We start from the raw sequence: 221,716 nt of genomic DNA on the forward strand, positions 1-221,716 counted from the left end.
ACATAAAACATTCGTGTTAATGAAAAAAAAAAAAAAAAAATAGTGATTATTAATTTGTTAATTAAAAATGCCAAGGGTTTATTAACTCTGAGATAAATATTATTTGTTTGCTTGCATTTTTTTTTGTTTTTGTCATTAGCTATTGATTGATTTTAATTATTATTAAAACCAGTGATTAAAAATATAGAGAATATAATTTGTTATTTGCTTTTTTTAATAAATTAAATTTTGAGTTATAAATTATTGCTACCAGTTTTAACCATCGTTGACAATTAATTATTTGTTTTTTTTTTTTGTTATAAATATTGTCAATGTTATTGTATGACTATATATTTTTATTATTATTACTATTAAATTTTTTATATAAAATGTTGATTTTCATTCCATTAACAGCATCAGTCTCATTTGTGATTTGGAATTTCAAGTTGATCCTCATTTAATTTGTGATTCCATTTTTTTTTTTTTTGTTTATTTTTCATGCATGATGTCCACCATGTTCTCCAGTTTGATAAATCACCTTTTCTTCTCCTTCCATTCCACGTCTAATCGGTCGAAATAATTAATTTTTAAAATAACTTTTAATATATATTTTATTTTTTTATTTTACAAAAGCAAGGCTAAGCATTATCAAAAGAGCCAAGCCATGCAGCCGACTAGATAAAAATGAATTCTTTATTTTCAAAATTTACACAATTATTATTTAAGTATATGTAAATAATGATAAATAAAATAAATCCAATAAAGAAAATTTAAAAACTAATAAACAATTTTAATTTTACCAACAACAAAACGAACAAAAAATAAAATAAAAATAATCAAGGTAAGGCTGAGGTAGATTAAATAATTTTTTTTCTAATTTTAATTCAGTATATCATTATGACATAAAATAATAATAATTTTATTAAATTTGAGCTTTATTATTATTACCTGAGCTTTACCAAAATTTTCAAAAACAAATAAACAAAAATTCAATTAAAAAAAAATATTAAAAACCAATGACACAGTGAACAAACAGTGACTACATTTTGTTTTTGTTTTAAGCTAGGGTTACAAGGATTCCAGTGAATAATGAAGTGGTATAAGCAACATGATATTTAAATTATTATAAATAAAAAAAAAATGACATTGTTAAATTAATTATTTACATGCAATAATGTAATGGAAAAAAAAACCTACGTGCTATATAAAATAATATATATATTTTTTCTATAAAATATATTAATAAAATTGCCCAGTGCCCCCTGAATAATGAAGCACCAATTGTTGTAAATTTATGATGGCATAAAACAAATAATATACTATTTAATGAAAAAAAAAAAAAAAAAAAAAATTCTATAAATAATATTATTTGATTTTTCATTTGATACTGGTGTCCCCGTACGTAGCCTATATGTAAGCAGTGGTATAAGTGGCACGTGAAGGTGCAGTGAGGACTCTGGATGTCAGGATTCTCGTCGAGTGTAAACTATTAGATACCACATTTTTTCCAGCGACGACAATAACATCTGGTACATCAACAGTACCATTTTTTCTTCGTATTTTTAATAATTCATTATTATTTAATTTTTCATTATCAAATCCAGATGACGAAGATGATGAAGATGAAGAAGAAGATGATGATGTTTTTGATGCTGTACTTGATGTTAAACTAAAACATGATTTTTTGGTATTTTTTTTAATATTATTATTTGTATTATTATCATTAATAATTAATGTTTTTTTATTTGAAATTATTTGTTCACGTTTAAGATGATATTGTATTAAACGTTCTATTTCTTGTCTTTGTTTTTCATCTGGTTCCATTGATTGCATTGATTCTTTATCAAAACTATCGTCATTTTCATGATTTTTATTGTCATCTTCATCTTCATTAAATTCTTGACTTGATATATTTGATTGAGCTGAACCATGATCAAGTTCTTTCCATTCCCAATCATGATCAACAACATTGTCATTGTAGGTATTAACATCAACATCATCTTGATTAATCCTCGACGAGTTGGATGAGGATAATATTTGAAGTGGTGAGGATAATGATGATGATGAGGATATTGAGGATGATGATGATGAATCATTTAATTCATTTATTAAGGATTTATCTATTATCATATTTTTATCGGTACGCACGGGGGTGCTTGTTACACAGGGTGACTTGAATGATACAGGCGTTATACGATTTATAATCGTTTCTTCTACGCACTTAATTAATCCATCTTTATCAGCATAATTTCTTGATATTGCTTCTTGTAGTTCACGTCTCAGTGCAAGTGTTTCTTCCTCAAATGCAGCTATCACACGATCTTCATTGCTATATTTATCGAAATCGAATATTTTTTGTGTTTTTATTTCTTTTTTTTTTTTTTTTGTTTTATTTTCATCATTATTTATTTTACCATCTATTTAAAAAAAAAAAATAAGCACCAAACCACCATTTTTTTTATCTATTTACATGCATTTTATAAAAAAAAAAAAACGATAAAAATTTATAGTTTTTTTTTCTTTTTTTTTGAAATTGATTTTTTTTTTATATGAAATAAGCAGAGAAATTAATCAATCATCAGCAATTGCCCAACGAAAATATAAACAATAATTAATTTTAAAAAAATTTAAATACTCACTTTGAATTAATTTTTAAACGTGAAATTTCTTCTTCAAGTTGAATGATTTTTTTAGAATCTTGATATTTTTCTGCAGTTAATTTTTCAAGATGTTCCTGTTGAGAAAAAAAGATATTTAAAATTAATAAATTGTACAAGTCTATAGTTTATGTTAGCAAAAAGAAACAGGCAAAAAATTATGTGGAACAAAAAAAAAAAATACAATATATAGAAGAATAAAGTTTAATTAAGAAATTAAGTTGGTGATCATGATGGCGGTTGGTGGTTGGCTATTGGAAGGATTGTTGATGAGGCTAATGGACGATTGTAACATGAGAAGACGAAGAGGTCGAGGGACAAGCCCTGACAGCTACTAAGTGCCTCAAACCCTCTGTTATAACGTTCATATTTTCTCATCTATTATTTTTCTTTCTCTCTCTTTGGCTCTCTTACTTTTATTTTTTCTATTTCCCCACATATGAAACCTAATCATCAAAACATTCAGTACATCTATGAACACGCCCATTTAGAAAATAGATCAAATTTTAACAGAGCCATCCATTTTAGAATCATCAGAAAAATTATCAATAAAAAATTGCATTTTTTTTTTCATTCGAAATAATTATTTTTGTATTAAATAAATGCAAAAAAAAAAATTGTTTTATAGCAATAATATTGTAAGTAAATTAATTACAATAAATAAATGAATTTTTTTTTTTTTTACAATCAATAATATTGTAAATAAATAAATCTTAAAAAAAAAAAATTTTTTTATAATTAAAAATATTGTAAATAAGTAAATTTAAATGAATAAATTTAAAAAAAAAATTATTTTTATAATGAAATATTATTGTAAATAAATGAATGAAAAAATAAATAATTTTTATTATTAAAAATATTGTAATTGAATAAATTAATTGATCAAAATGTTAAAATGATAAATGTCCATGAAAAAAATTAAATAAAAATCAGTGTATTAATGATGCAAAATAATAACAAGGTTCCTCAAATTTTCCACATGTGTGATGATGCTATTTGTATTCAGGTAAGCTAGTAGCAATGCCAACTAAAAATTTTTATGGTTCTTTTCTTGCAAAATTCAATGATATATTCAATCCACGTAAATTTACACCGAGCCAACTAATTTCAATGTAAACTTATAAAATATTGTCTGCATGTAATTTTTTTTTATTTCACACAGAAGAATATTCAAATGACAAAAAAAAATAAACGTAATAATTTATTAATACTTCATTTTCATGATAATAAAATTATGTAAATTGATAATCAACTGTTGAAATATTTAATTTTATAATAAATATTAAAAGTACCTAGTTTTTAACTTTAATTTTTTTTTCTATTTTTAAATTTCAAAGTTAACAGAACTTGAATATATTTTCTTAGAAAAAGATGCGAAAATTCACGTGGTAACGATAATAGTTAACCAGAATAAGATTTGTGAGGGAAAATATAGAGTTTGATAGTCCGCATCACCTGGCCCTTGTCCTGATCAAATAATGTTCACGAAAAACGTCGTGTAAACACAGTAGTATTCAAGAGGATAAAGAAAAAAAAAAGGACTAGGGGAAATTTTTACAGTTTTTTGATGTGCCGATGATGGAGTTTCATGTATTCATGATAATAAAAAAAAAAAAAAAAAAAAAAATCAAGTGAGAAACTAAATGTAAAAATAAAATAAATAATATAAAAAGATACCGCTTTGTTTTTCATTCCCACAATACTTTCAATATTACCAAAGCAGTCATCTGACTTTTCTTCACATTTACTTTCATTTTATTTTCAGGTAAAAAAAAACTATTCAACGTTTTTATTTATGGTCACAACACACGAGTCGATATTTCAAATAAATAATTTCATTAATTTCTATTGCTCTAAAAACATCATACTAATTTTAACAAACTTTTTTTTTTCATCGTCTCAATTGATGAATAAAATTTCTATTTTTATATTTTATTTTTCTACGAGAAAAATGTTTTATTAAAAAAAAAAAAAAACAATATCAAATTGAAGTTAATAATTTCGATTAATTCAAGGATTAATAATCATTAAATATTGATGATGTTATTGATGATCCTAATGATGATTCAAGGCTGTATGTTAATTGGCCAATCATTAAACTCTCAATATTAATTTAATTATTATCTCACTCGTAATAGTAACTAGTAAATTCTAATAAAAAATTATTTCGATTTATCTTTAAACAATCGAAATACTATTTAATACAAATAATATAAATCTCACCTTAATATCTTTCATCTCTAATTGTGTCTGTTGATTTTTATCCTCAACAATTGATGTTACTTTAGCCATCATTGATTCATCAAGAGCTCTACTTGCATCTCTCATTTCACTAATGATATCTTTATCAAATAAAAACAACAATAAAATAACAATAACAAAATTAATAACAACAACAAAAAAGCTAATATTTACCAGACAACATTCCAGGTTGATAATCCGATGATGTTTGATTTTTAATTTTTGATAATTCAGCTTTAACATTATCCAATGATAATTTAGTCTCATGAAGTTCCTTGAACATTCTACTATTGGCCTCTCTCAAATTAGTCATCTATACCAATAACAATAATTAATTAAAAATATAATAATAATAATAAATTAAAATTAAACAACAAACCTGTTCAATAAGTGAAAAAACAAGTTTATTATTTTTTCCAATAGTAACAATTGAACTTTCACTCTCTCCTGTATCTGAATCATCACTATTATCACAAGATTTAATATCAGCTGGACCAAGACCAGGATCAGAATATCTTCTATGTTCACAATTTAATTCATCACTATCATCAACATTGTCATAAGCATTTGGTGGTAATGATGCATAATCACCATTTTCACAATATCTTGGTGTTAAATAATTTGATGTATTATCTTGTAAACTTGAATAACCATTTGGCATTGTTTGATTTGCAATAATATACTGATTATTATGTGATATATTTTTTCTACTTTTATCTCTATATATTTTATTATATGTTTGTGGCTGTTGATGATGTTGTTGATGCTGTTTTTGTTGCTGTTGTTGTTGTTGTGGTACTGGACGATATATTGGATATAATGGTGGCATTGATATTGGCTCCATTGTGTATGCCATTGGCATTGCTGAATAACCACATACACTTGGATCAGACATTGCTGTAAATAAACGTTGACCAGTATGTGGCTGCATATGAGCTGGTATACCAGATGGCTGTTGCCAAAACATTTGTCCATAATCTATACTACCACTACTTGAATGACCATTTACATTTTCATCTTTATTAACACACCAATTATTATTTACTGGATTTAATTTTTTACCACCATGTTTCTTTTTATTTCTTCTTGATGAATTTGATGATTTATCAATTCTATCTGTCTTCATATTTTCTGATCTGTTATTTAAACAAAAAAAAAACATTATTAATTATACATTCATTTAAAGGTATTATTTTATTTTTTTATATTTACCTGATATTCATGATTATTTACTTTTATTTATGATTTTTTTTTTTTTGGAGCAATTGTAAATTATTTCTTGATATTTGGTTTATTATTTAAATTTATTCGTTACCATGTAGTTTATTGATAAAACCAAATAAATAAATCAATGGTTGCTAGCAATTTAATTAACAATAATATTTGATAAATAATTCATCATCAAGTTTAATATTAATACTATAAAAAGCCGCCATTGTTGTATATAAATTATCAAGTTTGTTGAAACACACAAATACAAAATTAAATATAAAAAAACGGTCAATGATATAAATTAACACTCAAACTATCAACGACGACAAAATTTCACTGATGTATTTTTATATATGTACAAATACACTAGACTATTGTAGCAAATATTTATTGACCTTGAATATTTTGACGCAGAGAGAGAAAAATAAATAAAATATCAAATAGTTAGGTTATGTTAACACCTGACATATATTTATAATTAATAATTAATAATAATTATTATTTGATGCTATGGAACCAATGGATAGACTTGATGATGATGTTGTTGACCTCACTTTTTGATTAAAAATATTTTAGAAAACATATGGTGATGATAAATAATTGGATGTTTTCTTTTTTTTTTTTTCTATCAATTCTCTCCCTCTGGCTACGGAAATTTACGGAAGTGTACGGAAATCCGGGATAATAATAATCGGGGTGAAAATATATTTTTAAAAATAATCATTCGGTTAAACTCGGTAATCATTGTCATTAAATTTTCAAAATGGCCGAGTTAAAATGTTGGAAACTTGGCTTAACTTTTTACTGTCACTCAGTGGTCATATTGTTGTGATTATGATTTTTTTTTAATAATTAAAAATATACATCCAGAAAATAAATAATACATTGATTGTGATATTTGCTAATCAGTTGAACTTTGACCATTATTTCTTGGTAAAAAAAAATAAATAAAAAAATTAATATGACATTTTAAATAATAATGACTAGATACCTGTAAAGTGACTTTTGTTTTCTCGACTAAAGTGAGCTCAATTTTTAATAATTAAAATTAAAAATAATTAATTATTATTAACAATGGGTAATAAATCAAGTTTATTATTACGTGAAGAAGAAATTTCACAAATACAAGAAGCAACTGGATGTGAGTTTAAGATTTTATAATTAATTTTGTCAATTTATTAATTTGTTTTTTTAATAAATTTCAGTTACTCCAAATCAAATTGAAAGATTATATTCAAGATTTACAAGCCTTGATCGTGGTGATTGTGGAACATTAAGTCGTGAAGATTTTTTAAGAATTCCTGAACTTGCTATTAATCCACTTGGTGAAAGAATTGTTAATGCTTTCTTTGATGAAAGTGGAAATGACAGAGTTAACTTTCTACAATTTATGCAAGTTCTTGCACTCTTTAGACCGATCAAAAAAAATAGTACAAATAGACTTAATTCAAGAAAGGAAAAGTTAAAATGTTGGTGAAAGTTTTTCACTATTATAACTATTTATTTATATAATTATTATTAATTATTAATAATTTATTTCAGTTGCATTTAAAATGTATGATTTGGATAATGATGACATGATATCAAAAGATGAATTGCTGGCAATTTTACACATGATGGTTGGAGCCAACATCAGGTATTAATAATCAAAAAAACAAAAAACAATTAACATCAATAATTTGATAAATAAATGATTAATTAATACGTGTTATTTGCAGTGAAGAACAACTAACGAGTATTGTTGAACGAACAATTTTAGAAGCTGATGAAAATGGTGACAATATGATATCGTTTGATGAATTTTGTAAAGTTCTTGATAGAACAGATGTCGAACAAAAAATGTCAATAAGATTCCTCAGTTAATCACAATTAAAACAACAAAATTACTGGCTTTTTTTTTTTAAATATTAGATTAATTATTGTAAATAGAAATTTGATGTTTATATATTATTTTTTTAAATGGTAAACTCTTGTCAATTTTTGTCTATTAAATAGATTATTAATTGACTCAAATGGTTGTACATTATATTTATCAACAATTAATAATTATTATTTTATTGTCAAAATAAATATGTACTTAGATTAAATGCTAATTGAAAAAAGGGAAAAATAAAATTTATTAATTATCAATGAAAATCAATGTAATTTTATTGCCTATATATAATTTACATATATTTTATATATGACTGGAATATCAGGCCAATATGCCTGGAAAACTCTGCCAGTAAAAAATTAATAAACAAAAAAAAATAATAATAATTAAAACAAATATTCGAAAAATAAAATAGTGTCATTGAAGAATCGAAAAAAAAAAACAAAAAAAAGTTACTATTCTTTTTTTTTCTTTTGCAATCAAATTTTTTAAATTAATTGTTAAATATATATTGTTGTTGTTTTTTTTGTTGTTGTTTTTTTCTGTTGACGTACATATTTTTGTTTTTTTTTTTTTTTGCATTTATTATATATTAAAAGAAAACATGAGAATTTATTCTCAATTAAATTTATTCTATCTTAGGCTGTTGATGAAACAGCTAATTTTTTCAAATGATCCATGAATACCTGAAGACTGACATCATCAGTAAGAACTGGAGCTCCACTTTCCTGAATAAATAAAAATTATTAATTAATAAATACATTTAAAAATTTAATTTAAACTACAGAAAATTAATAATTCAAGTAATTGTTATAAATAAAATGAAAAATAGTTAATAATTAAAATACAAGTTGTGATTATTGTTAGACAAGTATAAAGCTGTTATTTTTAATTGCCCCATAGCCGCTAATAATTTCAACTGAAAAGTAATTTATAATTTGAAAAAACTAAAAAAAAAAAAGATTTGTTTTCTTTTGTAAAATAATAAAACACACCCCATTGGGCATCGGCATCCCCTTGTTTGCAGGAACATGGTGAAATTGAATAATAAAAAAAATTAATCACAATGATAAAATTCATAACGAAAAATAAGAAAAAAAATATATTTAGCAATCGCATTCATAACTGAATGACGATGTTATTATGAAATTGATATTACATAAATGTTTATTGATTTGTTAACTTACCGGTCCATATCCGTACATGTTGTTGTGTGTTTGGCTTGGATTGACCTTGCTGAGTAAAAATCTAGCTTGTGATCCACCCTGTTCAGTGTCAATATAACGTGGTGCTGGAAATCTTCCAGCTAATATATCAGCAGCATCATCAACAGGAGCATTTAATAATTGTTTAAAATTTTCATATTCAGGAAGTTCCTGATATTTTAATTGACGCCATTGTGCAATAGTCTCTCCGTGAAATATAAGAATTTGGAAAAATGTATCCATAAGAAGAATTCTGTCTGGTTGAATTGATGATGTATCAAGTAAAACTGGTTCTGGTGGTCCATCAAAACCATAACTATATAAAATTGGCTGTACCATTATTAATGAATTTGTTAAATCTTCACGCATAAGCATATGACGATAAAAACTTGTTTCATCTGGTGAATTATTAAATACTTGAAGAAATTGTGATCTTCTAAGATGATACATAAATTGTGGATACAATGAAAAATTTTCAGCAAGACGAAATGTATTTTGATCGTCTTTTGAAAATTCACCGAATTTTTGACACAATCTAATGAGCATTCTATCAACCCAACGTAATACATCAGTACCATCATCAGTTTCAGCACGAAATACAGCAAGTCTTGACATTAATACAGCTGCTGATTCTTGATCAAAACCAGCAGCTATATGATTCAATGATGTTGTTGCATCAGCCCAATTTCTAACAATAGTTGTAACACGAATTCTTCTTTGTCCACTGCTATGTTGATATTGTGTTATAAATTGTATACAACCTCTTCCACCTTGTGGTATTGGTGCAGCATGTTGATTAACAACTTCAAAAAATAATGCTGTTGTTGTTGATGGTGTTAATGAACAAAATTTCCATTGACATGTACCACCAAGACCAACTTCTTGTTCACTAACACTTGGTCCTTTAGTACCAAGTGATACACATGGTCCAATAGCACCAGATACTTTAATTTCACGTGATGTTTTTATTTCAAGTGTTGCATTAAATGCCATTTTAAGATTATTTTTATCATCTTTTGTAAATACACGTTGAAATGTTTGTTTAAATAATGTTGAATTAAATGAATCACCCATAACCATATGTCCACCAGTTGAATTACAACATAAACGCATTTCTAATAAACCAGTTTGATCAAGTGCACATGAATATATATCAATAATATGTCCATTTGTTGCTGCACGTTCAGCAAGATTATCATAATGTTTTGTTGCTTTTTTCATATGTTTTGCATTATCTTTTTGTATATCATGATGTGATCTTATTGGTAAACGTAATTCATCAGTAACAACTTGTCCAGGACCTTGTGAACATGGACCACCAAGAAACATCATTATTCTAGCACCAGTATTTGCATAACTTGCTTCAAGTAAACCAGTTGCAACAGCTAATGCTGTACCAGTTGATCTTAATGGACGTTTACCAACACCAACTGGCCATGGATCACGTTGTAATTCATTTAATAAATCAGTTAAATTCATATCACATTTATGAACTGGTTGTAAAAATTTATTTGCTGGTGGTAATGGTTGACCAGATGGATTTCTTTGTGAATTTATATTTTGTCCAGGTATTGGACGTCCAATACCAAGCATTTCTTGTACTTGTTTTGGTTGAAGATCTTTTGTACCACGAAATACATAACTTTTACTACAACCATCACAACCAAGTTCATGTACTTGTACCATTTTACCAAATGTTATTAAACCAATTAATGCACTTGGTGGTAAAAGTGATATTGACATTTGTAATACTTCTTTTAATGCACTTAATTCTTCTTCATCCATACATGTATCAACAACCAAAAGAAATATTGGTGGTAAACATTGAGCTCTCTATTTAAAAATAAAATAAACAAACAAATTGAATAATTTTAAAATTATTATTAATATTCAATTGTTTTTTTTTATTATTATTTTACTTACTGAAATTGTATATTCAATTGTTGAAAATGATGGAATTAATTCAGCTGGTTGATGTTGTTCAGTAATTCCAGAATATTGTGGTGGAAACTTGACAATTAAATTACAAAAATATATTAGTAAAAAATATTATTTAATAATAGATAAAGATAACTTACAGGATTACGTTGAAAACAAAAATTGCAAATCCATAATTTAGCACGATAATCAACTTGACAAAATGGATTAAGAATTGCACGACAAGTTGATCTTGTACATAGTACTGGATCATATTGAATTGGTGGTAAATCTGGTCGTTCTTTGATAGGTTGATATAGTGTACCAAGTGGTACAACAAGTCTTGTTGCTTCTACACTTGATGAAGGCCATACATTCCACGTAAAACGTACACCATCACGATCCTCATTTTGTTGAATAAATTCTTCATAAGTCGTCATCCTTTTTACAACAAATTAATATAGAAATTATTTATTTATTTTAATATAACTTGATTGTAATAGATAATAATACACTTGTTGTTTTAATAATTCAAGATGTTGTATCCACAAGCTGTTTCATTATGTTATGTTTAATTAAATAATTAAAACTTAAGGTTATACACTTAAAACTTACCTGAATTTATATTTTTATTAATTTTAATAAAAATAAATAATTCCGTTAATGGATAAACAACAATATATTTATTATATTACTTTAATTATATCATGATTTAAGTGTTAATTAATAATTGTGGATAATTTGTTTGTTGAGAATTTCAATTGAACAAATTGTGTAGCCGTCATTCGGGCCACGTCATTCTTTCTATTCGTCTGCTATTCGTCGTATAAAATTATAGGGATATTTCATATTTTCCCTAGTGTCAAAATCAACAAAATAAACATTCTCTTTTTTTTTTATTTTTAAATTTCATAATAATAATAATGAATGATTGACTGATTGAATTTAAGCAACACAAAATCGACATTATTTTTCATTCATTTTTGAATGTAATTTTATTTATTTATTTGTTTATTTACATTTATTTTTTTTAATTTTAAAATTAATATATTTTTTTTTGTTTAATTTATCCAGTATGAACTACGCCCCAAATTTTGAAAGGATTAAATTCATCCATATTAGCTTTACATGAAGATACGCAATTCCATTCAGCTTGACACTTGTTTTTATCATTTTGACATTTCGTTGGTGGGTCACCAATTTTTGCATATGGATTTTCAGATGTATCACACCAATAGGATTTATCTCCGGAACAATATTTACCACAGACATCAGATTGAAATATATTATGATTACAAAATGCCTCTGTTACTGTTAATACTTGACGGACATTTATTGCCAAATTTATAATTATCAAAATCATCAAAATAACATGATTTTTTATTATTATAAATTTCATGGTTGATTTATTTTTTATGATTGATATTGAATTTACAAGTTTATGTCTGTAAAGATAATTATTTTAATTATTGTGTTATAATATTCAAAATAATAACAATACCTTGAGGAAGAAAAAAAAATATTTAATTTAACAAATTGTGATTTCTTCAATTTTTGTTTAAAAGTTGATATTTTTTTTTTTTTCTTGGGATATTTTATACAAGAAAAATAAACGATTTGTATGATACATATATTTGTTGTTAATGTCTATATGCAAAAAAACACTTGTGCACATTTTTGGTGAAATTAAAGTGAAAAAAAAATTATGTTAATTGATAATAAAATTTATGTGTGGGTATAAGGTGTTTATTTTTTGTAAATATAAAAGTCATTTATAATAATTCCAGGTCAAATCATTTGGTCAATTTTATTCTGCATAATTTGAAAAATTCATTAATTACAATTTTATAAATATTATATAATAATATAAGCCTTTTTTTTTGTTATTACTTGTTTTATTTTTATCAAAATCTTGTAATTAATAATGAAGACTATTCAAATGACCAGATGTTAATTATAAAATAAAAATTTAATTAAAAAATAAATTTGATGATACAAAAATAAATTAATGAGTTAAAAAATTTTGGGATTATCAATATTTATTATAGGCGGAATTTTGTTGCATAAATATTTAAAATAAAAAATAATAATCAATACAAAAATTTTTGTTATAAATAAAATTTATTATTCACAGGGAATAACAAAAAAAAAAAGAAGATATTCAGGAAAAAAAATTTCCTGAATATTTTAAAAATTAAAATCAATAATAAATAAAGGTATTTTTCACAAATAAAATTTATTATTTTACAGGAAATAACAAAAAAATAATATTTCAGAATAAAATATTTCCTTAAATTTTTACCTGGATCATGTGCGTAATATTAATTGTCATAAAAATGATAAACAGTAATAAAATCAAAAGAATTCGACATTTCATGTATTTTTTATAACTATCCTTGAAATTTTAATGTGTAAAAATAGTATAAAAGGCAAACTAAAAAAAAATAAAATCATTAGACGTTTTGCTAGACGACATTCAATATATCTTCTCCAAAATAAAAAAAAGGTAATATATATTATCATAATTATTTTGTATATACATATAAATTAGATTATTCTCGAAAATAATTATTACTATTTCACGTATATTTTTTTATTATAATAAAAATTGATTTTGTACTCTTTTTTTTACAGGCAGAGACTTGAAAATATCATATCTACAATAAAAGAAATTCAATATGAAATTTTTAATGGGAAAACAGTTGGGTATTTTGATGATGCTAATAATGCCGATCTTGACAGTAAATGGACAAGCATTTTGTAATGTTGATCTTTCCGAAGATAATAGATGTGGCAGATATTGTGAAGGAAGTGAATACCGTTGGTGTTATACATCTGAAAATCCCAAAGCACAAATTGGTGATTCAGCAACTGAATGTCAAACTGATAAAAACAAATGTAAACTAGAATGGCAGTGTGTAACTAAATGTAAACGTGCTGGTCGCTGGTAAGCACTTAGCTGATCAATAATTTGATGATTAAATTCATTTTCAAAATAAATGTAATAAGAAAAAACTTATTAGTTTAATAATAAAAACATATTGAAAATTGAATCTTTCAAATGTATATTGTTATTATTAATAAATATATAATTTATCAACATATAAATTCTGATTTATTTTTTAAAATATATTATTTCTTTTATTTTTTTTCTGTAAATAATAAATATTTTTTATGGAAAATTTTATGCTTTTTTTTTATGCTGGAAAATTGTTTATAATAAAAATGTGACGAAAAATTTTATTACTTTGATGATAAAAATATTATTTTCTACATGAAAGACGTGTATTTTATTTAAAAATATATTTTTTTAAAAAAGTGTTACTTTTCAGGGAATAAAAAAATTTATCCCCAGGTAAAAAATAATGTTAATTTTCGACATTAGATAGCGTGATAAGCAAAAATATTGATATATAAAATGTCAAAGTTCGCTCTACATTTTTACCTGGGTCATGTGAGTATAAATCGAATCAATAATATAAAATCGAAATTCGTTTTTATTACTATCTTTATAAGGTTTATAAATTACAAAAATTATTTGAAAAAAATAATAGACAAATTGAAAAAAAATTAATTAAAATAGTTGACCTCATCAATATCTCCTTATAAAATAAAAAAGGTAATATTATTAAAATTATTTTATATATCCATATATGATTATTAAAATTATTTAATTTTTTTAATTAGAATTAAAATTAATCATCTTCTTTTTTTACCCTATTTTTACAGACAGAGATTTTGGAATAATTATGAAATTTTTAATGGGAAAAGAATTTGGTATTTTGATGATTTTGATGATGTTAAATTTGGCAGTAAATGTACGTCAAGTTGTAGCAAGTGTTGAGGCATTTTGTGATCATAATATGTTTCAAAAAAATGAATGTGGTAAATATTGTGATGAGGACAAATCATACTGGTGTGACACATCTGAAAAACCAGATGCTAAAATTGGTGATTCACCAACAGAGTGTTTTCTTAATGAAAATTCATGTAAGCCAGAATGGAAATGTGTATCTTCTTGCAAAGTTAATAAGGATCATTTAAATCCATATAAAATTTGGGGTAAAAAAACAAATAAATAATAATAGATAAATTTATTTTTAAAATAAAAATAAATACATGTACACTGAATGTAAAAAAAGGAAAAAAAAGTAAATGTAAATGTAAAAAATGTAAAAAAAAATTAAGTTAAATATTAATAAAATCACGATCAAAAATAAATTTAAATAATTCATATTATTAATCAGTATTTAATTTATTAACGAATAATTTTTTTTTTATTTTTTATTTCTTTTGTTGTTTTTTGGAAAATAATAAAAATTTTATTTATAAATAAAATTTATTATTTGCAGGAAATAACAAAAAAAAAAAAAAGAAGATATTCAAGGAAAAAACCATTTCCTTAATGTTTTTAAAATTAAAAATAATAATAAATACAAGTATTTTTTGTTATAAATAAAATTTATTATTCACAGGAAATAACAAAAAAAAAAAAGAAGATATTCAGGGAAAAACATTTCCTGAATATTTTGAAAATTAAAATCAATAATAAATAAAGGTATTTTTCACAAATAAAATTTATTATTTTACAGGAAATAACAACTTGTTTTATTTTTATAAAAATCTTGTAATTAATAATGAGAAAAATTTAAATAATAATTATAAATATAAATGTTAAAAAATAAATTTGATAATTAAAAAATAAATTAATGAGTTAAAAAATTTTGGGATTACAAATATTTATCATCCATGGAATTTTGTTGCATAAATATTTAAAATAAAAAATAATAATAAATACAAAAATTTTTGCTATAAATAAAATTTATTATTCACAGGAAATAACAAAAAAAAAAAAAGAAGATATTCAGGGAAAAACATTTCCTGAATAATTTAAAAATTAAAATCAATAATAAATAAAAGTATTTTCCCAAATAAAATTTATTATTTTACAGAAAATAATAACTTGATTTATTTTTATAAATATTCTGTAATTAATAATGAGGAAAATTTGAATGTTAATCTATATAATAAACGGACGTAGCCGGATCCTTGGAAACGCAGTTTTACGCAAACTATATTCGCCCAATTTACATGAAATTTAACATAGATATTTAGTTTGAGCTCGGGAGGGTTTAAGTCCACGAAAAAATCACCCAGGTTACTTTTTACGATCACCAGGAGGTCAAAATGATTTTTGCAATTATCTTCAGGGTTTTCTCATTATTAAATATATTTTTTCAGAAAGAAGAGATTAAAAAATATTGCTTTAGTTTGTAATGTTGGTTTTCGGTTCACCAGGATGTCGAAGTTGAATTTTTTCATCATCTCCTGGGTTTTTTTTGATGAAACAATATATTTCATCGAGAAGAAAAGAAATAAAAAAATGCATTGGTTCTTAATGTTGTCCGGTTTATCAGAATGTAGAAATTGAATTTTTTCTACATACCTATTTCTTTTATTTTTAATTTTTTGAAGAATCAAAAATAAATATACAACCAAGTTCAGCGAAGCCGAACACGGCCGACTCGTTATAAATATAAATGTTAAAAAATAAATTTGATAATTAAAAAATAAATTAATGAGTTAAAAAATTTTTGGATTATAAATATTTATCATACATGGAATTTTGTTGCATAAATATTTAAAATAAAAAATAATAATAAATACAAAAATTTTTGTTATAAATAAAATTTATTATTCACAGGAAATAACAAAAAAAAAAAAAGAAGATATTCAGGGAAAAACATTTCCTGAATATTTTTAAAACTAAAAATAATAATAAATGCAAGTATTTTTTTATAAATAAAATTTAAAATTTGGCAGGAAATAACAAAATAAATAATAATATTTCAGGAAAAAACGTTTCCTGAATATTTTGAAAATTAAAATCAATAATAAATAAAAGTATTTTTCACAAATAAAATTTATTATTTTACCGGAAATAACAAAAAAATAATATTTTATAATAAAAAATATTTCCTTAAATTTTTACCTGGATCATAAAAATGATAAATAAAAATAAAATCAAAAGAATTCGACATTTCATGTATTTTTTATAACTATCCTTGAAATTTTAATGTGCAAAAATAGTATAAAAGGCAAACTGAAAAAAAATAAAATCATTAGACGTTTTGCTCGGCGACATTCAATATATCTTCTCCAAAATAAAAAAAAAAGGTAATATATTATCACAATTATTTCGTATACATATACATATATTATTCTCTAAAAATTATTATATTATTATTTCAAGTATATTTTTATTATATAATAATAAAAAATAATTTCATTGATTTTGTGTTCTTTTTTTACAGACAGAGACTTGAAAATATCATATCTACAATTAAAAAAATTCAATATGAATTTTTTAATGGGAAAACAGTTGGGTATTTTGATGATGCTGATAATGCTGAATTTGGCAGTAAATTTACGTCAAGTTGTAGCAGTACCTCGGGCATTTTGTGATCATAATACGTTCATGGTTAACGAATGTGGCAAATATTGTGGTGATGATAAATCCACTTGGTGCGATACATCTGAAAATCCTCATGCGCAACTTGGTGATCGAGCAACAGAATGTGAAACTGATCCAAATAAATGTAAACCAACATGGGAGTGTGTAACTAGATGTAAAATTAATTGGAATCCATTAGATACACTTGAACCTGGTGAAAAATTTGATTCATAATTTGAATTCATTTTCAAAATAAATGTAATAAGAAAAAACTTATTGGATTAATAATAAAAACATATTGAAAATTAAATTTTTTAAATGTATATTGTTATTATTAATAAATATATAATTTATCAACATATAAATTCTGTTTTATTTTTTAAAATATATTTCTTTCATTTTTTTTTGTAAATAATAAATATTTTTTATGTAAAATTTTATGCCACGAAAGATTAAACATACATGAATAATAAATATTTTTATTTTCCGCATTGTTTATACATAATAAAAATGTGACGAAAAATTTTATTACTTTGATGATAAAAATATTATTTTCTACATGAAGGACGTGTATTTTATTTAAAAATATATTTTTTAAAATAGGTGTTATAAGTTGTAAATATGTTTCTTATTTTTTTAATGATAATTAAAATGAATTTTCTTCTTTTTTTATCCTTTTTTTACAGACAGATATTTTGGAATAAATATGAAATTTTTAATGGAAAAAGAAATAGGTATTTTGATGATGTTTAATTTGGCAGTAAATTTACGTCAAGTTGTAGCAAGTGTTGAGGCATTTTGTGATCATAAAATGTTCCAAGATAATAAATGTGGCAAATACTGTGGTTATAATAGATACATTTGGTGTGATACATCTGAAAATCCCGATGCGCAAATTGGTGATCCAGCTAAACTGATCCAAACAAATGTAAACCAAGCTGGAAGTGTGTAACTACATGTAAAACTAATTGGGATCCAACAGATCAATTTTCATTAGTGTATTAATACTAAAAACATATTAAAAATTAAATTTTTTTAATGCATATTGTTATTATTAATAAATATATAATTTATCAACATATAAATTCTGTTTTATTTTTAAAAATATATTTCTTTTATATCTTTAATTGGTCGATTAACAGTAACCAAGCCTAGCTACGCACTACTATATCTGTAGTTGTTGTATTATGCTTATTAGTTATTTATATAACGAATTCTCGTTGCCTCAAAGGCTGAGCCACAAAATCATTTGATCGACTCTTCATGGCACGACATCATCAACATATCAAGAAATTAGAGTGGAGCAAATCTCCCCTTTTTCGTATGTATTATGTAAAACAATGGAAAATTTTTTTAAGACAATGTGAGAAACTCGCTTTCTTGTCTGAGTGACGCCGAACTGACTGGACGTCTCGTGTTAATTAGTCATTCAACGAAGGTGAGTTTGAGGTCAGATTTTGTGATAGATCAGCCACCGGCCGCCATGTGTTAGCCATCTTGATTATGTGGAGTTTTTCGATCAACTCAAGGCTGATCCTTGGGTTGATCTTGGTACTTATTTATTTATTTTGATTATTAAATTAGATTTATTTTTTTTTATTAAATATTTCGCACGGACGCGGTCTTCTTGATTAAGATTTTGATAATATTTAGAGTCTACGTTATTATGTATTTTGAGTACATTTGAGTACTCATACACTGAACGACCTCGTGGCTTTCTTCTAGATCGTTTGCTTTTGATTGATTTGATTAATTTGTCTTTGTTGTGAATATCTATTGTTTTGAGCCCAAGATTATGATAGTAGGTCTTTTTCCGGTTTTAGGGCGAATTGAAAACCTCTCGAATTTATTCTACGCTTTTTATACATATACAGTTCATCATTATTATGTTGATTTTAGCTTTGTTTCTATTATTATTATTATTTATCCAAGGTCAAATTCAACAGCAAGCGGTCCGAGAAGGCAAAAATGTCACCTTACATATTTTAAGTATATATATTTTTTATTATAATAAAAATTGATTTTGTACTCTTTTTTTTACAGCCTGCAGAGACTTGAAAATATCATATCTACAATAAAAGAAATTCAATATGAAATTTTTAATGGGAAAACAGTTGGGTATTTTGATGATGCTAATAATGCTAAATTTGGCAGTAAATTTACATCAAGTTGTAGCAATATCTAAGGCATTTTGTAATAGTAAATGGTTCAAAGAAAATCAATGTGGCAAATATTGTGGTATAGATACATATACTTGGTGTGATACTTCTGAAAATCCTCATGCGCAACTTGGTGATCCAGCAACAGAATGTCAAACTGATCCAAACAAATGTAAACCAATATGGAAGTGTGTAACTACATGTAAAACTAATTGGCATAATCCATTTAATCATTTTTCATTAGATAAGAATGATCTAGGCTACTCCTCTGTGGTTAATGAATAATATGAAAAAATTTATTGGATTAATACTAAAAACATATATCGAAAATTAAATCTTTTGAATGCATATTGTTATTATTAATAAATATATGATTTATCAACATATAAATTCTGTTTTATTTTTAAAAATATATTTCTTTTATTTTTTTTTCTGTGAATAATAAATTTTTTTTATGTAAAATTTGAAGCCACAAAGATTGAACATATATATATATGAATAAAAAATATTTTCAATTCCGCATTGTTTATATAATAAAAATGTGACAAAAATTTTATTATTTTGATGATAAAAATATTATTTATTACATATGAAGGACGTGTCTTTTATTTAAAAATATATTTTTTAAAAATGGTGTTATTCTCAGCCCTCAGGGAATAAAAAAAAATTTATCTCCAGATAAAAAAAATAATGTTAATTTTCGATATTAGATAGCGTGTTAAGCATATAACTTTGTAAGTCAAAAATCAAAGTATTGGCTTGCGGCAATGTCTCCCGGCTTCAAAGTCCAATGTACGAGAAGTGGCGACATTAACAAATATCAAATATTATCTATCCTCAATCTAGTTACCACATATATATTCTTAAATCAATGAAAATTTTCCAACAAAATGTTTAAATTGCGAGTTTTTTATTTACAAGTTTTTCTTATCAAAAAAAAAAGGGAATGACAATAAAAATAGTCTGCTTATGTTGTTCTCAAGTTTCAGATTGTAAATTAAACGATAATTAATGCGCAATTATTGTAATAAAAATGAATTGTAATTTGTACAAAACGTAAAATCGATACTTATAATAATTATTATATTCAATCAGTTAATTTTTTTTTAGAAATAAAATTTAAAATTTTGCAGGAAATAACAAAATAAATAAAATTTTAGAATAAAATATGTCATTGAAATAGTTTTATATTATTTTTAAAAAATTTATTTGTTATTTTAATAATAAACATGACAAAAGTATTTTGTTTACAAACATACATATTTTTAATGTAAAAGAAAATAAAATAAAATAACATTCAAAAATAAATTTAAAAAATTTATATTATTAATATTTCCCAATACTTAATTTTTTTTTTTTTTCTTTAAATTCTTTTATTATTGCTTGTAAATAATAAATATTCAATAAAAAATTTTATGCTTTTTTATGGGACGAAAAATTTTTCTTTTCAATTTTAAATTTATTAGTAATTTTTAAGTGGGGAGAAAAAAGAAAAATATTTGTTTTGGTACCACTGACTTGTCAATCGATAACTTCACGTCAAACTCAAAAATATTATCATTATTATTATAAACACATGTAACTTTTATTTTTTTATTACTTGAAATTTGTGCGTTTGGTTCATCAAAAAAAAAAAAGGTTTGTAATTTTATTTGCTCCACTACAATTGTAAATAGTACAATAAAAAAACAAAGATAATTTTAAATAATTTTTTAATTAATATATTTTTACGTCTCTTGATAGTAATATTAAATAAAAAAGCTATAAATTTTATTGGCATTTCCAGCTAACCTCAAATTAAATTTATTGACAATTTTTTTTAAACTCTAAAAATTAATTTTCAGATATTGAATCATGACCAACTCCAAGGGTTATCGTCGTGGTACCAGAGATCTTTTCTCTCGTAAATTTCGCAATCATGGAACAATTCCATTGTCAACGTACATGAAAGTGTACAAAGTTGGTGATATTGTAGATATCAAGGGTAATGGTGCTGTTCAAAAAGGCATGCCATACAAGGTATACCATGGAAAGACTGGCAGAGTATTCAATGTCACTGCTCATGCACTTGGTGTCATTGTTAATAAACGTGTACGTGGTAATATTATTGCCAAACGCATTAATGTTCGTATTGAACATGTAACCCACTCAAAATGTCGTGAAGATTTTTTGAAAAGAGTTAAGCAAAATGAAAAATTAAGAAAAGAAGCTAAAGAAAAAAAAATTGTTGTGCAACTTAAGAGACAACCAGCACAACCATCAAAAGCTCACATTGTTTCTGGACGTGATGCACCAATTGTTCTTGCTCCAATTCCATATGAATTTATTGCTTAATTTTATCATTGAAATCAATAAAATAACAACAAAACTAAAAAATTAAAAAAGTCCAAAAAAAAATTATTTCTATCTCCTAAATTCCTCAATAAATATTAATACAAATTTATCAACATGATTATAAATAAATCTAGATTATTTTAATAAAATAATTAATTAATAATAATTGATATTGTTTATAATTTTATAAAATAGAAATCTCATTTATCGATAATATTAATTTCGAAATTTTTCGAAACGCGCCACTGTCGTTTCGATCAACACACACACAAGAAAAAATAAAACACACACACCGGGTATTATTGAAAAAAAAACTGAAGAAACGTGTGATTTTGTTTCTTACATTAATTTTATAGAAAAAATATAAATAAATAATATTAATTAATATTTAAAATGGATTCAATACAACCAGGAAGTTTAGCAAGTTTATCTGGAGCTGAAAAAGATGAATTAATGCAACAAGTTAAACAAGAAATTGCTGTTGCAAATGCTCAAGAATTATTAACCGTAATTATTGCATAATTAATTATACTTATTACATCAATTTTTTAATAATTTTATGATTATTTATGATTAAATAATAATAACAATTAATATTATTTACAGAAAATGACAGAGAAATGTTTTAAAAAATGTGTTTTAAAACCAGGTACATCATTGGATAGTTCAGAACAGGTGAGATTTTCGAAACATAACCCCAGCTTTAATAATACATTGTTTATTTAATTCAATAGTTGATTAATTGGTTAATTATTTGCTGGTATTTTTATGGCTATTAACTAATTGAATTTGTTTTTTTTTTTGTTGATTTATCTTAGAAATGTGTTGCAATGTGTATGGATCGTTACATGGATTCCTTCAATGTTGTCACCAGAGCATACAGTGGCAGATTACAAAAAGAACGTAACAGAATGTAAATAGATTATTAAATTATAATTAATAAAATTGTATCAAAAATTACATACAATTGACTAGTTAATTACAAACTAAATCTAAAAAAAATTATTAAAAATTTTGAGAATTCTTTCTTTTTGTTCTGGTAAATGATGGTTGAGTGTAACTGGGTGAATTTTTTCATGTAAATACACATTTTCTTTATTTAAAAATTATTAAATAAAGATGATTACAATAATTGATTTATTTATTTATTTATTTATTTTGTTTTTAAGAAATTACAAGTAAAGTGTAAATACAAACATTTTAAAAACGATTTTCTATTGTTGTCAATTTAACATTTTTTTTTAGCTTTTTTTTTTTGTTCATTTATAAAATATAATAATCAACACACCAAACAGCCACAATAATTTTAAATAATTCATATAATTATTTAAAAAAATATTTAGAAATGCAAACATGAGCTAATGTTAAAATTTGACTGCATTTTTGTTTTGCAGTAAAAGCAAAATAAATTCCAGTCGTTTAAAATTATTTACAAATTAATTATCTTTTGTTTATGATAATTATCTAAAACAGCGATATGACAAAAAAAAAATTATTTAAATAACATTAATTAATGTGAATTGGCTAATTTTTATTTATCAGAAAATAATGTTTTTTTTTTTTCTTTTAAATTCCACAGTATTTTTTCATTGCTTTTCTTTTTTATTTATTATTAATTAAAGATACACGCTAAAAGGCACAATATAGCAACCAATTATTCAACGTGGTTACACACTTAATTAAAAAATATATTGTTATTGTTTTTATAGTTAAAAAAACAAATGTAAATAGCTAAATTGTGAGTATGAATAATTTAAAAACATAAAATTATTAAACAGTTATTATTAACTTATAACTATTATTTATTTAAAAAAAAAAAAAAAGAAAAAAATCTTTTATTATTTTAAAAACAATTTGCCAATTAAAAATCTTAATGGAATGTAATTATTATTATTTTTTAAATGTACTAAAGTTAATTGAAAAATATTTCAGGAATGTCATTAAATGGTAGTACTGAATTAATTTTCATTATTGTTTAAAAAAAAATATATACAATATTTTTTTTATTGTTTATTTTATTTGTAACCACGCTGATTGGCCAAGAACAATAGAGTTCTTTGAATATTTTTTTTAAAATTATTAAACACTGGGCAATTTTGAATCAAGCTCGGTTTTTTTTTTTTTTTCTTTTAAAAAAACTTATCTTAAACTAACTTAGATTTTGCTCAGTATTTTTTTTTTATATTAATCAAATTTTTTTGTTGTAAAAGAAATCTCTATGTCAATAATAATAATTATTTGTGTTTTTTTTTTTTAAATTGAAGTTTAATTATTGTTAAAATTTCAAGTATTTAAACTCCAAAAAATTGTACTTTTTATATTTTTTTTAAATTAAATTATGGACTGCCCAATAATAATCATCAAAAGTATTTTAATTATTCAATTTTTCAGTTCGTTAAAGTACTTGAAGTATGCAAGAAAAATATACAAGCACCTAACTGGACAAATCTCGTATTGAGAATAAATTTCAAATAATTTTAGCACCATTTACAAATTAAAAATAACAACATCTATTTTTAAAATATTAATGGGCAATCCACATTCAAAGACGGATAATTAACTGGCATTACAAAGTCACACAACTTTGTAAAATTATTATTTAAGTCGAATGAGGTAATACACACAAACAGTCGTGATATAAATTTTCGAAATCCTAAACAAAAACACAAATTTGTAGAAAAAAAAACGAAACAAATTAACAGACTTTTTCGATGAATATTTGTTATTTTTTTTCCTGTCTAATTTTTCTTTACCAATAATTTATTACTATCGAAAAAAAGAAAAAAAAAAAAACATTGACTATCAGGTAAATTAAAATAATAGTAATACTATACGCGTCAACAGAAAAACGTAGGAGGAAAATTGTCTCTTTTAAATTGTCACAATAATAATTATCTAACAGAAAAAAAAACAGAAAAATATTTCAATAATTATTTTGATTTAAAATGACCCGTATTTTATAATATTAATATATCTATTGTTTATTATTTTATAAAAAATGTAGAAAAATATTACATGAAGAAAATTTTCTTTTAGATATCTGTACAATTTTTTTTTCTTTAGCTAGACTTTCTTCCTACGTTTTTTTTTTTTTTTTGCAGTGCAATGTCAATTATTGAGCCACACCTGGCAGTGTTTTGTTATTGACACTGAATAATAATTATTTTTTTTTTTGTTCAATTAATCATTAACAATTTAATGATATTGTATTTAAATTTTTTTTTTTGTTTTTAAAAATGCAGGAAAATATTTAAATGTGAACACACGTTTCTAAAACATTAATAGATTTAAAAACAAAAAAAAAAAAATGTTAATAATAAATAAATAATAATTAAAAGCTAAGCTTCTTCTCGTTTTGTCGTAATACCCATTGAAAAATTAGATAAATTTTTATCTGCACTGGCATCTTCAAGCTGGAATATAGAACACAATGTTTTCACTCGATGGATTGATAATGTATTTTTTTTTTTTCATTTATAAATTGTTTTTGAATAATATTAATCGTCGGCCAGCGACTTACCTTTTTCATTGGGTATATTATTATTATAAATATTATTAATAAAAAATTTCAAATAACAATTGAGTCACTCACGCTTGATACATTTGCACTGAGTACTTCTTCAATGTCATCAATGTCTTCAGTTATTTCTTCGCTTCTTGTACTATTATTTATTTCATCGGTTTTAGTTTTTTTATCAATTTTAATATTATTTTTTTCAATTAATTTTTTTGGACTTTGTTCATTTGCACTTCCTGATGCTGATGATACAAAATCTTCTTCGTAATTATCAACTGCATCAACTGTATCAACTGCTAGAATAATCATTTAATTATTAACAAAAAAAAACATTGAATTTTCATAGATTTAAAATAAAGTAATTGAAATTTTAGGAAATTTTATTTTTTTTTGTTTTAATGTTATTTAAAAGTTTATAAATTCAAGTATTTTGAATTTTTTTTTTTAACAAATTGTAGGTTGAAGCTTTATTTCAAAATGCACGTATTTATAAAAATTTTTTAGAGAAAATATTGATTAAAATAAAAAAATTTAGATATAAAAATTGGAAAAGTTTAATTGTGTTGTATTAGAATTATTATATTTATTTAATTTGAATAAAAACGTTAAAAAATCTAGCCATTTTTTGAAAAGTTACAGCCAAATTTGTGCTTGTATTATTTTTCAAGTAGTAATAGTCCATGCTCGGTCAGACAGATACAATATAATTTTGCTTAAAACAATTAAAAAAACAAGTGACTATTACCCTTATCAAAACGCACATAGATCTAATTATTCCTTGATTTATTTTGTTAACTTTTTCAATGGCCAGTTGAGTACAAAATTTCGATTACGTAAAAAAACAAAAACAAAATTAATTTTATTATTCGAAATTCGCTAACAACATAAAAAATAATAATAATAATAAATTTACAAATAAAAAACAACCACGAGTAAATTGAGATTAATTCCAAGAAAATATTTTTAAATAACTAATAACCTAAATTTTAATAATAAATTAATTATTAGCAAAAACAAAAAAAAAAGATTCCTAAAATTTCATGTTTAAAAATAGATAAAAATAAACAACTCACCCAATCCAATATCCATTAATTCTTTTAAATCATTGATATTAGTTTTTTTACCATTTAAAGGTGGCAAATCACTAAATATTGAATTATTTTTATTAACAACAATTGGTGGTAAATGACCAAGTAAAGTATCACTATTTTTCAAATTAATTTTTTCATTTTTTCCATCATTAATTATTTCATCAAAATAAACTGTTTTACCAAAATTTTTATCAATATCAATTTTATTATTATATTGAGCATTATTATGTGTATTAACATTGTTTAATTTAATATTTGTATTATCATTATTATCATCATATTTATTTAAATGCTCATTCAATATAATATTATTTGTATTATCAAATGTTGTCATTTGTTTTGAGCAGCTCGTATTTTGATTATCATCTGTTATTATAATGTTATTAATTTTTTTTTTCATTTCATTATCATTATCAATGACACTTGTACTTTCCCTGAGTGTTGCATTATTAATAGACATATTTTCATTATTTTTTTTATCAGTTATTGTCACATTAATTGGTATGTCATGACTAAAATCAGATATACTATCAGCTTTATCCGATGAATTATCATCGTCATCATCATCATCATCATCATTGTCATCACCATCATCATCTTCAGTATCATTGTCATCATTATTATTTGATGATAATGTTTTTGTTGTATTATTGTGATCAATGTTTGATACAGATATTTCGAATGTTTCGTTATTAAAATTTGTTGTTGCTGTTTCTTCATTATTTATTGTCGTTGTTGCTGTTGCTGTTGTTGTTGTTGCTGTCGTTTCATTTAATTTTTTATTATTGCTATCATTAGTTTTATTTTCTTTATTATTTATAATATTATTTAATGTATTTTTTAATAATTCACCAAGCAATGGTTCTGTTGTATTTATTCCCAATTTTTCACTCAATTTATTTCTACCAATGTAATTATAATCTTTTCCAATATATGTTTCTGGATCATACACTGATATTGTATAATCCAAACCAAAATATTCAAGAAATTCTCTAACTAATGAAAATAATAATTTACCTTCTGTATTTTCAAGATATTGTTTTACTGTTTTACTCAATAATGGTTCTGGATTCTGTAAATTTAAATAAGTATTACTATTATTATTATTTTATTTATATTATCAATAAAAATAGCTTTCAAAGAACTAAGTAGTGTTATTTTTTTTTTTTTTTTTAATGGTGTTGATGATGATGAACTTACCACTACGGATTCTTGTTCTTCAAGTGCCAAAAAAACACTGGCTCGTAGCTGTGCCTGTTTATAAATATAAATAAATATAAATTAATTATTTTTTAAAATTATTTTTATTATAAATTATAAAATATATCAACAGTTCAATAAACTTATTGCGTTTTTAAACACATACATGCATACATAGACATTGGCCTTGATTAACCTTAAAATAATAAAATTATTATTTGTTTTTTAATTTGATGATTACTTACTCTAACTTTTGGAAGTACACCATTATTTTCAAGTGTTTGTACTACTAAATCTCGTAATTCAGTGTCTTCTTCCATTGATATGTTACCGTCTATCATTGTGTGTTTTAAAATAATAATTGAACAAACGATGCAACCGATGTAAATATTTAGGCTGTCTCAATAAAGCGCAATTTACAATTTGTGATTGTGTCTCTGTCATGAAAGCCAACTTAATAATAATTACAATTTATATTTTTTATATTTAATTTTAAAAATTACAAGATACTTGTACTATTTATAAATTCAACAATTTATTTATTTATTTATAAATAAATAATTTTTAATAACAAATAAACGAAATGAAAAGTAAATTTTTGTATTTTTTTTTTGCAAATTACAGTAATTAAATATTTATTAAATGAATTTTGGTTTAAAATATTTAAATTAATTTGCAAAATGTTTATTATTATTAATTATTATTAATTAGATTATGCAATTTTATAAATTATTAATGAATTTGATGATATTAAAATCTGAAAAGTACAACAATTTTTCTGCTTGAAGTTAAATATTTTCTGCGTTTTTTTTATGGAAAATATTGAAAAAAATTGTTTTATCAATTAAAAAAATTAGGTGATTGAATATTTATCATTTTTCTATTAATTATTGGGATATATAATTAATTATATTTGATTATTTCATATTTCATTTTTATATTTCGATTTCGTCGCAATATGGCCGACAAGTAAGTTGATAAAATCGAAATTTGTTGATCAATTGTAGTTAATTTTTTTACCGACAAAATAAATATGGCGCATTTGACATAAACTATATCAAAATATATACTTTATTTATTTATATTTTTATGACGCGTTTGTTTGAAAAATACAAACGGAAAATCATCAACAAGTCCATGTTTAACCTAGAAAATAAAAATTAAGTCCTACTCAATTGGCGGTTTTTTTTTTTTTTTTGTTGTTAATCAAATTTAATATATATTTATAATCAATTTAATTTGATAATTAATTGATTGTAAATATGGAGACACAACAAAAAGCCAAGTGTATCACACTCAAAGGATCAGCTGAATTAGTCAGAGAATATCTTCGTAAGTTTTTTTTTTCTTTTCATTAAATTTGTCTCTTGGTCTTCTTTTTTTTTTTTTTTTTCGACTGAAAATTGAGTAAAAATTGTTTGATTTTATTTTCACTTTAAATTGTTTAATTAATTAAATTAATTTTTTTTAGTTTATGGAATAAATAGTATCTTGTATCAAAGAGGAATTTATCCACCAGAAACATTTGAGGCAAAAGAAAATTTTGGATTATTTATTCTCATGTCAACTGATGAAAAAATAAAAACATTTTTTGATACTGTTCTTGGTCAAATTGAAGAATGGCTTGTACAAAAAAAAGTACAACAAGTTACTCTTGTTATAACAAATGTTAATACAAAAGAAGTATTAGAAAAATGGGATTTTAAAGTTGATTATGAAGGTAAAGATAATAATGATGGATCATCAGATTTGTCTGAAGTTGGCACCAAAGATACACAGTCTATTCGAAAGGAAATACGTGAAGTCATTAGACAAATTACTGGTAAATTAATCATCATTAATATTCATTTATTCAATTATCATTTAGATATTTCGCTTTTTCTTTTTGTCATCTTGAATTTTATAAATAATTCATTTCATTTTTTCTACAAGCCAACAAGCTAAATCAATTTTTTCGAAATTTAATTACAATAAAAATAAACAATCTAATTTATTTCTAAATTGATCAATAAATTCGTAAAGTTTTTAGTTATTTAGATAAAAAAAAATTACTATTATTTTTAAGAAATTAATTACTAATGATTATCATAAATCTTCAACACTTTTTGGAGTAAAACATAATCAATTTATTATTTATTTTCGGATCTAGTCTGTTGAAAGCATTGATCAATAAATTGAATACATTTTTGATATTTTAAAATGATTTATTAGTTAGTTTATAAAGAGAGGTAATATTTAACAACAAATTAGTCATTTATTTATTTAAATTTCTACTAGGTTTTTGGCTTCATAAAGTTTTACAAATTTACATTAAAATATATCTCAATAAATTCATTAAATTATTTGACAAATATGGCATTTATTTATTAATTATTAAACCAATTAAATATAAAACAAAATTTAAATATTCTTTGATAAATAATTTAATGAAAATTTTAATAAATGAAATTACAAATTGTTGATAATGAAATTGTTGCAGGTACTGTTAGCTTTTTGCCACTACTGGATTGTCTATGTTCATTTGATATATTGACCTACACAGTACCAAACTGTGGAATACCAAAAGAATGGGATGAAACACAACCAGTATTCATTGCCAACAGTCAAGAAGTACAACTGCGATCATTTTCAACTTCAATACACAAAATGGATACAATTGTCAGTTACAGAAATACATGAACATTACATTCACAAATTTCACCACTAAATCACATTTTTTTTTTTTTTGTAAGTCATTCATAATTTTTCTACTAACATTTTTCTTTATTTAAAAAAAATTAATCACATAAATAATTGCTGATTAATAAAATAACAAAAAGAAAAAAATATATTTTCTATGATAAAATAAAAATTAAGTAAAAAATAATAATAAAAAATAAATTGTCAACAACAAAATAGTTAACTTGATAATTATAAAAATTAAAAATAATATATATTAATGTAAGAAATTAAAACATCGTCAGTTACGTATGAGCTCTTTCTGGGTTTTTTAATAATATGAAACTCAAGGGACTGGAGACTGTCGTAACTGTCGGAAGTCTCGAATTACCGTGAACCATTAAGTTTATCTTGGCCACGGATGTGAAATTCGTCGCCAAGTACTCTGAAAATCTTTGCCAAGTTTTTCCATTACATATGTATAAGTATCAATTTTTTTTTATTTTTCATTTATTATTATTTTTTTTACTCTAATAAATTTAATTTTCTAAAAAAGTTTTTTGATTATTTCTTTTTTTTTTTTTCTATATAATTTATAAAAAGAAAAAAATAAAACAAAGTTTTATTATTCTATATAAATGTAGTTTAATAATTTTTAAAAAATATATATTTTTTTTTATGAATTTTATAAATTTAGTTTAAAATTTGATGATGATTTTTTGTGGCGTCGTGGCGCATCGAGGTCGACGTCTTTCACGGTGCATCGTCCCCTCGTATGTATAATTATAACGTAACCAACTTACCTCTGTTTAAATGAAGAATTAAGAGAGCTTTATTTTGCAACTAGTCCAAAAAATATTAATAATTATTATCGTTTATAAAACAAAAAAAAAAAAACAAATTAATTGAAATATTTTTTTAATTTAATTTTTGTTTTTTTGGGGCAAAATATAAAATGTTTAAAAAAATAAATAAATAATTTAAATGAGAGACAAGAGTAAGAGTTTTACTGAGGGCAAACGACTCTATGTTCTATTTTGGAACATCGTGAATCATATGTGTGTTCACCTATCTTGCTGTGATTTTTAGACTGTTAGCCAGTGTCGGTTACTCTTGGCCAGTTTATTCGTTTTTTCATACTCATCCAAATGGTTTTATTTTTTTTATTTTTTTTTAACAGACACGCATATCCGCACATATCTCATGCCATGAAAAAAAAAAATATAAAAATATAAAAAAACATCAAAGTTAAATTAAATATAAAATTAAAATTACAGAATGATGAATTAGCAGAGACTAAAATCATCGAAATAAAAAAACAAAACAAAAATTAATCTCATTATTTTTTAACGAAAATATATAACTTAAACTATTTATAAATAAATTAAATATTCATTTTTGTTTTTTAAATTTTATTATTATCATTTTTTTTTTTTTTTACTATATTTCTTTCATTATTATCTTTTTTTTTTTTATTTTCTTTTTTTTTACAAATAAAAAATTATGCAACTTGGGATTGTGGATGTTTTTTTTAATGGTTGTTTCCATGTACATGTTAACTTAATTATGCATACATGTATTTACATGTGGTGATTTAAATATTTAATTATAATAATTAATAACAACGGTAGTATAAAACATAAATAGAATTATCGAAATAATATTCGGCAATATTTTTTTACGTTGAAATATAAATTTATTATTATTTTTTTTTGTTTAAATTAGTTTTAAAAAGAACAACGAGAATTTTTTTTTTTATTTATATTTGTTTATTTAGTTTTCGTTGTGAGCTATTATTTGATTAGTATATTGTCGCTAATATCAAATCACTTTTTATTATTAAAAAAATATTTTATATATTTTTTATACAAAGTGTAGTTATGTGTTCGCAGTCGGCAGTGTTTTTTAGGACACTTCTTTGGTATATTTATTTCACAAATGAAACGTGTAGGATCGTTTTTTAAAAAAAAAAAACAAAAATCAGAGAGAAAAAAAAAAAAATCGTGGGTGTGTTGCTCTGAAATTAGCGATTTTTGATGGCATTTTGTCATGGAAAAAATTTTCTATCCATCTTAATTCAAAAAGCTAGTATTTTTTTAAAAAAAAAAACAAAAAAAAATCTCTATAATAATACTCACTAATTATTCACAACAAAATTAATATTTTTTTTCTTTTTTTTTTCTTCCTGAATTATCTCTTTAAAAATTTCGTTTTAAAAAAAAAAGAAAAATCTTCATTAAAATTTCTATCGATAATATTATTTCTTTAAAATTCATTTTAAATATTTATCTAAAAAAAAAGATCTATTTTAATTTGTTAGATAAAATGTTCTAATATTTTAATTTCAAGTAAATTATTTTTATTTTATTATTAATTAAATATTTTCATCTATATAAATATATTATTAAAATATATATCATATTCGATATAAAAAAAAAAAATTCTAAAATTCATAAGGAACGCCAAAGTTTTTGTTTTTTTTTCTCCAACAATTGTTTACAATAATAATTAAAAAAAAAAAAAAAATTACTGTTATTAGCAATGATGATATTAATATGTAAAAAAAGAAAAAAAAAAAAAAATTTATTTGGCATTCATGACACGTTAGCAATAGTATGAGGTTGATAATCCAAGCTTGCATGAGAATGGTGCTCGATGACGATTGTACACACTTCCGGTACTTATAACGTCCTTGGTCTCGCATCGTAGACCAGTGAACCCCTCAGCACATCTGTAATAACAATCTTACTTTGAGACATCATTCGGCTAAGTCAACGTTCTCTCCTGTCGTCAATGAAATGTATTAATTCTCAACAACTCAAATATTAAACAAAAATAATTATAATATTCTTTTAACGTAAAAGCAACAATAAAAAAAAAAAAAAAATCAATTTAATAATATATATATGGTTCAAACCAAGTAGGTATATATTGCAAACTTTCATTCACTCAGCAGAAATTTAACTGTCATCGTTTCAATGCTCATTTTAACGAGTTTATTTTGAGAAAAAATATATTTATATATTTAAAAAACTAACATATATATTACGTGTATATAAAATTGACTTAAAAAAAAATTAAGCTGTTTTTTTTACTCATTTGTTGTAATTAATTTTTGATTTTTATTTAACTTAAAAAATATGCCGGTGTGTGGGATTGAGAAAATATAGAAAGAGAGTAGTTGAATGAAAATAATTGACTCTTTGAGGGTTCTTCTTCTTCTTGAGTCTTGATTTATTTATTTATATGGATTATTTTTATTTTTTTTTTTTTTTGGGGGATTAGGGTGGATTTTTGTAGAAACGCAGGGGTTGAATATAAAATTGTATTACTGTATTCAATAGCTACTTTTAGAGATAAACCAAGTATATAAAAGTTGCAAAGGGGGAACTCGAGATGTTTCTTTGCTGGAAAATAATTTGGTCTCGTATTCTATTTATAAATTGAACATACGAAAATGAGATGGAATTATCTATTTTCTCTTTTATTCAAGTAAGAAATTGAGAAGGTATATACAGAGGGAGATATATATATTTTTTCTTTTTTTTTTTTTTTTGACTTGATATGTGTGGGTTTGAAAGTGTGGATGATTTTTTTTATTTTTTATTTTATTTTTATTTTTTATTCTTCTTGGTCTTTTTTTATTATTTTATTTTATTTTTTTTCAGCATCTACTTTTGCTTTCATTTCGAAAATACTATGGAACACAAGTAACAAGTGAATATGCTTGGGCATTTGCCACTGTTTCACAGATGTGTCGCGAAAATTTAGATGTCTCGGCACTTGCTTCAACTTTAAGCTCCGATTTATTAAATTATTTTTATTTTTTTTTCTACTTTGTTTTTCATTATCTTTTTCTTTCATAAATTCAGATTATTTTTATATAGGTGGATTTGTTTTTTTCTTTTTTTTTATTAGCTTTTTTTAAGATTCATTTTCTCCTTATTTTTTGCTTCATGAATTGTTTTGACTAGACATCATTTTTTTTATTTTTATTTTTTACTTGTCTGGTTGAAAGTGTTGTATTTTATATTTAATATGTTGAAAAAAAATAATTTTACATTAGTCAATTGAATATTAATTAATTAAGGTTAAAATATCCTGAACACAAATTTTGCGATTGAATTATACTTTGAATCATCATTTTCTAAAAAAAAACAATATTCTTTTTTATGAAAAAAACATTAGATATTGCGGTAAAATTAAAATTAATCATTAATAAAATAATACAAGCATGGTAAAATATAAACAAAATAATATTATGAAAATTGAAAATTTTAAAAAAATAATAACAACAGTATATTTATGATAAATAAATAAATATTTAATTTAAAAATTTATTTATTTTATTAAATTAACTTTAATCATATATTTTGGATAAATTTAAAATTAATTAATTTAAAAATAAATTAATTAATCATTGTATTGTAATGACTAAATGTTATTATTTTTTAAAATTTAATTTTTTTAATATTTACATTTTAAATATTGTACAAAATTTTTATTTATTTTATTTATTTTTTTTCAAATTTATTATTATATATTATTGATAAGATAATTCATGCAAATCTTTGATATTAATTTGTAATTTATTTATTTTAAACTTGCTAGTTGATGCAATTCTTGTGTCATATTTTCTACCATGTTTTTAATCATTATTTATCTTTTTTTTTCGGGAGAATATTTTGTTATATTTCGATAAGGAAATTTTTGTTCAAGATACTGTAACCAGGATATTTAATAATAAAATATTTACCTGCATGCCGGCTCGCCGACGGTTTCAAAGAATAGACAGGTGCCACCATTCATGCAAAAATCACCTGCCATTGGACAGGGCTGCTCCTGTCGAGGCCACGCCACCGTCGCTGAATAATTAATATATTAAATTAATTCATCAATTAATTATCCCTATTTTATCAATACAAAAAAATATAAAAAAAAAAACCAAAAAAAAAAGAAGAAAAAAAAAAAAATAAGGACTGTCCAAAAATAAAAATAAATATTAAAATATCAAAAAAAAAAAAACAAAAAAAACCTACTTGTATCTGGAATCTTGGTATCGTGGTCGACTAGAAGCTGGGCAGCAAGTGATGCCCGATAACCTGATGTACTTTCAGCAATACATTCATAACGACCACTGTCCTCTGGTCGTGCTGATGATATAACAACTTTTGATCTTCTTCTAATCATTAACAAAACAAAAAAACCTAATTATATTCAAAATAAAATCATAAAAAAAAATATATAAAATATTACAAGATAAATTTGAGTGTTGTACTTAATTTATAAGTAGAACCACTTGACTTTAATTTTATATTCTTAAAGATATTGCAAAGTGTTGAGAGAAAAAAAATAATAAAAAAAAAAAGGCAAGTGAAAATAAGGAAAAAGATAACGTCTTGAGGGGGCAGATGAAAGAAAGCAAAAAACTGCCGACTTGTATGAACGAGGTGGAATATATATATAAATAGAATTAGAAGACTGTGGATGAGTACTAGTCTAGACAGTATGTCGATTTTTCCTGTCGCACAAAATTAGAAAATTGTCAAAGAATATTTATATTTATTTTTCAATTAATATTAATGAATTTACTTGTTTGTTTTTTTCATTAAAAAAAGCAATAAATAAATTATTAATTGATGAAATATTTTTGTCAATTATTAATCTCACCTTTTATGTTGAATTTTAAGTCCCCTACGTGGATTAAGTGGCACACCGTCCTTGAGCCAATGAACACGTGGAGGTGGTGAACCTCTTGTTCTACACACGAGCTTTACCCTTTCTCGGGTTCTCGCAACAGAGTCCCTGAGCTCTGACAATGTCACTTCTCTTACTGTAATTAATATCAAAATATTATTTTTTCAAAATTTTATAAATTATTAATTATTAATTTTTTAATGAATAAATAATTTATTTATCTTCATAGTACAATGGATTTTATTAAATACAAAATAGATAAAAATTGAAATTATAATTTCATTAATTAATAATGTTATTTAATAAAGAAAAAACAATTTTATAAAAATTTTTTTTTCATAAAAAAAATACATGTGGGTGTTTATGAGTATACACAATATGTGGTACACATTAAATGACGTATTTTGTGTTTTAATATTTTTTTATAAAAATAGAAATTTAAAAAAAAAAAATAAATTAAATAATTTAAGCATTAATAATAACTTGTCACAATTATATTATATTTTTTTTTTTTTTTTTGGTAATTTAATTTTTATTTAATTGACTATCAAAATTTAACGACATATTTACATATTTTTTAAGAAAATATTTATTAATTAATTTAAATATACTGTTGATATAATTAAATTAATTTTTGTAAATTTAAAAAATTTTTTTTTCATGAAATTTTAACATATATATAACAAAGTGTGACAAGTATCTTAAGCACGAGGCATTTTCGTCTCTATAAACACAAGTAATAAAAAAGGAAAGGAAAAGAATAAATGAAAAAAAAAAAATAAAATAAAACGACGAAACGCATCCCAGTCTTTCTATTTTTATATATAAACGTAGATTACACACAGGAGCCATGGTGTTGGGCTTGCTACTATAATTAGACGATCCAACTAAAACTCTTCGAAACATACAACTTGCTTGGTTTCATTTCGTTAACCAACATACTTATATATTTATATTTATTTCTAACATTCATATATATTTCCCCTCTATTCCCCTTGCCAACTATTGTTTCTTTCAACATACATCAAATGAGTTGAACGGCGCTTACTTGGAACCTATTTATCAATTGCCTTGATAATTAACCTGCTCTATTTTACTCTCTTACCCTACATATATTTTTATTTTTCATATTTACAAACAAATATTTAAAGTTAAATTAAAATAAACAATAAAAATATGCCTGTTGAATAAATATTAATATAATTTAGTTGGAAAACTTTTAAAAGTAATACAAATAAAAATACAAATTTAATTTTTTTTTTTTTTTTTTGTTAATTTATTTATAACTATTTTAATAATTTTTTTATTTAGATAAAAATTTTTTACTTTATTTTATTTAATAGTTTTTCAAGTATTTGAAAAATTTAATTTCATAATTTTGGTAATTTATTTAGCTGTTTATTTATTTATTTAAAACTAGGAAAATTTATTTTATTTCTTTAATTTTTGGATTTTTTTTTTTTTTTGTTTTTTAAGGGTTGAAATTAATTTTTAATTAAGAAGGGTATTTTTTTTAATATTATAAAATTGATTTTAAAATTTTTAAATGTAAATTATTCGTTGAAAATATAGTTTTTATAATAGTACTAAAAAAATTTCAAGCATGGCTGACCACACAATGTCCGTTACCACTTGTTTGTCTTTTACTAATTTTACATACGATTTAAAAATGATTTTAAAAAAAGTATATTAACCGTTTCAAATAAAAAAGCAGGCTATATGATTAAGGTAAAATTTATTTATATCTTTACAACAAATTTAACCTTTTTTTTTTATCGTTATTATTATTATTTAAATAATCATTTGTCTGAATAATAAATTAAAAATAAATTTTCTCCTTTTCTTCAAGTACATCTGTGTTATTAAAATAATACAAAAAATATTAAAAAAAAAAAAAGTTATAGTGGGAGGTAATCAAACACAGGATGATAGTTAGCAGAGTCATAACAAAAGAAAAAAGTATAAAAGAACTTAATAAACATTTAAACAGACACAATCCAAACTGCATAAAAAAAAAAAAACGATAAAAAAAAAGTTATTATTTAAAAAATAAAAATTTAATTATTATTAAAATAAACCAACAAAGGAAAATACAATTTTCAAAAACAAAAAAAAAAAAGTTTATTAATTTATTTTACTTATTATTAAATAAACCAAAAAAAAAAAAAAATTTATTGACTGAAAAAAAATTAATTTTCTATTTTAAACTAACGAGTTAAAAAAAAATATATTTATTTTTCATTAATAATGGATAAAAAACAACAATTATCTAATATAATTAAAAAAAAAAAAAAATTAAATTAAGCCGTAAATTGATGAAAAATTTAATAATAAAAAAAAAAAAAAAAAAAATTAAAATAAATAATGAAATATAAAAGTAATAATAATAAAATGAAATAAAAAGAAATTGAGAAAAACGCGTTGACGATATATATACATACTTGGAAAGAATTTCGATCGTAATACATGGTGTATATATATATGAAGAACGTCGGCTTTCAAAGCGGTAAAAGGGGCAGAAACGTCCATGCGTGGATCGTGACCGGCATCCACTATATCAGGTCTCGTGGTCGAATTCGCGGAAGAAAGTTTTCAAGGAAGATTGCACGCATCGTTGTTGTTTTAAAACCTCGTGTATCAATCACCGTTTAATTTACAATAATTCAAAAACAACAACAACAACAACAAACAAAAACAACAATTAAAAACCAAAAAAAAAAGCTCAAAAAATAAATTCATTTTTTCCATAGAGCTAAATTACCAAAACCAAGTATAAATAATTTACAAAAAAAAAATTAATCAATTAAAAATTAACTATAAAATCAATCCTCTAAATATAATGTAAAAAAAAAAAAAACATATCCTCTAATTAAAAATATGATATAAAATTTGAAAAAAAAAAGATTTTTTTTACAGCTAATAATGAAAAAATGTATTGAAAAAAAAAAATGAGTCGCCCTGCAGTCTGATGTGTATTTAATAAGGGTATGTAACGAGTTAAAAGAGACAAGGATAATGTTTATATATGTTGTTTTTTAAAATAAACGGTTGAAGTAGCAACAGAAAGCGTTAGGCCACGCAGTTGTACAGACAACTCCGTCCGAGTATGGTCACACGGGGCCGTACGTGCCTTGGTTACATACATCTATATATGTATATAATACATTTAAACATTTATATGTATATAAAATAATATGTACAAAAAAAAAAATACATATATATATGTCTTAAGAGACCCAACCCCGAGTGCAGAATTTTTCGCGAAACAGCATCACAAGCTATTAAACACCCGACAAGTTGATAAACACATACACAAACACACACACATACATGAAAATATTAATAATTATATTTAAAAATTAATTGTTTATATGTATGAGTATGTAATGGGATTGTTAATATAATTTTTATGATGATTATAAGGATTACAATGACAGCCGAAACTTCAATCAATAAAACACAAAAAATTAATTTTTTTATTGATTTTTTTTCTTTTATAAATGATCGATAAATTGTTGTAAATAAATTTATAAATAAATTAATTATAGGGTATTTAATTTAGCTGAAGATTAGTTTGCTAAATTGGGAGAAAAAAAATTGGTGTTTAGGAGGAATTTTTGTTTGAAAAAAAAATTAAAGGGAAAAAAAATTTATGAGCTGTCAATTGATGATGATAATTGGATTTATGATATTAATCGAGCGATTTTCTTCATTGCAACATGTATTGTTTCATTGGCACTATCATCTTAATTACTGACACATATATATGTATTGAAAAAAATAATAATAAATTACAGCACGTATATATATTTGTCGTATGACGTCAGCTTAATAAAAGTATTAATTTTTTTAAAATTTGTACGATCATGATTAAAATCAGTATATAACAAAAAATTTAATTTTTATATTTAAAAATAAAAAAAAAAGTATATAAATGTTAATAATTATATCTCACTTAAATTTCTTTTTTTTTTTTTTTATTAAATTTTTTAAATGCCATTGTGTCTCATTGAGGAATGACCGCAATTTGTTAAATTTGAAATAAAAAATGAAATAAAAAAAAGGGCTTTTTATCAAAATAAAAAAAGTATTTTTTCAAAATATTCAAAGTATAGTTATATACGTGATGTGAAAACAAAAGTATAGAATTAAAATTATTTTTAAAATTTATAAAAACTATATTTAAATTGAAATTTTTATGTGATTTTTTACAAAAAACAAATTTAAATAGAAAAAAACAAATGTAATATTTACAAACCATAATCAGGTCGTACAACAGCTTGCACAGTTTGTTCATTTTTTTTATTACGAATCACTGGTTCACCAAGTATTGTAAAATTTCTTGGTCCAACACGATTAACAAAAACAATATACACTTTACCACGTTTAATATCAGCTCTCACAAATTTTGTCACATCATAATCATTTATTGTTGATTGTGTTACAAAATTATTTAATTTATTATTAATATTAATATAATCACTACCACCAATTAAAATTTCACTATTATTACAAATTTTATATTTAGCACTATTATTTTTACCAATTTTATCCCGAAAATGTAATCTAACACTGTCATTTTTTTTTAATGGTTGAAAACCCGATTGACTTTTATAAACTTGTTTAACTTCAAAGGTCACAGCATAGTTTGATCCGGGTTTACGTGATGAGGACATACTTCTAGCCTTGCCCTCGAATACAGTTGGTGCTAAATAAGCACGATTTGATAAATCCATATCTGGACACCAATTATTATTTTTATTATTATTATTACCACGACATAAACCACCATTTTTACGATTACATTGTTTACGTTTTTCACGTGATGATTCACTTTTACTACGTATTGTTGACAAAGATGACGAAGATGATGATGAAGAAGATGATGAAGACGACGACGAAGATGATGAAGATGATGATGAACGTAATACACGATTTTTATTTTGATTATTATTAGCAATATTATTTTGATTATTATTAATATTATTTTGATTATTATTGTATATTAATTGATTATTAGCATTAGCATTATTATGATTATCAATAATTAATTTTGATAATTGATTAATTATTAATTTTTTATTATTATAATTATCATATGGGGATGACATCATTGCTAGGGATGGTGGTGGCGCAATTATTGCAAGTGCACACCACCAGCCGCACAATATTCCCGTTATAATTGAATAAACCCGCATTATCCGAGCTTCTTCAACAACAACCTGACTTACGTCAAGTATATTATACGCACTTTGTATCCTCCTCTCTATCCTCAGTTACAACAAGAGGATATGAGGAGGAATTAAGCTTATATATTTTAATATTTTCTTTTTTTAATTTTCTTTTTTAATTGGTTTTTCCTCTTTTTTTTCTTCTTCTTCTTCTTCTGATTCTTCTTGTTGTTTCGTTTTTAGTTGAGGATTTATCAAATTATTAGATTGATACTGTAGTTGGATTCTTTTTTTGAAAAAAAAGAAATTTACGTTTGTTTTTTTTAATTAATTAATTTCATTACCGTAAACACCAATACTGATGGGTAAACAGTGTCTTGAGGTCGCAGTCCCTCTGACGATTATATTGCGACGATATTTTCATCATGCAATTTGACCTCGTTTCAGTCATTTTTATATTTTTTTTTTTTTTCTTTTTTCTTTCTTGTTTGTAAGTTTTTTTTTTTTTTTTTCTGTTTTATATATTTATAATATTTTTTCATTTATTATTTTTATATTTATTAATTATTTTAGCCTTTTTTTTTTTTTAAGCTTTTTTTAGCTTTGTATTTTTGTACAGCTAATTTATATAATTTTTAAACATTCATTACATGTGTCCATTTTTTGTTTAAATTGTTTTTTAATTTATGAATAGAAAATTGAATAATTTTCATTTAACAAAACCAAATAAATATCGATAAACAAAATAATATGAAAATAGGATTGATTTATAATATTTCGACATTTAAAAATTCATTGATTTAAAAAAATAATAATTATTATTATAAATTAATTAATTTTTTTTATTAATATCCTCTTCTTCATTTATTTTATTTTCATTATCTGAATTTTTATGATAATGATGATAATTATAATGCAGCTGTTTCGATTTTTGATAACAAATGTAAACAAATTTCATTGTTGTGTCATTTGATAAATACTGTACTGTTGATTCATTGACGATAATATTGTTGATAGTATTTTAATCACAATACATAAACATTATTTAAAAGTAGTAGCATCAAAATATACAAGGGTATATTATATTAAAAAGAGGGGGTCAATTGACACAACGGGCGCGCACGTGGTGTTAAAATTTCGCGGCATTTTTATCACAATTTTAATCAACCACAAAATTAATATTTCACTCAAAAAAAAAAATAACCAAAAATTAAAAACTCTCAATTATCTAATTTAACAACAAAAAAAAAAAAAAAAAAAACAATAATAATATTAATTTTCACCATCCACTTGAGTAAGCAAAAGAAAAATAATAAAAAAAAAAAAATCCACTTAAACTTTTTGAGTATATTATTTATTTAAACTCTTCCACTGACAGTTTGAATAAAACCAGATGGAAAAGCGTCAACTGTGTGTGTTTATAATCGAGGTAAAAAAATCCAGATCAAAAAAACTAAAATTAAATTTCAAAAAATTGAATTTAAAAATAAATAAAATTAATGAAAAAAAAAAAGGAAAAAATTAAAAAATTTAAAAAAAAATAAAATTGTTTACAATTTTGATGATTTTAATAATAAAATATAATATTTTTTTAATAATTTTTTGTATAATTAATTATTTAAATTAAATAATGAGGATAAATATGATTAAATTGAGATACGAACACACAACGAGTTGAAATTATACTGAAGCAGTCAATCGTACGCGCCGCCGGTTACAGAACCAGTGACTCCTAGTGGGCGCCGGTTGAGGCTTTTTGCGCGCGCGCACTGTATATTTTTATTTACGAATTAAATCAGTTTATATATACAACATACAGTCTCTTCATCTGCCTTGTCTTGAGTACCGTCATTTTACCCCTCATCCACCCAATCATCATTTTGCTCTTTTCTTTTTATCTGGGGGGTCCAAGATATATCTTCTTCTTTTCTTCTGTAAATATATTTTTTTTTCCCCATTTTTTCTTGCCCTGCAAAAATCTTTTCTCTTTCGATTTTATGATTTTTTTTTTTTTCCATTTCATCTCGTTTCAATGACCATACACACGTCGAATGTGTCGAGACTGTCGCCTATCTCTTATTATCTTAAATCTCTTCCAATTTAAACGATAAATCAATTTTTAATCTAAAATTTGTGATATATTTTTTTTTTTTAATTATAATAGCTTAAATAATATAACAATTGTTAATTTATTTTATATTTTATCTTGATTGCAATCAGTTGATGTAATGACTGTGAGCTAAATGAGTGGTAAATCTATTAATCGTCGAGTTTAATTTAAAAATACACACTATAATTTTAAAAACAGTTGGAATTGTTTTTTTTTTATTTCATCTTCTATTTGTTGAAATAAAAAATTAGTATAAATATATATATGTAGACTTGATCTATCAACACAGTGTTGTATCGTAATTAATCATCAAGTTAAATAGTGACCATTGAAACGTGTCCAAATGTTATAAAGCAAGAATGCCAGTAAACTTATCAAATTGCAAATTAGTTGTCATAGCAAAATGTCAAAGTACTGCACAAGTGTTTTTAAAATACACAAACACCTGTCTTTGACAGGCACGTGCCACATCATTTGTATACATATAAACATACATATTTTGATTTTATATTTAAACACACATTATTTTACTAATAACATTTTCAATTGTATATTAATTTTCCATTTTCACTAAAATAATTACAATATAAATTTCGACAAAAATTTTCTAAAAAAAAAATAAATTATTTATATATAAAAATAATTAACAAAAATATCATAATATTATTAATTATTATAATGAGATTTAAAAAATATAAAAATTTTTTTTTTTTAAATAAATTGCAAGTGTGTAGTTGTGTGTGTATAAATTTAAAAAAAAAAAAAAAAAAAAAAAAGTTTTCAGGTTGAATCTTTGTTTATCTTTATTTCTTTTGATTTTGTCGAGATGAATATATATATTTTTGGGGAGGGTAAAGAGGTGATATTTGAGAGAGATAACAAAATAAAAATAAAGAGAAAAGGATATTGGGTCTTGTCGGTTCGCGGCACGGCCACACGTGATTACAGGGTAGCCGGCACTCACCTCGAAACTCGGGTGGTCTCATGGACCAACCAGGGACTTGTGTCCACCATCACCATCACCAAAATAAATTCTTTATATTATTTAAAATATATAATCCATAAGGGTTATCATGGTAAAAAAAAAAAACAAAATTATGTTTATATTATTAATTTTTTAAAAATATTAACAACAATAAAAAAAACATTAAAAAAATAAGTAAAAGTAAAAGTTTTTAATTGTTTTTAATCATGCTATAATTAATTATTAATTTTTAATTTTTTTTGTTTATTTATTTAGCTCGTTTTTAAATTTATTTATAGTTTTTTTTTATTTTAATAAAAATGAGTAAAAATTGTTGTAATTAATTATTGATTTAATTAATTTTTTTTCTGGAAAATTAAATGACAAAAAAAAAAATTATAGATAGATTTTAATTTAGAAAAATAAAATCTATTTGATGGAAGCTTTAGAGCTTAGTCAAATTGCATAGTTGTTTTGTAAAAAAAAATTTAAAAAAATGTTTTTTAAATTAATTTTGAATTTGTGTAAGTTTAATTGTCGCATTAAAATTAATTAATTAAAAAAATTATAAGAGAATATTGTGTTTGAAATTTTATTTACTTGTTTATTTAATTTTTTATGGATACAAGTATATTGAGATATGACGGTAGAGGGATTATGCCCTGAAGGCGGATTTTGCTACTCAGTCTTTTGAGCTCGCACTAACTGGCCAGTGTGTCTTATTAGCGATACAGTCAATGTTAAAAGTTTATATACAAGTCAATTGCGTGATGAGTTAATCGGGCATCTCTTTGACTCGGGACCAGGCCCATCCACTATACGCTCTTATTTTAAACTTGCCCTCTAAATCATCTATAATAAAAATCAAAATTCTTTTTTTTTTTTTTAATATTTTTTTTTTTTTTCAATCTCATTTTACAAAATGACGCTCCTCAAAATCATGGTGCCAAACACAGGCTGACGGGACCAAGGCACACACACACACCACTCCTAAAAAAAAAAATTTTTTTTTTTAAATTTATTTATTTATTTATTCTTTCATCACACTTTTTTTCAACTCTTTTTTTTTTTGGAGCCCATCCATTTTTTTTTCCAACGCATCCTTTGTTTTTAATTTTTTTTTTTTTTTTTTTTTTTTTTATTAATTCAATGCTGCGTCTGCTTCTCGTTTTTTTCATTCCAAAAAATTTTTTTATACCTCATTTTCCTTTTTTTTCATACTTGATTATATTATTTATTTATATTTTTTATTTTTATTTATTTCTGTTGACGATTGGATATATATATGTATATATTTTTTTTTCCTCACTATTTGCCGGTGGCCGGTATTCAATACTGAAAAGGTACCAACGGGAACGTGTAAATTCCTGCGTGTGGTCGTGGAGGACTCTCGCACGGATTCGATTTAAATATCAAAGGCGGCTTAAATCTGACCTATACCACGTTGAATCATGTTACCTAACAATACATATACACAAACACATATGCATCAATATAACATACATAAAATTATTCATATACATACATATATTTATGCAAATAAATCATAGTGTATATATGTAGACATAATATATGCACAGTGTTTATCCATGTGTACACAACGAGAGTGTCTGATGCCAATGAAAAAAAAATTTAAAAAAAAAAAAACTCCACCTCCCTTGTCTTGCTCGTCCTCCCAATTAAGTAGCAATTTTTTTTTGTTTTTTTTTTTGTATAAATATATCCAAATAATTTCCAACGAAATCACGGGGAGGAGAAGTTATAAATGAAATAAAAAAAAAAAATTGATTGCAACGAATATATGTACATAAATAATAATAACATGTATATAAAATTTAAAAAAAAAAAAAAAAGTTATATATATATAACAAAGTTGTAAAAAAAAAAAATTGAAGATTAAAAATTTTTTAGAGTTACTGTACCTTATTTGCCGATAATCATGAGTAAGTCACAAAGAGGAAAGGGAGGTTTCGAATGAGGAGAAAAGTGAGGTATAGTTAGGGAATACCGCCGATGGCTATTTTAGTGGGTGGAAAATTATACGGCGGCTTACACAGTCTCTAAAATGGGCAGCTCACTCCGGTTACCAACTATTATTATTTATTTGAGGGGGAAATCGCGGGTGTGGACAAACAAAAACAACTATATTTTAATATTATATATAAGCAAAAAATTATGCTTTTTTTTTATATTATATATTTTTAGTTATTAATTTGTTTTTTAATTTTTTTTTCTTAGTTTATATCATCAAGGTAATCAAACGTAGCTCGTTAACGTATATGTATTTTCTTCGACTTTATAATAAACTGTGAAAGTCAACAACAATAGTCAGCAGGCAAAAAGCACACTCTTTTATTTGAAAACGAGAATCATTAAAGGGATGAGTAACAGACCCTCCGCGAATATTTAAAAAAAAAAAAAACACTTTTTAGCTTTTGATTGAGGCGTACCTTTTGCCGACCGTAAAACCTTATATTCTCATTCGGTTTTTTTTATTTTTCAAATATTATTTTACGTATTTATTTACTTATTAAAATTTAAAAAATAAAACAAAAAAAAAAAAAAATTATATTATATATATAAAAACAAAGCTTATTATTACTAAAAAGTGTTTTTATTTTTTCTTTTGTGTAAATGTGTTTTGCGTTTCCTCGTCGACAGAGGAAGGCTCAATGCGCCGGCTTTATACAGCATTTGCACGTTTGAACGTTAAAATACAAGAAGAATGCATTGTAAATAAAAAAAAGAGTTAAAAAATTGGAGTTAAAAAATAATAATAATATAAAAGAAACAACAGTTTGCAGTGTGTAATTTTGCGCCAGCTTAGGAAAACACGTCGGCCACCCGCGTGCCACTTGCGAATGCATTTAAAAATAGAAGTGCACACGGGGCCTAGTGTGGCGCAGTCTTGTATATACATATACACACACATTTATACTTTTAATACATACTGTATATTAAAATTTTAAATGATAAGTTTTACATATTATTATTTATTTGTCATTTGCATTATTAATTTTTCACATTTTATTTTCATTAATTTTTATTATCTATATTTCAACTCATCAATTAATGTTTAAAAATATTAAAAAATTTTTTTTTATAATTCTCATTGTATTAAGGATTAAAAAAATGTAAATTCCCTTTTTGTTAAATTTTTTTTTCATTGTTTTTTTAATAGATAAATCGAAACAGTTCTCAAAATTTTGGCCACATTTTCATTCAAAAATTAGACAAATGTCCATTGAAATATTCGAAAGAATGAGTTCAAATTAAAAAAAACTCTTTTAAAATATTATAAACTAAATTATCATTATTTTCCAAAAAAATATCAAAAAAAAAATATAAATTTCAATGATTTTTAAACACTGCGAACAAGCTTTTTCATTAATAATTCAAAAATTTATAAACTCTGTATTTGGTATAAGAATTGTTCTAAAGAAAATTTTTATTTTTCTTCAAACAAAAAAATAAAAAAAAAAAAACAAGAAAGAAAGAGATTCGAAAGACGTAAATTACATCTGACTATCGATTCATCAATCTATATAGGTATATATATATATCGAAAGAAGATCCCCCGGGCGAAGAAAGAATTCGCGACTCTTTTCGCTGGATCGAGATAATACTACCAAAGATGTCGATGCATTGAATGTCTGTATTTTTTGGAGTAAAGCATGTGGAATTTATTTAACTTAATTTTTATTTATATTTTTATTTTTGACTTATTTTATGCTTTATTTTTTTTTAAATTCGACAAATTGCCTATCATAAAGATCAAGCCAAGCCAACTTGAACATTGAAAATATATTTTAAATTGCAGTCAATGTGATATGTATCGTTGGTGTTTTGTAAAAATAATGGGATAAGATAAAATTTTTATAAAACCAAGTGCGTGTATCATCAAGTGATCGGCATCATGACACTAAAGAAAATAATGTAAAATAACATATCGACTTAGTAAAATTTATATAGTTTAATATACTTTGATGGTATGAGTTTGTTCATGTTGGCTTCTGGACTATAGCAATTATCCTTAATATGGTGAGGGCGGTCTTAATAAGGAGCCAAACTTTCGGCTTATATATACAACAACAACAACAACAACAACGACAACACAGGACAGTTGGTTATATACTTGTCTGTATATATATATAAGATAAAAAGAGGGTGTATATGTGAAGGGGTAGAAAGAGTAACCAAGACAAAGATAAATATATATAAATTTTTGTGAAAAAGAAAAAGAAATATCAACTGACGATACAGGAGGTCAAAAATGCACTCAAAAAATTGCCGCCAATTTGAATTGCTAATGCAGTCAACGGCGGTGTGTGTTCATGCTTCTATATAACTTTTTTTTTTTTTTTTTTATTTCTCTCTTACTTGGCTTATTTTACTCCCTTATTTATATATTGTATTTGTATGAAAAAAATGTGTGTGCGTGCCTTTGTAAATGAAACAAGTATTAGTAGATGCAAGGTAAATCTTTTGGGCCCATTTGATTGATTTTCAGTTCAGTTTGTGCAAACTGCAGTTTGATGTGAAATTCAATTAAACTTTTATGAAATATTTTGAATTTACAAATAGTGTTTGGTATTTTTGATTATATTTTAAACTTTGTCGGGTTTCATGATTATTTGTGGAAAACAATGGCTCACGGTAGCGGTATACCTCAACGTGTTGTTCGATCAAAACCAAGGGGGCCCATTTTGCTGACGAGCACCACTCCATATAAAGTTTTAGTTAAAACTTTTTTTTTTTTTCTTTTGTATATAAATTCTTTATTTTTTTTTCCGTCTCGTTGATTCTTGATATTTTTTTTTTTATTTTTTGCTCATCTTCGTAGACAACATACAACGAAATCGATACAAGTTTCAAAAAAAAAAATTTATAAAAATTGCACAACATTGTATCGAAAAAATAAAATGAAAAAAAAAATATTAAATCAAAAAAAGAAGAAGTTAAAAATTATTTTAAAAAATCAAATTTATTATATATTTTATGTGCAGTGTTTAATCAAGGTTAATAAATAAAAATTTTTCATTGAATTATAAATAATACGGAAAATGATATTACCATTCTTGTTATGGTATAAAATATGCGAGAGTTAATGAGAATTCCATCAAGTGCTACAGCTGCTGTTCGACCTCAAGTATAAACAAAACGACAATACCACTCTTAAACTCTTATAACATATACCATTTATTTATATATATTAAATATATTTTATATAAAAAAAAATTTGTGATTGTATGTAGCATAAAATGAGATAAATTTCATGACTACTTTGTACGTTTGTCGTGAGAGATATATAGTAAACTAAAACAAGGAAAAAGAATCTGCAACATACCAAGAGAAGATACCAGATCCAGTCTTTACAAGGGCTTACCTCCTTGGCGTGTGATCTCCTTTCATTGCATGTGCATATGTGTATTCATCTCTGTGTATCTCTTTTTTTCTCTATACATTTTTTTAAAAATTTTTTTTCTCATCATTTTTATCTCTTTATATATACAATACTATAATAAACAACGAATGATTAACGTTAACATCCAAAAATGTTTACATTAAATAACTAAACTCAGTCTTAATTTTGTATTTCAATTTATAATCATTTTTTCTTTTTATTTTTATTTTTTTTATGTTGAACATACTTTTTATAATAAAAATATGAATGAAATATTTAATTTTATATTATACATATTTTTAGAATATATATATGATTTTTTAATACTTATAAAATATCTATCCTTTTTTTTTTTTTAAATTTTTTTTCCATATGTTTAATCTTTGTTTAATTTTATTTTTCATTTTCTTATATACCACTAAGTACATCCACAAAAAAAATAATAATATTTATCCAATTTATATATGTGTGGTTTATATATATATAGAGGCTACAAAAGTCTCGATGCCGACAAGTCGAGACGCGCCTCTTCCGCCAATGGTATTGAGCCTTAAAAGGACATTTGTCCTGTCTGCTATATTGGGTAACTCGAGTCAACTCGCGGGCGCGAGCAAGAAAGGGATAAAATTGCAGGTACTTGAACAGAAGAAAAAATATATATAATATATAATAATAAATAAATAAAATTAAATAATAATAATAGCCAAGAATCTCATGTGTGTGTTTGTGTGTGTATAATACAAATGAAAAAATGAAAAAAAAAATTTATATATAAATTTTTATATTGATGTATAAATGTTGTGGTGTTTTATTTATTTTTTTTTATATATATAAAATAATAGTATCTTGTTTTATACTTGACGAGTTAGTGAGTGTCCGTTATTATGATTCCGTATGGCACTTTTGGCATATTGTATATCATGATTAAATTGTACGACTGAAGAATAATATTGTTATCGTAACAATCAGACTGTGGCGACGGTCGTCGCACCCACATTAGTATTGTCAACGAAAATAAAAATATTATATATAATATATACATGTATACAGACACATATTTTCAAGGGATAATACACACCCTTTAATATAACAATATATATATTAACATTATTACATTGTATTTTATATTGAAGCCTTGCAAAGCTATGCGTGTGTGTATTTTTTATTTTTTAAATTTTTTGTTATGTGAATAATAAAATTAATATAAAAATAAGGTTTTATTTACAGCTATATTTGAGCTGAGAATATATACACAATTTTCCTGTAATACCTTATAACTTTGCGACGTATTTTAATAGTCGTTTCGCATCGTTGACGCCGACGTCGTATAGTACGACTAGTCGTAAAGATTTCTGGCGCCAGTTTTATCCCCCCATTTTCTTGGCGGCTTCAATGAGGGATGAGTTATTTATCTTGACACCCTTCGTCTGATGTTGACAATTTAACTAAATATATTTATTTCATAAAGCTTTTGATCAATACTTTCAAAGGATCTAATATTATAAAAGAAAAAAAATTTTTTTTTTTCATATTTATTCAATTTTTTTTTGTTTAAATTTAATTAAATTTAATTATTTAGGGTAATTTCTTTTTTTTTGGGTATATTTATGAATAGAATAATTGAAAATTTTTTATTTCTATAATGTTTTTTTTTATGTAGAACGAAGCTTTGATTTTTGATTTTTTTTTCTTCGAAATTTTCATTGTTTTTTTATTTTTTGAAAATTAATTTCTTGATTATTGATTGACGGTATTATTTTCTATTGATGGTAAATACACTCGATTGATAAAATACCAACTGGGGTAAATATTAACTGGTAATTTAGTTTTCTATGAAAAGCTCATTGAGCTTTTTTTCACTGTAAAAATATATTAACAAATCGATCAACAAAAAAAAAAATATAATTAATTAATTGCCAAGTGAATGAAATGAATTTTATAATTTCAAAATATATTAATATGTATGTAAAAGCAAAAAATAATGAAAAAGTTATTAAACTTTGTATATAAATATTCATGATATATTTAAGTTAATTTTGAGAATGTAAATGGTTTGGTAACAGATTCACTTCCCGAGGCATTCTTCCGGTGTTTTAACAAAATTTACCATGACTGATTTAACTCGAGTATCCTATACATATTTTAACAAGCCCAGTAACCACAAGAGAATTGCCTATTACGTATAAACGATTGTTATGTATCATGAATACATTAACTGCATGTAACCATCATAAAAATAATATAAATTTTCATTAAAATATCATAAAGATACTAAATATAAAAAAATATATAAATAAATATAAAAATGAGATTTTTAGTTTGAAATGCCTCAGGGGTTAAATACTTTTAAATCCATACAACTTATTTATCTTTCGTTGTAAAACGTGATTTTGCAAATATTTTGATAAAATGGATATTGTGGTTTATATAATAGAGCATGAGAGAGAGAAAAAAAAATAGAAAGAGGGTGAGGATGAGGATGAGGAGAAGAGCTAGTTGTCATGTTGGGTGGTTGCAAAATTCAGGGTGGTAATGATAAAAAAAACAAAAAAAAAAAAAGAAACAAGTTTTTAAATATTATATATATATATATAAAAAAAAAGGTGGAAGGGAATTGAAAACAAGGGGGTTTACATTGATACAATGAGGATGGGTTTGGCCCTCGGGATTTTAACAAAGGCGGAGCAATAAAATTTTCAGTATGCGCGCGCGATATTCGTTATTATATACTTGAGGTTGTTTTAATTAAACTTGTAATGTTTTTACGGCAAATAAGTTTGTTATGATATTTAACTTGTATATATATATTTTAGTGTGTTTGTCTATCTAAGATTATCGTGTTTGCATAAAGCTCGATTACCACTTAAACTTCTTGTTGGATATTATTTTTATAAACATAATATTGTTGTTGTTATTGTTTTTTTTTAATTGAGATTTATGTTTTTAATTTTTAGAATTTATTTTATTGAATTATTGGTGGTTAAATATTTTTATTATTACTATTATTATTAATCATGCAAAGATGTGCTCGAAAGCTTAAAGCTTTTTTTCTTTTTACAAAAAATTTTTTAGAAATTGATTTTATGTGATTTAAAATTTGAGAAATAGAAAATGGTTTGTTAAATTATTTATTGTTTATTGTTTAAAGTGTATTTTAGTTATTTTTTTTTGTTTATTTAAAATTTTAAAATAAAAAAAATGAGAAAGTAAAATAAATATTCGAAATAATATATTTTATTATTATTATAAATTTTATTTATATTTTATTTTATTTATTTATGTAATTATTTATTTATTCACTCATTTATTTATTTAATAAATCAACATAAAATTAAATTTTTACAATAAATTCAAATTGTCATATATATATTCCATTTGTAAAAAAAAAAAAAAAACAACAACAATTAAATAAATAATAATAATTAATAAACAATAAATAACAATAGATATAATTTTTATATTTATTTTTGAAACACTTTAATCCACACACCAATTTTTTATTTAAAAAAAAAAAATGAAATTTCGATATCTACAAAAAAATAAATAAATATAATAAATAATAGCAAATTAATAACAATAAATATATTTTAACAAATGATATATCTATATTTAAATATAAAATATATGAGGGTTAAAATAAAAGAAAAAACAACATGTGCCTTTTAAATGTTGAGTAGTATTAAAATTGAGAAATATAAAATATGGACTATAGCCCTTTGTGGTGTAGAGGTAATGAGACGCTTTCAATGCCAGCCTCAGGCCACCTTCTTCATATGATTATATACAATCTATATATATATTATATTTTGAGCTTCTGTATACATATATGTACGCGATAAATTCAGCTACGTTATATTTTTAAAGATTGATGCTATAGCACCCATAAAAAAATCTCAAAACAAAATAAAAAAATAAATGTAAAATATGAAATTTTGAAATACTTGAAATGTTTGCCATTATTTTTCGTATAAAGCAGTTTGGTTAACTAGTTTTGTCACTTGTTCAAGCTATTCCCCATCTAGACCACATCATAGTCATAACGTCCGCCAGTTGTAAAACAATTCAGAGTTAACCGTCTCGGCAAATGACTTTATTGCTATTATTGACTATTATTATTTTACATTTTGTAAAATACAATTTCTCTTCAAACCCTTTTATTTTATTTTTTTTACAACAATATAGTTTATATATATTGTTTAATATAAATTGCATTTCATCGTTGTCGCCGTCGCTATTTTACTCTATAAATTGTTGAGATAAAAAAAATATATATAAAGCCTTTTAGAGATTGAAAACATCAATTGTCGTAGATCATTTTTCTTTTGCAGGTATTATATAAAAATTTACTTTTTTCTTTATTTTTTTCTTTACTCATAATTCTTAACTTTTGTAACTCATAAAATACTTGGTTTTTTTTTGTTTTATGTAATATTTCATTTTTAAACGTCAATATATTTATTATTATTTTAAGAAAATTGTATTTTAATTTTTGTTTTATTTAAAAAATGATTGTATAATTTAAATGTGTATATAACTATTGTGTATAATTATTTTGTGTAGAAAATATATGTGTAGAACTTTGCGAGTTTAAATAAAAACGTGTAGAAATTAAATGTGTTGAATTATTTGTGTATAAAAAAAAATGTGTACAATTTTTATGTGTAAAAAATTTGTGTGTAGAACTTTACGTGTTGAATTTAAAATGTATAGATAAAATTTATTAAATAATTTGTGTAAAAAATAAATGTGTAGAATTATTTGTGTAGAAAATATATATTTCGAATTTTACGTGTTGAAATTGAAATGTGTAGAAGTTAAACGTGTTGAATTATTTGTGTAGAATTTGTGTTGGGCTTATTTCACATTGTGTACAATTCAAAATGTGTAGAAGGCTTTCGGTAGAACTCGCAGTGTAAAAAAACATCAAATTCATTTTTTAAATTTAAAATAAATTTCAAAAATTAATTTTTAATTTATTTTTAAATTTTTATATTAATTATTTTTTTAACAACATTCTAATAAATATATTCAAACTATTATTCTTTTTTTAAATAAAAAATTATTTTAAATATTAAAAAATTAATTAATAATAGTTTGCTCATTAAATTTATAATTAAAATTTGCTTATCACAAATTTCTAGATGATTGCATTGAAATTCAATGAATGTAAATAGTTAAAATCCCATCGAATTTAGCTTATCATGTAACAAGAAATTTTGTCGTTTAGCTGACAATGCTTGTTCAATAATTTTTAAGTAAAAAAGCTTTTTTTTTTTTTTCAATACATATTGTTATCTATCTTTATTACATTCAAATATATATATGCGAATTGAAACAGTATATATAAAAAAATAACAAACGGCGCCAATGAATAACTGCATGGATAGCAAATTTTCTCAGATTGAAAAGCTTTTGCTGATGAAATATGGGTCAGATATATAACCAAGTGCCAAAGTAACCCTTTTTCTGTGCCGATGGCTTTAATGGAATTAGTATTTAATAGTTTAGGGTTGTGGGATTGTTACGCTTAACATTTTGAAGGCCTTTTCATTTTTTTTTTTTTTTACATATAAAGGGGAAGTTAACAGATATAGTTACTCTTCAGCGAGATGGAAGAACGAAAAGCTCTAAAAACTAAGTGGATTTACTCTCATACATATTTTTTTTTTTTTTTATGATATTTTTGCACTTAAATCAAAACTATTGATGAACACTTTTTTTATCATCATAGCATATTTTTTAATAAAATTTAATTTTGAATTGAATCCTGGACATGGATTTATTTTTTATAAAATATATATTTGTTTTTGGTTTTTTGTGCTTATTGATTGACTGTTTTTATTTTACAAAATGTAGATGGAAATTTATCAATAAAAATACAATCATGTTGCTGGGTCAAAGTTTAAATTTTCCATTGAATTTATGTATTTTGATATGTCTTTGAAAAGTTGGTTATGCTATCTATAAAAGCTACTTGAGTGCAATTTTCAATACCATATTCAAATAGTTGGAATAACAAAGTCTTGAAATTTTCAAATAAACGCATGCTACTGTACTTTATTAATATGGTATATAATAAAGTTGAATTACACCAATATAAAAAATTTAAAAAAGAAAATAAAGAGCTTAATAAATTTAATTTACTTTTTGATTTATTAATTTTATGATTTTTTATTGAGATTAAATAAAAATTTTTGAAGAAAAAAATATTCAGCGTAAAATAGGTGTAATATATAATGGAAAATTTCTAGTCGTTGTTGAGGTCGCGTGTGGCGAACAAGTCGCAGGAAGCGTGTGCTTTGGTAACGATGACAAACGACGTTGGGGCATGCTGATGATATTTATGCTAATCTTTGCGTCCTCCGTCGCAACGATGAGTTAAAGAAACATGCTACACAAAATGCAAACGTCGAGAAGACGTACGTATAACCCTCATTATTCCAAAAATAAATAATAATAAATAAATAATAATTAAAGGAATAAATAAAAAATGTAAATATTGAAAATATTTTTTACTTTATTTCATTCAATATTTCAAAAAAATTAATCAATTAATTATTTATACGAAAATTTAAAATATTCAATTTTTATATTTTTATTATTATTATTAAATAAGCAATGATTTTTATTTTTATTTCGTTTTTTTATTATTTCATTATTAAATATGTGCTGAAGAAATTTTGAGCTTTTTTCTTTTAATAAGAAATTTTATTCATTTTATTTAAAATTATGTCAAATTTTTTTTTTTTATTTTATTATAGATTTTTAGATTGTTATTATATTATCAATTTTTAAATGTTTTTTTTATTTTTTATATTTGATGAGTTAACATAAATGTGCTAAAAAAATTTCGAGCTTTTTTTTTTTATGAATAAAAAATAAGGAAAATAATTTCATATGAAAAAAATTATATTTTCATAATTGAAATATACACTCTTGAATTTAAATATATAAAATAATTATTAACAAAATAAATAAATAATTCAAAAAAATTAAAAAAAACTTGTTTATTTTTAAAAAAATTACCAAAAATTTCGAGCTTTTCTATCAAATAAAATGTACATTAATTAAAATAACAAAAAAATAATATTTTAAATTAATATAAAACAAACTTAAAATAATTAAAAAAAAGACATTCAATTCAGTAGAAAAAATAAATAAGTTAAACCTTAAAAATATATCAACATAAAAAAAAAAACTAATCAATTATTTATTAATACAAAAATCAAAGTGTATACACAAATATTTATTGTATCGAAAACATGATTAATATCATGCAATATACATAAATATTATTAAAGAAGAAAACTCTCGTCGCATGATATAATTTGTGCTACTTTGTATTCGCCCTAAACAAAAAAAAAAAAGAAAAAAATAATAATAAATATGAAAAAGTCGGTCTGCAAGTTTCACACCAGTAGAAATATGTGTACCCTAAGAATATGGATCGGTTCTATAACAATATTGCCATACGCATTCATATATATACAATTCAAATATATATATCATGCTAAATATCATATATGTATTTCATTGTTTCCAAGTTTCCACAATCCATTTGTAAGATTAAATTTGTAATGCGGATTCTAGACGACAACTGCTGGCTGCCTAGACGACACACAACTACGTCATACACTCACAGCACATATAAATCTTGTCTATATATTTATATATTAAATATTATATGCTTTTCAATTGGCATATGCCTTTATACAACACACTCTCTTAGACATCCACATTGTTTTCATAATTTTATCATTACTTTGGCTATTTTTTTTTTCCTTTTTTTTTCATCGACAAATATGTTTTTGTATAATTAAATTATCAAATAATTTGTTATTTAAATTTTTTTTAAATAATACATGAGAATTGTAAATTTATAACAAAATTATTTATAAAATATTTTTTTTATTTATTTAAATTAAAAGCTTATGAATTTTCTGTTTTATATTTAAATTATTTTGTTGTTTTGGGAACAAAATAAATTTAAAAAATATTTTTAAATTTATTTGTTTATTTATTATAGACATTTAAAAAATTGATAATTAATATTTATTTATTGTTTATTTGACATGAATATATGATGGTATTGATCAAGCTCAAATAAAAATCAATTAAATAAAAAAATGGGAATTTTTGAAACCGTCAAAGAGGGGTAGGGGGTGGATTTTAGCTGTTTTTAATTTTTCTGGCTATGATGGAGTTGAGCTATCCTCGTAATTTTTTTTTTATCAAATTGTGTAGGACCTCAGCAAGTCTAGAAAAAAAAATGGGAATTTTTGAAACCGTTAAAAGGGGAGTAGGAGGTGGATTTTAGCTGTTTTTAATTTTTTGTCTATGATTTTAGCTGTTTTTACTTTTTCTGACTATGATGGAGTTGAGCTATCCTCGTAATTTTTTTTTCATTAAATTGTGTATGACCTCAGCAAGTCTAGAAAAAAAAATGGGAATTTTTGAAACCGTCAAAAGGGGAGTAGGAGGTGGATTTTAGCTGTTTTTAATTTTTTGTCTATGATTTTAGCTGTTTTTACTTTTTCTGACTATGATGGAGTTGAGCTATCCTCGTAATTTTTTTTTTATCAAATTGTGTAGGACCTCAGCAAGTCTAGAAAAAAAAATGGGAATTTTTGAAACCGTTAAAGGGGAGTAGGAGGTGGATTTTAGCTGTTTTTAATTTTTCTGACTATGATGGAGTTGAGCTATCTCTGTAATTTTTTTTTCATTAAATTGTGTAGTGCCTCAGCAAAAATTTAACATTCTTGAAAAAATTTAACAAGAAAAATTCATTGAATCCCCGTATCATCTTGAATAAATTAAAAATAATTATTTGTAAAATTTAAATAAAAGTAAAATATAAAATTTTCAAACAAAAACAATAATTTAATATTGAACAACAACGATAATCTAATAAATTTGAAAATAATATTAATAAAATAACAATAGAATTGTTGAACCCTCAGAATTTCCTACATGTCCGTTTGGTTTGTTGGCTTTTCTCGCATTGTTTTAGACGAAAAGTTTTACTGTAATTTGTTGTTACCTATTGTATTCACAATTACCATATGAATTAAAATAACCATAAATATATATATAACTATGTAATAATTATCCTTTCATATAGAGCACCTTTAGCCATCGGCTAAATACTATTTTTCACGTCTACTCTATACAACAATAAAACAATATATTATACACATATAAATTGACACTAATTGTTTCATATATTTATGTTACAACAAGTGCTCTAAATACAAGATAATAATTTAATTTTTTTTGTACATGTTAAAGTGGTTTATAACATTTGCAAAACACTGGTAACATCTAGATACGTGTTAATGCTGTTGTTATGCTCCATTATGCTCTTGTCCCATCAACTATCTCATTTTTTTACACACATCATTTAAAATTATATTTTTACATAATAAATAAATTTTTATTTTTTATAATTATATTTTATTAATTATAAATACAAGGGGGCGGGAAGGGGGGTAACGAGAACTGTAAAGAAAAACAAGAAAAAAAAAACAAAAATTAATTTTTCAAAAAATATTATTAACATTTACTTAAACAATTATTTAATAATAAAAAATATTTTTAAAATTTTTAAAATTATGTCGACATTTTACCCTAAAAGTTTGTGCTTAACCCAAAGTTCCCCTATTTTTATTATTATTTATTTTTCATTCAATAAAAATACATATTTAAAAATTTTTTTTTTTATTTTTTCGATTATTTAAAAATAAATAATATATTATCAGTCATATTATTTATGAGCAAGATGCATCTTTAAAATTTTATCGCACGCACAGAACGAATCACAGTGAAAATTGATAAAATATCATTTAATTCCCTCCCCCTCCCTACCCCCTCCTAACAATTTAACTTTACGTCTATAGCAAAAGCGTACGAAGATAGCATTACTAATTTATTTAAATGGACTTATCTTTACGAAAGCTCCCCGTGATAGGAATGTAAATTGAAATGACTTTACTTTTGTCTCTCTTTGTCACTTTGTTTTTTTTTTTTTTTTTTGATATTTTATTCTCTCTCTCTTTGCGTTACTTTTGAATACAGCATACACCAAATCAAGGGGGTAATGGCACGAGCAAGATAAAGATATTTTATTGCCTTTCGCGGTTGGACATATTTGAGCAGGTTCAAAATATCCTGCTTATACATTTCAATTTATATATATCATTTTAAAAATCTTTTGTAATTTTTTATTTATTTCATTAGTTTTTTTTTTTAGGCTTTTTATTCAGAAATTTTTTTGTCAAAAGAACTACTGTGCTGTGCAAATTGCGATGCTGTGTTCATAGATTATTATGAATTTTTAAAAAAAAATATAAATGATAATAATAACAGAGCTGAAGAATAATTGAGGCAGAACAAATGGACCTCAAAATGAAATGAAAATGTCAAGTCCATTGTCAGTTTTATTGTATGAAAAAAATATCACTGAATAAATCAAAATATAACTCAAAAATTCTCTTCCGTTTTTTGGTATTTTTTTTTTCTTTTTTTTTTTGCGACAGTTACTTCCGTTTTTAATCAGTGTGAATATTTTTTTTTTTTAAATTTTCATTGTGGATATATTATTGTTTACAGTGTAATTGACATTGTTTTGTATTTTTTTTTTTTAAATAAAATTTATTGTAAAAATAATTTTTGAAAAGTAAAAAATAATTTTTAACTTGGTGTGGATTTGTTTGTTGATAAAATATATTTAGATATAATTTTTTTTTTTGTTATTTTTATTTTTTATATATCGAGGGAAACGATGTAGTCATCTTTGAGTTTACAATGTGTAGTACATGAAAGTTAATGTCTCGTAACGGGCGCCGTATTAGCATGTCCGCATCAAATTTCAGTCGGCACGTGCATTCGCGTACATTTTTCTCGTTCTAATTCTTGTTATTTTTTTTTTTTTGTGTAGCCAATTTTTCAAGACTGACTTAAACCGTATCAAATTCACCGGTCTGTCCCCAATGTGACATTGTCATTACATCCTTTTGATAGAAGGACACAAATTCGTTACACTTTATGCCTTGTATATATTCTAAATAGAACATACTGACTATGTGGGAAAAATATATACATGAATTTTTATTTTATTATTTTTAAAAATTGTGAGCAAGTTTGTTCTCATATATCTTCAACTAATGAAATCAATATGCTCGATTTCACTCAGTCCCATGAGACTGCATACAGATAAAACTGATTCATCCTGTCTTATCCAATTATTTATAAATTATTTATTTGACAATATAGAAATTTATGTTTTATAAAATCGTAAAATTTATTTATTGGAAATATTATAAACATTTATAAAATTAATTAAAACTTGAACCCATAAATTAATTTCAATTATTTTCATTTTTTTTTTTTTTGCAATTTTATAATCATCAATGAAATACGTTTAAAAAAAAATATTTCTAAATTAAATTTTCGTTAGATTATGCTTCTATTATTTAAACAACACTTGAATATTATTATCCTAAAAATTTTAGAGCTTTATTTCAACTATGTTCATTTTTTTTTGCAATTTTATACCTCCCTTGACAAATTCATCAATCATCATTTTTCGCTGCAGGTTATATTTGTTAAAAAAAAAATATTTTTAAATTAAATTTTTGTTAGATTATTCTTCTATTATTTAAACAACACTTGAATATTATTATCCCAAGAATTTTAGAGCTTTATTTCAACTATTTTTATTTTTGTTGCAATTTTATATTTCTTATGATAAATTCATCAATCATCATTTTTCGCTGCAGGTTGTATTTGTTAAAAAAAAATATTTTTAAATGGAATTTTCATGAAATTATGCTTCTATTATTTAAACAACACTTAAATATTATTATCCTAAAAATTTTAAAGCTTTATTTCAACTATTTTTATTTTTTTTGCAATTTTATATTTCTTATGATAAATTCATCAATCATCATTTTTCGCTGCAGGTTGTATTTGTTAAAAAAAAATATTTTTAAATAGAATTTTCATGAAATTATGCTTCTATTATTTAAACAACACTTAAATATTATTATCCTAAAAATTTTAGAGCTTTATTTCAACTATTTTTATTTTTTTTTGCAATTCTCATGACTCTCAAAACTCATGACAAATTCATCATTTTTCGCTGCAAGTTATATTTGTTAAAAAAAAAAATTTTTAAATAGAATTTTCATGAAATAATAATTCTGTTATTTAAACAATACTTGAATGTAATTATTCATACTAATTTTCATTTTATAAATCATTAATTTAAATCACTGGAATTTTTTAAAAAATATTATACAAGTTTATATATTTATTTATTTGCTTAATTCTACATCATTTACAATTTTACTATTATTTTTTTTGTGAATAAAGTATATGTGAATTATCAACACTTGTACAAGTTTGATTAACATTTATAAATTCATTAGTTGGAATATTATAAGAACTCAAAACACTAACAGCATGATCAAAATGTTCCGATGAAAGTGTTGGTTTTCTTGAATCAATCCATCCAAATACCAACCAACTAAAAAATATAATAATTTTATTTTTAAAATCAACTTTTGCACATGTATATCTTTTTTTTCCATGATAATAATTAATTAATAATTAAAAATTACACTTACATATTATGGTAAGGTATAAGACCAGCTCTAACTGAATAATTTTCATAATCAGTGTCCAAAACAGTCATGGTTCCAAGATCATCCAATTCATTATCTGGATTACGAATAATAAATTCTGATGAATCATTTTCTTTTAACAATGCTTCAACGTAATATTTATTTACATCTTCAGTTCTAAAAAAAATCACCAATCGATCATTAAAAATTTAAAATATTTAGTCAAAATTTAATTCACATTATTTTGTTGACAAAAAAATTTAAATTATTAATAATTAATTTACTCTGCACTTATTCCATTTAAAAATAAGCTGAATTTTTTTGATTCTTCGTTTAATTCAAAATTAATTGTTGAACATTTTTGATCGTACTCAAAGGCATTTGAAATTTTAGATATTTCATACCATAAGCCAGAATACTAGAAATTCAAATTAAATTTTAATTAAAAAAAAAAAATTAATTTTCAAATATTTAAATAATAATTTACCGCTTTTTGATTGAAATTTGATATTTGATTAAATTGAGGCTTTTCGTAGACTATTAATTGTCCAAATGAATTGGCGAAAAAAAATGATAAAAATAATATCACCAACATGATGAATATTTTCGATAATTATTTCCTCAAAAATAAAATTGAACTGGATGATTTTAAATATACAACGTGTCTTTATATATCAAAAATTTTATCCAACATAAATTATAAATCTAATTTAAAATTAAAAATATTTATTGAATAATTATTTTTAGATATTTATTTTATTTATACAAGTGATATAAAAATCCGTCGAATTTTTTCGATTTATTTTTCGAATAATTTTACATTTATTGATCGAGACATTATGCTAAACAAAAATTAAAGATTATTTGTTTGAATTTATGAATTTTTTTATTTAAATTTACATTTTTAAAATGACCTAAATTTGCTTTATGTATTGATAATATTTGAACATGTTTGTTCAACTGGTAAAAGTGCGCCAATTGGAGCATTATTAGCACTTAAAATTTCAACTGCTTTTTTATAATATTCAGATGAAAGTGTTGGTTTTCTTGAAGTGATAAATGCAAACATCCATGAACTGTTGAAAATAGAAGAAACTGTTAGACTTGATTATTGTAATTAATGTGAATTAAAAATAATAAAATTTATTACTATTCACGAAGAGGTATAATGCCAATCCAAACTGCATAATTTTCATAATCCGTGTCTAAAATATAGATGGTTCCAAGATCAATTGGTGGAACAATTGGATAACGAAATGTAAATGCTGATTGTTGATTTTCCTTTGGTAAAGCTGCAGCAATTGAATTACGATATTTTTTAGTTCTAAAAAAATAATTAAAAAACTTTATTAATATTTCTATTTCGATTTCCATTTCGATTTCAATTTCGATTTCGATTTCGATTTTTGAAAATTATTTTATGATTTTTCGTATAGAAAAACATACATTGTATTAATTGCATTAATTGTCATTTTGTAAGATCCCAATTGTTGATTCAATTCATACGTAACAACTGAGCATTTATCACCGAAATCAATGACATTTGGAATTCTAAAAATATCATACCAAATTCCAGCGTACTGAAATTTAAAGGAAAAATTAATCCTCCAATATTCCTACTAATTAAATTTATAAAATAAAATTAACTAGGCTTTGTTCAACAGTTTATTTATGGATAAATAAATAAAGTAAAATAATTTACCGCTGTTTTATTAAAATTTTCAATTTGATTAAAATCAGGAACATCGTAAACTTCAATTTGAGCGAAGGAATTTGTAGCAAAAATCGATAGAAATAATATCACCAACATGATTAATAATTCAAGCAATTATTGGAGATAAAAAAAATATACTAAAACTGAATTTAGTTATAAATATACTTGGCTTTATATGTAAAATAAAAATTATCTTTTTCGATTACATGTAAATAATTATTGACAATATTTGTTTTTTATATTTATTCAAGTGGTAAAAGTCTACAGTATTTTTTATTATTATTTTTTGATTTATCAAGAGGATAAAATAAATTAACAAAATTAATACTAGTTTATTAAATATAATATGTAATTATTTATTATTTTCAATTAACATTTTTACAGCGTTTATGTATTTATATATTTTTTTTTTCGAAATAAATTAATTATGCATTGACAATGTTTGAACAGGATTGTTCGACTTTCATCATTGAGCTAACTGGAATATTGTTTGCACGTAAAACTTGACATGCTTCTTCATAATGTTCAGGTGAAATTGTTGGTTCTCTTGAATCGATCCATGCAAACGTTAACCAACTGTTGAAACGAAAAATAATTTTTTTTTTTAAATAAAATTCAATAGATAATTAAGATAATAACCAAAAAAAAAATAAATTCATTTACAATTTATGAAAGTTGATAACACCAGCTTTGACTCCCCAATGTTTATAATCAGTGGCTAAAACAGTCATGACTCCAAGATTAACTGGTGGCTTGATTGGATACCGAAAAGTAAATGATGAATGTTCATGTTCTTTTGGAAACAATGCAGCAATTGAGTTGCGCAAAAGTTTTGTTCTAATAAATAAAAAAAAAATCATTATGAAATTAATTTATTTAAATTGAATAATATATCAATAGTTTAACCTATTATTAAATATTTAAATAATTTTATTAAGCAAAAATAAATAGCTGTTAATAATTAAATTGACTAAAAATTAAATAATGCAATTATTTATCAAATATAGTTTTTTATTTTTTTATTTATTTAATTTACTTACGATGGATTTACTGCATTGAGAATCATCGTGTATGTTCCCAAAGGTTCGTTATATTCAAGTGCAATAGCTGAACATATGTCATTGTACTCTATAAAATTTGGAATCCTAGAAATTGTATACCATTTACCTGCGTACTAAAAATAAAATTATTAAAATAAATTATAAAAATTCTAAGTGGCTTTTTTTTCATACCGCTGATTTATTAAAATCAACTAATTGATGAAAATTTGGAGCTTGGTAAACTGGAACTTGTGCAAAAGTATTTGCAAAAAAAATTGACAAAAATAATATCAACAACATGATGAATAAAATAAAATTTTTAAACTAAGTTTAATTTAAAATTCAACAGGCTTTATATACCCAAATATAATATCATATTTTTAAATTAAAAAAGTAATTATATAAAATATTAAATAAATTTATTGATACAAGTGAAATATTTTGTTAATTTTTGGTTTTTTAATTAATTTTTACAATTTATTTTTGAGATTTTATAATGAATTATTTTTGAATATTTAATTGAAATATTATATTGTGCTAACCAGTCACTTGTAATAAAAATTAAATAAAATTATCTCTCATTAACAAAGTTGGGGTGAAATTAATTTAATTTAATTTCCTCACTTGTATCAATATAAGGTTCCTTTTTTTTCTCGATATTATTACATAAATATATTTGAAATTTAAAAATACGGTATATAAAGACAAAGCATCATTTAAATTTAGTATAATAAATTATTAAAAATATTTATAATGTTGTTGATATTTCTTGTGTCATTTTTTTTTTCAATCTCTTTTGCACAAATTCCACTCTACCAAACTCCCAAATTTATTCAAATAAAAGATTTCAATAAATCAGCGGTATAAAAAAAAATTGAAAAATATATTTTAAATAATTAACGACACGTTTTAATTTATTTTAATAATTTTTTTTTAGTATGCAGGTACTTGGTATGAAATTTCTAGGATTCCAAATTTTATAGAAATTAATGAAATATGTTCATCGGTTAAATTTGAATATAACGAACCTTTGGGAACGTACAGCTTGGTTCTCAATGCAATGAATCCAACGTAAGTAAATTAATTAAATAAATAAAAATGTAAAAAAAATTATATTTAATAAATAATTGCATTATTTAATTTTTATAAATTAAAATTATATAATTTAATTTTTGGTCAATTTAATTATTAACAGCTATTTATTTTTGCTAAATAAAATTATTTAAATATTTAATAATAGGTTAAACTATTGATATATTATTATATTTAAATAAATTAATTTTATAATGATTTTTTTTATTTATTAGAACAAAAAAATTGCGCAATTCAATTGCAGCATTATTTCCAAAAGAAAATGAGCATTCATCATTTTCCTTTCGGTATCCAATCAAGCCACCAATTAATCTTGGAGTCATGACTATTTTAGATACAGACTATAAAAATTATGCAGTCAAAGCTGCCGTTATGACTTTTCGTAAATTGTAATTGATTTTATTTTGAGCTTTAAAATGAAACATGAATTTATTATTGAATTTTTATTTATTTTTTGTTTCGTTGAACAGCTATCTGGTGTTTGCATGGATAGATTCAAGAAAACCAACAATATCACCTGAACATTATTATCGTGCTATTGATATTTTACGTGTTAATAAAATTCCACTGGGTGCATTCGTACAAATAGAACAAACTTGTCCAAACATTGTACGAAAAAAACACTGAAGAAATGTATGTTTAAACAAAAAAAAATGTAAATATATAAATTTAGGTCGTTTTAAAAATGTACATTTATTAATAAAAAATTTATAAATTCATTCAACTGGTATTAATATTACGAGGAATTATCAATTTAATTATTAAATTAATTTTATTTTTTTTTTAAGCTGTTGCAGGCCGTATGAAATTTAATGGAAAAATCTCATGAAATTAATTTATAAAATTTTCAATATACGGTCCAATATAACGGTGAGTCAATCAATATTTTTTTTTTAAATTTTTAATTGTTTAAATATTCCAAATTCACGGGGCTATTTATGGCTGGATTTAGGGACACCGTGATTACGAAATGTAGCGTTAAAAAAAAACAAGTACTATAAATACTACATGACAACAATGACTACACTATTTACTACATTTTAACTACATTTTTAAGTTTTTTATTATTATCAATAGTATTATATATTGAAAATAGTAACTGTACAATAATTATATACGTATGACCTGTATTTTTTTATTTAACAACCATTTATATCATCCCCTAATTAAAAAAATTCAAATACAAATTTTTTTCGATTAAATTTTAAATATAAATAAACACTTTTTAAATAAATATAATAATAGCTTCTTCAACTTGAATCTTGCCTAAAAGATATTCCATTTAAAAAAAAAAAAAATAAAAAAAATGATAATTAATTTTGATAATGAATAAACATCAAATAAATATAAAATAAGAAGCTTCTTCTTTGAATCTTACAAAAGAATATATTTCATTTAAAAAAAAAATAAAAAGTTAATACCTAAATAATATGAAAATTTGGCATATAACAAAACAACGTGTGAAGATTTAAAATTGCATCAACTACTTTAAGGATACGGCCAGAGGGTAAGTATTTATCGTTTCGACGAACAGAACAAACATTTTAAATAAAAAAAAAAAAAATAAAAAGGAAGTTGAAAGGTTCAAGCTTACCACCCTATTGCTTCAAGACCACCAATGCATTATTCGTTTCTCTATTTTATTTTTATTTATTTCATTTTATTTTTTTTTTTTTCTTTTATAGGAGGATTAGATAGCCGTTTAGTAGAATATCCTTTACTTGGTCAGACAATTTTATTTTATTTTTTTTATTATTATATAACTTCTTTTAAACAGCCAACATGAAATCGTGTCACACTACAGATAACGTTTACTTTTTACCCCCTGCTGCATCCCTTCATTCCCTCATTGACAATTTATTATTGATATTATTATTTTAAAAAAAAAAAAAGTAAATGATAATCATCTTTTTGATATCTTTTTGGTTCTTGACATTTCAATAAGCCGCAAACGGCACCAAGAAGATGGAGAATGGTCAGAAATTAATATCTCCTTTTACAGTAATCGGATTTATTTTGATTTACCGGTTCTCACTGGAGCCTTGTCATCGTTGTTACAATGAATTGTTACTTTCAAAAAGAAGAAAAAAAAACATAATATATATATTAAATAAATATTATTCTCATTTATTATATTTTTATAAAGAAAAAAAATAAAATCATATAAAACTCTTCTTGAAATTTCAAGGATTTTATTTATTTTTTTTTTTTACTATGCTCAATAATAATAATAATCATTTGATAAATAATAATAATAATATCGGGTTTTGTTGGACAATATTAATAATAAATAAAAAAAATAAATAAACAAATTTTATATTTAATAATTGATATTTATATTTATCATTTTACATTGGATAAATTTTTTTAATTTTTTAATTTTTTTTTTTTTTAACAATCAATGCTACATTATGTATTTACAATAAATAAATTATTTACAAAAAAATTTTAATAATATTTTTTAGCTTATATATAATAATACAAAAATTTAAATAATAATAATAATTTATTAAATACAAAAAATAATAATAATATAACAGAAAAAAAAAAATATAGTTTAACAAAAAAAAAAAAAAATTTTCAAAATCAAAAACAAAACTTAATAATTATTTATAATTATTATATCTATTTTTTTTTTTATATACTAATATGTAGTATGTTGATAATTAGAGTATATATATTCACATGAATATTATTGTTAATAAATTAAAAATTATTAACAATCATTTTACAAATTAAATTTTTCTGCATGATTATTAATAATTAAAATACGCGCTTATAAATAATTGTTGAATAATTATAAATAATTGCTAAATAATTTTGAATAATTATTTAATAATTATCAATAATTATTTATCCAAGATGATGAAAATTTATTGATTAATTTGACATGAAACATTGATGAGAGAGCCAAGGAAAGGAAAAAAAAAATTTGTGGGAATTTAAAAATCGGGGCTGATGAATAAAGACAAAAAGAAAAGAAGGAAAATCAAATAAATAAGAGGGAGGGATTGAAATGATTTTAGGATCAACGAGTAGAATGGAGGGTTGTATGGGTGAAGCGGTGAATACAAGTTAGCAAGGGGTCGTAGGTGGTAATGTTACAGAGGTCGCGATGTATTTAAAACGCGAACGGGGCTAAATCGTCATGGTTATATTATGTCTCCCACATTTATACATATATATATACAAAATTATATGAATGTAAAACATGTATATATACAAACAGTGAAAACGTCCACGAATGTTTCAACATTTCAAGTTAAATGGGGTGCAAATGGCAGATAACAAACCGGCACTGTTTCCGATTATGGCATTGTTTCCTACTATTATGCGTGCTTCGATGGTTAACGTGTGACGTACTTTACAATCGAAAAAAATAAAATTAAAATATGATATTTATCGATGATTTTAAATTGTCTATATATATTTATTATTATCATTAATGATCACTTTGAAATAATCCATCAAATATACGCGTGTTGACTATCTAAAAATCTATACATTTTTATTTATTACGATTTTTTTCTTTTTAAATTTAATATTGACTAGAAGGAGCCCTTTGGACCACATCAGTACCATGTGATATAATTATTACTATTATTATTAAACACTATAAACTATAGACAATTATTTATATTTGTTTTTTTTTTTTTTCTAAGCTAATTATTCGAGATAAAAATTTGTTTGATTGATTGAATTGTGTCACTTTGCACCATGAATAACAGAAAGTCCTGAAGTTGTTCTTCGCTTATTAATTAATGTTGTTGATGTTGATGATGATGATGATGATTGTCGTTGTGATAATTGTTGTTGATGATGATCAACAACAACATCACTATCTTTATCTTGATGAGCAGTCATATGACGTGTTAAATGATGACGTTCACGAAAACTTTCATCACAAACTGGACAACGTAATTTTTCTTCACGACGTCTACGTGATGATTCTCCAACACTTTCATTTTTATGATGTGAACGCATATGATATACTAAATCAGATGTCATACGAAATGATAAATTACACTTTGCACATACATTTTGAGCTGGTAAACTAAGTGCAAATGAAGGTGGTAATAAACCAGTAACACCATTAACACCAAGAAAATGACGTGGTGTTGTTGGTGCGGTTGGAAATACTGATATTGGTGGATATGATAAATTTGAATAAACTGCTGCTGCTGCTGTTGATTGTTCAATTAAATTTGTTGTTATTTTACGTAATTTTATTGCATCTGTTATACTTGATGTTGTTGCTGTTGTTGTTGTTGCTGTTGTTGTTATTGTTGTTGGTGGAGTTGTTGAATTTATATTTTTATCAACATGTCCATTTTGTATAAATGAATATGGTGTTGTTGTTGTTGTTGTTGCTGTTGTTGCAGCAGCTGCAGCAGCCGCAGCAGCAGCAGCAACAGCAACAGCCGAAAATGATCCATATTTAAAATTTTTAATTGAACATGTTGGTGGTGTTATTGTTCCACCAATTGGTGGACTACCTGGTGATGATCTTTGTGGACTTCTTGATTCATCATAACTACTCAATGAATTAACTTTTGTAAATGCACTTCTTGAACTGATAATATCATCTTGATTATGATGATGATGTTGTTGATGATTATTATTACTATGTTGATTATGTTGATTATGATGATTTAAAATTGATGTAAAACCACGAAAACAATTGTCATTAACTGGTGGACTTATTGAACTTGGACTAACTGATTGATTAAAGCTTTGGCTTGTATCAATTATTGGATAATTAATTCTTTGACGTCGTGTTAATTTTTCATCAGGTGCAACTAAAAATGCAACATCAAATGAACGTTTTGATGTTCTACGTAATGGATATGATGCATTTGTTGTTAAATTACCAGCAACTGTTGCTGTTATACTTGCATCGCATGGACGATCGATGCCTGTTCCCAAACGATCTTCCATTGTCATTGTGATTAATCCAATTCCACTTTTTATCACTTGTTTAAACTCTTAATTTTTTTTTCTGAAATATTTAATTTATATTTAGCTTTAAATGTCAATTAAATTACCAAAAAATAATTTACCTTTTAAAAGTAATTTAACAAAATAGAAAAAATTTAAAAAAAACAATATTCAAAAATTGATGTTTAACGTAAATTTTTTGATGTTAGTATGAGAAGATGTTGATTCGTGGATGGACCACGTTCGAATGAGATTGAATAGCGCTGGCGCAAGTTGATATTGTGTTGTTGGGGCGGAATTATGAAAAATATACAACTACTGGCGTCTGCCAAATGACAAGTAGAGGGATGTTACAAGGGGTTGTGAATAAAGCCCACCAATAGCAGACAAAACCTTGCCCACTTTTGGGTGGAGCAATTTTCAACAAGCTTTATATATAAAAAAAAAAACATATATATTTTGATAAAAGAGCAAGTGAGATAGTTTAATAAAACAAGGTGAATATCAGTGATGCTACTTCTATGGTAAAACATATTCAAGATAGTCGGTGTGCGTCTGTTTCATCTGGCAAGTTTAAAGCCACGCCTACATATTTCAATTTCGACACATGTGCAACCACACGCGAGTCACTATATTGATAACAAGGGGATGATTATTATTATTATTATTATGATAAAGATGCTATAGCTGATTTTGCTGATTTTATATTACAAATGCGTGGTGTATGTTGCGCAGAAATATTAAACTTTGAATGGTTATAACGGTTTATGTGGACTATCTGCCTTCCGGCAATCGGCAATTCTATATTTCTATCCTTTTTTTTTATTCTATTTTTTCTATATGCCGGATAGAAAGCCATATTTCATTCTGACGAACGATCGAGAATATTTTCATCGTTGCTTCTAGCCAATTTTTTTTACATTTAGTTTTTTTTTTTTATTTTTTTTTTTATCTATATTTCCCTTCTATTCTATATTTACTTTTCTATTAGTTTTTTTCTTTTTTTTTTATTCTATCAGAAATTAAGACAATTGTAAATGTTGTTTTGTAATCGACGAGAAATCACTGTTGACCAATCAATCACTTTTTCTATCTTTTCTTTTTGATGATATTTTTATTTTGTTTTTGTTCTTTTTTTCTATTTCATTGTCTTGAGGGAATAATATATATAATATTACACTTGTGGAATTAGAAAATAAAAAGTTTAATTTTTGAATGAAATAATTAACTATAGGTAAGAAATATTAAGACAAATCTTATCAGTGATTTTAGTATAAGTTTGTAGATATTATTATGGTTTGCGTGAACGCGTTTTGTATAGCAAGTTAATCGTGCAAATATTATTATACTCGGTTAAAGTTAATTTTCAAAATTTTGTATCTTACTATGTTCCCCTTTCCACCACGCATTATTTAGCACTGATAAGATTCCGCCATCGTAAACGCACACACACCCACACTTGCAAGTATTTACACATAAAATTTATATATATATTTTTGGAGAAATTTTATATATTTTTTTGTATGTGAAGTGGAGGAAAGGGAAACAAGAAAAAGACGTTATACAGTACAATATTATATAAAATATATTGAATAAAATTTAAGATGTTATATATAGCGTGACAGCAAAGTTATTTGAATGGCCCGGAAAAGATGGCGTAGAGTTGCTCCGTATTTTTATACTGTATGGACGCTAATATTTGCATAATCCTGCACTTAGCTCGCTCGTCGCAAAATGTTGAGAGCCCTCTCTTTTACCAAAAGGATGCGTATCTATGTATATATTATTTTACTTTATATATACAATATTTTTATGCAAAAGTAAATATTTTTATTATATTTTTTTTTTCTTTTTTTGTCTTAACTAGCCCGTGTCGTTGTTACACCGAGCGTATATCTTTTGTCCCCGTTGAAAAACAAAAATAAACATTAATTAATATAAATTTAAATAATTAAGGAAAACGTATATCAGTACACATCTTGAAAGACCTTATTGTTTTCATCATCATCTTGAAATTACAACAAAGAAAAGTTGGCTAAAAAGTTTATGAAAATATTATTTGAATATTTTTTTTAAATTTATTTTTAGATGTTTTAATTTTTTTTTTGTTGAATTAATTAATTATTTTTATTGAAGTTATTATTTTTTTATGTTTTAGTTGCTCTTTTACAAGTGTGTAATTTTTTTTTTTTTTAAAGGTTGATCTTTGGTGGACTTGTTGGGTAAGTAGTAACGGCCGGAGTTGCGTTCGTCTGACCTGTAAGTAGTAACTGCCGGCTCGGCGCTTGTCCATTACTACTTAAAATAGTCAGGCAAATAAGTTTTTTTTTTTTTTCAATTTAATGATTTATTTTGATTGTTTTTTTATAATTATTAGCTTGTTCTTCTGTTTTTTTTCTAAAGCTAATTTTAAAAATTATTATTAAGAAAATTTTGTGAAAAATTAGCTGATTATTTCTGTTAATTTTAATAAATAAATAAAATGCTTATAAATTACCAGATAAATGTCAAAATTTGAAATCTATTTTTTGATAAAATATATCAACATTATGAATTTTTAAAAGATTCTTTTTATTATTTTTTAAACACAAGATAAATATGTCTGAAAAAAAAAAAAAAAAGATAAAAGAGAAAAAATGTTTAATGAAGTGTTCATGAACCCCAGGTGTTGGAATCACTTGAAAAAAATAAAATTGAATGAAGAATGAAAAAGTGGAATATAACGAATTGAGGATAAATCCCAGATGACCTTAACTTAAGGTATATCACAGTAAAAATCGTATCAAAAAGATTCGCGTTGTCATCAATCTTACACGAAATCGATCAGGGAAAACTCGCGACATTTTCCGCAGATGTGACTTTGTTATTTTCTTTTTTTTCTTTCTGCTTTTTTGGTATTCCCATGTGAATAAATTGACGTCTCGATTAAGAACATAACGATTAACCGTCTCGTTGATGTCGTCTCATCTGGCATAAGAAAGTTAAAATTTCAAAAAATATTTTTTCTCTTTGTTTTATTTTTTTACACTTGTCTTTTTGCTATGTAAAAAAAAAACTAACATAAATTTTTTACATATCAAACTATCAATATAAATAATTAATAAATAATTATTCATTAACTATTTTTAATTTACCTTAAGATATTCTACTAATTTGAAAAAAAAATTTAACCACTTTTTTTTTGTGCCCTTCTTTTAAATCACTTTTAAAATACAATTTTCCTTAAATTATATTTTTATCAAGTAAATAATATCAAAATAAAATTATTCTTTACATTACATTATTAAAAAAAAAATTAATTTTCTTTTTTGTTTAATTTTTATACAGTCCCAAAACTCCACAAAAAATCTAGCTTTTCCCAACTTTTTCCAAACAACTTAAAACATCAAAAAATTGCATAAAATTACACTCTATTAATAAAATTATATCAAAATAAAATATCTCTATACACTGACATAAATTCTCGACATTCCTAAAACAATAAAAATGAAAATTCATAAACCAAACCTAAAATACATATATCTAAAAAAAAAAATGAAAAAAAAAAAAGTTATATTTTTCTACAAGATATATGTGGATTTAATAAGTTGATAAATATATGTGTATTGGTTTTAGATGAAAGACAAAATAGTATACGGTACATTATATAGACCAAAGGGTGGTACTAGTGACTAAGGGATGAAGCAAGGGGGGTTGAAGGGGGGTTGTGCGGCTACGTCGGACATATGGTAGTTGGTCCCCAGTGATCGAAGCCAGAGTCCTCATGAGTTTTCAATGAGATTAGCGGCCCATCTGTGCAATACTACCCTCTCTCTCCCTCTCTCTCTTTCTCTTTTACTCAATTTATAATACATATGTATTTACACATATATATTCACACATAAACTTGTCTCATTTCAGTTAAGGGTACCGTGACAATGATGCCAACCTGTTATCCCCATAAAAATACAATGCAATATACACTCATGAGGCTGCAGCCAGTGTGTTTTATTTTTTACAGGTCTTGCACCGACTTGAATACTTTGTTGTATATATACAGGTACCTATTGTATTGATGTATACATGTGTATAGGTCTTTTATATGTGTATATAAAAAAATAGTTTATATATATTGAAAAAATAAAACTAATAAATCGAGCAATCTGGGGGTTTTCTATGGTCGCGTCAGTGGGTCCATCATGGGGGCCTTGTGTTGAGTTAGTTCACCCATATGGACTATGCCTTATGCGCATATGCTACGGAAACATGCGACTAACGAGCTGTCTTCTATTATCAAACTCTAAATAATACCACATATACATAAATAATTTTTAAATCAAAATATTACATACAGGTTTTTTTTTTTTATTTTTTTTTATTTTTAAATTTATTATTAAAAATAGTTATAAATATTATTTAATTTAATTAATGAATTTAATTAAATTGTGCTTTTTTTAATTTATAAAAAAATATATCATAATAATATTTTCATTTTTTTTATAATATTTAATTTAATTTTTTACTTTTTAAATTATTCAATTTTTTTTTTTTTTTAAATTATTATTAAAAATAGTTATATTTATTTGTTAATTGAATAAATAATCTTAATTAAATTGTCTTTTTTTAATTTACAAAAAATTATATCATAATAATATTTTTATTTTTTTTTATAATATTTAATTTAACTTTTTAGTTTTTTTTTTAAATTATTTAAATATTTTTTATTATTTTATTTTCTCCGTTGATATTTATTAATTAAAAAATACATTTTAATAATACATTACATATTTTTTAAATAAATATTTCTCTTACATTTTGCAATTGATAAAAAAATAAAAAAAAAAATGAAAAACACAATGATGAAGGATGATGGGACAAAGCCGGTACCGTATATACGATTCATTGTCGTTGTGGTACATTCATTGTGTCCTATATATATTATACAAAAATTCAACCCTCATATATTTCGTATATAAATACACCCATACATATACACATATACAAAATGATGCACTTGAACCCCCGTCATCCAACTTCTCGTGCATCTGTCCTCAATCAGCGATCCACGAAAATGGGATTTACGCTTAGTCAGCATTGAACAAGTATTGTCCATAGTCAAAATAATTTATATAGTATAATACAAGAGTCTAAAATTCATCAGCAAGACAGGTTGTTATATATATTAAGGGGAAACACCAATGTATATGGATTGTATATATTTTTTTTTTTCTTTTTTTATATTGGGTCAAAGAATAGACGCACTTAACTCGAAGCTGGTTAAACAGTTGTTTGATCGACATTATGCATTAGCATGTGGCTTGTGCCAGAACTTATTAGTTATTACTTTTGATATAACATTCACCTATACAATCATGTTATTATACATAAATCCACTAGCACATTCAGTGGATTTATAAACACATTTAATCATATATATTTTATTCATTTTTTTTTTGTATTTACATTTTTTTAATCATGGTATGGATAGAAAAGTGCAATTGATTTTGATTTTATTAATTTTCTTGAGCGATTTTATAAATATTTTTAATATATATTTATAGATTTTCAATTATGGAATTTTTTAATTTTTTGTATTAACTTATAAATTAATTTTTTTTAAATTATTCAGTTTATTTTTTTGGCAGTGTGAATAAATTTTTAATTTTTTTATGGGGATTGATTTTGTTGATAAATTATTTATTAAGTTAATATTGAGATAATAATATTTATATAAATAAATAAATTGTTGTTATTATGGTTTTTGTAAATTTTTTTTTTCTTATTGTATAATGGTAAAAGTGTAAATTTGTAAAATTTTTTTTTTTTTGGTTATTTTACTGGTTTTTTGTTTTAAAATATTTTTAAAATGGAAAATGGATATTTAGCGATGAAAAAATGATTTATTAGATGTCTGATTGTTAAGGTGAGTGGCGGTTTATGAAATATTACATTTAAATCGGCTTAAGGTTTAAACGCAGTGGCACTTTAAGCTTCTCGGTGAAATGATTATCGGTGCTAACCAGCATCCAGCAAACAACCAAGAAATTTTTGTAATTTTTTTTAACAATTTTTGTTATTTAATTATTGTTAGAAAAATATTATGTAGACAATGTTAAAGCAAAAATATCATATTAAATTTTTTATATCAATTGTAAACTTTCAAATATTAATTTGCATTGATAGTTTTTTTTTTAACTGATATTTAATTACTTTACAAATAAACATTTTCAATTATTTTTTTTTTCAAGTGGTTCTTTCAAATGTTACTTTATCATTTATATTATAAAAAAATTTCATCGTGAAATAAGCATTATTTATTGCCAAAAAAATTAAAATAAATTAATTTTTTTTAAATATGAAAAAAAAATAAAAACCGCTACTCCCCACAACCCCCATGAGAAGAGACATAATGAAATTTTTTTTTTAAATTCTTTAATTCATTCCAAAATTTGAAAATATATTTTCTCTAAAATTACATTTAATTTCTAAAATAAAAAACAAAAAATAAATTGTAAAAAAAATAAAAATAAAAATATTTATTTTCATTAATTTTTTGTTGTTATTTTTAATAATAAATTATTAAAATTATTGAATAATTCGCTAAACAAAGCTTTTAGCAATAAAAAAAAAAAAAAATCTAAAAAAGTTTATTGGTTATTTTTGCAACAGCATGATTTGTGAAATAAATAATAAATGTCTCAACGTGCCAATATTGCCCCAATGTATTATCACCACCATCATCATCATCATTACCTTCATCATCATCTCACATAAGTTAAATTCACACCTTTGATTAATTATGATATGCAATATGACGTCACAGACGAATTCCACTTGACAATACATGGGACACCGTTTGTGATTTGCTTATATTTCAGGCTAAATTGTGTCTCCCAGATTAGAGGGGGCCTAGAGATTTAGTATAATTTCTCTCAACACTAAATCTTTCCTTGTCTGCAGCATAACAATATTCTCTGTTTATATTTCCTTGTCATTTTCCTATTTGTTAAACTCCGAGGCCAAGTTTGTCATGGCTTATCCTATACGTTGTTTCAATGAACATGAGAATACTGATGAATATTGATATACCAAACTGATGTACATAATCAAAATTCAACCACCTTCACGTTTATCTTGATCTCATTCATTTAATTCAAAATGAATATACTATCAATTTCAAACAAATTTAAACAAATTTCAACATCATATTCATTCATGAATAAAAAAAATACCAAATAACAAATTTATATTTCAACTATTTTTCATACTGATAACACTGTTCATATAAATTCATATATATTTTCATGATCCAAATGGACATTGTCATCATTTTTTACACCATAAATTTATATTTTGATTTTTTTTTTTTTCAACATCTGATTGCCTTTTAAAAAGGGTGCGACGAATGCTTAAAAAAAGGTAAAATATATAAATTTATATATAAAAAAAAAATAAAAAATTCATACGCTCTGAAGAAGCCAAAGATGCTATCATGAAAATTGAATTCTTGTGGTCCACAAATTTTACTCAGGGTGACCACTCAAATGTATATAACGCTTCGATAAAATATATTTAACTTTTTTTTTTTTTATTAAGAGACCCCAAATTTAGCCCCTGTATTTATTTCAAAAAGGATTAACGTTTTATTCGGTGATAAGAATCACAGAGTCAATTTATTATAACAAGTGTTAAAATAATAATAATAATAATAATGTAATTGCATAACATGATCTTTCAAAAACACTTGCATTTTTCTCACCCTGATTTTTATCAATTTTATTGACCTTTTTATTATATATTTTTTTGTGATTTAAATTTTATTTTATCCTTATTGAATTTAACTTTACTTTTTTTTATATTTTTCTTATTATTTTAGGGGTCTTTTATCAGATAGTTTTAAAGTTTTATATTTTACGTCAAAAAGCTATTGTTCAAGAGTGGTAATAGATCAATTTACTTGTACAAATTGCCTTATTGACGTCAAGAAAAAAAAGTAGCCATTCTGCTTTTGTGTGCAATAAAAAAAAAAGGACACACATATAGATGAAATTTTTTTTATTTTGTCAGTCTCAGATGGAACGAAAAATTGAGTTTGCCGACCCGAACGACCGTAGTGCTCTTTCATATATAGTTTCGATAACCTATTATCTATTATTATTTTTTTATTTTATTTTTATATATGAAATTTAGTAAAAAGTGAATCTTGGCAACGTTGCTGAATAAAAAATGATAAATAAAAAAAAATATATATAAAAATGAAATGAAAAATGAAGGATTTAAAATAAAAAAAAAACGAGAACGACAAATACATGTATAGTGTTGAAAACTAAAAATAAAATACAATTAATATTATAAAAAAAAAAAAAATTTATTAATTAAAGTCTGTTTAATTTTGTTTTGGTGTTGTCGTGCTTGTTGAGGCTTTTGTTGAGGGTGAACGTTGATGTTGAAGGGGGGTGAGACAAGGGGGTATAAAATAATCCGGGTGGCGAGTGATGAGATTAAAGGTTCCAGGCTGTGAAACGTTTTCCACCGAGAAACATGGATGGACTGCGGACAAGCGAGATGACTCGTTTGTTGTTATACTATTCTCGATGAAAGAGGCTCAAATCCATCATTCCGGAAAATAACATTGTCCCGCATACGAATCATGATATCGTTCTCCAAAGAATTGCAAGCAGCTCAAAAATTTATAAAATAAATAGAATAAAAGTTTTTATTCTATTTATTTTTTATTTTTTCTTTTATAATTAAAGTTTAAAAATTGGTTCGGAAAAAATATTACTACAATACTCACTGCGAGAGGCTATTCATCGTTAGAATTTTCTCATCACTTCTCCGCATGGTTCAACATGGAAAAAAATCGGAGTAAGTACGGAGAAATTCAAAGTAATCGCGAAAAAAATTTGGAAAAATATTTTTACAAAAGTTGTAATGAACAAAGTACAAATACTACGTAACTAAATGTGGCTACACCTTGACTACATGCTGCTACACCATGACTAAACTCGGAATGACACCATAACTACACCAATGAATAGCCCCTCGACTCACTTATAGCTGAAATAAAATTAAATAGAAAAAATATAATAGAAAATATCTCGAAATAAAAGTTTCAACTTGAATTTGAATTTATTGATTTAGAATTAATTTAACTGTTTGATTTGATTTTATTTTATTAATTGCAAATAAAAAAATGAACTGGAAATTTAACAATAGATCGACAAAGGAAATACTACAGTATACTGAGAGAATTTCCCTTTTATAATTCAGGGAGTATCACGAGTCCCCAGGACGTAAGACCATTCCTTTAATTTTTACGGGATTTTCTATATTAGATTTTAATAAAAACCAACGAAATTCAAAAAAAAAAACCCCGAATTATTAAGTGAATGGTCTTACGTCTTGGTAATACTGGAGCATTCCGTAATTATAGAAGGAAAATTCTCTCCGTGATATAGTTTGCATACTTCAAGGTGAAAAAAAAGCTTTTATAAATAAAAAAATTGTAATAGAAAATATTTCGAAATAAAAATTTCAACTATTACATAAATAAATCACAAATTTATTAAATAAAATATTCAAAAAATATAATTTTCAAGGAAAAAATTAACTGGAAATTATAGAAAATTGACTTTCCAAAATTGAATATAGTTCAAATTATTAGAAAACAATTAAAATTATTAATCATTACATATTTATCAAAAGAAATATTCAAAAAATTAACTATACAAATTGAAAATTAATTTTTTTTCTAAATTCAATATAATTTTTTTGTTTAAATATAAATTATTAATTAAATTTTTAATTTATTTTCCATACAAATTTTATCAACACTACTGTAAAATATAATAAAAGATCAATTTTAATTTTTTTTATTTTAATGCTCTTGTTGATTTAAGATTGACCCAAGAGCAATAAAAAATAAAAAACAACAACCAAATGATACATTGTAAAAAAATAAAAAAAGACATTCAAGTGCCGATGTTGGGGATTATCATTGTCCCGTGAAATTGATACGCGGCTTACTCCACCGAATTCAACTCTCATAATAATCGCACATAAAAAAAAAAGATAGAAAAAGAAAAAGAGCTATAGCGAAAAAAAAAACCACAAGAAATAAATAGTATATGATGACAGTAGTAACAGTCTTTATCTACTCTATATGGTCAGACATAAAAAACCAAAAAAAAAAAAAAAAAAAAAAAAAAAATAATAATAACGAATAAGTCAGACGTAGTTAAAAATAATTAATAGCATTGTGAATAATAATTATATAAGAATAGCATTAAAAAAAAATTCTTCAACAATGTAAATATATTTGCAATAAAAAAATGCGAAAATTATGATTATTATTTTGCCAATTTTACATCTGGTCTTATTACCACTAAAAAAGTAAGTAAATTATGAGTTGAAAAATAATAATAAATTTATTTAATATAAAAAATAAAAATAATAAAAATATGAAATCTTGAAAATAGATATTTTTATCGGGCGTGACGCGTTAGTCGTTGGCTGCATATATTTTCATATTGGAACGAACGACCTGGGAATATTGTAATTTGCATCGGAGATGGTAGAAAGACTCGAGAGTCATGGCTCGGTGAGGAACGGCCAAGGGAGCCGATTCGAATCGTCGTAATATGCAAATCTATTCGCCGCCTAGGCATGCCTTCTTCTTTCTTTCATTTTTTTTTTTTTTTTATTTTTATTATTTCAATATTCTTTATTTGGTTTTTTTTTATTCTATTTTTTTTTTATGCCCACCCACATTGATGAGAAAAAATATTTATCCCTTATTTATTTTTAAAATAAAACTTTTTTAATTGATTAACAAATTTTAAAAAAAAATTTATATTTAGTTTTTTTTTTTTGAGACAAAATTAATAGTGTTGATTAAATTGTGCAATATATTTTTATTTTTTAGGAAAATATTATGATGAGTTTGTGATATTTTAATTTGGGCTTCAATTAAATCAAATAATGTTTTTTGTTTTAAACATAAACTAATGTATCTGCGTGCACAGTGTTTACTAAGTAGGAGAGAAGTTGTTGGATAATATTGCAAATTTTAATTTTGATTTAACATATAAAGAGACCACTCAGAATACCCAACTTCCCAGGCCTCTTGCACATAATGCAAAAGGTGAACGATCATCGATGACTGGAGAGTCCAACAATAATTGGTCTCTCGAATCGTCCTCACGCTCAGGGAAGAGGGTTATGCCTCTTCATCATGGCTGCATCAACTCAACTGTTAAGTAGAGAGAATGTGAAGATATACTACAGAAATGATCCTGTGAAGTATGATCTTAAATTTTGATCAGGTCTTCAGGCCTTATATTCATTTTAAAAATACAATTTTCATATGAGAAAATTTTTACTTTACATTATACCTAGCGGTTGTTATTGACACTATCTAACGCTAATCATTTAACGAAAAAATGTGAGTTCGAATCTGAACAGAGACAAAAATTAAAAAAAAAAATACATAAATAATTATTTTCTATAAATTTTCTATAAATAAAATTAGTTTAACAATGAAAAAAAAAAATAATTTTGAAATAAAAAAATTAATTCTTATATGAAAAATTTAATTTTAGAATAAAAAAATAAATTTTAAAATGAAAAAATAAATTTAAAAATAAGAAATATTAGTTTTAATAAAAAAAAAATTTTTTTTAAACAAAAAAAATTAATTTAAAAATTGAAAAAAAAATAATAATAAACCTCTTTTTTTTTTTCTTTTTTTTTTCAGACAACATACATACGAATTTTGAAAACACAAACATTGATAAACCGATGTAGAATATATTCAACAAAAACCGGATAAACCAATAGTTGAAACATCGCGATTGATGATGCTTCATTGTTTCATTTGTAATAAATTTATAATAGAAAACCGAGTGTTTTGATACACGGGATATATGGCCACATCTTCCTGTATGTCGACGCTGCTTTTACTAATAACCGATAGTCCAAGCCAACCGTGGAATATTATAATTGATTTATCGTTTTACATTGGAAACATACAAAATTTATGATTTAAACTTATACCTTGTTTTGCACCATCATATACAAATTTATAGATTATCTATAAAATAAATATAAAAAAAAAAAAAAAAAAAACTTTTTTTCCATTTTTTTTATACAATATATTTATATACATAAGGGTTGTGAAATAATAAAAAATAAAGAAATATATGAGATGTAAAAATGAGTGAGACAAGTGAAAAAAAAAATATATAAAAAAACTATAAAAGAATAGGGTAAAAATTCAAATGGTATAGGTGTGTGTGTGTATGTGTGTGTGTAAATATATATATGTTGAACTCGTTTGTTGAAAATTTAGGGGACAGAGTGCTTCGCAATCTGTGATTCAGCCCCATTAACCCCGAGATTTGCACGGACTTGCGGCCAACTTGCGGCTATAATGTTTCACCTAACCACTTCACAGATTCAACATTTATTCCTCCTGTTAACACGTATTGAAATCAACCCTTTTTCATACCTAAAAAAAAATTTTTTCATTCATTTTTTTACCATTTAAAGACACTGCTCAATTAACCTGAATTATTTTTTTTATTTCATAAAAATCCGTTTACTCAAATCTCATCAATTTACCGCACGATAATCAAATAATCCTTGATATTAAAAAAAAATAGATTGATCAGTTTTTTTTTATGTATATTTTTTTATTTTTTGTCATAGTCAGTGTTTTATAATTTTTCGTGATTCACGAGAAACTCAATAATTTCATCAACAATTTCAAAATGCGGAGTAAACTGACTGCTTAACTCATTTATATATTTCAACAAATAAAAAAGTAAAAAAAAATAAAAATACTGTTTTTCAGATCTCAAGGATCTTTTAAGCTTAAAAAAAAATAAAAAAAAAAAATATAAAAACGATTAGAGTTTGTCCGTATGAGATAAAGTGTAAGTTGAGTTGCAAGTAAGTTGTAGATTTTATTTAGCAAATCCGTCTGGCCTGTGGGCAATGTTGAATTTAACGTACGGAATACTAAATATAGTATTCGTTGAGGCATATCGACTGGACACTCGAGGGCGTGACACAAATGCCAGATGCAATCAAGCAAAAGAAAAAGTGTCCTGAAGAAAGACAAAAAGAAAAAAAGAAATGAAACCTAAACGAATAAAAAGAATAAGACTAAAATAAAGAAAAAAAAAAAAAGATATCAGGATGAAAAAGAATATAAGGGTGAATAAAAAAAAAAAATAAAATAAATAAAAGTTGCAAGAAGAAAGTGCTACATATCCACTTGTTCTCTTTTAGTGATACACAGACAAAAATTTAGGGGTGAAAGTAAATTTTCATGTGGATAAATTTGAGGAATGAATTTGGGATTTTTTTTTTTGTTATGAGCAATATATGTATGAGGTGGATATCTGTGTCTTCATCATGATCGACCACGATGATGATTATTGTGTATAGGTGACTAGTTTGGGTGCATAAATATATGTTATGATGGGGATGATGCGTCACCCTATGTCTTTTTTTTTTTCATATTGATATACCACATGTATATATTTGTAAGAATAAATAGATATATATTCAATTGTTGACTTTATTCGGTGACGATATATGTGCATTATGTGAATCATGATAATATTTATTAAATGTATTAATATGCTCTTTATTAAATTAGATAGTAATCGTTCTTTTTTTTTCATGTTTTATTTATGCATGATTTTGTTGATGATATAAATTATTAGTATGGGAATTTTATGGTTATTTAATTTTGTTAATGTTATTTGGTATTGTGTTTTTCTATTATTAATAATTGGAAATTTTTTAATGTATTTTTGACTCGATTGGATTGATTTTTAAAATAACTTTTTTAGTTTGGTATCACGGCTGCAACATGATTTCATTTTCTAAAAAAAAATATATATTCTTTTGTATAAAAAAAACATTAGATATATTGTTAAAATTAAAATTAATCATTAATAAAATAATACAAGCATGGTAAAATATAAACAAAATAATATTATGAAAATTGAAAATTTTTAAAAAATAATAACAACAGTATATTTATGATAAATAAATAAATATTTAATTTAAAAATTTATTTATTTTATTAAATTAACTTTAATCATATATTTTGGATAAATTTAAAATTAATTAATTTAAAAATAAATTAATTAATCATTGTATTGTAATGACTAAATGTTATTATTTTTTTTAATTTAATTTTTTTAATATTTACATTTTAAATATTATACAAAATCTTTATTTATTTTATTCATTTTTTTTCAAATTTATTATTGTATATTATTGATAAGATAATTCATGCAAATCTTTGATATTAATTTGTAATTTATTTATTTTAAAATTGCTAGTTAAAAAAAAATATTCTCTTGTTAAATAATAAAATAACAAATCAATTATATTCTCCCTTGAACTACTTAAAAACTAGACATCATGATAAAAATAAAAAAAAACAAATTTACAAAAAATAAAACTAGCCAAAAAAATAAAAATTCTGATAAAGTGTTCAGTGAATAGAATTTTCTTGTAGGTTTATATAAGAGTGAAAATCTTTTGAAACTTGACTACCTATATACATATCTATATAAACGAATAAAAAAAGAAGAAAATTACGTCAAAAGTCTTGTAAATTTATCGGTGCACTTTTTAAACTCCGCCTTTTTCAACAGAAAGATTAGCATATTATTTCTATTGTAAAAAACGGAAGATGAACAAGATCGAGGTATAGAAGAGGTGCCTACAATTTTTCCGTATTTCCTTCTTCTTTTTATATTATTTCAACTTTTCATATTTTCATATTCTCTTACAACATGAAAAGAAAATAATAAAATAGCAAAAAAATGAAAATTAAGTCTGTCTGAGGGGCCAATTCACGATTTTATAACGCGCGCGAGACCATATCAAATATGTTGATAAATGATATTCTTTGAAGGGGTGGTTACATGTATATTAACCCCAATTCCACCTTCTCCCTCCCCCCCAAAATATCCACCCCAATATGAATAAATAAAATAAAAAATTCTTCTACCAAACTTGAAGAAATAATATCGATATTTTTACATCCAAAAAATAAAAAATATGCCAATTTATATCAAAGTGATAACAAATGACACTATTTCCGCTTGGTCAATCAGGTCTTTTGACCCACACATTTATCTATATAAACACTCATTTGCAATTTCAATGTACCCCATTACATTCCACAACCCGAAAAATATTTCCATAAAAAATTTTTTTTGTATTTTTCAAATTTCCAATCGATATTTCATTTTTAAAAATAAAATTTCTACTTTATCAGTTGTCGGTATAGCTGTTATTTGCTACCAACTGTTGATAAAGCAGTTATTTGTAATTTTTTACAATGTTGGCAATAGTGATTAGCAAGTGTGTGAGTAAAAAAATTGACGAATAAAAAATCAAAGATGACCGGAATGAACCAATTAGAAATTAGGATATTCATGTCGGTGTGTGTGTTTGAGACATTGATTTTAATTTTCATATTATGTTAAAATAATAACAATGATAAAAAAAAGTAACTGGGTATTGTCGACAACAGACTCAGCTGTAGCATTTAGAGCATTTAGAATCATCAGGCTTGAAACGCCCCTTTTCACATGACAACAAGCTCTTGTCAAAATAATTTATTTACTTAATAAAAATTATATAAATAATAACAATATATATTTAATTAATTTGCAATAGTGCAATAGTGCATCTGAATTTTTAAAATTTTTCATTAAGGTAAGGTTAAGTTATTTACTAATCAATAAAAAAATAGAGAAATTTTACTCCAAAAATTAAAAAATTTGTTTTTTAAAAATTTATAAATAAAGTGATATATATTTATAAATAATTAAAAAATAATTGACATTATTAATAATTGTTTCTTTTTTGTTTTTTAATAATATTGTATTGTTTATTATAATTTTTATTTATTTATTTTGACAAGTTGAAATGTTTTTTTATAATTTTTTTTTTATTGATAGAATAATTTAATTTCGTTAGGGTTGATTGGTGATTTGTTTGAATGATAAATGTCTGCAGTTGTCATTTTTTTCAGCCTTGAAAATAAACCAGACATTAATGTATATTTTCTGCGCATGGTTATCATATGGATGTTATCTATCCTTATAGGATTTAAGCCCGGCGCAACAACGCAATGACCCATGCTCACTTGTATTGATTATTTAAGTTGACGGTCGAGAGAAGGCCAGTTTACCCGTTACCACGTTACAATATTTAACTATTTTATATAAATTTTTTAATTTATATTATTTTTAAAAAAATTGATTCTTCTAATCATCCCAACTCACGGTAATTAAAAATACAAGAATAAAAAAACACCAACAACTTCAAAATGATTATCATCTTTTTTTTTGCACAAAATTTTTGTTGAATTAATTTTTTTTTAGTGAAATATATTTATATATTATATTATTTTTTTTTGGTGGTTTATATTGATTTATCTGATAACAAGGAGAACACGTTGTTGAAATCAATGTCAAAAAAATTGTGCAATTTCTAAATATAGTTTAATGAAGACTAAAAAATTTAAATGGCTCAAATTTTTTTTATTGAATAAAAAAGTTGTAAAAAATTTATTTATCATGTTTTTTATGCAATTTTATTAAAGCTTATTATTTCTTTTGCAGTTTATAATATTCTTGGTTGAGTTAAAATATCAATTAGCTGTGAGGAAAAGGTGGAATTTAGTTTGTTTGTGATTACCAAGAGAATTTCGAAAAAAAATCGAAATGCCTGCTCCAGCAGAAGCTGCTGCTCCGGAGCCACCGGTTCCAAGGACAGAACTCCAGGAGTTACAATTAAAAGCTGGACAAGTTACCGATGAGGTGAATTATATTTTAAATCATCAAATTATTATTATTATTGTTTTATTTATTTAAATTGTTGTTTAATTTATTTGAATGATTTTTCAGTCTCTGGAGAGTACAAGGCGTATGATGGCGCTTTGCGAAGAGGTAAGTGATTGATATTAAAAATTTGAAAAAAAAATAAATAAATAAATATAAATGTATATATATATTTAATTATTAACAACTATCACGGGTCTCTCATTTTTTTTTAAAGTTGAAAATGTAAAAAAAGAAAAAAGAAAATATTTTCGAAAAAATATTAGCTCAGAGATTTATCAATTAGTCATTACGTCAGCTTGAAATTAATTATCATGAATTTTTTTTTCTTTCAATTTGTAACGTCATCGTCATAACGTCACTAAATTTAATCTTCTATTTATTTTAATTTATAAATATCACTGATTCAACAAGATGACTCAATAATAAGTCATTTTTCTTTTTTTTTTTTTCTAATTATTTTCAACTTTATTCTTTCTTTTTCGGTATATAATTTTAAATCTTCAAGCCTCCTAATCTAATGTGCATCAAAGCATCTATATGTGTCTTAAAAAAAAATAATTAAAATAATTAATGATGCACGTGAAGAAGGGGTAGTTAATTGTTAAAATTAGCAAAAATATATTTCAATCAAAACATCATTTTTTCTTATCAACATTAAACTAATTTAAAATAAAAAAAATTAACTTTCATTTAAATTTCAATTAACAATTTAAATATGACGTTTTGATTGTAAAAATATTATCTAAACAAACTTAAATAATACTAATTTAAAACTATTGAAAATTTTTAAAAGAAAAAAAAAAAAAAAAAAAAAAAAATCATCATCAAGGCTATTGTTGTCTAATTGTCATTGAAATGTATGTTGTCCCTTTCTGACTGTAAATATATTAAATGTCTGTCTGCTTGCTTGGCTGTTGTTTGTATGTCTGACAAATAATTTCAAAATTTAAATATCAATAAATCATTGACTAATCAATCAGCAAAATAAAAAAATTTTTTTTTTTCGAAATAAATTTCTAAAACGTACAATACCTATTTGTACGTTTAATGTATGTATGTTTGTATGTGTCGTTATTAATTTATATATAAATCAATTAAATAATTAGCTAATTGAAAAATTAAAAAATTGATTTATATATAAATAAAACAATAATTATAAAAATTAATTTGTGTAAATAAACATTGTGCCTTGTTGGCTGCCCGTGTGCTTGCTGTCACAATAAATCACCCCTCTCTTTCTCTCTCTCTTTGACACTAATAATAATTAATTATTTAAATAATAATTATTATGATGATGATAATCATTTAATATCATTTCTGCAATGTCACACAATTAGTACATTCCACCAAATAAATTTACTTTTTAATTTATCAAAATTATAAAAAGAATTATTTTTATCAATCAATAATCAATTAATCACTGTATGCATGAATTAATTATATTAATTAATAATCCAACTTGTCGTAATGCAATTTTAAAAAAATTAAAAAATATATCTAACTTATTCTTCGCCTGCAAAGTCTCTCTCTTTCTGTCTCTCTACTCTGTCAAATCTTGAATATAAATATTTTGTTTATCTCCTGCAATATAATGTTAATATTATTTTTTAATTTTTTTTTTTTTTAATTCAAAATTACCGGTGTTCATCAGTAATATTCACTCACTCGCTATATAATCATATAAACGTTTAATAAAAAAAAAAAAAAAAAAATTCAATATGCTTAAATGATGCATTTTTTCGCCTAAAAAAAAATTAAAGTTCTAATTTTTCATTGGTTTTTTTTGAAATCATATTGCATATTGAATTTTTTTTTTTTTTAAATATATATATCACTTACTTTATTACTTATATACTATATACTAATACTAATTCAAAATGAAAAAAATATATAATATAGATAAAAATTAAAAATATAATACTGTATACTTAACAATTTAATACATTTAATACTTCGACTCTTTAACACTCGTGGTGGTTGTGTGTGTTTTGCTGCCTCTGAATAGAGCAAGGAGGCCGGCATCCGCACTCTGGTCGCACTCGACGACCAGGGAGGTGAGTTTAATTGCCTACTAATTGTAATATCACTAATTATCGCCAATCACACATTTTTAGTCGTTCGTTAATATTATTTTTCATTTAAACATTTATTTTTTTATTCCCAACCCCTAATGTGATTAATCAAATTATTTTTTTTTTTTTTATTTTTCTCGTTATTAAACAATTAAATATTCAGCTACTATTTTTTTTGCAATTGAAATTATAATTATTGATTAAAAATAAAAGAAAATAATATTTTAGTTTAATTTTTTTTTTTCTATAAATTTAAATATAATTAGTATGTGTTAATTATTATTTAATGATTGAAAAAATATAAAATGAACCACTAATTATGTGTGTAATAATTATTATAATCAGGTAAGAAATACAACAAGAATGAAGAATTAATTTAAAAAAAAAGAAAATTAAAAAGCCAATAATTAATTGATTTTTTTTATTGAAAAAAAAAAATGTTTCTTGTAATTTTTCTAACAGTCATTGGGGATTGTTTATTTGATTTTAACCAGTGAGGTTGGTTGGTGGGTCTAACAGGTTGAGAGAAAATAAAAATTTTTAAAAATATATATATATATATAATTAATTAATGTACATATTATATCAAGACAGGCAGATTGTGATAAAAAAAAAAGAAAAGGTATTTGTAACTTTTGAGCCTTTAAAAGCCACTGACTTTTGACGGATTATTTAATTAAGAAAACCTTCAACATCCTGATACCAAATATCCTTATTATTACCACCACAACCACCACCACCACTACCACCACCACCACCACACCAATGTCAACGCCACCAGCCAATTAAAATTCAAATTTATACCTTATTAGAATTTTTTTTTTTTAAATATATTTTATTCTAAAAACAGAAAATTTATTTAATTTTTTTTTTTTTTTAAACAATTTAATATTAAAACAGTACAAGCATCAACACAGCTTTCATGTGTGCACAGAATTTATTAATGTTTCAATTATAATTTAAATTAAAATTTATATACTTTTTTTTTAGTTATCTTATTTTTCATATTTTAATTATTCAATAGAATTTTCTATTAGATTAAATTCTATATGCTCTGTGTGCCTGATAATCGCTCTCAGCGAATTTTTTTAATTATTAAATCATAAAATAGAAAAAAAATAAATAATTCAATTTAAAAATATAATCTGTTGTCTGTGAATTTTAGAAAATTTATTATTTTATTATTAATTGAATTAGGTAGCTTTTGATTGTTTAGTTTTTTTCAAAATTTCACGAGTATCATGCAACTCGTTAATTAAATGTAGCTCGTAGTTAAATGTTTATTCTGTGTTTTTAATTTAAATTTTTTTTTCATTCAATTTTTATATAAGTTGTCATTTATTTCCCTAATTGAAAAACTTACTAGTCCCTGTATCACAAAGTAAAATCGACAGTAACTAAATAGATAAACATTTTATAATTTTTCAAATTTTTTTTTCAATTTTTAAGTTGAGAATTTTTTTCTTTTTTTTTTTCAATGTGCTTTTACACACATGCCTGCCTGTCTATTTTAATAAAAAAAAATTTATTTAAATAGGTACTTACTGTATTTATTTTCTCCTAAAAAACAAAAAAGCTCAATTTTTATTTTCTCAAATAATTTTTCATTTAACTTTATTTTTTTCTTCTAACAAAATTCGGTGTTTAGTGGGTGCTTTTTTTGTGTCTTCTTATCATTTTTATTAAATTAAAAAAAAATATTATTAATAATTGTTTATTTAATTATTATTTGTTAAATGTATATAAAATATTTTAATCATTTTATTTTTTTATATTAGCTGTTAGTTTATTATTTTTTATGAATTTTATTTTTTTGAACCACTGTGCTTTTTGTCACGAGGATCAAGTGTATTTTTTTATAATTTTCATATCTTTAAATTGCACAAATTTAAAAAATATATATTATTTAAAAAATAACCCGTAGAATATTGTTGTTAAATATTATTCTTGTTTGATCGATTGTTAAGTATTTTATATAAAAAAAAAAGGCAAATAAAAACAGAAAAATTGGCACTTTTATTTCGTATTTTTATTGATAATTTTTTCATTCAAAAATTCAATATTAAATCCTCGGGACTCATAAATAAAAAAGCACGGTGGATCATTAAAAAGAAAGAAAAAAAAACTTTTTTTTTTCTTTTCTTTTATTAAATTTCATTTAGCAGTTTAATCACCAAATAATTTTTCGTTCCGGGTTCCCGATGCTTTGGCCGTCATAGAGCGAGGAAGTTGGGGCAAATACTCTGGTTATGTTAGATCATCAAGGCGGTAAGATTTTTTTTTTTCCAAGCAAAAAAAACAACAACAACAACAACGTATTATTTATAACATTCATAAAAAAAAAAAAATATGCCTCACGCGTTTTTTTTTAAATGAGCTTTTAATTTCTTCTTATCATTTAACTCCTTAAATCCAAATAACAAATTATTATTTATAAATAATACCTGACGATTGACAGTGGTTGACGACAATAATTATAAAAAAATATTAACAATAAACATTAACAAATACAAATGAAAAAAAGAGAGATAAAACCTCGCTTCCAAAATAACATTAATTATATAATTAATAACAAAATAACAACATGACAAAACAAAAAAAAAAATATAAATAGCTAAATATTATTAAATAATTATTAGATATTTAATAATAATAAAACAATAATGTCCAGCATGGAGTCACATTGTATCACGAGATTGTAGGTAATATCGATATCGTAAATTGAAAATAATTATTTAGATGATGATTATTGAACTGTATATTATTATATACAACAATAACATCATCTGGATCATTCCCTTTTGTTTATTAGTAGGCACAATAATTAATTATAGCTATTAGTTGTTATGATAATATTATTATTAAAATCTTAGATCATTAGTTGTATGTCGTGTTTATTTTTTTTTTTTGCATTTAATTATTGCAAATATCTATGATGATTATAATCACACGTCGCTTTTTTTTGTTCAAATTTAGGTATTGAAAATTTAAAATTAAAGTATCATATTAATCACAAGCGAATTGTTTATTATTTAAAAAAAAAAAAAAGCTTTTGTAATTTTGCTGCGTAGATATCGCACGAATTTATTATAAAACGCGCTTTATCATTTTTTTTTTTTTTTTATTGATTATATTAATTAAAAAAAAAAAAAAAAAAATCATATTTGTTCGAGAGAAATAAGAGATTTTTGGTCTCTATTTTGGTAGTTTATTTTTGCCCAGTCCATCCACCCGCTATCAACAAAAAAAATTACCAATAAAAATGTGAAATTGGCTTTAAAAAAAAATCGCATTTGCTTGATCCTAAAAATTCCCGTTGGCTTTTTAAAAAATGATATATTTATTTTAATTTTCAGTTGATCAATCATTTTTTTTTTGTTTTTGCAATATAAGGTGTGTGGCGAGGTGGTGGATGCTGCGGCATCGGTTTGATTTCGAAAGAAAAAAAAAATTAATAATTAAAATAATAATTAAATTAATTTGTTGATTTAATTACCCGGTTGAATTTTTAGAGCCACGAGGTCGGGATGAAAACTCTCGTAATGCTGGACGAGCAAGGCGGTAAGCCATATGTATAAACATTTATTAAAATTATACATTGATGACTGCATTAAACAAATATTAAATAAACAAATCTGCAAATTAAAATTAAATTTCAATTATAAAAACAAATTTCGAAATGTAAAAAAATTATATTTCAATTAGAAAATAATTAAATTACGATAAATATAAACAAATCGAAATTTTAAATGAAATAATTTTAAAAACAATATACTTGCTTGCTTGCGTTCATCGAAAGGGGGCCAACGAATTTGGAAATATTGTCTTCAACAATATTATAAATAATTTTTTAAAATAATTAATTAACACTTGACAATAGTGACAGTTACGAAACACAATAATCAAGACACAATATGCATTAATGAAAATAAAATATATATATTATTTTTTTATATGAACAATTAAGTAAACTAACAAATCATCTAGTCCGCCAACCAACCAGCCAACAAACAATTATACAAAATAATAATTAATATAAATTAAATATATTAATCACATATATATATTGCAAATATATATTTTTTAAAATAAAACCTGATTAATCACATAAATCATTTACTCTCTAGTACGTATAAAAATGCCAATACTGTTTTTCTAATAATTATTCAAATTAATTTTATTATACACTAACAATATTATTATTAATTTATAAATGTTTAAATAATATTCAATAATTATTTTATACTTTAATATTATTATTACTTTTAAAAAATTCAATTTAAATTTATAAAAATTAAAAACAAGATTTATTTTAAAATAATTATTGAATAGAAAATTTTTATTTAGTTAAAAAAAATTATTAAATATTTATTAATATATAAAAAAATATGTTTATTTTTATTTTATTTTTTATTTTTAAAAATTAAAAAATAAAAACAGAACAACTGGATCGAATTGAGGAGGGTATGGATCAAATAAATGCTGATATGAAAGAGGCAGAAAAAAATTTAACTGGAATGGAAAAATGTTGTGGTCTTTGTGTTTTACCTTGTAACAAGTAAATTAATTTTTTAATTATTAAATAATAATTGTAATATTTATATAGAAAATGTGAATGATAATTATGTTGTTTTGTTTTTTTTAAAAAAGGGGTGCAAGTTTTAAGGAGGATGAAGGAACGTGGAAGGGAAATGACGATGGTAAAGTTGTTAATAATCAGCCACAACGTGTGATGGATGATCGTAATGGTCTTGGTCCACAATCTGGTTATATAGCTAGAATAACAAATGATGCACGTGAAAATGAAATGGAAGATAATATGGTACAGGTCAATACTATGATCGGTAATTTAAGAAATATGGCAATTGACATGGGTAGTGAACTTGAAAATCAAAATCGACAAGTTGACAGAATTAATCGCAAAGTAAGCATCAATATTTATTTTATATTATTAACTTAATCCAATTAAAAAATTAATACTAATTGATTCTAATTAAAATTTATCTCTTTCTAATAACAGGGTGAATCCAACGAGACAAGAATACAAGTTGCTAATGAACGAGCTCATCAATTACTCAAATAAATTGTCAATAAATTTGAGACAAATAAAACAGCTTGATTATTAAGTTTTTAAAAAAAAATAAATAAAATTATTTACCTGCATTATAACTCGCAGTTGTTTACGTAATTTAAATTAAACAATTCATAATTTTAAAAAACGTAAAAATAATTTATTCTTATTTTTAATATTAAAAATAAAATAAAAAAAAATTTAAAAAATAATAAATAATTTTAATATTATTGCGGTTAATTAATTTGTTTATTAATTAAATCTATAATAATTATAAAATAAAAGTATTTAAAATTTAAAAAAATATAGATAATTTATTTAAAATCCTTGATAAATTTATTGGCAATTTTTTTGTTTTAATATATTTAAAAGATTTTTATTTATAAATGTTGTAATTAATTTATAAATATTCATCGTTGTAATAATATCGTAAAATTATTATATAGATATTTAGATAAATTACTAAAATGGTCGAAAAAAAATTAATTATTAAAAATTATGCACAAAGATAATATTCAAATGAAAAAAAAATATAAATTAATAAAAAAATAATAGTTAAATTAATCAACATTAAAAAATGGTGATAGATGAATTATTTAAACAATATTATATTGTTAAAAAAAAAGTAAAAAATATCGTTAATTATTTAACTTGAATTATCAGCAATTAATAATTAATTAATTAAAAAAAAAAATCGTAAATTGCTTCAATTATGCCGTATGATTGTTATTACAGATAAATTATTTTTTTTGTTTATAAATAAATTTCTAGTACATGTCTATATATAAATGTGAATCGATAAATATTTTTTTTTTTCTTTAAAAATGCAATAATTATTAATAATTAACCAGTCGTGCTAGAATTATAAAATTAATAAATTAAAAAATGGCCTTTTTAGCAGCTGATTATTGAATTTCTATTTGCACATTTAAAAATGCCTATTATTATAAAATTTACTGTGCAATAAATTATGAAAAAAATTAAAAAATATATGAATACAGTACCTGTACAACGTAAAATTGAAAAAATAAACACCATCAAAGTACTTGCGTTTAAAGAATAATTAAAAAATATAAAACAAAATGAAAATGAAACATATCGCTCTCGATATATATCTGTTGAAGAAAAAAAACCAATTATAATAAAAAATATAAATTTATGCACTTGATTTTTGTACGAATCATTCATATGGCATAAAATTTGCAGATTCGATTGAATTGTTTTTAAATTTTTTTAATTAAATATATATAAAAATGTGAATAATTGTAGATATTGAACAAAAAAAAAAAAAACATATATTTATTATATAGAAAAAACGAATAATGTTTATTAAAAAACTATGTTTATAGAATTAATTTGCAGATGTAATAAATCGTTTAAATTCAAATGAAAAAAAAATACAACTAAACAGAAAAAAATGGCAAGGGAACCAAAAATTGTGCTGTGCACAATTTTAAATAATTTTTTTTTTTCAATAATATTATATTGTAGACTATATTGCATTATAAAAAAAAATTTAAATCCTATACATGTAAATGAAATATTAAATTGCCTATGTACCATTAAAAAAAAATGAAAATAAATGCAAACAAATAAATTACTCACAATGTTAATATTTATTACTTATCTTGATATTTTTTTATAAAATAGCATTTAATTATAGAATAACAATATTATCAGCATACGTCATCTTATTATATTCAAAATCTGACTAGGACATTCTAATTTTTTTTTTTTAATTTTGCTGAAATAAAATAATTTTTTTAGCTTTTTGTTTGTTTTTTTTTTATTAAATTTTATTCAAATAAATAATACATTTTATAATTGTTGATTTTTTCTTCGACAGCAGAGACAACGAACAAACAAATATTCCGTTGTAATTCGACGCACACAACAATTAGAAAATTGAACATATAATTGCAATAATATTTTACGTTTTTTTGATACTTTCTTTGCTGTTTCTATAAATTCAGGAGTTATACTCGTATTACTGAACCGTATCACTCTAATAAATGGTGAATTTTCAAGAATTTTTTCAATGGAATTGTTAGTTATTTTATAACTTTCTGGTAGTACCAATATTTTCAGGTCTTTGAGCAATTTTAATGAAGAATCAGTGATGTTACTTTTGCCAGTTAAAGAAAAATCTTTTAAATGTTTCATCTTTGTAATGGCTTGTATACCAATATCAGTTACTGATGAACAATTTCCATGTATACTATTTACGAATTTCATGCTATTGGCAGTAATATACAAAATACCATCTGTAAGTTCCTTACTTTGGCTTAAAACAAGGCTTTTGATATCCACAAGCTTAATTCCTGTATCTTCTAGAATATACTCATGGTCATGAAAATTCAATTTGGCATCAACAATAGCCTTATTTATGCGGTAGGTAATCCTTATACCACCAACTTCAATTTTTTTCAAAGCTTTTAGTTGAGGAATTATCTGTAAAATAAATAATTTATAATTAAATGTAAAGAGTAAAAATAATATATTTTTTAATTTTTTAATTGTAATAGATATAAACAGTTCAACTTACAGCCAAGAATGATTTTGCAGGGAATTGACTCGTTGTCATTATGACCTCGCTTTGATTAAACAGAGCGAGTTCATTTAAAGTATTGGCAACATTTTTCAATGATAAAATCAAAGTCTTAGGTATTTTAGGAGTACGTTGAAATATAATTTTCAATATTTTCAGTTTAGACATACGTGAAAATGCATTTTTAAAATCTTTATTATCAAAAGGATGTCTCAATCTTAGTCGAAGTTTCACTAGGTTTGGACAAGATTCATTAACAATAGGCACTATGTTGGAATTATCATAAGCTACCAAGTCTAGTTCTGTTAAATAACTGCAACATTTATCAAGAAGTGGTCTTAAGAAACTTAATTTTTTCTCATTTGTTTTGAATTTCTCTAAAGAGTTTTGAGGACAATCATATTCCCAATGGAATAGTTCAAGTTTCTTTACTTTAAAACAATAAGAATGAACAACTCTATTCCAGTTTTTGCATACTAAAAAATAAAAATAAATTACAAATTTATTATATAATTATAATATAATTTATTATATTTATCATACCTTGTGCAATTTTTGGTCTTTCACAAACTGGAATATACATGAATATTTCACTCAGGCAATCATCATTGATAAAGTCAATTGTTATTATTTTTTTGGCATAAGAATTATCATAATGCTGATGATATATCTAAAAAACATAAATAATATATTTATATTTATACAATCATATAATATTTAATTTACTATATTATAAAATATACGAACCTTTTGACGTTTTTCACATGACTGTGTAGAACTTGTTTGACTTGTATTCTCACATTTTCTTTTAAAGATTTTGTCCACTTCACCCAACATATAATAAAAAAATCTTAACATTTTTCAATAAATTATATTTAAAAAGAAAAAAAGATTCTAATAAATCGTTTACAACGTCTGAACTACACAGTGGTCAGCATCAATATGATCAATATGTAGAAATTGCAATTTGATTCTCGACTCTAGAGATCCCGACGCATTCCGACGTCGGTTAACGTCGGAAACTCGAGAATCGCAATTTTTATTATTGCAGACCACGTGTGCTGTGCACAATTTTAAATAATTTTTTTTTTTCAATAATATTATATTGTAGACTATTGCATTATAAAAAAAAAATTTTAATCCTATACATGTAAATGAAATATTAAATTGCCTATGTACTTGAGTTGAAAAAATAAAAAATTACCATTAAAAAAAAATGAAAATAAATGCAAACAAATAAATTACTCACAGTGTTAATATTTATTACTTATCTTGATATTTTTTTGAAAAATTGATTAATCATTAAATACAAATATATATATATAGAAAAAAAAAAAAAGTCTCATGATCATAATCATTGTCATATACAATTATAAAATTTTATTATAGAAAAAAAATTATCAAAAGAAATTATGCAAAACTTAAATAATATTTCTAGCGACAATTTTCGATCTAAATGCATTACGTGGACTTTGTCTTTTTGGTGTTCCAACAAATGGTGGTGCAACAGCTTTCAATGGTGTTCTTCTAGTATCAATTGGTACTCTTCTAACAACTGATTTAGCACTCTTGGGTGTTTTAATAGCCAGTTGTTTTTTGATATGTGGAGTTTTAATTAAACTCGTATCAACATCATGAAACAAACTCAATTCACCAATTGGTGCAACAGATAGTAAATTATCACGTCTTGAATTTTCTTGATCAATCAATGACAATTGACTATGTAATTTAATTGGTGATAATTTATATTTTAAATCAACATTTTTTGGACTTTTACTCTTCCTTCTTCTTGATGACAAAGTCGATGAAGATGAATTAGTAGTTGGTGATGAAATTACAATCTTAACATCACGTAAATTATTATTTTTTTGTCTCTCAGTTTTAACTGTATTATTTTCAATCAATTTATTATTATCATTGTCATCAAACAAACGTGCTTTTGCCAATACCATACCAGCATTTTGTGTTCGTAATTTAGCAATTGATGCACGACCAGTTTGACTGACAACAACAACAGCTGGACTACTATTTTCTTTAACTATTGATTGTTTATTATTATTATTATCAAAATACATTGATGCATTATTCCAAATAATATTATTATCCTCATTTATATTATTATTATTATCATTATTATTAATTGGCAATATTAATCTATGACTATTTGTATTTTTAATATTTTTCATTTGATTATTAAATATTATTTTTTTACTATTATCAATTGTTTCATTACCATGAAATGATGATGATCTTTTAATATTATTATTATTATTTGTATTTATATTTATTATTGTATTTTTAATGTTATTATTTATACTTGAGTAATTTATTGTTGGTGATTTTGTATGTTCATCAGTGTGATTTATCAATGTACACAATTTTTTATGTACATAATCAAGCTTTGCATTTGTTTCATTATTTAAATGTAAACAATCATTGTTGGTATTGTTGCTGTTGATGTTGATGTGCTTGATTGTATTATTATCATGAGCTTTTGATTTATCAGATATATGCCATGATGATGAACGATTCAATTTACGACGATTTGATAATTGTAACTTATCTTGTGAACGTCTACGTATAACACCAATTTTTCTAGCACTTGGTGAACGTATTATTTTATTTTCAATTGATTTACGAATTTTTAAATCACGACTAAGACGTTTAGCAAGTTGATCAGCTGGTGTTATTGTTTCAATATTTGATTTATCAAGTGTTTTTTCATATTTAATTTGTACTTGACTTGGTAAATCAATATTATATAAATTATTATCATCAATTGTTTCGAATTCTTCATGTATACGTGTTTCAATTGCTGATACACGATTTTTTATTTCTTCATATTCACTTTTTGGTATTCTAACATAATCTGTATCTTCTTCATGAAATTTTGTTGTTGATGATGATAATATTGATGGTGATACTGGTGCTGTTGGTGTTATTAGTGATGGTGATGATACTGATAATCTTTTATTAGTAGATTGTTGTTGTTGTTGAAGATTATTATAATTTATTGAACGACGATAATTTTTTTTTGATAATATTGATAAATTATTATGACAATCATCAAATGTATCATCAGATAAATTAACTTCTGATTCTGTAAACATTTTATTGTAATCTTCATTTAATGGTCTCATTGTAAATTCATTATTTTTATTATATATTTTTGTCTCAAGTAATGATGATGCACTTGTTTTTTTAATATTACGTTTTTTTATATTTTTTGATGTACCTGTTGCCATACTCCATCTACGTTCAATTGTCGGACTTGAACGTTCATTATCAATTAATTTTTGACGATTTTTCAATACAAAACGATCCAAATTAATACCTAATTTTTTGTGTTTTTCTTGTTTTAATTGTTGTTGTCTTTGTTGTGTTGGATTTGGATCATCTGATACTGGCGATGAAAATAATACTCTAGATGTACCTTGATATGATTCACGTTTCTTTTTCAACTGTATTAATTGTTGCTGTTGTTGTTGATGATGTGGATGTGATATTGTATCAATAATTTTACGTTTTTTATTAGGTTTTATTGGTGATACAAGTGATGATTGTGAATCAACTGAACGACGATTAATCATACCACATTCTGGTGAGCCATTTTTACCAACAATTTTCTTCAAACCATTAAACATTCTTGTTAAACTTCCACTACGATGTTTTTTCTTTTTTTGTTTAAATGACGAATCTGAATGATCAAGTTCATTTTCAATGCTTCCATTTGAATCAATCGACAATGTATCAAGAATAAATTTTGGTACAACTCCAATATTTCTAGCATTTTCAATTAATATCTGTAATAATGAAAATTAATTATTAATAAAATAAATAGCAAATAAATGATATATTTATTTACCTTGATAATTGTTAAATGTGCATCTAATCTTGTTTGTACAGCAGCCATTGTTGTTTCTCTTAATGGCATAATATTTGGTCCAACAACTTTTGCTAAATTATCAATACCCATTTTATTCATTTTTTCATGTAATGATACTTTTTTTAAAAAATCCATGACAAATGCAAGTGTACTTAAATATTGTGATGGTAATAATAAACATGCTTGTAATATTGCATCAATTTTACCAATTTTTAACATACCACAACGTACAAATAAATCATGATAACAATATGGTATTAATGGTTCTGGTAAATCACGAAAATATTTTTTTAAACAATTTGCAACATCAATTGGTTGACTTTTATCATCAAGCTCAATTCCATTATCTAATCTTGATACAAGTTCTTTTAATCTTGTGTTTGATCCAGCTTTACGAAATAATCCTTCTTGATTTAAATGATTATCTAGGTATTGTACAGCTTGTCTTACAAATGTTGGTACATTTAACAATGTACCAGTTGATAGCTTAACTGGATCTGTTGGTTGTTGTGATAATAAAATATTAAATACTTTTTTAAATTTATCATTACGTACTGAATCTTTTTCTGATGTTTTTATTATATTTCTTTTTAATCGTGGTTTAACACCCAATGTACGAAGATTATTTGTAACTGCTTGTTGTACTTTTTCTTTATTTGACACTGTAAATATCATTTTAAATGTTGGCTCAATCATTTTGATGTTTTATATATTTTTTTACTTATATTTGTGTTGAATTTTCCTTTTTTTTTAAATTACAACTTCATCATATTTTATAAATATAATTAATCACAAAGTTATTTTGTTATTTTTTGAGCAAAATTGTTTTATAAATTTTTTTTTTTTCTCATCACACAATGTAAACAATAAATGTTTGATAGACTTTTTAGGGGGTTAGAGACGAAAGAGGAGAATTATTATTAACTGCCATGCAAGCTGCCAACATAATTATTAATTAATAAAAAAAAAAAATATTAATTTATACTTGTTGATAAGTTACCAATTGAGTTTTTTAAAAATCACCTATTTTTAATTAATTTATAACACATTTCTATTTTAATTTTGATAAAAATATTTTCTAAATAAATTAATAAACAAATTTTGATTTGAATAATTTAATAAAAGTAATAATTTAATTGATAAAATCCAATTGTTGATAGAGCACATGGATTTGTTGGCAGCACTGATAACAATTCTTGAAATATATCAAAATGGCGGACAATAATCACGACGTTGATTGGCCCATACACTTTGAATAATTCGTTATAATATTTATTGTTGTGTACGTTTGCCTTTGTATGTTTAACAAACACATAAAAAAACGCTTGTAAATTGCGCGGGATTAATCAATGCTAAAACGTAATTACCTTGTGATTATTAACCAGTGATGAGATTAGATTTAAATTGAGGATAAATATATTATTTCAATTGAGAAAATATATATCAATTAATTGGTGAGTTTATTATGATTGTCTATATTTTTTTAACAAACATATGCGTACATTTTTTAGGTTAGCTTTGCTAATTTGCATTTATTTATTTTTTTGTATATAAATATTGTGATGCAATGATGTTGATGATTTTTGTTGTTTTTAATAGAATATACCTGTAACAACGTGGACATTCAAAGATGACCCGGGTACTGAGATCAAGGCCAAAAGATGTTGACAAGTTGGAGAAGAATGTTGAGGATAATAACAACAAATCTGAAGCTGAAAAGCCATCAACGACAACAACAATAACAACAAAAAAGAAAATAACTAGAGTACGTGATACGAAAGTTAAAAATGACGATAAAGGTAATGATAATTTAATTAAAAATAATATTATATCAACAAATCAATCACCAGTATTACGTGACAGAACAAATTTAATAATGGATTCATCAAAAAACAATAATATTTTGAAAAAAGGTAAACTGGAGGAGCTGCCAAGTGATGCTAAGACCAGGAAGTGATAATTTGATAAAAAACAATCATCTAAAAGTAAAATCACAAGTGATGACAGACAATACATGACATCAAAAAAAAATAATATGTTAAAACAACCGGCTAAAAGTGATTCCAGTGATGTTGAATAAAAAAACAAAAAAATGTTAAAAACAATTAACATCAATTGATACTAAAACCAGTAAAGATGATGATGATAATAATGATGATAATGATGGCGACAACAAAAAGAAAACAAATATTGTTAAAAAACAACCGGCTAAAAGTGATTCCAGTGATGATGTTGACAACAAAAATAAAACAAAAAATGTTAAAAAACAATTATCAATAAATACTAAAACCAGTGAAGATGATGATGGTAATAATGATGAAGATGATGACAAAAAAAAGAAAACAAATACTGTTAAAAAACAACCAGCTAAAAGTAGCTCCAGTGATGATGTTGACAACAAAAATAAAACAAAAAATGTTAAAAAACAATTAACATCAATTGATACTAAAACCAGTAAAGATGATGATGGTAATAATGATGAAGATGATGACAAAAAAAAGAAAACAAATACTGTTAAAAAACAACCAGCTAAAAGTAGCTCCAGTGATGATAATGTCAACAATAAAAATAAAACAAAAAATGTTAAAAAACAATTATCAACCATCAATAAAAATACCAGTGATGGTGGTGATGATGATGACAATAATAATGGTGGTGATGATGATAATGATGGTGACAAAAAAAAGAAAATAAATAGTGTTAAAAAACAACCAGCTAAAAGTAATACGAGTGATGATAAAAAAAAATCCACCCAGTTACGTCAATCAACATTGAAAGAATCATTTTCAAAAGCTAAAAAACGTTCACCAACAAAACCATTAAAAACATCACCACCAAAAAAACCTAAAATACAAGAACCAATTTATAAAAAAATAAAACTAACTGATGATGATGATAAAAATATTGATGATGAATCAAAGTTATATGATTTTGACTATTATTATAATATATCTGATGAAAAAATTCAAAAAAAAAGAAAAAGGAAACCTGTACAAAATCAAAAATCTAAGAAACCTAAATTAAATTTTATTGATACAAAAGTTACAAAAGTAAAAAATTTAAAAAACCCAGAAATTGATAAATTACCAACAAATAATATTATGAATACAATTAATGATTTTCATCGTATACCACTTGCAATAACTGGTAAAAATGTTGAAGTACATCAAGTTCCATTAAAAGTTAAAAAACAAATTGTTGATAATGATGATAAAATAGCAAATGAACAGCCAAAGCAAATACAAGTTGTTGCACAAGTACATGATATACCAGTTGCTCAAAATGAAAAAATAGTGCAAAAATCAACAACGCCAATACAAGCATTTAGAAACACGAATGTATTCCAAGGTAAATCATCAACACAAAAAATATCTGATGATATTATTGAACAAATAATATCACAGGATGATGATGATGATGATAATGATGATTACAATGACATTCATGATGACATGGTGAATGATATTAATCAAGAAAATATATCAACGCCAATTCAGGCATTTAGAAAAACAAATATATTTGATAAAAAGAAATCAAATGCTGTTGATGATATTGATTCAATTTCACCAGATATTGATAGTTGTCAAGATACACCAAATTTATCATTAACACCAATTCAGGCATTCAGAAAAACAAATATTTTCAATAAAAAACCACTTGAAAATGATAAAACAACAACTGCAAATAATTCATTACTGTCACAACAATTATCACCAATACCAAAACAAATTTTATCTGGTATTGATGATAGTACACCTTGGAGACCTTGTCTTGTACCACGACAAGTATCATTTTCAAAAGTTCAAAATATTGTTCAAAGTACACCACAAAATAAAAATTTACCTGAATTTATAAATAAATTGATAAAAACAAATGCTGATAATAAAAAAATAATGAAAAATAAAAAAAAAATTAGTGAAAATAATGAAAATTCAAATGTTATAATGATGAATAATATAATACAAAAGAAAAAATTAAGTAATTCATCAAAATCACCACGTAAATTTGGTACTGAAATATCAAATTTAAGTGGTTCAATATCTGAATCATCATTGTCAAATGGACAATCAATAATTGATGCAATAACAACAACACCAACAAAAACAGTAACAACAGCAGCAACAGAAAAAGAAAAAGAAATAATTCCTGATGAAAGTATAACAAGTCCATCAATACCAATAGTTAATGCAAATATTGAATATGATGATGACCTTGATGAAAATTCAGAAAATAAAGAAAATGAAATAACTGATAGTCCAAAAAAACTATCACCAAGTAAAAAAAATAGATTACTTATTGATAGTCCACGTAGATCATTTGGTAAACCATTATCAAAATTATCTGTATCACCAGTTAAATTAAATTTTGGTAATGATGAACCACAACCAGGACCATCTGGTTTGGTAAAAAGACAACCATTAGCTGAACGTCGTATTACACGACAATCAAATCTTCATATGTTTTTAAATTTACCAGAATTACCAGAGAGTACAAAAATCACAACAGCAGATGGTATATTTGATGATATTAATTCAAATCCATCTAATCGTGGAAAGAAAATAAAAAATTTTAAAGATCCAAAAATGAATAATGGAGTTGATGATACTGATCATAGCTATGATCTTGAAGGACAAGAAAATCAATTACGAAATTATCATCCAATGTTGAATAATAAACGTCCTAAAAAACAATCAAATCTTCATTTATTATTGGATGATTCAGATGATGATACAGAAAATCAAATACCACATGGTACATCTGGTGATGTTGAACAGTCTAATGATATTGGAGAACCTCCAATTGATTTTGATGATGGAAAAACATTAAATAATTCAGATGATGAATTGAATGTTAATAATTTATTTGGTTTTTGTGATGATATTGGTGATGAAAGTAATATTACAGCAACACATGATAATACATCAACAAAAACAGTTAAAAAAATTAATAAAAAAACGACAAAAAAAATTGGAAAGCCAGTAATTGTTGCTGATAAACCAATGACAACAAGATATTCAATTATTAAAGATAAAAAAATATTAGACAATGAAGCTAATGAGCAACCTAAAATGAATAAAGTTGATGCAATAAAAGCACATTTTGGATCAACTAAAAATGCTGTTATTGAGGCTCATGATTTTTCTGATACATTTGATTTTGGTGAGCTTGAACAACCGGATGATGTATCACAAGTACCACTATTTGTTGATCTTGAACCAGTTCATTTTAAACAGGTAAATGGAATTTAATTATTTCAATAATTGTTTGTAGATTATTTATCATTTTAAATATTAATTATTTGTTTATTTTTTTATCAACAGCCACCAAGATATTCTTACAATCGTAAAAGACACTTGAATACATCTGGAGAGACTGATGATGACGAGGACAATAATGATAAAATACCAGAAAGTAAAATAACAAAGAAAAAAAAGAAAATTAGTAAAGAAGAACGTGAACAAAAAAAACAACTTGAAAATTGGGCAAAAAGTCTCAATCAAAGTTTCAATGAAGTTGATGAATTTGATCTTATTGTTGAATCAGTTAATGATTAAGAAAAAATATAATATCATTATTCAATCAACGTAAGTTTTGTTACATGAATGTTTTTTTTTTTTTTATATAAAAAAAAATTATCAAAAAATATTTGTAGAACAATTTCTGGTGCTTTTTTTTTTGTTGTAAATATTTTTTCAACATGCGATATAAATTATATGAAAAAAAGATATATATATTATATAAAAACTATTATTTCTAAATTAAAAAAAAAATATTTTTATCTAAAAGACAAAAAAAAGGGAAAAGGAAATAAAGCCTTTTGTTTTTTTTTTTAATTTAAAGAGGCAATAATTTATTTTCGTAAAAAAAAAATATAAAAAGTATTTGAGCTAGCATGACAAGTTTATTTTATTTTATTTTATTTTTTTTCTATTTTTCAGTTATTATTTTATAATTATATACGCCATTTATTGATAATTAATTATAATCATTCAAGAATAATTTTACAATGAATTTAATCAATAAAAAAATTCATATGTTGCCATTAAATAATTAAATAATAAAATAAATAAAAGATAATAATTTCTTTGTCATTTATTTTCATTAAAAAAAAAAAAAAACTTGATTCAATAATAATTAATCTAGTTTATAAATTTATCATTTTGTTTGATATTCAGTGTCTGGTACACTTGAGCACTGCGCAGAGTTATCAACAAATAAATAATAATAAAAAAAAATTAGTAATAAAGTGACTTTGTTTAAAGAATTAAAATAAAAAAAGAAAAAAAACAATTATATGAGAAACTTTGTCTTGAATGACTCAGTGAACTTGGTGATAACACAATTGACCAATCACCCGGAACAAAAGAAAATTCAATAATTTAGTTCTCGATAACAAAGAATGCAAAGATTTGTTTAAAAATAAATATAAAAAATAAAATAAACATTGAATAAACAATTATTGCAATAAAAAAAAATTAAATAAACAAATGCCTTGCGTGCCAGAAAATATACTCGAAAGTTCAATGATAATAAATTATAATAAATATCATCAAATGAAATATGAAATAATAATAATTATTAATTAAACTATAGTCTTTATTGAATAATAATTTTTTCTATAAAATAATTTAAAACCAGTTAATTCAAATATTAAAAAAACTGCAGATATAAAAAAACTGTAAGAAAAACTCTGTGTACAAATTAATAAAAAATATTTTTTAAAAGCTAATAAAAACCATTGGAAATTTATGCTTTTACTTTTAAATTATAAAAAATAGTTTATAATATTATTTTGATAATAATAATATAAAAAAAATTTAACAATATACATTCATTAAAAAATTTAATTTGAATTTTTATTTAATTTGACAATGAAAATTAAAAAGAAAAAAAAAATTATTGAATTTCTTTCTTTGTTTAGAGGATAAAATTAATCAAAGTATTTTATGTCATTTATCTGTGTCACACGTGTGTGAAATAATTTTATAATATTATATTTTCTTTCTTTAAATATTTTTTTTTATTTATCAAAACAAGATTGACTCATTGCAAGCCATACTGCGTTCAATTTCCTCATAATTTAACTGTACAGTATTATTTTGCAATAACAACATTTTTGCCCTTTAAAATAACATGGTTTTTTTTATTTATTTAAATTTTTCTATTCTATGGAAAATTTAAATAGGTAATTTAAATCCTTATTTGTCGTTTTTTTTTCATTTATTTCTTCTCAATATATAAATAGATTTTTTAATGTAAAAAAAATAGATAAAATAATATAATTATTTTGGTTCAAATAAGAGGATAAAAAATCACAACAATAGATAGTGTTATCTATAAAATATAAAATTAAATTAACTAGGAAAATAATAAGTGACACATGTCATACAAATTGAGCTATCATTTCTAAAATTATCCGACAAATTATTATCAGTCACACAATTTTATTAAATATATTTTTTTAAATCTTTCCCTCTCGGTAAAATGATAAGATAAAGTCAGGAAGTACGTCAGTAGACCTCATTATTATCAGTTGACACTTAAAAAATAAAATCAAAATAAATTATATCATGTGTATTTTAAATATCATCACACAAGATAACAAAAGATTTTAATTATATTTATTTTTAAACAAATAAAATTTCATCGTATATTATCACGTTATTATTTTTTTTCCTGACCTAGTACTCATTTTTCTTTGCCATAATAATTTTAATTGATTAAGTGCAAAAAAAATATAACAAATTCTGATTTTATTTTTTGTATTAATTAGCTCAAATTACCTTTGAATTACCTAAACTTGTTGAATCGTTTCGAAAATGTTAATTATTTCTGTCTTTTTTTTTTTTTTTTTTGCAATTAAAAATTTAATTAATTAAATTATTTTTTTTTTTCGAGTTTAGAATATAGGAATTGTTGAATAGTGTGACCCTGTAATTAGCGTAACAAGTAGTTACTATAATTGACATAATTAAATCAAAAAATTAATTTCGAAATCGAAAAAAATTAAATCGACGTAGTAATTTTAGGCTTAAACAATTATTGGATAATTAAAATTTTAGATAATAATTATTTAAATATTATTTTAGATTTTAGAATGAAAAAAAAAAATTAAAAAAAAAAATAACTTCTCCATGCTGCGACCCGGATTCGAACCGGGGTTGTCACGGCCACAACGTGAAGTACTAACCACTATACGATCGCAGCTATCGTGGGGAATATATCTTCCAGAAAACATTTACACTATTTGTTATTTTATCAAATTAAATAAATAATTAATTATCCAATTATTAACAGTCATTAAAATCATTTAAAATAAACATAAACATTTATTTTGTTAAACTAAAAAAAAATAAAAATAATTCAATTATTTTTGGTTTAATTTAAAAACAAATAATAATTTAATTTGTTTTTTTATAAATTAACTATTGAATGGAATTTTTTTTTTAATATAAAATAGTGCATCTCGTTCATCTACAATATTAAATAGTTATTGTGAAATAAAAAAACCATCCCATATTTATTATTTCTATTTTCCCAGACCTTGAAGTATTCAAGTGTGGTGATATCAAGGCAATTTGTATATATTTTTCAACGAAGCATTACTTCAATTACTATCTGGCAATGAAATTCCTTCATCAATTTGATTTAAAATTTATATGTGTTTTTTTTATTTTTCTACTGTAATTTGGTCCCTTCATGTATGTCTGCACCTCAGGCTTATCCTTGGTCTAGCTTCATCATCAGCTAGTCCAAGGACAACTCTCACATACAAGCTAAATTTAATCAAAAAAAAATAATAAAAAAATATATTTTATCTCCTGCAAAAACTAATTACAAATATATAAATAAATAAATTAATAAATAAATAAATAGAAAAAAATAATAATTGATAGAAATTTCAACTTAAAAATTCAAATTTATACATTATCTTTAATTTTTAAATATAAAAAAAATAAAATAATGAGTTTAAACACCTGTAGAATAATATTGGGTCATATTTATAATAACATATCATTTTAATTAATTTATTTATCCGGTTATATACATCACATTGAATATTTGACATATCAACTCAATGAGTCATACTCGCATCTTCTCTCATTCAATGTACGTCACAACTCACAAGTATTTTATTATTATTATTTTTTTTACTTTTACAAGTAAATATATGTTTACAGTATAATATTCTACATACACGTAATATATATATACGTTTTGTTAATCATTGGGGTACGAGAAAAAACGCCCACAATTTTATGAGAACAAGAAGGAGAAAACTGAATTTTAATATGACTCATCAAATAATTCCTGGAAATCTACTATGTTAAGAGGAAAAAAAATAAATTAAAAAAAAAAAAAAAATCATTATGCTCTTATTTTGCATAATATAATATTAAAATTAAATTAAAAAAAAATTAATAAACAATTAAAAATAATAACAAATTTAAATAAATAAATTTAAAAAAAAAAAATTATTTTATGAATGAAATTTTTGTAAATAATTTATTTATTTTTTAAAATTATTAAATAAATTTAATTAATGAATAATTGGTTTATTTGTTTATTTAATTATTTTTATTTATTTATTAAAATTAAAATATAAAGTAAATATTATCATAAAAATAACAGAAATTAAATATTATTGGTAAATGAAAATTAAAATAATATATTTAAAATAAATATTTATATAATGATATTTAAAATTAATTGTATTAATTAATATTATTGTAAAATATATTGTATTTGAGTATAAAAGTAAAATGACATGTTGTTAACATGTAATAAGTAGTATATTATTGGTTATTGGTAATAACGATGATGTAACAATGGATCATTGAAACAATGTTCATGTTAATATGTTTATTTTGTTATGGATAAAACATTTTGTATGTATAATAATGTATGTGTGTGTGTGATAAAATGGTTGCTATTGGTCAAAATAACACGAGTTAAATACAAGGTATTCCCCCACAAAATGACTCATCGGGGGCGAAGTTTTTCAGCTTGTTCAAGGGATCCAACCACTTTAGTCTGTCTTGATCTGTCTATTAAATAACAACAAATTAATTATCTATTTATTGTTCAATAATTAATAATTATACAAGTGTTTTTTTTTTAATTTATTTAATTTGTTTAAATAAAGACAAAAGTTGTGTGACAATTGATAAATTTTATAAATATTTTTTTTGTTGAATTAGTTGACAATTGTTTGAGGTTGGATTTCTAGAATATTTGAATGATTGATTATTATTATTAACATAATAATATTGTGAAGTTTATTAGTATTTATTAAAAAAATGAAGTTAGAAATGTCAGATGCCATTTATGACAGCTCCAGTGTGTCCAGTGGTGACAGTGGACCATCACAAGGCTCCAGAACGAGTCATGATTTTTTATCAAATATTGGAAATTCTAATTTTTCAAATGCCACTGTAAGTTACATCATCAATTTGTCCTAATTATTTATATCTAAAATTTATTTATTTTTTAGTTGGTTAATTTAATTTAACTGTTGTCTGAAATTTAGTTGAGAATATTTTAATTTTTAATACGTAAAAGTTCATAATCATCCTACATGTTGTTTTTTTTTTTTCGATTGTTTTTTATTTTTTTATTATTGTAATTTATATTGTAGTCGATGAACAACGCATTCTTGAACGTGCTCATTCATGTTTTTTATTTTGTCATGCAAAAATAAAATTAAAAAAAATAATGTTGAATATTTATTTTTGCTGTTTTGAGGTTAGATTTGTTCTTGATAGAATTGAGCTTGATTTTATTTTTAAAAATACTTGGCATTGAATAATTTATTTATTTTGTTTATAAATTTTTTGTAAATTAATATAAAATTAATGGTTACTATTTTTTTTATTATCTATAAAAAATATTGGAGCATTTTTTTTGTTTAAAAATTAATTAAAAAGATAAATGATAATTGTAATTTTTTTTTTATGTCAGATTATTTATTATCGATTTCGAAAATTAAAAAATAAAAAAAATCATCAAACTTTCGCTAAATTTATCTGGACTTTAAGGCCACTTTTTTTTATACTCAACATATACACGTGTATGATATCTACATGACTGTCATCAGCTGCTCCAAAAAAAAATTAAAAAAATAAAATCCAGTATTTTTATTTATGCCACATTTTATTAGCTACCAAACAGTCTTTTTATTTTATCATTTGGTTTTATTATTTATCAAGTATTTTAAACACTTATTAATAATAGAAAATACTAGAGAAAAAAAAAAAAAAATCATTTTAATTTTATATAAACAAAAAAAAAAAAAAAAGTTGAATGAAAATTTTACTTTTTTTATTGTTATTTTTTGGAGGTCTTTAAATTATTTTTATTTGTTTTGTTAAATTATTTTTGTTTAATAATATCAACTGTTTTTTAATTATCAAAAGGTTTTTTTTTTATTAAAATTGGCTTGAATGATTTATCAACAATTCAAGTGGCTCTTTTAAAAATCTAAATTGTTAAAAAATTTATTATTTGTTAAAAAATTTTATCAACACATACTAGCTACCCCTGGTAAAAAAAAACTCCAAAAATATTTTCGTATTTCTCCGTAAATTCTCTAAAAATTTCTACTCCAGAAAAAAATCCACCGAAAGTACCCAAGAAAAATCTTGAAAAATAGAAAAAAAAAATTAGAAAACCACTCGGTAAATCTTCAGTAAATTTTTCATATAAAAAAAATTAATTTATCATGGTTTATCAAACAATAAATAATAAAATCACCATCTGTCAATTTGGGGCGTTATAAATATTGTTAATTATATTCTTTTTTTTTTTTTTCGTAATAAATTTATTTAGGAATTTACTAATGGGGGGTCGGGTTGTTTAATGTAGGCGTGGGGTAACATATAAGGTTTCAAAAAAAAAAAAAAAATAGTATTTTAATTATTGATCCAAGAAATAATAGGGGCAACATAAAACAGCTGTTGAAAAATAAAATACTACTATTGCTTAATTTTATTTAAATAATAATTTTTATTTTTCTATATATCTATATGGTTTTTATATATATTTTGCAATATTTTCATCCAGCTGCTGTTTATATTTTTTTCATTAAAATATTACATACATTTGTAGATTATTTCTAGGGTTTTTATATATGACTAATGTTTATTATTTTGCACACCTGGATCTTGAATAAAAAAATTTTAAAAATATATATGCAATAAGTATTTCCGCCTTTCCCTACAGAAACCACACATGGTCCTTCAACACCATATAAAATTTACTCGTTTATTCAACAACAAACAACAGCAACAATACAATTTATAATAAATTATTTAGAAAAAATGAAAATACAAAATGAAACTATTATTTTTCAAGACAAAAAAGAGTTGAAATTTTTTATTTTATAAATTATTTACTACAATTATAAATAATTATTTAAATAAATAAATTTAATTGATAAATAAATTTATATTTTTCCATCAAATAAATAAACATTCAGTCGAAGAAAAAATTCATAAATTAAAAAAAAAAAGCAGCCAACAATTCTTTGGTTGTTATTTAAATTATTCAACTTTTTTTTTTTTTTTCTATGAGATTTAATTAATTCAATTTATAATAACAATAATAATTATTTTATTTATTATTGAATATATTATATTGTTAAAGCTTTGTTGTTGAATTTTTTTTTATTTATTAGGTTTTTTTTTTTTCCCACAAATATATTTCGATTAACCCTACGTGTCTTGTCCTCAATTTCATTTTGAATGAAGCTTTAAAAGCATATAATAGTTGTCGCTTCATCTCACACAAATACTTCTTTGTTATGGATTTTATTTTTTTTATTTTTTTTATTAACAAAGCCATTGTCCAGAGTCGTTCGTACTTTGATCCTTTTTTGACCACCAAGAAAATTTATTTGACCCTATTGTGTCCTTTTTTTTTTTTCTTGTGTTGAAGAAAAAAAATGTAAAAAACAGTTTTAAACATTCCTTAAATTCTTCTAGACAATATGAGTATTTTTTTTTTTTCGAAATTCTGTATCCAGAGTAATTAGAAACTTTAGAAAAATTTTAAAATTTTAATCTAGATTATTTTTTTTTTTGAAATAAGTAGCTCACAGTTATTTTTCTTTTCAATAGAATTTTTTTTTTTTCTATTAAAAAATTGTTGGTATAAATTATTGAAAATTTATTTAGTAAATTGTTGAATTTATTAACAATTTTTTAAATAATTATTTCGTTACTTATTAATTATTTTTTCTTGTGCAAAATAATAATTTTAAAACAAATAAAAATGTATACAATAAATTAGCTGAATGATTATTTTTCTTTTAATTGCATTTTTATTTTTCAATGGTTTTTTTATAAACAATTATTGACAAATACTGTGAGAAAGATATGTTACCTTTTTACGGATTATTTACTATTTCACTCATGTTAAAAACAACCTCGTAAATAATGTTGTCATGATAAATAGAAAATCTTTTCATGGACAATAGAAAAAAAATAAAATGCTATTTACTATTTTTCTTTACTCATGTTCTTTTTTATTATTCTTTATACTCACAATGATAAGATAATTTTTTTCTTTTGACAAATAAATATTTTCTTTTTCTTTTGTATTTATGAAAAATCGATTTTTCATTATTATTCATTAATATTATTATATCAGTTCAACGAACTGAATTTTAAAAAAAATTATTTCAATTTGTTGAATATCGTGGCACAAAGAAACGTCAATATTTTCAATTAATTCAATTAATTTTCTATTTATTTTCTTTACTCATGTGAATAAAGAAAATAAAATTTATAGAATTATTTAAAATCATATTAATAAAATTCAGGGAAATTTGTTTTTTTTTTTTACGAATGACTAAACAGGTCAGCCACCTTTATTTGACTCATCCATAATATATTTTTATTTTTTTCCTTCTAAATTCTATTTGATGAATAAAAGAGGATGATTTTTAAAACCAGCGGGAAATTGCGTGAAATTATTTAAAACCCAGTATACTCCAAATTTAAAAAATGACCAAAAAGTTAAACATCATTCATCATTGTCGTATTTTATTTTTCAAAAAAAACACTATATATTTCTATTTTTATTTATTTTTTATATTTATTTAATTTATTTATATTAATAAATTATTTATTTTAAACATTTATCATGTGCCAAAGAATTTCATTTACACATTTGGCATTGAAAAAAAATTTAAAAAAATAAAAAAACGTTTAAAATTATAAAAAAAATTATTATTTATACATAAACAAAATGTTTATTTATTGAAAAAATGTTAAATTATTAGTTTATAATATTTATTTATTTATTTAAATATTTTATTTCATAAAAAATAGAGTTGTCTTGATTCAAATTAATTTTAAATATTTAAATTCATTTTTAAATTCAATTATTTTTTTGTTTGTTTATTTATTTGTCCATTTATTTATTTATTATTTATTTGTTTATTTATGTCTATTTATTTTCTAGGTTTTTTATTTTATACTATTTATATTTTTCGTTTCAAGTTTATCATAACTTTTTCTATAAAAAAATATTGAAATTTGAAAATAGTAATAATTCAAAAAGGAAATGACAACTTTTGGCTTGTGATCTATTATATCATCTCTTTGCAAAAAATATTAACCCTGTCTTGTATTAAACTAAACTGTCTAATTGATGGGTTAACAAGCGTCAACTTATAACTTCCTGTCAGATTTTTAACGTTTTTCAAGAAACTTTTACTGATCCATCATCTCAACGCCCTCTCAATTAATTATTTTTTCATTCACACAAATTGTTACATACAAACACCAATCAATCTTCAATAATATTACATAAAAAAAATAATAATAATAACCCTTATCATTTATAAAAAAATAAAAACAAATTTAAAATTCTTAAATTAATTATATCAGTATTAATTATTCAACGTTGTGTTTCTCTTAGAATCAACTATTATCATTTTTTTTTTTTTTTAAACATTCGCGTGCCATCTATCATTAAACAAAAAAAAAAAAAAATTACCAATAACAAAGAGATACTATTACGCGGGAAGTAATAATGAGTAAATAATATAAAATAAGCATGAAAATATTGTCGATATAAAAATAAATAAAACGCTTATTTTTCCATTAGCGTAAAACGATCCTGTGCATGTATTCTTTTTTTTTTTTATCATTTTAAATTTTCATCCATCGATAATTTATATTTATTTATTTTGAAAAATCATCATCATCATTCAACTGTGTGAAGGTGAAATTCTGAGAATTTATCCTTTCACAAATGGATAATAATTTCATGACGCATTTTGTTATAAAAATATCAAAAAATTAAAATTCTGAAAATTTTTTTTAATTAATCTAGAATAATTTGTAAATTAAAAAATTCAAATTTACATTTATTATTAATTAGTCCCTAAATTTTTTTTTTTTTTTTCAATTATTATATTCATCTAATTTCATAAAAAATAATTAAATTTTTTAATGAATTTTATTTCTATAAAAAACTTTCAATAGAAACGAAAATTTCGATAAGAAATAATGTCATTTTTTTTTTCGTTTTTTAAATACAAAAATTAGTCATGGTTCCATGAGTTAAAAAAATTTCCGGAAATTCCATAAACGTCATGGGTATATTTATCGTAAAAATGATAATTATTTTATAATTTTATCTAAAGTTTATTTGGAATGGTGAAAATACAGAGACGCATGTAGTTATTTCGATGACGTCAAACATTTCGATTCACGGTAGCATATACACGACCTCGAAACTTACGAAACTACAATATATTTTTTTTTCATATATATAAGGAATATAAGACAAGGATAACGTTTTCAGTATAAATTTAATTTTTTTATATATCTTTTTTTGGAAACTTGAATATATAGTTTAATCTTTATTTTTTCATTTTTCCAATTTCCAGTCTTTTTTTTTTTCTTCTCACATTTTTGTTTCTAAATTCAATTAATACATAATTACGTGCTTATTTAATATTAAAATTCAATTCAATATTTTATCGTATTGTTATTTTATGGATATTTATTATTCGATGTACCGGAAAAATTTTTTTTTACACTCGTATTCAATCAAATGACGCAATCAATGTTGAATTTTTCTTGGTAATACAAAAGATTGCACGATATTACGCATATTTATTTCAATGTATTATTATTATTATTATTTACCATGCTTAATTAACCTTCATATATATTGAATGATTAATTTAAAAACATGAACAAAATTAAATTAATTATTTAAACATATAAAAAACAATAATAAATAACAAAAAAAAGGAAAAGAAAAAAAAAATATTTAAAATTCATTTAAATATGATTTTACTAATTTTTAATATTTTTAAAAATCATTAAATACTTGAAATTAATATAAACAAATATTAATTTACACATTCCAATTGTTGTTATTATTTAAAAATGCACAAGGGGCTTTTAACCTTTTTTTTTTCCTTCAAGAAGAATAATAAAACTGCAAAAAAAAAAAAAAAGAAAAAAAACATATTTATTGTTAGTTGTTATGATTATTTATTTTGTGTTTTTTTTTTTTTATTTAAATAATATTGTTATTGTTAAATCCAGCGATTGGTTAGCGAGTTTAACCGAGTGAAACCGAGTTTGTATGATGATGATTGTGTGCCGGGAATACCAAAGAACTTGTTGGGCCATGTGGTGATAGTATGATGACAGAAGCACTGTCAGTGTCACTCTGGCTGTTCAACAGTTAACATCATTATTTGTCATTATAATTGTTGTTAATTATTTAGAGTGTGTGATTTTTATTATGTTGATAAATAATATCGTGTACGCGGGTTTTTATAGCGAAATTTATTGATTCTCATTTGATTGGAAAATTAAAAATTAAACAAGGTGGGGTATTTATCTAATCATAAATAATAAATAAATTAATTCAAACTGGAAAAATATTTTCATTGTCCTTGATAATCAACAGTTATCGCCCACAAGTTTAAATATATGTATATATTTTTTTTTTTTATTTTTTTTTGGGTTGAATGTTCTCATGATCTTGGCATGACATTTTCGAGGTTTTTTTTTTTTTTTTTATTTTTTTATTTAAATTTATTTACACGTGAACTATTAGTTAATAGAAAATTATTATTTTTTATTTAATTTCTTTTGTTTTGTTTTATAAATAAATTTTATAATTATAAATTTTTTTTTTTTTTGTTTATTTAAATAATAGAGCTTTAAATTTAAAATGACAAAAAACATTTATCAGTTTAATTTTTTTTTGTTTAATTTTTTTTTCATGTAATTTATTATAATATTTATATTTTTTTTTGTTACATATTTCAAAATACTCTTTTACTTTAGGGTCATTGAACAAATTTATTTGTAAAATGATAAAATTATTATTTTTCTTTGTTCTTTGTACAACAAATTGCACTTGAGTTTCTTTGTTTTAAAAATATAAAAAAAAATAAAAAAATAATGTTTATATTTAAGTCAAACACAAAGTCAAGAAAAAAAATAATATATAAAATAATAATAACAGTATCAATAAAATAAAAAAGAGTAAAATGTTACAAACCTTGAAATAGTTTCTACAGATTTTTCTAAGAAATCATTTCTACTATAATTTAAACAAAAAAAAAAAAGAAAAGGTTTATTTGTTATTGTGAATTTTTAATTTTTGTGTCATATCTATATTTAATTATTTTTGTATTTTTTGTTAAACACAAGGGAGAGATTATATACAAATATAAAAATATATTATTTAATTAATCTTCTTTCAAGTATGAATAATGTATGCGGGTTGTAAATGAGAGGTTCCCTCGTACAGTTGATCTACTTGTGAAAAATTTTTATTTCTAATGGACCTTGCCAAGGGGAATTTATTCATGAACAATATTATTTATTTTTTTTTCTACAATTATTTATATATATCTATTATTTTTTAATTTTTTTGTTTTCTATTTTTCGTATATAAATGGTTTTATAAATTTTTCCATTCATCATAATGAGTTTTTTATTATACTAAATTTATCAAAACACGTTTTTTTTTTTCCTCCCAAGTAGTTTATATTTTTCCAAAGTATTATTATTTTTTTTTTTTATTTAATTGTAATCGGGTCCTTCTGATGTATTTCATATCAAAATGAGATAACAAATTTTTCAGTATACATATCGAGTTTCACAAATTGTTTGTCGAGTGTTTTAGATATATTTTTTCGAGTAAAAGATAAATCAGACAGTTTTTTTTTATCAAAAATAAGGGGGTATAAATACAATTGATAATATTAGAATATTTTTATTAACATTATTTAAATATTACTATTATTTATAAATTATTTTTACATAAAAATAATGTAAATTGTTTAGTGAAAAGCTGCTTGAGCAATATTCAAAAAAATATTAAATGAAAAATTTAAAATATTATTAATTAAATAATTGTAAACAAACAACTTGATGAATTTTTATTTTTTAATTATTTATTAAATATTTATAATGTGTTGAATAAATATTTAAAATAATTCAACTTCCTTAGCCTTGTATTAAAAATATTTGTTTAATATATTTTTTTTTTTTTAAATGAAGTATGCCATGATCTTCCGGTTGACATATTTTTTTTATTTTCTTATCAAAACCAAATATGGTTAAACGTAAATTTTTATTATCCAAGTTTACGTCATTTGATCTTTTTTAAAAATAAAAAAATATTAAAATAAAATAATTTTAAATGGTTTTTATATTTTAAAATTCCTAAAATTATAATTTTCATTTTTTTTAAAAAAACTTTATTATTTATTTTTGTATAATTATTAATATTATTTGACACTTATTATCAATATTTCTATCATGATAATATCCTCGAGAATATATTTATGTGTATTATATTTTGGCCAGATGCCAAGTTTATTCTACAGGTGCATTAAACTTGGATATTAATTAAGATATTTTCAAAAAACTCCATAAATCTCAATGATTTTTCTTGACACATTAATTACACCGGAAATATTAAATATAAAAATGAAAAATTTAATTGTTAATTAATGACTTTTCATCGGTTACCTTAATTAAATTATTATTTTTAATATTATTGTTAATAATAATTATTCAAATTAAAATTCACTTTCATCTAATTGGCACACTGTTGCATTTTTTAATTTTATTTTAATTTTATTATTGTGAGTATGCGCATTAGTAGATGCTTAAAAATTTTGCATATCTATTTTTAAAACATCTTAAATGTTTTAATGTTCAAGAGGGGTTGTTGAGAATAATTTTAAGTTTAGTTCAGTGTTAGATAGGCGTCGGTAAACGACGACGGTGCAAGTCTCTTCTTTTTGTCGATGAGGAGCTTGTTTTCGACGCAACGATAACGAAATAAATATTATAAAAAATATTTATTTATAATATACAATTGTTTAAGAATAAAGAAAAATTTCATTCATTATTATTTATTTAATTTTTCATTATTAACCGACGCCTTGAACTTTTTTTTTTTATACGAACGAACGACCGATTGAATTACCGAAAAATTAAAATTAATAACTTTTTTTCTATATTGTTATTAATTAAAGCGGAACCTTTATTAAATTTAAAAAACAAAATACAATAATTAAAGTGGATTTTTTATTGCTTAATTACAAAAGAGAATATTCAATTTACTGTGAAATTTTTATTTCATTTTTTTTTGTATTTAAAAATATAGTTTAAAAATTTTTTTAAATATTATTTCGTCATTTTTAGATTGTATTTGAATAAAACTATAATTGGTTTTTATTTTTTTTTTTTTTGGTGATAACGAACACACGAAATGACTACAGTAATAGATCCCGTTGATATCGCAAACATCCTGGCACAAGAGTTGCTTTATCAGCAGGTAAAAATAGAAAAAATAATAGATTAAAATGAAAAAAAAAAAAAAACTAAAAGAAATTAATTCTTTTGTTGATAATGAAATTTAAAAAAAAAAATGAATAAAAAAAAAAACCACGTGGGTTAATAATGTTTTGTATTTTATTTTTCGTTGTGATGAACTCATATTTAAAAATAAATTCATTACGTTAGAATTAAATATAAAAAAACAATACAAAATTAATAATTTCAAGAAAAAAAAATAACAAAATAAAGAGCTCTATATTGTTTAAAATTAAAAAAAAAAATTTGTTTATTTTTATTGTGGGTTCATGATGATGTGTAGGTGTGGATTCAATTGAAGGGTAAATTTAGCAATGACACAATTTCACCAAATCAAGACATAAAAAGAAAAAAAAAAATTAAAATAATATTTAAAAAAAAAAAAAAAAAATTTTAAAACCAATTACACTAAATTTTCCAGAATATAAAAAAAAATAAAAAATCACTCCCGACTTGTTGTCTCCACCATCAGTGCCAAAATTAGCTTTTAAATATTTTTTTTTTTACCTCCAAAATGATGAAAAAAAATATAAAAAAAAACGAAATTAACACATGGTTTCGATTACGACCCTCTTAAACCAAAAGAAATAAATCTTTTTTAAAATGTATTTTCATTTTTTACTTGTGTGATAAAAAAAAAATCCATATAAAAATAAATAATAATTATTTTTAATTACAGCTTGTTGCATTGGATGGATTGCACAGTGGTGTACCAACAAGAACAACACCGACATTAACACCAACAACATTACGTTGTATTGAGCAAACTTTTTTAGAATTACAATCGCATAGTCGTGAAGCTGGTTTTGTACCACCTCTTGTTGAGCCATCACAGCCAACACCAGCTCAAACACAAAATATCAATACTCAACAACATCAACACCACCACCAACAACAGCAACAACATCATCATCATCTTCAGCATCTTGGTCCATTATTAGATAATCAAATTGGACGTCCATTACAACAATTACAACAACATCACCAACAACAACAACAACACCAACAATTATTACAGCAACAGCAACAACAACAATTATTATTACAACAACAAGAAGAAGAAGAAGAAGAGGAACAATATAATAATCAATTAAGTTCATCATCTGAATCACCAGAACAACAAACACAAGGACGAAGAAATATGGGTGGTAGAAGACCAACAAGAACACTTGGCATTTCGCCTGAAGAAGAAGAACGTCGACAAGTACGAAGAGAAAGAAATAAAATGGCTGCAGCAAGATGTCGTAAAAGACGAATGGATCATACCAATCAACTACTTGAAGTAAGTATTAACTAAATAAAATTAATAAATAATAATATATTAAATTTTATAAATTTATTAATATTTTTTTATTTTTTTAATTATAGGAAACAGATGGATTGGAAATGAAAAAACAAAATTTACAAAGTGAAATAAGTGAATTACAACGTGAAAAACAAGAATTACAATTTTTACTTGATTCACATAAATCACAATGTCGTTTACGTTCATCATCACCACCAGATATTAAACCATTAATTAAACAAGCAATTGATGATGAATTATTTATTGAACCAGTTAAACGTAATAATAATAGCAATAATAATAATAATACAATAATACAAACACGTCCAAATCGTCCAAATACATTTCCAGTTGGTTTCGATAATAACAATCGTCCAAGTTCATTATCAATATATATGAATGATACAAAAGAACGTAATGATAATAATTATAAACAAAATATTGATAATAATAATATATCATATATTAAAACAGCAAATGAAGTTGCTGGTATACCAATATCAACACCATCAAGTGGTATGCCATTTAATTTTGAATCAATGATGGATGGTGGTACTGGCTTGACACCAATTTCATCAGCACCAATAATACCATCATGTTCAACACAACAACGTCATAATATGGTATCTGCTGTTGATTTAACATCACCAGATGTTAATCCACCAAAACTTGTTAGTTTGTGACGCCAGGAGGACATCGAGGATGCATCAACTGATGATGATAATTATGATGATAATGACATTGATTAAATGTCGTATGAAATTTAATTTAAATTTTTTTTTTTTTTTATATAAAGATATATATTTATAGAGAGAGAGAGAGAGAAAGTAAAATTATACAAAAAAAAAAAAAAAATTGTAAATTAGTTGAGCATCCTTGATGATAATTATTTCGATTTTTTTTTTGTTTTTTTTTTTAAATGATAATTGATTTTTAAAATGAATAATTTTGTTGCCATATGATTTTTTTTTTTTTTTTTTTTGGGAAAATTTATTTGTAAGGTTTTGGAAAATTTATTTTCAATTGAACTGAATAATTAACTGTTGCCTTTCGAGTGGTTAAAAATTATTGATAATTTATTTTTTTTTTTTTCGATATAGCCTCGTTACGATGTTTAAAAATAAAAAGGCTTTTTTATACACAAGTCGCGATAAAGTGTTTCATTGTTATTGAAATACAATAATTTATTAAAATTATATAAAATTATTTTCATGGTAAAAATAAATTTTCAATGGAAAAAATAAACATTATGTCTGAAAGTAAATATTTAAGACTTTTTTTGATGATAAAATTTGTATGTTTTTTAATTATGTTTAGCTCAATGGAATATAATTAAAAAATTAAATGATAATTTAATAATTTTGCATAATTAAATAAATAATAAAAATGATTTTTTAATAAATTATTTATATAAATAAAATGTCACGTTTAAATTTGCTTGATTGTGAAAAATTACTGGGTATTTATTGAAAAGCAAATTTAAATATAAAAAAAGAATCAATCAATTCAAATTGCGACATTAAATTTTATTTATACAAAAATAAAATCTATTATTTTCAAAAATAAAATTCAATAAGTTCGAAAGTTGATGCTCAATTTACACGCTAAAATTTTTACACGAAAAATAAAAAATTCCTGCAATCATGACAGTAAAAAAAGAAAAAAAAAAAAATGAATAAAATTTAAATATTCAGTCTTTATTTATAACGATATAAATTAGGTGAAAAAAAATCGAATTATATAACTTAATCCCTCCATCAACGTGAGATATTTTATATTATATAAAAATGAAAAAAAGAAAAAGAAATATTTTGCATGACTTAAATTAAGCAATATTAATATATATTTGAGTAGAATAATAAAATAATAATTGCTGGCTGGTAAATTAGTTGTCAGTAGTTGTAAAATTTTTTAAAATAAAAAAACGAAAAATTAATGTGTCATTAATAAATCATTGATACGATGTATGTAAATTTATATATTTTGTCTAGTTTGATTAAAGACAATGAAAAAAAAAAAAATTAAAATTTTTAATTATTTTTAATTATGTATTTATATACAGATGATAACATGTATCTAATTTGATTTTTTTAAAAACCTGTAACTCGTTTAATGGCATTTTGTTCATCTTGTGAGGTCATCGATTGATACTCATGAAATTCAAGGGTAAATGTACCAGTTCCAGATGTGATAATTCTAAGATTCGTTGCATATCCAAGAAGTTCACTGAGTGGTGTCAAAGCTCTCAGTACCTTAAAGCAAAAACAAAAAAGACATTGAATTTATATAAAACCTCAACAACAATATTTATCAACTAACTTTGTTATTTCTTCTGACAGTTATATCTTGAATTTGAGCTCGTCTTCTTCCCAAATCATTCATAACAGTTGAACTGTATTCTTCAGGTACAACAATTTCCAGCTGCATTATTGGCTCCAATAAAATTGATCCAGCATCACTCAACATCTGTAAATTAAAAATATATTTATACAATATTTTTTGTTGTTGTTATTAGTGGAGATAAATTAATACAAACCTTTCTGATGCATTGACTAACAGCTGATGACACCATTGTATCAGATGTACCTCTACCAACTTCTAGCCAGTGTAACTTGACACCAACATTTATAACAGGACAACCTAATTTTGATCCATTAACAAGTGCTGATTTAACACCAAGTTTAACAGCACTCATTGTTTTTGGATATATTGATGCTATATTTGATGCACTGTCTTTTGATTTATCAAGCAATAAAATATCTTTTTTATCATTACATATGTAATTTGGAATCAGTGACATTGTTATATTTACATCATGATTAACTGTTCCAATTTTATGATGTAACAAAAATGTATCTTTAATACTATTTGTTATTGTTTCTTTATATGCAATTTGTAATGGACCCAATTCAACATCAATTTTATATTCACTTTTAATTCTTTCTTTGATAATATCAATATGTAATTCACCCATTCCAGATAAAACAGTTTGTCCAGTTTCTTCATTCAATGTTACACGTAAACTTGGATCTTCTCTTTCAAGTTCTTGTAATGCAATATCAAGTGCTGTTTGATATGACATTGATGGTAATTCAATTGAACAAAAAAATACTGGATCTGGTATTTTTGTTGGTATAAATATATTATTATTATCATCTTGATTAATTTTTTTTTTAGCATTATTATATGATGATAAATTTGTTGTTAATAAATCACCAGTTGTTGTTGTTTTTAAACCAGCAAGTGCTCCAATATTACCTTGATTAACTTCTTCAATTTCTTCATAATCATCAGCATATGCTGAATAAAGTTTAGTACCTTGTTCACTTTTTGATTTATAAATATTATATATTTTTTGTCCTTTTAATAATTTACCAGTAAATACACGAAAAAATGTTATTGGTCCACGTTGTTTATCATGTACAATTTTAAATACACGAGCTGAAAAATTATCCTCAAAACAATTGTATATTTTTGTTTTATCATTATTACTTGGTGATGGTAGATAAAGTATAACAGCATCCATTAATGGTTGTACACCAATATTTTTATATGAACTACCTAATAATACTGGTATTGCTTTTTTATTTAATGTTGTTTTTCTAATTGATTCGATAATTAATTTACTACTTATTTTATCTAATGATTCTTCTTCAATTATTTTATCAGCTAAATCATCATCATTATTTGATAATTTATCAACAAGTTGACGTCTATTTTCCATAGCAATTTCATATAATTTTTCATCAGTATTTTCATTCAACTTATCTCTGATAATAACTCTTCCATAATTATCTTTTTTAAATAATACTTTTTCAAGTGTTAATAGATCAATAACACCTTCAAGTTTATGAGCATTATTTTTGATTGGTATTTGTAATGGTAATGTTATAATGTCAAATTTTGATTCTAATGATTTTAAACACATTGAATAATCAGCATCAAGACGATCCATTTTATTGATAAATACAATTCTTGGTATATTGTATTTATCAGCTTGACGCCATACTGTTGTTGTTTGTGCTTCAACACCAGCTGATCCATCAAGAATAACAATTGCTCCATCAAGTGCACCAAGTGTTTGTTCAACACCCATTGTAAAATCAATATGTCCAGGTGTATCAATTATATTAAATTTATAATTTTTCCAATTTAATGTTACTGCTGCTGATGATATTGTTATTCCTCGTTGACGTTCTTGCTCCATGCAATCAGTCACTGTGTTACCATCATGAACCTCACCCATGTTTGATATACTTCCAGAGTAAAATAACATTCTTTCCGTTGTTGTTGTTTTTCCTGTAAATTAATTATCATTTCATTGCAAATTAATGCCATTTTCTAACCTCAAAGTTTAATCAAGCTGTTGGATTATTTTGTTTTTTTAATTACCAGCATCTATGTGGGCCATTATTCCAATATTTCGAATTTTTGTTAAATCCCATTTTTCAGTGTTTAATTTACCACCTGGACAATCAGTGTGAAAATTTTGATATCTAATTCTACGCAAAGTTGACTTTATTATTCTACCTGTCAACATGTTTTTTTTTTTTTTTTCTTATTTTTTTATTAGTGTAGTTTGGTGGGAAAAAGATAGACACGTGCTTTTATGTGCATAATCTGAAAACCTATCTTGTTGTTGAGATAATTTTTTTCCATTTAAAAAAAAAATATCCAATTTTTCCGTACGTAATGGAATATTTATTTATTTTTTGCATTCTTTTTTTTTTTTTAATTATTGAGTACGTCATAATTTTATGGAATTTTTTAGACTGACCTTTCTTAAAAAAAAAATAATATTAAAATTAATTTTTTAATTAAAAAATGATGAAACAAAATTTAAAAAATTTTATATACATTTTATAGATGAAAAAATAAAATATTAAATCAACAATTGTTTGACTTTGTTACAATAAATTAATAACAATAATTTTTTGTTAATAAAAATATACAAATATATATTGATATTTTTATAATGAATATGAGGAAATAATTTATTATCTAGTCAGCATTTTTAAATTTGAAAATTATCATGCTAAAATTGATCAACAATTTTTGATTAATCAAAATTTAGAAACGCGATTAGAGCTAATCATGCGTGTTTGTCTTGAAATAAATATTTCTATAGTAAAGTCTTTTTGCTTTAAATAAAGAGAATAATCAGTAATAAATTATTTATCAAGGATAAAATATGAATTCGCTAATTAGCCACTCTATTTGAGCACCAAGTTCAATCAGTTATCAAGTTCAATTGGTACCACATTCTTTGTGATTCATGAGCTCTTTAAATCACGACTCGAATTATTTTTTTAAAAAGATAAATAATCCAAGACATTCTATTGTTTATAATTATTTTTTCAATTAAAATCAACAATCGCCAATTTTCCAAAACAAAATAAAAAATTATTTTTAAATATTCCCGCTGTAAAAAAAAAATCCGATTCAATGAAATTGAACTTGTCAAAATAATAAATAAATAATTTAATAATTTTAATAAATCATTAAAGTAATTAAAAATATAAAAATTACAAAATAAGGAAAATGAGGAAAATAAAAATTCCATTTATAAATAATTTCAATCTGAGAGGATCTGAGGGGGGCATATTGGATTTTTTTTTTTTTTTTTTTTCTCCTCGTTGCGTTTTGTGACGCAGGCGATAACACGTCACCCTTTATCGCGCTGTCTTTCTCTCTCGCTCTTTAATCTCCTCGTATATTTTTTCCTACTCCCCCCCCCCGCCAGCAACGAGGACAACAAATTTCACCTTCGAACGACTCATACGACGATACGACTCTAACGAATCGTTATTTCACTGGTGTGTTCACTGGCACTCGTGAACGACACACATTTAAAATAATAAATTTATAATTTATTATTTTTTAAAAAGAAAATAAAAATATAAATAAAAAAACCATTTATACACCGTTATATCTGATGAAAGTATTTCATGCACGCGATGACAACCCAACTGGCCAGAACATAACCGCGACAAAAAAATCCATAAGGTTTTTCATTTAAAAAAAAAAATATATAAATCCTATATTAATACAGCTTAAATTTATTTTAAAAAAATTTATATATATTTAAAAAAATATAATTTATAATAGCAAATAAATAAATAAATAAAAATATAAAAAAATAAATAAATAAATAATTATTTTTTTTTAAAAAAAAATTAAAAAAGTGCATCCAGATAAATAATAAAAAATGGCGTCTTATTGTGGTAGAAATAATTTAGTCATCACCACGATATTTTTCGACCTGGACAATACCCTCATCGAGACAAGGAAAGGCGATAATTTGGCATGTAAAAAGGTATAAAAAAATCATAATTATTTTAACAATAATCGCAATTATTTTTTCAGAATAAAAAAAAAATTTTAAAACAAAAAAAAAATAAATAAATAAACACAGGTAAAAGATAGTATATTTATAATTAAATTTTTTTGAATTAATCAATAATAAATTATAGGAAATATTATTTTTTAAATGATTGATTGAATAAATTAATAAAAACAAAAAAACAAAAAAATGACAGCCTTGAATAGAAGGTGACAAAAAGGACGCAAGAGGTCACGCATGTCAGTCATGTCACTCTAACCTACAAAAAATAAAAAAAATAAAAATACACAAAACTCATTTATACACAAAGTACAAAATAATTTATAAATATAATAATATTAATAATTAATTAATTATTTATTATTATTAAATGTTAATTAATTAATTATAATGATTTTTTTAATGAATCGAAAAAAAATAGTTGAATGATATATTTTTTTTGTGTCTTTGGCTCTCGTGGTGAAAGCAGTTAGTGAACACTTGGTTAAAACTTTTAAATTAGTAAAAATAAAAAAATAATTCTTGAAGACATTCGATGTAAAAATAGATTACTCGTGAGTTTGTAATACGATACGTTTATCCCAATATAGTTCTAGTTCCAACACTGACTAACTGTAACTATTTTTGACGTCAATTTTTTTCATCCTCTCCAGGGGTGGTTCAATAATATTCAACCAGTTGGTTAAACAACAGTGTAACTTTTAAACTTGCTCATATTATAATTAATAAATATTATCAACAATTTGTTGATATAATTATTATTTATTTATTGTCATCATCATAGTGTGTGTTGATTTTAATTTATCAAGTGATTTTTTCTAAATATTTTCATTATTGTTCAATAATTAAAATTATACAAAAGTGTGTGTTGATTTAACAATATATAAACAATTAATTCATCAATAAGAAGATATCCAGATAATTTAAAAAAATATATTCAAGTGAATTTGTGTGTCAGACTTTTTAAAGCCATCATCTGAATTAATGCCAGTTGGCTCTTAATTCTTGGTGAATAAATTTAACAATTAAAATTAAATTTTAAACTTTCTTTTTATTGTTTATTAATAATACCATCAAAATGAGTATACCAGAAAAGGTTTTAAAATGCGCAAATATATTAAAAATGGTATCAAGTGATTCGGAAAAATTTGCAGCATTATTTATGGTTACAAAATTAGTTGATAAAGATTGTTCAAGTGCTGGAAAAAAATTAATATTTGAATCAATTGGTTCGAAATTTTTGAAAAAGCTATTAACAAGTAATGATGTGCCAGTTGATTGTCCACCACAAGTTTATAAATCAGTTGCTTTATCAATATTATCAGCATTTTGTAAAGATGAAGAATTATCATCACATCAAGATATGATTATTCATGTACCAGCATTGCTTGATATTGTATCACAAGCAGATGATGATGCACCAGATGATACATTGATAATTGTCAGTGAAGCATATGATTGTTTAAAATCAATATCAAAACATTATGCTGGACAAAAAGTTCTGATTGAAGAAAAAGCAATACAAAAAATGTGTGAAATATATTCTGAAAAATCTTTTAAAACTGATGAAGCATTGAATATATTAGTAACACTTGTAACAAGCTTTGGACAAAATGCATGGGATCCAAATGATACAACACAATTTCATGCAATTATGACAAAAATATCACTTGATTTTGAGACTGATCATTCAGAACGTAAATTTGAATTATCAAAAATATTAGAAGCCCTAATATCATCATGTAGGAGTAATGAAATATCAGCAACATCAAAAGATGAATCATGGCCACAAAGTATATACAAAGGTTTAAGTGATATATTAACATCAAAAATTGGTAAAAATCAACGTGATCCAGCAATTAAATTAGCAGCAAAAACACTTGAATTACTTGGTGTTGAATGGACACTTATTGATGATGATAAACCACGTGTATTTTTTTTATTATTAATACAATTATCATGTATTGAAATACGTATGCAAATTGAAGGTAAACAATTAAAAACAGTTGTTACAAATGGTGAATTAATAACAAGTTGTTTTATAATATTAGAAATAACACTTGGTTATATAACATCTGATCAACTTGATCTTGAACAAAAAGAAAAACAATCATTATATACAGCATTAAAAGGTGCATTTTCAGCAATTATTGGATTATTAACAACAGTATCTAAAATGAAAGAGTTAACTGATATTAAAGATAAAATATTTGTATGTGCAATGGTTAGAGTATTAGCAGCATGGCTTGCACAAGAAACATCAGCAATGCGTACACAATTATATGCTGTATTACCATTTATATTAACAATTGCAAATGATACATTTTATGCACATCGTAATCGTAAAATGGCTGAAAAAGCTAAGCTATTAAATAAACATGATGATACATCATCATCATCAACAACAACAACAGCACTTGATACAATAACAAATAATGATCCATTGAGTAATATTGATTTACTACGTGTTTTATTACCTGGTTTATGTCATCTAGCTGTTGAAGAAGATGCTAGAAAAATATTACTAAAACATAAACAAGATGAAGTATTATTTGAATGTTTATCATATCATTGGACAATAGTGCATTATAAAAAACCACCAGTACCAAGATCAGAACGTCTTAAAGCATTGAGTGAACCACAAAAAGAATTGGATCCATGGATCATTGAAGAAATGAAAGATTCACGTGCAGCAATGATATCAATATGTAATGTATTAATGAATATAACTGTGTTGGAATCAAAACTTGTTGAAAAATCACCAACATTTGTATCAATACTTAAATTTATATTTAATAATTTATCTGAATTAAAACAGACAAATGATAATCTTGTGTTACATGGTCATTTAGCAATATTAGGCTTGTTATTGTTGAAGCAACAAGCACAGTATGTTAAGAAAAATGATTTTTCAATATGTTCATATATTAGAGCGACAATTAGATTTTTATGGGATGCATATATTGTTGATGAGAGTAATGATCCAACTGAACTTGTTGTATCAATGTCATACAAGGAACATTGGATGGAAATAATGGAGCTTTGGTTTTTGGGAATGCAAACAATGGGTAGTGTTTTTAGTTCAATACCATGGTTAACAGAATTTGCCATTGAATCTGGATGGGCTGAGGGTATCATTGACATGTTGAAAAAAGTTAAAATTGGCACTCTACCACCTAATGTTAAATGTGCATATGAAGATTTATTGTCAAATCTTGTTAAAGCTGATTCAAGTGTTGCATCTGTTTTGAAAAAAAATGATGCTATTGTTGCATGTAGAAATCATCGTATGATGGATCTAGGAACATTACTTTATGGAAGTGATTAAAAAATATTTTCTTTTTTTTTTTCTCATTCGTGTTTTGATTGTTTAGTTTTTTCTTTTTTTTTTGTTTCTAAGATTAGAAATAGTTTATATATTTAAAATTGGCATTTATTATTTCGAAATTCTTTGATATTTCTTTTTTTTTTTTAATCGAAAAATTTCATGTGACGAAATGTTTTTGTGTCATGTTTGGATTATCTAGAAATAGCTACTTGGCAAATGAAACATTTTAAAATTATAATTAACCCACTTGAATATAAACTTCCTTGTTTTTTAATTTTTTTTTTTTTTTTTTCAATTTTACAAACTCTATTAAATTCACTAAAAATAAAAATAAAATAAATACTTTTTATAAATTTAATTGATATAAAAAAAAAACCTGTCTTGAAAATAAAAAATAAAAAAATAAATTTTCGTTTAAAACAAATGTAACAATGAATTTTTCATTAAATTAATTTTGATATAAATAAAAAAATGTGTATTGATTTATTTATTTAAAATAAAACAAACTAAAATACCTACCTGAAAAAACTACCTACATTAATGAAGAACTAAAAAAGCTTTAATTTGGTGAGAAAAAAATGAAAAAAAAAAATTGATACAGATTTAATAAGTAATCTGTTGTCGGCACAACTGATTTTGTTGTGATTACAGCAGTGTTCCACGGATGCGCGTTGCCTCGATGTGTCCAATTATTCGGCACGACTATATCGAATGAGTCAAATGCAAAAATTTATAGGTAATCCATACTATGAATAAGACGTCCATAATTAATACAACAAAAAAAAAATATTATTAATATGTATTTTTAATCTTGAAAATATATATATGCAATTCGAATTAATTATAATAATAATATGAAAAATTAATAAATAAAAATGAATGACATAAAAATACTTGAATTAAAATTAATTAAATTAATTCCAGTTGCATATAAATTTTAAAAAAATTTGATAAAACAACAAGTAAAAAAAGAAGCTTGGTAATATTAAAAAAAAAAATGTTTTTGTGATTTTAATCTTACTTAGTTAACCGAGGAACTGATGCAGCTTTATCAAGTTGATAGTGATACATCAACAAAAATAACATCAACATACTTGAAGCAGTTCAGAAAATGTCCTGATAATTCAGCTTATGATCTTGATACATGGCGTACAACATTATGGTCAAAGGCACTTGGTGATAAATATTCATATTTATCAAAAAAAATATATGAAAGATGGCTATATCTACGTTATCATTATCTTGGATTAACAATTGAAACTAAAAATATGTTAATAGAATTGAGAAAAAAATATTTAATTGGTTTAATATCAAATGGACCATCAAAAGCACAATGGGAAAAAATAAATCAACTTAATTTATCTAATTATTTTGATGTTATACTTGTGTCTGGTGATTTACCATGGGAAAAACCAGAACCAAAAATTTTTTATGAAGCTTGTCGATTAATTGGTTCATTACCACATAATTGTATTATGGTTGGTGATAAATTGGAGACTGATATATTGGGTAAAAAATTATATTATTTTTATATTTTAATTTTATTATTTTTTTATATTTAATTTTTTTTTTTAATTTAAAAAACAAAAATAGAAAATAAAATTTCAGTACGACGTTGGAGCCTTCAATTCTTCTGTATCTGTAAAATAATATTATTAATATTTTAATCTATATATTATTTAAACAATATATAAATAATTATTTAAATTTAAAAAAGAAAATATTTAATGATTTTTGTTGTTTTTTTTTGGCATTTTTAATAGGTGGAATTGAAGCTGGACTTGCTGGAACAGTTTGGTTACCAATAAGTGATAAAACTCGTTTAACACCTGATGATCCAAAACCGGGTTATACAATAAAACGTATAACTGATTTAATGACATTTTTAAAACGACGTCCAGATGGTCCAGAACTTGAAGATTCATGTTCAAATGCATCTGATGGTAGCTGAGAAATAAATTTATGGTCATCATCAACAGTATTTAATAAATATCAAAAGTATTTAAGCTACATGATTCAATTTATTTCGACTCAATCATTATGCTGTTGATGATCAAGACCAAAATTATAAAAACATTACACTTTTTCCTTTTTTAAACTAGAATAAATAGCCTTTTTTTTTTTTTTCATTTTTTAATAGTTCTAATTCTTTTTTTTATATCAAATGATATTAACATTCATGTGATTTTTCTTTTCTCTCTCTGTTTTTCTATTATTTTTTTTAAAAATACATTCTTCTTTTGTATGTGTGAAAAAAAAATTCGTATGAATTGATGATTAATTTTGATGATTAACGAGCTGAATAATGTGTGTGGTTTATTAAGCTAAGATTTTAATATATTGATAATTAATTTTAATTAACATTTTTTGTTTTGTTTCGGTAGACAATTGATAGCTCAAACAGTGACAGCTAGAACACAAATGGTAATTATTATTATCTATTTTTTTTTTCCATAAGAAAAAAAATAATTGCACAAAAATTATAACAACAAATTTAACGTAATTTTTTTTCTTTTTTTTTTTGTATAAAATTTTGAAAAATGTACAGTTTGTGTATGTGTACTGGCTATGCATATACGCATTGTTGATGCATTATATTTTTTCACTAAGATAAATATATATTTTATCGTTGTTGATTGATTATGAAAATGAAAGAAAAAAAAAAAATAAAGATATGAAAAGTTAAAAAAAAAAATGCTCTAAAGGTGTAAAGATTCGTCTTTTTTTTTCTTAATAAATGATAATTTTAATTATAAAAAAGAAAATTTGTTGTTTTGATTATTTATAAATGTTTGTAGTTAATTTTTAGGTAATATTTAAATCTTCGTCGATTGATTCTTCATAGTTATCAGATAATGAGACATTTGATTTTGATGAATTTGATTTTTTAATGTAACTTGGTGCCTCGTCGTCTTCAGATTCATCAGTAACTTCTGAAAAATTAATTAAATTTATTATTAGATAATTTTTTTAAATGAAAATTATTATTGTTTACCTTCTTCAATGTCTTCGTCACTTGAATAATAATTTTCTTCATCTTCATCTGATATTATTTGTGTGTCATTCTCCACTGATACTTCTTGAATACTTTGTAGTCTTTCATCAGCACTTTTAGATCTTGAACGATCATCAGAACGCTTTGAAATTCTCAACTCTGAATTATTTTCAAGACTTAAATTATCATCTTCTTCTTCATCATCATCTTCATCTTCATCTTCATCTTGATCTTCAAACATTTCACCATATGATTTTCTACTTGAATAACTATTATCCGAATTATTATTTTTTAATGTTTTTGAACTGTTATTATCAATACTATTTTTTGATGACATCTTTGAACTCTTACTATCTGAATTATTCTTTGATAAACTTTTATTATCTGAATGACTTTTTAATGACCTTGAACTATTACTATCTGTATGATTTTTTAATGACTTTGAATTGTTGCTATATGATTGATTTTTCATTGGCATAATCATTGAATTTTTATTATTTTCTGATGACCTCAAACTGTTGTTATATTTTGATGAATTTCTTTTTCCATCTGGCTCATTTTTTAATGATGAACTTCTGATATACATATTTTTAATTTCATCTGATAATTTTCCACTTGTATAACTGTCAACAGAATTATTTTTATTTTTATTACAACTTGAATTTTTAATAAATAAACTTTTAATTTCTTCTGTTGAATTTTTATCACTTGGATCATTTGATAATTCACAATTATCATTATCACATTTACCACTTTGTAAACTTCCACATTTTGTAAATCTTGATTGTACATACTTATTTGATAATTTATTATCATTTTTATTTATAAATAAATCTTTACTTTTATTTTGTAATTTTCTATATATTTTATTAACTTGTTGTGCATCTAAATTCATTTCCATAAGTGTTATTAATATATCACGTTCAGTAACAAGTAACTCTGGATTAGCATCAACAAGAACAACAGTATTTCTTCCATTATTTGGTGAACGACTATAAGTTTTTTTAAGCTCATCTTGATTTTTTATTTTATCAATTATTTTATTTTCATCAAGTATTTTTGGTGGTGTTGGTGGTTTTACTGGTGATTTTGATGTGTATTTTTGTGATTGTAAAAAATCTTCAATTTGTTCATCATCCTCATCGTCATTGTCATTATCATTCATGTTCAATGAAAGCTTCAGTTGATAAATTTCATACAACATTTTATTCTAAACAAAAAAAATAATTAATTTTTATATTTATTATTATTTTTATTGCTTCAACTCACCCTGTCAAGTAAACCAGAATTTTGTCTCATATGTTTTTTAAACACACTTTTTAATTCATCATCAGTGTAATATTTATTTTGTACAATTTCTTGTGTTATTTCATATAAAAAAGTTGAATATTTTTCATCATCTGATAATGTATTTGACGTATTTTTATTTAATTTTTTATTACTTTTATTTGTTTGGGAATAATTAGCAACTGGTGATGTGTTTCTTGATGTGTCTGGTGATGTTTCAAAACTTGATGCATAATTTGAACATGTTGGATCATCATTATAACGACTTTTTGTTGATCTAAAATTAAATTAATCAGGATAGATTAATTGTTGATAAATTGATTGATCAAAATAAATACCTTGGTGATGATCTGTTACTTAATTGGCCTCTATTATCAGCAGGGGTTATTGATATTTCAACTTCTTGATTAAGTACATCAAATGTTTGATTTTTACATCTTTTTTTAATACATTTATCTGGTCTTGCTGAATGAAAACTTGGTGCTGTTGAACATATTCTTGTTCTACTTCTACTACGATGATTTGTGTCCCTCGTTGTTTTATGACATCCAGAATAATAATTATCAAAGTACGGTTTTTTTGTATTTTTTGTACAAATTTTACAGTTGTTGTTTACATTACAACCCATTCTTAAAACATCCTGTTGATAAATTGAAATGGAAACAATTAGCAATATGTTGTTAAAATTTTTGTTAAAATTAAGTTAATAATTTAATTACAATTGGATGATGTTGAGTATCAAATGCTAATCTATCAATGACATCTTGTGATGTACATTTTTCCAATGATTTATCACGACACAGAGAACGACATCTTTGTTGTTTATTTATTAAATAATTTTGATTTCTTGAATCAACAACACATTTTGCTTGATATACTTTTTTTAAATGTGTTGTCATGTGATTGTAAGCTTTTAATTGATCAAAATATCCTTCACCAGTTTGATTATACACTTTAATTGTTTTAAAAAAAATACCATTAATAAATTAAATAATTTTATTTTTTTTTGTAAAATAAATTTAATACAAACCAGAGCTTTTTAAATCAGAATATTGACAGCATGATGTCATTGTTTTTTAATATTAATTGCTTGACATGTTTAATTTATTGCCTAAAAAATTAAATTATATTTAAGTAAAGAAAAATAATATTTATCTATATTATACAAATGATCATGCACGTTTTATTTTGTTTATTTTAAGTTGTCATGGAAACAGTGTTTTGAAAAAATAAATACTTTACCAGTATATATTAAAAAACTCTGGTTCAACAATCAACAGCACCCTCAGTTAATTCTTGTGGATTTTTTGACCAATAAAATCACCAACTTGTTTATCTAATTCAACATCATCATCATGATCAGATATAACAAGTACCAACTGATGTAATTAAAATTGTTTTAAAGACCAAAATTTAATTTTTCTGTATCTTGCAAAAATGTTGCACTGAATAATAATTCTAAAAAATGATCTTGTAATTGATCTTTTATTTTTTTATCGTCATCATCATCATCATCAGCATCATCATCACATCTAGATTTAAATTTTCATTGTTATTAAAAATAGGAGCATTTTAAAATGACACTTGTTGATTAAATAAATATTCAAATTATTATAAACATTTGAAAGCACATAATAATTACAATTCAAGTATTTGTTTATTGACTTGTTAACAATAAATAATGCCATGTTTAATAAATTTTTTTGTAATAATTAATACTCATAGATTCACGTAGTAAACATTGACAATTGTTGACAATTACTTATGACATATTTATTTATTTACTTTGATACAGTTTTGTGTGTTGATATTCAATATTCAAAATATCCAAAATGGCCAAATGGTACCTTTGGTCCACCCAAGAAGGCGCTTTCTTCCCCATTTGTAATTTGTTTCGGAATTTGTGATCTCTCTCTCTTTCTCTCAACGAGCTCGCCAATATGCAGAACGTACAAAAGGTGTTTATTAAAAGTTCATTAATTAAAAAAGAATATAATCCAATTATAAATTGACAATAAATAATGAAAAATATTTTAATTACAGAAACAAAAGGAACCGATCCAATCCGTTCAAGTCTTTGGACGTAAAGTAAGTTATTTAATTTATCATTAACATAACCTCAAATAATGAATAAAAAATTAATGTGATTTTGACTTTTTTATTTATAAAGAAAACTGCAACTGCAGTTGCTTATTGCAAACGTGGTCGTGGACTTTTGAAGGTCAATGGAAGACCTCTTGAACAGTTTGAACCAAAGGTTCTCCAATACAAACTCCAAGAACCAATTCTTCTTCTTGGCAAAGAAAAATTTGCTGGTGTTGACATGAGAGTTCGTGTCAATGGTGGTGGTCATGTAGCTCAAATCTATGCCATCAGACAAGCCATCTCCAAGGCACTCGTTGCTTACTACCAAAAATGTGAGTTTATTTTTTTATTTTTACATGCTATTTAAACAAAATAAATTATAAACTTTATTTATAATATAATTGGTTTGTTTGTTATTATTCATAGACGTTGATGAGGCATCAAAGAAAGAAGTCAAAGACATTCTTATTCAATACGATCGTACACTTCTTGTTGCTGATCCAAGAAGATGTGAACCAAAAAAATTCGGTGGTCCAGGTGCTCGTGCACGTTATCAAAAGTCATACCGTTAATCACGTTTTTTTATTTATATCATTATGGGATTTATAATGCTAATAAAAAATAATAAAAATTAAAAATAATACTTGATTATTTAATTAAACAAAGCAAAATACTTTGACAATTTATTTCACTTTATTATTATACCAGCTAATTTTAATTTCACAATGATTTTAAATTTTTTACATTAATTATTAAATAACTACTTGGAAATTTGATTTTTGCTTTTTATCAACTTTAAATTACAAAATACATTTATCTATCTTTTTTTATTAAAATATATAAAACTATTTTAAATAGAATTTATAGAAAAAATCATAAATACAATTTTAATAATTTTAGATACAAATTTAAAAAATTCTCCGAAAATAAAATATAATTTAGATACAAATTAATTTCTTTATTTCAAATAGTAGTATCATGATTTAAAAAAAAATATTTATATTATTATTTATTACGTTTTAATTCATCAATAAGTTCAGCAACAAATGCATTGAATACTTCTATCTTGAAGGGATTGATGACCAGGGAATCCTTGATCTAACAAAAAGGAAAATAAAAAAAAAATAGAAAAGAAAATTGGAATAAGGAGTAAGTATCTTAAATAAATCAATTCTAATTAATTTAACACTATCAAAATTATCTAATTATAAAATTAATAGTAAAAAAAAATTTCGATAAATGTTTATTTGACCAGAAAAATATCAAGAATATTTTAAATAATAAAATGATTTGTTTTCTTTTTTTTTTTTTTATTAAATAATGTTTATTATGCTATTTAAATATTTTCTTGTACTGTAAGTTTTTTTTTTTTAAGTTATAAATGTTGATTAACATTTTTACAATATATTACTATATTTTTTGTTTCTTTTTTTATAAAAAAAGAATCTTGTAAGTACACTCTCTTTTAACAGCAAAAAAATATTTATCTATTTAGTTGTATTTACATGATAATTTTTATTATAATATAAATTTTTTTTTATCTTAAATTGTATCAACGATTGATTTATCAACACAATAGTTACAAATTTTCACGTTAATAATTAACAATCCCGGTTCTTATAAATATTTCTTTCTAAAACATTTGTTTTTTTTTTTTTTCGTTTAATTAAATTTTAAGTACTAAATCCGTATGATTATTTTTAAAAATTAAATATATATCAATTGATATAGTTTTTTTTTAAATTACAAAAAAAAATTACTAAAAAAAATTATTAATTTATTTAATAATGTATGAATTTATTTTTAAATTTATCAGTTATTATTTAAATATATTATTTAAATGGATTATTAATATGACGACGAAAAAAATTACAAAATGATGATTGAAAAAAATTTTGGAATAATTGTTAGGATACATCCATAATATTATATTTTTGACTTACGCTTTTGGCTTTGCTTGGGCATAACTCACGAAATAATTTTTCGATAACTGTTTGTCTGCAAAAAAAAAATAGAAATACAATTACTAAAATAGAAAAAAATATAATTGAAATTTTCGGTTGATTAGTTGAATTTATTGGAGCTTACTTTGCTGGAAGTCCACCACCTGGGGGAAGACTTGGTATATCTTGTTCCACCAAAAGTTGGAGTAATTGAAAATAATTAAAATCGTCATTTCCTTCTTGTTCCTCGACAATTTCTATGGAGTAAAAAAATTAATTAAACAATTATTAAACACGTAAAATTGATTTTAAAAAATTTTACAATACAAAAATATTTATAAATAATTTTAAATAATCTAAAATTCATGCATCTATATGAGGTGTTTTTAAAACATTACATTTCTTATGGAAATGGGTCAATTTTTTAACATTTTTTTGTCTTCAAATCCTAATTCACCCACAGAGTTGTCTTTACCAAAAGAAATTTTTTTTTTTATTTATCATTTAAACATAAGAAATGCATTGTTATTTCCATTAAAAAAAAAAACAATAAACACATTTCTAAACTAACAAAAAAGAAGATAAAATATTTAGGTGTTTTTTTCTTTTTTAGAAAATAAATTCACACCTACCTCGTGGTACCTTTTACCAATTTAAAAATAAAATTTTACATTAAAAAGACAACTCTAGGGGTGGAAAAAATTCTATTAAATAAATTTTATAATTAAAAATTTGAATTATTAATTTACATGTATATTTATCTTAATAATTAATATTCATAATATTTTTTTTCTATCACTATATAATTCTAATTTTTCACTAACGATTTTTCTATATAATTTATATATATATTTAATAACAATTGTGATTTTTTTATTGGTAAACACTTGTCAAACATACATCAACATATTTTAACGCCAAAAAAAAATTAAATAAACAATTTCTACTTTTAATTTTCAATAACAATTAATTAATTTAAAATTTTTTTTTTCATTGGCACATGTTGAGCGAAATTTTCATGTAAACAAATAATTTAATATCACACTATAAATATTCAAGAGCTGAATGAATAAATTGCTTTTTTTATTTTTAATAATTAATATGAGCCATTTATTTAATTACGACAAATAATTTCGTCTTGATTGATTTTAAACTCCATTAATAATTTAAATATTCATTAAAGCTGGTTTTTAAAATTTTAGCAATTATAATGGGACAAAATATTGATATTATTTTGATTTTAAAAGGCAGTTTAATATTAAACTTTAATCACAGGATATGTAAAATTATTTATATCAACAACACTGACAAACATTGAGAGAAAGAAAAAAGAAAAAAAAATATTAAAACAATTATTACACTGATAATGTTTGATTGTTTTTTTAAAAAATACTTTTTTGAATTTAAAAATTAAAATATGGTCCCAATACTTGATTATTGTTATAACATAAAAACCTGATAATATATATTCGCGTTAAATAATTTGAATCTTTGATTGTCTCAATTGGCTGTCATAGCGATTTTTATTTCGCATGACATATTTTTGTCAGTGTTTTTTACGTATTTTCGTTCGTGTATTAATACAACAGCAGTAAGATAATAATAATGTAAATTTCATTGAACCTTTTATTCTCCTTTCAATGTCCATATCTAATTCAGCATCTTCACTTTGTGCTTCTAGATTTGGTTTTGGTGCTGCTGGAAATTTAACAAGTATAATGCTCATATTGTCTCTGCTTCCCTAAACCATAATAAACAAAGAAAAAAAATCAATCCCCAGTCTCAAATAAACACAACAAAGCAATGAAAAAAAATACCTTATATAAACAAGTATCAATAACTTGATTAGCAATAACTTCAAGATCATCAGTTATCAACAAACGTGAATAAATAAAATCACAAAGATCTTCATTAGTCATTACATCCCAAATACCATCACAAGCAAGTATTAAAAATTCATCATTATTAAAATCTCTGTCACGTATAAATATCTCTGGTTCTGGTGATACAAGCTGTTCACATTGTCCACGTCCATATACATTTTTATATTCATAATCACCAAGTGCACGTGATACAGCTAATGAACCATTAACACGTTGTACCATAACACTTCCACCAGCAGCTTGTATTCTTTCTTTTTCAGCAGGTAAAATTGGTTTATGATCACGTGTTGAAAATACTGGTCTACCAGAACTACATAATACAGCACGTGAATCACCACAATTACCAATAAATAATTTATCTGGTGATATAAATGTGCAAACAGCTGTTGAACCAGATCTATCACAATGATATTCAACTAAATCACGCATTTCATTATCTAAATTTAAAAAACCTTTATGTATACCATTTATAATATCATTATTTTTAAATTCATCTGTTCTAATTATTGAGTCAAGTAAATTATCAGCACTATGAGCTGATACAATTGCACCTGCATGACCATCAAATACAGCAAAATAACTCCAATCAGATAAATTATTTTCTAATCCAGTTATTGCACTGTGGGCATCTTCCATTTCCATTCGCCAACCTTGCATACTTGCAACACCATAATGTAAATTATTACCTTCACCATGTTCATTATATTTATCAGTATGTGGAGAATCAGAAAAAGCATCCATTGTTTTTATTTTTATTTTGCTGATTGTACTTTTTCTACTTGAGTAATTTTTTAGATTTATTTTTCTTTTTTATTTTGTTTTTATTAAAAAACTTGATGATTAATTTTTATGTTAATTATTTATTTGGCATTTTTTTTTGTTGTGTATTTTGATCTAAAATTAAAAATTATTATTATTCATTGGAGCTACTGGGTTTTATTATTTTTGTAACAATTATTTGGCAACATTTATTATTCTTATGACAAAATTAGACTGTGATCATTGACGTGGTTTGTAAAATTAAATTATTAATTATATAAAAGTAATTATGAATTATTATATAAAAAAAAATAAACATGGTTATTATAAATATTATAATGTTAAATGTAAAAAAAAATTATCATTTATAAAACTTACATTATTGAGCTTGAGAGAAAATATTTGTCTCTCGAAATTTGACTAACTCTTTGATAACTATTAATCAAATTGTATCATTTTTATTTTTTTTTTAAATATCAAAATTAAATGTACAATTAATCTTTATATCAATAACAACGTCACCACTAAAATTAACTATCTCTGTCTTTGTTATTTTTTTAATATTTGTTTATCTTTTGTCTCTTTTATCGAGTCACGTTTTTTATTTACTTATTTTTTTTTTTAATCTCACTAAACACAAACACACAACACACATACACTCTCAACTCTTTTTTAATTTTTATTATTATTTTTTTATGTAATCTAAATTATAATAAACCCAGGTATTTATATACCTATAATAATATAAAATATTTTGATACAAATGGCGGATACGAACGAGACTATTATTAAATTGCGATTTGCAACAAAAAAAAAAATAAATTGAGAGAGAAAATTGTCGTCATCAAGGACCAATCAGCAAGCTCAATTTCTTCTAGATCTAAAAATTAATTTTTTCATTGGTTTATAATAATGTAAAAAACATAAATAATATTAAACAATAATTATAAATAAATTATTTTAAAATCCAGATATATTTTTTTTTTCTATTAAATTCAATTATTTTTATTTGTATCAAATGAAAAATTATCATGTATACTTTTTTCTGCAAAAAACAAAAAAAATAAATTTGCAGTAAAAACAAATTAATTAGATGTGAATAATAAATACCTAATAATTATAAATTTCTAATTAATAAAAATAGAAATAAATAAATTAATGGTGTGAATGAATATAAAAGAGAAAAAAAAAAAAAAAATACAAATGAATGTTTACAAAAAATTCCTAGGCATTTTCATGTGTTTTCTTTTTTGTTAATAATTAATTGATGAATTAATTAATAGCTTGTTATTTTTTAAATGGAATAAAACCAAGATCTCGTGGTTCCATAAATGCTTTAATAATATCATCAGTAACTAATTTTCTTTTTTCTTGATGTTCAGCAACAATGACTTGTAACAAATTAATAATTATTTTTTTCAAATCACCAGTAAGCATTTCACCACTAGTATAATCCTAAAAAATATAAATAAAATATAAATAAACATTTAAAACAATTGCAATAATTAAATAATATACCTTTCTAATTTGTTCCAATTGTTCATCATCTTCAAGGAAAAATCTAAGCCATTGAAATGATGTATCAATATCACAATTACCACCAAGTCTTCTATGTTCTGCCATGTCAGCTTGTCCACCAGAAAATGCATGTCTATTTATTTTATTTTTAATTTGATTAGATGTATCAGTTAAAAATATTGCTGAATTATTATCGCTTGCAGACATTTTTGTTTTAGAACCTTGTAATGCTGGGAAAAATGTTGAATGTAACAATGCTGGTTTTGGAAAGCCAATTTTCGGTGCAACATCACGAGTCATACGAAAATATGGATCTTGATCAATAGCACATGGTATTAAACATTGTACTTTTTCATTTTTAAATATAAATGGAAATGTACTTGACAATGCTGGTGCTGCTTGAGTTGGTGGAAAGGCTATTTTACCAACTGGATCACTATCACCAAAACCAAATATACCTTTTATTTGATTAAATGTTATTGATTTTTGTATTCTAATCATATTTTGATAAAAAGCTGGATTACAACCAATATGTTCTAAATTTGAAAATACAAATGTTTTATTAATATCAAAACCACATGCAATAATGTCTTTTGAATTTTCATATGATAATTTAATAGCATCTTCTATTTTTAAATTTTTCCATATTGTTTTTTCGTCATCAGTCAGTTGGATAACAAGTGGTACATCAAAAACATCCTGTAACCATTTACAAAATGTAAATGGTATCAAATGACCAATATGCATCACATCAGAACTTGGTCCTCTACCAGTATATAAATAAAATGGTTTTCCTTGTTCATAAAGATTCAATGCTCTATGCATATCACGATGAGAAAAAAATATTCCACGACGTAACCAACGATGTGGTTTTTTACCAGTTAATTTTTCAAATCTTTCAAGTAAAACATCATCAATTTTTGAGCTTCCAAATTTAACTGTTTAAATTAAACATATTATTATTATTATTATTATATTTTTTTTATAAATAATTGATTGAATTTAATTATGAAATACTTACGTATTATTTTGTCGTAATCAATGCCAGTTTGATTTTTGCTTTCAACTGACCAAGGGGTGACAACATCATCCTCATCATTGAGATTTAGTTTTTCAGCCATTATTTATAGGTACCTATGTTTTTTTTTTTATAATAAATGATATATATATTGTTTAATTTTTTAATTTTGTAAACGTGGAATTGTTTTTTCTAATATGTCAAGTCAACGGTGTGTTGCTTGCTTTTTTTCACTTTTTTTTTTTTTTATGCACACAAAGCATGGAGATCTTTTTTTTATTAAATTAAATTACTCGTGCTTGGAATACAAATATAATGATTAAAAATACAACTCTTTTTTTTTATTTATTTATATTTTAATTTTTTAAGATGACTATATATGATATATTCAGATATATTTTTTTACAAAAAAAAAAAAAATATAAACATTATAAACAAGCCACTCACCGCCATTTTGAATTAATCGTAAACATGCTTTTAAGTTGGCAACATGGAGTTTAATTCCATGGTTGGCAATCATCAAGTCTTCATGTTGGCAATATCCAATAAAAAAAAAAACATGGCCATTATTATGATCAATTGTTGACATTATTAAATTGCATCATATCACATCAATTGAAATTTTATAAACAAATATAAATAAAATAAATTTTATAGTAAACTAAATAAAGTAAACTTCATTGCTTCATTATTATGATTGTTTTTATTTTTACAAAAAATTACTAAAAAGTGTTGAATTTCAAATTATTGTATAAAAAAAAAACTGGAATAATTCGTTAATTAGGTAATTATTATTATTAGGTTATTTAGGTTATATTAACAAGTAAAAAAAAAAAAAAAAAAAAAAACATTATTTACAACTAATTATTTAAAAAGTCTTTAAAAATAATTAGCTTGATTTAAAAATTTTTTTTTTTTTTTTGTATCGGTACATTGTTTATTATTTATTGGTTTTTTCTTTTTTTTGATAATTATTATCAAAAAATGTTGTCAATAAACTTGGTTTTTATATTGTCCTTTTGTTGTTGTTGTTGTTCACTTTGATTCATTTAGTTTTGTCCAAGTTCATTTATTGGCTCTGGATCATCAACATCCTCATCATCCTCATCTGCCATGTTATTATCTAGCATATTTATTGGTGGTGTATTAATATGGTTTTTGTTTTGTTGGTGAAACGTTAAGCTGGTTTTTAGTCCATATGCCTAAAGTAAAAAAAAAAATAATTAAAATATTTAAAATAACATATTAAAATGAACAATAATTGAATACTTACTTTTCCACATCCATTGAAGTTGCATTGGAATGCCTTTATTCCACTGTGCTTCACCATATGCCTCTCTAAATCAGCTTTTCTATGAGTATCATAGCTGCATTCTTCATGTGAGCAGTAGAATGGTTTGAATCCAGTATGTGTTTTTAAATGATTATTCAATTCACTTTTTCTTGAAAATACTTTGTTACAGTTGGAGCATGTAAATTTATATGTTATATGCATATTTTTGTTATGATCATGTAGTGAAGAACATGAGGTAAATTGCATATTACAAGTTTTACACAAATATACTCTTGTAGAATTGTGGATCATCTTTTTATGCCGGTTCAAGTTACTTTTTTTAGAAAATGTTTTGTCGCAAATGGAACATTTATTTATTTTCCCTTTTGCTCTATCATCATTATCATTATCATTATGATCTTCATGATCTTCAGGATCTTCATCTTGATCATGATCTTCATCATCATTATGATTATCATTATCCAAGTGGCTGTCATGATTTTTATTTTGTTTATTATTATCACCATCATCTTCATCATAATTATCATTTGTTGGTTCTTTAATTTCACCAATGTCCATGTCACCAGGAATGTTCAATGTAATTTTTTTTTGTAATGTTTCATCATTTTCATCTTCATGGTTATCATCAGTTTGTTCTTCTTCACTTGTTTGTTCTTTTTCACCAGCTATTTGTAATTTTATTTTTTTTCGTGGTTGTTCCTCGTCACCACAAAATAATTTTTTATCGGACTTTTTATTTTTTTCATTACCATCAGCTTTTATATTATCACAAATTGAATTATTAATTGTATTATTTTTATTACTTGCCTCACTATTATTTGTGTCACTATATTTTGTTTCATTGATAAATTCACTGTTTTTTTTAATTTGATGATCCATTTTTGTTATCTTTGTTAAATAATTTGTATGTTAATTTAGGACAATACTTTTAATAACATCGACAGTTATTTAATTAATTATTTTAAAACACACGGATGAAACTTTTAACATATGTAAATTGTTGAAAATTTTGAGACTTGACAAAATGTTAATCTCACTGTGATTCATGTGGCACTGAGGCAATGTTTATTTTCTTTTCATTCATTTTTATTTTTATTTTATTTTTCATTTTCTTTTAAAATATTTATGCTTTTCTATATATTTTTGTTATTATTATTATTGATTTTAGTATGATACAATGACAATATATTTTCATGTATCATTTAAATTTATATCTTGTAATTTTATTATTATTTTTAACTAGTATCTAACTAAAGATATCATAGAGTTAAAATTAATATAAACAAATTAACAATTGTACAGACAAATAATCAAATCATCTTAAATTGAAAAATAATATTTCAAGTACAATTTGAATATTAAAAAAATAAAATTTCTATTTATATGTCTGTACAAGTGTTACATATTAAAAGAAAGAAAAAGAAAATAGTTGATAATTAATTTCATATATTAGTAAATAATTAAAAAAATGATATTTAAATAGAAAAAAAAAAAACTCAAAAATTAAACAATAAAAAATCAATACTTATGATGTGCTAATTTGGATTGATTACAGGTTGAAATCAAACAAGCTGAGCCACGTGATTCATCAAGTAAAATGAATGACGGTCATCAAGGTCAATGGGGACCACCACAACAAGGTGGACCACAAATGGGTATGGCTGGTAATATGGGTCCAATGGGTGGACCAAATAGTCAAATGGGTGGTCCAATGATTGGTGGACCAATGGGACCACCAGGTAACATGATGCAACAGTATCAAGGTTGGGGTGGTACTCCACAAACTGGTGGTTATGCTGGTTACAGTACACAGTACAATGCACAAGGATGGGGTGCACCACCTGGACCACCACAACAACAGCAAATACCACCACCACCACCACATCAATGGGGTAGTAGTTATAATGTTCAACCAGCAGTTGAATTGAGTTGAATAATCGCTGATTTAAACTAACATAAAATGAAAAAAAAAAAAAAAAACACAAAATACGAGCGAGCACGAGGGATAATTTTTACGAAAAAAAAAATAAATAAAAAATAATAATAATAATATTAAAAATTTAAACATGATGTACGGGGGATGCATGAAGATTCTTTAAAAAAAAAAATTTAGTTAAAAAAAAATGTACAATTTTTATACGTACATTTGTTCCACTTTTAATTGTTTATTTTTTTTTTTAATTTATTTTTTTTTTATTAAACGTAATGATAATAAATAAAATACATCACGCGATGATAAAATGAGAATTTAAAGAAAAATGATAATATTTAAAGTAAAATAAATTGATTAAAAATAAATATACCGGTCAATAGAATTATTGCATTGGCAATGAATGCCTTTGAGACATTTTTAAAATCCACGTTTTTTTTATGCAAACTAATTATAATTAGGTAATCGAATTAATGGGATGAGTTTAAAAAATAATAAATAAAAAAATAGATAGAAAGAAAAAATAAAATATACAAAATCTAATTATTGAATTGATACTACTTTTGAAGTAACAAGGTTCACTGGCTGATCTTTATTATTTTTTTTAACATATAATTATTATTGAATGAGAGAAATATTGATTAAAATTTGTTGTCATTTGATTTGTCATTTGTTTTTTTAATTAATGCAAATTTATTTAGCTCTTAAATCAATATGCATTTCATTTTTTTATATAACTATATATATAAATATGTTTTTTTATTTTTTTTTTTTATTTTAACATTGTGATCAACGCGGCTCGTTTAGAAAATAAAAAAACATATAATTCTGGGATCAAGTTATTACATTTAATAATTAAAATTGCGTAATTAAAGTAAAAAAAAAAATCGATAAGAAAAAGGGAGCTCAATCAAATTACCCTTTTGTGTACTAATAAAATTCAATATATAAATTAAAAAAAAATACGCATTTACATAAAACATATTTAAAATAAAAAAACACTGAATTTTAAAACACAAATTAATTAAAATTAATAAATTTAAAAATAATTTAAGAGTCTAAAATTAATAAATAGGCAAATCGACATGTTGTTGATTAATCAAGTAAATAAGAGCTAAAGTTAATAAGAAAAAAAAAAATAATAATACCAATAAATAATTTGATTTTAAACAAAAGAAATAATTTAAAAAATAAAATCGTGATTGATACGTTATTTATTGATGTGGAGTAAAAATAAAAAATAAGAAAAGGGGTAGTAGAAATTATGCATCGTTTTTATTTTAATTCTTTTTTTTTTTTTTTTGAATCTAAGGCTGTACATCTCATCTTATCTGTAATGTAATATATCTACAAGTAAATATATATATTTATGGAACAGAAAAAAAAGAAAAAAAAAAAATTGAGATAATGTTTAAAACAGAACCATTAGTGCTAACCTATTGACTATGAAAAAAAATATTATTATTATTATTATTATGATTATTATGATTATTAAATTATTATTATCTATCAGTAAATAAAGTTTTTATGAATTAAAAAAAAAAACAATTGAAATAAGCAAAAGTAAATCATTATTAAAAAAATAGAATAAGTTTTTTAAATTTATTAGTGTCAAATTATGATAATTAAATAATTATAAATACCAACAACAATTTATTCAAGAGTAAATATATTTTTTTGGATATAATGTATCTTAAAACACACAAAGTATTTTACATTTTCAGATGAAATAATAAATAATCTATGGATTTTCAAATGGATTTAGCAAATTATATTAAAAAAACAAATATCTTTTAATTTAATTGAAGTATTATGAAAATAAGCTTAATCGTAGACAGTTGATGATTCGTAAATTCTCAGGGTTGTCGATGAAATTTTTCATTTTTTATTTTTATAAATCAATAATTTTTTTTGGTCTTTGTTGTTAAGTTACAGATTATTTAAAATCCAGTTTTAATCCTTCCTATCTACTGTCCCTCTCCTGTACGCCTTACTCATTTATATATATTAATAAAAAAAAAAAATATATATATATTTTTTTTAGTGAAAAAAAAAAAAAAATTTAAGACTTTTTTTTTTTTAAATTAATAAACAATATTTGTTTCTAGTTTTTTTTTTATTTTTTTAATCTCTTATTGAAATAGGTACCCTCTTGTTGACTAATTCGTAATGCCAATCTTCTAAAAATTAAAAAAAAAAAAGAAAGTAATCTAAGAGTTATTAGACTAAACAAATAAGTCACAATGTTTGACGAAAATATAATTAAATTAAAATTAAAAAAACAAAATAGATTATAATTAAATATAATGAAATATAAAAAAAAAAAAAAAAACAATATAATTTACCACGTTGTGTAATTTTATTTTAATTTTTTTTGTTGTAAATTAACTTGGTTGATAAATTCATAATTAAACATTAAAATAAAATTAAAAATCATGGAAATTAAAATCACGGTTTAAAGTTTAATTAATCTACAAAAATAATCATAATATATATTCAATTTTCGGGGTAATATTTAGAGGGAAAAAAGGCCCATTAAAGACTGGTTACATTAGCTAATAAATAATACGTTTTTTGTTTTTTTAAGAATTAATTTCCATGTATTTTAAAAGTATAAAATATAAATATGTTTAGAAAATCGTATATCCGTCAAGATTATTTTTATATTCGCTCTGTGTGATTTATATTTGTCTGTTTTTCTTTTTGATTTAAATTAAAAATAATCTATATTATTTAATGATATAATTAACATTGCAATTCAGGCTCAATAACGGGTACCTTGCTCTTGTCCCTCCTCCATTTCGATTGTAAAACATCATTAAAATTGTTGGTGGAATAATGCGAGTTAATATTACAACAGCCAAAAAATAATAAAAAAGTAATAAAATAATAAATGCCTTTAGCTAAAATCAATTAATAAAATAAAAAAAAAAAAAAAAACTTAATTAAAAATTCTAAATTATAAATAAAATAAAAATTCTCATACACAAACATAATCATAATCACTGTCAATATGCACATATAGACGATAAATTAAAATAAATAAATTGTTTGTTTTTTTTTTTTAATTATAATTATCATTGTTTTATTGAAATAATGATAGAAAAAAAAATTTTTGTGACGAGTTTAAGATTGCGAGTATGCCAGCCACACAATTAAAATTTAATAAAATAATTATATCAGGTTCAAAATAAATTTAAAAAAAAAAATTTTTTTAAGTATTTATAATTATGTATGATAATGCAAATTACATCTTGCATTTAATTTATATAAAAGTTGATAACGTTGCTTAGGTAAAGAAGAGAATAAGGAAAAAAAAAATCAATTATAGAAAAATTTAAATGAAAAATTAATTACTGTAATGATCTTGTATACTTGTAACGTTTAGCTTTGTATTTGTAAGATCGGAGGCCCCCTTGGAGCTTTACATACGTAGAATATATTTTATATTTAATTCATGCTGCAAGAAAAAATAAATTAATTAATTAAAATAAATAAAAAAATTAAATAAACACACAGTTGATGCTCACTCGTTTTTTCATTGTTTAATTTCAACATTTCCAGCAAAAAAAAAAATATAAAGAAAATTACTAGCAACACAATGAGAATATATTTTTTTTGATATTATTATTAAATTTTCTATTGAATTCGTTATTGCAATTGAAGCCACTTGTTTATCATTCAAATTTTTTTCATATTTTAAATAACTTAAATAAAATATACTCTCATTGTTTTTCTTGTAATTTAATTATAATATTATTATATTTTTAAAATGCCTCCGAGTCTGTGTCACATTTTCATCTAAAAATATAAAATATTTAACAAAAAATAATAATATTAATAATGTGTATGAAAATAATGCATTGAAATGAGGAAATAAATATGATAACGAATAAATTTTACGGTAAATTAGATAATTTATCTAATAATGGATTTAAATAATTAGAATTTAATAATTAATATTAAAATTAATTAAAAATCAATACTGTCATTATTGTTGACATTATAATACACATTTTTTTAGTAATGTAATGTATGGTTAATATACACACAGACACTTACGAAAAAATAATAAGAAATATGAAATAAAAAAAAGAAAAAAAAATTTTATTGATCGTTGCTTTTATTATTATTCAAAATTAATTTTTAAAAATTATTCTAAACTAAATGTTTTCCATCGTTTTATCTTTTTGATATTTTATTTTTTATTTCGTTTAAAATGCAGTATGGTGGCAGATTATTAATATTTTATTGACATTTTTTCTTAATTATCAAGGCCAATAATTATTGATTTATATGATTTGCTAGATTATTAATTTTTATATTTTTTGTATGGGTTATAATGTAGTTATTAACAGCCAATAATTGTGTTCTTGTTAGTATCATAATTAGTTATTTTTAAAACTCAAGAAAATATGTAGAAAAATGGAGGAAACAAAATACAAATCAGGAAATAAAATACAAATTTAAAGAAAAAAAAAAACAATAAAATGGAGGGAATTTTTCAGCTATTAAGTAAATTGAATAAGAATTTTTGTACCACTTAAAAAATATCCTCAAACGTAAAAATAAATAATGCAAAGTTTAATTAAGAATTTCAACAGAGAGTATTGACTATGTTATCATAAATAATATGTAATAAATTAAAAAAAACCAATAACCCTATTTAAAAAAAAAATAATAATTAGTTTAAAAAATTTAATTAAAAAATATTATCAGTTTTAGTATTTCTTCTAGGCTTTAATTTGGTTCTAATACGTAACATCCTATCTATATTATTTCAGAAGATATGAACATTTTTCTAAATTCATATAGTGAAAACAATACTAGTAGGCTTCCGCCTACGTAAAAAAACGATAAAACGTTGGAGTAATGATTTATAATTCTCTATTGAGTTTAAAATTTATTTATGTGTAATTTAGTGTCGAAATTGATCATCATTGGTACCATTGAAGCCAAAAGGAAATGTTGAAAATGACAGTCCAGCTGTTGACATGAAAGAGAGACTTGAAAGACATACGAGATATTGGCCAATGACTATTTCTAATACATTGATGTTTAATTTAAAACAAGTAAGTTTATTTGTTTGATTGATTAATTTTTTGATTGTTTAATTAATTTAATTTTTGCTTTTAAAGATTATTGATCCTTTACCGGAATACATTGTAAAAGAAGAGCTAGTAAAAGATGATTTATTAAAATGTAAACAATTGATATTTCATCTTCTTCAATTGGAATCAAAACATGAAACACTTGCATTACCAAATCTTGGTGGTGGACGACGTGAAGAACATTATCGTTTATTATGGGAAGAACTTGAAACATTTTTAAAAGCACATGCACGTAATTCTATAATGCATGCTGAAGTATTAAATTGTCTTCTTGAAGTTAGAAATAAAAATGATAAAGATAAAGTTGAATTGGATCAGGCATTACGTGAACTTGATGGGTAACAAAGTTTTTTTTTTTATTTAATTTAAAATAATTCATGTTAGCTTTAATGAATTTAATTTTTAAAATTTTTTTATTTTAATTAGAATTGGAAAAGAAGAAACACCACGTGCAAGCGTTATACGTGCAACAACAGATTCACCAATGTCACCACCAACATCAACATCAATGTCATTACAAAAACAATTATTAAAAAATAATTCATCAAAAAGTTTTCTTGATATTTGGCTACAACGTAGTACACCAAAAGATAAAAAACCAGAATTCCATGGACGTTTAAATAGCGATGGTTTAAAAGCAAAATTATATCCAAATTTTAAAGAACCTGGATGGGAATTACGTGAGCCAATGATTGAAACATAAATTAAATTTATTATTTGTTTCTAATAAATCCAAGGTAACTTGTCTAAATTAATTAATTATTATCTGTAAAAAATTTTAAAATAAATTTCTATTATAGAAAAAAAAAACAAATTTATTTGAAATTAAATTGGATTTCATTGACCCCTAACATTCAACTAGTAGTAAAAAAATAAATAGTAACACATGTTTACTTGACATTAGAAAAAATATAAATGAATTTGTTATGACTGTGTGAATAATTGATGAATGAATAATGAAATGTTGATGTTGATACAAGTGAAATGTATAATTTTAAAGTTGGCTTATTGAATGAGGTGAAAATAATAATTGGTGTGTTGTTGTTGATGATAATGTTGATGGTATTGGTGGTAGTTGAAGTATATAATATATATAAATTGTTAGAGGTGGAAATAAAACGACATTATAGGAAGTAGAGAGAAAAGGACAAAGTGGAGAAATAGCAATGAGGGGAAAGAGACGAAGGACACTACTGAGAGTGCAAGTGCGTGACGTAACAGTTCATTCATCCCGGGACAGACGATATCCCCACCCGTCAATGGTTGGCTATGTATTCACTTTATATACGTTAGTTTTAACTGAGAATTCAACACACATATTTATATTCATTTTATATATACATATATACAATGCGTATATTCAAGTAACACATTTTCTATCTAACTCACTTTTTTTTGCTTTTTCTCTTTCGTTGCTCTTTTTGTTTTTTTTTTATGTCTAGTCAATATATTTCTATATATATGTATTTTAATCTTTTATCTCTTTTTTGAGCTTGTGGGGATTATTTTTTTTTTCTTTCTATTTATTTGTAAAATAACATATCATCAAACACACGTGACGCATCAAGACAATTGTTATTTTATTACTCACATGTCTACCGAGAATTTATCATCATCATCATCGTCATCAGTGTTATTATTAATTTTGACGTATTTATTTTACTAAAAAGAAAACCCACGTGATGATAGATTGATTAATAATATTTTGTTTAAATTAATTAAATTATATTTTTTTTCTTACAATTACAATTTTTTCTTTTTGTATTTTTTGATATTTGAATAAACGTTATTGGTAAATTAAATGAATATATATTGTCTTTGCAGTTTAGCATTTATGTAAAGCTGGATGATGACGCAGGTGGATGAGTGTATATGTGTTTTATATTTTATATATTTTATATATACACTGGTAAGACATGGAAAAGTTGGATGGTTTATTATTTAAGCCAAAGACAGAAAGTCCGGTTCACATCGATAATCCATGTGACTATATTGACTGTAGCTATAACATTCAGAGTAACGATCCACCTGCATATCAAGAAGCTCTATTAGCTTAATTTAAACATTTATTCATTTTTTTTTTTGCATTAAAAATACTATGGATATTTAATAAAAATTTAAAAGCAATTATGATTTTAAAAATACAAAATATATGTTAGATTTTTTATTTAAAAATTTGCTAATTTGTTTTTACTTTTTTGGAGTAAGTAGAAATATTTTTTTCACAAGAATTTGTGTCCAGTAAAAGTATTGCAATACAAAAAGCTCTAAAATATTTCTACCAAATATCTCAACTTCAAATTTTTCTATTAAAAAAATAAATTGATATTAAATAATTTCTTATAATTAAAATAAACATAAAACATTATTTATTTACAAGTAAAAGTAAAAAAATATCAAAGTTATTTATTGAACAAATATAAAATATATTTTTCATGTGTTCTATATGTTGGTTTTCCTGGCATTTTAGCACCCTATACATATACCTTCCCTTTATCCTATTCGAGGGTAAAATTCCAACTAAAAAAAAAGGAAATAAAGTATGAACATCAGCATGGAGCAGCAGTATAACAGAAAATCCAACGAACCGATCCTATCCAGTATCAAATCCCCCAGCTAAAGTGAACTAAAGTACTAAGCATCAAGAGAGAAGAGAAATAAGAGCTGCAGCTGCCCTGCCAACCCACACACACACTAGTATATTTATAAAGGGTCGGTTTATTCTCTCTCAACAACATTGCCAGGGGCTTGTCTACCATCAAAAGAATGACAAAGAGAACCGAGCTCTAAAAAAAAAAAATATATAAAAAATGAAGCGTGACCCTTCAGGGAACTTGGGTATTTCTACCTTACTCTCATTAGCTCAGCAAAATTGCTCAGCAAAAATAAAATATATATATTTTTCTTCCACAACTTGACAAAATTTATATCCATCAAAAAACTTTATTAATTATATTAAAAAATATAATGTAAATTTAAAAATCAATAGGTATATAAAAAATAATAATCAAAATGAAAAATTACATTAAAAAAATGTCATGATTGTAGGATGTGTTATCACCCTGTTATCATTTATCTAGTTGTAAAATAGACACGTGCTTGTCACTCACTCTCAACATCTACAAATAAATTTAAATATATTATATAAAAACATATGATGATACACTTACACTTGTATAAAATAAACAACCTTACTCATGACCTTGTGTATTTTGTATATATATGTATCATCCAGCATCTCATTCTCTTCCTCATCACCCTGCACTGTATTTATATATTATATCACAACAAAAATTTTATCTTTATTTTTCACAATCTCTTGTATGTTGTGTATCTCTTTTTGTTTTTTCTTCTCCTCATTTCCTCTCATAGTTATATATACTACCACCCCAATGAATGGTAGCATGTATATCTTTCCCCCTTAAACACACCGCAATCACCCGGAATTCCCCGTCAAGTACACCCCCATTTCCCCCCTCGTAGCTGGTTGACCCCCAACGAGCAACAAACTCTTGCCTGCTCTCTTGCCAACCAGTTGTGACGTAACACGGGATATCACACGGTTTACTCAATCCTCCTCTTCCTCCTCCTCTTTTAGTCCTCTTGTTTTTTTTTTTTTTTTATATATAAACATTTTTTTTTTGTTTCATTCTTCAAAAATATGAGCTGGTTGTTCTCTCACACAGGGTACATCGATCCCAGTGTCTTTTTTATTTTGAATGAATGAGAGGAAAGGATGAGGTGACTGAAGGTGGTACATGTTGTTGTTTTATTTTATTTTTATATTTTTTGTCTTTCTTTAACATCATCCCTAGGATCTTCTTCACGTGTATGTATATATTTTACAACTTTTACTACAACTGTTTTTTTTTTTTTTTGACTTCTCTCGCTCTCCCACCCTTTGAGCATCGCGCATTGATGGAATGAGACACCCCCCTTTATTCCTCTCTTAAGGAGGTTATGCACAAATTACTCTTTTTTTAAAAAATATAATGAGAATCTTCTGAAATTTTGTACACAAGTAGATCTTTTCATTCTGAATACAACGGTATGTTACTTCTTATGTTGATCGGTTAAATTTTTGTAATTAATTATTGAAAATAATATTTAACATTGGCTCTTATGGAGATTTCAACCATTTTTTTCGTGAAAAAATGATGAAAAGTCTTGAAAAAATCACACATATACTAGAAACCGGTTTTATTAATTGCGCGAAAAATTTTCATATGGAAATCGACCGATGTGGAATTAGTAAACTTTACAAAAATTGATGTGGCAACGTATGGCATGTTCAAACACACACACATACCCGCAATCCCATATATTGTATATGGGGCGCAGGCGCTTTCCACTTTATTTTTTTACAGTGTAGTCGGATTTCAGTTTTGTCTGTGACGTCAGAAGCGCCCCGCAACACCCGCAATGAATTTGTGCATAACCTCCTTAAATGCGTCCGAGACCTTTAACTATACAGAATATATATGTGCCAGTTGACTCGGTGGTGGTCTAGACGGACTTTAACTTGCTCCAGATATTATTAGGTCATTGCACTTGCTTGTTTACATTTTTATATATATATTATGATCCCTTTAAATTTTTAACTTGTTTGTTATTTTTATTTTATATATCAATTTGTGGTCATTATTAAATGTGTTGTTATTTTTTTTTTTTTATTGTTATCGCAAGTTACATATTGTATTTGTTTTGTTTTTTTTTTTTTTCAATTTAAATTTAGAGTATAGCAGATATTGTTTTTGTATATATAGATTTTTTATTTATTTTTATGCATAGTATTTTTTACACATGTTTGGAAAATTAAAAAAAAAAAATAATAATTACGTATTATTTTATAGAAGAGCCATTGTTATCGGTGTATTTAATTTTCGTTATCTTGAGTCATAAATTTTCACAATATTCATTAACGAATATACTTTAAATTGTTCATTCATTAATAATGTTTAATTTCTTTTTTAATTTGTTCATTCATACTTTTTTACAACGATGAATTATATAATTATACTTAATTTTAATCCATACAATTTTATTTTTCCATTAATATTTTTAAATTTTATAATTATCATATAATTATAATAATAATTGATTATTAATAATTACTAGTCTAATAAATAATTTAATTAAATAAACATAAAATCGTGTTTCGGATTTACCTATTTCATTTTTTTTTTTCTTTGTGTAACTGCGTTTTAAGGCCATAAGTGAAATTTCTAAATTAAGTTTATTATTATTAATTCAGCACTGGAATAATGTTGTTATATTTTATTTATATATAAATTGTTCCAGAATAATTATATACGAGGTACAATATTAAAAGTCTTTTTATTTTTTTATTTTTATCAATTGTTATTGTGTTGCTTATAGATCTTGATAATAATTTTTTTTTTTTTTGGTTATTTAATTTCGATTATTTAGATGCTTTATTTATTTTTAGATTCATATAATTTTTATAATTAACTTGTGTTGTTTCAGTTGTGAAACATCACATAATTATTATTTTTCTTTTTTTTTTTTATTGAGATATATTCAAAGCATTTTACCAGTCGTTTCATCATGGCAGTGCTTTACATAATTTATTTATATTTTTTTAAATATGTAATTGCTAAAAATTAAGCTTCATAAAGGGCTTTTACAACCCTTTTTTATTTTTTTTTTCTATATAGCAACCCCTTGACAATCTCATTTGGCATGACAAACAATTTATTTTTATTTTTAAATACCACAACAAAGTCATTATGAAATCTTAATTTTTCTTGGTAAAAAAAAAATAATTTAAAAATAAAAAAACTGGTTTTGCAGTGGGTATATCTTGCAATAAATATTTCATGAAAATTTAACAACTGAAATAGCTGAATAATAGAAAAAAAAATAATAAAAAATGACCATATTCTATAGGAAAAAAAGTTAGCTAATGTATATAAGTGCAATCGATTCTGAAAATGAACGTAAATCCTCATCCAACTTGGCAACTTGCATCTTCTTTAAAACCAAAAGAAAAAAATAATAAATAAACATAAATTATTCACTAAAATAATCAAAATTTAATTTGTTAATTAACTGATAAATAATAACAATGGAAATATCAATTATTGTCAATCAAAAAATAAAAAAACAAAATAATTGATCAATTTAAAAATTATTTTATTTATATAATATATTATACAATAATAAAACTTGATTGACATAAAATAAAATTAATATACTGAAATAATTATTTAAAAATAAATTCAATAAACTCGTGCGAATAAATTAATAATTTTATTTTCAATATGAGAAAATTACCAACTTGCAAGTTGAATTTTTTACCTTTTAATTTCCATTCAGCTATATAATATATTCTCTTGAGGAATCAAACAGGATTTAATATTCTTAAAAAAAAAAAAAAAATACAATTTTTATATTGTCATTATGCGAATGTAAAAGAAAAAATTTATAACTGAAAAATTGCTGTACAGAAAATAATAAAAAAATTCATGTCATTGTGTAGCTCTTAAAAAAATTAAATTATAAAAAAAAAAAAAAAATCTTTCACCAATAAATAATTATATAAAATAAAGAAAATTAATTAAAAAAATTTTCATTAAATGTTATTTATTTCTATTTTCTCAAATTCATTTGTATTTTTTTTTTTTTTATTATCATTTCTAAATTTGTATTTGGTTTGCTCCATGCATCACTTTTTTTTTTTCATTTTTAATTATTTGTTTTAAATGTTTTTTATTTATTTATCAATGATGATAATAAGGGGATGTAATAATTGTATCATATGAACTAGTCGTAAAAATATGTGATAATTGACAGAGAAAAAAAATACGATTGATTTTGAACACAAAGCGAATTAATTAATAAATTAAAATGTGAATAAATATTTGTTCATGATTATTAATTTGACAAATCAATTCTCAAATAAATAATTAGATAAAAATTAATATAATAATCAATGAAAAAAATTGATGATATGTAAAAGGATTTCTTGATATTTAATAAATTAACATGAAAATTTGTATAAATAAATTTGTAAAAAAACAAAATTAATAAATAAATAATAAAAAACACAACGATGGGTGTATTTTGTACTTTGTTAATAATAACTGTTTGTTAATTTTCTTCATCGGCAATTGCAATTTTGTATAAAATAACTTTTATAATCTGACAATATGTAATAGACAATTAATAATAGAATGAAAAAAATAAAAGATAATTAAATAATTGGGGACCCTTGATAATTATTAATAATTATGAATAATTGTTATAATGCCTTGTTTAGATGATTAAAAAAAATATATAAAAAATAAAAATTTAGTAACGGCTGCATTTTCTTTGAAAACCTTAAACTTTCAAAAAACAGGATATATATACAAAATAAATAAATGGACCAAATTAATTCCTAGAATTGTTGAGTGCTACCATTTGCCATCTTAAAAAAAAAAAAACTAATGGTAAAAATGAGTGAATTGCCCAACAAAAAAATACTACTTACAAAAAAAAAATTTTTTTTTGTTGAGCAATTTAAAACTAAAAGTTGGAGAATTCTCAAAAACTATCAGTCTGTAGAGGAAAAAAAGACAAATTTTTTAGTTAAATAATAATTTTCTGACCTAAAATATTTTGTTCATAGTATAGAAAAATAAATTTTTGTCTTTGTCTAAATACATGAGTGGAAGTGAGAAACAATATTTTTTTCTTTTTTCTATCCTTTTCGCACTCATAGAAAATATTATGTTTTAATACGCCATCCGCCAGAGGTCTCAAGTTTACTCGAGTAACACGTTAAGGAAGTTCGGATGTGTATTGTATTAGTTAAAAATAGGATCATTTACTCCAAAAAAAGTGAAGTCTGCCGCATAAAATTTTATAAATTTTTATTATAGCCTTGAGGTGCTCACTAGGCCACATTTCTTGTTTGTAGTTTTTTCGTTCAAACTCCCTTAAGCACTTTTAAAAATCTTTTTTTCTTTTTATATATAATTTATTGAAAAATATTAAGATTTTTTTATTATAAGTGAGTTGAAAATGTTGGGTGAATTAGAAGTGGACAAAATCTTTAAAAAAAAAAGTGAGAATACAATTCAAACTTCTACACAGTCAAACAAAAAACGTCAAAAGGTTCGAATATTTTATAATATAATAATAAATTAAACATTACATTATTGTATAAATATAAATATATGATTTGTTTTTTTTAGATATATCATCAGCATTATGATGATTCCTATGCCAAAAAAATAATAATAATTGACTTTATTAATGATGATTGCCTGAGTGAAATATTTATGTATATTCCAGTATGTGAAAGAGCAAAAATTGCACAAGGTATAATAAATAACATATCTATTGTTTATTTAAAAAAAAAATTATTCAGTAATTGTCATAGTTGATATTATATTATAATAAATTTGTAATTAATGTTTTTTTCAGTATGCAAGAACTGGAATAGAGTTCTTTATTCTTATTGTTTTAAAGTAAAGAAACTTGAACTATCTCATTGGGAATATGATTGTCCTCAAAACTCTTTAGAGAAATTCAAAACAAATGAGAAAAAATTAAGTTTTTTAAGATCACTTTTTGATAAATGTTGCAATTATTTAACAGAACTAGACTTGGTAGCTTATGATAATTCCAACATAGTGCCTATTGTTAATGAATCTTGTCCAAACCTAGTAAAACTTCGACTGAGATTGAAATATCCTTTTGATGATAATGATTTAGAAAATGCATTTTCACGTATGTCTAAACTGAAAATATTAAAAATTATATTTCAACGTACTCCTAAAATACCTAAGACTTTAGTTTTGTCATTGAAAAACGTTGCCAATACTTTAAAAGAACTCGCTCTGTTTAATCAAAGCGAGGGCACAGTGGCATGGAGTCAATTCCCAAACTCATTCTTGGCTGTAAGTTGAACATTTATATCTATTACAATTAAAAAATTAAAAAGTATTTTTTTTACTCTTTACATTTAATTATAAATAATTTATTTTACAGATAATTCCTCAACTAAAAGCCTTGAAAAAAATTGACATTGGTGGTATAAGGATTACCTGCCGCATAGCTAAGGCTATTGTTGATGCTAAATTGAAGTTTTATCATCATAAGTTTATTTCTAAAGGTCATTTCAACATGGAGCTTGTGAACATCACCTTCCTTTTTTTCGGGGATGCAAAACTTACAGATAGTATTTTGTATATTATTGCCAATAGCATGAAATTCGTAAATAGTATAGATGGAAAGTGTTCACTAGTAACTGATATTGGTATACAAGCCATTACAAAGATGAAACATTTAAAACATCTTTCTTTAGGTGGCAAAAGTACACTCACTGATTCTTCGTTAAAATTGCTCAAAGACCTGCAAACATTGGTACTACCAGAAAGTTATAAAATAACTAACAATTCCATTGAAAAAATTCTTGAAAATTCACCATTTATTAGAACGATAAGGTTTGAACATACAAGTATAACTTCTGAATTTGTAGAAACAGCAAAGAAAGTATCACAAAAACGTAAAATAGTAATGGAATTATATGTTGATTTTTCTAATTATTGTGTGAGTCGATTTGAAACGAAATATTTGTTTGTTCATTGTCTCAGCTGTCTAAGAAAAAAACAAACAAAACGCTAAAAAAATTATGTAATGAATGTTTAATTTCAGCGAAATAAAAAAAATAAATTAAAATTCCTTTGTCAGATTTTGAATATAATTAGATGACGCATGCTGATAATAATATTTTTTTTTTATCATCTTTTATTTAAAAATTCCCGTAAAAAAAAAAAAGGTTTTTTTTAATAAGATTAAAAAAAATAATAATAATATTATCAGCATGTGTCACGCTATTTATTTCCAAAATCGTCCCGTAAAAATAATATTTTCCAGCTAATTATTTATAAAATTCAAATTTAAAAATAAAAAATACCGCTAATATATCCAACAACCGGTAAAGTAAAAATATTTACAAACCAATGGTTGTGTATAAATCGTTTTTACCGAGAAACCAAAGGAATAATAATGAATTATTTAAACATAAAAATTCAGAAGACAGTAATGAAGAGATTAGATATTTTTCAATTATGTAGTAAAAATTAATAATTTTACAAGATCGTCTAAATCAACTTGAGGAGCAACTTCAGTTGTATCTTTGGCTGGAGTATTTTCATTTTGCAACTTCAGTTGAAACTGGAGTATTTTCATTTTGAGCGGGTTTATCTTGTGCCTCTTCAACAATCAACATCCCTACACAAACAAATAATAAACATAATAATTTTAAAAAATCATTTATATACTTAATTATGTAAAATAATAAAAAATAAAAAAAAATCATTACATAGTTGTCGTGCTATTACTTTCCAAAGTTTCTGCATTTTTTTCTTCTTGTTGCTTCAATTGGCACGAGTAGAGAATTATTAAAAGGTGGGAAATGGAAATGGTGAATTTGGTTTGATAGCACAATGAGCTACATCTTTTCCATACATGTTGAATTTTAATGTCATTTATTTAACCAGGTTTTAACACATCATCATCTAATAATATATAGACTTTATGTGATTTTCTTGGATTATTTTATTTTTTTTCTTTTTATTTTATTGATTTTTCTGTTTCAATTTTTAAAATACGTGATTCATGTTCTAAAAAGAATTAAAAATCATCAATTTATTATATTGTTTTTGTTGTGATATTTATTTTATTTATTTACTTTAATAAAAATTAACCTGTTATTGGAATAAATTATTGACCATACAGATAGCCCTCATTACAATCATCTCGAGTGACAATATTTTTTTCTCTATCAACAAGTTCATCGTTTTTGAAAAAAATATTGTATAACTTCTTGTCTATTTGACCAAGATTAGAATCAACTTCAACTTTTTTCCATGGTGAAATTGATGATTCTTCTTTTGCCTATAATATGTCAAATTTTAATAAACAAAATTAATTAATAAATTACTTTTTTTTGTTGCCAAATTGTATGCTTTTATTTTTTATCTTGATATCGCATATTTCAAGATCACATTGCTTTTTTATCTTTGACTCAAAATATTCTAAAAATGGTAAAATTTGATTGAATGTCATGTATGCACCAGAAACCTGTTGATGGAAAAGCATTAAGATTATTCGAATATTTATAATTTAATTACTTTTTTTTCGGTCAATTACTTGATTAATTTATTATTCATTAGTAATCATGAGGAGGGTTCATCATTATTACCATTGTCACCAGGACCAGTTAATTTAATTTTATTGACAAAATGACTGCAGGTAAATAATTTTTATTATTATCAATTTTTTTTTGGTCATACAACACATCATAAATAATTTTAATTATAGTAAAAAAGTAAATTTGGAGTTTGTTTTTTTTTTTTTTTTTTGTTGTAGATTTACTCAAGAATTTTGCAATAAATATATATTAAAATAAATAATAGCAACAAAAATTAAAATATTTATTGTCATTTATGTTACAGGTGTAAAAAAAGAATGATCAGGAATTGTTTGTAAAATTCACATAACAAGTGACCAAAGTCTTGGTTTTTTATTGATTAAAGAGAAATAGTAATTATTACGTTCATTCGTTATTATTAAATTTTTAACATCTACCTATTTAAATATTTACTGAAATATTTTTGCCATTAGAATTGCAGATAATAAGTTGCTGATGAAGCTAGGTAAATTTATAATGATAAATATTTTATAAAACACTTGATTAATTAATTAATTATTATATTTTTTTAAATTAAAGATTGAAGCTCAATATGGAATTACCATCAGGACAATTGGGTAATCTTGGTACATCATCGACTGTTGTCAGTCAGCAAGAAAATGAACTTACCCAATAATTGGCTAGACTCAGAGAGTAAAATTATTTATAGATGCCTCAAATTCTATGAAAATTATTTATAAAAATTCCTACCATGAAATTATTAATATTAATTAATTTATTATTAATATTAATTAAATAATATTGTATACACTTGTTATTATTACTTGATGTATGCATAAAGTTCATTAATTAGCTGGATTCTTGGCTGTAATTGGCTTCATAAATAACATAATATATATAAGTACCTATATGGCTATATGTTATTAAGTATAATTTCTTCCTTGTTGAAGTGTTGCCTATAAGTCTCGTAATATAATTTATAATTAGTTTGACAACAAATAAAATGATTTAATTATGAATAACAATACCTGTACATGATGAATGTTATTTCTTTTAATGACAAATTGTTGTATATATACATAATTCCTATGTATTTTATAATATTTCGTGTGTAAATTGTGTACAAATTAATTTTTTACTTGTGGCTATTTAAAAAAATTTAAGACATAATCCATGCAATTTGTTTGCATTTGTTTTTTGTTAAAAAATTTGACAGATTCTTGTACTATTGTTATTATTCATTATTATTTGGTGTCCATCTATCGGCCTTGGTAAACAACAATCTTGTAAATAATTTTTATCAAGGTCTGAATAGCAAGTAATTTTATATTGAATTTTATATTTATAATGAATTAATGATTTGATTGAATATATATTTTTTAATGTTTAAAATTATTTTATTTATATATGGAAATTATAGGAAGATTAAATATTTAACAAAATATAGGTATATGCTAATTTTAGGATTTTTAATTTTTTAGTTTTTTGATTTGCCGTTGGTGCAGACCTTACGGACAAGGCCTCGTGGATAAAATTTATTGTATAATTCAATTGCTTTTAAATAATACACTTATTAATTGTTTGAAAAATAATGTATCGTGATGGTAATTTGCGTGATTTAATAATTAGGTAATATATATATGTGTTTTTTCTGGTATTTGAAGCAACAGTAGATCATGCAGAGATGGTTATTAACCAACTATTTAAATAGTGGTCTTCGATTCTTGAAAAAAGTATCGGAATCGGAGTATCGGGGGCCAGTTTTTTCATCCATAATTGAAGAAACCTGCAGGCTCGACATCCACTGCTTCAATTAACTAAACTATTTTTTTTTTTATTATTTATTGATTAGTTTTTGAAAAAAAAATGATTGTTAGAAATGTATATTAGTTATGTTCAAAGAAATTTCAAACAAAGCCTCCAATAAGAGCCTGTGTAAAACCAGTCTAAAAAGAGTCAATTTTAAAAAATTATTGAAAAAAAAAAAGAAGGTTTATAACAAAAAAACTGGTTTCATAAAAAGCTGCATTAATATTTCAACGATCTACTTATACTGTATAAATTTCGAAAATTTCTGACGTAGAAATAAATGTACCTTTAAATAAAATCTTCTTTTACGTTACTCGGTAGGTAAAGAAATCATCACTTAAAAAAAAAACATTAAAATTAGACTATAAATAATCAGCTGAAAAAAATTATTTTTACGAGAAGATTTTGGAAATAAATAGCGTGACGAATTTTTAAATAAAAGATGACAAAAAAAAAATATTATTATCAGCATGCGTCATCTAATTATATTCAAAATCTGACTAAGATATTTCGATTTTTTTTTTTATTTTGCTAAATTAAAATATTCATCACATAATTTTTTTAGCTTTTTGTTTGTTTTTTTTTTTAAATTTTATTTAAATAAATAGTACATTTTATTATTGTTGATCTTTTCTTAGACAGCTGAGACAATGAACAAACAAATATTTCGTTACAAATCGACTCACACAATAATTAGAAAGATCAACATATAATTGCAATACTATTTTACGTTTTTTTGATACTTTCTTTGCTGTTTCTATAAATTCAGGAGTTATACTTGTATGTTCAAAGTGCAACGATTTTAAAAATGGTGAATTTTCAAGAATTTTTTCAACGGTATTGTTAGTTATTTTATAACTTTTTGGTAGTACCAATGTTTGCAGCTCTTTGAGCGATTTTAATGAAGAATCAGTGATGTTACTTTTGCCAGTTAAGTAAAGATGTTTTAAATGTTTCATCTTTGTAATGGCTTGTATACCAATATCAGTTACTGGTGAACAATTTCCTTTCAAAAGTTCTACGAATTTCATGCTATTGGCAATAATATACAAAATATCATCTGTAAGTTCCTCATCCATGGCTAAAAAAAGCTCTGTAATATCCACAAGCTTAATTCCTATATCTTCTAGAATATACTCATGGTCATGAAAACTCAATTTGGCATCAACAATAGCCTTATTTATGCGGTAGGTAATCCTTATACCACCAACTTCAATTTTTTTCAAAGCTTTTAGTTGAGGAATTATCTGTAAAATAAATAATTTATAATTAAATGTAAAGAGTAAAAATAATATATTTTTTAATTTTTTAATTGTAATAGATATAAACAGTTCAACTTACAGCCAAGAATGATTTTGCAGGGAATTGACTCGTTGTCACTATGACCTCGCTTTGATTAAACAGAGCGAGTTCATTTAAAGTATTGGCAACATTTTTCAATGATAAAATCAAAGTCTTAGGTATTTTAGGAGTACGTTGAAATATAATTTTTAATATTTCTAGTTTAGACATACGTGAAAATGCATTTTTGAAATTTTTATTATCAAAAGGATATCTGAGTCTTAGTCGAAGTTTCACTAGGTTTGGACATGATTTATCAAGTAAAGGTACTATGTTAGAATTATCATAAGCTAGCAAATCTAATTCTGTTAAATAACTGCAACATTTATCGAGAAGTGATATTAAGAAACTTAATTTTTTCTCATTTGTTTTGAATTTCTCTAAAGAGTTTTGAGGACAATCATATTCCCAATGAGATAGTTCAAGTTTCTTTACTTTAAAACAATAAGAATAAAAAACTCTATTCCAGTTTTTGCATACTAAAAAATAAAAATAACTTACAAATTTATTATATAATATTATAACAAATTTATTATATTTATCATACCTTGTGCAATTTTTGGTCTTTCACATACTGGAATATACATAAATATTTCCCTCAGGCAATCGTCATTAATAAAGACAATTTTTTTTATTTTTTTGGCATAGGTATGATCATAATGCTGACGATATATCTAAAAAAAAAAAAATAATATATTTATACAATAATGTAATGTTTAATTTACTATATTATATATATTATATATAAAATATACGAACCTTTTGACGTTTTTTGTTCGACTGTGTAGAAGTTTGACTTGTATTCTTACTTTTTTTTTTAAAGATTTTGTCTACTTCTAATTCACCCAACATTTCCAACTCACTTATAATAAAAAAATCTTAATATTTTTCAATAAATTATATTTAAAAATAAAAAAAGATTCTTAAGGGTGCTTACGGAGGTTTTGCAGCTAGCACTTTTTTATTTTGAAATATAATGAGAATGTTTTGAAATTTTGTACACAGTTAGATCTTTTTATTCTGAATACGACGGTATAATTTTTTTCTTATGTTGATCGGTTGAAATTGTTGTAATTAATTATTGAAAATATTATTTAACATTGGCTCTTATGGAGATTTTAACAATCTTTTTTGAATAGAAAAAGTGATGAAAAAAATCACACATATACTAGAAACCAAGTTTCATTAACTGCGCGAAAAATTTCCAAACCTTGATCGGTTAATTAATGAGTAATTAATGATAAACTTTACAAAAATTAGATGTAGCAACGTATGGCATGTTCAAGCACACATACACACTCGCAGTCCCATATATTGTATACGGGGCGCAGGCACTTTTCACTTTATTTTTTTACAGTGTAGTCGGATTTCAGTTTTGTCTGTGACGTCAGAAACGCTCTGCAACAATGAATTTGTGCATAACCTCCTTAAGGAAGTTTGATGGAAAAAACTACAAACAAGAAATGTGGCCTAGTGGGCATCTCAATACTATAGTAAAAATTCATAAAATTTTATGCGGCAGACTTCATTTTTTTTGGAGTAGACGATCCTATTTTCCACCAACACAATCCACATCCGAACTTTCTTAAGTTTGATTGTTGGATACTGTATTTTATTAAATCGTTTACCGCGTGTGTACTACACAGTGGTCAGCATCAATATGATCAATACATGTATGTAGAAATTGCGATTCTCGACTCTAGAGATCCCGATGCATTCCGACGTCGGTTAACATCGGTTAACGTCGGGAACTCGGGAATCACAATTTCTATTGATGGTGACCACGTGTGTACTACACACGTGGTAAACATTTAACCTTAAAAGTTAAAATACTAACATACATAAAAAACTTACTATAGCATTGATGTGCCCACTAGGCCACATTTCTTGTTTGTAGTTTTTTCGTTCGAACTCCCAGATAGACAAAACTGAGATCGGGCTACACTGTAAAAAAAAATAGTGTAAAGCGTCTGCGCTCCGTGCCCAACATATGGGACTGCAAGTGTGTATGTGTGTTTATAATTAATTACTCATTAATTGACCGATCATCAGATGAAAATTTTTCGTGCAATTAATAAAACTCGGTTCCTAGTATATGTGTGATTTTTTAAGACTTTTTCATCATTTTTTCTATCCGAAAAATTTAGGTTATTAAGGTGCCCACTAGGCCACATTTCTTGTTTGTAGTTTTTTCGTTCAAACTCCATTAAGCACCCTTAAGAATCTTTTTTTCTTTTTAAATATATAATTTATTGAAAAATATTAAGATTTTTTTATTATAAGTGAGTTGAAAATGTTGGGTGAATTAGAAGTGGACAAAATCTTCAAAAGAAAATATGAAAATACAAGTCAAACTTCTATACAGTCGAACAAAAAACGTCAAAAGGTTCGTGTATTTTATAATATAATAATAAATTAAACATTACATTATTGTATAAAAATTAATATATTATTTATGTTTTTTAGATATATCATCAGCATTATGATCATTCCTATGCCAAAAACATAATAACAATTGACTTTATTATTGATGATTGCCTGAGTGAAATATTTATGTATATTCCAGTATGTGAAAGACCAAAAATTGCACAAGGTATAACATATCAATTGTTTATTTAAAAAAAAAATTATTTAGTAATTGTCATAGTTGATATTATATTATAATAAATTTGTAATTAATTTTTTTTTTCAGTATGCAAAAACTGGAATAGAGTTCTTTATTCTTATTGTTTTAAAGTAAAGAAACTTGAACTATCTCATTGGGAATGTGATCATCCTCAAAACTCTTTAGAGCAATTCAAAACAAATGAGAAAAAATTAAGTTTCTTAATATCACTTCTTGATAAATGTTGCAGTTATTTAACAGAATTAGACTTGGTAGCTTATGATAATTCCAACATAGTGCCTTTTGTTAATGAATCTTGTCCAAACCTAGTGAAACTTCGACTAAGATTGAGACATCCTTTTGATAATAAAGATTTTAAAAATGCATTTTCACGTATGTCTAAACTGAAAATATTAAAAATTATATTTCAACGTACTCCTAAAATACCTAAGACTTTAATTTTGTCATTGAAAAATGTTGCCAATACTTTAAATGAACTCACTCTGTTGAGTCAAAGCGAGGTCATAGTGACAACGAGTCAATTCCCTGCAAAATCATTCTTGGCTGTAAGTTGAACTATTTATATCTATTACAATTAAAAAATATTATTTTTACTCTTTACATTTAATTATAAATAATTTATTTTACAGGTAATTCCTCAACTAAAAGCCTTGAAAAAAATTGAAATTGGTGGTATAAGGATTACCTGCCGCATAGCTAAGGCTATTGTTGATGCCAAATTGAATTTTCATCATCATAAGTATATTTGTAAAATTTCTTCAGACATTAAGCTCGTGAATATCACACACTTGTATTTAGACGAGGATGAGAAGTTTACAGATGATATTTTGTATATTATTTCCAATAGCATGAAATTTGTAAAATGTTTATTTGGATATTGTTCATCAGTAACTGATGTTGGCATACAAGCAATCATAAGGATGAAACATTTAAAACATTTTGTTTCAGCTGGCGAAAGTAACATTACTGATTCTTCAGTGAAATTGCTCAAAGGGCTGCAAACATTGTGTCTCCCAGAAAGTTATAAAATAACTAACAATTCCATCGAAAAAATTCTTGAAAATTCACCATTTATTAGCACGATAAGGTTTGAACATACAAGTATAACTCCTGAATTTATAGAAACAGCAAAGAAAGTATCAAAAAAACGTAAGAAAGTATTGGAATTATTTGTTCAATTTTCTAATTGTTGCGTAAGTCGAAATCAAACGAAATATTTGCGTGTTTGGTGTCTCTGTTGTTTTAGAAAAAATAAACAATAATAGAATGTATTATTTATTTAAATAAAATTTAAAAAAAAAAAACAAACAAAAAGCTAAAAAAATTATGTAATTTCAGTAAAATAAAAAAAAAAAAATTAAAATATCTTAGTCAGATTTTGAATATAATTAGATGACGCATGCTGGCAATATTATTTTTTTTTTTTAATCTTTTATTTAAAAATTGCCTTGAAAAAAAAAAAAAATTTTTTTTAGATAAGATTAAAAAAAATAATAATAAAATTATCAGCATGTGTCACGCTCTTGAATCACAAAATCTTCCCGTAAAAAAATTTTTTTCCGCTAGTTATTTATAAAATTCAAATTTAAAAATAGAAAATCCCGCTAAGGTATAAATATTTACAAATTGTTTTTACCGGGAAACCAAAGGTATAACATCAATATAACGATATTATAACTTTCACTATAAAACGATAAAAAAAAACAAAAAGTCAATAAATAGAATTGAAAAAGTTTTTTTTTTTCTTTTAATCTTTGTAAACTTTTTTTGTGTACAGTCAATACACAATATTTACATACGATATTAAACACAATTTCATTGTGTGTACACGCTCTTAGAAAAATATATCAGAAATGCTATCACACTATAATTCTCTATGATTATTTCTATAAAAAAAAAAATCGAATCAAAATCATCATTAGTATCTACTTATGATACTGGCTAAAAAATCACAGCCTCAATCTTCTCCAATTATCCCATTCAAAAAAATAATAATTATAAGACAATAAAGGGTATGATGATTGTGTGGCTACAATTACAGCGCAGGAAAAGATGTAGCTAAATAAAATAACAATAAATTGATAATGCTGATCACTTTGTTCAAGCATTTTCACAGTTGAATAAATTGAAATGCAGCAGAATAATGTTCAATAATCATTGCCGTAATGAAATAGTTAAACTCGTTAAATTAATCTATATATAGTCTTCCAGAAGAAATTAATCAAATTCATTCATTTTGGTACACCTAAATAGACTAGTTTTTATGGTAAGTTGTTATTGAATACCAATTATAAAAGACAAATATGAAATTTCGAAAATAATATTTATTTTATTAACCGTTAAGTAAGTATCATAACGTAAAATAAAAAAATTAATACAACAAGGTTGAATTAAATTCATTTAAATCCCCAGAAACAAAGCACGTCAGTCATCAAACTGCAAAAAAAAAAATATCACGTGATTAGATATTTCTCAATTAATTTATATAGTAAAAATTAATAATCTTACAAGATCGTCTAAATCAACTTCAGGAGCAACTTCAGTTGTATCTTTGTCTGTTGAAACTGGAGTATTTTCATTTTGAGCGGGTTTATCTTGTGCCTCTTCAACATCCCTACACAAACAAATAATAAACATAATAATTTTAAAAAATCACTTATATACTCAATTATGTAAAATATCAAAAAATAAGAAAAAAAATCATTACATAGCTGTCGTGCTATTATTTTCCAAAGTTTCAGCATCTTTTTCTTCTTGTTACTTTAATTGGCACGAGTAGAGAATTATTAAAAGGTGGGAAATGGAAATGGTGAATTTGGATTGATAGCACAATAAGCTACATCTTTTCTATACATGTTGAAGTTTAATATCATTTATTTAACCAGGTTTTAAAATTATATGAGTATGTAGTCCACAAGTTTAACTAAATCTTGATTAGTAAAACCATTAAGTATAAATGGTTTTTTGTTTCAATTTGTAATTATGTGCTTCATGCTCTACAAAGAATTAAAAATCATCAATTTATTATATTGTTTAAATTTTTGTTGCAATCACCATTTAAACAATAATAAACACTAATAATTTTTTCATATTCTTCACTGGTTGGTCGATTTATTATTTCTTCAGTTGGTTCACATATTTTAACTGTTTTAATTATTTTATTTGGGCGTTTTTTTTTCTTTGTCAAATTGTTGCAATTCAAGTTTTTTTTTTTTATACATAAAATTAATGCAAAAATTCAATATTATCCAGGATCGTGGTGAATAAATAGTGATATCTGTACACACGTGGTCAGCATCATTAGAAATTGCGATTCTCGAGTTCTCGACGTCAACCGATGTTAACCGACGTCGGAATGCGTCGGGATCTCTGGACTCGAGAATCGCAATTTCTACATATTGATGCTGACCACTGTGTAGTACACACGTGGTGAACGATTTATTAACATACAGTATTTAACAATCAAACTTAAGGAAGTTCGGATGTGTATTGTGTTCGTTGAAAATAGGATCATTTACTCCAAAAAAAGTGAAGTCTGCCGCATAAAATTTTATAAATTTTTATTATAGCCTTGAGGTGCTCACTATAGGCCACATTTCTTGTTTGTAGTTTTTTCGTTCAAACTCCCTTAAGCACTTTTAAAAATCTTTTTTTCTTTTTAAATATATAATTTATTGAAAAATATTAAGATTTTTTTATTATAAGTGAGTTGAAAATGCTAGGTGAATTAGAAGTGGACAAAATCTTTAAAAGAAAATGTGAGAATACAATTCAAACTTCTACACAGTCAAACAAAAAACGTCAAAAGGTTCGTATATTTTATAATATAATAATAAATTAAACATTACATTATTGTATAAATATAAATATATTATTTGTTTTTTTTAGATATATCATCAGCATTATGATGATTCCTATGCCAAAAAAATAATAATAATTGACTTTATCAATGATGATTGCCTGAGTGAAATATTTATGTATATTCCAGTTTGTGAAAGACCAAAAATTGCACAAGGTATATGATAAATAACATGAAAAATTTATTTAGTAATTGTCATAGTTGATATTATATTATAATAAATTTGTAATTAATTTTTTTTTCAGTATGCAAAAACTGGAAGAGAGTTGTTCATTCTTATTGTTTCAAAGTAAACAAACTTGAACTATCTCATTGGGAATATGATTGTCCTCAAAACTCTTTAGAGCAATTCAAAAAAAATGAGAAAAAATTAGGTTTTTTAAGATCACTTTTTGATAAATGTTGCAATTATTTAACAGAATTAGACTTGGTAGCTTATGATAATTCTAACATAGTACCTTTTGTTAATAAATCTTGTCCAAACCTAGTGAAACTTCGACTAAGATTGAGATATCCTTTTGATGATAATGATTTAGAAAATTCATTTTCACGTATGTCTAAACTGAAAATATTGAAAATTATATTTCAACGTACTCCTAAAATACCTAAGACTTTAATTTTGTCACTGAAAAATGTTGCTAATACTTTAAATGAACTCGCTCTGTTTAATCAAAGCGAGGGCACAGTGGCATGGAGTCAATTCCCAAACTCATTCTTGGCTGTAAGTTGATTATTTATATCTATTACAATTAAAAAATTAAAAAGTATTTTTTTTACTATCTTTACATTTAATTATAAATAATTTATTTTACAGGTAATTCCTCAACTAAAAGCCTTGGAAAAAATTGACATTGGTGGTATAAGGATTACCTGCCGCATAGCTAAGGCTATTGCTGATGCTCAATTAAAGTTTCATCATCATAAGTTTATTCGTAAAGATCATTTTAACATGGAGCTTGTGAACATCACCTTCTTTTTTTTAGGGGATGCAAAACTTACAGATGATATTTTGTATATTATTGCCAATAGCATGAAATTCGTAAATAGTATATATGGAAATTGTTCACCAGTAACTGATATTGGTATACAATACATTACAAAGATGAAACATTTAAAACATCTTTCTTTAGGTGGCAAAAGTAACATCACTGATTCTTCATTGAAATTGATCAGAGGGCTGCAAACATTGGTACTACCAGAAAGTTATAAAATAACTAACAATTCCATTGAAAAAATTCTTGAAAATTCACCATTTATGAGAGCGATAACGTTTGAACATACAAGTATAACTTCTGAATTTGTAGAAACAGCAAAGAAAGTATCAAAAAAACGTAAAAAAGTATTGGAGTTATATGTTGATTTTTCTAATTATTGTGTGAGTCGATTTGTAACGAAATATTTGTTTGTTCATTGTCTCAGCTGTCTAAGAAAAAAACAAACAAAACGCTAAAAAAATTATGTAATGAATGTTTAATTTCAACAAATTAGAAAAAAAAAATTAAAATATCTTAGTCAGATTTTGAATATAATTAGATGATGCATGCTGATAATAATATTTTTTTTTTTTCATCTTTTATTTAAAAATTCCCGTAAAAAAAAAAAAGTTTTTTTTTAATAATAATTAAAAAATCACTTATACTGTATACTTAATTATGTAAAATAATAAAAAATAAAAAAATCATTACTCAGCGGTTGTGCTATTATTTTTCAAAGTTTCTGCATCTTTTTCTTCTTGTTGCTTCAATTGGTACGAGTAGATAATTATTAAAAGGTGGGAAATGGAAATGATGAATTTGGTTTGATAGCGCAATGAGCTACATCTTTTCCATATATGTTGAATTTTAATATCATTTATTTGACTAGGTTTTAACACATCATCATCTGATAATATAAAGACATTATATTATTTTCTTGTATTATTTTATTGTATTAACAATTGTCATGTTAATTGCCTGACTTGGCAAAATTATATGAGTCTGTAGTCCACATCTGTAATCAAGTTTAACTAAATCTTGATTAGTAAAACCATTAAGTATAAATGATTTTTTTGTTTCAATTTGTAATTATGTGCTTCATGTCCTATAAATTTACAATCATCAGTTTATTATATTGTTTTTGTTGTGATTCTTATTTTATTTATTTACTTTAATAAGAATTATTCCATCAAATTAAATTACTAAATTTATCAGAATTTTTTTATCAGTCTAAAATAAAACTGAGATTGAAAAGAAAAAAAATATTTCCGAGTTTATTTATTCAATAAAATTTAGATGGTCAAATTTGTTATCTAAACAACAAAATTTAAGAAAAAAATTAAAATGCCATAGTCAGATTGTAAATATACATAGATGATGCATGCTGATAATATTATTATTTTTTTTTTCATAGTTTTTTTTTCTAATTTTGCTAGAATAAATGTATTCATTACATAATTTCTTTAGCTTTTGTTTTGTTTTTTGAAATTTTATTTAAATAAATAATACATTCTATTATTGTTAATTTTTTCTTAGACAGCAGAGACACCAAACACGCAAATATTTCGTTGTAATTCGACGCACACAACAATTAGAAAATTCAACAAATAATTCCAATAATATTTTACGTTTTTTTGATATTTTCTTTGCTGTTTCTATAAATTCAGGAGTTATACTTGTATGTTTAAACCGTATCACTCGAATAAATGTTGAATTTTCAAGAATTTTTTCAATGGAATTGTTACTTATTTTATAACTTTCTGGTAGTAGCAATGTTTGCAGCCTTTTGAGTAATTTCAATGAAGAATCAGTGATGTTACTTTTGCCAGTTAAATGAAGATGTTTTAAATGTTTCATCTTTGTAATTGTTTGTATACCAACATCAGTCACTGATGAACAATTTCCAATTAAACATTCTATAAATTTCATGCTATTGGCAATAACATACAAAATATCATCTGTAAGTTTCTCATCCTTGTCTAAAAAAAGCTCTGTGATATCCACAAGCTTAATGTCTATATTTTCATACATATACTCCTGACAATAAAAATTTAATTTAGCATCAACAATAGCCTTATATATGCAGCAGGTAATCTCTATACCATAAATTTTAATTTTTTTCAAAGCTTTTAATTTAAGAATTATCTGTAAAATAAATTATTTATAATTAAATGTAAAGAGTGAAAATAATATTTTTTAATTGTAATAGATATAAATAGTTCAACTTACAGCCGAGAATGAGTTTGGGAATTGACTCCATGCCACTGTGCGCTCGCTTTGATTAAACAGAGCGAGTTCATTTAAAGTATTGGCAACATTTTCCAATGATAAAATTAACGTCCTAGGTATTTTAGGAGTACGTTGAAATATAATTTTTAATATTTTTAGTTTAGACATACGTGAAAATGCATTTTTGAAATTTTTATTATCAAAAGGATATCTCAATCTTAATCGAAGTTTCTCAAGGTTTGGACAAGATTCAGTAACAACAGGTACTATGTTAGATTTATCATAAGCTACCAAATCTAATTCTGTTAAATAATTGCAATATTTATCAAGGAATGATCTTAAGAAACTTAATTTTTTCTCATTTGTTTTGAATTTTTCTAAAGAATTTCTAGGATGATCATATTCCCAATGAGAAAATACCAGTTTATTCACTTTAAAACAATAAGAATGAACAACTCTATTCCAGTTTTTGCATACTGAAAAAAAAATTAATTACAAATTTATTATAATATAATATCAATTATGACAATTACCAAATAATTTTTTTTTAAATAAACAATTGATATGTTATTCATCATACCTTGTGCAATTTTCGGTCTTTCACATACTGGAATATACATAAATATTTCACTCAGGCAATCATCATTTATAAAGTCAATCATTAATATTTTTTTGGCATAGGAATGATCATAATGCTCATGATATATCTAAAAAAAATAAATAATATATTTATATTTATACAATTATGCAATATTTAATTTATTAAAAATACGAACCTTTTGACGTTTTTCGTATGACTGTGTAGAAATTTGAATTGTATTCCCACATTTTCTTTTAAAGATTTTGTCCACTTCTAATTCACCCAACATTTTTAACTCACTTATAATAAAAAAAAACCTTAATATATTAGTTAATAAATTATATTTGAAATGTTAAAAAGGTTCTTAAGTTTGACGGTTAAATACTGTATTTTAATTAAATGTTTACCACGTGTGTACTACACAGGGTTTACATGTGTTTTGGATTAGAATAATAATGAATTTTGTTGGTTAGAAAAATTGTTTAGATATTGGTTTCTAAATATTTCAACTTTATCGATCGTTGAATAAATTAGGGGAATTTCGTTTTTTAAATTTGAATTTAAAAACAATCGATTATATAAATTAAAAAAATAATCGACAATGTTTATTTGATTTTTATGAACAAAAAAAATCAATTTTTAACTTAATTGTGTTTATTTGATTTTTAAAAAATAAGGCTTTTATTTCTTACAAAAATTGATGTGAAAAAAAATTTTTTAAATTAAATCTAGCCGCAAATCTAGTTTGATCTGTACCCAGATATGCTAATTTTTCCCTGGGTTGGCAATGAATAAAAAAATAAAAAAAAGATAATTTATCAATGTGTGTAAACTTTTGAATAAGTTTATTATATTCAAAAGTTCACACACGTTGATAAAAGATTAGTCATTTTTACATAAGACTGCAAGAGAGATTATGCCATGCATATTTTAAAAAAAACACACGGACATTAAAAGTACGAGTTGAATACAGCATCCAACATGATCACGACTATTTCAAAAACCAGATGATCCATTATTATTATTATCACACTTTTTACTTGACAATGTTATATTGAAATAAACAAGTAGTTGATTTTTTTAGATAAACCATACTGTGACTGATAATGTGTGTTAGGAAAAAAAAAAACGATGATAAAAAAGATTTTTAAAAAATATTAATTTACATTTTTTTGTAATTCCCAAGTTGTAGCTCGGTGGAAATATTTCTCCGTTTTCCTCAAGTTGAAGAAAAGTTGGAAAAAAATCGGAAAAATATTCCATCAAGGTAATCATTATTAAATTGATAAATTAATCAGGATTTTTTTATCAGTCTAAAATAAGACTGAGATTAAAAAGAAAAAAAATATTCCCGAGTTTTTTTATTCAATAGAATTTAGATGGCCTAATTTGTTATCTAAACAACAAAATTTAAGAAAAAAATTAAAATGCCGTAGTCAGATTTTAAATATAAATAGATGATGCATTCTGATAATGTTATTATGTTTTTTTTTCATACTTTTTTTTTTCTAATTTTGCTAGAATAAATGTATTCATACCATAATTTTTTTAGCAATTGTTTGTTTGTTTTTTTTTTTTTAATTTTATTTAAATAAATAATACATTCTATAATTGTTCTTTTTATCTAAGACAGGAGAGACACCAAACACGCAAATATTTCGTTTTAATTTGACCCACACAACAATTAGAAAATTGAACAAATATATTCAATGATATGATAAAAAATATTGTTATCAGCATGCGTCATCTAATTATATTCAAAATCTGACTAAGATATTTCAATTTTTTTTTTTTATTTTGCTAAATTAAAATATTCATTACATAATTTTTTTAGCTTTTTGTTTGTTTTTTTTTTTTTATTTTATTTAAATGAATAGTACATTTTATTATTGTTGATTTTTTCTTATACAGCTGAGACAAAGAAGATACAAATATTTCGTTTCAAATCGACTCACACAATAATTAGGAAAATTAACATTTAATTTCAATAATATTTTACGTTTTTTTGATACTTTCTTTGCTGTTTCTATAAATTTAGAAGTTATACTTGTATGTTCAAACTGCAACAATTTTAAAAATGGTGAATTTTCAAGAATTTTTTCGACGGTATTGTTAGTTATTTTATAACTTTCTGGTAGTACCAATGTTTTCAGCTCTTTGAGCGATTTTAATGAAGAATCAGTGATGTTACTTTTGCCAGTTAAATAAAGATGTTTTAAATGTTTCATCTTTGTAATTGCTTGGATACCAACATCAGTTACTGATGAACAATTTCCAAATAAACATTTTATAAATTTCATGCTATTGGCAATAATATACAAAATATCATCTGTAAGTTTCTCATCCTTGGCTAAAAAAAGCTTTTTAACATCCACAAGCTTAATTCCTGTATCATCTAGAATATACTCATGATCATGAAAATTCAATTTGGCATCAACAATAGCCTTATTCATGCGGTAGGCAATCCCTATACCACCAATTTCAATTTTTTTTAAGGCTGTTAGTTTAGGAATGATCTGTAAAATAAATAATTTATAATTAAATGTAAAGAGTAAAAATAATATTTTTCAATTGTAATAGATATAAATAGTTCAACTTACAGCCAAGAATGAGTTTGGGAATTGACTCCATGTCACTGTGCCCTCGCTTTGATTAAACAGAGCGAGTTCATTTAAAGTATTGGCAACATTTTTCAATGAGAAAATCAAAGTCTTAGGTATTTCAGGAGTACGTTGAAATATAATTTTTAATATTTCTAGTTTAGACATACGTGAAAATGCATTTTTGAAATTTTTATTATCAAAAGGATATCTGAGTCTTAGTCGAAGTTTCACTAGGTTTGGACATGATTTATCAAGTAAAGGTACTATGTTAGAATTATCATAAGCTAGCAAATCTAATTCTGTTAAATAACTGCAACATTTATCAAGAAGTGATATTAAGAAACTTAATTTTTTCTCATTTGTTTTGAATTTCTCTAAAGAGTTTTGAGGACAATCATATTCCCAATGAGATAGTTCAAGTTTCTTTACTTTAAAACAATAAGAATAAAGAACTCTATTCCAGTTTTTGCATACTGAAAAAATAATTAATTACAAATTTATTATAATATAATATCAATTATGACAATTACTAAATATTTTTTTTTTTAAATAAACAATTGATATGTTATTTATCATACCTTGTGCAATTTTTGGTCTTTCACAAACTGGAATATACATAAATATTTCACTCAAGCAATCATCAATAATAAAGTCAATTGTTATTATGTTTTTGGCATAGGAATGATTATAATGCTGATGATATATCTAAAAAAAGAAAAAATAATATATTTATATTTATACAATAATGTAATGTTTAATTTACTATATTATAAAATATATGAACCTTTTGACGTTTGTTGTTCGACTGCGTAGAAGTTTGACTTGTATTTTCACATTTTCTTTCAAAGATTTTGTCCACTTCTAATTCACCCAACATTTTAAACTCACTTATAATAAAAAAATCTTAATATTTTTCAATAAATTATAATTAAGGCGGTTATGCAGCTAACACTCTTTTATTTTGAAATATAATGAAAATGCTCTGAAATTTTGTTCACTTTTTATTTTAAATACGACGGTATAATTATTTCCTTATGTTAATCGGTTAAACTTTTTGTAATTAATTATTGAAAATATTATCTAACGTTGGCTCCTATGGAGATTTCAACCATTTTTTCAGATAGAAAAAATGATGAAAAAGTCTAAAAAAAACACATATACTAGAAACCGAGTTTTATTAATTGCGCGAAAAATTTTCATACCTCGATCGGTTAATTAATGAGTAATTAATTATAAACTGCACAAAAATTAGATGTGGCAACGCATGGCATGTTCAAACACATATACACACTCTCAGTTCTATTTATTGGGCACGGAGCGCAGCCGCTTTTCACTTTATTTTTTTACAGTGTAGCCCGATCTCAGTTCTGTCTGTGACGTCAGAAGCGCCCCGCAACACCCGCAATGAATTTGTGCATAACCTCCCTAAAAAGACAAAAAGATTCTTAAGGGAGTTTGAATGATGTGAAGACAAGAGCACTGTATTTTAATCAAATGTTTACCACGTTTGTCCCGTGTGTACTACACAGTAGTCCAGGGAGCACAGTGGTCAGCACAGGTCAGTTAGATAGAAGCAATAGAAATTGACGAAATTGCGATTCTCGACTCTTGAGTTCCCGACGTTAAGTGACGTCGGTATTAACATCGGTTAAAGTCGCTCAACGTCGGGAAGTCGAGAATCACAATTTCTATGGACGTTGACCACGTGTGTACTACACACGTGGTAAACACTTTACCTTAAAAGTTAAGGTACAACTAGGGAAAATTGAAAATAATGACGATTTCACGAATTTTATAGAGTAGATAATTGAAATAACGATACACCTTTTTCTTTAATCAGTTTTTTTGTTATAAGATGTTTTTTTGATTAATTAACTGTTAAAGATGGTCCTTTTTTTTGAGGTTAAACATAGGCTCTTATGGAAAATGATGTTCGGCTTTTCATAATACCCCATCGAAATACTTGAAAAAATAATGCCATATTTACCAAAAACTAAAGGATAAAACTAGAAAAAAAGACGAAAAATCATCACCCAAATTTAGTATAGGTTTTAATATTCAATTTTAATTAATAGAGGATAATAAATTTTTGTCTTTGTCTAAATACTTGAGTGGAAGTGAGAAACAGTATTCTCTTTCTAATCTTTCGTCCTTTTCGCACTCATGAATATATAATGTTTTTAGCAAACATCCGCCAGATATCTCTCATTTTGCCCTAGTTGTACCTTAAAATAATAACAAAAACAAAAATTGCTCAACACAAATTTTTTTTTTAGTAATTAATTTTTTTGTTGGGCAATTTATAATTGAGGGTCCGGATGTAATAACACGTCAAAGACGAGAAAACGTAGAGTTGGTATAAGCAGAGTGGTGCCATAGATGATTTTGTGCTCGGAAGTGACGGAAACCTCTCATACCCACTCCATACAACGAGCACAAAATGTCGGACTAATAGAACCTCGGTGGCACCACTCTGCTTATATCCACTCTAAGAAAACGCTATTTATGTTACTGTGAGTGGAAAATAAAAAAATTAAGCGGTATGTCGATTACAGAGGGGCGCGAAAATAATAGAGTGATGGGAGTTTTTTATGTTTTTTTTCTCTATAGTTTTTCTTTTCTAATATAAACTCCAAGCTGACTGCCAAACTCCCCACCACTCTATTTTTTTGCGCCGCTCTGTTATCCCCATACCGCTTAGCCCCAGCATTGCTCAACAATTCAAATTTCATAAATGAATTTTTAATAATTGTTTTAACCCCTTTAACAATTCTTTTTTTGGTAGGGATTTTTTTTATTTTTAAAATACATTGAAAAAAAAATAACCTAGCTCGCCTACTATTTTTAATGTACCCTATAAGCGGTGTTTTTTTTTTCGATTTTCAAAAATTAATATCTTGGTCAGGCTTCAATCAATTAAGTAGGGATTAAGGGATAGGGGAAAAAGTATTTTACAAAAAGTTATGTACGGACGAATTGTCTCAATTGTTAATTTTTTACCTGGCTTACCTGTGGACGGGCGCTCATTAGAACGGTAGGGAGTAGGTGCAACGCGTGTTCTGAGCCTCAAGAACTACCATATAACGGTATTTTATAATAATATTATTTTTTTTTTTTATCTTTTATTTAAAAAAAAAAATGAATTTTATTTATTTTTTTCTAATTTTGCTAGAATAAATCCATTCATAACATAATTTTTTTAGCTATTATTTAAATAATTTGTTTTTTTTTTTTTTTTTTTAAATTAACTATACATATTATAATTTTTAATTATACCTCAAATGTGTCGCACAGCAGAGACAATGAACAAACAAATATTTCTTTTCAATTAAGCCTACACAACAACTAGAAAAATGAACATATAACGTAAAAAATATTTTACGTTTTTTTGATATTTTCTCTGCTGTTTTTATAAATTCAGGAGTTACACTTGTATGTTTAAACCACAATTCTTCCATATATGGTAAATTTTCAAATATTTTTTCAACAGATTTGTTAGTTATATTATAACTGTCTAGTGAATCAGTGACGTGATTTTTGCCAGATGAATAAAGACGTTTTAAATGTTCCATTTTTGTATAATTGCTTGTATACCAACATCAGTTACCAATGAAAAATTTGCAATTAAATATCTCAAGAACTTAAAGGTATTGGCAAGATTATATAAAATATCATCTGTAATTTCGAATTTTTCGTCTAAACTAAATTCTGTGATATTTATCAGTTTACAGTATATCACATCAGTTAGTTTATAAATATTTTCATGATGAAAAAAATTTAATTTAGCATCAACAATTGCCTCAGCTATGCAGCTGGTAATACACATTCCACCAATTTCAATTTTTTTCAGAGCTTTTAGTTGAGGAATTACCTGTAAAATAAATTATTTATAATTAAATGTAAAGAGTGAAAATAATATTTTTTAATTTTTCAAATGTAATAGATATAAATAGTTCAACTTACAGACAAGAATAAGTTTGAGAATTGACAAAGTGTAAATATGCCTTCGCTCTGACTTATCAGAGTGAGTTCATTTAAAGTATTGGCAACATTTTCCAATGACAAAATTAAAGTCCTAGGTATTTTAGGAGTACGTTGAAATATAATTTTTAATATTCTTAATTTAGACATATGTGAAAATGCATCCTCTAATTCATTATGGTCAAATGGATATTTTAATCTCAGTTGAAGTTTCTCAAGGTTTGGACATGGTTCACCAAGTAAAGGCACTATGTTAGAATTATCATAAGCTACCAAGTCTAATTCTGTTAAATAACCGCAACATTTATCAAGAAGTGATCTTAAGATACTTAATTTTTTCTCATTTGTTTTGAATTTCTCCGACTTTCCGCAACTCTTTTCGACTTTTCTTCAACTTTCTCTAAGTCAGAGAAAAGTTGGAAAAAAGTCGGAGAAATATTTCCATCAGGGTAATTATTATTAAATTATTAAATTAATTTTAATTTTTTTATCAGTTTAAAATAAGAATGAGATTAGAACGAAAAAAAAAATATTTCCGGGTTTTTTATTTGATAAAATTTAGATAACAAATGTCGTTAAATATTAATTATGATCAGGAAATAATTTACTTGTTTAAAAAATCGATGAATTAGTTTTATATTTAAATATATTTTTAGAGAAGGGAGTAAAAGGTAAATAACCTTTTATAAATTATTGTATTAAAACAGGTCTACGACCCCAAGAATTGTTAGAAAAAAAAATAAATTAAATCCGTAAGTTCTTTGAACTTTGAAATGATAAAATAATTTAAAAAAAGTTAATAACCTTTATTCTAATTATATTCTATTATATAGAAAGTTTATTATTAATTTTATAGAATTATTGATAACAAGCTACCTATGATTAATTAAAAATTAAAAAAAACAAATTGAATTACCTTGAAATTTATTTTTTTTATTATTTTAAAAACTAATTTCAATGTCTAATTATTCAAGGTCGTTCTATTGACTTCCGTATTTTATGTATTAATAGATATTGATAACTCATATCACCTCGACATTAAATATTATTTCGTTTCTCAATTTTAATATTAATATGTTGAGACAGCTTTTAATTATGACAATTTTTTTATCGAATTATTCAACTGATTTTTTAACAATTAATAAATTTCTTTTGTAAAATAATTATCTAAAAAATAAATAAACAATTAAAAATTATACAATTATTGTAAATAATTGTGTTTGAATAAATTAAAAAATGTCGAAGCAATTTTATGATATTAGAAAAGTATGAAAAATAAAATTGAGTGGTTGAGTGATAATTTTTTTTTTCCTTCTTATAAACAAACACGATTAAATTATAATAAATTATTCAAAATATCGAATTATAAATTAATTATTTTTAACTATCCAAGTGATCATTGATTATATTTTTTTTACAAATAAAAAAATGCACAATTAAAAAATAAAAATGATGATTTTTTTTTATTATAGAACTCGCTGTTAATTTAGAAAATATTACTAGACATTATGGAAATAATAAAACCACTGTTGTTATATTACGTTATCATAGTAAAAAATGATAAAATTTAAAAACTGTCTGAATAATATTTATATTTATAAAAAAAAATTATTGTTTTAATTTACCAAAATTAAATATGTCATTTAGATATTTAATTTCACAATATTTTTTGTCAGCAATATTTAATATTAGTGTATATTATTTTTGTGTTCAATTTACATAATAAAATTGAAAAATTGTAATAGTCAAAAATTAAAATTATAACAAAGTTTACATTGATTTTTTGTATAGTAATTTATTAATTTTATTATTATAATAAATAAATAAATAAATGAATTTTTTAAAATGATATTACCTTGTATTATTTATAAATTTAAATAAATAATTTTATTAAACAAAAAAATCAAGTTTTATAGAGTTGTAATAAATAATGCAAAAAACACTTATGTCAATTATATTTGTCCAAAAAAATAATTACCTATATGTAAATGAAAAAACACTTTTACCTTTTTTTTTTGTCTTTTTTTATTTTGTTGAAAAAAATTAATATAATATAAAAGATTGAAAGAAATATATTTGATTACACTTATACTGACTTTTTTGTGATTGAGTGGGGATAATTAACAAGTTGAAAGACACAAAAATTAATGACATTACTTGAACGTTTGTTGAAGAGGCTAGTTGGTTTCTTTTTTTTAAAATAAATTTTAAACATTATTTTACAAATTATTTATAAATTATTTATTAAAACAAAATATAGTTTATTTTTTTTTTAATAATTTCATTTAATATATTACAATATTTATTATTATTTTTAAAGTTTAATTTGTGCATAAATTATCATGTCTAAAAATATTATTTTAATTTTTTTTATAATATTAAGTATTACTGTTACTGGAATAATTGCTCGTAAGTTTCAATTTTTATTCAACTACATAAATAATTAATTAGTTGTTATTTGAATATTTTATATAAGTATTGTTTTAACTGTTTTTTCTTTGAAGCTTTTGGCTCAAATAATGGAAGACTATGTGGTCTTGCTGATGGATCACTTAAATGTAAGCGTCCTTACACTTGCCACTACTATACTACACAGTATTACTGCCCAAGTGGAGACTGGTGTTGTTATCCAAGTAATCTATAATTAATTATTCATCAAAATACTATTTAATTTAAAATAATAATTATTAAATTTGTTCTATCTTTTTATCTAAATTAAATATTCTTATTAACGATTTATTATTTTATTATTTTGAAGGTTCCAAGTGGGAAGAGTAATTTAGAAAAAATTACGAGCTGTTGATCAAAGTTAAATTCAATAAACATTTCAAGGTGAAACTTATTGGAGTATTGAAGAAAAAAAAAAATAATAAAATTATTGAAAAAGTTATTATTTTGTAAATACAAAAATTAACTTAAAAAAAAAAAATGTGTATCATAAATGGTAATAGTTTTAGTCATAAAATAAAGCTTTATGTACATTGAGAGTTATAAAAAAATAAATAAAATTAAATACTTACTTGAGTACTTGGACAAATGCAAATCTGCCACGTTACTGTTTTTTTATTATTATTATAATAGAACAATATTTTTTTTTATAAATATATTAATAATGAATTATTATTGTTTTTAAAAATATTCAACAATGCGTATGAATATTTTTATAAATTTATTTGAGAGTGTTGTCATATTGTTCAACCTAATTTGTGCTACCCATCGTAAGTTTATAATAATTTTTTTTATAATATATATTATATATTGTTAGGATTTTATTTAATTGGAAAAAAAATATATTATTTACCGAACTTGACTGTGAAGATTTGTATGATATCGGATATGCATGTCTACCGGCGAAAGATGTTGCTATTATTGTAAATTAAAAATATATTTTTCATTTCCATTATAATTCAACAATATTTATTTATTTTTTTTTGAATATATCAATAATGAATTAATATTCTTTACAGACTTTAAACCTGAAGAAAAATGAGTAATAAATATCAACGAAATGACACTGTATCGACAGCATAATAAATCCCTGGAAAAATTTGAAAAAAATCATATTTAAAAAACAGTGGAATGTCTCAGTCATTAGACAAAAAAAAAAAATATTTCTACTTAATATATTTGTGTCATATAAAAATAATAAAAAATAAATAAAGTTGATATTTAAAATAAAAGGTATTTTCAGAAAATTTATTTATTAAAAATAATTCAAGTCAACCAGGAAGTTTAAAATTAGATTATCAAAAGTATAATTAAAAATCAATTTAAATTGACTTAAGAATTTTGTTATATTTAATAATCGATGCCATTTATTCGCCACTCTTTAAAAGTATCAGTCAATTTTATTTCCTTCTTTCAATTAAATTCATCATAAATTTTAAATATTATTATTACATTATTTGTCAAGAAATATTATATTTATTTTTTTTATAATTTTAACTATTACTGCGGTCTGCGTTACTACAATCGTTGCTCGTAAGGTTAATTTTATATTTAACTATTTATTCAATTTGTTTATTATTTAAAAGTTTCTCAAACTTTTTTTAACTTTTCTCCAATTTGCAATTTATTTCAACTTTTTTTCACTGTATATCTCCGACTTCTCTTGTTTTCAACCTTTCTCCGCCATTTCATCAGCAGTGGATCATTATCATAAAAAAGTGGAGAAAGTCGGAGAAAAGTCGGAAAAAGTTGTAGAAATATTTTCACCAGGTAGCTGCTGCGAATATCTAGTTCAGCCGATTCTGATCAGTTGTTGCAAGTTGTTGAATATTATATGTTATCAACTGTTGATAAAGTTGAATAAGATGATAAATTTGATACTGATTCAATGATTGTTGATACTGACGATGGTGTATTTGCTTCTGTACTGTTGATGTCGATGGAATAAGTTCCACTTTTCGTATTACTTTCGTTTCGATTTTCATAAATTTTTTTTTAATTGATAAAAATTACTATTGAGTTATGATTAATTTTTATTCTTATGTTACCGTGATAATGACTTATTTTCATCTTTTATAATGAAATCTCTGGTAATACAATTACATTAATTGGAGCCAGATCTGATCCAATTTGGCTCACATAAGATTTGATCTGATTAGATCCAATCCCATCTGAGCCAGATCAGATCAGATCTGGGTACATATCAAACAATTACAGACTAGATCTGACTAGATCAAACTTGATCTGTTAAAATAATAATGATGAAATTATTGATAAAAAAAAATAAAAATCAACCCAATGTATATGGTTATTAAATTTTATATTTTTCAATTATAATTTTTATTTATATTTTGAAGATTATTTTGTTTAATAATATTAATTTACAAAAGTGTAAAAAAATTTTTTTTTCCAAATAAAAATTTATAAAAGTTTATAAAAAAAAATTAAACACACCAGCCAAGTATTAATAATAATACAAACACAAAACGATAACAAAAAATTATTTTTGTTTAATGTTTAGCAATAAAATAATTTATATTTTTTTTGGCTGTATAATTTTCAAACTTTATAATAATTCCTTCACGTGTAAAAAATTTAAAATATAAAAATCTTCAATATTAGAATAAAAAAAAAATTTCAAGCTGGGTTTTTATCTAGAAAATGAAATTGTTTTATCATTATTATGAAATTTATGATTTTATTTAACTTGACTGCTCAATTTTAGTGACAAGTTTAATATATTTTTAATCAAAGTAATAAAATAAAATTAAAATTTTTATTTTTAAACTTAGTTTTTAAAAAAAATATATTAATTTAATTTATCCATGAAATATATTGAAATGTTAAAGAACACAAAACAAACAATAAAATCTTAAAAAATTAATTTATATTTTATATAAAGAAAAATAAAAAAAATGTATGTTTTAAATAGCAATTATTCTTATCACAAGGCTTTATGCATATTTTTCGGTATGAAAAAAAATTAAGTTGCGTAATTTGACAAATATAAATTACTTAAATTATTATTGAAAATTTAATTAGTCCACGTCAAGTAAATTAAAAATACTATATTTTTTGTTGTCATTATAATCCAACATTATAACTTTAAAAAAAATATATTAATGATAAATTATTATTGTTTTTAATACAGACTTCAAACCTGAAGAAAAATGAGTAATAAATATCAACGAAATGACACTGTTTTGAAAGCAAGATGAATCCCGGAAAAAATTTATATATTCTAGTTATAATCTGTTAAATTGTATTTTCTACAATTTTATTCTGTAACCCTTTTATGGCTGAATAGGCCGTTGGGCACATCAAAATAAATAAATAAATAAATAATAATAGTAATAATTGCTATTCATATGCACACGTGTCAAAATATATATTCCTTATATAAAAAGGACAGTTTCTCACTTACTCTCATATGAATTTCTTTCTGTTTGCCTTTTTCTTTTTTATTTATCCTTGATGATAAACCTTGACTGATCTAATTTAAATCATGGGTGATTTGGATTTTTTAAATAAATATAATTTTCAAGTCTATAGATTTATATATAAATCTATTATTTAATATAAAAACAAATTAAATATATATGTTGAATATAAATTAAACTTACGAGCAATGATTCAGTAACAAAAATTTAAAATTATAAAAAAATAATTTATATTTTTGAATAAATTTATTACATATTATGCATAAAGTAATTTAAAAATAATATTCAAATTTATGATATTTTTTTGAAAGAAGGAAATAAAATTTTCATTTTATAAATAAATCTTCATATTAAATATAACGAAATTCTCAGGTCAATTTAAATTGATTTTTAATTATACTTTTGATAATCTAATTTTAAACTTCCTAGTTGACTTGAATTAATTAATAGTAATAATTTTTATCATAAAATAAGTCTTTATGCATATTGCGAAGTATAAGAAAAATTAAGTTGGGTAATTAATTTACCTGCGTAGTTGGACAAATATAAAGCTGCCACGTATAAATTATTATTAAAAATTTCATTCGTCCACGTCAATCATCAGAACAATTTGTTTTTCACTTTACTGAAAAATTCATAATACCTAAAACCTTCATAGCATCAACAGCTGTTAATTTCAATAATTTATTTATTATTTATTTTAAAAAAATTCAACAATGCGTATGAATATTTTCGTGAATTTATTTGGGAGTGTTCTCGTATTGTTCAGCCTTTTTTGTGCTTCTCATCGTAAGTTTACAATAATTTTTTTATAATATATATTTTATATTTTTACAATTTTATTTAATTTAAAAAAAAAAAAATTATTATTTACAGAACTTCGCTGTGTCACTTTACATGATCAAGGATATAGATGTACTTTTAAGAAAATTGTCATATTTGAACTGATTACATGTGTTTATGCATTAATGTTAAATAAATTAAAATATTATATTTTCATTATATCAAAATATAATTTTTTGAGAATATATTAATGATAAATTATTACTGTGTTTAACACAGGCTTTGAACATGAAGAAAAATGAGTAATAAAAATCAACGAAATGGCTCTGTATTTGCATCATGATGAATCCCTGAAAAAATTCGAAATAATCATATTTAAAAAATAGTAAAATGTATTCGTCATTAGACAAAAAAAAAATATTTCTAATACATATATTTGTGTCATATAAAAATAATAAAAAATGAATAAAGTTGATATTTAAAATAAAAGATATTTTTAGAAATTTTTTTATCAAAAATAATTCAAGTCAACCAGGATATTAAAAGTTTAAAATTAGATTATCAAAAGTATAATTAAAAATCAATTTAAATTGATTTAAGAATTTTGTTATATTTAATAATCGAGGCCATTCATTCGTCACTCTTTAAAGGTATCAGTCAATTTTATTTCCTTGTTTCAAAAAATTCATCATAAATTTTGAATATTATTTTTAAATTACTTATGCATAATTTAATTTGTACATAAATTATCATGTCAAGAAATATAATATTGATTTTTTTTATAATTTTAAGTATTTCTGTTACTGGAATCATTGCTCGTAAGTTTAATTTTATATTCAACTATATATATTTAATTTATTTTTATATTAAAAAATTATATAACTATTTGATAAATTATTTTTAAAGCTTTTGGTTCAAATAATGCAAGAGTATGTGCAAGTTATGATAGAACAATAAAATGCAAAGCTCCATATACTTGTCATTATTACACTACGGCGTATTATTGTCCAAGTGGATATTGGTGCTGTTACACTGGTAAATTTATAAATAATTATCAAATTAAAAATACATACATCATTTAGATAAAAAAATCTATATTTATTTTTTACTATATTTATATCTAAATTATTTTTTAGCACCTTTCGAGCGAGAAGAATAAAAAAATTCAACAATTGGCTGTTTTAAATATATCTTCATCGATCCACCTCAATCATCAACAAAAAAAAATTTGTAATTTTAAATTAACCAACATTTTTAAAAGCTAATTTACAAAATAAAAACAATAAAATATCAATTGCTGTTATTTTAAATTGTCTATTAATGGAGTTGATAAATAAAAATTTATTAATTTAAAATTTGTAATTTTGTTGATGATAATATTTTAAAGAAAAACAAAAAATAGATTTGTCATTATTGTATTTAATTTTTTAAAATGTACCCCAGGTAGAAATAAGAGTCAATTTTTTGCTTTCTCATATCAAATTAACATGTAAAGTCAAAAAGTCACCTCAAATTGACTCTAATTTCTACCTGGGTACGTCACTTGTATTATTTGTAAACATTAAGCGTTTTTTTTCTTAAATAATAACAAAAAAAAATTAATATTACAATTACATTAGACAGAGCAACAAAAAAAATAAAAATAAACTATTAATATATTTTAAAGAAAATTACTTTTTTTTTTGTATATATATTTTTTTTTCGTACCTTTGTTGAATTCTTTAGTTAATAAAAAAAGTGGTAACTTACTTCGTTGGTTGGCTTGGAATCTTTGGTAGTCAGACTTGATCGTATATATCCCTGGTGGAAATATTTCTCCGACTTTTCTCGAACTTTTCTTCAACTTTTCTCCGTCATTTCACCACCTTTTTACGAAAACTACCCGCATTAAATGTGTCAATAGTTTATTAGTATTTTCAGAGATGTTGTCTATATAAAATATTTAAAAGAATTTGTCAAAAGAAAATAAATAATCACTTTGTAGTTAAAAAAAAACTAAATATAATAAAAAAAAAAAATTTCAATCTCATAATTCTTATTAAAATATTATTATAAACTTATTTCTGTTAAAATAAAAAATATAGTTATTAAATTTTATATTTTTAGCTTATCTAACTTTCCCTGATAAGATCTCCTAATTAGTCCACTCGGCCAGGCTCATTTGTTATAATTAAAAAAATTCTAATAAAAATAAAAAATCTAATATCATAATCATCATCTATTTTTATTTGAAATGAAATAAATAACAACATTCAATTTTCAATTATAAAATAATAGATTTATCATAAGTGTTTAATTTTTTTTTTATTAATTTTCATTTATTCTTTATTAAACATAATATTAATTAATTAAAAAAAAAAACAAAACTGTCTTTATACATAGATACAGTAAAGATTATTAATGTTTTCATTAAAATATAATAACAATATTTTTTTTAATTGTTTATTCGATCATAAAAATATAATTTTATTTATAAATACGAGTGTTATTATTTTGATGACATTTTTAAAATTATTATAATTATATATTTTTTTTAATTCATATAGTAAATAGGCCTCATATATATCTCTGGTGAGAATATTTCTCCACCTTTTCTTTAACTTTTCTCCGGCTTTTGACCCATCATCGGAGAAAACTGGAGAAAAGTCGGAGAAAGTTGGAGAAAAATCGGAAAGCATTTGGGACTGGATTTGTATTTGTTGATAATGAAGTATTGTTTGTTTATTCTGATGAAATATATATCCATTTGTTGACGAAGTTGTTGATCAGCTAGTTGTGATGATAAGTCATTATTACAAGTTAATGGTATTTTTTTGATCATCGTGATCTGGTGCAATAATGGTGGCAAATATTTTCGTGTTTTCTGATGTCATGTTTTCTCTTCTGCCAATAATATATTCGTGAATTCCAGCAATTTTGAAGTTACTTTTTTTTTCCTGTCAGCTGTAATTTGTTTTATTGAAAATTAAAATACTAAAGACAAGCAGTAGCTCAGAAAAAGATGTAGCTAAGGAATTAACGTAGCTAAACAAATTATGTGGTAATTTACATTAATTCCTTAGCCACATATTTTCCTCAGCTATTGCTTGTCCTTAGTAATTTTTTGAATAGCAATATCAAATAGGCTTTTTTAAATAATTACATGGACGATAATAGTTTTTTTTTTAGTTACAAATATAAAATTACAATTGCACCAACTTAGGTACATGAGTAAATACAGGTAAATTCAGTTTTAATTTGTTTAATGATACATGACATGTATAAAAAGTATTTTTTTTTTTTTTCGATTAATTAATTTTTTTCTAAATATATTATTTGAAATTTTAATTGAATTATTTACAATTAATTATCATTTTTTCTGTTTAAATTTTAAATTTTAAATTTTACAACTAGTAGAATAAAAATAACAATACTATGACAATTATTGAATTACTATTTTATTATTTTGTTTATTATTTTTTGTTTTTTTTTTTGGTCCATAGATTAACATTGGCTTTAAAACATTGGACAGTTATTATTTCATTTTGGCATTATAATTTTACGTATGAACTTGGCACTGAAATAATAATAATTTAAACATTCCAGGTACATTGATAAAACATTATCACAAAATAACTCAACCATACAAACCTCATTCAAAAAATAAAAAAAATAAAGCAACACATGTTTGAATATTAATTAAAACAACTTGTCAATTAAATTAACAAACCCAACAAATTTTACATGACAAGATAATTAATCAAATAATAAATTATCATTTAATTTTCATTTTGTGATATTTAATTATCATCTACAATATGAAATAACAACTAATAAAATAAATAAAGCTTCAACAGATTACAATTTATCATCAAAAAATATATATATCATAATTTTCTTGTCGTTTTTTAAATAAATTTTCAAACACGAACACCACTGGGACCACCAGTACCATCAAATATTTCATTATTAACCGGTGATAATATATTATTTTTATATTTATTACAATAACTATCACTAATTCTAATATTAACACAATCTCTATGATTTTCATTAATTTTTAAAATAGCATTTCTACATCCAAAAATCACAGATCCAGTTGATTTACTATGACTATTATATTTAAGATCATTAAAACTAACAGACGACACTGATGATTGAATTTTTGATTTATCTAAATTATTATTATCATCATCATCATTAGTATCAGTATCATCAAACGATGTAAAATTATCAGTTTGTCCATCGAAAAATGATTCACGTAATGATGATGTTAATGGATCAGGACAAATAAATGAATCAGTAAATGTTGTGTCATTTAAATCACTACCACTTGTACATGTATAATTATTAACTGAATATGATGATGGTGATAATTTATGACTATCAATATTTGATAATGCCTCTTGGCTTCTTGATGATTCAAACCATCGTAAATCAGATGGACGTCTTGAACTAAATCTTGTTGTTGCTGATAAATCATGTTCATTAAATAAATTACCATTTAAATTTCTATCAGCATCTGATGATTTTAATAATGCATTTGATAATTCAATTGGATTTACTGTGCTTTTAACATTGTTATCACTGTCATCATCATCTTCATCATCAAAGTTTTCGATATTTAATAATACATATGGTACAATTGGATCAGAATATCTCACTGAACATTTTGAACTATTTCTTCTACTTGTTGATGCATTATTTCTACAATTAATATCAATTTTATTAAGAGTATTATCATTGTCTTCGTCATCTTCATCAGCTGAAGATTCCTCTTCTAGACAATCAAGTGGTAATGGATCAACTGGAGTTGGTGGCTCTGAACGTATTCTTGGTAATGTTAATAAATTATATTTTTTATTTGACTCAATATAATTTTTTTTTTTTGATATATATGTTAATTTATCAATTCCAACAATTGTTTCAATATTTTTTGTATTAATACCATGATAATTTTGACGTTCATTATTAAATAAATTTGTTAATTTATTTGCTGTTATTGTTAATTTTCTTGATGCTTTACGACATTTAAATATAATATCATTTTTATTTTTTAATTGACAATTATGGATTATATTTTTATCTAAATTTTGAATTGAATGACCATGATAATTAGATGTATGATCGTATTTTAATTTTATTATTGTATTATTTATTGATTTTATATTTGGATCTGATAATGATGATAGACCTGAATCACGACGTTGTTTTAATCTCATTATTCTGTCGTTTAATATTTCATTTATTGATACATCATCATCATCATCATCATCGTCATCATCGTCATCATCATCATATTGAATTTCTGTGTTATTCAACATTGGCTCTGATATTGCATTTATTTTTTTTTTATTATTAACAAGCTCTGTTTTTAAATTTTGATAAGATTTAAATTTTGTTTCATCAATACGTCGATGATTTTTACAACAAGTATTATTGTTGATGTTGTTGATGTTGTTGCTACTATTTAAATAACGTAAATGACGTATTTTATTAAACGTTGGATCTAGAAGATATTTTAAATTTTTAAATTTTTCAATGTTATAATTTTTATCAATAATACGATTACGATTATTGACATAATCTTTATCAAGCATTTTAGCTAAATCATTAACGTCTTCTTCAATAATTGCTGATACACTTGAAAAATTTTTTGAATTTTTTTTTTCATTATCTTCGGGTGATATATCAACTTCTATGTTTAATTGTTTTTTTTGTACTGTGTAGTAATTTGAATTATTTGATGATTTAGCAGCGAAACAATCTTCAACTGGTGGACGTTGTTCATCATCGTTATTTTTATTTATATCGGAAAGTTGAAAATTTATTGAACGACGCATTGGTGAACAGCCATAACGACTTGGATGTATACCAAATAGAATTAATAAATTTTCAGCAATTTTACCAGCTGCTATACGCATTTCACCATGATGAAATGCATAGATCCAAGGATTTAAACCACTGTGAGCTAGGATTGGTAAGCTCAGCCAGAATACAGACCAGTCTGTTAATATTTTTGTTCCACAAAAAATATCAAGAAGCATGCAAGTCTGTAATGAAAAATTTTCATTATTAATAATCCATAAATTTTGATAATTTTTCAAGATTAAATAAATAAAATTGTAGAAGCATTTTCGAGTTGATATTATTGAAATGAATATTTGTAAAATAAAAAAATAAATGATTTAATTAATTTAGAGTGAATGTAAATTTGTCAAAATAATAAAAAATATATTTTATAAATAAATAATATAAATAATAATATTTTAACATTCAAATATTTATTTACAATATTAATTAAATTATATTCAAATTTTTCAGATGAATTTTACATTTGTAAAATGATAAAAATAACAAGTGAATTATTAATTCTACAAGAGCTTTTTAAACACAATATTATTTTACAACATAATAAAAAATAGATACAAATAAATTCATTAATTTAAGCTTAATGTTAATCACATTGATCATGATAAATAAAATTTTTTTATACTATTTATTTATGAAAATAAATTTTTTTTTAAATTTTTTTTCTCTTACAAATTATAGATTTTAATAAATATAAAAATTTTTATTTTAATAATCAACATTGCGTATAATTATTGCTGACAGTCTACAATAAGTTTATAAAATTTAAAAAATAAATTTATGACTTTATAAAGAAATTTCTATAGAAAGAAAAAAAATATTATAAATAATTTCCATAGAAAATTTTATGTATATATTTATTATGCAAACATCAATTTACCCATATAAAAAACATAATCAGCGAATAATTGGCAAGAATTTTTTTTATATTTAAATTGGCAAAGCAATAAATTATCACGGTAATAATTTATTCATGCACCAAAAGTTTTCTAAACCTTCATGGTCACATAAATTGAGCCAACTCGTCCAATTTATAATATTTTTTTTCGTTATCATTTAAAACTTTCATTTTATTTTTTCATTCAGCAAAGTATTTTTTAAAAAGTAGCCAACTTGCAAAAGTCTCGATTGGACAATAGGGAAATCATGTTAAAGGTATTTTAAATATATATTTATTTTTTATATATTTTACAAAGATATTTACTTTGCAATTCCTGTCGCGTTTATAATGTTTATTACGACTTTGTCACTTTTTTGCATTTATTGAGTAAAGTAGAAAACATCCAAGTTGAACGTGTCTTGAATTAATAAAGCTTCAGGAATAATAAAATACTTAATAGAACGAAAAAAATAAAATAAAAAAAGAACCAAACTAAACGCTTTCTTATATAAACAAAAAATAGATGATTTTATTTTTTGTTTATTAAAAAACATGTATCTTAATTATTATAAATTATAATTAAGATAAATTAATTAGTAAAATAAATATTTACGTCACCTGAAAAGGTAGCCAAAGAACAAAAAATGCACCAACAGTAACAGCCAATGTTTGTCCGTATCTTGGCAATGTTAGTGTTTGAGTTTCATGACGAAATGATAATTCAACAGTGTATATTGCACGTGCATGTGCACGTGCAACAAGATAAACATATATATAACAACCAAGTAGTATCAATGCACTTGGTGCCCATACAGCAACAACCAAAAAAACACGTACTGGTGGTTGTACAGCAGCACCAAAACGACAGCTACCACTGAAAATTAAAAATACAAAAAATATATCAATTCTATCATTTAATAATTAATTAATAATTAATAAAATAAAATATACTTTTTAATTAAGAAAATTCTTTTTTTTCTTTTAAATTTTTAAATAGCTGAAATTTAATTTTTTATATTTATGAAAGTTTGTTTACGTAATCAATTGAAGTGACTAATGAGTATAATTTTAAAGGCTTTGAAACAAAAACTAAAGCTAATTGAAATTAACTGTTGTAAAGAGAATTAAATAAAATGAAAGAAGAAAAAAATACTTTGTTTTATTAAATTTGTTTGAAAAAAGTTTGTAGTTTTTTTTTTTTTTTTCTTTATTTTATTGTTGTTAGAGAGCTTGTAAGCTTGTGAAAACATGTGACACTATGTTCTTTTTTAACAAATTCTTTTGATGAAAAATTTATATATTATTATTAATAATTTATTAATAATAATATATATATTTTTTATTTATTACAATGCTTTATTTATTTTTAATTTCTTCAGGTCATTGTATTATGAAAAAAATTAATTCAGAGAGTATAATATCTCTGGTAGTTATTTATAAAATGAATCACAGTTATTTTTTTCAGACTTTATTTGATTTTTTCTTAATTTTTTTATCTTTGAAATGAATTAAGTAAGAGAGGTGATAACTGAAGTGGCACTAATGAAGCTTTATATTTGTTAATTTTGTTTGTTTTAGCAAAAGACAAAACAACCTGATTAATATCTTCTATATTTCCATTTCAATGAATATTAAAATATCAAAATAAAAAAAATAAAATAAAAACAATTTAAAGAGATAAAAAAAACGGAGAAATTTACGGAGTAATCCGAAATAAATTCAAACCTATTACGGAGAAATATTTCCACCAAGAAAATTAGTTCATCCGTGCAATGCAATTTTAAATCATATTCTTCAATATTTTCTCCACGATTTAATTAAGTTTTAAAAATATTTATAATAACAATAATTTAATGTTTATAATTTTACCTGTGTGATTGAATAATTCCCATTGCCTGGGCATAAATAAGAGGTGTTGATCCGACGGCAATTGCATATATCCAAAATACAGCGATGTATTTTTCAACACTACTGTGAGTTATAATATTTTTATATCTCAATGGTTGAGCAAGTGATGTTAATCTATCAACAGCAATTGCAACAGTGACAAGTACACTCACACTACAAAGTGTTATTATTATGCAGTATGGTAGTATGCATATATTTGTGATTCCAGTTTCTGGTCTACCTGATAACTCCAGGTGAACACCGAAAGGCATAAATACACCAACCTGTTGAATATTTAACTATTTAATATTTTTTTCATTTTTATTTACTTTATTTTTTTTTCAAGTACCAATATTGGATATATTTTGTAAAAGAAAAAAAATATAAAGAGATGAGACTTGATAAAAATTTTTATTTTGAAATATTATTTTTTTTTTTTATTGATATTGATTAAATATTAATTTATAAATTTTATTTTCTTATTTTTAATATTTATACTTGATTTATAAAATTATTAATATCAAAATATTCAATATTTAAGTTTCAAAAAATTAGCAAAGATTAAATTTTTAAATTAATTTTAAATTTTATCGGTGAAAATTATTTATTTGTAAATTTTTTAAACGAATATTTATGCCAAGTATTTTATTAAAATTTTTTCTAATAATTTATAAATTAAAATATCTGTTTATATTATATTAAATTTTAAATAAATTTAATTTTTATTGACAAACAAAAAAGCACAAATAAATTTAATAATAAAATTTTATTTCTCATCGTAATATATAAAATTCATTATAATAATTTCATGAAATACAAATCAAAATGTTTTTTACGTTAACTATTTACTTTAAAAAATAATATATTTTGAATATAAAAATTATTTATTTATTTATTATTGTTAACCCAACAGTACAGATGTACCAGCACAGAGCTATAGATTAAAATTAGTTATAAAATTCTTACCCCAAAATCACTAACAGCAAGTGAAGCAAGTAAACAATTTGATGCTGTTCTTAGTCTTTTATATCGATAAAATGCAGCAAGTATAAGTGTATTACTACTTATTGTAACTGGTGCTAAAATAAACACAATTGAAATAGCAACAATGATTGATATTGTACTACTATCTTCTGTTTCAATTTTAACATTTGGTAATAATGTGCTTGTTATTTGTCCAGCCAATGTTGGCAATCCACCTGACGACAAACTCGACATATTAAAAATAAAAGCTTTCTATTTATTTAGTTATTTATTTATTTTTTATTTTGTCTGACTGTACGTTGACTCTGACCACTTGAGAGTCAAGTCTTGTCCGGAAGCAATCTCAAACTCGTCATTTCGCTTGACTATGCTTTTACTAATTTTTTTTTTTTTCTCCTTTTTTTTTTTATATTTATTTTTTCTGACTTGCATTGACACAGCAGGATGTAGCTCACTAAAATTTCTACTCTTTAAAATAGTAAAGACTATTTTTTTCCATCTGAAAAAATCTGAAATAAATAAATTAATTAATCAAAAAATCATGCCATAAAAATATTTATGTATAAAATTTTTTAACTATTTGTGTGACTATGTGTGTTAATTAAAACTTTTGCATGCATGTTGGTATTTTTTATTTTTATTTTTATCAAACTTTTGAACATTTAGAATACTGTGAAAAGTTGAGACAAAGAGTCATCTATTTTCCTCGTATTTATTCGGTCAAAGAAAAGTCCTTTGAACATTTTAGAATTTGCTTTGTGTTGCAAGTGAGAAAGTGTTTTTTAATTTGAATTTGTAAAGTTTTCATTACGTAAATATTGAAATTGTACATGTGAATTTAACACAACTCAAAGTATCATGTTTGTAATATTGTTTTTCATGTACAAATAATTTTATTTATTTTTTTGTTTGTTGAATAAAATATGCGGGAACCAGAACAATGGAAAAATTTATTATTTATTTATAAAATCAAAGCTGTGTGAATTTTTTTCATGCAAATTAGATATTGTTAAATTGTTTTACATGAAAATGTAAAACCCTTCGAATAACAGAAAACATAAATCAAATAATTTATTACATTGATTTTTTTTTTTTTTTATTAAAAATACATTTAAAAATAATTAATATTCATGAAAAATTTTAAACAGTATTTTTTTAAAATTCTTTATATTGATAAATTGATAAAAACATAAATTTTTTTTGTCTGTTTGGTATAAATTGTTGTGATCATGTAATGATAAAATTGTTTCAACAAATTTACGTGTTAATTTGTTGTGTATTTACGGTTGGAAAACATGTTTTACTATTTAAAAAATTAAATAATAAAATTGAGTTTGTTAGTCAACAAGTTGCATAAATTATTTTCTATTTACATATTTAATTTTACGGAATTATAAATGTTTAGATGGTTATTGATCGGTCCATCGGGTGTTCATTTTAACTTGAGAATTTACACGAAAATAAAAAACAAGGGTAAAAAAAAAAGCTCTTATTTTGGCTCATATAAATTTGTCAATAAAAATTAAATATCATTTCCAATATATTCTCGTCATAAACGATAATAAATACGATTCTTTTGTCTGTGGAAAAATAAAAAGCTGTAAAAGTATAAGTGTCAAAAAAAAAAAAAAAAAAAAATGACGATGATAAAAAGTAAAAGATAAAAATATATATCTTTTTATCAAGTTTTTTTACTATTTTTTGTCTGAAATTTTTTATCTCATTTTCTTGCAACGTATGTTATTGAGTAAAAAAAAAAAAAAAATCTCAAACTGGACACACGACAATTTGATCCATTGCATCAAAGTAGCAAAATAACATGTTTGACTTTGAAAATAAAAAATAGTTAAAAAGTGTCAATAAAGAAAAAAAAAAATAAAAAGATTTCAAAAAGTTTAAAGATAAATTGTGAAAGATAAAATACTTTAACACATTTTCTTTCTTTATTTTATTCTTGTAAAGAAAAAGTAGAAAAAATATATAAAAATTTGAAAGAAAAATATCTTGAAGAAAAAACGAATAAAAAAAAATGATTTTATTATAAATGTAGAGACGCAATAGGGATCTTGTTATATTTGTTTAAATTAACAATGTTCGTAGTGTATATATGTGTATAAAGGGGTTCAGGTAGACGATGAGAAATTGTATCGTCGTAGAAGACAGAAGTGGAAGCTGTATTTATGATGATGATAATATGAATATTCATTGGCTTTTCGTTCACACCAGCTTCATGCATTTACGATTAATTTATCCAAAACATGTAAATAACATTATCAAGTGATCCGTGACTACTTCGATAAATCATACACACACATATTTGCATGACATAAGCTTGTCAAAATATTTGTATAAATATAATATATATCTTAAATTATAACAACGTAAATAATTAGAATGACGGACAGGTAAAAACATCTCAGTCAAAATATACACTCTGTTAGTATTTTTATTCCACAAAAAATATCAAATATGCAAGTCTGTAATGGAAAGCTTTGATTATCATTAATCCATAAATTTTAATAATTTTATATAAGATTAGAAAAATAAAATAAATATCGGTATAACTCTATTGGCACCGTATATATACGGGAAAATTTACGGAGAAATTTATGCAGGTTACGAGAAAACTTGTGTGTGTGTGTGAAACTCGTAAATGTCTCCGTATTTCTCGTAAATTCCTCCGTCTCGTTGCCAATAAGGATTTCGAAAAAATATATATAAAATAATTGTAGAAATTTATTTGAGTTGATATTATTGAAATGAATAATTGTAAATGTTTGTAGTTGCACCACTAAATTAATTAATTCAAGGTTAATATATTAATCACATTGATTTTTTTACATGTAAAAAATATTTTATTTACCATGATCAATGTGATTAAAATGGATTTTATTATTTTACTATTTTACTATTGTATATGAAAATTTTACTTGAGATGTGTCATTATCTGAAATTAAAAAATTTAACACTACTAATTGAGTACAATAATTATATCATTTTCGCTAATATTCTATTAAAGGAAATTGAAAATTTTTAGAGCTTTTGTGTTATTTATACATGCGAACAATATCATCTTACAAAATAATTTTTAAAAAAATCAATACATAAATTTATTTTTTATTATTATTTTGTAAATAACAAGAGCTTTTTTTAATAAATACAATATAATTTTACAAAATAATAAAAAATAAATATACATGAAGTTATTTTGTAAAATTATATTGTATTTATTAAAAAAAGCTCTTGTCAAAATAATTAATAATTAACTTGTAACAATTTTCATTTTACAATTGTAATATTCATCTCGAAAATTTAACTATATTTCAATAATTTATAAGCAAATCATTTTTTTAAAAAAACCAAATAACTCAATCTAAAAAAAAAAAAACCCATACATTTTAAAACTGAAAAAAAATAACTTCAAACAAAAAGCTCTATAAACGAAAAAAAAAAATGAAAATAAATTATTCCACTTTAAAAGCAATTATTACAAGAGTAAAAATAAAAAAAATGAAAAGAAATTCTCAAGGCTTTTTTTTTTGTTAAATTATTCAGCTAAAAGAGTCGATAAAAATCATAAAAATAAAATGATAAAAAAACAATATTATATACAAAAACAATGGATATCTCTTCGGAGCTTGAAAGCTCTTTAAATTCCCAAGGTGATGATGATTGAGTGTCACTGAATGTATAATCCAATAATAAATATATACACAAATACACTTGTACACACCACAAACACATTTTATTATTATTTTTATTTGTCTCTTGAGATTTGATATGCGTGTATCCATATTGTGATTACATTAATTTTTTTTTTTTTTTTTTTGTTTGTTTTATCTCCCTCGATTGTAACATTGTTTAACATTTTCCCGAAAGTATTTTCGTATGGATTATATAACAACATACACCTTCTCTCTTTTTATCTTTATTTTTTATTTTTTTTTATCTCAAATATTCACTCTTATCCTTCAAAGCAATTCAATCACTAAAAAAGACAATGTTCAAGTGAAGACAGTGTATCGACCGTGACCCTTTGCAAATGTCAATTCATTTATTTACTTTTTTTTTTTTCACTTAATTGCTATTTTATTTTATACAACTAGACAAACATTGATCAATAAAAAAATTCGTTTAAATAAATAAATAAAAGTTTTAATAATTGTTCAAATTAAAATATAATTAATTTGAAAATTTTATAAATATTTATTTTCAGTTATTTTTAAAAATTATTAAAATTCATATTTTTTATATTTATGAATATAAATATCAGATAAGAGTATGAAATTTCAGTGAATGAATGAATGAAATTAAATACACAAAATATATTTTGAAATATCATCAAGTAGTGAATAATAAATTAAATTTAAAAAAATTATTATTATACTTGAATTTAAATAGCAATATTTTATTTTTTGCTATTTTTTTTATTATTTAAATAAATTTATTTTATACGCTGTATAAATTGCAGAGGCGTTGATAATTGTTATGACGAAAAAATGAATTTCAAGTAGATAGTACAATGCATTACTTAATCTGATAATAAAAATATGAAACAATTTTGATAAAAGCTACATGAAACAATGCGAAAAAATATAAAGGAAATAATGAAAAAAAAGTGTTAAAATTTATTAAAGGAAATTGTAAAAATATTGTGAGCTTTTTTTTTATTTTTATAAAATGACTTTTGATGGATTATTTATTGGCTTGTAGATGTGAACATTCAATGGGAATGAAAAATCGATTGTTATTTATTGAACGACAACGACTGTGACCTTGAGTTTGATAATAATAAAAAATGGAAAAAAAATTTCAAGAGAAAATGCAGCTATATATTGTCACGGTCAAACTTGTGACAATTGTTTCACACACATGCTTCTTTATATCCTTCCTTTTTTTTTTATTTTTATTATTTTTCATTTTCTCCAAATGAAAAAAGTCTGAAATTCTTTTATCACCCGGTGTCACAATTTCTCTTGAAGCTACTTTCAGCCAACATCAATAAATATTCGGTGTTATATGTCAACCTTTTTTTCTTCTGGTAAAAAAAATTTTTTTATTTTATTTATAAAAAAAATATCAAGTTGAATTTATAATCGAAATATTATTGGTGTCATTTTGTGCAAAGATAGTTTAAGACAAAACCCAAAGGTGCTTAACCACAGAATCCAATTTTTTTTTTTTTTTTAACAAGTACTTATTTTTAAAGTAAAAAAAAATAATAAATAAATATACAAAATAAAAACAGCAACTTGATAGCTTTGTTTTATTATTTTAAATGAACGGAAAAAAAATTGCAACTTGATTATTTTCATTTTATGATTATAAATATATTTATTTATTTTATTTCATGGATTGGTTGAAGTTTATATAGAATTATGATTGAATGATTGAAGGTGAAGCGAGACTGTGGTTAAGTAGGCAAGAGCTTAACGTACGGTAATATAGGGTTCCAGTTCAGATACAGGGTGGTGAACATTAGTTAATGGCAATCATAACGTTATGATATGAATAATGATAGTACCATTAAATAGCCCGTGCATATTCTATGTATGTTTCATTGCACATCCAATTTTTAGGGCAGTTATCTTCTGACGTAGAAAAAGTTGAGATGAATATAATCTCGCTTATTCTATGCTAGAATATAACTGCCCTAAATTTTGGATAATTTTTTTTTTTATGGCAATGTTAAAAACGTACTTAAATATTAACACTAATAATATAAAAAAAATTAAAAATATTTACCTACTCATGTATAAAATTATTAAATATAAAATAACTTAATAAAAAAAATTTATACACATATATTTATAGAGAAATTAATAAATTATATAAAAAAAAAAATTTAATAATAATTTACGAGTGTATAAAAATTGAAAAAAAATTATTTCAATTGAAATAATCATGTGACTGTAAAAATATATTTTTCTTCTCAATTTACACTTGAACAATAAATTAAAAATAACAATAAGCTTGATTATTTTCATTATATGATTATAAATATATTTATTTATTTTATTTCATGGATTGGTTGAAGTTTATATAGAATAATCATTGAGTAATTGAAGGTGAAGTGAGACCGTGGTTGAGTAGGCAAGAGCATTGCCTACGATGATAGAGGTCATGAGATCAAACACCAAATAAGAATTGGTTCCTATATACGTCTCCTCGTAATGTTGATTGATTTAGTTATATATTATATGGTATAGGACAAATGAATGGGAATATTCAATTGAAATTATTTGACTCAATATTATCATATATGTAAAATCACGTTTGTACACAAAATTTAGGGCAGTTATCTTCTGACATAAAAAAAGTTGAGTTATATATACATATAATCTCGCTTATTCTATGCTAGATAATAACTGCCCTAAATTCTGGATAATTTTTTTTATGGAAATGATAAAAACATACTTACATATTAACACTAATAACATAAAAAAAATTAAAAATATTTACCAATTACCTACTCGTGTATATAATTATTATAATTTTTAGTTGCCACAAGTCAAATAACCATAAGCTAAAATTAATTCATTTTAAAGACAAAGAAAGTACAGCCAACATCAATAAATATTTGGTGTTATATGTCAACCTTTCTTTATTCTAGTAAAAAAAATTTTTTTATTTTATTTTTTCCTCATGATAAATTGTTAAATTAAATACAAATTAATAAATAAAGAAAATATATTATTAAAATTTATTTTTATCCTTTATCTTTGTCATTTTCAAATATTTTTTTTAGAAAAAAAAATGCAATGCTGTCTGACATCTCAATTTGATAGAAAAAGAAAAAAAGAATTTTATCAATAAAATGCAGAAAGCTGATATTTGTCAGATTGATTCTTAGAATTATTAAAAAAATATATTTATTCATAAAAACTATTCAACACTTTCACGTAGAATAATTTATTTTTTTCATGCAATTTTTCACCTGTTATTTACACTGTCGTGCGTTCCAGTAAAATATTGAGTAAAAATTAATATGAATTTTTTATTATTTCGTTATTTATATTCACATCGATAGTCCCCGGATTGAAATCAATCCCAAAAGAATTATTTTCAATGTATAATTTATTATTTTTCGCATGATTTTTACGAATAAATATTGTAATAAAAAAATACTGTGTATATAATTTTCCTATGACTCTATAATTTTCCGTATTTTTTGTAATTTTTGCGGAATTAAATTTGCATAAATTATTAGCTACGAGTGCTAGTTATTTTCCTATTGTTCTGAAATTTTTTTATCCAGATTTTACAGACCTAAATTGCATAAATTATTGGCTATGTGTTGCTAGGTAATTTTCTATTGTTTGTCTCTTATTTAGTTTACATGAAAATGGTCAAAACACAATGTAAAATAATCATTCGTTTTTGTTTTGTTGAAGAAGCAACATGAAGATACTATTTATTTATTTATTACAAGTATTTTTAATTTCTGTTGGATCAATTAAACTTCATGAAGAGCTTACAAATTCAATCGAAATGCAAAAAGCTTTAATAGATGTTACAAAGTGTACAAGACTCGCGAGAAGTCATATTTTTGATAATTCAAAACCAGTTACAATAATTGCTTCAAGTATTTTCGATGTCGATACAATAAGCCATCGTGATTTGAAAACATCAAGAAGAATTGCCAGTGATTTTGGCCAAACAACAACAGAACATCTTGGTAAATTACCAGCTTACATAATCCACTCAAATTCTCCAGAATATTTAACAAAAATATTCACAAATGTCCAAACAATCGATGAAAAATATTCTGAATTTTTAATTATAACAAGTGCATCACAAGACTGGCTTGCCAATTTTACTTCTCAACTTTACAAAAGAGGCATTAAACAGCTTGCAGTTCTTATCACAAATAAATCAAACGTCACGACAAATAATTATCCACCATACATGATAACATGCACAACACTTTTAAAAAATCAATCAATTAAATTAAAATATCCTACTTATCCAGCAAAATTGCCAAAAATATTAAAGTATACAAAAATTCTAGACGGTTCACAAACTCATGATGATTTTTCAATAAAAATTAACAATGAAACTTCAAGTTTTGAGGAAGATTTACTTCGTCTTTATGCTGACAGACACAATATGAAAGTTGAAGAAGAAAATTTAACAAATTGGAATGATGCATTGGAAAATTTATTAGAAAATAAAATTCAATTTGTATTTCGAATGTTCCCAAAGACAAGTCGTATGCAAACTAAACTTGTCAACTGGTGTAAATATGATTTGATTTACGCTGCATCAGTAGTACCAGTAACCGAATGGTCATCCACGCGAATCTTCGAGCCATTTTCACCCAAAATATGGCTTCTAATATTAACTGCAACAATTTTATTTATAATATTTTCAATGATACTAAATAAATTGAGACGTGGTGGAAGAAAAAATAATACAATCAAAGTTTGGACAATTATAAGTATAACTATTAATCAAGGCTTACCAAAATTACCAACAAAAATTGGACTGAGATTTTGTATATTTATGTGGTTTATGTTTATATTTTTTATCAATGCAATGTATAATGCTGACTACAGTGGTTCCATGACATCACCAGAAGAGGAAAAACTTTTGTCAACATTTAGTGATGTTATTGCTAGTAATAGACCAATTGGTGGACCGAGCTCATTGATAAGCGCATTGTTGAACGATGAAGATCCAGATGTTGTTGAATTTGTAGCGAGGTATAATAAAGACAGGTAGTTATTAATATTTTACATTAAAAAATTATTTAAAATTACTTTTCAATGGTAAAAATAATTTCTTTTGTCAATTTTTCATGAAAATATTATTTCAATTTGTTTCTAAATTGTTTTCTGATGATTTTTGTTGAAGAAAAAAATTATTATTATTAAAAGAACATGTATTTAATTGTAAATTGAGTTAATTAATTATTTGTGATTTTTTTTTTTTGGAACTAGGTCAACAGACATGACCGTCAATGAGACATTCAAAGCAATTTTAGAAAATAACACAATCGGTGTTGTTAATTTGTTGATGTTACAACTGAACAATTGGAACAATAGAGCAAATGAAAGCCAAAGAATATATAGTATAAAAGAAGCTCTTGTTTTAAATTCACCAACATTTTTAATTGCAAAGTATTATCATCCTCTTGATGATGCTCTTGCACAGGGAGTGTATACAACTATTGAATATCTTCGAAGTTCTGGTATTATTAATGCTATTTATCAAAAATATTATACATCGAAAACTAATGTTAATTATATTAATCATATGATAGCTCAGAGTGAAACAATGATTGGATTAAAACATCTTGATATTGCATTTAAAATTTTATTTATTGGGCAATTTATTGGATTGATTGTTTTGATTATTGAAAATAGATTTAAACATGATTAATACTTATTTAAAATTATTAAACAATGATGGCTTATAAATCGACATATTTATTAATTGAATTGAAATAAATTTAATTCATGTTATAAATTGAAATGTAAAATTTATAATGAAGCATTTAAAAGCGTTTAAATATCAATTCAAATTTTTGTTTGTTTGTTATGTTACCAGGAAAAAAATATAGGTCATAAAATCCTCTTTTCCAGAAAATAAAACTAGGCTAATTCTCTGCTTGGAATTCTGAAAAAAAGCATTTTTTAAAAATATTATAACTTCAAAGGTAAAATAATATTCTATTTTTAAAAAATATTTATTTCAATTGATATAGATAAAAAAAAATTTTCAATTATCAATGAATAAAATAAAACCTCGTCTCAGTAGAAAATATAGAAAATATTTTAAAATGATATATCAAAAATGTAAAAGAAAAATTTATTATTGTCAATGACATAATCCTTTACAAAAAAATGAAAAAATTACATTGAAAGTCTTTTACAATGATCAAATGCAATAAGAGTGTAATAAGAAAATTTCGATTCACATGTCTTGATAGTACTTGTATTTTATAAATTCAATTTAAACATATACATGCACCAACACACATGCACATTTGAGAATAAAAAATAAATAAATTATTGGAGAAACAAGGATATTGCCTGTTGGGAAAAACATCAGTAATAAAATAATTTATAATACAAATTTATAATACACAATCTATATATAAAAAAATTTGAAAAAAAAAATATTTCTATATAAATTCTAATATTCTAAGATTGAAATAAACACATGAATAAATAAATAAATAAGAAGATCAATAAATAAATAAATAAAATATCAACAAAAAAATGAAAAATATTTTTTGAATTTTCTATTTGTTTTAATTAAATTAAATTAAATGTTTATAATAATTTTAAATAGTTCTAATTAGTTTTAATAATCATACGTATTTATAAATAATTTTAATAAAAAAAAGGTAAAGAAAAATATAATACAGGTAAAAAGAAAATAAGAATAGTACATTAATGGAAAAAAAAAATTCATAAAGATTTAAATGTTTAATAATTTTGTGAATAATATAATAATATAAATAATTGATTCATGTATTTTATAGTCAATCCTCTTTAGGTACACTTTGAAAACTATATTTAATGGAATATATTATGAGAGTAAGTGGTATTATACATATTCGCTAAAACTCAACTATCAACCATGACTAAAAAATTAATTTGTTAAAATTTTTAATATAATTTACATATATCGATTTTAATTTCTTTTGGGTCAATTAAACTTCATGAAGAACTTACGAATTCAATTGAAATGCAAAAAGCTTTAATAGATGTTACAAAGTGTACAAGACTCGCGAGAAGTCATATTTCTGGTAATTCAAAACCAGTTACAATAATTGCTTCAAGTATTTTCGATGTCGATACAATAAGCCATCGTGATTTGAAAACATCAAGAAGAATTTCCAGTGATTTTGGCCAAACAACAACAGAACATCTTGGTAAATTACCAGCTTACATAATCCACTCAAATTCTCCAGAATATTTAACAAAAATATTCACAAATGTCCAAACAATCGATGAAAAATATTCTGAATTTTTAATTATAACAAGTGCATCACAAGACTGGCTTGCCAATTTTACGTCTCAACTTTACAAAAGAGGCATTAAACAGCTTGCAGTTCTTATCACAAATAAATCAAACGTCACGACAAATAATTATCTACCATACATGATAACTTGCACAACACTACTAAAAACACTTTAAAAACTATATGGAATATATTATAAGAGTAAATGGTTTTATAGATATTCTCTAAAACTCAACTATCAACCATGACTAAAAAATTAATTTGTTAAAATTTTTAATATAATTTACATATCGATTAAAGTCTCAAATATATATTCCTCAAATGACTAAATACATTAGAAATTTATTTTAATTTATCATGAATTAATCATGACATTGAATCATTTAAATTATGACAATTAATCATAAATTAATTTTCAATTATAATGACCTACAAAAATATAATAAATTTTTTCATTTCTTTTTTTTTATTTCCATTTGTTTATTTAAATTCTATTTTGAGGTAATTATCTGACTTTTATGACTACTTTATATGAGTACTTTATTGTATCAGATATTTTGTAGAATATTTTATTAATTTTATTATTAAAAATTTAACAGACATCGCGTGTGGGAAGTCTCATTTCTGTTATCATAAGTCGTTAAACTTTTCGTGAGTATAGAAAGTGATAAGACACGTCTTGGATATTACAACTTTTTTTTTTTTTTTATTATTAAATATTAAAAGATGTTTTATTCATAATCTGTATTATTTTGCATAAATTTAATGACAATCAAAAATTAAACCTTATTACAAAAATAAATTACCAAAATTATTTTATAATGTTTTTTAATTGTATTATTTAATTTTGAAGAAAAATTAAAATACTATTTATTTATTAACTAATAAAAGCTGAAAGAAAAGAAGATTTATTTTTAGTTGAGCATAAAATTTTAAAAATATTATTATGTATTTTTTATTATTATTTTAAAAGATATTGACACAATGTCATGATAACAATTACCATTAAATTTTACAATTTCAACTTTTATATCTTCCGGCATAAAAATATTGTGAATGAGAATGTCTCGGGGTATTGACATCGTTGAATTATATGTAATAGTTAAAAATATTTTTAATGCCTCGAGGACTAATACTCAACTGAATGACAATTTTTTAGTGTTATTGTACAAAACGACTGGACATTCAACTTGAGTATATAATATTATTTTTCACCTCACATAAAAATACAATGAAAAAATTATTATCATAAACAAATTTAAAATAATATTAATATCAAAATGTAATATTATAATTTAAATTTTCAAAAATTGTATTATCAAAAGCTCAGTAAATATACGAAAGTTTATTTAAAATTTTGATCCATCAGCTTGAGAATTTATCACGTCACGAAAGCTCAAAGAAAAATATGAAAAATTATTGATAAAAATGAATAATAATAAATAAAAAAAAATCAATAATTAAAATGTTGAATTATAAATTTAACAAGTGTATATTTTTTTTATTTTATTTTATATTTTAATGGTAGTAAAAAGTAGTAGAAAAAAAAAAAAACTAAATGATAAATTGAATTTTAAAAATGATGATTGAGAGGTTGAGTCACTGTCACATGAAATTCACCAGTCAGAATTTAAAAGCATGAATATTTTTCAGTGACAACAATGCTACCTGTCAAGGAGATTTAAATTTTTTTTATTTTTATCGAGTATTTTTTTTTGTAGTTCATTTCGATAGTTAGATAGAAATCTGAAAAACGTGAAGAAATTATAAATAAATAAAAAAAGCTTTCGATTTTTTTGTTGTACTTTTTTTTTTTTTTTTTATGTTGTTTAATTATTTCTTTTGCTTGTTATACACTCGAGTGAATGGAAAATAATGAGAAATATATTCAGACCTTGAAGAAAAATTTAAAAAATAAAAAAATTATATTTTACTTTTTTAATATTTGTCATTTCAATTTGTCGCATCAGAAAATATGAATAATCAAAATACATATAAAATTTTTTATCTAGTTTATTTATATTTCTATCTTTTTGATTTTATAATAGAAAATTTCTATATTATATATTTTTATTATTCTCTGGACAATTATTTTCATGCAACAAAATTTCATTTTATATTTATTATTTTTATTTATAAAAAATAACAAGTTGAGTTTATAATCGAAATTTTATTGGTGTCATTTTGTGCAAGGATAGTTTAAGACAAAGCCCAAAGGTGCTTAACCACAGAATCCAATTTTTTTTTTTTAAACAATGTAGTTATTTTTTAAGTGAAAAAAATAAATAAATAAATATACAAAATAAAAACAGCAACTTGATAGCTTTGTTTTATTATTTTAAATGAACGAAAAAAAAATTGCAGATTTGATTATTTTCATTTTATGATTATAAATATATTTATTTATTTTATTTTATGAATTTTCTGAAGTTTATATAGAATTATTATTGTGCAACTAAAGGTGAAGCGAGACTGTGGTTGAGTAGGCAAGGGCTTGGCCTACGGTGATAGGGGCTCGAGTTCAACTCTCTGCTATTATTTGGTTGGATAGTTTCACTTCGGACAATTAGTGTACGATATTCTGTTGTTCGAAATAAAAGGTAACGATGGTTCCGAATGATGAAACGGTATAAAATACAGTGGTTATGTATAACTGCAGATAGATATACCTTGATTGATTATCAATTCTTTTATCCAAAATTTGGGGCAGTTATCTTCTGACATAGAAAAAGTTGAGATGAATATAATCTCGCTTATTCTATGCTAGGATATAACTGCCCTAAATTTTTTTTATTGAAATGATAAAAACATACTTAAATATTAACACTAATAATATAAAAAAAATTAAAAATATTTACCTACTCATGTATATAATTATTAAATATAAAATAACTCAATAAAAAAAAACATTTATACACATATATTTATAGAGAAATTAATAAATTATATTTTAAAAAAATTAATAATAATTCACAAGTGATTAAAATTTTTTTTTTAAATCATTTAAATTGATATAATCAAGTGACTGTGAAAATATATTTTTCCCCTCAATTTACTCAGTAACAATAAATTAAAAATAACAATAAAAAATAGTTTTTTATTATTTTTAAAAAATATTTTACATTTTAAATGTGAAATGAATAATTCATTTGATATATTTTTATTTTAAATTTATATAATCGTTATTTGAATTTTTCAAACTTTGATATTTCCTTTGGAAAAATAAAATAATAATATACAAGAAAAAAATCATATATAAAAAAGAAAAAAACAATTTTCAAACTTTTCTAATAATAATGTTTTTATTTATTTTATTTTTTTTAATTTTTTGTTACTTGAAATAAAAAAGTTTGAAAGAATATTTTTGTATTATTTTTTCGAGTCAAAATACTGGTTTGAATTTTGAGTTGCCACAAGTCAAATAAAGCCAAAGTTAATTAATTTTTAAGACAATGAAAGTGACTACAAAGCCACGAGAAATAAATAATTTAACACTTGAAATATTAACTCAATTTAATTCAAGTAACATGATGAAATAAACACGAGTCAAAACAACAATTCATTGACCCTGTATAAAAAAAAAAAAAAAAACAAATAAAAAAAATATGAAATTGTTTTGTTAACAAGTGTCGAGAAAGTTAGAAAACATTTTGACATAAAGCTAAAAGAAATATGATATAAATTGACGACCTTATCTTTCTTTTCGTATTTCATTCAACATCAAATCGATGAGTAAGCATGATTGGGCCACTCGATGCTCCAATTTATTTTTGACAAGGATACGATAAGTCCTTCAAACAAAAAAAAATAAAAAACAAGAAAATAAAGCACCCGGAATTTAAATACCCCGTCAATTTAATTATATTTTTAATTTTAACCTATCAATTATTTTTATCAATTGAAAATTTAAATAATTTAATACTCCAGTAAGCTAATATATTTAAAATGATTTTAATTGATAATTAAATGACAAAGTTTAGAGCTTTTAGAGCTTTAAATTATTGTAAAATAAAAAAATCAGTAAGCTTGAAAAAGTATTTAATTTATTAATTATTTAAAAACGAAAAAAATTAAAGGAAGTAGTTTTTTAAATTTACAACAATTACATAGTTAATGAATCATTTAAATAAAATTAATTTAGACGAAATTGTTAATAATAAAAAGATGCTATTTTTGTATGTATTATTAGCTTTTTAAAAATCAAATTTCATAAAGTTTTTAATATTTAATTTTCCAACAAAAATAATATAATTATTTAAATTTTGTTAAGATTATTTTTTGTTTTACTATCATTATTATTTTTTCGTCAAATATATATTACAAAGTTAAACTTTGAAGGAAATGTAGCTCCAAGTTGAGAATGTCCAATTAGCTGAAGGCCTTGGGGAAAACATCAGTCACCCAAAGACTTGAATGAACAAAAAAAAAAAAAACTAAAATACAAAACCACATAAAAAAAAAAATAAAAGAAAAAGAAAATACTATTAATATATATTTATATCGTCTTTATAATGAAAATTTATATTTTCTTTTTAAAATTATAATTTTCATTTTATCAAATTAATTGGTACATATTGACGGCATGAAAGTCATCGATGCTAAAATTGACCAAACCACCGTATTTTTTAATTTTTCTTTTTAGAAATAGCTTTGATGTAAATTCACAAATAAAAAAAATATCTAACCTTTGATGGTGAACCAAATGTTAACCAACGAAAAAAAAAAAAAGATAAAATATCATGAAAAAATAAAATAAATAAAAAACAGGAAAAGGAAGTTTAACAAATTGACAGCAAATAGCGAAAACATTTCACGAAAAAGTTACTTTGTTCTTGTCATTTCCTCGAAAAATAAAACAATTTTACCGGAAATACATTTCCTGTATCTATCATCTCGACAAAGAAAACTATTTTGTAAAATTTCATTACAATATTATATATCATTTATTTAAACAAAAATAAAATAGTAGAAAATCCATGGCTATTTTTGATTCAATCAAAAAAATATAATAATGAGTAAAGAAGCCGACAAATTTTTACCCCAATTGACCTACTTTTTTTGAAATGAAAATAAAGTAAATGAAAAAATCACAGTGAATAAAGAAAGAATATAATAATAATAAACAAAAGTCTATTATTTAACAATTCTTTACATGCTTGATATTATTATTTCTTTTTTTTTTGGTTTATTTATTTTTTTCCCCCAGGAAAAATTCTATTGATAGAAGCAAACATTTCATGGTCACAAGTGTATTATTTGATAAGAAAAAAAATAAAATAATTTTTTGATAAAACAAATAGAGAATAATAATAAAAAATAATTGATTGATTTTTAAATAATTCATTTAGCTTTTTTTTTATATTGTTTAACAATGTTTGCAGGAAAATTTAATTGTTTTTCTTGTTGGAAAATAATTGAAATTGATTTTTCATTTTGTTTTATTAAATAAATGTTAAGTTGCTATTGGCTGTCGTTGATCTTTAGACTCGATATATTACTTCAACGTTACAATTCACCAAACAAACTAACACTTTATATAAAATCGACATATAACAAGACTAAAGTTTCAAAGTTTACATTGAAAGAGCCATGCAAGTTACTCATGTTACTCATGTACAACACGACATTATTTTTATTGTAATTATTATTGTTTAACTTTAAGTAAACTTTTTAATCAATTAATTATTATTACTGTTTATAATTTATTGTGATTGTTAATGTATTAACAAGTGTTTTCAAAGGCATTTAAAAAATAAATTTTTAAGTATTTTTGTTGATTTTTTTTTACATTATTCCAAGTACAAAAAAAATTGCAGCTTGATTATTTCCATTCTATGATTATAAATATATTTATTTATTTTATTTCAGAGATTGGTTGAAGTTTATATAGAAGTTTTCTTGAACAATTGAAAGTGAAGTAAGACCGGGGTCGAGTAGGCAAGAGCTTTGCCTACGGTGACAGCAGTCTTGAGTTCAAATCTGCTGTTCTTCAATATCTATTGCGAGCCAGTTAAAATTATAACTAATTAACTTCTCGTTGAAATTACAAATAATGAATTGACGGATCTTCAATTTGGGGCAGTTATCTTCTGACATAGAAAAAGTTGAGACGAATATAATCTCGCTTATTCTATGGTAGGATATAACTGCCCTAAATTCTGGATAAGAAAAAAAAATATATATATATTTTTAATGAATAGAAAGTAGTATTTTTTTTATGAAAATATAATATTAATATATTTTTAAATTCAAAAAATAAATTTATACAATATTGATTAATTTTTTTTTTTTGTTTTTATGAAAAAATTTTGTTACCTTTTTTTTTTTTTGTTTTTGATTTTTGTATTTTCAAATTTATACAAAATTTTATCAACCATAGATATCCATTTATTAAAAGAATTAAAATATTACATGTGAAAAATAAAAAATAAAATAAAATAATATAGAATAAAAAATCAGGGAAAATAAAGTGAAGATAAATTGGAGTGTTTCATTCGACAGACTAGAAAATGATATATTTTATTATACATTTTTTTGTTTTTATAATAAAAATTTAAAGGATGTGAATGATGACGTCAGTATTGTCCCTGTAAAAATTTAAAACACCAAGAAAATGTTGAAATTCAAAAGGAAATTGAAAAAGATAAAACAAGTAGTTCGAAACGTTTTTGGTCAGACAAGTAGAACTTGAAATTTTTTCTCGTTCAAATAAACAAACATTTCCACTGTTATAATTGAATGATAAATATACTAATTTAATCATTAATTTATTGTTTAAATATAACAACAATAAACCACATATTTTTGACCAAAAAAACGTGCCAATTAATTACATTTAATTAACCTAAAATTCCTGAACAAAATGAATCAATTTAATTTTATTTTGTCCTCTAATTCATTCATTCAATTCAACTTTATTTTTTTAAACAATAATTATAATTTTTATTTCGTTATTTTGTCATTAATTTATTGTTGAAAAACGTCATATTTATTATAACGTACAAGTTTTTAATGAACAAAATTTTTATTAATATTTAAATGACTATTTTAATCAAAAAAATTTCATGTTTATCTTTACGGTTTTTTTTTTATTTTATGAAAGTTAATTATTATTTTTTATATAAAATAGTGTACATTGTGTAGGCTTTGTTCGGTTTTATATACGCTTTTGTTTGTCAGTGCTTTAAAATTTTTTTATTTGACCCAATTTTATTGATGTATTCGTAATAAAATGTCTGAATGACCTCAAATTAATTTTTAATATTTTTTGTAAAAATGTTATACTCAACAGTAATTCCATCAAACGATATTTAAAATTTTCCAATAAAATGTATTCAATAATTTTACAAATTCCATTTTATATTTCGAGGAAATTTTATTTTATAAGTATTATAAAATGAATAAGTTATTAACCATTAGACTGGCGGACAAGGGGCTATTCATGGCCAGATTTAGTGACATCATGGATAATATTCTGGAAGTTTTGTTTTATACATTAGCAAATTTTTTATTCATGTTATTTATATTTCTATCTTTTTGATTTTATAATAGAAAATTTTTATATTATATATTTTTATTATTCTCTTGACAATTATTTTCATGCAAAAAAATTTCATTTTATATTTTTTCTATTTTTATTTATAAAAAAATAACAAGTTGAATTTATAATCGAAATTTTATTGGTGTCATTTTATGCAAGGATAGTTTAAGACAAAGCCCAAAGGTGCTTAACCACAGAATCCATTTTTTTTTTTTTTAAACAAGTAGTTATTTTTAAAGTGCAAAAAAATAATAAATAAATATACAAAATAAAAACAGCAACTTGATAGTTTTGTTTTATTATTTTAAATGAACGAAAAAAAAATTGGAGCTTGATTATTTTCATTTTATAATTATAAATATGTTTATTTATTTTATTTCATGAATTTTTTTAAGTTTATATAGGATTATCATTGAGTAATTGTTGGTGAAGCGAGACTGTGGTTGAGGAGGCAAGAGCTTTGCCTACGGTAATAGGGGCCTCGAGTTCAATTCCACTGGTTGGATTTGCTCTCCTACCGGCACAGTGAAATAAAACATTATCATATAAGTTTACAGCTTCTTAACTGGTATGGGGGTATACAATTATGACATCACTCAGTTACTTACTTCGTATGGTTTTATTCAAAATTTGGGGCAGTTATCTTCTGACATAGAAAAAGTTAAGATGAATATAATCTTGCTTATTCTATGCTAGAATATAACTGCCCTAAATTTTGGTTAATTTTTTAAAAAGAGACTGCTACTTTATTTATTTATTCAACAAAAAACGTTTCGGTTGGAAATCCATATACTGGATAATATCCTACGGGTTTTGCTTTATATATTTACAAATTTTCATAATTTTCTAGTTTTATGTTTGTTGTTAAATAAATAAATGAAAAACATAAAAAATATCCGTTCGTTCCATCGGCTGTAGTATTAGAGACCAATTTTTTTAAAATTTCATTTTATGACATAAATTTTTCAATAATAAATTTAATTATTATATTTATTTATTTATTATTTTTAAATATTTAGTTATATCGATTTTATTTGATGAAAATTTTTTTATATATTAATTTTTGTTTACTTTGTATTTTATCATTTATTTTCTCTGTTTTTCCAAATAAAAATAAACGACATTTGACGATTAAACACACCGCATTAATAACCCCCACGTGAATGGCATATTTTATATTTATTTATATTTTTTTTTCAATTATATAATGAAGGACATGAAAGCAACAACCTATAGACCGGCCGACCCGGCGCCAACCTTGAAGAAAATTAATGTCAGATTAAACGTTGAGTGTGTTTTTCTAAATGTATAGTTTCAACGACGTTATATTTGCCCACGTGCAAAATCTTCTTTTACATTATATTTTTTTTTTTCATCCTATTTTTTCAACTCTCAAAGGATCACATCAAAGTCTC

General features: G+C 23.6%; 27 protein-coding genes and 2 non-coding genes across 40 annotated transcripts; 12 read left to right on the plus strand and 17 right to left on the minus strand.

The window, feature by feature from the left end:
• Positions 1–404: 404 nt before the first annotated feature.
• LOC122855760 (SWI5-dependent HO expression protein 3-like) lies at positions 405–6,781 on the minus strand. 2 transcript variants are annotated; one of them, XR_006374094.1, is made up of 7 exons: positions 6,090–6,781; positions 5,257–6,013; positions 5,052–5,190; positions 4,860–4,978; positions 2,619–2,713; positions 1,177–2,308; positions 405–542 (listed from the first exon to the last, which is right to left on the minus strand). XR_006374094.1 is itself a non-coding variant. In XM_044157346.1 (6 exons), exons 1-6 carry the CDS (start codon positions 6,098–6,100, stop codon positions 1,387–1,389), a joined length of 2,043 nt encoding a protein of 680 aa, XP_044013281.1. In that variant the 5' UTR covers positions 6,101–6,781; the 3' UTR covers positions 405–1,386. The 2 variants fall into 2 exon arrangements, 1 of the variants encoding a protein (XP_044013281.1); XM_044157346.1 differs by having other exon boundaries at positions 405–2,308.
• Positions 6,782–6,889: 108 nt separating this feature from the next.
• LOC122855761 (calcineurin B homologous protein 1) lies at positions 6,890–8,225 on the plus strand. The gene is made up of 4 exons (XM_044157347.1): positions 6,890–7,230; positions 7,295–7,558; positions 7,632–7,725; positions 7,808–8,225. Exons 1-4 carry the CDS (start codon positions 7,164–7,166, stop codon positions 7,950–7,952), a joined length of 570 nt encoding a protein of 189 aa, XP_044013282.1. The 5' UTR covers positions 6,890–7,163; the 3' UTR covers positions 7,953–8,225.
• Positions 8,226–8,239: 14 nt separating this feature from the next.
• LOC122855759 (protein transport protein Sec23A) lies at positions 8,240–11,889 on the minus strand. 2 transcript variants are annotated; one of them, XM_044157343.1, is made up of 6 exons: positions 11,700–11,889; positions 11,246–11,525; positions 11,091–11,177; positions 9,150–11,000; positions 8,958–8,978; positions 8,500–8,690 (listed from the first exon to the last, which is right to left on the minus strand). In XM_044157343.1, the coding sequence occupies exons 2-6, from the start codon at positions 11,522–11,524 to the stop codon at positions 8,601–8,603; spliced, it is 2,328 nt and encodes a 775-aa protein (XP_044013278.1). In that variant the 5' UTR covers position 11,525; positions 11,700–11,889; the 3' UTR covers positions 8,500–8,600. The 2 variants fall into 2 exon arrangements, with proteins under 2 accessions (XP_044013279.1, XP_044013278.1); XM_044157344.1 differs by lacking the exon at positions 8,958–8,978 and having other exon boundaries at positions 8,240–8,690.
• A 9,394-nt stretch (positions 11,890–21,283) lies between these two features.
• On the plus strand, positions 21,284–22,089 carry LOC122855762 (60S ribosomal protein L21-like). 2 transcript variants are annotated; one of them, XM_044157348.1, is made up of 2 exons: positions 21,284–21,335; positions 21,542–22,089. In XM_044157348.1, exon 2 carries the CDS (start codon positions 21,552–21,554, stop codon positions 22,029–22,031), a length of 480 nt encoding a protein of 159 aa, XP_044013283.1. In that variant the 5' UTR covers positions 21,284–21,335; positions 21,542–21,551; the 3' UTR covers positions 22,032–22,089. The 2 variants fall into 2 exon arrangements, with proteins under 2 accessions (XP_044013283.1, XP_044013284.1); XM_044157349.1 differs by having other exon boundaries at positions 21,285–21,332; positions 21,540–22,089.
• A 228-nt stretch (positions 22,090–22,317) lies between these two features.
• Positions 22,318–22,991, plus strand: LOC122855764 (mitochondrial import inner membrane translocase subunit Tim13). Its single transcript, XM_044157350.1, has 3 exons — positions 22,318–22,538; positions 22,638–22,706; positions 22,850–22,991. Exons 1-3 carry the CDS (start codon positions 22,425–22,427, stop codon positions 22,946–22,948), a joined length of 282 nt encoding a protein of 93 aa, XP_044013285.1. The 5' UTR covers positions 22,318–22,424; the 3' UTR covers positions 22,949–22,991.
• A 2,165-nt stretch (positions 22,992–25,156) lies between these two features.
• Positions 25,157–28,289, minus strand: LOC122855765 (myb-like protein D). 2 transcript variants are annotated; one of them, XM_044157351.1, is made up of 5 exons: positions 28,085–28,289; positions 27,840–27,893; positions 26,622–27,711; positions 25,624–25,841; positions 25,157–25,444 (listed from the first exon to the last, which is right to left on the minus strand). In XM_044157351.1, exons 1-5 carry the CDS (start codon positions 28,178–28,180, stop codon positions 25,370–25,372), a joined length of 1,533 nt encoding a protein of 510 aa, XP_044013286.1. In that variant the 5' UTR covers positions 28,181–28,289; the 3' UTR covers positions 25,157–25,369. The 2 variants fall into 2 exon arrangements, with proteins under 2 accessions (XP_044013286.1, XP_044013287.1); XM_044157352.1 differs by having other exon boundaries at positions 25,552–25,841.
• A 568-nt stretch (positions 28,290–28,857) lies between these two features.
• Positions 28,858–31,002, plus strand: LOC122855766 (mitotic spindle assembly checkpoint protein MAD2A). The gene is made up of 3 exons (XM_044157354.1): positions 28,858–29,171; positions 29,311–29,661; positions 30,319–31,002. The coding sequence occupies exons 1-3, from the start codon at positions 29,102–29,104 to the stop codon at positions 30,516–30,518; spliced, it is 621 nt and encodes a 206-aa protein (XP_044013289.1). The 5' UTR covers positions 28,858–29,101; the 3' UTR covers positions 30,519–31,002.
• Positions 31,003–33,043: 2,041 nt separating this feature from the next.
• Positions 33,044–41,149, minus strand: LOC122854064 (protein vein; the record flags this gene model as incomplete). Its single annotated transcript, XM_044154477.1, has 5 exons — positions 33,044–33,228; positions 35,254–35,362; positions 35,537–35,679; positions 36,168–36,330; positions 40,453–41,149. Coding segments are annotated over 5 exons (1,239 nt in total), but the record flags the coding sequence as incomplete, so codon positions are not given.
• Positions 41,150–62,140: 20,991 nt separating this feature from the next.
• LOC122855767 (crustacyanin-A2 subunit-like) lies at positions 62,141–63,093 on the minus strand. The gene is made up of 4 exons (XM_044157355.1): positions 62,954–63,093; positions 62,751–62,884; positions 62,470–62,643; positions 62,141–62,369 (listed from the first exon to the last, which is right to left on the minus strand). The coding sequence occupies exons 1-4, from the start codon at positions 63,059–63,061 to the stop codon at positions 62,195–62,197; spliced, it is 591 nt and encodes a 196-aa protein (XP_044013290.1). The 5' UTR covers positions 63,062–63,093; the 3' UTR covers positions 62,141–62,194.
• A 292-nt stretch (positions 63,094–63,385) lies between these two features.
• On the minus strand, positions 63,386–64,294 carry LOC122855768 (crustacyanin-A2 subunit-like). The gene is made up of 4 exons (XM_044157356.1): positions 64,169–64,294; positions 63,913–64,046; positions 63,617–63,790; positions 63,386–63,542 (listed from the first exon to the last, which is right to left on the minus strand). Exons 1-4 carry the CDS (start codon positions 64,274–64,276, stop codon positions 63,392–63,394), a joined length of 567 nt encoding a protein of 188 aa, XP_044013291.1. The 5' UTR covers positions 64,277–64,294; the 3' UTR covers positions 63,386–63,391.
• A 273-nt stretch (positions 64,295–64,567) lies between these two features.
• Positions 64,568–65,526, minus strand: LOC122855769 (apolipoprotein D-like). Its single transcript, XM_044157357.1, has 4 exons — positions 65,413–65,526; positions 65,221–65,354; positions 64,844–65,017; positions 64,568–64,756 (listed from the first exon to the last, which is right to left on the minus strand). Exons 1-4 carry the CDS (start codon positions 65,518–65,520, stop codon positions 64,606–64,608), a joined length of 567 nt encoding a protein of 188 aa, XP_044013292.1. The 5' UTR covers positions 65,521–65,526; the 3' UTR covers positions 64,568–64,605.
• A 4,297-nt stretch (positions 65,527–69,823) lies between these two features.
• On the minus strand, positions 69,824–71,483 carry LOC122854065 (protein sister of odd and bowel). The gene is made up of 3 exons (XM_044154478.1): positions 71,373–71,483; positions 70,684–71,311; positions 69,824–70,590 (listed from the first exon to the last, which is right to left on the minus strand). The coding sequence occupies exons 2-3, from the start codon at positions 71,254–71,256 to the stop codon at positions 70,018–70,020; spliced, it is 1,146 nt and encodes a 381-aa protein (XP_044010413.1). The 5' UTR covers positions 71,257–71,311; positions 71,373–71,483; the 3' UTR covers positions 69,824–70,017.
• Positions 71,484–82,326: 10,843 nt separating this feature from the next.
• On the minus strand, positions 82,327–82,543 carry LOC122856064. The gene has a single exon (XR_006374133.1). It is a non-coding gene; the product is annotated as a small nucleolar RNA U3 (small nucleolar RNA).
• A 4,228-nt stretch (positions 82,544–86,771) lies between these two features.
• LOC122855770 (synaptosomal-associated protein 25) lies at positions 86,772–96,794 on the plus strand. 5 transcript variants are annotated; one of them, XM_044157360.1, is made up of 7 exons: positions 86,772–86,982; positions 87,894–88,091; positions 88,179–88,220; positions 93,700–93,748; positions 94,628–94,745; positions 94,838–95,111; positions 95,208–96,794. In XM_044157360.1, exons 2-7 carry the CDS (start codon positions 87,996–87,998, stop codon positions 95,268–95,270), a joined length of 642 nt encoding a protein of 213 aa, XP_044013295.1. In that variant the 5' UTR covers positions 86,772–86,982; positions 87,894–87,995; the 3' UTR covers positions 95,271–96,794. The 5 variants fall into 5 exon arrangements, with proteins under 5 accessions (XP_044013295.1, XP_044013296.1, XP_044013293.1 ...); XM_044157361.1 differs by lacking the exon at positions 93,700–93,748 and adding an exon at positions 90,121–90,169 and having other exon boundaries at positions 86,773–86,982; XM_044157358.1 differs by lacking the exon at positions 93,700–93,748 and adding an exon at positions 92,407–92,455 and having other exon boundaries at positions 86,774–86,982.
• Positions 96,795–97,076: 282 nt separating this feature from the next.
• Positions 97,077–98,837, minus strand: LOC122854066. The gene is made up of 4 exons (XM_044154479.1): positions 98,554–98,837; positions 98,350–98,476; positions 97,804–98,282; positions 97,077–97,709 (listed from the first exon to the last, which is right to left on the minus strand). Exons 1-4 carry the CDS (start codon positions 98,662–98,664, stop codon positions 97,077–97,079), a joined length of 1,350 nt encoding a protein of 449 aa, XP_044010414.1. The 5' UTR covers positions 98,665–98,837.
• Positions 98,838–99,050: 213 nt separating this feature from the next.
• LOC122855771 (rho GTPase-activating protein gacU-like) lies at positions 99,051–102,574 on the minus strand. The gene is made up of 2 exons (XM_044157364.1): positions 101,672–102,574; positions 99,051–101,609 (listed from the first exon to the last, which is right to left on the minus strand). Exons 1-2 carry the CDS (start codon positions 102,386–102,388, stop codon positions 99,228–99,230), a joined length of 3,099 nt encoding a protein of 1,032 aa, XP_044013299.1. The 5' UTR covers positions 102,389–102,574; the 3' UTR covers positions 99,051–99,227.
• A 1,275-nt stretch (positions 102,575–103,849) lies between these two features.
• On the plus strand, positions 103,850–107,986 carry LOC122855772 (uncharacterized protein DDB_G0286591-like). The gene is made up of 2 exons (XM_044157365.1): positions 103,850–106,926; positions 107,014–107,986. The coding sequence occupies exons 1-2, from the start codon at positions 104,794–104,796 to the stop codon at positions 107,245–107,247; spliced, it is 2,367 nt and encodes a 788-aa protein (XP_044013300.1). The 5' UTR covers positions 103,850–104,793; the 3' UTR covers positions 107,248–107,986.
• A 1,842-nt stretch (positions 107,987–109,828) lies between these two features.
• On the minus strand, positions 109,829–109,900 carry Trnah-gug. Its single transcript has one exon. It is a non-coding gene; the product is annotated as a tRNA-His (tRNA).
• A 1,784-nt stretch (positions 109,901–111,684) lies between these two features.
• On the plus strand, positions 111,685–124,658 carry LOC122855774 (transcription factor kayak-like). Of its 2 annotated transcripts, none has more exons than XM_044157367.1 (3): positions 111,685–112,128; positions 122,246–122,848; positions 122,935–124,658. In XM_044157367.1, exons 1-3 carry the CDS (start codon positions 111,994–111,996, stop codon positions 123,532–123,534), a joined length of 1,338 nt encoding a protein of 445 aa, XP_044013302.1. In that variant the 5' UTR covers positions 111,685–111,993; the 3' UTR covers positions 123,535–124,658. The 2 variants fall into 2 exon arrangements, with proteins under 2 accessions (XP_044013302.1, XP_044013303.1); XM_044157368.1 differs by lacking the exon at positions 111,685–112,128 and adding an exon at positions 120,904–121,528.
• LOC122855773 (ribosome-releasing factor 2, mitochondrial) lies at positions 123,814–127,551 on the minus strand. The gene is made up of 4 exons (XM_044157366.1): positions 127,244–127,551; positions 125,388–127,150; positions 125,171–125,317; positions 123,814–125,103 (listed from the first exon to the last, which is right to left on the minus strand). The coding sequence occupies exons 1-4, from the start codon at positions 127,389–127,391 to the stop codon at positions 124,942–124,944; spliced, it is 2,220 nt and encodes a 739-aa protein (XP_044013301.1). The 5' UTR covers positions 127,392–127,551; the 3' UTR covers positions 123,814–124,941.
• A 909-nt stretch (positions 127,552–128,460) lies between these two features.
• On the plus strand, positions 128,461–135,005 carry LOC122855777 (N-acylneuraminate-9-phosphatase). Of its 3 annotated transcripts, XM_044157373.1 has the most exons (4): positions 128,612–128,857; positions 129,037–129,167; positions 133,548–134,031; positions 134,286–135,005. In XM_044157373.1, exons 2-4 carry the CDS (start codon positions 129,060–129,062, stop codon positions 134,471–134,473), a joined length of 780 nt encoding a protein of 259 aa, XP_044013308.1. In that variant the 5' UTR covers positions 128,612–128,857; positions 129,037–129,059; the 3' UTR covers positions 134,474–135,005. The 3 variants fall into 3 exon arrangements, with proteins under 3 accessions (XP_044013307.1, XP_044013308.1, XP_044013309.1); XM_044157372.1 differs by having other exon boundaries at positions 128,461–129,167; XM_044157374.1 differs by lacking the exons at positions 128,612–128,857; positions 129,037–129,167 and adding an exon at positions 133,174–133,258.
• Positions 129,355–132,574, plus strand: LOC122855775 (neurochondrin homolog). The gene has a single exon (XM_044157369.1). The coding sequence runs from the start codon at positions 130,273–130,275 to the stop codon at positions 132,520–132,522; it is 2,250 nt and encodes a 749-aa protein (XP_044013304.1). The 5' UTR covers positions 129,355–130,272; the 3' UTR covers positions 132,523–132,574.
• A 289-nt stretch (positions 135,006–135,294) lies between the features above and the next one.
• Positions 135,295–138,315, minus strand: LOC122855776 (probable serine/threonine-protein kinase DDB_G0282963). The gene is made up of 7 exons (XM_044157371.1): positions 138,047–138,315; positions 137,835–137,915; positions 137,524–137,756; positions 137,143–137,444; positions 136,787–137,081; positions 135,518–136,727; positions 135,295–135,455 (listed from the first exon to the last, which is right to left on the minus strand). Exons 2-7 carry the CDS (start codon positions 137,872–137,874, stop codon positions 135,328–135,330), a joined length of 2,208 nt encoding a protein of 735 aa, XP_044013306.1. The 5' UTR covers positions 137,875–137,915; positions 138,047–138,315; the 3' UTR covers positions 135,295–135,327.
• Positions 138,316–138,672: 357 nt separating this feature from the next.
• LOC122855778 (40S ribosomal protein S16-like) lies at positions 138,673–139,554 on the plus strand. Its single transcript, XM_044157375.1, has 4 exons — positions 138,673–138,762; positions 138,848–138,892; positions 138,975–139,221; positions 139,316–139,554. Exons 1-4 carry the CDS (start codon positions 138,745–138,747, stop codon positions 139,459–139,461), a joined length of 456 nt encoding a protein of 151 aa, XP_044013310.1. The 5' UTR covers positions 138,673–138,744; the 3' UTR covers positions 139,462–139,554.
• Positions 139,555–139,560: 6 nt separating this feature from the next.
• Positions 139,561–143,609, minus strand: LOC122855780 (protein phosphatase 1A-like). Its single transcript, XM_044157377.1, has 5 exons — positions 142,650–143,609; positions 142,456–142,573; positions 140,978–141,089; positions 140,833–140,887; positions 139,561–139,987 (listed from the first exon to the last, which is right to left on the minus strand). Exons 1-5 carry the CDS (start codon positions 143,454–143,456, stop codon positions 139,895–139,897), a joined length of 1,185 nt encoding a protein of 394 aa, XP_044013312.1. The 5' UTR covers positions 143,457–143,609; the 3' UTR covers positions 139,561–139,894.
• A 243-nt stretch (positions 143,610–143,852) lies between these two features.
• LOC122855779 (tryptophan--tRNA ligase, cytoplasmic) lies at positions 143,853–146,479 on the minus strand. Its single transcript, XM_044157376.1, has 3 exons — positions 146,014–146,479; positions 144,993–145,930; positions 143,853–144,929 (listed from the first exon to the last, which is right to left on the minus strand). Exons 1-3 carry the CDS (start codon positions 146,111–146,113, stop codon positions 144,762–144,764), a joined length of 1,206 nt encoding a protein of 401 aa, XP_044013311.1. The 5' UTR covers positions 146,114–146,479; the 3' UTR covers positions 143,853–144,761.
• Positions 146,480–146,567: 88 nt separating this feature from the next.
• On the plus strand, positions 146,568–152,174 carry LOC122855781 (heterogeneous nuclear ribonucleoprotein 27C-like). Its single transcript, XM_044157379.1, has 2 exons — positions 146,568–146,794; positions 148,860–152,174. The coding sequence occupies exon 2, from the start codon at positions 148,902–148,904 to the stop codon at positions 149,235–149,237; it is 336 nt and encodes a 111-aa protein (XP_044013314.1). The 5' UTR covers positions 146,568–146,794; positions 148,860–148,901; the 3' UTR covers positions 149,238–152,174.
• A 2,338-nt stretch (positions 152,175–154,512) lies between these two features.
• Positions 154,513–155,072, plus strand: LOC122855782. The gene is made up of 2 exons (XM_044157380.1): positions 154,513–154,683; positions 154,772–155,072. The coding sequence occupies exons 1-2, from the start codon at positions 154,589–154,591 to the stop codon at positions 155,046–155,048; spliced, it is 372 nt and encodes a 123-aa protein (XP_044013315.1). The 5' UTR covers positions 154,513–154,588; the 3' UTR covers positions 155,049–155,072.
• A 40,976-nt stretch (positions 155,073–196,048) lies between these two features.
• Positions 196,049–202,105, minus strand: LOC122855783 (protein PFC0760c-like). The gene is made up of 4 exons (XM_044157381.1): positions 201,769–202,105; positions 200,785–201,086; positions 199,534–199,789; positions 196,049–198,217 (listed from the first exon to the last, which is right to left on the minus strand). Exons 1-4 carry the CDS (start codon positions 202,018–202,020, stop codon positions 196,085–196,087), a joined length of 2,943 nt encoding a protein of 980 aa, XP_044013316.1. The 5' UTR covers positions 202,021–202,105; the 3' UTR covers positions 196,049–196,084.
• Between the last annotated feature and the right edge of the window lie 19,611 nt (positions 202,106–221,716).

This window comes from Aphidius gifuensis, linkage group LG4 (assembly GCF_014905175.1).
Source record: "Aphidius gifuensis isolate YNYX2018 linkage group LG4, ASM1490517v1, whole genome shotgun sequence".
NCBI classification, from domain to species: domain Eukaryota; kingdom Metazoa; phylum Arthropoda; class Insecta; order Hymenoptera; family Braconidae; genus Aphidius; species Aphidius gifuensis.

Bases quoted from the DNA above. Each gene is read 5' to 3' on its own strand.
- LOC122855774 (XM_044157367.1), top strand. From the start codon at position 111,994: ATGAAGTTAGAAATGTCAGATGCCATTTATGACAGCTCCAGTGTGTCC. The intron at 112,129-122,245 runs GTAAGTTACATC...TTTTAATTACAG, and splicing joins CTAATTTTTCAAATGCCACT to CTTGTTGCATTGGATGGATT. The intron at 122,849-122,934 runs GTAAGTATTAAC...TTTTAATTATAG, and splicing joins ATACCAATCAACTACTTGAA to GAAACAGATGGATTGGAAAT.
- LOC122855771 (XM_044157364.1), bottom strand. From the start codon at position 102,388: ATGATTGAGCCAACATTTAAAATGATATTTACAGTGTCAAATAAAGAA. The intron at 101,610-101,671 runs GTAAATAAATAT...TCATTATTACAG, and splicing joins CACATTTAACAATTATCAAG to ATATTAATTGAAAATGCTAG.
- LOC122854065 (XM_044154478.1), bottom strand. From the start codon at position 71,256: ATGACAATGGAAGATCGTTTGGGAACAGGCATCGATCGTCCATGCGAT. The intron at 70,591-70,683 runs GCAACAACAACA...ACAACAATAACA, and splicing joins CTGCAGCTGCTGCAACAACA to ACAACAGCAACAACAACAAC.
- LOC122855760 (XM_044157346.1), bottom strand. The intron at 4,979-5,051 runs GTAAATATTAGC...TATTTGATAAAG, and splicing joins TCAACCTGGAATGTTGTCTG to ATATCATTAGTGAAATGAGA. The intron at 2,309-2,618 runs GTGAGTATTTAA...CGATAAATATAG, and splicing joins CGTTTAAAAATTAATTCAAA to CAATGAAGATCGTGTGATAG.
- LOC122855768 (XM_044157356.1), bottom strand. From the start codon at position 64,276: ATGTTGGTGATATTATTTCTATCGATTTTTGCTACAAATTCCTTCGCT. The intron at 63,791-63,912 runs GTATGTTTTTCT...TTATTTTTTTAG, and splicing joins ATTAATGCAATTAATACAAT to AACTAAAAAATATCGTAATT. The intron at 63,543-63,616 runs GTAATAAATTTT...TATTTTCAACAG, and splicing joins ATTATACCTCTTCGTGAATA to TTCATGGATGTTTGCATTTA.
- LOC122855775 (XM_044157369.1), top strand. From the start codon at position 130,273: ATGAGTATACCAGAAAAGGTTTTAAAATGCGCAAATATATTAAAAATG.
- LOC122855782 (XM_044157380.1), top strand. From the start codon at position 154,589: ATGCATGCTGAAGTATTAAATTGTCTTCTTGAAGTTAGAAATAAAAAT. The intron at 154,684-154,771 runs GTAACAAAGTTT...TATTTTAATTAG, and splicing joins GCATTACGTGAACTTGATGG to AATTGGAAAAGAAGAAACAC.
- LOC122855770 (XM_044157360.1), top strand. From the start codon at position 87,996: ATGCCTGCTCCAGCAGAAGCTGCTGCTCCGGAGCCACCGGTTCCAAGG. The intron at 88,221-93,699 runs GTAAGTGATTGA...TTGAATTTTTAG, and splicing joins TGATGGCGCTTTGCGAAGAG to AGCCACGAGGTCGGGATGAA. The intron at 95,112-95,207 runs GTAAGCATCAAT...TTCTAATAACAG, and splicing joins TTGACAGAATTAATCGCAAA to GGTGAATCCAACGAGACAAG.
- LOC122855767 (XM_044157355.1), bottom strand. From the start codon at position 63,061: ATGTTGGTGATATTATTTTTATCATTTTTTTTCGCCAATTCATTTGGA. The intron at 62,644-62,750 runs GTAAATTAATTA...GATTTTTTTTAG, and splicing joins TTAAATGGAATAAGTGCAGA to AACTGAAGATGTAAATAAAT. The intron at 62,370-62,469 runs GTAAGTGTAATT...TATATTTTTTAG, and splicing joins CTTATACCTTACCATAATAT to TTGGTTGGTATTTGGATGGA.
- LOC122855773 (XM_044157366.1), bottom strand. From the start codon at position 127,391: ATGTTGACAGGTAGAATAATAAAGTCAACTTTGCGTAGAATTAGATAT. The intron at 125,318-125,387 runs GTTTGTATTAAT...TTTAATTTACAG, and splicing joins TTAGTCAATGCATCAGAAAG to ATGTTGAGTGATGCTGGATC. The intron at 125,104-125,170 runs GTTAGTTGATAA...TTTTGCTTTAAG, and splicing joins CTGTCAGAAGAAATAACAAA to GTACTGAGAGCTTTGACACC.
- LOC122855762 (XM_044157348.1), top strand. From the start codon at position 21,552: ATGACCAACTCCAAGGGTTATCGTCGTGGTACCAGAGATCTTTTCTCT.
- LOC122855781 (XM_044157379.1), top strand. From the start codon at position 148,902: ATGAATGACGGTCATCAAGGTCAATGGGGACCACCACAACAAGGTGGA.
- LOC122855779 (XM_044157376.1), bottom strand. From the start codon at position 146,113: ATGGCTGAAAAACTAAATCTCAATGATGAGGATGATGTTGTCACCCCT. The intron at 145,931-146,013 runs GTAAGTATTTCA...TAATTTAAACAG, and splicing joins TGATTACGACAAAATAATAC to TTAAATTTGGAAGCTCAAAA. The intron at 144,930-144,992 runs GTATATTATTTA...TATATTTTTTAG, and splicing joins AATTGGAACAAATTAGAAAG to GATTATACTAGTGGTGAAAT.
- LOC122855761 (XM_044157347.1), top strand. From the start codon at position 7,164: ATGGGTAATAAATCAAGTTTATTATTACGTGAAGAAGAAATTTCACAA. The intron at 7,231-7,294 runs GTGAGTTTAAGA...AATAAATTTCAG, and splicing joins AATACAAGAAGCAACTGGAT to TTACTCCAAATCAAATTGAA. The intron at 7,726-7,807 runs GTATTAATAATC...TGTTATTTGCAG, and splicing joins ATGGTTGGAGCCAACATCAG to TGAAGAACAACTAACGAGTA.
- LOC122855765 (XM_044157351.1), bottom strand. From the start codon at position 28,180: ATGATAGACGGTAACATATCAATGGAAGAAGACACTGAATTACGAGAT. The intron at 27,712-27,839 runs GTAAGTTCATCA...TTAAATTTACAG, and splicing joins AAGAACAAGAATCCGTAGTG to AATCCAGAACCATTATTGAG. The intron at 25,445-25,623 runs GTGAGTGACTCA...TCTATATTCCAG, and splicing joins TCAGTGCAAATGTATCAAGC to CTTGAAGATGCCAGTGCAGA.
- LOC122855780 (XM_044157377.1), bottom strand. From the start codon at position 143,456: ATGGATGCTTTTTCTGATTCTCCACATACTGATAAATATAATGAACAT. The intron at 142,574-142,649 runs GTATTTTTTTTC...ATTATGGTTTAG, and splicing joins TTGATACTTGTTTATATAAG to GGAAGCAGAGACAATATGAG. The intron at 141,090-142,455 runs GTTCAATGAAAT...TTTACTCCATAG, and splicing joins CATTGAAAGGAGAATAAAAG to AAATTGTCGAGGAACAAGAA.
- LOC122855759 (XM_044157343.1), bottom strand. From the start codon at position 11,524: ATGACGACTTATGAAGAATTTATTCAACAAAATGAGGATCGTGATGGT. The intron at 11,178-11,245 runs GTAAGTTATCTT...TTAATTGTCAAG, and splicing joins TTTGTTTTCAACGTAATCCT to TTTCCACCACAATATTCTGG. The intron at 8,979-9,149 runs GTAAGTTAACAA...CCTGCAAACAAG, and splicing joins ACATGTACGGATATGGACCG to GGGATGCCGATGCCCAATGG.
- LOC122855776 (XM_044157371.1), bottom strand. From the start codon at position 137,874: ATGACATCATGCTGTCAATATTCTGATTTAAAAAGCTCTG. The intron at 137,757-137,834 runs GTTTGTATTAAA...AAACAATTAAAG, and splicing joins TTCTGATTTAAAAAGCTCTG to TGTATAATCAAACTGGTGAA. The intron at 137,082-137,142 runs GTATTTATTTTG...ATTTAATTTTAG, and splicing joins AGTAACAGATCATCACCAAG to ATCAACAAAAAGTCGTTATA.
- LOC122855777 (XM_044157372.1), top strand. From the start codon at position 129,060: ATGGCGTCTTATTGTGGTAGAAATAATTTAGTCATCACCACGATATTT. The intron at 129,168-133,547 runs GTATAAAAAAAT...AATCTTACTTAG, and splicing joins ATAATTTGGCATGTAAAAAG to TTAACCGAGGAACTGATGCA. The intron at 134,032-134,285 runs GTAAAAAATTAT...CATTTTTAATAG, and splicing joins ATTGGAGACTGATATATTGG to GTGGAATTGAAGCTGGACTT.
- LOC122855769 (XM_044157357.1), bottom strand. From the start codon at position 65,520: ATGTTGTTGATATTATTTTTGTCAATTTTTTTTGCAAATACTTTTGCA. The intron at 65,355-65,412 runs GTATGAAAAAAA...TTTTATTTTTAG, and splicing joins TTGATTTTAATAAATCAGCG to TACGCAGGTAAATGGTATAC. The intron at 65,018-65,220 runs GTAAGTAAATTA...TTTATTTATTAG, and splicing joins CTCAATGCAGTAAATCCATC to AACAAAACTTTTGCGCAACT.
- LOC122854066 (XM_044154479.1), bottom strand. From the start codon at position 98,664: ATGTTAAGATTTTTTTATTATATGTTGGGTGAAGTGGACAAAATCTTT. The intron at 98,477-98,553 runs GTTCGTATATTT...TATGTTTTTTAG, and splicing joins CATGTGAAAAACGTCAAAAG to ATATATCATCAGCATTATGA. The intron at 97,710-97,803 runs GTAAGTTGAACT...TTTATTTTACAG, and splicing joins CTGCAAAATCATTCTTGGCT to ATAATTCCTCAACTAAAAGC.
- LOC122855764 (XM_044157350.1), top strand. From the start codon at position 22,425: ATGGATTCAATACAACCAGGAAGTTTAGCAAGTTTATCTGGAGCTGAA. The intron at 22,539-22,637 runs GTAATTATTGCA...TATTATTTACAG, and splicing joins ATGCTCAAGAATTATTAACC to AAAATGACAGAGAAATGTTT. The intron at 22,707-22,849 runs GTGAGATTTTCG...GATTTATCTTAG, and splicing joins CATTGGATAGTTCAGAACAG to AAATGTGTTGCAATGTGTAT.
- LOC122855772 (XM_044157365.1), top strand. From the start codon at position 104,794: ATGAATACAATTAATGATTTTCATCGTATACCACTTGCAATAACTGGT. The intron at 106,927-107,013 runs GTAAATGGAATT...TTTTATCAACAG, and splicing joins AACCAGTTCATTTTAAACAG to CCACCAAGATATTCTTACAA.
- LOC122855783 (XM_044157381.1), bottom strand. From the start codon at position 202,020: ATGTCGAGTTTGTCGTCAGGTGGATTGCCAACATTGGCTGGACAAATA. The intron at 199,790-200,784 runs GTAAAATTATAA...TTTAATTTTCAG, and splicing joins GGAATTATTCAATCACACAG to TGGTAGCTGTCGTTTTGGTG. The intron at 198,218-199,533 runs GTGACGTAAATA...TTTTCATTACAG, and splicing joins TTCTTTGGCTACCTTTTCAG to ACTTGCATGCTTCTTGATAT.
- LOC122855766 (XM_044157354.1), top strand. From the start codon at position 29,102: ATGGAGACACAACAAAAAGCCAAGTGTATCACACTCAAAGGATCAGCT. The intron at 29,172-29,310 runs GTAAGTTTTTTT...AATTTTTTTTAG, and splicing joins ATTAGTCAGAGAATATCTTC to TTTATGGAATAAATAGTATC. The intron at 29,662-30,318 runs GTAAATTAATCA...AAATTGTTGCAG, and splicing joins AGTCATTAGACAAATTACTG to GTACTGTTAGCTTTTTGCCA.
- LOC122855778 (XM_044157375.1), top strand. The intron at 138,893-138,974 runs GTAAGTTATTTA...TTATTTATAAAG, and splicing joins TTCAAGTCTTTGGACGTAAA to AAAACTGCAACTGCAGTTGC. The intron at 139,222-139,315 runs GTGAGTTTATTT...TATTATTCATAG, and splicing joins CGTTGCTTACTACCAAAAAT to ACGTTGATGAGGCATCAAAG.